The sequence below is a fragment of the Centropristis striata genome, chromosome 19, assembly GCF_030273125.1.
Source record: "Centropristis striata isolate RG_2023a ecotype Rhode Island chromosome 19, C.striata_1.0, whole genome shotgun sequence".
In the NCBI taxonomy this organism is placed as follows: Eukaryota; Metazoa; Chordata; class Actinopteri; order Perciformes; family Serranidae; genus Centropristis; species Centropristis striata.
The window spans coordinates 12,626,549-12,837,295 of NC_081535.1; the positions used below are offsets into that span (position 1 = coordinate 12,626,549).

The 210,747-nt window shown below is 38.9% G+C and overlaps 9 protein-coding genes and 1 long non-coding RNA gene across 14 annotated transcripts; 5 read left to right on the top strand and 5 right to left on the bottom strand.

Annotated features, from left to right (window-relative positions):
- Window positions 1-598: 598 nt before the first annotated feature.
- Window positions 599-40,612, bottom strand: rai14 (retinoic acid induced 14). 2 transcript variants are annotated; one of them, XM_059358167.1, is made up of 21 exons: window positions 40,340-40,612; window positions 38,855-38,936; window positions 18,941-19,071; window positions 17,211-17,299; window positions 16,978-17,042; window positions 14,979-15,036; window positions 14,158-14,228; window positions 10,661-10,767; window positions 10,376-10,560; window positions 9,839-9,864; window positions 9,336-9,422; window positions 8,833-8,922; window positions 7,911-8,048; window positions 7,285-7,386; window positions 5,873-6,547; window positions 4,561-5,033; window positions 4,080-4,248; window positions 3,597-3,764; window positions 3,294-3,452; window positions 3,142-3,207; window positions 599-2,392 (listed from the first exon to the last, which is right to left on the bottom strand). In XM_059358167.1, the coding sequence occupies exons 2-21, from the start codon at window positions 38,888-38,890 to the stop codon at window positions 2,306-2,308; spliced, it is 2,982 nt and encodes a 993-aa protein (XP_059214150.1). In that variant the 5' UTR covers window positions 38,891-38,936; window positions 40,340-40,612; the 3' UTR covers window positions 599-2,305. The 2 variants fall into 2 exon arrangements, with proteins under 2 accessions (XP_059214150.1, XP_059214151.1); XM_059358168.1 differs by lacking the exon at window positions 9,336-9,422.
- On the top strand, window positions 3,626-7,180 carry LOC131992556 (uncharacterized). The gene is made up of 3 exons (XR_009396224.1): window positions 3,626-3,779; window positions 3,936-3,972; window positions 6,421-7,180. It is a non-coding gene; the product is annotated as an uncharacterized LOC131992556 (long non-coding RNA).
- A 3,073-nt stretch (window positions 40,613-43,685) lies between the features above and the next one.
- On the top strand, window positions 43,686-57,708 carry scarb2c (scavenger receptor class B, member 2c). The gene is made up of 12 exons (XM_059357957.1): window positions 43,686-43,901; window positions 44,915-45,072; window positions 48,477-48,621; window positions 49,042-49,233; window positions 49,350-49,441; window positions 50,790-50,909; window positions 51,781-51,959; window positions 52,278-52,396; window positions 55,121-55,194; window positions 55,562-55,613; window positions 56,333-56,485; window positions 56,960-57,708. The coding sequence occupies exons 1-12, from the start codon at window positions 43,779-43,781 to the stop codon at window positions 56,999-57,001; spliced, it is 1,449 nt and encodes a 482-aa protein (XP_059213940.1). The 5' UTR covers window positions 43,686-43,778; the 3' UTR covers window positions 57,002-57,708.
- Window positions 57,709-58,941: 1,233 nt separating this feature from the next.
- LOC131992389 (liver-expressed antimicrobial peptide 2) lies at window positions 58,942-61,913 on the top strand. Its single transcript, XM_059357958.1, has 3 exons — window positions 58,942-60,743; window positions 60,854-60,996; window positions 61,307-61,913. The coding sequence occupies exons 1-3, from the start codon at window positions 60,678-60,680 to the stop codon at window positions 61,338-61,340; spliced, it is 243 nt and encodes an 80-aa protein (XP_059213941.1). The 5' UTR covers window positions 58,942-60,677; the 3' UTR covers window positions 61,341-61,913.
- A 1,548-nt stretch (window positions 61,914-63,461) lies between these two features.
- On the top strand, window positions 63,462-75,899 carry LOC131992791 (AP-4 complex accessory subunit RUSC2). Its single transcript, XM_059358481.1, has 10 exons — window positions 63,462-63,746; window positions 68,137-69,529; window positions 69,761-70,055; window positions 70,178-71,164; window positions 72,292-72,368; window positions 72,516-72,690; window positions 72,777-72,882; window positions 72,982-73,028; window positions 73,974-74,640; window positions 75,288-75,899. The coding sequence occupies exons 2-10, from the start codon at window positions 68,192-68,194 to the stop codon at window positions 75,397-75,399; spliced, it is 3,804 nt and encodes a 1,267-aa protein (XP_059214464.1). The 5' UTR covers window positions 63,462-63,746; window positions 68,137-68,191; the 3' UTR covers window positions 75,400-75,899.
- A 1,182-nt stretch (window positions 75,900-77,081) lies between these two features.
- On the bottom strand, window positions 77,082-83,205 carry cimip2b (ciliary microtubule inner protein 2B). 2 transcript variants are annotated; one of them, XM_059358483.1, is made up of 7 exons: window positions 83,177-83,205; window positions 82,676-82,796; window positions 80,689-80,897; window positions 79,838-79,992; window positions 79,153-79,279; window positions 77,526-77,738; window positions 77,082-77,402 (listed from the first exon to the last, which is right to left on the bottom strand). In XM_059358483.1, the coding sequence occupies exons 2-7, from the start codon at window positions 82,738-82,740 to the stop codon at window positions 77,308-77,310; spliced, it is 864 nt and encodes a 287-aa protein (XP_059214466.1). In that variant the 5' UTR covers window positions 82,741-82,796; window positions 83,177-83,205; the 3' UTR covers window positions 77,082-77,307. The 2 variants fall into 2 exon arrangements, with proteins under 2 accessions (XP_059214466.1, XP_059214465.1); XM_059358482.1 differs by lacking the exon at window positions 83,177-83,205 and adding an exon at window positions 83,050-83,147.
- Window positions 83,206-90,425: 7,220 nt separating this feature from the next.
- On the bottom strand, window positions 90,426-101,493 carry rnf208 (ring finger protein 208). Of its 2 annotated transcripts, none has more exons than XM_059357893.1 (2): window positions 101,250-101,493; window positions 90,426-92,611 (listed from the first exon to the last, which is right to left on the bottom strand). In XM_059357893.1, the coding sequence occupies exon 2, from the start codon at window positions 91,565-91,567 to the stop codon at window positions 90,791-90,793; it is 777 nt and encodes a 258-aa protein (XP_059213876.1). In that variant the 5' UTR covers window positions 91,568-92,611; window positions 101,250-101,493; the 3' UTR covers window positions 90,426-90,790. The 2 variants fall into 2 exon arrangements, with proteins under 2 accessions (XP_059213876.1, XP_059213875.1); XM_059357892.1 differs by lacking the exon at window positions 101,250-101,493 and adding an exon at window positions 98,355-99,044.
- Window positions 101,494-103,037: 1,544 nt separating this feature from the next.
- slc5a1 (solute carrier family 5 member 1) lies at window positions 103,038-113,922 on the bottom strand. The gene is made up of 15 exons (XM_059357891.1): window positions 113,767-113,922; window positions 112,696-112,767; window positions 112,260-112,364; window positions 111,161-111,220; window positions 110,914-111,018; window positions 110,705-110,810; window positions 109,608-109,688; window positions 109,269-109,477; window positions 108,045-108,180; window positions 107,806-107,913; window positions 107,556-107,706; window positions 107,292-107,460; window positions 106,006-106,221; window positions 105,789-105,894; window positions 103,038-105,696 (listed from the first exon to the last, which is right to left on the bottom strand). Exons 1-15 carry the CDS (start codon window positions 113,890-113,892, stop codon window positions 105,482-105,484), a joined length of 1,965 nt encoding a protein of 654 aa, XP_059213874.1. The 5' UTR covers window positions 113,893-113,922; the 3' UTR covers window positions 103,038-105,481.
- Window positions 113,923-131,366: 17,444 nt separating this feature from the next.
- gnaz (guanine nucleotide binding protein (G protein), alpha z polypeptide) lies at window positions 131,367-165,764 on the bottom strand. The gene is made up of 3 exons (XM_059357971.1): window positions 165,596-165,764; window positions 146,841-148,175; window positions 131,367-133,746 (listed from the first exon to the last, which is right to left on the bottom strand). The coding sequence occupies exons 2-3, from the start codon at window positions 147,561-147,563 to the stop codon at window positions 133,402-133,404; spliced, it is 1,068 nt and encodes a 355-aa protein (XP_059213954.1). The 5' UTR covers window positions 147,564-148,175; window positions 165,596-165,764; the 3' UTR covers window positions 131,367-133,401.
- An 11,051-nt stretch (window positions 165,765-176,815) lies between these two features.
- sppl3 (signal peptide peptidase 3) lies at window positions 176,816-210,373 on the top strand. 2 transcript variants are annotated; one of them, XM_059358017.1, is made up of 11 exons: window positions 176,816-177,299; window positions 193,493-193,570; window positions 199,201-199,292; window positions 199,409-199,528; window positions 199,750-199,828; window positions 201,295-201,407; window positions 202,480-202,586; window positions 204,120-204,283; window positions 204,449-204,627; window positions 205,925-206,034; window positions 207,386-210,373. In XM_059358017.1, the coding sequence occupies exons 1-11, from the start codon at window positions 177,274-177,276 to the stop codon at window positions 207,455-207,457; spliced, it is 1,140 nt and encodes a 379-aa protein (XP_059214000.1). In that variant the 5' UTR covers window positions 176,816-177,273; the 3' UTR covers window positions 207,458-210,373. The 2 variants fall into 2 exon arrangements, with proteins under 2 accessions (XP_059214000.1, XP_059213999.1); XM_059358016.1 differs by having other exon boundaries at window positions 176,817-177,299; window positions 199,201-199,298.
- Window positions 210,374-210,747: the final 374 nt, after the last annotated feature.

A 210,747-nucleotide genomic window follows, 5' to 3' on the forward strand; every position in this document is an offset into this window, starting at 1 on the left:
GACCTTTTTTGACAAAAAAACGACATGACTTTTTCACAAATTTTGGAGATCCTGTAATATGGTGTTTTTTTTTGTCATTTTTGGTCAAACTGTACTACTAAGCGTATCAACGGACTAATTGGACCATTTTGAGTATTTGACATACTGTAATATGGTGTGTTATTTGATATGTGATATTTTTGAACAAACTATACTCTTATGTTCAATCTGCTCTTCTAAAGCATATTAATGAATTTTTAGACATTTTGAGCATTTTACTTTTTCTACATAGTACACTTTGGTGTTTTCTTTATTTTAGGACCTACCAATATGGGGTACTTTTAAACATATTTCGATCATACTCTACCATTACCTTTATCGACATACTGTTCTAAAACATTTTTTTGCATATTTGGACAAACTATACTACAATATTTTTAATAATCGTTTGAAGACATACTAGTATGTTATGTTTTATGACTCTTATGGCATACTAAACTGTGATCATTTTCTTTTTTGCATACGTATTCTCACATAGACTCAAATCAAAATCCATACTGCGTAGAAATCCTGATCCCTATTAGAAGTGGAAGAGACAAGAAGCATCAAACACTAAATGGTACAGTATCTTGGAAATTTATTATTGTGGGCAACAAAGCGGTTGGCAAACAAGCATTTTTTTTCACTGTCACTAGAAAATGGTTTCCCTTTCTTGTTACAAAACAGTTCAGTCAAGGCCAGGAGAGAAAAAGAATTTATGAAATTCTACAATCTACGAATTAAAGCAAAAGCTCTTCTCAGGGTCTAACAAATCTCAGTTGGATTCAGTAAAAAAGTTCCTGAGTGAGAAGCAAGAGTGGGAGCTTCAGTCATATACAAATTACTTTAATCTGAGTTAAGTTTAACGGCGGGTGCGTTCTCAATGATATTAAACACTGTTCAGATGAAGGGTGATATCTTAGTGCGTATGGCTCTAAGTACAGTACTAAGGCAAAGGAGTGAGATGGGACAACAGTTCAGAAGCCTCTAGAAGACACATTCAAAGAAATGTTTTGTTTAACGTGTGTATCCGTACCTACAAACACTGAAAGAGATGAGAGTATCACAAATAAAAAAACATTCCTGGTGAATTTAAATAAATTAAGGAAGTACAAGGAAATCTGAAATTAGTGTCTATGGCAATTGAGAATTATGTGGACTGTCAGAAAAATATTACAGGCACATGACAACCAGACTCAGCAAACACATGTTGCATGCTTTTCAAGTAAGGGATTGCTGAAAAAGATTAAACTGTAAAATAAGACGAGGAGAGGAAATGTAACTCCTTACTTTCCTCAAAACTAATGGGTCAATTTATTCACAGCACATACTGTTGGGAAATTTTTTACAACAGTTTTTTGTGTGTTTTTATTACAGTAAACATAATCAACCCCTAATGTGTAAAATTTGAATAGTAACAGGAAAATAAACCAATTTGAGTGTCACTAGACCAAACAGTATGTTGTTATACGCGAGGAGAAGGAATTTCATTCACACAGACACAAAACAAGGCCATCAAAAATACAGCTATCAAACCTCTTCATTAAAGTACAGTATCTTATAAAACATCGCATGGTAATACAGTTCAGTAAAATACATTTTTATAAATTTTATCCTAATTGGAAAATTGCAATACAAACAGTATCATGCTTTTCTCTATAGAAGTGCGGCTGGCTTTGAGCAAAGTCACATGCATTGTTTAAGAGGGCACAAATAATTTAGATTGTATCAAGAAAATGTTGACAATCATGAAATCTTTAGACAACAAGTAAATAATACTAACAATGTTGTATCATAAAATAGATACTAGCAACAGCAGCGCTAACGGAGTCTTCTCTAAGCGCACATTGTAACAGAAACAAACCACATCAGAATCACTGTTTTCAGTGGACATACATGTATGTTTATGTCAGAGTACATATGTTTTATCGTGCTTGTCCGTCTGCATGTGGTTACTGCACATTGACAGTGTAGTGTTAGCGTGGTCGTACTGAGATTACACGTTTGGCAAGAACAACTTGGTTCACTCTTTCTTTTACATGGCTGATGTACAGGATCTGTATGCTGGGCTGAGGTTTCCCAAAAACAACTTCCAACGTAAGATCTTAGTCGGTCAAAATGCCATTAGCAAAGGCAATGAACATGAATGTAAACTATCCCTCATTAACAATACTCAAGGTTTATCCAGAGGCACCGTGTGTTGGCCTTGTAAATTCGGACTGGAGGAAGTGCTGACAGCAGCAGTTCTCTTCACAACATGCTTTTGGGAAACCAGGCCGGGCGTGTCTTAACAGGCCTCCTTGGCTTGACTTGGCATCTTGCACATCATCAGGATCTGCTTCAAGGCTTTCTGGACGTCCTCGTCCATCTGACCCTAAAAGCACACAGCGCCACTTTAGTTTACTAACCAAAATAAATACTAGAGCTGTAACGATACACAAGTTCGGTTCATGTCCCTGTTTGGTGTGAGTTTATTACAGCAGAAACAAATTCATAAAGAGCTGTTTCTTTTATTTTGAAAAGACAGTAGTGCAAGTGTCAAAGGCCAAAACCTCTAGCTCGAGACTGAGGGAACATTTTGCCCACTTGTAACTTGGTAAACTATTTTCATTTTATTTTTCACAAAAATCTCAATACAAACATTTTAAACACTGTATGAACAAATGTTTTACCAAAGGGCAATAGATCACAATAAGCTATTAAACTGAAAACCAGATTGTATGCTTTTATGTACAAAATACATAAAGGGCCATCTCACCTAAAAACAAAAAAAAAAAACACTGGTACTGGGATGTAATTGTTTGTAGTGATAATGACAGGTTTCAAACTACTTTCTACCAAAGAAATGATCCCATATGTTGTAGAATATTTTTAAAAAATATTTAAAATATATTTTCACTCCTGTGAGTGCATCAAATACAATTTTATTCACCTTCATCTTATTGGGAAGTAGCAGAAATTGTTTTTCAAAACATTGGCAAATAATAATAATAATAATAATAATAATAATAATAAAACCACAACTATCTGCATGGCTAAATTGCCAAACTAGTAACTAACTATTTTTTTATAATTTTAGGTGAAAACTTGCACACGTATGGCAACTATAATAGATGGATTTACCTGGACAGCATAGAGGAGGTGCATCCTGTAGACTGACACTATCTCATTGTGCTGCTTCTTTGACTCCTACAAAAGAAGAAGAGATAAATACACATATTTTCACCTGTACATTTAAGTAATCAAAGTACAGTGCAGCACTTGTGTGTTCTTACAGCTAGCTGGTACTGTAGTTGTTTGATTTGTTGCTGCAGTGTCTCCAGCTGCTGGGTTTGCTGCTGTCTCTTGGAAGGAGAGCCAGAGGTGTAGGAGAGCTGTGATAGGCTGTTTAAGGCCTCTCTCAGCTTGCCTACTTCCCGGGACAGGTCGTCTATCTGAGAGAGGAAAAGCGCAAAACATGCAGTTAATGAAACAATAACCTTTTTAAAGTTTTTTTCTGTCCTGGATAGACACTACTGAAATGTTGAGTACTACAGTAGTGATAGTACTTCTGCAGCGGCTGCCAGATAATTACTGACCCTCTTGTTCTTCTCTCTCTCTGAGGCGGTGTGGTTCTCCACCAGCTGTTTGAGCTGACAAACACCATCCTGGGACTCAGCAAGCCTGGAGGTCAGTGTCTGGTTCTCCTTCTCCCTGGACATCACCAGTTCCTGCAGGGCCTCACGCTCTGCACGATTCTCCCGTGCCTAATGGGTGGATGGGTAAGTTTTAAGAAATGCATGGTATGGAAGGATAATAAAACGGTCAATAGCTGTGTTTAAAAACACTTGTTTCTGTGGTGATGTCTGGCTAGTTCTATATCCTTTGCATTTGTAATTTGGAACAAGAAATTTTTTCCCCATTTTCCTCATCTCCAGACAGCATGAAACATGGCCGATACTAGCTGACATGAAGGTATGCAAATGTTCCCAATTTAACCGAATTCCTGAAAACCTTTCTCCATTTTTCTCTTGAGACATTTCAACTTTCTATCCTCCTCTGTGGCTCGTCTTTCTGATCACCTTCTGCCATGCATCAGCAGCCTCCAGAGCCATCTCGTCCTGCTTCCTGAGGGCCCCCTGGAGGAGCTGCGTCAGGTGGTTCACCTCGCCCTCCAGTTGCTCTTTTGCGGTCTCGTGCTCCATGCGGGAGACTGAATCTTCTGGGGTGACATCTTTCTCTGCAGTCAACCTTTTTGTGAAAAAGACAAGAATTCAACGGTGACAACTGATGGTTTGTCACTAAAGTCAGCTCATCACAACATTAGGAGGAATAATCACATTAATCACCTTTAAGCCCCCCACACAATAGGTACAAGGTAGAATAAAATAGAAATAATCAAATACTAGTACCTCAAAATTATACATAAACACACTTATTTACATTCCACCAATGCTTTTCTAATTGTTCATATACCATTTCATAAGCCCCACCCTTCAGCATCCAGCTATAGTCTCTTGTAAATCATACAAAGATGCACCTGTCAATGGTTTTCTTCCTCACCTTTTTTGAAGAGCCTCCACCTGTAGGATTTTCTGTTGTAGCTGCTCTTTCAGGGCCTCTGACTCGCTTTCCAACTCTTTGATAGCATTTCCCAGAGATGACATCACCTGTGTGTGGTCGGCGAGGGCCACAGAGCTCTGAGCCTGAGCTTCGGCCTCCTGCTTCAGCAGTGAAATCTGTTCTTGAGCAGCGGACAGCTTCTTCTCTGTCTCAGCGAGCAACGTTTGCAGCTCCTCCACCTTGCTGTTCAGCATCTGGACCTGCTGCTGTTGTTCTGAGGAGGGAGATGACGCTGCACTGGTCTCAGCCAGCTGTTTCTGTGCAGCACTTAGATGACTCTTGGTTTCGCTGTAGGAGTGTGAAAGTTCCAGCAAGCGGCGCTGCAGCCCTGCAATCACCTCATTTAGCTCAGCCTTCATTTCTTCAAAATCTTTGGCTGCAGCTTCAACTGGTACTGTGCCCCTCAGAGCCTCCTGGACAACGACAAGGGACACATTAAAGAGAAAAGGTCAGAAACATGTCATTGGATACAAGAAGTGATATAAGAAAGTAGAAAAGCCGTTTATAAGCCAATTTTTCCTTTTCCGGTTCAAAGGCAATTGTATTTGTTCTCCCGGTGTTCAAATTTAGAGCATTTAACCCTCTTATAGCAGTGAGAGTAACTACAAAGAACACTGCTAACCAGGTGGTCTTGCACAGTCAACATTGCTACAAATTTCCAAATAGCCGTTGTTTTGATAGACTGATCGCATATTGGGAATCTAAATGGTTACTTTCTTGCATGAAAAAAAAAAATTCAGACTCAATAACAGCTTTTTGTTAAGTAATGGATGATGAAGCTGGTGACCCGAAGCGAGATTTAAATATGACTCAGTTTGGAAGGGTTAGACTCGTTTGAACATATTTGAGTCGAAGAGTACTTTTTTGTACTCAGTTGATTTTTTTTTTTTAAAAAGTGATCAAAATCAATGGAACAAAACCAGAGATATAGTCTTGTCACTATATTATGGTCACAGTTTGGAGATTTAGGTGTGCTATGCGTATGTAACCTCAAGCCATTACATTCAAGCAGAGATGATGCCTGGTAAGCTCACTTTTTTCTAACTCAACACCCCCAGATTCATTTACAAAATTATAATCTTCAGCCCCAGCATATCATCTAAAAGTGACTCACTTGAGGCAACTTATCAGATTTGGTGCCACAAAAAACTTAGTTCTGCAAGAGATCTGTACAAGGACTATTATGTGTTAAATGTGTGAAGTTCCCCTTTTAGCCAAGGAAGTGTAGAGAGAAAAAGAGGGCCATAATCACCTGGAGCATCCTGATCTCCTCTTGCGCCTCCTTGTACAGCTCCTCAATCTGTGCAGTCCTATGTTCTTGCTCCTTTACACTCCTCCTTTCCTCCTCCACCCTCCTCAGTGCCTCCTCCAGCTGTCTGATTCGTTGAGCAGCTGTCTCCTGCTCGGATCCTGATTGGACGAGTAAAGCCCTCAGCTGTTTTACTTCATGTTCCAGTGTGGATGGCGTACGTCTCGGGACCTCCTGTTTCTCCATCATCTCACCTCCTCCCCTTACCCTCAGCTCCTCCACCTCCTCCACAGCTTGGTGGTATCTCTCCTGAGTGTCTGTCAGCTTCGCCTGAAGCTCTGCGAGACTCTCCATCAACTCTTCCTCTCTTCCTTTCTCTCTCACGCTTTCGTCCTCCTCTCTTTCTCGCTCAGGTTTCAGTTGGGCCTGAAGCGAGCGGTTCTCCTTCCTGGTTTCTAGCAGTTTCACTTGAACGCTCTCTAGTGCCTGTCTCAACAGTCTGATCTCCTCTTTGCTCCCTCCTTCACCCTCTTCTTCCTCCCGTCTGGCAGAAACACCCTCCACCTGTGGCAGCGACTCAAACTCATCCTGGGTGGAGTGGAAGGAGGAGTTGGAGGCCATGCTGTTTGGACGACTGCTGTCCTTCAGGTCCTCGCTGCCTTGGATGGACGGATGTTTCTGTAAGGGATTGAGAAATAAAAAAGTGTGGTTATTCATTACATTGGGACGACCAAAAAGCTGCAATTTCTCGTTTTTTTTATGTTTAAAAAATAATTATGAATTATTTTCTTTAGCCTATTAATTATCATGAAAATATGCATGAACACCATTTTATTTTGTTGTTATGGCAGAGTGGTTTGTTTCATAATTTTCATCACTGTATTCTATGCTTTTAATCGTTAATTAAAGCACTGAGGTCAACATTTATTGTTTTTAACTGTGCTTTATAAATAAATATGACCTATTCATTGCAGCACTAATAAGTAAATCACTGCATATAACAGAAATATATTTGTGAAAATATGGAATTGTGTGTTACATCATTACGTCCATCATATGTTAATGTGACTTTTTAGTAAATTGATATTCAAAACGCTACATTTGATTATATTTTATTTTTTCTTAGGTTAGATTTAGGTCATAGTTCAATTAGTCTGCAAGTGTCATTTTTCAAGCAAAAGTGAATTTTTCTGACACTGAAATGCTACTTTTACTGATTATTTCAGCAGCTATTATTATATAACTCCATTATTTGTACCTAGCCTTGTTTTATCTTAATAAAAACTACTTCAGAAAAGTCTTCTGGGACTTTTTGCTCTACTTTAGGTTTATATATATGTGTGCGTGTATTTGCTGCCTTTACACTGACTTTGTTCATTCATTGGTTTACTCATAAACATGAATGAATTACATACCTTGAGTTTGCCTGCAAGTTGTTGATTCTCCAAAGTAAGAGCATTAATCTTGGCTTGCAGAGCAGAAACCAGAGCTGCAGATGCTGTAAAACTGTGCTCGACCTGTCAACACATACAGAAAAGCAACTTTAAGGACCACTCACTACCTACTGAAAAACAAAACGAGTTGTGACATGTCTGAAGCTTAGTTAGACCTCCTTCAAGAATGCCCAAGGTGAAAAGGTTCTGCAGTACACAGCTGTCTGTTGTCGGAGTGTAGTATTACATTAACAAAAGCAGTGTTGATTTGAGTTTGAAACAACCAAAAGACTTTAGTTAACTTGTGATACATACAAAAAAAACTAAAAACTAGTTAAAATAGCCACCACCCATATGCATTTATATCTAGTCCAGATGCTTTTGAACTCTCTTCACCCCAAAAAGGAAGCAATTTCAGTTGGATTGGATAAAAGATTCATTTACAGTATGATTCACCAGTAATTATAGTCAATGCATGTGCTGTACAACATTCACTTTGAAAAGTGGAGCATTACACCACAAAGTCTGACGTCATTTACTTACTGTTCGAGTCACCAAACCTGTAAAGTAAAAAACAGTCACTATAGGGTTGCTGAGTCATTAATCACCTTTGTATCCAGTTCGTGACCAGTCACTGACTGCTCCACCGACTGCTTCAGGTCTTCGATTGTCTCCAGCAACATGTTTCTTTCCTCATGAAGCTTTTCAACCTCCTCTCTAAGTATCGTTCCTTTAACCTCATCCTCCTTTGAAAAGAGTAAAAGGAGGAGTGGCGGGAAAGAGGAGTGGGAGGGGAGAAGAGCAAATGATGGACAAGGAGAGGAAAAAATAAAAAGGTGAGACGAAAAGTGAAAAGTTATTAAGTAGAAAAATGTCCACTGGAGTTAAAATATTGTACATTTGATGTCATTCCTGAAACACCTGAGGACTAATTTGCACAAACTTTTATTGAAAAATACCTGTGTATCTTTTTCATCAATTATGTTTGCATTCTACCTACCTAAATAAATACAACAATATGAATATTTGTAAGGTAAGTAGCAACATCATTCTTAATAATAATACCCTTTTACATCTTTTTGGCAATTAATTTATATCATACTGTGACTTTTTGGCTTTTTATAGATTTCAGTTTGAACATAAAATATACTGTCCATACAGCTTTAAAATTTGAACATATGCCAAAAAGTATAATGAAATTATTTTATTCTGTTTTATTCACATTTTAGACAACTTGCTCTTGTGGACCTTTTCAATCCAATCCAGTCTTTTCATATATAAATTGAAGTTACAACATAATATCCTGTATTTATTCTATGGATTCTTATTGCTACTGTATTACACACAGTCAAAGTTTGGGGCTAATTAAGTAACGTATACTTGTAGCAATAAAACAATTGTTTTGAGGTGTGAAAGGCACATTACTGACAAATTCTAGCTTGTGGAATAAAGTCTATTCTGCAATCTATCATGCTTTATATTCAGGTTATTATGTTTGTTATGGTTATGGTTCCATCATCTTTATATTACCTTGTAGTTGAATCTTTTGGGTGTGTCACTCTTGTTGGATCCGGGTGTCCCAGTGGAGGTAAGGATGGAAGGAGAAGATGGTCCAGAACTCTGAAGAAGGGTGACGTTTATTAGTCTACGGATTGTTTTTCCTCATGACATTTGATTTGGTTTTTAAAAGTCAGGATATGTTTCAGAGCAGCTCGACTAAGTCCTAATATAATGACTAAGTGCTAAGGTTATTAGGTACATTTTTAAACTCTAATCTAAAAAAAATAAATAAAAAAAGGTAGATTAGTACATAAATTAAATTAACATACTACATGAGTGAATTACTTTGTTATACTTTGGCAAACCATAAACTTATGAGAGACTGACAGAATTTGAAATCTAATATAACATAAAATGTAAACAGACACATACACGTCTGACGACTCACTTTATGAATATACTGCAGACATGCATTAATACAAAGAGTGGCATAATGATACAAGCAGACAGATAACAGGGAGGCATGCATTTACCTGCAGTGGGCTAATAGGAGGTGGAGGTGCTTTTCGTTTTTTTGGAGTTGTGATCCGTTCATCACTTAGTTTAGCTACTTGATCATGCTGAGGAGCCAGCAAAGAGACAGAAGAGAAGAAAGGCAACGAAGAGAGAAAAAGAAAGGAGGGATTCAGTGCTGGTTAGTAAGAGGAGAGTCAATCAATGAGGGCTACAGCACAACTTAAGTTTTGGTTTTCAGAAATTAGCATTTTAAAGATTTTTTACAAGCTAAGAAATTTGATATTGGCAAATGGGAAAAGCTGATACTAAACTACATTCATTGAGTTGTAGCTACACAAAATAAATTAGACTGATTCTGGCCTCTTTCTCACAATAATTCACCTTGTGGTCAATTAAACTAATTAAGACTCTTCCACTATTAATAGTTGATAGCTTTCAAGATCAGGCATTTTAGTAACTTTGATTTACTGATTGTGAGGACCTCAAGAAAAAGTATTGGAAAATAATACTAGTGTGTTACCTGAGGACTTCTAGGGGACTTTGCATCTGTCGAAGGAGACGGGGAGAACATAAAAAATGGACACACATACACAAATCAATTAGATGTGATAATTATAGCTTGCTTTTTAAATATTTTACATTTTCCTACTACAGGTGATGGTGCATTCCCAGAGCAGAAAGAAAAAGACAGTAGTAACAGGAGAACTCCTCCAGATGGCAGTGTTGACTTTGTGTTGAAACCAGAGCACTGCAACCCTCTACCACACAGAGGTGATACATTGGTTAGAGAGTGTGTGTGTGTGTGTGTGTGTGTGTGTGTGTGTGTGTGTGTGTGTGTGTGTGTGTGTTCATATTGATCATGTTGTGGATCTAAAGACAGCTTATGTTGACTCAACTCCTTAACTCAATAACATTTGCCTTATACATGTACACACACTTGTTTGCACATGTATAAGGCAAATGTTATTAAGATAGTGTAACCACACGCCAACACTCGCCTTCGGTTAACTCAATACTCACACAGTGATGAGTGTGTGTGACTTTGCATATCTTTTACCTGAGGCTTGTTGTCTGTTCATGGCAGCAGTGAGGGCAGTTTTGACCTCAGAGTTGCCCGATAGCTTGGCGTAGTGTGCGACATCGTGGCCTTGTGCATCTACAGCTGACAGATCTGCTCCTCGTTCCACCAAGACTTCAACAACAGACGCAGCGTTGGACTCGCTGGCCAGCATCAAGGCCGTCCTGCATCACAGAAAAGAACAAATATTGATCACCAAATCTGCAATCAGTCATCGCTACTGTCACACATAATTTCCTGTGTGTGTTTTAACTGTGTTTGTACCTGCTGCTGTTGTCAGAAGTGTTGATTTCAGCACCGCAGTCCAGCAAAGTGCTGCAAACCTCAGCATGAGTGTGTTTGGCTGACAACAGCAAAGGGGTGAGCCCGTCCTTTGGGACAAACACATTATGAACATTAGATTTAACTGAAATCATCCTATGGAGGGACCACAAACTAACAAAACGCACCTACATAACTTATCCTGAGTGACATAAGGACGTGGGCCGGGACATGAAGTATGGTAAGTGTCTGTGTGGTGAGAGAAATCTCAAATCCATGTGAAAAAAGGAGTGGATGTCTTCTCAATGAATTTCCCAGCAGATAAATAGCAAAGCCAAAGATGTTCCAATTTCTGGAGTGCTGTAGATTTAAGGAAAATCCCCAATATGATATATTTACAGTTCAAAATAAATGGGCTGACTTTACAGCCCTGAACTTTTGACAATCGAGGCAGTATTTCATGCAACATAACCCCATGGTTGTCACCAGGATTGACAGATCCTAACCCAAAGCATGGCATTTAGCCTAACCTTAAGATCTATGACCTGGAAGGAGCTGCTGCCAGGACATCATCTTCACTAAGATGACAATACAACAGAGCAACCAGGGAATTAAATATTAAACTGTATGAACAGATATTTCCAGAGGTCATTTATATTGTCAAATGTGAAACAAGGGGGAAAATAAATCCAGCGTCATGTCCAACTGGAAAAAAAGAGAGGCAAAAGAATGTCAAGAAACGGTAAAGTGTGTCAGCATAGCTTTGTGTTTTATATTACAAGGCTGCTGCTTCCACACACCACAGAGAACAAAACTATGTTGTGGGTTCCTCTGAGTTCCGCTAAAGACTTTAACAGCCCTGTGTCTGCTCTGCTCAGTCTGTCTTTCTACTGAACTGTTTCTAATCTGGAATATAAATAACAAAAAACTTTTTTTTTCTTCTTTACTTCTTAGGATAATAGATTCAATGTCTTTGTGAAGGAATGTGAGAGCACAGGTGTATAAATGTTTGTCCACACTTGTTATTTGAGTGATGTTCACAACTTGCTGCCATCTTGTCAGTTTAAAGCCAGAATACCAAATTTGGGCAACGAGGTAAAGACTGGGCAGAGCTGACGCAGAGCAGCAACCATCACAGCTGAGTGTGATAATTTGAGAGGCCTGTCAATCAAAGCAAGCACACACAAACACCTCACTGTTTAAAACTTAATACACTCCTAATGGGACAATAATGATCAAAATTGCCCCCAAAACATACAGAGGCGTTGAAATTGGCTCTGGAGGAAAAAAAATGAATTTTAAGCGAGAAGAAGGAAAATCATAATATCTCTATGGTGGTTGCTACTTGATTTAGACTCAGATACATACATCCAGTACATGTCTGTGATTGTGTAACAGCCTTGCGAATGAATATTTAATAAGTACAACATGTGACAGACTATTTTAGAAAGAGCATCTTTTTCCTCCATCTCTGACTCACGAAAAATGACAAGAGTGGAAATGAAAGTGGTAGCTCTATCACTTCATATGCTGTTGAGTAGGCTGCGTTATAGGAAACCACTGGTTCCCAACCTTTTCAGCATGCAGCCCTGTTAAAAAGAAGCCATGTCTATCTGTGACCCCTCTACACATGATGCAAATGCCAGTGAGCTGTGAATCCTTGAAACAAAGAGTGATCAGATTGTTTCACTTTAATATTTTCAGAGGTCTGAAATGTTTGATATGTTTGATAAAATGTTTTTCTTCTTCTTTCATATCCTGTAATGCAACATCCGTACAAGGTACTCCCACGTTGGGAATTGTTGCTAAAAATACCATAGGAAAACCACTAAACTTGTATTTTAGTACTGGGGAAAGTACTGAAACACTCACCAAGCTACGTCCTGGTATGTGGACACCCACTGGACTGGCCTAGAACTGACTCATGCCGGTTTAACTTTTACCGTAAAGCCTAGAATACACACACATAATATCATTTTGTCACGTAGAACACTAGAAGGTGGGGTAGGTCGGTTTTTCCATTGAGCAACAGCCAAATGCATAGTTGCCAGAATTTACAGGCCACATCTGTGAATTGTCTCAAGATTCAAGTTCTATTAGGTAACTGAGAAATATCTTTATTTACGACTGAAAACATAAGGAAGCTTTTACACTATATAATGCCACTGTGTCCGAGCAAATTAAGTTTACATTTACTTCATTTTTCTACAGACATTCTTTTCCCTACAGATATAAGACCTGGCAGCTGTTCCTCTGCTACTTTCTATATATTGCTGTGTGTTTATTTAAGGCAAATATAGATCAGGTATAGGTGGTATTTGTTACAGCCATGATGTTTGCCTGAGGCCAACAAGCTGGCATGTTCTGCTCAGCACAGAAACAGCAATATGTTCCAGGCGACTTTGTGGTTCTCCGTCTATATGTCTGTTAACAGCAGAAAGAGCTGCTCACATCTCACACACATATTTGCATTATGGCTGGAAAAGTAAATGATCTCATTTTGTCATCCAGTCAACAAGATTTTAGCTCCAAAAGCATGCCTGGAAATATTTGGATTGATTCAGAAGAAATGTTTGAGGGAAAAAAGTCTCGTCTGGTCTGCTCCAATTGTAAAGAGGATTTTCAGAAACACTATACAGCTTTTTAAATCCTTACAGCCAGTGGTACAAAGTGGAGGCATGAACTAGTTTCACAAGCCACAACATACAACTTGTCAAAGGCTTTAACAAGCATGAGGCGGCAATAAATTCTAATTAGAAATAAACATTGCATCTTTGCATGTAGGCTATGAGACCACTGTGTGAGACAGAGAGAGAGCGTGTGCGAGTTTATCTCCAACAGGCCAGCTGTGGCGTGATAATAAAAAAGGAAATAAATTGGCAACACATTCTCGTCTCCATTTCTTTTCTCTCACTTGCCCTCTTTTCTATTACACACACACACGCAAAATATCATGCTCACACACCCCAGTTGGGTAAAAACCACAGGCATGGAGCTCCACTGCAATGGAGACCACATGTCTGCGGCTTGAGAGCAGAGTTCCCACAGTACACTGACCCCCTACCTTACAAACATTAATCAATCTTTAAATGGGGGAAGACAAACATGAGGGAATGTCAGTTAATGAGGATCCTTCATATTGTAGATTTACAGCTTTGGAAGACAACAGCATTTAATTAAAAAAAGTATTGTTTTACCGCTGACCCCTAAACAAATTTAAAAAGCAGGGAGGCAGACCAAACCATAACTTAGGTAAGATATTTGACAGCAGATAAACTCAAACAGAACCAAGAGGCAGGCAGATCAAGAGGGGACAAACCGTGATCAACCTTTCTGGAACTAACTCCTCTCTAGAAATAACACAGTAGACAGTAAAATGAATGGGACTGAGTGGAGCATTTCTGTGGTCTTCATCCTGTTTCAGAGCCCCCTGACTATCCTGCCAGGAAAACATCAGCCTGGGAAAGAAATAAAGTGGAAGTAATAATGAGAGTACATACTGCATCTTTTAGGTTGATCGGACTTTTGAGTTCACATAGCAGTTGGACGGTCTGGATGTTCCCACTGGCAGCTGAGGATAAAATAAGAAAGTCAGAAAAAAAGACAAGAAAGTCAGAAAGTCAATTATGTAAAGAAGGCCGCAGTTTGGTCTAGCTCAGTTAGGTTTTAGGATTTTATTTAATGCTGATGTGCTGCAAAATATAGATTTCCCTTGGTCCATGCCATATGCAATGAGATATCCAGAAAATTGGGTTGGTAGTTTCTCCGTCATCAGGTTGACAAATAAACAAACTGAACGGAAAGGATAACCTCCTTGGATTAGGTTAAAAAAAACATACACATATAGGCAGGCTTGTGGTAGCTGCACTACAGTAAAACATGATGCAAATAAGCCATTGCCTCACTTTAAAAGTGCAACATTGATAAACCCCCTACAATAATTTACAGCTGTCAACTAATATCAGCACTGGAACACAAAGTGAAAAGAGCTCCAACATACTCAGTGCAGGCAGACGATGTTGAAACATTATTTTTAGTAGCAGAAAGTGGCCGCTTCATGAAAAAATGATGAAGTCTGTGTCTCATCAGACATGATGGGTTTGAATTAAAACCTGCAAGAGTATCATGGGAACCTTGATTGAACACACTGGCCTGAAACACGTTTAATCACTTAATTCCAAATATGAGAGGATTTCATCCAAATAAAAGCAGAGCTTAAACTTAATCTCACAAGATATTTTCCCACGTCCTTGTCTAAGCAGGCTAATCTTCCATAAAAGCAGTTTTGTTTAATTAACTCTCGGGACACTGAGACACTTACCAGCATGATGCAGAGCAGCCTTTCCTGAGCCGTCTACAGCATCAACAGGACATTTACTCTGCAAACATTAACACATTAGACATGCAAATCAATGGTAAACATGAATTATGAATTTTTAAATACTTTTCAATGCACTTTTTTTGTTAAAGTAGTCATGCAAAACATTTTAGTGCTTGTTATCTGATGAACTACTATAATTAAACGTAGTTCTTTCCAAACTGCAGTGTCTTCTGATAACTTGGTGAATTCTTACACTTCCCTGAATTACTTTTAAAACTGCCATGTGGCTACATTTGTGCCAGAGTATAATGTCAGTGTTAGTTTACTATTGGTGCTTTATATAGATGAAATGTTCATCTAAAACACACTGAAAGTAAACAAAGTTTTTTTCTTTGGAATAAATCACATAATTGCTCACAGGCAACGGAGCGTCATGCTGTTTTTGAGAAAGCTGAATTAAAATATAGTCATTATTATGCAGCATGAACACAATTAGAATAAAGCTACTTTCTAGATTTGAAGAAAAATAGTTAAAAGATATGTTCACCAAAATTGCAAACATATATTCAAATCAAGCATGATAGTGGCACTAAACTTTATGTGAAATTCAAGGAGTCAAAGGCGTTTAGTTGCACTGTTGAGAACATGAATCATCTGGAAGAAAATAATCCTGTTGAACAACAGGACAGGACATTTTCTTCTGTATTGTCTTGATGTGTTAAGAACATCTATATTAAATGAAATATCTGATCAAATCCAGAAGATAATCATGAAATAAAATGGTTGTTTACTTTTCCTGCTTATAAGTCAGCTACCTTTGTTTCAATAGCTTGGAAATGTCTGAATGGTTCATTTGGTTAGTATTACGATGCTTCTCCGGTTTCTGTTCTCTTATTTTAAACAACGTCATTTTGTTAGCCGATTTGGGCTATTATTGGGATTATTGGCATATTATTTATGCATAACACAATAAAAAGCAATCAATCAAATTAACAGCAAACAATAAAATACGGCATTTATATGTTGTGTTCTTTTCTCCCCATAGCTAACCTGCTATAAATTGTTAGAATTCTGTGAATATTTGGCGCAACTTCATGTCAAGTGAAGACACATAGTTTTGTCAGAACTTTAAGGTCCAAGCAGTTTGGGGCACAAGGGCTAAAAGGTGTCTAGAGCTTTAAAATAATTGCTTTGTTTAACAGGCAGGTGTGTGTTGCTGAGATGCAGCAGACTGTCATGGGATAGTTAGGTCAGCAGATCAGAGCTAGAGAGTGTGTCAGAGTGTGAGTGTGTCTCCTGCTTGGATCTGCTGATCTGCGAACCCATACACACACAATCAGCAGACTGAAGAAATGAAGCGGTGAAACCGTCTGGTGGTTTCAGACATCTTGAACAGAATAGTGAGACTATTCAGAGTGTAGGTTTCGAACAGTTCATACTCCCACTTTCACACATTCCTTAGAAGAAGAAGAAGAAGAAGACGTCCTGCTGGGTGACCTGATGCTCTGCCATTAAAACAGTCTTAGCTCTATATTTCTTGCACTTTCTGTTGTATATCACATTTTGAAATAAAATTCACTGCAGCCATTATATTAAATAAAATGTCATGCAGTATCTCTCACTGTGGAACCACAGGTCAGAGTGGGGAGCTCAATGTTCTCTTAAAAACGTATTTTTATAAGTATGCTTTCACAGGGTTTGTGGCTTGAATAGACTTTTAACTGTTAAATCAATTCTTAAAAACCCCAAAATAAAAAAACACACTCCTAACTTATATTTTATTGATTTTCTTTCAATGATTTTCTTTAGTTTTTTCTTTAGTTTTCCTTTACTTATTTTAACTTGTCTCACATCATGCTCCTTTGTTCAACATTGTATGACTTTTACACTTTTTAAAAAAATCGTTTTTATCGTTACTATTTGTATATCAAAGTGATTTCAGAAACACAAATCCCAATTCGCTACTTATAAAAAGTCTCCTTCACTTTGTCCAACTCACCTGAATGAGCTTTTTGCAGCACTCGATGTGATTGTTTTTGGCAGCCAGGTGTAATGGATTAAGACCTGAACATAAATCAAGAGGTTAGTTAAAATCTTCATAAGGCCAAAGATTTTTGTGACAAACTTATAATAGCCAGCCCTACATTATACTTATTATATACTTATACTTCTATTTACAGGAGTTATGTATTTATTGTTTGATCACATTCTATATACAACTCCAGCACATACCTGCAGCATCAGTGACTGACAGGTCAGCTCCATGGGCCAGGATGACAGATAGGCAGTCTGTCTGTCCACGTGCAGCTGCCACATGGAGGCTGTAAACAAACACAAAGCAAAGAACAAATAAGAAATGCACCAATTGTCATTAGCTACAAAATCCCAACAGCAGAGTTGTTTTTATGACAGTAATTTGAACTGTGTAAAACATAAATAAAAACAGAATTTCCCAAATTAAAGTTTATCAGTTTGAACATTAAAATATATCGTCTTTGTGCATTTTTCAATTGAAAATATGTCACAAACAATTAACAAATTAGCACATTTTGCTTTATTTATGTTTCCAAAGAAGTCCCACTTCTTTGGAATCGGGGTTGTACATATTTTCTAGTTTTCAGAGAAACATTAAAGTTCTTGTGACGTGGGAACTTCCTTGAAAACTGCTACTTTGCAAAATACTGCATCTGCCACTTTTAATTCTTACACTTTGTCTGTTTGTGCGCATGTGTTCAGGAGGGAATCAATACAACCTTTTTCTAGCTCAGCAAGCAGAATGAAAAAAGCACTACACATGCCCAGCATTCCCTTGGTGTGTGTGTGTGTGTGTGTTTGTAGGATAACACTCACACAGCCTTACACACTCACACTCGCACAACTATGCCCACATGCCTTTCAATCAGGTTTTATCACCATAGAGATACTGTAGACTCCTCCTTTGTGCGTCCTGAAAAGATTGGAGCATTGAGATCCCAAACCACCACATTCATCATGATTTACAAAGGCTGTGAGTATGCATCTGTATGTGTCTTTCTGTGTTCTAGCCTCACACAGAGAAAAGGTCAAGGATGTGAACCGCTGACGGAACAAAAAGCCTGTGTGTTTGTTTCAGCTTGTGAGAATCTGTTCGTTCGTTTCTCCTTGCATTTGTTCCTGTGTTTTGATGTTCCTGGCTCTGCATGAGCTGCTCAACACATTCAGGTCAGCGGGTGTTGTGTTTCAGAAAAAGAAAGGAGGTCAAATATTAACACTGAGCCTCTGTGTTATCAACAATCTCAACTGGTGAGCCGACGGGCTTCACCGCCTCTGCAGAAATGAACTGACTCGCAAAACACTGAATGTCAGGGAGACCGAATGAATGGTTGATAATGTCAACCTTTTAGGAGCTAAGGAAAACAGCAGTATTTTTAGACAGGCCATTCATTTTTAACATGGTGCTGTGGAGCATGAAAGCAGTTTCATAAGCCCTAGACTGGGGAATTTGAGCAGATGCTGCAGTACAATATTTACATATATGTAATCCAAAAGCTGAAGGGAAAGCAGAAACATCACCAAAACTGGATAATGTTTCCCTGAAATTGAATACACCCATTTGTATCACACAATTTCTTATCACACCTTTGTTATTAAAGCTTGAGCTCAGTCCAAGATAGCACCTGCATAGCTGCATTTGTTTTTACTTTTTAGATATTTCTAAACCAGGCTGCAAACCAGAGATTTGCACATTTTATTCTACTCAGGTTTTTGATTTGCAGCCTTTTTAGTGTGTCAGATCTGTACCTAAGTGCCTTTCTTTTTTATTGTAGCTCCTTTATCCTGACTGTTAGTGGATTAAGAATTTTAAGTCAAGGACAGCCCTATTGTCAATGCACTACTCTGCAGATGTCAATACTTTGACAGCTAAAACTGTACCACAGCCATTTTTCCTTCATTCTTTTGTAAACAAGAGGAAGAATACTTACGCTGATTTGCCTTCGCCGTCGAGCTTTACAGGGCTGGCGCCTTTCTTGGCAAGAAGTGATGCCACCTTCTCCACCTCGCCATGCTCCACTGCAGCAAGCAGTCGCTCATCGTTTTTGTTCCACTCATTGACCTAAAGGAAATAGTTTGTAAAAAAAAAGAAAGAAAGACAAAACCATCATCATCACAACATTTAGAGACTTAAGGGAGATTTCACACCTATAGACTGTTTGCTCTGGATTCGGTTTCCAAGCAAAGCAAATTGCATCACCACGAACTACCTGAGAATATTCCCTCTGCTTATTGGTCAGATGTGTCTGGGCTGGGAGCAAGAAAGCCATTTATTTCAAACTTGGGTCAGATTGAGGTCAGACCATCTTCTTACCAGAAAAGATACATACCGGAGCATGCCAGAGTTTGTTTGTAAGAGGACCAAAACAACCTGAACCAAATACATTTTGCGGTGTTAAAACCTGTCCAAGCAGCAATGGGGTGAACACTAAAGGGTTTAATTCAACCAAATGCCTTAAGATATCAGTTGTTTTAATTGTGATGCATGTATCCATGGTTTTAATTCTAAAAAAAAGTGTGTTTTTTTATCAGAATGAATACCGCCCCAACAATGATGTACATTATTAGACATCAACAGACAGATTAGCAAACCATACTGTGTAGCCAAAATGCCCTCAATGTGAGTAATGTTTCTCAGAGGGAGATATGGTTTTCTTGGCTCTGCTATGGCCGACACAATTTGTCTCCATATGCGAGAACACGAACACACACACAACACACACACACCACATCCAGGACATGCACACTGACACACACATACACAAACAAAATGGCCCCACATTTGTATCTCTGACAGGCTGTTTCAGATAGAGGTGTCAGCTATTGGAAAGCTTCAAGCATGATCTCACACAGAGACAGTCTTGGTACACTGCAGTCTGATGGCACAAAATACAGCACACTGAGCTCTAGGAGCTGTCCACAACGGCATTTACCTCTACCAAGAAAAACACAACTTTGATTATTTAAACACATTTGAGCAAAAAAGGATGATGGACTCACAAAGTATATGCAATCAAAATCAGGAATATAAAACTAGGAAAGAAGTAGTTGCTCATTTGAAGGACAATTTATTACTACATTTGAAAACAGATGAGAAAATATGTTCACAGAAATAGCTGTTAAAGGAGCATGTTATAAATGCATATATTTCCTAAGCAAGATAACAGAGTGAGGGGGAGAACTAAATCAGAGCACCCCAAACATATTGGCAGCACAAGTTCATTACTCAGCTCTCCCTCCAACCATCTGTGCATATTAGGACGCAGCACAGTATTAGATTTGACCTGATAGCCTACTGACCTACACGTGATAAGGGGGTGAACTCTCTGACTCCAGAAATACTTGTGGTGGCAAACTGTACCCTATTTTGGGAGGAGAAATAAGCCAACATAGCAATACATGGTGTAAATAGCCTCTGTGGCAAATACCCAAATGCAATCGCAGCAATACATTTTGCACAGCTGGTGGAAAATTGCTGGGCTATAAAAATCTCCTCTGTCACTAACAGCAAGGATGGCCAGTGAGCTCTGCAGCCTTCGCCACACAGCAATTAATGTGGACAAGTGAGGAAATTAAAAATACTACATTATTGGAGTTTTGTAAAAGTCAAAATAAAGTTTACTGATGGAGAGCAGAGAAATATTTTCGCTTTTCTGGCAAGGAGTTCTGGAAAAAATTGTTGTAAACCCATACACTCTTTGTGATCTAGGCTTCAAAGCACTACGGCGAGAGGTGAGATACTATTTAGGAGGCGTTGTAAGATGAGAAAGTTCTCTGACAGACTGAAAATAACAGATTGGATATAAAAGCACTCCGCTGAGCACTGACAGACATGTGAAAAAGATATATGAATCCACCAGGTGTCTTTCCATGTCTGTGATGAGCAGTGATGGGCCTACTGCACCAAGTATTTCCAAAAATATCCAAGACCAGTTTAGAGTTACTACAAAATAAAAGCAGTATCAGGGAGAACCTTACCTAAAACACGTGTACAATAACACCAAAGTCATCATAGAGAACATCTGTGTTTGCTCATGATTTGTCTATTTAATCGTTTTCTTAAAAAGGTATTTAGGATTTTTTGACCACTTGTCGTGCAATGGGGCAACGTGTTCAGTGAGTCTCAGTTTTGTTTGTACTGTGCACAAGCAGGCAACATGATACAAATTTATGATGACACTATTCCACTGATTGACAGTTGGTGCTGGAAAGTCTAAGCATAGCAATGCACTAAAAGTGTACTATTTTAAGTCAGATTTTGCTTCTAACTTTCTGTATTTCCAAAATGTTTAATGAGCATTGTTAGAGGATGCCTTAGACCTAAAACGTCTGGCTCTCTGTAATTGTTGCAAAAAAGAGGAGATTAGCTATTTCACAAAGCAAATATCTATATTTTAGCAAATGTAGCAAATGGTTACACTGTCATCTGTTAATTAAATCGAACTAAAGATAAATAAGGACATGGGTGGCTTACTACCACGGCTAAACTGTTTCTTTGGGGAAACCCTGTGGTGCTGACCAAAGCATTTACAAAGGTACTTTGTGGGAAAGTGAACCGAAAAGTGGAACAGAGAAGTCAGAGAACGTACATCTGTCTGTCGCTATGATTGATATGCAGTGAAACACGACACAGCAGGAGATAACTAAAGCTATAAAAGACATACAATACCCCATATGGTTTATGGTTAGGATTCCTTGTTTTCACAGAGGTCAGCTGGATTTGCCTCACAGTATACTGGTCTGAAAAGTCTCATGATATTAATAGAGACAGTCATGTTTGTTCAAGCAGCATGCAGAGCACTGAAACAATAAAATACTAAAAAGAATAAGCACACTACAAGCCCCCAAAAGAAGCTGATTAAAATATATAACTGAGGCATAACTGAAGAAAATTGTAGAAGTATGTAACTGTACGCTGTGTATTCGTTTCCAGAGCTTTACCAAAATCTTCAAAGAGATTGCAAAACAAACTTGGGAAGTGGTTTGTTTATATTATTCAACACGGTACCCAGTACTCTTCTTATCATGTTTTGTGGACATCAGGAAGGGTGGACCTTGCTGCTGTAATTTAGTGCCTTTATGATCCGGAAACAGCAGAAAAACAAACCCACTCCTATATATAGTCTATATATACTCTATATATGACAGATTGAAGAAGTAGGAGCAGTCCCATCTTGCAGATGGTGAGGTTTGACATATTGGACTTCATTCAGGCTGCTACAGTTGAATTTAAGCCCAACTTGTACCTAGGTATAGTGTGCACATGGATTATACTGATATTTGCATGAAAAGTCATCTTACAGAACTTATTAGAATCTTCTTATTTCCTATAGGTTTCCCTGAAAGTAAACTCTACATTTCTTGTATAAATGAAGCTGTGAGACTGACTGGCCAAACCTCCCGTATTTTCCCCAGTGCATGCTTCCAACCCATCCAATCAAACCAGACTACTTTTCTAGAAAATGTAATCCTGCATCCTCGCCTATTGTAGGCTGTGTTCGAATAACTGTATATGCTATTCTCAGGGAAGTTTTCTACACACAGGAATTATATCTTCTTCCACAATATTGGACATCTTGGTTTCCACTCAAGCAGCAAATATTTTACTCTTGGTATGAAAAGATTTTCAGAGTTGCATAACCAAGGAGCATGGTAAAAATAACAGAATGATATCGAAAAGACAAGTTACTGGTACAATGTTGAGGTGGAAGAGTATAAGTACAAAAGTAGACGAGAAGAGAGAAGATATAGGCTTTTATATGCACCGTGAAATGAAACTTCTAACAAAGTTTATCCTTAAGATGTATCCACCCAAGATTAACAGAGAAGAGAATGGGAAGAGTTGCCATGAAAGATGGTAAACCACACAAACCTGTCCAACCCAAGAGGGCAGTAAGAGAAGTAACCTGGCAATTAGTAAGTTAAAGTGTGGTTTTACGGAGACAGAAAAATAAAAAGATGGTATGAGCCAGAGCAACATTTTAAAACAAAGGTCCAGGAATCTGGGTACTGTATACTTGGCGGGGCGTTCTGCCATCATTAAAAACATTGTCAGTAACACCAGACAGCCAGTTCTCTGTATACTCGCTTCAGCAAAGATTTTTTCATGCTGGGGTTGGCTGTCAGTTGCTTTGAATCAAGAAACTGCAGGACATTTAGGGCAGAGAAAATGGTAGAAAGGCCCACCCTCATAGGCAAAAGTTTCACTCTAAAAGTATGCAACTCTACAGAACCTTTTACCTCAGCTGAACCTCCACTACGTCAACACTCCCCCTCTCTATCACACAGAAATATGTACTGTAATTTATTATTACCATGCCATTTATTGTACCCAATGGGGTTTACAGAGAAACCAGTCCTACAATAACTTCAATAGAGTTGAATAACTTTATACTTTACATTTTTCTCAGAAGTGCACCTCTCCACTGTTCATGGTTATTTTAACTTGTTTCATAATGAGGAGGACTTGCTCTTTATACACTGAAGCATCACACTGGTCAGACCATCATTGACCATTAGTAGCAATATGGAGCAATGGCTTCACTTCAACAAAGAGGACTGCAAGCTAGTAAACATGGATGTTAACACTGCACAAACAAATCTTTAAGTTGCGGTGCATTGAGAACTCTCGGCCACTGTACTTTAATCATTTATTTCATCATTGTTTCATCTTCTAACGGGCTCGTTGCAGCTCTACAATCCATACTGTAATTAAAATTGGGGTGAAAGATTTTTTGGTCAAAGTACAGGGTTTGTCCCTCTCATTTTGATTCTTGAACACTTCATTACTGAAAAACATCTTAATCTAAAAACTGACACATATGCTGTTGATATTTGCAGTGAATGCGGCTATTGTGGTCTCATTAACAAGAACTGCATGTGGGAGAAAAACTGGAATGGACTTTGAACCCCTACCAACACAAATACCCCCAACCAAACACTAATAGAAAAAATTACAGGGGAGACACTGAGTATCACATGATCCTGCCTAATGGCTGCTGTGATTTTAATAGGCTGAACAAAAAAATGAAGGGCCGTCACGACAGAGCAGCATGACACCGATAGCATTAGACTACAGGACATTGTAATGGACAGGTTTAAGTGGAGCGGAATGCACTGCTCCAGTTTCGGCCGCATACACAAATAGTGTCATCGCAGGGAAGCTGATGAAATAATCATGTGCTGGCAGAGTTGGTGCAAAATCAACACAAGCCTCGGCTCCAACAAAAAGTGATTAAACAAAGTGTATTTAAAAGTTTTCTTAAATGAAAAAGGCCCATAATACAAGAACAATTGTCTGTTGTGAAAGAGCAAAGACAGTACCATACTCTTGTGGATAGAAATATGTCTTCATGTCCTGACAACTTTTGTGGTTTTCTTGAACGCATATGAGCACTTTACAACAAGAGATTTAAAGTAGGCTGATATAAGGGTGACTATATCAGAAAGCTGGTAGAAAACTAAATAGGTGGTTTCCATGGGAAAAGGGCTTTTTTGTTATGGGAAACAGGTGTGGGGGAAATGTACGATAGTGTAAGGCTTTGAGAACCAGGTCTGAACTCAAGACTTGAAAATATATACCGAAAAAGGTTATAATCAGGAGATACCTTTGATTGATTTTGAATATCCTACCATCATTGCCCAAAAACACTAACACCAGGCAAGCCATGGCAACAGTCATCAAAACTACCACTAAACTCATTAGAGCTGAAACATAACACAGAAAATGATTTAGCAGTTCCTTTGTTAGTATGATTTTCAAGGAAAAAAGCCAAACACCGCCTAGTTCTAGTTCCTCAGTTGAGAGGATATGCTGCCTTTCTTTTTTATATGACTGTAAATTGAATATCTGTGGATTGTTGGCTAGACAAACAATTTGTCATATAAAAGAGAAAATAATTGGCAGATAAATCACTAAATCAGCAACATTAGCAATCATTTGGAACCCCCCGACCAATCTAAGTCCAATATTCACTCTTTCAGCTCTGTTTTTGGCCTCCACCAACTCCTGAGGGAAATATCTGTCTCTTAAGCTGCTAAATGCTCCACTATGTTTAGCAGAAAACAGCTACCTGCTGTGGCTGAAAACAAAACTGGGAGAGTGAAATGAGACTGAACTAAAACAATACATTGGCAGGTAACGTTGAGGTTAAAGTCACTTTGAAGCTCTGTAACGACAAGAGGAGCTAAAGATGCAAGTGACTTTTTTGTGGGTTCATCTCACATTGTCATATGAAAGTGTTAGTACAAAACACTGATTATAGCGACTTCCATGAAAACAATTATTAGTTGGAGCTCTTTCCCCCATGATGTAAAATCTTGGCTCAACACTGCACAGAACGTGGTAAATTCTGTACAAACGCCACACATTCATGAACTCTAAATGACTTCTTGCATTCCGCTTATATTGAATAGTGTTGGCCTACATTGGCTTGCACTGAACAGCATGGGTTTAGCCCACATTAGTTGGCTCCAGCAATAAAGTCATGGGTCACTAATCTTGTGCTTATAAACTAGTAATACCACTGCTGCTCTGTGCATACCGCCAGGAAGTGAAAAGGATCTCACTTCCTCTCTCGCTTTCAGTTCGGTTTCCCCGACTGCCTCCGTCCTCTCGCTCTGTCTGTCCGCCTGCGTCTCAGTCAGGCCCTCCCTCTCTTTCTGTTTCTTGCGCTGCGATAAGTGTGTTTACAGTGGGATCAGGGTGTGGACGGTAGTGTGTGTTCTGTCTCTGTCTTTAGCCTGACACTCATTAAGACACACAAAGAGTCGGCTGATAACACTAAGTGTTTCCTGTTTGTCCAGGCCTGAGGTTGGCTGCAAGGACAAGGGTAAGAGAACAAGGAGCAAGAAAGCTTGCGGCGAGTGAAAAGAGAAAGCAATTAATGAATTGGTAGAGACATGCTGAGAGACAAAAAGAAACAGAGAGACATTGGACTGATATAAATCTGAATTTTTACCATGTGTTTATGTTCTGTGTGATGCTCTGAACTTATATTTTAATGAGTAATTGTCCCTGTGCCCCCTTTCTCTTCCCACAGGTCTTAATTTCTCTCTATTTGTGAAGTTAAATTATGGACTCATAACTTCAAACATCCAGTCATTACTACAGATTTAGAATAAATTGCAAAGAAAACGGATGCCCATGAAGTGTGTGTGACTGTTTGTTAGCCTAATGGTTTTTGTATAAACATTCTGCACAGTGTTTTTTCTGTTCCTCTGAACTTCCTCAGTTCTCTAAAGGAAAACAAACTGAGATTGGGAAACAGTAATTCCTACATCACATTCTGTATGTTTGTAGAGTTCAGCTGCTAAGAGCAAGTGGAGTTTAATTGCAAAACGTTTACTTTAGAGAACCTTTAGCATTTCCTTCCAAAACCGACAAAATAACATGTTTGTTGATCTACGGATAAAAAGGTGTTTGCTCTTCTTTGATTTTCCAAGTGGTCCTGTTTGCCTACACTACATGGAGAATACAGGTCTGTCAATGCAGCTACGTTACCTCGTGATATAAAGTGGTAAAAGATTATAAAACTAATTTACTAAGTTAAGCCTTATATGTTCAGCAAAGAGCCCAGGGGCCTGATTCATAAACAAAGCATATACCTTTTCCCACACATAAACTGGTATTTATAAAATAAAGATGTGCAGTGAGAATGTCCGCTCCTTACAGTTTTCACTCCATGGTTTGTTAATCAACTGCATTTGTTCACTATGTGAAAAAGAAAACCAGGCAAATCCTTTCCCAGGAAATCTAAAGATTAAAAGAATTTGAGAGAGGCAAAATAAGGGACTACACATATTCACAGCAAATGTCACAGAAATCCAGGAATTAGTTTCCAGATGCCCTGTAATGTTATTTAAGGGAAATTTGACCTGACTGTGGCACTAACATCACTCGTAAAATTCTGGGGATGAAAAAAAAAAAAACCCCAACAGATTTTATGGTGATCTGAGCAACTGTCTGGACATATTGCTCTAGACTAAAGTATTAGACAGACAGAACAACCGATTAGGGCCTTTGTTGAGTGGGGGAAAAAAGAACATAAAATAGATGGAAAAAAAACATCAAATGACATCAGTAGAATTTTCTAGATAGTGAAAATAGAGACTGGCTCAGTAAAAGGCTTACGTATGGAGAGGAAATGGGCAAAGGAAATGGAAAGTGGCAAAGGAAAAAACAACCAAAGCAGTAAAAAATATTAGAATAAATATACAGATAAGCAGTATTAGTGTTTTTTTCTCTAAGGTACTCAGAGAGGTGACTGAACATGAACACACAACACCATCCATTGTTCAAGTTCACACACTAAACCAGATTTGTCTCTTGTGTAAATGAGAATTATGTTGTCTGTGGGATTACATGAAGAGATGAAAGATAAAGCTAAATAAATGCAGAAAGAAAACTAGGTTAGCTGGAGGAAAGACACATAAGCAACGTAGAATTAACTCCAGAGGGGAATAACATGCAGGTAAACAAGAAAATGCTTTGTCTGAAAGACTGGTTAAGAGACACAGGAGGCCAGTAAAGGCAGGAAGGAGAGAGGAGAGGATGGAAGAGTGAACAATGTACTGAACATAAAGGAAAAGAAACAGTGAAGCAAAGACAGAGATTGACACATCGACAATATCTCTGCCCTTTGATCAGTAGTTGCTGTTAACTTCAAAACCCCTTATCTGCAACAAAGCAGATGCTCAAATGTCCTCAAACAATACATCCTTTCTCTTGGGCCACAGCTGAAACCGCTTACTGCCCTGTGTAGTACAAACACACAGCACACATACACACACCCCGCAATAGTTTACTAGACTCTGAAACTCAAACCCAGAATAAGAGAGTTAGTAGACAGAACTGTTAAACAAAGACCAGATGGTTGTTCTCATGATGAAACTTTCTGCCATGTTCTTTCACAATACTGCACAATCTGGACCCCATGTTAAGATAATGAAATACATTTTTACATCGTGAGAACACTTTTCGATGAACTCCATCCTCACTAAATGTTGTTTACCCTCAAAACTGGTGAGCATTGGTAGAGTCCATATATGAACGGACAATGGTGTAAGTCAAACAGTATCCATCAATTAAGCATTACGCTCCTACAACAGATCCGGTAGTTGCAAAAAGCATAGTTAACTTATAATAGATGAGAAATAAAGTATATTTCAATATCAATAAGCAAACAAAATAAGATCAATAAAGGCATGGCAAAGACATAATGGGTGGGTCATGGGTGTTTGTAATGCCATTATTAACACTTATATAAGCTTATAAATACACAAAAATGTTAATAAGCATCTTGTAAGGACTTACAAGGGCCTTATTACTTGTTAATTAATTACAAGGACCTTAATATAAAGCGTTACCAAAGAATTTAGGAAATAATACAAAGAGACAGTAAGAGGAGAGAAACAATTTGCTAGCAACAGTAACGTTGATTAAACCATGTTTTTCTTGGTCCCTTTCTTTTTTCTAAATGCTTGAAAAGTGGGTGTTTAAATGCTATAATAGAATATTTTTTAACTCACAAATCATAAATCATCATTGAAGGCCCAACCATAAAACCCACAGTCGGCCACTGCTAAAAATGCAACTCAACCACCAACAATTTGGTCAAAGATTAGGGTGTGTTATGACAGTAGCAGCCAATGTAGCCTATAGAGCTTTTTCACTTGTAAAGAAGTACTGACCAAGATCCATATCTGATCTTTAATGTGCAAAATCAGTGGAGTTTCCCTTTAAAGACCCTTAAAACAGCCAAGTTGAATGGCAATACTATTACCAATCTAGGTATGCCAAGAGTGCTTATTTGCACCAATTTTGCCAACATCCAAGAGTGCCAAAGAGAATATCTCTGCCCAAGATACACTGATGAGAAATAATTTCCAAGGAATCAAGTAGCAGTTACCATAATCTTAGATCATAGGTCTGCCATTATGTTACTGGTTATAATTTGTGAGATGTGAATGTTTGCAAATAGCATTCAAAAAAAGGAAATGTTATGATTATACCTTATTTTAGTCCTTATTTAATTTATTTTTAGCTTTCCTTCGTTTGTGTTCATTAATACTGAGCATAAATGCTAAATGCAGTGTAGTGGAAGGAAGTACTACGAATGCCAAATAAGCACTGTGTTCGTGCTTACAGCATTTCCCAGAATAAGACTGTTCGGTGGTAAAACTGCATTTAAAATACCATTGTATTTATTGTCTAAATGTCTCTCTCTTTCTCTCTAAGCCTTTCCACTGAAGACTGGGCATTAACACTAAGACTGAACAGAAAGGAAAACAAAATTGTCATCATGTCATCTATCAGCCCCCCTTCCCCACTCTTCACTTCACTTCAGTGTTGGAGCTTAAAAACTCCCACTAGTCAACATTTCTCTTTGCCCTCTCTTAGAACCTCTTATTTTACTGCTTTTCTTGTGCTCCTCTCATAAACAACTTGTGTAGTTACAGGAATACTATGAGACCACCATGGCTTTAGGAATTTACTTGTGACAATATTGAGTATGTTTTGCTTAGTGCATTATGGTCTGCCTACTACATGCTCATGATCTTACTGCTGGAACTTTTTTTTATACTTTATGTTAGACCGCTCTTTTCAACTCTTGTTCTTTTCCAAAGCTAAAGGATTTATGCAGAAGTCTAGCATAGAACATTTATGGGTCCAAAAAGACCTCCAGTAAAAAATAGCCCTCGTGCAACACTTCCTCCTGACACAAATAGCCTTTCCTGCCCTATAAATAAACACTGCTGGATTTGGAAAGCAACCAGCCTCATTACGCTCGAGGGCTGCTCATAAAGTCAGTGGCGTAGGGTAAAAATATACTGTATCGCTCACTTCACTCAGGAAAGGTTAGTTATTTCACACAGACGTCAGTGTATAAAGAGTCGAAGTAGAGTCAAATTAAAAAAAAAATGTCTCACTGATTATGCTGTTTAGATCCAAGGGCAACATTTTGGGCAACAAATCTCATACAGGATACACTTCACTCACCTAAATCATTAGACTGAACGAAAAACACATCTCACAAACTTTTGAGGGCATAAACGGCTCTCGGAAGTACACTTTAAAATCAAGCAATGCAATGCCAAACATCTCTCATGAAGTAAAGTTCTCATAGTTTTTTTCAGGTGAACTGAGTCTAACCCTCCCTCCATCCATCTCAGAGCATGAATATTGTTCCAGTTGTTCGGTGCAGGCCAAACTAAACAACCCGTCTGAACCTGACCAGGGCAGGGAGCCAGACTGGCCTTCTCGCTCATATAGGGTTTCTCTTTTGCTCATTTTCTTCCCCACGGTTCCCAATCTCTACTCCTTTATCTGGTTCCTAATTATTCCTTCATCTTTGCCTCTTCTTTTGTTATTTTTTCCAACTCTTCCCTCTTTTCCACAATCTTTCAACTGAGCCCCCCTCGTCCACCTTATCTTTTTTTATCTCTACAGTGCCGACATCATTATTGGTGATAAGTTATGTCTCACACCATTACTTCATCTACATGCAATTCTGAACCATGTCAACAGACAGTCTAGTGAGTCATGCTTCACAGGATGTACGTCCAGTTTTCTTTTGAATTTTAAACTCATACTAATAAATACACCTTCACCAAGAAATACAAAAAGCAGCAGACAAACACCTTGCATCATGTCCTCCCACACCCACACCAGACAACAAACACACACCTACACATAAATGAGCATGCGAACACATGCACAGACACAAAAATCACACCCACCAGCTTTTATCATGCTCAGTGCTTCACATATTTGCTGACGAGCAGGTTTCCTGGCTGTATGTCTGTAGTTCATGTACACAGGCGATAAGGAATAAAGAGATCCCATGGGTAGTTCCTGCTTTAATAGGATCCATGTTTAAACAGGCTCTAAGCCATTTTCTTCAGCTTTCCTTGGATTAATTCAAACTAGTTCAACCGTGTATATTTTAGCATGCATTTAGAAGCTCTTGGGGTCAAATCAAGGGTAAAACTTTAGATAACGACCACAGTGGCTCATGCTATCAACAACTTACTAAGTCTGGCGAGCAATGCCAGTAGATTTGTCTTCTGCATGCTACAGTAAGCTAGTACAATCATTGAGACAGACTCTTCATTACGTGGCTATCCAGTTCCACAAAAGGTGACAAGAATAACATTTGGCTAGATTAAATATAATTTCTGCTCACGCCTTATGTCAAGATTGACATATTGTGACTGCTGTATTACTTTGGAATATGCCTGAGACATCAGTTTTATTTTCCATTTAAAAGAAATCAATAATAAGTTAGAAAACACCCTTCAATATTTTCTCAGAACTGTTTAAAAGTAAAGTTTGCTACTTGTTTATGTCTATGTTTTTAATTGAAAATCGATATTTGAAAAGTCGGTAAAAGTAAGGCAGTTTTAGTTTCTGTTAAGTCAATCCACAAATTGATAAACTAACTAATTGTTTAAGCTGTATTTATGTTCCTGCCATGGGTCAGGGGAACCCTAAGTAGTTATGATTGCACTGCTGTTTTATCTGCTATGAGAGTGTGTGTGTTTTTGGTTCAGTTTATTTATTTGTTTGTTGGTTGATTGGTTGTTTGGTTGGTTTGTCAGCAGTATTATGGAAAAACTACTGGCTTGATTTTCATGAAACTTGCTGATAGGGTGTAGCATGGGTCAAGAAAGAGTCCATTACATTTCGGAGCAGATCCCAATCATGGAGCTGATTCACAAATTATTATTCATTTACATATATTATTTGTTTACATTGAAAAGGCATGTCATTGGCAGAGGTCTGTACTCCGCGAATGCCCTTCTTGATTCATCATTTGGTTGTCAGAAAAATGTTTAAAATGGCTATCCTAGTTTTCAAATCCCATCCTCAATGTTTATGGTTTTCTCCAGTCAGCAGTCCAAAACCAGAAAAATCCTCATACTGGAGAGAGTTTTGACCTGCCAAAAAACGATCAATACACAATGCAAAACAGTTGCCACCTAATTGATAAAATGACTAATTGTTTCAACTCTAAGCCTTAAGCTGCAACATAGCATGTGTGCGATTGGCTGGTGGGTTGCTCATCCTCCTGACAATCGTGATTAAATTCAACTGATAAGTCTTGTGAACCCATAGCAGCCTACATTTTCTTTCTGTACAATTGCAGCATATGTATTCTATTTCACATCAATGTTGACACTTTCTGTTGATAGAATCTTAATACACTGTGTATCTAGAGATAAAATACAACAGTAAGTGTGAACAGGGCCATAGTTATCCCCTGGACTGCTTCACTATCTCTACATACACAGTATGCACAGACACACACCCTTCCTCCACCTCCTCTCACAGATTAATGCTGGGCTGTCCCTGAGGTTTTACTGCCACTACCAGCACTAATACTCTTTCTCTACACCCAGCCATTCCATGCCAAACCACGTCAGACTGGGCCAAGTCAAACAGAGCCAAGTGGCTGTGCTTCAGTTAAAAAGAAACCTTCTATAAATGAGGGGCTTCTGCATTATTGTGTTACTTTATAATGATTCTTATTTTGTGACTGCAGTTGGTTTCATGGAAAAAGTAAGGAGTTTTTTTTTCTTGATTTACTAAGAAGAAGGGGAAATATTATGGTATAATGTTTACAACCACAGTGCACAAATTTTTTTAGAAATGGTTTCAGATGATCAGCATGTGATTTTCTTTGCAGTGCTGCTCCACTTAACACAGTAGGAACATTTCATAACTCCTGATACAAAGGACTCCATTCCTGCAGTATTTACATTGATAAATTCAGATACTGTGTGTTTAATACACGCCGAAAATGACAGCAAACAGTAAATGTAGAGTTTAGTCTCTGCTGTCGGGTTGCTCGGATGAATTGAAGCCACGAAACAGCTGTGTGGAGTAAGAGGAGACAACATAATCCACACATCAATTAGACAGAGAGACTGGATGATAAAGGAGGGTGTGTGTGTGTGTGTGTGTGTGTGTGTGTGTGTGTATGTGTGTGTGTGTGTGTGTGTGTGTATGTCTGCGCATACCGTATGCTGTGGATACCAGTCTATGCATGTGAATGTGAAAGTGTGTGTGTATGAAAGCCTTGAGTAATCCTGCTTAGTCTATCAGCTGGGGGAGCAGGTCTAAGTAGTGGGACAGTATGAAGGGCTGGGTGGGGGTTTCATTCTAGAACCACTGTCAACAATAGAATACACGCATAATAACTAACACAGAGCGTGTGTGTGTGTGTGTGTGTGTGTGTGTGTGTGTGTGTGTGTACAACAGCACAGCCAGTAAGCAATGTGCTTGGGGGATGGTAGTAAGGGTCTGTGAGTAAGATAATAGTGTAAGCAAATTAAGTAATTTAGAGCAGCTCTGCTCAAACAGCAGGGACGGAGTCGTTAATGTGGTCTCAAAGGGTCGACGCACACCACAAGATTTAATTAAGATTCCTCAGACTAATTACACATGACTGTTTTTTTCTACAATTAAAGTTGTTTCAAGGTAAACTATTAGGTATATTATTATGTACTGAATTTTTGTCACATGACTTTTGGTCTCAGTGGAGTCAATCGTGGCTTCCAAATTGCGCTGAGGAGTGTAGAATTTAATATTTTTTACAGGATGTGATTAGTGCAGCCTGTTTATTTTTGGCTAAAAAGAGATTTTTTTTAATAAAATTTCATGATTTTAAGCTTTGACCTGATTGCTTTTCCTGACAGAGGCATTCATCATCCATTCAATGACTGTTAGAAAGTTGACAATCGGACAATAATGTCTGTTTTTACAGTTTCTGGTATTTGATAAATATGCCTTCAAAACTGCCAGCAGGTTTTGGTGTTCAGAGGGTTAAAAATCAAACTGATAAAGCCTAGTTTAAACACAACAAAGAGAACTATTCTTATTGACATTATTGGTGCAGGTCACAGTAAAATCATCTGACAGCTGATTCTTCAAACTTGGCTGAAGCAAAATGCCTGTAAGTCTCTCTGTGGCGGATCGCCAGCCATATTCCCAGAAACCAGATTACAGCGTCTGCTCGTCTTAAACACTGCTCACCCACACATACAAACACGCAGAACCTCTTTCATTAAACCAACAGTATGGCTGAATAGCTTAGCCCAAATTATCCACAAACAAATTCCAAAATATCAATGATATACTCTAAAGACATTCAACCAGACAGAGACAAACAGAAACAACACTCAAAGACAGATGCAAAGTCTAGCAGACAGACAAGCAAACAATTCAGAACACATACATACATGGACACACACACTTAAAAGAATTCCTCTGGTTCACTTTGACCTTGCATAACTACACACCTGCTGATAGAGAAACACTGGTGTTACTCCCTTTTCAGTCGTGGCATGCACAGAATTTTGATGGACAAATTTAATGTGGAAAAACTCAGAACACAACACAGCCATGATGATCCCATTTTTTTTCAAATACTGTTATAACCACTGCTGCATAATCTGTCAAAAAATCAGATATTCAGTTCTCAGTTGTTGTTTTTTTATGTAGCAATAAAACTATTTAATATCAAGATTGGAAATGCATGAACACCTTAAGCGTAGGCTGCATTTTCACACAACTTAGCCTCACAGGGCACTCACAGGGAAGCATCTGAGAAAGCTGATCTACTTAACCCGGTGACACATTCTCCCGAGTCTGTCTGTCTGTCTGTCTGTCTGTCTGTCTGTCTGTCTGTCTGTCTGTCTGTCTGTCTGTCTGTCTGTCTGTCTGTCTGTCTGTCTGTCTGTCTGTCTGTCTGTCTGTCTGTCTGTCTGTCTGTCTGTCTGTCTGTCTGTCTGTCTGTGCTGTTTTAAGCTAGTTTGCATGGTATTTATGCAGCCAAACATGGTTTCTTAGAACAATCAAATATACTGGAAGGTCAAAAACAATCACATCCCAGGAACATCAGTATTTTAAGAAAAGTTGTTTTTTTGTCGTATTTAAAAGAGGAGATAGTAAAACATGGAGAATGTGCTAGAGAGTAATACATGTTAGGAAGTGGTAGATCATTCAAGCACTGGTGTAAGTGCCAGTTGATGGCATGTTCTGGCCAACAATGAAGACTTCCTTACAGCCCAGTGCTTCAATCAAGTAAAAGAAAAATGACTTAAATCTGCACAGTGCAATGGCAAATGGGTACATGTGTCGGGTGCAATTATTTTCTCTAATAGTCAAAGAGTACCAAACTGAGAATCTTCACACAACCCGACCTTCTTTTTGTTCCTATCAGTAATATTCAATTTTGGTTTTGAGTCTGACACAATCTGGTACAGCAGCCTAATCAATAATACAGCACCTAATCCATAGTCAGTGTATTACCTACATTAGACGGCTGTAGTTCAGATTCAATAAAGTCACAAACAACAACAAACTGATAGGAGGCAGTCATAGACCAGCAATACCTGCGTTCTGTGAGGTAAAATTCTGTTTTTATAAATGGAGTCTGCGACTTTGACATGAGCGAGTACAGAGACGAGAGAGAATAAATAAAGGCTCCAGTCCCCACTGCATGGTGAAAATATTATATATTGCTATATTTAGAAAATGTTCTTAATATAGCTAACACTAATAATAATAGTAATATTAATTATTTTTAGGTCTGCCTTTTTTTATTTGACCAAAATACATGTAGCTGCTGCTGCCCCAGTCCACAGTTGTACATGACTCTGCTTCTGTGCCGATACTTCTGGCAGCTTCTCCAAAGTGGGGACGCACCAACCACCATCTGACGTAGGTAATACACTGACTAAGGATAAGTACCCCATACAACCCAACTTCAATACATCCAAACTATTCCAGTAAGGCCCATACATGATGAAAAGTTTGAAGTGTGTTTATCAGACGTTGAGTCATTTATTAGGTCATCAGTCATGTATACATGTATTGTATACATATTCTTTACTGCATCTCTCTCTTGGTAACAATCATCCAACTGTATATACTGGTTTGAATATTCAAACCCCAAGATATAATTTATGGTTGTAAATCTGCATCAAATCAAATGTTCAGGATGCCTGCGGTTCAGCATTCAACTTCATGTGTACAATGTACACAATTGAGGTTTTATTATCAAGCCCCATCATCAACATTTAGTCTTTATACTGTCTGTATCATGTTGCACAGTGATGTCACATATTATTCTGTATTCCAGTCCAGTTTTTACCATTTCTACCTTATCTAGGCCTCATGGTGTGGGTGTCTGACTAAAGTTTTGGCTGCTTGATGCATTCAGTTCACCGGGCTGAAGGTAGATCCCCAAAGTGAAGCACTTAGAATATATTCGACACTAAAGCACAGATTCCATTACACATTTTCTGGAAAAGTTTTTACTTCATAGTAAAGCTATTTACGAACGCATTAAGTTTCTGTTATTTTGTCAAAAAGTGAAGGGCTGGTGTTGGGTTGGGGGGGGGGGGACATTCCTAAGAAATCTGTCACTGACACACACGGCCTAAAATAGAACTGGTGAGATATTTTCTTTCTATTACGGTTGTTCAGGGTTTCTATAAAAAGCAATGGAATGGCTATTGGCTCAGAGGATAAACATGCTGGGTTGCGAAACATTTTGTTCATATTTTAATCATGATCATTAATTTTAATCACCAAGTGTGCACTACAATACTGGGACTGTTTTACCCAGGGTCCCTCTGCATAAAAAATGTATGCGTTACTGAAATTTACTTGTTTTTAAGTATATTTATGGATCATTCTTTTCACTAAAGAAATTTATTTTTGTCCTTCAATTCACTAAATTATTTGAGAGCAAAGTCTAAACTTGGGATATAGTTGGTTAGATATGCTTTTCCAGAATGCAGCGGAACAGAAATAGGTAGAAAGGGGTATACACTGAGGGTGCAATATTGACTTGGATGATGATCAGGGACAGTGCTTCTGCATACAGATCATTATTAAAAATGAACAGAAAAACAACAATACCTCATACCATTATTATGTGTGTTGCTTGAGTACAAGAGAAATAGTGCATCAATCAAAACAGCCCACAGTTCTGGAAGTTTGGATATGAGTAATACAGCACTACTGGTTTACTTTGCCAAACTGAATCAGTTCATGCACAGATATGAAAACAGATATTTATTACCATTAAAAGACAAACTGAAGAATAATCAGATATCACAGCGATCAAATTGTGACAATGTGTGTGGGTGTGAGGTCTGCAAAGGCATGCATGACTGCAAATGGCTTCAGTCGTGTTTCTAAGCAACATTCACATCCACTGCTCTTCCCTTTCTTCTCTCATGCCGCCTACGACTGCCTATTTCAGTGAGGACTGGCAATCCGCTTCGAAAGCATCTATCTCAGACAGTTTACAACTCTTACTGTAACCATACAGATTGGACTGCAAAACACCCAATAAAGGTGAGACAGCTACCGTTCAGTTTACGCACTAAAGAGGAGCGACTGTGACCTTGCTGCCCAATGCAGGACTCAACATTTTCTAGAACAATGGACACTATTGTACTCCCCCACATAGCTGAATGAATTTGCAATAATTTACTAATATTAGGCTGTTAAAACCACAGGCTGGTAAAGACTAAATCAGACTAAATCATATGGCATATCTTTTGTGTCTGCGTTCCTTAATAGAGACTTTTAACTGTACATTTGAATGTTATTCCAGATGATCTACAGGTGGGTCTCTGGTTAGGTTGTCAAAAGTATCCATACTTCAATACTTTTGCAATACCATGCGTTTAAAATAACACAATTTTGGTTAATTGCAAGTATAATAGCATCAAAAGTACAGGTATTAAGTATTTTATACTATTGTATTGAAGTTTAAAACTCTGGTATCCTAACACCCCTAGTCTCTGATAACTTGCTCTCTTCACATCCATGCAACAGTTATTACTTGCAGTATGTAAGTCTGTGGCTATAATTGAGTAAAAGCAGGGATGTACTCCACCTAATTCTTCCTGTGGGACAGTCTCTCTCACAACAGAGCATGTCATTTACCCAGAGCTCACCATCCTGCCCTGCCACACACTCTTAATCTCATGGAAACTGTCTATATAAACCGAGTATCTCATTTAGTAGACATTCTTTTCTCCATTCGCCAACTTCTCTAGTTCTGACACTCCCTTCCATCCCCTAAAACTTATCCCATTCATTCAGCAACCCTCCAGCTTTTTCCTGTCTGGCGTTTGGCTCCATGTCATTATGGTCACCGTGACAACAGATGAGTCAGACGCTGTGGAGACGCCTCACTTCCTGTGAGTGTAGAGTATCTCAGTCTGTGACCGAATGAATGACTGAACCAACGCGGAGCAATTACTCCCTCAAGACTGATTCATAGTCAGCAGGATTCCTGGAGCGGTGCAGACTCACAGTGTCTCAGGATATTTGTGGAATTAATCAAAAAGTTTGCATCACATTTACAGTCACCAGCCAAAGTGGCTCAACATGTCTGTGTTATATCGCTAACGCCATAAATCATGGTTTCTCAAACTCATGAACCCATTTTTAGCTCCTAAAATTCTCATGACACCCACAATTACAGCTGACAAGTTGTCATGTGAAATAGAGCATGGCATACTTTTTCTGTTTACACGATCATGGAGGAAGTTCAAAATGGATTGCACATACAGTGTGATTAAAATCTATTTATTTTATTTTTCCAGACTATTTATTTTTTCCTAAATAGCAAAACATAAACAAACCATGGGGTGCTGCTGACCCAAAGGTTGAGAAAATCAGCCATAAATCATCTGCAACTGCTCAAGGCATGCATACACAGACACTGACTCAGCCAAGCAGACATACACATGTGCACACATGGTGGCATGTACACACTTTTTAAACGGCCATGAACACATGTTACAGTACTTACATCAGTTTTTCTGAACTTCGCTTTAAGGCTCTTCATGTTCAGTCCGGTCCATGCAGTCACTCACTCAATCACTCAGTCAAGGCTGGGGAGAAAAAAAGACACAGATGTTTAAACTCAACTTCATTGTCGTTTGCCTCCATTTCAAATGTGATTTAGTGTTGCTGAAATACCCGATTTATCAGGTAAAGTTACAGTCAGTATGAGGTCTAAATGCGCAGTGCAGCAGGAGGGATTTACAGTAGCAAAAAAAATTATAACCTTATAACAGCTAAAATATCCTGTTTATTAAGACTTTATCAACACATATGTCACAAGACTGACTGAAAACGTGTTTTAACCTGAAAAGTTTTCACAATGAGTTGGATCACAGCACTATATCCTGGTGTTGTAACAATTCTAAAGCACTTATAAACATTCCTCTCTCTTCCTCTCCAATCAATGGGTAGTTTTGGGAATGGACGTACCACATGCAATTCTAATTCAAACCTGTTGCTGGAAATGGTATCCGGCTTTGTATTGTTTCCTATAAGGATGTTTTAAATCACCACAGACTCCTTGGGGAGGTCTACTGACTAAATTTTTTGCACCTAAACTGCCTCGAACCATTTCCAATTTTTCATGCCTGAAATGACCTTGTGAGTCATTTTCTCACAAATATCATTGTGAGCATTCCAGTCAAAGAAAGTCTATTGAATTACTGTGCTCTGGGTCTGCTTGTATTTCAACCAGCACCATGGTAGGAGTTATAGCCTCTGTGCAATGAAAACTTACAGTTAAGTCCTGATGGAATACTATTTAAAATGTAAAAAGGTTTTGTTGACACACAGCACAAGTTAGAAAGAGTTAAATAAATAAATAAATAAAAAGAGTCTTTACGTGGGCAGATAGTGGTGTGTTAGATGGGTTTTACTGTAGGTGGGCGCATCAAGGACATCAATGTCTGGGCTCCTCTGACAGCATTAAAGCCCAGATTCACATACATTTGCCTACCACATTCAAATCTCAGATTTCTGTGAAATATCAGCAGCACGTCAATTGAAGATGGGATAAATAAAAACAACAATTTAGAAGTGGTCGTGGGTTGTGAACACCTCAAAAGCTATAGGTAACAAACAAATCTGTTGTCTCGTTGTTGGACAACAAACTTAACAACTGAATCCATTATCAAACTTTCTATTGGAGCACGAATTAAGTCAACTGCTACCAGCAAACATTTTAGACACAGAGTTTATAAAGATAGTACCTGCAGACATTAGCATACAACCCCTAACACAATACATGCACAAACAAGGATAAGGCTGCAACTCGTTAGCATAAAAAGTATCAAATGCGCGCGACGTGCATCATTGTACACAAACAATCAAATTGGGCGCTTCGAAACATGAGCTGTACGCGTTAACCTCAACACTTACACGTACTGTTTGTAAAACGACTAGCCATCATTTCGACCCACATACATGATATGAAATCAATGGACACGCTTACCCAGTTGTGTGCTGAAGTCACCGGAGGGCTGGACTCATAAAAGAAGCAGACACACAACCGCTTTTTGTGCCAAAAACAGATTAGCTACCGAGCCGGTGTGAGAACAGCGAGCCGTGGTTGAGCTAAACCGAGCAGGAGGATGCATAAAGGGGGAGAAAACAGTGCGTCCCGACACACTGGCCCGACTCGGCCCGCATACATTAAAAGTTGTTCACGGACTCCTGCTTGTCTCCCTCTCCTCGCTCGGGACTCAACTCAACCCGGTTTAGGAAAGTGACGTCACTCTGCCAGTGCTCTCGTGACCGCGGTGAGCGAGCCCTCTTCTGTTTCTCTATTGTGCCCCATTCATGTTCGGGATAAAGGAGTATTTCCCCCAAAACCACACTCACACAGCCAGGGCATGGAATTTATCCCTCTTGAGTCCATGAAACATGAAAGCACCGGCACGTTACTTCTTCATGACGTGAAGACATAAAAATGGAGCAACGTGGAGTCTTGCCATCAGCTGTCCTCTAAAGTTCTGGCTTGAAACTCCATGCCAGATTTATTGGGGGGGATTTTATTCGGGCAAAGTAAAACTGGAGATAATGTCAAATATATTTAGAATAAAAATATAGAACTAGAGATTATCCTTATTTTACCTGTTATATGTAATATTTGCAAACTGTATTAATGTTTGCAACATTTAAAATTCTGTGTAAGCCTATTGAAATATCATTTTCATGATCAGATTTTATGTTTTCCTTTGGGTTCAACATTTTTATCAAGTAAGTCAAAGTTAAAAATTAATTATCAGGACATATAGGTGAGGTGACGCTGAAAAAACTGATACCAACATGGCATGGTAAATATTTTTAACAGATTTTTTAAAGGACATTATAGCCCAAGATTTCCGAGGGTTAATGTAGGTCAGAATTAATGAATAAACATGCCCAAATAAGGCAAAAATATATATAAGCAAATGTATATTTTTCAAATGACTTTATTTTGGGGAATTTTGTTACAACATGCCATGAAATAAAAGTCTCCTGAGTAGTTATTTTTGAAAATGTTACATCTATTAATACAGTGTCCCTCGTTTATCAGGATGTATTTTTCAGGATGTATTTCACAGCCATATTTATTGATTTTATTGGAACATTTAGCCTATTTATGTATGTAGCCAACACTTTTATTTATTTAATAGCCTATAGACTTAAATTACATTCAATAATTGAATAGGATAAATTATAATATATAAAAAAAGTTACTGTTAGAATTTGACTGTAAATTTACAGCAAAGTCTTACAGTGCACCCACCCCCCAAAAATGGCAACAAACTTCTGTGAAGAGGGAGCTATCACATATTTCCTACTATGTATTTTAAGGTAAACTGATAAATCAGTCAGTATATGTGTTTACCTAATGGGTTATTCCAGTCGAATATTATTACCCTTCCACAAAGTTGGGGACTTACAAGAGGTAATATGAGATTGGACAAAATTAATGCCACAGGTATTCACACTTAAGAGCCTAGCTGGATCATACATTTGTCATAATACTTTTGACCAAGGCTCTCTTGGATCCACCTAGGACATGTAGTTCAGCAGTTTTTTCAGGCTGTGTAGAACTCAAAGTGAAACAGGTATTTATGGGTAAAATCAGTATCATCTCTAAGGTTGAGAAACTGTCAAACAAGTCATGTTGATGATATGGGCCTGTGTTGCAACAACACTGCAATAAAACTTATTACAGCAGGTAAGAACGTGTCTGAACTGTAAGCTTGTAATGCTGTTGCTATTTGGTAAGATGCCACTGGGGCTGCCTCACTGTGTGTGTGTGTGTGTGTGTGTGTGTGTCATATTACCCCAAAACCATTCATGTTCAAATGTTTTGATTTACAGACATTATCACTGAAATCAAGTAATATTATATTATTGCAATATCGGAATTTCTGAGACACAGACGCCTGCTGACAGGTTAGTTTGCTTAGTCAAGGTGTGGCCTCTTTTATATGAGATTTTGACTCATGAGGCACTTTGACTGCAGTTTATACACTAGGAATGCAGGCAGTGCCAGGCATTAGGTCTCAATAAATGGCAAGACAGTGGCATCTAGTGGACAAGCTATTTACTACAAAGTAGCTTAACAAAAGTGACAAAGAAACCATAAAAACACAGACTATTTCCATTAAGTAAGAACATGTTTGACTGGTGCTTAGTTTATGTGTGCACACACCTGGTTATGCAGAAATATAACACATACACACACACACACACACACACACAAACACACACAAACACACACACACACACAATTCATTTATGGTAATAAAGGCCAAGTGACAGAGCAGAATATCTTATTTTGGTAGTTTCTATGTTGTTAAAAACCCTTATCAAAGCTGATGTTTCTGCGTTTTCTTCTAGAATGACCTGGATGACAGGCAACAGGAAATTCCTTCTTTGATCAAGAAAATATTCAAGAAAATGAAGTCCCTTTCTTAAGGGTCAAAAGCAAAATTGCTGCTGTGTGAATAGGGTGAAGTGACCTCTATTTGTGGTCAACACATATGTAGGCCCTTATTTGAGAAATATAGACAAGACAGGCAATACTACAGGACCCTTTTTGTCAATAGCAATTGATCAATTACTAATTACCCATATGCCACAAATGATTATATAAAGCCTTAGGGGCCACTTTGCTGTGATCCAGCCTTGAACCGAAACCAAGCTCTTCTGTCATAGAAACTATGGGGCAATGAAATCTCCTGGTTTTGTTTACACTCAGATAACCTGAATTTAACCTGTGGTTTCACATAGCTAACATTCCACCTGTTGGATTTTATTATTTTGCCAGACAGAAAAACGTAGATTTGATGTAAGTTTATTGAAATGCATCTAGCCAAGTGCTTTCCCTAAATTAATGTAGACAAAAAAATCAGCACGTATTTATTTTGTAACATGTGTGCCATATTATGTTTTGCTTGTCTCTGGCCTTTGATTTCAAATGTATATAATTGTATTTCTTGATGCACAAAATTGTCCACACACGACTAAAGTTTAATGAATGACGTTATTGTCATGCGATTAAAAACAAAGAGTCTTTATTGGCAAGATAGATATTTTCCCTTCAACAACGAACTTAGGTGGAAAAACATTATTTCGTCCTCCATCAAAGAGTTGTTCGAACACTTCTTATTTAAGCATTATAAATTACAAATTCCCGTAAACTGAATTTATCAATTATACTTATGTGGTGTATTTTTAACGACTGCATGCTCGAGGGAGCCGTCGACTGTCGAAGAAAGCGGAAGTGGTAACAGGGAATGATTTCATTCCGGATGTGTGTCTTTGCTTCATCGAGCAAGTTCCTGGGCCAAAACAAAAACAGCTCCCACTCACAGGGAGCAGCTAATGTCAGCCACAGCTCCTGTCGTTAGAAATCACTCTGCTATTTCACCATGCTACTGAAATCATGCTGCATTTACAGCACCGGAGTTTTTTCTGTTCTATTTTTGATCTCGGGTATCGTTTTGGTCTTATCTAACGTGTTTCCACACTTCCTACACTCGCTGGTTGAAAAGGTAAACATCTTATTCAGGCTTTCGTTTTGTAACAGGCGTGAACGTCAGATGATCACCAAATAAGCTAACGTTAGCAAGACAGTCTGGGAGTTTTTCCCCCATGGGTGATCAATAAAAGAATATCTAATAGTTTTATAGAAAGCTTTAGATCTTTAGCCAGTGTTTGACGTTACATTTCGTCACACTGTTAAAATAATCAAAAAAATGACTTAGGCAATTATTTTAACAGGGTGACGATTTAGAAATGTAATCACAGATAAGTCTTAAGTTAATTAAATGAATTAACTCTTAACGTAACGTCTTTAGCTGCTTTGGATAATGCTGGGGCTACAGTATAATATATATATTTTTAATTCATTCATTTTAACGGATTTTTTTGTAAGTCACGAACATCTGTATGATTACTGTAAAACCTTTATTTTTTAGATTATATTTTATACTTTTTTATACTAAAAAATCATGCGAATACAATGGCTATCAAGATGAATATGCTAAATCCATCCAACTATCTCATGTATGTAAAACAACTTGTTGCATAAATAATGTCGCATTTACATCTTACTCAGCACTTTTGTTCTATTGTTTTAAGATATAATATTTTATATACATTTTTTAAATGTTAACCTTCATTTTTTTAGCTGTTATGGCTCTTTCTGGACACGTGCATTAAGAGTTACAAAAACTGAAGTCAAATTCTTTGTATGTATAAGTATACACTTACTTGGCCAATAAAGCTCATTCTAACTCTTTGACATTCTTGTATTCAGATCAGTGACACCTGTTTATCTGACATCATGTTCATAGTTATTCTTTTTTTTGGTGTATTCCTGCTTTAAGATATCCTCACTTTACTTGCATACTTTAATGTGATTTAAATGGCATATCATGACTTCTAATCCAGATTTCATCACTTGTCATATGATGTGAGGACAGCCTAGTCAGCAGTAAACGTGTCTGAAGTCACACATTTTACTGTGCAGCATGAGTAACGAACTACTCTTTGTTCCCTTTAGCAAATCGTTTTGAAGAATGACACAGATGCATTTGAGGCCTGGGAGAATCCACCAGCCCCTATTTACATGCAGTTTTACTTCTTTCATCTGGGCAACCCCCTAGAGGTGCTGGATGGGGAAAGGCCTGCAGTGTTGGAGATTGGACCATATACGTACAGGTAAGAGAGGAAAAGGAGAAATACTTTTGTCTCGCTTCCCAAGTCATGTGTTCAATAAAACAGAAGTGTAGATTTCATAGTAAAAACAAGCCTCACAGATTAAAAGGAAAACACAAAAGACATTGCAACCAAGGGGCCTCCATCTAAATTTTAAACATAATACATGAATAGAAATAACCCGCCAAACTGTAAAGTCAGTAAAACACTAAAATACTGACTTATAAACTGACTACAGTTCATACAATGGAAACAAATTGTGTCATCCTTCAAGGTGGAAAGGTGCCAAAGAGCTGATGATTAGTTTAACTGAAACAAAAGTAAGGACCAAATGAAGAAAAAAAGGCATTGATGCACATGAAAGCAGAACATGCACAAGCAGTGCGCCATACACCATAATACAAAATGTAAGTATATAAGTCTATGAAGATATCAATTATCCATCAAAAGTTTCAAAAATAGATTACAGCTTTGAATGGCCTTCTTAACTTGATAATAGTAAATTAATAATGATTCCCTGAAGGTGTCAAGTTAAAAGATGACAGGGTAACGCTTTATATTAAGGTCCTTAATAACCATTCATTAACAAGTAATAAGGCATTGTTCTCGCTTTAGATCCGGTAGTTGCAAAAAGCATAGTTCACTTATAGTTAACTTTTAATAGATGAGCAATAAAGTATATTTTAATATCAATAAGCAAACAAAATAAGATTAATAAAGGCATGGCAAAGACATAATGGGTGGGTCATGGGTGTTTGTAATGCCATTATTAACACTTATATAAGCTTAAAAACACACAATAATGTTAATAAGCATCTTGCAAGGACTAACAAGGGCCTTATTACTTGTTAATTATTGGTTATTACAAGGACCTTAATATAAAGCGTTACCGATGATAGTAGCAAGGTTAACAATTATTAATTTAGCTTTACATAAAAAGTGTATAGATCTTGTTGGGAATAATTTCCTTTGATTGAATTTTGTAATTTTTTTCAATAAGACAGAGTATTTACTGTAAATAGTGGACACAATATAGCATGTGATTTTTTGTTATTGCCTAATATTGTTGTTAAAAGGCTCAGACACTCGCTGCATGTTTTCCTTTCTTCCTGTCGATGTCCACGACTCGTGCATGCGTGGTGACGTGTGTGCTTTGATAAAGTTTCTGCTTGGACATGTTGCCGGTGTGTGTTAGTGTTTACGTGGGAGCAACTGCAGCGGTTGCCGTGAATCGCCGTTCGCCTGACGGTGTTCGCCGTTCCTAGAGGCATTAAGTCCGTGAAGGAATATTAGTGTTGTTAGGTGTTCATATATACAATCGCCGATGATGATGTTGCGCTATTCGCGCTGTATATACAGAGGAAATTAACTTATTATGTGTGTCTGGCGGCGGTGTGGACCTTGTTTGGCCTGTGGGTCGCGCCATTGTGTGGTGTCCTTAGATAATGATGGCTTGCATTTTACAGCTGTTTGGTTCCCTGAGCTATTGGTGTTACTGTTAGGACGCTGGTGACTGCCTGTTTATATTGCATATGTGATATAAATGTAGCTTGGACTGCTGTTACATCCCTATGTGTGCAGATTTTTCTTTGTTTGTATTTGAGGTGGTTATGGCCTGTAATTATTATTTTTTTATTGAGTAATAATGGGAAATATGTTTTGTTTGTCATTACAGAACTAACAATGCTAAAGACTGTAATGATTCTGATGACATTGAAGTGGAAATAAACTGCTGGAGCACACCAGGATTCACAATCATTACGCCTCCTCATCTTTTCACCGTGTCCTGACAGACACACCATTGTGGTCACTGCTAGATCCCTAAAAGAGCTAGCCCTACCCATTTACCTCCCAAACAATTGTTGTATCTAAAATGGCCGTGATGGCTTGCAGAGACAGAAGCAGTGAGATGTTGGTGCGGTCCTGTCTCTGGCTTGCTGGAGGCAGCCTGTTTGCCTCTCAGCACGGACAGACACAGTAGCTTTGTACAGCTGCCAATTTGTTTAGTAGGGAAATAAGAATTGCATCACCAGGATGTTCATTCCATCCTTCCTATCTGCCAAAAAATAATTTAACTCTGCCAAAACGCAGTTATTTAACGTTATTGTAGCACAACAGTTTAACTTGTCAGTCCATTTTCCTAAATAACCCTCTGAACCATTTGCATACAAGCCAGGGTGTGGCAAATATCATAAGACATACCAGAAATACTTTACTTATACAACCCAGATTTCAACTGTCATCAGTGGGACACTGTTTAAAATGGTAATGTATCAGACTATAGAATTGTTCAGAATGTATCCAAGTCGCTCCCTGACCTGCATGATCAAATTCATGTGCTTTAAGTTACAAGAAGATTATAATCAGTTGTGTAGAAGTTCTAGTTGCAGTTGCTCAAAAACTGCAAAGATGCCTTCTATGGAGGAAACATCATCTTCCTGCATTGTGCTACATTTAAAGCTATGCTAGGCAGTTTTTTTTGTTTTTTAGATTTCTGCACCTCCTCTTGGCTCTGTTTTCAGGCTTTAGAAAATCTAGCCAGTAATGGGAGATTTCGGCCGACACAGGTCATTTTAAACTGAGAGTGCTGTACATACCCAGCCCTTCAGATACTGAACGCCTGATTAAATTTACATTGAAATTTAAATTTAGTCATTTAGCAGACACTTTTATCCATAGCCACTTACAGGAAAAAGGGAAACAATCAAGGTATAGTGCAATAAGACCCGTTAGTGCAGCAATAAGTGCTAGTGACAATTCTTTAAGGAGTACCGTTGAATTGTCGTGTGGTGCTAGGAGAGAAGATGTTCTCTGAAGAGCTGGGTCTTCAGGAGTTTTTTTAAAGGTAGAGAGGGACGCCCCTGCTCTGGTAGGAACTGGTAGTGCGTTCCACCAACGGGGAACAACAAACACAAAGAGTTTGGATTGCCTTGAACTAGGGTTGTCAAAAGTATCGATAGTCAAAAAAGTATCGATACTAAAACGTTGTATCCGGATACAATACTCATTTTCAAAAGTATCAAGTATCTGAAGCTTGTTATCATAGTTGCAGTTCCTTTTTGAACAACTGTTTTTTATTATAAATATTAAACCTGTGGTTCTGGTCATTTTTACATGTTGCATTTTTCTTGTTAATAAAAATATTTCTGCTAAATTTTGGGGTCTTTGTTTTTATCCTTGTGGTATCGAAAATGGTATGTATGTATGTAAATGGAGTATCGATATCGAGTTAAAAATTTTAGTATCGTGACAACCCTACCTTGAACTAACGGGTGGCAGAGGCAGTTCATTGGAAGAGCATTGTGGAAAATCTACAGAAAAAGTTGTTTAGTTTAGGCCTCAGCACTGTGACAAGGGACTATCAACAATTCAATTATTTAACCAAGTTGTTATATTTTTCTACACAGAGAGTACCGGCCAATGGAGCAAGTGGACTTCCAGGAGAATGGCACTAAAGTCACAGCTGTCAACACCAAAACCTACATATTCCAGCGTAACATGTCCCGAGGTCCAGAGAGTGATCTCATCAGGACAGTCAACATCCCTGCGATGGTGAGCCGCAGAAATGCATCTATTAATGTTAGCGGGCAGCAAAATACTTTATCAGTTTTTGGTATTTGGTAAGATTTTTAACTTAACACTTAATATGTCTTTCATGTAACTTTAAGAAGTTACTTTTAAATTCAATAAGAAGAACTTTACTCTATGGAGTAACAACACACTCACAGGTTACAGTGAGGTACAAGTTATTTTTAATCCAATGATCTATTCTGTTGTGTAGTGTTTAGCGGTAACTGATGCATTATAACACTGATAATGGTATGGTCTGTTCTGCTACAGTAATGTGAACGTTAAACGATAACGAAAATGTTATTTAAGTAAATTATTCATCCCATTGGTTAGTATTCTTTATGGAACTTATGCAATTTAATGCTGTACACAACAGGTTGTGTTCCCTTTTTCTCCTGGTAGACGGTGATGGAGCAATTTAAGGACAACACAATTGCGGTCAAATTGATCAACGACTACATGAAGGGCGCTGATGTAGGCCTGTTCATCACCCGCACAGTGGCAGAGCTGCTGTGGGGATATGAAGATGAACTGCTCAAAACCCTCAAAAAGTTTAAACCTAGTCTGGATGATGTTTTCGGACTCTTCTATAAGGTCTCATTTAAGCATATAAACACATTATTGTACAGTTCACAGTCAGGAGTGTGAATGATAACAGACATTTTAATCAAGGTTTTCTTGTGTGAGAGCTTTTTGTTGTTTTCTTACAGAGCAATGCTACCAACGACGGTGAATATGTCTTCTTTACTGGCCAGCAGAACTATAAGGACTTTGCCAGAGTAGATACATGGAGGGGCACAAGGTAATTGTCTCTACTCACCAATGACAATTAATGAATAAGAATTGTCTCTTGATCTGTGTATCCAGTCAGTGAGAATCATTTATTACATCCAGTATAAAAGGATGACAGTTGGACTACATAAGCGATTTTATCAGGAGCAGACGGAATTGCAGACGCAATTGATCAAGGATTGATACGCCCTGTTTGATAACATTAACAGGTTTATCCTGCCACTATCTGATCACAGTTGATAGGCGTCTCTCATCTGAACTTTTCGTGTCAAAAACCCACACAAATCCTAAAGAGGAACCTCTTTTCAACCTGGACCTTTTTTTCCAGCTTTTTGTGTCTAGCTGACTAATTAGCAGGAAATTCTGACATTGCACCAGAATTGGATGAAAGCACTTTAACTGACAGACACAAACTGAGCTGTAAGGGTTATTGCGCCACATCAGTGTAATGTTACATTCACTAAAAGGGCTTGTTTTTTACAACTGAGAGACTGAGATTATTATCTAATGACAAAATGAAGGTTTTTCTTCATCTTTCACTTGATTCAGTCTGTGTGTTAATGTGTTTTAAAAGGTCTCGCTAAAAGAGATGTCTCGTTGTGAAATTTGAGTATCAGGCAGCAACAGGTCCCACAGGGACACCAGCACTCTCCGGAGCTACACTGTCTGTCAGCAACTGCTGCAGCCTCATCTGCCTGTTGCCCTCTCTTGGCTTCATGCATTTACTCTGGCTCAAATAAATGATTCAAAAACCTCATCCATGCTGTTGAAGTCATCCAAATTTCCTACACTGCTCTCACTCAATAGTCTTAAAAAGATACTGAAATTCCTGTTTAATCTTGTTGCACTTGGAGATTTTCTTTAATCCTTATCTCTCTTTTAAAGCCAAATAGTTTCACTCTCTTCTGTTGTTTCTGTCACTAAGGTGCAACAATGATTTTCCATACTGGAGTGCCAGTTATGTGTAGTTGTGTGCCAGCTAGCGCTGTAGCAGGAGTCTGACCATTTTGGAAGATAAGCTTATTTGCTTTGTGGCAGAGATATAAATGAAAAGATCGAACCCTCTCTCTTATCTGTCAGTTAAATATAAAACAGCTGCCAGGAGACAATGGGCTTAGCTTCGCACAGAGACTAAAATGTCAAACTACTGTAAGGTAGTAAGAAATGACTGTTGCCCCAAAAAAGTAGCTGCAGCTTTAGCAAAGCTTTTTCTGGCTTATAAACATTTTCGGTCTTGATCTACTGGAAGCCCACACTATTAAATATTACCAACAGATTGGTTAGAGGTCCTTCAATCAAGTTAACAAAGGAAAATGGTTCACAAACACTGATTAATATTCTTGTGTTTACGCTTGCAGCAATCTGAGTTGGTGGACAACTGATGAGTGTAATATGATCAATGGGACCAACGGAGCATCATTTCATCCTGTCATCACCAAGAATGAGTCACTCTACATGTTCTCCTCAGACCTCTGCAGGTGAGTGGACTGCTAAATGTTTTACAGACGGCTAAAGACTGATGTGCTGGAAGACTAAATATGTCTACAAATTCTACTGGGCATGCACCAAATCTTTATACACATTTATGTATGTATGTATGGCCTTATATACAGTAGTTTTCCTAAATATTTTGGGCTTTTAAAGGTATAAGACATTGAGTAAGAAGAGCATTCACATTTCTCTCCAGAACTAATTTGGGGTTTGATTCTTTATTTTTTTTTGTTTGAATGTTTTCTGCACTACAATGGATTATTATTTTTTACAGCTTTAGGTAATATGAAATTGATTTGCCTGGCTTGAGTGGGCTAGTGAAATGGCTCCCCTCTCAGTCATCCTAAGAATGTCTTCCTGAGCCTTTCTCTCACCATTATTCAGGTCTGGATATGGGATTATGAATACCAGTTTAGTATGGCTGGTTGCATGGCTGGTCAGGGTTGGCCTCATGAATGAGGTCACTGTTGGCTTACTTACCTACCTACTTAGTGCTGCTTAAAACAACTAGTATCAGCTCGCTGTGACTGTTCATGCAGCAGAAGTAAGAGTGCAGCATATGCAGGTCAGCTAACTTATGATCAAACCTGTTTGTATTAAGAAGAAGATTACTTTATTAATCCCACAATGGGGAAATTCAACCTCTACATTTAACCCATCCTTTTTTACACACAAGTGAACACACCATGCAAGGAGCAGTGGGCAGCACATTACTGCGCCCGTATTGTGCAGGTTGTCAGCAAATCAGCACACCACACTGCTCATATACAGCTCCCTCCACTCCTTTGTTGCACTTCCAGCTTTACAGAATGTATCTGTGCCTGCAGCCGTTAACCAGCATCTGACTCTGTTTCCAAGGTCTCTGTACGCTGAGTATGAGGGGGATGTGACGGTGAAGGGGATCCCTGGCTATCGCTTCAGTCCCCCGAGCAAGGTGTTTGCCAATATGACCCTGAACCCAGCCAACGCAGGCTTCTGTGTCCCTGCTGGAAAGTGCATGGGCTCTGGCGTGCTGAATGTCAGCACATGTAAACAAGGTACTGTAGGAAGTGCATTAAGCAGCTGTTTTGTGTGAAGAAAAAAAACAGAAAAAAATGTTTCATTGTGGTGAGAGAGGCGTTTTATCTCGATGGTAGTGCTGTGACTAAATTGCTTTGCTTCAAGGAAATATAGATTATTGTGTGTTCTGCACCTTTTGCGAGAAGAGTCCATCAATATATATTTTGTTTACTCATTTCTTATTGCACAGTAACAGTCACAAAGGGGAAAGTTGTTCCACTGTGAACTGTTGTTTGTCTGAATCTGTTCCGCTGAGTGTCTTTTAGTTGTTCTAACTGAATCTTCTGTGTGTTTAGGAGCTCCTATCATCATGTCTTCACCACATTTCTACCAGGCAGATGAGAAGTTTGTGAAGGATGTGTTTGGCATGAAGCCAAAGAAGGAGCAGCATGAGACTCTGATTGATATCAATCCGGTAGTTATTTAAATTTATTTATTTATTAATGTAATTTTACGTCAGACGTGACGCAATACCAAAATAAAAATAGCTAACAAAAAAGCACACAAAATGAAAAAAATACCCCAAAAATTTAAATGAAATGTCGAGTAGGCTAAACATATTTTTACATCGCATGTCTTATTGGTTCCTTTTTGTTTCAAATGTTATCCTTATATACAACTATCGACATAGATTGTCCTGTAATATTTATATTACTAATCAACCATATATAAATCTGTCAGTTCTACACTATTTACACATTTACTGTTCCATACTACTATATTTTCCAAGCATTTTTCTAATACAGTTTCTTTAATTGATTTCATAATTCATAAAGATCCCTCCAGACATGTTTTAAGACATATAAAAATATTGCGTTTGGAGTCTGATATTTTCTCCCTAATTATTATTATTATTTAATTAATTTAAAGCCTTATTATATACACCTGTGACTTCCTGGTCACTGCCTAAGTTACTTTCTTATTTCTTTCAACAAATAAATATATGCAAGATTTTTCATCAGCAATACATTAAACATATTTGGTTATGGGGAAAAGTATTTAAATGTGAAGACAGCAGAAGAGAAGGGTGAAATACAGAAAAAAACCCCAGGGAAAACAGGAGGGTTAACAGCAGTGGGTTTTTTTTAGAATTGCTTTACTTCATACCCTTCATTTTTCTTTTTCATTCATTATTTTATTTTTTATTTTTTTTGTTGTATTGTAGAAAGTTGATTTGAAAACTTACGGTATAAAACTTTGCACAAAGACACATTGATGTTTACCACTAGAGGGTGAACTAGATCAGTTCTGTGTCTGCAAGCCAACAGTTACCCAGAAGTGGTAAACAGTGGTTAAAGATTAAAGAAGAGGTACATGGAACGGAGCTGTCACCAAAGATAAGTTCTGACAGCTCTTATCATGTTTATACTGTATAACTCAGTTGACCGTGTTGTAAATCCATAATAAAAGGAAGCAGACTAACAAAAATAGTGCTTCCAGGAGGGCACATTTTGGACTTCTGGTCACCCTTAATGTAGAGTTAGTGCAACTTTAATCCTATGATGTGTGGAAGCGAGGTTATTGTTTGTAGAGCAACCGTACAGATAAGCTATCACCATAATATAGTACATTTTAGACAGAAATCTATAGCCATATTATTTGATGTATAGCAGATCATAGAGCAAATATCAAAATATGTTGTCTAATAATGATTAACCCTTGTTACAATTTATTTTTTTCTTGTACTAACTATGATACCAGCTGGACTCCTGCAAGAAAGCAAACAGATTACAAAGACATTAACAGTTAACACATAAGTCTAATAATAGAGTTCTGTTTGAGTCTTTGTTCAGATTGTTATCTCACTTTGGTAGCAGTGCAGTGCTTGCTTTGCTTGAAGCCCTTTTTTACTTGTTTTTCTCTCCTTGTAGTTAGTTATTAGAGTTCTGATTGATATAATTGAAATTTGAAATGTATTATCTAGTAAATTGAAGCTAAGTCTTAAGACAGAGAAATATATCAGGAAAAGATTACTTAAAAACGTATGTGGACGACAACATTCAATCGATTTGCTGAACCCAGCATGTAACTGTGACACAGACTTTAATTTCATACTAAATCCCACCAACATGTAAGGTGGTGGCATCATAGACACCATTAACATCATGAAATTAGTCTTTGAACCAATAAACAAGCTACTGTATTGTCTGTTTATCCTCCTTCCTATTTTATAATCTTCGCTGTGCCACTCTGTGACATGATTTATGTATTAGATTGGTCCAAAGTCCTGTGACTTTTGCCATAAACACTGGGTTGAGTTGAGTACAGCTTAATAAGTAGCAGCTAACCGCCTCCGCAGCCAGTGTCAGGGCTGTGATTGTCATTTGGGCCACCTACAATAAAATGTATGCGGATATATCTTTGTTTTATGGACAGTATGTGTAGGTTGGTGTGTTAGTTCACGGATATTTTTTTTCCAATCAGATTTATTTACTGACAAATGTTTGCAGCATAAAGATCTTGAACGTAACACACAGGGGGAATTCACAAAGAAGGCATTGTGGCTGGTGATTGCAGCAAAAATTACACATCACTTGCAACTGTCATAAGGTCTGATTCACTGAAGATATAGTCCTAATAATATTATGATGCAGACAGGCCCATAAAGTTCTAAGGCTGAGTGCAATTTACCTCCTTTTTAAATGATTGCAATTATTCAAGTATAAATGCTTTGGAGGTTGAAGTGTGGGTTGTGAGGGATGACGCACTGAATGACTCCTAATCTAATGTGTACTTGGGATGGGCTTGTATTAATAATTTAAATTATTGATCAGACTCAGCCTATTTAGCCGCAAAGATGCACTAAGTGTGTCTTCAGAGATAAGAGAGACACAACAGCAGGTCTTCATTGACTATGTAATTCTCCAGTACAGACCTAATATTAATTTATGTTCTGTGTTCCAAAAGATAAAACACACACACACACACACACACACACACACACACACACACACACACACACAGAAATCTATTCATTTATTAACCTTTTTAATTTCTCGTGTATTATCAAAAGTGAGTGAGTGAGTGAGTGAGTGAGTGAGTGAGTGAGTGAGTGAGTGAGTTTAAATGTGTGTATAAATCTGCACAAAGGTCAGTGCTGTTAAGTTTATTTTAATAAAAGTTTTAATTTGTTTTGCAGCTAACAGGATTCGTCCTGCAAGCAGCAAAGCGGCTCCAAGTCAACGTCTATCTCGAGAAAATTCCCACCTTCAGGTAATCACCTTATTGCACTCATCAGTCTCTTGTCACTGCACCTTCTGTCAGTCACCCACTGTCACCTTGTTGGCTTTGTTGAAGCTATTACAGATGTATGACTACCTCAGTCTAGGAAGGGCTGCCAGGAAGATAAGTGTAAAGCAATTATGCCACCATCATCATTATGAGTGGACTTTTGGACAGTCGTGGCTCACTTGTTGTTCATCTTCTTGGCATCTGAGGGAACAAACAATCTTCATGTAATCCTAAATTCAGGTTTAATAGATGTACATGTTGTCCAAATATATGTAGACAAACTAAATGTGCATTATGTATGAACTGCATGAAAGGCATTCACAGTTGTCCGAACATCTTTTTCTTTCAGTAAAACAGGAAATGTGAGGACGGTGGTCCTTCCTGTGGTATATCTCAATGAGGTACAAAACACACAAACACACAGATTAATGTAATTTAGTCATACAATACAGACCAGTGGTGGAATGTGACTAAGTACATTTACTCAAGTACTTTACTTGAGTACAATTTTGAGGTACCTTACTTGAGTATTTCCAATGTATGTAACCTTATACCTCTACTTTACTACATTTTGAGGCAAATATTGTACTTTTTACTCCACTACATTTAGTGGACAGCTTTAATTACCTCTCAGGTAAAGATTTAACGTAAATACCATGATAAATTGTAATTCATTTGACTCTTTTTCTAGTTATTAAACCTCATAGCAGTACATTAGCTAGTTAAAATGAGTCCTACCTTGAGAAAATGAAAATGCTGCTTACATAAATGCATCAATAATAATAAAACAATGATATATTTGGAATATATAAACAAACCTGAGTGGTACTATTCTGCATAATGAGCACTTTTACTTTTTATACTTTAAGTACATTTTGATGCTGGTACTTTTGTACTTTACTAAAGGAAGTTTTGAATACAGGACTTTTACTTGTAGTGGAGCAATTTAACAGTGTGGTATGACTACCGGTACTTTAAAATAAGCAACGGATCTGAATACTTTTCCCACCACTGATACAGACTAATCACTACATATGGTAACTTCAAAAGATAATTTGTTCATTGTTTTTATGTTGTGCTGAACTGAACCTCTAATCTCGTCCTCCTACCATCTTCACAGAGCGTCCTCATCGACGACGCGTCTGCCATGAAGCTGCAGAAGATCATCGTCGAGCAGACCGTGGTGGTGAATATTCCATTCATGTTTATTGGTCTGGGCATCCTTCTGGGAGGAATCTTCATGTTCCTGATGTGTCGACAGAAGATCCCCGAGGTGAGTGTCTCGGATGGACTGTGATGAGTTTATGCAATCACTTTTCATTACCGATCAGTCTCTATCTTTTACTATCTTTTTAGTAGTAGGTTCATGGAAGGTCGAAATAAAATGTTTGTCTGACTTACAGTCCAAAATGCAAATGTATTGAAGTTAACAAACTAAAAAACATGGGAAAACAGAAAATCAAAATCAATCAAAAAAAAATATTTTGAGCCTTATAATGAAGATAAAAATGTTTTTGTCAGAATGCAGTGAGGACTCAAGTGCAAATGAGACGCTTAAATTGACTAAAATGTTGTATAAAAGTTACATATTTCTATTGATACTATTCAGAGATAATGTTATTGTTGGAAATTTATAAGGCCATGTTAATTTAAATGTGTGTTAGTGAACATTCAATTTGTTGCTGTAGAGAAGACGTTTTTAACAGCAATAACAGGTAAAATTTTTGGTTCTGGTTTTGTTTTTCAGAGCCCCCAAGGTGAACAAGTTGAGCCCCTCTTGTCGTCATAGCACCAAGCAGTATGTAACAATCAGGAGCGTTGCCATATTTGCAGTAGATTTCTACAGTTCATGGGTTTAATGGATCTGCAGTTTTTACCATTGACTTCCAAGTAATCGTTGTCATTAATAACCAGTTCCCCCTTTTCATCTTTTTTTTCAAACCTAATGGTTTCAGGAATCAAAGTGAAGGTGTTTGTTACAGGGCTGGGGTTAATGTCTTCGTTATTAGTCAGTTGTAATGTTGCTAAAATCCCCTTTTTTATTGAATCTTAAATTTTGTTGATTTTTACCTCTATATATGGGATTCTAGATTGAAACAAAGTAATTTCAGTAAATTAAATCTCCTACCAATCTGATTTGAATAATCTGGAGAGTTGGCTCTGAACTAATCAAACCTCCAGATATTTAAATGAAAATATCTTGTATCATTATTCACCATATCCCATGTTTTGTGTGTGTGCGTATGTTTGTGCGTGTGTGCATGTGTGCGTGCGTGTGTGTATAAGTGTGTAAGTGTGTGTGTTTGTGCGTGTGTGCATGCGTGTGTGTGCACATGTCCATGAGATGAGTGGCTGCAGAACTAAATTAGTGATGAAGGAAAACTGTCAACTTGTGGTTTTAAAAATATTCTTCCTTTTTTCCACATCCACATTTCACAATTTTTATGCCGTTGCAGAGCATTAAGCCAAGTGAATAACAAATGACTGCTGGCATAATGTCATGAACCTATAGTGAACTCAACTTAAAAACCATGTACTCTTGTAACCTCCAGATGAAATCCAGTAATGGACATTACATCTAAACAGTATAATGTGGAATCACATCCAACAGTATTACTTCAACAATATTAGTATAAAGGGAAAGTTTTTGCCTGGTGCACAGTACTTTGTCCTATGATAGTGAGAAGCACGGTGCAATATTTTCTTTCCTCTGAGGAATACATTTTTTATTGATATTGTCTAAAATCATTGTACTACCTATCAGGGAGATCTTTTAGAGTATTTTGGAAGGGAGAAGTGTCCAAACTACAAAACCTTTCCACTGGCGTGCCCCAAGGATCAGTGCTTGTCCCCCTTCTCTTCTCAATGTACACCACCTCACTTGGCACAATCATCCGCAATCATGGCTTCTCATACCATTGTTATGCCGATGATACCCATCTGTTCTTTTCCTTCCCACCAAACGACCCCACAGTCTCGGCCCGCATCTCCGCTTGTCTTGTGGACATCTCCACATGGATGACCGAACACCACCTTCAGCTTAACCTTTCAAAGACGGAGCTCCTTGTCATCCCACCCCGTCCAACCTTATACCAGCCTATAAATCTTCAGCTTGGATCCATGCAACTTGTACCCACAAGCTCTGCACAAAACTTGGGTGTCATGCTTGATGACCAACTGACCTTCAAGGTTCATGTATCCTCAATTGCCAGATCTTGTCGATTCTCCCTGTACAACATCAGGAAAATCAGACCCTATCTGACCGAGCAATCAACACAATTCCTGGTTCAGGCCCTTGTGTTATTCCATTTAGACTACTGCAACTCGCTACTGGCGGGTCATCCTGCTGCACCACCAAGCCTCTGCAGATGATCCAGAGCGCGGCTGCACGTCTGGTCTTCAACCAGCCCAGGAGAGCACATGTCACTCCGCTCCTCATCTCTTTGCACAGGCTCCCAGTCACAGCCCGCATCAAATTCAAAGCCTTGTCTCTTGCCTACAAAATTGCAATGGGCACAGCCCCTTCTTATCTAAACTCCTTGGTTCAGATTCACAAACCCTCCCGTCCACTGCGCTCCTCGAGTCAAAGACGTCTGGCTCCTTCACCGCTGAAGGCCTCTGCGTCTCAAACCAGACTCTTCTCCTCTGTAGTGGTGTTGGAACCAACTTCCAAACTCCATCAGTTCCGCTGAGTCCTTCTCAATCTTTATGAAGAGACTGGAGACCAACTCTTTACTGATCACCTTCACTCTTGACCTACACTGACGACTACGACAAGTATCACACTGACCGATCTTGCGCCCTATAAGGCACTGGTGTCCTAATGGACTCGAACTTAACCCTCGGCACTTACTCTTGCTTTGTTTCTTGACTTCATCCTTGCTTGTGTTGTATTCTGTCATTTGTACGTCGCTTTGGATAAAAGCGTCTGCTAAATGACACTGAAGAATTGTATGAACAGCTGTATGCTAGTGACACAACTGATAAATATTTTTGCCAAATAGAAAATTATCTTTTTCCTTTCAACCACTAGGATTTGTCCATGAGGACGATTTTATGGTTAAATTCTGCACTATACAGTATTTTTATCAAATTATTGTAATGTTATTTAGAATTGTTGGGTTTTCTTTTCTTTTTCTTTTTTTCTTTTTTTTTTTGGCGGGCGGGGGGTATTAGGGTACAATTAATAAAATCAAAATGCCACTGAATTTCTGTCCAGAACAATATAATGTAATTTGCTGTTTCATATACTACTGTCTATTATCCATGTTGTGTTGGTCTTTGTTTCATATGTAACAGAGATTATTGTTTACACTACTACAACATAGTAAAATCAATATGTAATCACTGTTTACGTGCTCTCAATAGGTCACATATCTAACAATTTGCACATTGTCTTGCCATTTGCTTCAACTTCAATAAACCTGGTGTGCTTAACGATGTGCCTGAAGGCATCTTATTATTTCCTCTTTCACACATCACAAAATTATTTGATAAAAAGTTTGTATGGAGATCACCAGTAAAGCATGAGTCGCCTTATGACGAACTGCAGGGGTTGGTCTGACTAACTGATTATTTTGAGATGTTGAAACTTTATAATTCTAGTTGCACTTAGTACACACACACACACACACACACACACGTACACACTGAAGTATTTCAAAAGACATATCTCACCTACAAAGCTATTATTTGCGTTTATATTATTTTTTATTACATAATTATTGCATTTGAGACTCAATCACACTGAAATGTGAAGTGAAGTTAGTTTAATGAAAATCTGTCCTAAACTTGAAGCTTCAGCCATATAAAGACAGGAAGCAACTGGAAACAGCTAGTCTGGCTCTGTCCAAAGTTGGATTTAAAAAATTACCTTCCAGCCCCCAAAAGTTCACTAATTAATCATTAATATTCATATAAATGATTTAGGTGAATTGAATAGATATATCATGATAATGATAAAAAGTGAGTCTCAGTGTGAAGGTTCTGTGGTCTTAGACCATGTTCTTTCTATTTTAATTTTTCCCTGCATTCGCATGGATTTCCTTCAGTTTCCTCCCACAGTCTAAACCATGCAGCTCAGATAAACTGCAGACTCCAGTAATGAAGAAAATGGGTTGATGGATGGATGAATTTCTGCAGTCTGCGACACCTGTTAAGGTTTCAGTTTGCTACCTCCGACGTGGAATTGTCCTCAATTACAAAGTGTACTTTGGTACCCTGTAGATAAACTTTGACTTCTGCCGCCGATATAAAACCGGTATGTACCACTCAAGGAGGTTTGCATCGAGACCAGCTTCTCTGCCAAACCTCCGCCTCAGTCAATAATTCAGCAAATTACAGAATAAATCCTTCATACGTGTCGAAGGGTAACTCCTCCCCAACTCAATTAAAGTCTTTAATACAAGCAGCATGCGATAACACAGCAGCCTCTGCTTCTCTCTTCAACTTGATCTGCAAACAACATGAGGACTCTTCAGGAGAAAATCCTTGTTGTGTCAGTTTTTCTGTCTCTGATCTGTGCCCTTCAGGTAAGATAATAACCCTTCTGTTACTTCTTATTTTCTGAGAGTTTGCTTTATCTTTCTGTTGTTATATAAATCATAAGGGCTCATCACAGTTCTTATATTTGTCTTTACAGGTCGAGTCGCTGCCGGTACCTGACGACTGGAAGACTGGTCTGATCCAGCGGACCAAACGGTCCCTCCTGTGGCGTTGGAACAGCATGAAGCCTGTGGGTGCCAGCTGCAGGGAGCATCTAGAGTGTGGGACAAAATACTGCAGGTACAGCAGATATTCTTAAACATGTTAAAGTACTCAGACATTTAGTAGACAACATTTCCAGTGCTGCTTGAGGGGCTTTTACCAATAATATCTTTATTTGTGTCATTAATGTAAAACCAGATACCAGATATGTTCCTCCAAATGACATTTCATGATATTAAACAGACAAAATCTTCCTTTTTTGTAGTTTTGCTATGCAATAATACAAGTGTAATATATGTGTGGTGTGTCAGGTTTTGTCCACGTGCATTTTGCATGCTGTGGTCATAAAGTAATGACACTGCAATAAAATTCCTCCTTATCTTTACAGGAAAAATATCTGTTCCTTCTGGATTTCCACCTGAAGAGGGGATACACAAACAAATCTCCATCAGGGTGACGAAACAAACATCTGGACCAAAGCGACCTGTCTCTAAATGAACCCTGTATGAAATGATTGCTCTAATATTCTGAAGACCTGCTGGCACTTTATGGGACTTTATGCATTCAGTTAAAGTAATCTGATCTGGCACTGCGCTGCAGCAAAACAAAGCTATAAATGCTGAACACATGAACAGTCAAATGGCTCCATCTAGAGCCATTTTGATTTTTTATAATTTAATTAGTCTAAAACACTTGCAGGACATCAAACTGGACACGATGTGTAAAATGTTTTAAATAAGAATAAATGTTTTAAATAAGGAATTGTTTTAATAACAAAATATAAATATTCATACAAAGTTTGTGAGATGCTCTGAGTTTATTGGTTGATGTTAATATATTTATTTGTACATATTGTAAAAAGAAATGTAGATATTTAAATATACATACCATTTTTACGAGGTTGTACTGCCCACATTTTGTTTGTCTACGAGTTAAAAGCAAATTAAACTATTCCTCACAGTTCCTGCTACTTTTTTTTAATGCAATTGATCATTTATTTTTTAATAAAATAAAATGCTTTTATTCATCAAAGGCCATGTTCCACAAGGTGGCGATGCTGTGATTCCTAACTCTTCACTCACCAAGGGACAAGCTTTGTCCCACTGTTTTTATATGTTTTCACATATTTATTCTTTAATTCAGTTTTTTCCATCAAAAGCTGTTGTGATGTAGTACAAGTAACTTACATACATAGATGCATGCATTTTCCCATCTGTGTAAAACAAAAATGAGGAAAAAAATGATTCAAGTTACTGCATCAAAGGTCCTTAAATTGATCGTAGAGTTGGGAATTGTGAGGATGTTTTTGGTCTTATTAAGGGAAGATGTTTTTAGGAATATAATGTATATAATATAAATGAGACCATGAATGATATGTGAACCAATCCTTCTGTAATAACCTTTAAAATGAGATAGGAAAGTGGAAAATTTGGTGCATATAAGTGCTGCTGTGGTAGAGCTTTCTAGCTCAAAGAATGAGAAAAAAATTATAACTTTGAGGAAAAAATGGCCTGTACAGATATTATATGTAGAACTACAGCTGAATAAGGTGAAATATTGTAACTACTGGGGTTTAGCTACAGTAGGCAACATAATAGAGGCAGTCACATGACATATTGTACAACCGTCCTTGAAAATGGATGCTTTAGTGGCTGAACATTGACATTTCAGCCACTGGAGGGCGAGCTGAGCCAGGTTTAGTCAGATAAATAAACCACCATACACCAGCACATTTATGATTTAACAAATAAACTGTTGTATTTTATGAACTAACTCTCTAAAATTCTGCAGTTGTTTAGTTTATAGTTACACTGTACTCTCTATTGTTTATACATTTAAACAATTACACCGAACAGTTCTACAAAAGGTTCCTTTGCATATCTCATATCTCCATTTTTATTTATTTTCCTTAAATCACGCTTTTTCCTGCAAGCCAGGGAATATATTTACCAATCTTTACGTACTGGGACCTCTTTTTTAAATTTTGTCCTCAGATGAATATTAACCAAACTTGTGTTTGTTTATTCATTTTAAGAATGGCTCTTGTTTTATTATTCTTATTTGTTTGATGTTGATGATTAACCTAATCTAACCCATTATCTAAAATGATGCTCATTTTAGATAATGCACAGATACAACGGTATAGCTCCCTCATAAGTAGACTAATAATATGTCTATAATGTTAATTTGTTACATTTAATTGTTATTGTGTGTGTATGTTTTTTTTCTATAATATGTTATAAATCAAACATATCTAGTAGACGTATCCTATATAGTTTCTGATATTTTTTACTCTTTTTTTATACAATATAAAATCCTATTTTCATGCACTGTGCTATCAATAGTTATAAGCCTACTCATGGTATCTATTTTTGTTTTTCTTCAAAAAAAAAAAAAAAAAAAAAGCTTTAAAATGAACTCTGTGCTCTTTTCCCTCCCAAGTGTCTTTGATACTCTGAGTGGCAGCCACTTCTGCCTCGCCATTGGTTAAAACCTTCGTGACGTCACATCTCCGTGAGGCTGAGCGGTGCTGAAGCGGCGGCGTGGGGACCGCTGTGTCTGTCCGGACCTCAATGTCGGCCCGGTCTCATATTACGCTCACATATAGTTAAACAATCCCGGTGCGACGCTCTGATTTTAACCGCAAGACATCAGGAAACGGAGCTGACAACACCAGCTTCCTAATGCATCTTTTACGTCAGAGGTGCGTCGAGCATTTGCGTGATTTAGTGAAGAATTGTTTGTTTAAATTATTTAAGCTCTAACAGCGAATTTAAATCACCTGGAAGGAAAGGATGGACATCACCTTTGGCTGACGACTGTTACAAGTAAGTGATAATATATTAAAGGATGTGAGGTGATTGGCTGGTGATGGCGCAAATGCACGAGAGCTTGTCCTTTTATGTGCTTTATCTACTTTAAATCAATTATTCTGCTGCATTATAATCTTTTGTCTGACTTTATTTGGGATTCTAGCCTATTTACGTGTTTGTGTGTGTGTGTGTGTGTGTGTGTGTGTGTGTTTGTGTGGGTGCTGCTTCACTTATGGGTGGTACTTTTGGCATGTGTGCATCTCTTGTTCTCTAACATGTCCTACTTTAGCCACTTTGAATATTTCATTTTCATCATGAACATCACCACATACACACAGATATCTTTCCATGTAGTGCTGTCCCCATTTGTGACCTTCCTCCTCTCTCTGTCCATATACATATAGGAACTTTATGTTACGCTTGTTCTGCACACAATCATGCCACCACCTTTTGTGTTGCCCTCAATAGCACCAAACCACACTCTCTCCAGGTGTGCATATAATGGTTTTTATATAAGTAACTGCATATACAGTCATGGAAAATATTATTAGACCACCCTTGTTTTCTTCAATTTATTGTTCATTTTAATGCCTGGTACAACTAAAGGTACATTTGTTTGGACAAATAAAATGATAAGCTCATAAGAGTTTAATTTAAGAGCTGGTATCTAGCCATTTCCATGGTTTTCTTGATAATAACCAAAATCATTATCAAGAAAACCATGGAAAATGGCTAGATGAGCTATTTCTGTTGCTATCATTATATTTGTCTAAACAAATGTACCTTTAGTTGTACCAGGCATTAAAGTGAACAAGAAGTTGAAGAAAGCAATGGTGGTCTGATATTTTTTTCCCATGACTGTATGTTTAATTTCATTCTATTCTAAGTTAAATAACATGAAGGGACTCACGTTGTTATTGTGCAAGCAAGCGTGTAAAATGACAATTTTAATGAACCTTTTAACCATGAACAATCCAAATCCAGGATATAATCTAAAATATTAAGACTAATATCCCTGTAACTATCTGCATTTACACATGTGCCTAACATCACATCTGATTAGTTAGTGTTATTCTTACTGAAACTTTTCCTCACCAATATGAGCTGTAACGGCATCTCGTGATCAGACAGACATCACTGATAACAAGCAGCATCACGATCCGATTCTGTTTCCAACCACAACAAGACCTCGGCCTCTTTGCTTTCACAGAACCACACAGCCCCATCCCTCGTGTGAGATGGCTGACTCGACCTGACAGACATTTCCAGTGAAGGAGCTCAGTTAATCACAACCATCTCAGTGTGCTCCGGCGTTCAGTGGAGAGCTGCACGTTAGGGGCCCTCCAGCAGCGCTAACAAGCAAGAGTCGTATCCGCTTTGCTTTTAAATTGTTAGTCCTCTGCAGACAGCCAGTCAGTCACACTGGCCTACTTTTCCTGTGTGGTACTGAACTATTGAACTGCTGAAAATCAAAATCCAATGTCCCTCAGTTATTATATTGTCCCTCATATTACATCTGCAGAGACATTACTCTTCATAATCAAGACAGCATAGTGATTTCACATCATTCTGTCAAAGCAGCAGGACTCCCTCTGCAGAAATGTGAATAATGTCTTTTGGGACAAAAGCAGAAATCAGACAGTTACGTCAAAACACCTACAGACACTCTGGGAGCAGTCGGGGACTCTGTGTCTCGCTTAAAGACATGACACTCACCCTGTGATTAAGGACTGTTGGCAAACAATAGACTGTTGGGTTTTTCAATAGCTTAATATCTAGCCATATTTAAATATGAAATAATGCAATTATTGAGGAGGTGTCTCAATTACAATGGTGTCAAAAAGTAGAACAATTTTTACATAAACAATACAGCTTACAATAAAAACAACACTGTGTGATAGCTAAAAATTTAGATATAGGATAATCATGCAAAATAGTAGATAATAACAATAGTAAAAGTAAATACATTGGCATATAAAATATAATTAAATAAATGAATAAACCAGATAAAATCAAAGTATAGTTAAAAGCAATTACAATTAATTAAAATATGATCTGACATTTGGTCTTTGAACAGCAGAAGTGACAGCAGAGCAGAAAGTTTAAGGCTTGTTCCAGATTAATCCATGTATAAGGTGCATTGTAAGAGGATTTTACTAAATTCAATTCTGATTGATGGGTTATGGAGCAATCTATTCTGTGAACAAGTACCAGTATTCAGAGTGAAAAGATGATGAAAAATTGACTGACTGTATGAAATATATGCAATATATGGGTGTGCCGAAATAAAAAAGACCTGGCTCTGGAGTTTTAGGAAAGAATCATACGTCTTCTAAATTGCAGAGGTTTTTTTTTACCTTTCATGTTTAAATTATGGCTCTGAAAAAAAGTCACACAAGATCTTTCTATGGGCATATTTCATTGTGTTTAGTTTATGTTGCCATGGTAAGGATGTTGTTCACTGTTGGCATGTGATGCTAAAGAGGATTACCTCTTCATGGTCATCTGCAACAGATGTTGTTTGTTTACACACGTCCTCCTGCCCTGACAGCAGCACAACAATGTGACGTCTCTGACCTGACGGCTGCTTGATGTGTGACATAAAGCCACAAACAACATCCTAACACAGAGGACGCTGCATCCTAAATATTGCATGGTTCTAGTTTAAATTCACCACATACTGTAGCACCAAGACTGTCTGACGCTGCTGAAGGCAGATATCAGTAAATGGTGTGTAGTTGTATCAGCATTAATTATTACTAAAAACTTAAAAGGATAATTTCACTGAATGTGATCAGCAATTTCCAGTGTTCCAATATTTAATGTGCTTTGTAATTAGTTTTTACTTAATTAGTCCTTATAGTTGTGTTTCATGTTCATTATTATGTGTATTTTGTATCGATGTCTATAAAATCAGGAGGAATGTTGTGAGTGAATATGCTAGAGCACGTTGAATTAACTAAACTGATGTGAAATTGTATTTACTGTTAGCAGTGCCAGCGGAGCATCTCTGCAGTGCAGCTGCCCTAGTTACAGAGCAGCTGAGTAACTGTGAGAGGCTGTGGTTGGCCCAGGCAGCGAGAGGAGGAGTTTATTAATGGTTGACTGAATTATGGAGGGTAGGCTGTGCTGAGGGCCAGAAGCAGACAACACAGTAGGACTTTGACTGGAGGAGCAGTGAGGGAGCAGACTCTGACAGCATCAGCCTGAAGCCTGAAGTTGTGATTCATGTTTTTACCTTTTTCTATTCTGTTGGGATGCTGTTACTCCAGAATTGTTTTCTTTAAACTAACCACTGAAATCTGTAATGAGGTCCCCGATGCTTTAAGCCTGTCACAGCATTACAGCTTAAGAGGGTCATTGAGTTCAGATATCAAAAAGCAGCTCCAGAGGGAGATAAACATAAACGCTTCATATGCAGACAACAACAACAAACATAGACTTTATCCTGATTACATCTACTTTCAAAAATAAAAACAACTGTGCCAATCTGAAAGCATTTTCTCTCATTTTTCACATCGTACATAATGGAAAAATAGACCCTGCTAGTGATGCACAGGTTGGGGGTTTTTCCCACATTTATTTAATCATTTGACCCGCTCCATCCCGCCTGTACAAACGCATCTATTTTCACAACCTGCCCCACCCCGCCCCACCACTATTAAATACACGTCTTGTGGCTCTCATGCTTGTATAGCTTATCAGAGGAGATTTAGCAGCTTGGCCTTCTATTCTTTTAATTCTGTATTCTCCCGACTGTAATCTTTCCCTCACTTCTTCTTTCATCTTCCCTGCTTCTTTTCATTCTGGTTTGTTGTGGCCACTGCTTGGAATATTGGAAATGCCTGCAGAAAAAGTTGCAGTTCCAGCATTGGCAACGTAACATAAAGTCAACGTTTCTTGACCCGACCCAACCTGACCTGCGGGTAACCCACGAGACCTGCTGGTTACGGGTTGGCCAGCGCATCACTAGACTCTTGGCTCTATTTTTAGACTTTAGATAATCTAGCCCATGACGGGAGACTTTGGCCAATCACAGGTCATTTCAGAGGATGTTCCTATTGATTGTTTTTCAAATGCAGATGTGCGTGCACGTCCCTGATTCATACTGGAAAATCCTGCAGAAAAAGTTGCAGTTCCAGCATTGGCAACAACTTCTTGCGCTGCAAAGGAACCCAAAACAACCAAGAATTTTTCAATGCTCTTGTTGTCTTATATGCCTCAGGAAGTGTGTCTTGGAGCCATAATACTTACGACTTATATATAGCATATTGTCACACCCTGGACAACTAAACTGAATACATCATTGCAGTGGTATTAATTGATTGTTTCATGCACCTTTGCAAACACACTCAAAGCTGATTCATCGTACTTATCATGGTTTCTATTCTGTTTCATTTCTTAGGATTTCATTTTAGGAACATGGAGAGAGTTTCCATGGTCCAGGCTGATCCAGAAGTATGATAACAGCATCCAGTCTCTCAGGGGACACCCTGATAGCATGCCACTTCCCTGTGGTTCAGCTTCCTACTTGGCAGCTTCCTGTCCAGGCCCTGTGCAGCTCGGCTAAGAGGCCCGGTCGGCTGTGCCCAGTAGGCCTGACCCGAGCCGTGTCTCTGCCGGAGCAAGAGTCTCTGAACCGAGAGCATGCCTTCACTGGTGGTCGGAGACATTTCTCCAGCAGCTACGGTAGTCTCAACGAAGAACGGGCAGAGGAGGAGGGGGGCAGTGACAGCAGCGGGAGGTACGACTCCAACTCGTCACCAGAGGAGACGAGTACACATCTGAAGAAGGAAAGCTCTGGAGCTAAAGACAGTCTGCGGTCACACAACTCATTCCTTCCCAATACAGAGCTGGATGAGGACGAGGAAGATGAAGATAGTGATGGAGATAATCTACACAGATATCATGAGGACTCATCTTTTGTCTTGCATGGAAATTCCAACTGGCCTCTTCATAATGGTGCCAAAAATCATACAATGTGTCACGGGGACTTGGAACGCGAATGGGGTAACGAAGGCACCGTGTTGGGTACAGAGAGTGACCAAGAGTGGCTCTCTAACCAGCCTCACCAGCCGGACTCTCTGCAGACTGAATGCCAGTGCTTTCATGTGAGCAGATCTGGCATCAGCGTGACAGCGTATGGAGAGCAGGACTGTGACAGACTGAAGGATAAAATGTCCTGCTGCACCCAAAGCCAACATAAATGTTCCCCAGAGCTGTTCAACAACACTCACACAGAGTATGTGAGCGACTCTTCCTGCAACAGCTCTGATGGCGTCTTGGTTAACTTCTGCACCATCTATAACAGGAGCAACAACCCCGCCACGCCCCACGACCTCAGCAGTCCCGCACTCCATCCCTATCAGTCATCTGAGGGATCCGTGTTCCTCAACCTCCAACCGGTTCCTTACACTCCAGCCAAGGACCTCCAACATGATGACGTGACGGTTAACTCTCCCCTTAAAGAAGAGGCAGACATGACGCCCTCTTCCTCCTGCTGGTCTCCTCAGGGTCTTGACTCGAACTGCAATCTGTACTCCCTGGAGCCGCTACCCCCGGGTCTCTCCTCGTTGGAGGTATCCGACCTGGCTGCCTGTCTCCAAAGCCAGGCCACACTGGCCATGGGGACCAACCAGAAGTATTACAAGCTTGTGACCTGTGACCTTTCCTCCCAGTCACCCAGTCCAGCCTGGTCCAGTCTCACCAGCTGCCCTGGGGGGCAGAGCAGAGGCAGCCCCTCTGAACACCTCTTAATTGACTACAAGAAAGAAGGACAGCACAAAGAAGTCAAGAAGGTAATCGTGCAATAACAGTAAAAACAATAAGAAACTATTTATAGGTTTACAACACAGCTTCCAACTGATCCATAAAGCATTAGTTAGAGATTAAAGCCACCAGTTACTACTTACAGTATAAACCTCATTATAAAGAGTTTCTTGTTAGACATTCATGAGAACATCTTGTATAAATTACTAGAGTTGTGTAAGCCTCAGCAGTTCTGTTTTGTTTTACTTTATCTTCTTTAGGAAAAAGAGGATCAACAAAATGGAAAGAGGTTCTCCTCTGCACAACGCAGCGCCGGGTTTGACTGCGCTCAGTTTCAGACCTATGATTACCAAGTTGCCACCACCTCCACTGAACAAGACCTATGCAGGAAGAAACATACAGACAGCATCCAAAACCTCTCCCACACGTCCTGTTTGCTGTGCCCCAGCCAGTGTAGCCCACATAGCAGTACATGCCAAGGAACGAGAGCTGCGTCCACACAGCCATCTGTGATTCTGCACCAGGAGCACTGTGATGCTGATGCTGCTGAGAAGGGTAAAGCAATGGAAAAGATTGTTTCTTTGTCTTTTAAATGTACAATACCAGAATTTTTTGTATGAAGTAAATAATCTAACATGTCTTCCAACCATTTGTCTTATCCTCTACCTCCATCTCAGGAGCCTGCTCATATGAAAATGCGGTGGTGCGCTACAGTAAGGCCCAGAGACCAACCTCACTGCCCATCCAGCCCTTTGTTCTGGTCCCTGCAGAAAAGCCCCAGACCCAGCACTTGGGCTGTCTTCTGGAGCAGTACATCAATCAGAAGAGCAGCAAGACTGGGAGCTCCCAGCCAGGCCTCAAGTTCAAAGCAAAAAGCAGCCAATGCTTTTCTAATCTCCAGCCATCACCAATGGGCAACCACTGCCCTATCTTCCTGGAGGCTCCTTCGAGCTCTGACACCTGTTCCACCTGCACGCCGAGCCCAGAGTGCTTCAGCCGCAGACGTGCATGGAGCCAGTCCGGCAGAAACCAAGGACGCCCAACTCCATGCGCATCAAAAAACCCAACTCAAAGCAGCCCAAAGCCCAGATTGGTTCAAGAAAAAACAAGCCCATGCTCAGGCAAAACTCAAACTGACACTTTTTCTAATCTGTATTCAGCCCCAAATCAGTCAAACCTTGTTAAAGTTCCCACCTACCAAGATCTTATTAACCTCACCCCTGAGCAGAGCCATGCCAACACTGAGCCCAAAAACCCCAATCAGTCCCACACCTCCTACCGTCCAGTATTCTCTCATACACCACCCACTTTACTTTTAACCACTGACGCCCATCACCCAAACCTGCAGGCGTCCCTGTCTCCCCCCGTACAACCAGAGAAGAAGTCCCCTCAGTACCGGGCTGCACCTGCAGCTGACTCTGGCTTTTTTCATGGCAGTTTAACAGCTGCCCTCTCCTCTGTAGCTCCTCTCTCCTCTTTGAGTTCTCTGCTCTCCTTAGCTGCTTCTGGGCTGCAAATCCAGGACTCTGCTGGGCTTAGTGGGAAGCAGAGTCACAGTCAACACAGTGAATCTCTGATCCTGAGTGACAAGCCGCCTACAGAGTTCTGCCTCTCACCCGATACATCTTATGAATCCATGTCTATCAGCCATCTTCAGAGGAGAGGTGAGGCCATGACTGATATCAATTTGTGTAAATACAGTGTATGCCATATATACATTGAAATCGAGATGGAGTAAAAAAAAAAGTGACCCAGTAACAGCAATGACTGGATTCCTCCTTGATTGGATTGTCTATCCAGTGATGAGCTGTTGAGAGCAGCAATAAAAACTCACAGTGCTGCAGCAGTGCCTTCAATACCCTGAAGGGGCTTCCTCTCAAACATGACCTATTTTTAACTCTCCCTGCACGGGATTGGCTGAGCCTTCTGCTCTGTAGCCTATGTGTGTGCGTCTGCAAGCTCCAAGAGAAGACGTGAGGGAGAATGATGCAGTAGGAACAGTGATAATGATTTATAAACACACCTATCATTTTGTTATACCATATGGGCCACTTGCTGTGAATTTGATTGCATAAATGTTAACCTTTTGTAATGGATAGACAACGTCGGAGACGGTGTAGCGAGCAGTCAGTGTGGTGCAGCACTGCAGGCAGCATCAACATGCATAAAGAATTTACCATGACATTTGCAGAGGCTAGCCGGTGTGAGATGAAAAAAGAAAGGCAGGGGAAGGCAAGTCAATGAGGAACGCTGCTAAAATGGACTCTTTCATCTTCTGTTCACTTTCACACTTACATTCCTGCCGTATGATAATGAACCCTGAAAGTAATCTCTCATATTTCTTTGCACTGACCCAGTTAGTGAGGTGAAAATCGTACCAAGCAAGTTTTATTCATCACTAAGCCTTATTTTCTATAAGTAAAACATCTGACAGTGCAATAACATCATTTTAACATCTCCAATACAGATCACCATCTTTAAATAATTTTCTAGAAATAAGTGTCTTCAAATAAAACAGAAATGACATAAGGCAAATTAACATATTTACTAGAGATGTTTCAATACTTTTTTTCTTTCATGATACTGATTGTAATACCTGCATGCATATCTGCATGTATGCAGTACTGATCCGATACCAGTGCATTGAAATATATATTTTATATATAGGTATTTCTGATAACTAGAATCAGAACAACTCTTATATTTACTTTTAATATATCAGTGATATGTATATGCCAAAGCAGTATATGAAGCATTAATTACAACCTCTCTCCTTGTCTTATATCTCCAGGTTTGCTGAGATCTGTGAGCCGGGCGGTGGATTTGATCATGGCTCATTTTGGCAGCAGCAGAGACCCTGAAGTGAAGGTATGCATTTGGCAGAGCTAAGCAGCTTAAAAGATGTGTCACAATGGAAAAGTGCCAAACTGATATTACTGACACTGTAGGACTGGAGTCAAATAACTTGTGTCAGCAGGAAATATGCTGTATTATATTTCTTTCCTTCTGTCACAGATGTGTCTGGGTAACAGCTCTCGTAGTCCAACAATAGCTGGTCTGGTCCTGGAACATTTGTGTCCAGCCATCCAGAATATTTTAGAGGACGGTCTTAGGGATCACAAGCTGGATGTCATCATTGGGCAGCGCCGCAATCACTCCTGGAGCGTGGTGGAGGTCTCTACGAGGATTGGTAAATGAAACTGGAGTGGTCATGATTCAAAGGAAGTGTCATGAATGTGTTGGTTTGATTATCTTTTTTGTCTCTCTCTGCAACAGGTCCATCCACCAGGGTTCTTCACAGCCTGGTCTCCAAAATTAGACAGTGTCTCCAGCTCAGTAGCCACTGTATGAGACTGAGAGCCTTCATCATGGGCCTGCTAAAGTAAGTACTGAAAACTACCCTTGAACACACTAATGATGCTAAATGTTAATATAATGACTGCATATAAGCTTTAATCTTTTCTTGGTAATTCCCTTTCAGCTTGAGAGCTTTGGAATTCTGGCTCAGTCACCTTCAGAGTCAGAAAGGTGAGTGCACAGGCAATTTACTACACTAGCAGCAGGGTAAAATGTCAAACGGCAACGCTCAATTACAGCCTCACAGAGCGCTTGACGCCAAGGACTCCTTGGTACTTAATACCAATGCACAAGACACCCTTTAGCATCTGTAAGAGACCCATCAGTCTTAGACCTGGTAGTTCTGCCTCTAGCGGCCCTAGTAATTATGACAGGAGTAAAATTCCACATAGGGAGGAGGTTCAGAGTGGGTGGCTGGGTCAAACACCCAGGAGACTGCCGTTCATGAAACCAAAAATAATTTGAAGTTACGTTTGTAATAAGTTTACGTTTACATTATATAAAGTACTGAAGTTATGTCAGGTAGGCCTGTGTTAAGTAGATAACTTACATACTGTAGGTTACTTAATTTAAGTAACTAATGTAGTTATTATAACCCAAACCACACTACTCCTATACCTACCCAAGTAATGTTGTTGCCTAAACCGAAGTGTTAGAGCCAATTAGCACTCTTGGCATAAATAGGAATGAATCATTGGTGCCTCGGGTGCTACCCGGAAGCACAAGCAGTTTTTGAGCACACATTACCACACACACACACACACACACACACACACACACACACACACACACACAAATGAGGACTTTCATTGATCAAAAAAGGTAAAAAAGTGCGTCAGTTATTCTACCTGTGGTTCAGCACCTCAGAGGCTGAAAGCTTGGGCTTAGCCTCTACACTAAGTGTCAAATTTCAGACAGCAAAAAACTACAGCTACAGTCGTATGGCTTCTCATTTAGAGTTCTTTTGAAATCTATTGAACTAACCTGCATGCTGAAAAATAATGATAAAGGGGCCCTAACCAAGCGTCTGTATGTGATGAATTGGGAGTGATCATGTGTTGAACTGTTGCGTATGTTTACATCTTTATGCGTTCACACCTGTTACTGTCTCCACAGATGTGGTGACAACACACTACCATTCCTGGGGGTTCCTGTCCATGTCACTGGGTCAGTGCCAACCCTTGTTTCAGGAGCTGCTACTTCTGCTACAGCCGCTCTCTGTGTTGCCCTTTGACCTCAACTTGCTCCTGGAGCCCCGACTGTTATGTAACCAGCAGCTGTGTTCGGAGGGTGCTGCTCCACCTCCACCGTGCTCAGCCCTCCTAGTGACCAGCTGGCCACTGCTGCAGGCTGACAGAAAGGTAGACAGTAGCCAAAGTCCACGGACTAAGGTTTCTCATCAGACAGGCTCGCACCACCAAGAGTTTCTTGGTTCTCCAAGTTGCATTAGGCAGGATTGCGGAGGGATGCAGGCTAACAGGAGTCCAGTGTTAGCTCCTATTCCAGAGTGGTGGCCCAGTGAGCCTGACCGTATGGATGGTGTGGATGAAGGGGAGGACTGCAGCCAGAGAAATGCAGATAATTGGTCTCAAATAAGTATGGACAGCAGACAAGAGGACAGGAGGGGGGAGAAAGACAATGGGACCCCAACTGCGTCCACGTGTGTCCAGGCTGAGAGTCCATGTCAGAGTGGTCTGCGCTGGGCTAAACTATTTGGAGCGGCTGATACGTTCACCGGGACAGAGACAGTTTCTCAGAGTCACATTGGAGCACAAAACAGAAGGTAAGAACCAGCAGTGAGCAATGAAAACAAGTATAGAGACTGTATCCCAAATCAGACATGTCTGCAATGGCACCACCAGTGTAGTTATAATTGATTTATAAATATTTAACAAACTACGTGTGAAATGTCATTTATGTACATGGAGATTTACATGTCTAATTACAATACCAAAGCTAATCTGATGAGAGAAAGCAAGCAAGCGGAAACATCTAATTTCCCCCGAAAAACTCAGCAGCCCCCATTGTTTTACAGCGAGGAGATCCAAGTGTCCGATTTGGGATACAGTTAGCACACAGCTAATTCACCATCGTTAGCGTCCTTTTGCCAACTCTGGTAAACCTGAGCCTAACGTACACGGTAAAAACAATATACGGTGTGAAAGATAACAAGTTAGACTTTAGTTTCGCACCATTTAATTAATTGGAAGTATAACATGATCATTTATATTAGTAGTTAATGTAAAATTTCGATAGAATCTCAGCCGAACGGTGTCCAATTTGGGATAAAGTTACGCTTAAACATTTTGTGGCTGAATGTCATCTTAATTTAACGCATTATTTTGTTGATTTTTTCAATTTAGATTGATGGAAGACTGACTTTCTATAACTTTCTACTCCATAACGAATACCTCTATATTGCTTTCATAGGTACAGGCGACCATCACAGTGGCTGCTTTTTGACAGATCGCAGCTTGGACTGTTGGCTCAATCCATCAGGTCAATGAAGCTAGGAGGACTTCAGACTAACAAGGACTGCTGAAAACGAAACTCTCTGTGGGTGGAGGACAGAATTGAGTCTATTTACTGTAATAACAAAAAGTCTTAATTGCATGATAATACATACACAGTGCTAAACTGATAAGAAAGCACATAAAATACAGGATTAACAGCTTTGGCGATGGCCCGTATTCATCAAGCTTTGTGTTGCACCAGCTATTCGTAAATCAATTACTAAGTCTGTGTGTCCTTCCTTCAGCTTATTTCAAAGTAAACCAGATTGCACCATTAAATCTAAAGAAATGTACTGTACTTTGTAATACCTTAAACTATGTGCAAGGAGCCTTGTATAATGCTTTCCTAATCAACTATATGAAGAGGAAGTCACTGTAGCACCACAAACTGTAGCACAACTGCCAAAAATAACAATTTTAAGACTATATATATTAAGTCTGAGTGCTTTGTTACTTATAATGTATATGTGTTTAGAGTTAGTATTATTTACATAGTTTGGAATAAATGGAGACGACTCTGAGTAGTTTATGCAAAAGAAATGCAAACAAGCCGGAGCTTTTTTTCTCCTTATCCAGAATTATAAAATGTGCAGTCAGACCTTACTCCATCGCTGACACAGCACTGTGGCGATAGGTCTAGCTATGTGAGACAAAGTCACACCTGAAAGTTACTGGGTGTAAATACTGCAGTGATTTTGTATGCAAGAACTAGTTTGTATGGTGCATCATAACTAAAATCGAATTAATTAATCTCTACCTACTTTCTAAAATCAGCCTACATAAACTTAGCTTAAACTTTCGAACAGCTGGTGCAGCCGACTCCCAGTGTGACTGACTCATGATTTGAAAATGTCCCTCAGTTGATGATTTATCGGTGTACTTTTGTCATTTGTGCTGATACTGTGTTGGTTGTGTGAAAAAGTTTAATGAATGCTTTCAGAAGAGGCTGTATCATTTCCACAGGAAATCCTGAGCTCTTCTCTGGGAAACAGCTTGATGAATGAGGGCCAAATCTGCCAGTTTCAATTGCACTCTTAAATAACCATAGTAGGTGCTTCTGCTATCTACTACTCCACTTTGTATTTCCTTTAAGTGAATATCAATCACAAAATATGATTATTGACCTGCTGTAGACTGTTGGATATTCTTGTGGTGCAAAATAATCCAATTCTCATCTGTTATTCTCTTCATAACTGTATCTTTCATCTATAGGCAGAAAAAAAGCAAGCAATACGCTCTTACTAGTGCCAAATAAGCTACACACCAGCCTTGTGGATTGTCAGTGATGTTTTATTTCCAGTAACTTGCTTTCTTGAGCAAATTCCCAGCATGGATTTACTGTAGGTGCATGAATTAACAAACATACAGTAGGTTCTTCAGTACTTCTTAGATTTCTTAATTTCCCTGTTAATGTTTTTATTGCTGTAAAGTTGGACTTTGGACGTTTTCCGGCACTGAAATTTAAAATGTGTGGAATTGTATTGTGGTATATACAGTACAGTAGGCTACAGTAGTATGTCTTCCAGTAAAGTTTGTGGAGTTGCACAAATAAAAGCCATCTTGTGGCTGTTTCAGGTATTTAAATGTGTGTTAGGTATATTTTGATAGACTGGTGGTTAGATAAGAGGGAGGAAAGAACAGAAAATGTGTTGATACAGAATTTTTGATGTACTGCAATAATGTGAAGTCTGTGAAATTTATTTTGCCCAATGTCATTTTCTCAACCTCTGAATGCTTCCTCTAATGCCCAGTGACAATCAAAGTCTGTCAATAAAGACTTCTTCTTGTATGCTAACAGTGTTTATTCATGTGCCACACGTCTGCAATCCAGCACAAACTGCTTTTCATGGAAATGTGAGGACATCCTGAGAAGTTCTGACTCTCGTCACAACTTTACCCTGCCAGTAATGATCATTTTATTGGAGTGTAAGATGGTTTTATGACTTTGCCTGAAGTATCTTCTTGATGCCGCTCTTTTCTAGTGCATTCTTGGAAAGTTGGCCAAAAGTATGTCCATACATGAACTGGTATCCTGTGGAATGGTGTAGAGTTAGACATGCTTGAACATGATATTAAGTGATTTGTTTCACTCCAGTACCTTTTATAAAATAGCTGATGATCACAAAGTGAATGTGTTGCCAACACTGACACCAACCTGGGATATGTCCTGTGAACTTCGGCACCACACCCCTGTTTGATGGATAGATAGTGGGCATGGCAGTTACTGCACTTTCCTTCCTCCCTGGAATGCCTTGGGACGTGGGATCAGTCCGCTGCTGCTTCCCAAACTGAATCAGGGCCTGGTTGGTAGTGATTGGGAAACCTTTGCCAATCAGGAAGCGAGATTTTGGCACATGCCCTGTGAAACCTGTAAACACATCACTCAATGAGCTGCAGGAGTATTGTACAAATTCTTTCAAGTAAAAAAAAGAATAATACCCAGTATATACACTATATGGACAAAAGAATTCGGACGCCTGACCATTATACCAACAGGGACTGCAATGACATTGTATTCAAACACATAAACTTTAATATGGAGTTTGTCCCCTTTTTGCACCTTTAACAGCTTCCACTCTTCTTGGAAGGCTTTCCACAAGATTTCGAGTGTTTCTGTGGGAATTTGTGCCCATTCATTCTGTAGAGAATTTATGAGGTCAGGTACTGATGTTGGACAAGAAGGTCTGGCTCGAAATCTTCATTCCAGTTCATCTAAAGGTGCTGGATTAGGTTGAGGTCAGGGCTCTGTGCGGGCCAGTCAAGTTCTTCCACACCAAACTCAACAAACCACGTCTTTATGGAGCTTGATTTCAGTAATTACCAGGTGTGGCCAAATACTTTTGTCCATATAGTGTATATGCATTCTGCAAGGTTGCATTCCCAGCCAAAGCAAGCAGCAATTTTCAACAAAAATCCTCTAAAACATCCAAAAAGTTAAAAAAAATACTGGATGAGTAAATTCTTTCATTCTCACTCCCAACTTGTCACTTATGGATACTTGGCCAGGACACCTTGGTGTCACTTTTTTAACGCACTGGGTAGCCCTACTTGTCAAACTATGTTGCTCCACTATGGTCAAATTTTTAGCCATGTGGAACCCTTGGTTAACATGAATTCAAACAAAGCTACTTGGTTGAGGTAAGGAAAAAGATCATGGTTGGGGTTAAAATTTTAAAAAACTCCTTCTCCTGGTTGAGCAGACTTTCTCGCTTGTTATAATACATTGTCTGATTTCCTGAAGCACTTGCTATGAACATCACGTTACTAATGTACGTTACAGTTTCTTGAAAGCCTCATACAAACACTAAAGGGTGCCCTGAGCACTGGTAGGTGGAGAGGTCTGTGACAATTAGCATCAGTATTTAACAACCTGGGAATGAGAAAGGTCTGTGAATATCTATCAGTTAAAGCCCAGATATTTGTCTCATGAGGCAGGTGAAAATGACTTACTGTATTATATATATACTACTATACTATATACTATATATATATATATACAGAAACATGACTTATGCTTATACTATCTGTATGATCGGTATGTGATCTTTCAGTTCATTAAATTGGTTTTCTGGCCCACAACTTTTTTGGTTCAGTCCCACTGCACTCTCTAGTTTTGATTTGTTTGGGTTTTTTTTTTAAGCAACTTTGCGGTTTCAGCTCTTAAGTTGATATGTTTTGTTCACAGTTCATTAATGCTGTTTTTAAGTGGCCAAAATCTGTTATTGCAGCTTTAAGGTCTAATTAATTTGACTGTAAACAAGCGTTAATGTTCTCTGTTGCACCTGAGATAAAGTATTTATGGGGGTTATCATCATCCATGAAGTATGGGTTTCCAGGGGAGCTGAAGGACTTCAACGTCCTGTAGCTGATCGCTTTGTTGGAGATTGCTGTCAAGGGGGGTCTTGGTCTCTGGGACAAAAAACAACAGAGAACGTTTTAAAACATGCATTACTCAGAGGTCATACAATGATCATATGACAATGCTATTTATAAGCCTTAAAAGGAAGTTTTTTAAAGGTCACACAGATTACATAACAATGTGTAATTAATACCAACGAGCAGGTTTATTGTTAACTACTACAGTAAAAATGGGATCAGCAGCTTAGTACAAGTGAGTGGAAATGTGTGCCATGAAAAAAATAATTATACTGCTGATAATTAATTTAAATTATCTAAAAATGTTCATTTATGTGAATCTCAGAGACATAATTTATGAATCTGTGTTGGGTCCCTCTGACTAGTTCTGCCTCTCAGTCATTTTCAGGTTGGATTATATTACAGTGAACCGACACCTGAGTTCCACTATGGATAATTAAACAAGAGTGAACCTATTCAGAGGAGCCATGTCAACGTGTGTGTGTGTGTGTGTGTGTGTGTGTGTGTGTGTGTGTGTGTGTGTGTGTGTGTGTGGAGAGAGAGAGATAGAGAGGTAGAGTCAGGTCATAGTTGTGTAATAGAGAGAGTTACTTCAAACTGTTGGTTGTTGTAGTTTACAATAGCTGGCAGGTCGGCTGATTGTCTCCGCAGCTTTGCACGTCCATCCTGGTAAAACTCAGACAGCGCTTTACGACATGTTTCAGAGTAGCTGCAGGCAAAGTAGTTCTGACTTTTTGGAATAAAACCTAAAATGGCAACATGTGATGTTAAAAAGGATCAGTTCTGCCAAATTTGCCAAATTGTATTATTATTATATTTATTTAGTTAGTTTATTTAGTTTTTGAGATATCAGTCTTTTTCTGCCTTCACCACAGAACAAAAGAGATAACCTGTTTGATTTTTTTTAAACATTACCACCAACATCTCTTTCCAGAACAGCGTTCTTAATTCTGGATAATCCACCGATCATAGTGTGTCGACTTTTCTTCAGTATTTTCAATTAAACAGTGTCGGAATTTTTCGGATTGACCGGGACATTGTTTTAGAAGGATATGAAATATACATGATGCTGAGAGCAAATAAAACCAAAGCAAATTGAATGGCATTAGTTGTTTTTGTAACGTTGCTGAAAAAATTACTTTAATTTTGAAATCACAACTGCAAACACTGCTACAAATATGGCTGTTTGGTGTATGTTTCCTTGATTTTCAACACTGGACATTTATACTTAATAATGTAGAAGTCAGACAGATTATTTTCATGTTCTCATGATCTAGTTTGGTTGTGTGTGTTGTGAAAACTCACATATTTAAAGACGTATTGTCAGATTTTTCACATCCTGTCCATTTAAAAGTTACTGAATTTTGCCTCCAATATGACATAATATTCCATGAGGTGTTCAGTTACTTTGCTGACCCTGTGTGTAAGTGTGTGATACCTACCTGTGTATCCTGGTATCACCTTCTTCATGTTACTGTCAGAGAGGCTTCTCAGTGTCAGGCCAGCGTCAGACTCAGTGGCGGGGACGTGACCCGCATAGAGGACCAGATGATCGGAGTGTTTCACCTCAGGACTGGTCAGCAGCTCGGCTGTGAGCTGGCCATAAGACTTCCCCATATTGTACTTCAGCTGCGGACAATACCCTGCATACCTGGACACAATAGGGAATAAACACAAACTGCAGCATCTATTGTGTCTCAGTAGAAGCCTTTCAGATCGAAACAATGAGATAGAATTTAAGTCAATTTATAGTATAAATCTCTTTGAGATTTAACCCACAAATCCTGAGATAATCAGGAGGATGTGATGGGGAAATGCATTATGCAGTGGACGAAATGGGCTGCAATTTTACCATACAGCCTGGATTTAACATTACTCAGACAAAAATGTATTCCAACAAACAAAATAACAACTAGGACTGCAAGCAGTACTGAACGGGCCCTCGCAGTACACGGGTGTCGGGGCATGCTGCCGTCGGGGTGTGTGCGTTACAGGGGCCAGTCTATACCACCCCTATGAATTTCATTGCCTTAAGTGTTATAGTGTGGCCACGGTACCAAATATGAAATTAGACTGCCACCACAGTGCCATCTAGGGGCCCATCAATAAAACCTTAAAGGGTTATCCTCAGGAGGGCATTGACAATAATTGTACCAAGTTTTGTATAATAATGCACAAACTATCCCTTTAATCCTCACACAGTATCTGAAGGAGGACTTTTAACTGATATGTATAAGTTAGAAGAGGCAGGTAGCAATGGTGGAAAGTAACTATGTACATTTACACAAGTACTGGACTTAAAGTAAAATTTTGAGGTACTTTTATGTACATTTTATGTAACTTTATACTTCTACTCCACTACATTTTGAGACATATATTGTACTTTTTATTCCTCTACATTTAGCTGACAGCTTTAGTTACTTTTCAGGTCAAGATTTAAAATGAAAAACATGATACATTTAAAATGATTACCCATTTTTATAAATTGATATATAAACCCGCGCGTGAAAAAGCCACGCATGCGCAGAAGCGAAGAAAAAGGAAAGAAGTAAAAAAGACAGTGGTGGAAGAAGTGTTCAGATCCTTTACTTCAGTAAAAATACTAATACCTCACTGTGAAATGACTCCACTCCGCTCATTTTAACTACCTAATAAACTTTTAAGTTGTTTAATTTATAAAAATGGGTAATCATTTTAAATGTATCATGTTTTTCATTTTAAATCTTGACCTGAAAAGTAACTAAAGCTGTCAGCTAAATGTAGAGGAATAAAAAGTACAATATATGTCTCAAAATGTAGTGGAGTAGAAGTATAAAGTTACATAAATTGTACATAAAAGTACCTCAAAATTTTACTTTAAGTCCAGTACTTGAGTAAATGTACATAGTTACTTTCCACCATTGCTACCTGCCTCTTCTAACTTATACATATCAGTTAAGAGTCCTCCTTCAGACACTGTATGAGGATTAAATGTGCATTATTATACAAAACTTGGTACAACTATTGTCAATGCCCTCCTGAGGATAACCCTTTAAGTTTTTATTGATCGGCCCCTATGTGGGGGCGATACAATAGGGACCTCGCAGGTTGTTGCCTGCTCGGGCCCTAATTACATTAGTTTTAAATATGAATTGTCAAATGAAGGAAAAAAAGTCTAGATTAATTTAGTGAAATTAAAAGTACAATATATGGCTCTGATATGTCGTGGAGGTAAAGTACCTCAAAAATGTACAAAAGTATGAGAAAATGAAGGCTACTTATCTAGCTACTTTTATCACTGATTGCATTATATTTGACACGTTCTGTTCAAATTAATTTCAATAATTTGGCTCATAAGGACAATAAGACCCTGCTAACTCATGCAACATACATTACTTTTATAGCCTAATGAAAAGAATAAGGTAATTTCTTACCGGATCTCGTACTCACCCCGGTATGTAATGTGGATCAGGTGTCAGCAGAACTTTGCTGAATTTCGGAGCATATTTCTCCATGTCCGAGCTGTGAGGGAGCAGCAGGTCGCCCTGCTGAGCGCCGTGTTTGCCGGTTGCTACAGAGAATCACACACAAACACACTGATGGAGCTCAATGACATTAAACTGACGTGTGCACCGAAACTTTTCCTGCAACGACACACATACTATTAATTTATACCATTCTAGTAAAGCAGTTTGAAAACCTTTGAGTTTTTATTCATTTATCACAGCATGTTAAAACGGCTCTGCTGTCGCTATTTCGTCACGTTTGGCTTATGTGATGTCTTCTGTGTCAAATATTGCAGTAGTATTAATACTCGGACTTACAGTTGAGTTGATGTGTTGCCTGCAGCGTCCTGCATTTCCTTCTCTATAAGAAATATCAGAGGAGATGAAGCTCTCAACTTTTAGTGAGCCGATTATGTTACAGACAGACAACATCAGTATACTCAACTGTTTTTCTTTTCTGATATGAGTAAAGAGTTTAAAGGAATGTGGGTGTAATTAATATTCAGTAACTTTATAGCTACACAGATGTATATCCTTGAGAAATGGTCAACGACGCCCCCTAGCGACTGCCTGCGGGGGAGAAGCAACTTTTGCCGTAACCAATGCACATAAGAGGGTTAAATAAGGATTTTAGTAACACTGAGGTCACTGACAAAAAAAATAAAAATTACAATAATAATAAAAAAGGAACAAAAATAATTCGAGAAAACGTGAACGGACAAACAATATACACACAAATAAATAGCTGCTGTTAAATTAAATTTTCTTTGACTTGAATATCCTTTCATGAAGGGAAATTCTGAAAGGATATTTTTCCTAAGCTGTCAGGAATACAATTATTTCTGGAAATACCCACCACTTTATTTATTTATTTACTTTTAATTCTATTTATCTATTTATTTATTTGCTTAAAAGTAATAACCCTAAAAGGCCCTTAAAACCCAAACTATATGTTATTTATTTATTTTATCTAAATAATAAAATAAATGAAGCTACAGACAGTGACCTTAGTGTCCTCAACTGTAGCCTTGATATGAGCATGTGTGTAATGTACACGTTTCCCATAAAGTTGGAATAATTTTTTTTTTCAGACACAATCCTCTGTTCATTGTTGTTTCATTTTCACTGTGATATGTTTGGAAGAGATTGATTAATAAAGTTTTGATTCATTTCATGGAAAGAGGTAAAAAATATTTTATTCCAACTTTATGGGCGACCGTGTATTAAGACAGACTTCAAATAATCTGAACCTATCCTATTTATGTTTATCTACCAAAAAAGTAGGTATACACCACAGCAAACATGAGGGATAGTTATTTATTGTTATTTATGTTATTCATTGAGTGGGATATGTAGGGTTTTTTGTGTTTTTTGAAGTGATTTGACAGACAAACGGTAAGGCCAAATAAGTAAGACAAAGTTATGGTGAAATAAGAACAAGACAAAAGACACAAAAGCATGATATAAAAAAAGACAAATGAAAAGCACGTCAAAAAATGACAACTAAAACACAAATAAGAAGAATAAGAGCAGTAACAAGCTGTAATAAGACGTCACATTAAATTAAGTGATTGAAAAGAGGCCATTGTATCCACAATAATTCTACATTGTGTGCAACAGCACAGGAAAACAGGACAAATCTAGTTTGATCACAGGTAGAAAAAAAGTTTATGTATCAAACTGGCTGACATTAAAAACGTGTTTATGTGTGAGCATGGATCTTTAGGTTTGTTTCTGGGAAAACTGCAGGAAAATTAGTTGAAGCATAAAAAGGAGGGAATGGTTGAAAAACAGTTAACTTTAATCAGTAAAACAACAGATGTGACTGTAGGCGCTGACTCAAAATAACTCTTTTGTTTTGTGTTTCCAGGATTGTGACTGATCCTGTGTGTTTGATCAGATGCTGCCGCTGTTCAGCCGGGGAATGTAGATCATATCTGCAGACAGGAGTGTCCACTCTACACATTCCTGCGCTCTCAGATAAACCTGGGTTTTGTTGAAATGACGAAACAGCATTTACTGTTCCTGCATCACACACATACCATAATGCTGTATATCCACTGAGGAATTTGAACCTATCATGTTACCCTTCTCATTTACTCACACTCATGAATGAATGGGTTAGGTATGTCATTGCAGGTAGGTCAGAGAGGTGAGTTCTTTTCCATCTCAAGTTGTGGGAAACATTTAAATGGCAATTTATGACGTATTCAATTCAAGTATCAGGTTAAATGAATGCATCCATGTCAGGACTTGTTCTTGTTATGTCTTGGATTTCTTTACAGGTGTGGAAACAAATCCAACATTTCGAGTAACAGTACAGATGAGTCACTTTTTTCCCAAGATTGAGTGGCAGGAAGGAGCAGGTTTGAACATGCAGCACCACGCTGTGACAGGGCCGGTGATGTGGAGAGGCGTGGCAAAGGAACAGAGGCGGACCAGAGAGGATGTTTTGAATTCTACTTCACCTGAACTGGTGTCTGCTTCATTGTCCTGCTGCAGCTCAGAGGCAGAGGTGTGAGGAACATGAATCTGTACAAGAGCTTTGGGAATCTTATGGAAGCTTGGGTCAGTGAAGCAGATCCTTGTTTGGACCCAGCATGGCCCGAAAACGAAGATGAAGACCCTTCTACACCTTCCTCGGAAGTGGTGACAAACCTGCGCTCAGAATCAGTGGACTCTGGAGTTGAGACAGCCAGCTCTGTCATCTCCGACCCCGCTACACCGTCCTCTGTCTCAGGAGAAATGGACACATTTACAGAAAGAGAGAGACTCACTCCAGCCTCAACATCACAGTCGCCTGTCCTCTCCTCTCCGGTGTTTTCCTCTTCTTCTTCCTCTCCGTGTCCTCAGCTGCATCCCAGCAGATCTAAGGACGCCTCCGCAGCATTGCACCTAAAACTGGAGGAAGCACTACAGAAAACTGACTCCATAAGTCTAAAAAAGAAGCTAGAGCCAGTGACAGTGGATGAGGTGGTCAGGCGGCGACCTCGGATTTTTGTACCCAAAAGGCACACATCGGACTTAGTGAGAGGTCAAAGGTCAGAGAGTTTTGGCGTAGGGCGGATTGTCAACCCATCAGCTCCACTCATGAGGCAGAAGTCAGACATGTGCAGGCGGCCGAAGTCTATGAGTTTGGTTCAGACACGATTAAAGGTGAGATACTGTTTACTTCACAAATGTGTTCAGATTTCTAGGATTTTTTTCTCTCTGGGAAAGAGAAGAGATAAAAGCATTTCCTAAATGTCTGATGTCAGTGTTTGCTCTGTTTTGGTGGGACTAGTTTCAGGATGACATGAGTTTCACAGTAACATGTATGGTCTTGCACGGAGCAGGCTTGTAAATGTAAAAGAAAAAAGCCTGAAAGAAAGTCTCAGAAGTGTAACAAGGCGTCTGCTCTTCCCGTAGTTAAAGAGTTGCAACACTAATTACCAAGTTTCTTTCAAATGTAAAGTAGGACAGGCATGTCATTAGTCATAGAGGATCTCTTTCATGCTCACAACCTTTCACAAGTCTGTCTGTGGTGCGAGGGATTGTAAACCAGTTTGCCCAGGTAACTTTACGCCCACAGGCACGTGAGGAATGGATGGAGACGCTCCGGAGAGGCTGTGGGGTTTTTGTTATATGAGACAGACATGCGGTTAAGCAGATGATGCTAAAAATGTGTTTGATTTTGACAAACAATGTTAAAAAAAAAAAAATCTGCCATACCCAGTGTGAAAACCGCGTCATGTTGACAACACACAAAGGTGTTGAAACAACAGGATTAAATTGTCTCTTTTGCATCTAATTGGGTCCTCGGTGTTGTTTTAGGCGTTGGGTGTGTTGTGTTGCGTTTGTTTCCTTGTTGGACGGCAAGCGTTAAAAGGCTTTGAAAGCAAATCTGAGAGGCCATATAATGCCAAGCAGGCGTAATCATCTAATTACGTAATTTTTGTAATTATATATAATTATACTGTGTATTATACTATTGAAAAGTTAAATCCAATGCGCTTGAACATCCAATTATAGACAATATGAGCCATCAGTCAGATAAAGCTGAATGTTAAACTAGCCAAATATTTCATTATTCTTTTCAAAGGTCATCTCAAGGTTCATGGGAAAAAACAACTTAATTACAGTTCACGTCCTTGTATGATGTATATCAAACTGTCATATATCTATAATTATAGAATTATATTTAATTATATTAATTATATTATAAAATTATATTGATATATAACTTAATCTACTCTAGGTAGTGCTGAATGAAGATCAACATAAATCATATAAATTGATTATAATAATAAATAATGAAAGATATAATAATTTAAACTGCGATGGATTGTTTTGATTTTGTGGGCGATTGATTGAAAAAATGCCTTGACAATGAATATAATCTTTAGTTGCAGACCCAGTTCTATTCACCAGTAAGACTGGAATTTAAGTTTAGGTGCCAAAATGACTTGGTTACGTTAGGAAAAAATAAACTATGTGGTTGGATTTAGGAAAAAGAAAGATCCAAACCATTTACTTTTTAAAAAGTTAATGGTTTGGATCAAAAACCTTACTAAACATAACTAAACATATGCACGTCGGGGCACTTACATTATAATGTTGCTTTTTGTTTCACATGGGATATCAAACAGGTCTTTCTGGTAGAAATCCTTAGCTTCAGGAACCATCAACCACTCCAAACCTTTATCTTTTTAATTTAGCGCGGATGTTGTCACTCCTTATACTACAACCTTGATTGAAGCGTTGTCTCAAATGTAAATGAAACAGAACTTGATGTGTATGTTATGTTCAAGCTAATAAGTGTTTGTTCTTGTAAATATACACTCTTTGTTTTATTTATATTTTACACAGCCCAACTTTTTGGGGAATCTGGGTTGTACATCACTTCCTCCTTCACTAGAGGTTAGCCCCTCAAAATAAACGTTAATATAACAGCCAATTTAATGAGCTGACAAAAACCTTCTGAACCTATTACAAGACGGAGCAGGGCCCTTCTCATGCACACCTATGAGACTGATAGCACCCAATCAATCACATGATAACATTCAAATCAGGTGACATGAATGTTTGCATAAAATTTAAAGGCAATCCATCCAATAGTTGTTGGATATGTTCATACTGCAGGATTTCTCGAACACTTGCAGAGTGTCTGAAGAGCAAGAAAAACTTTCAGGCAAACTAAACTTGTTAACATTGTATCGCTATTGTTTCTTACAAGGTGAAGCTTGTCTGACTTCCTGATCTGTGCAGGACCTTAGCGAGGAGGAGGGGAAAGGCCTGAGTCCCGGGCTCTGCTACTTGGAGCAGGTGTGCCAAATGTTAGAGGAAGTAGCCAAACAACAGATGCACAGTCGAGCGTTACAGATCGAGACGAATGCCCTGAGGGAGGAACATCAAGACGTGGAGGTGAGCCAGGTGAAGACATTCATGTATCACATATTTGCAAGGCAATCAAGAAGTTTTCACAGTTTCCACACTACGCTGAGTCTATAAACATGACCTGTCAAGCTGGTGATGAATGCATGTAATCTAACAGCCTGAGGGCTCACATAAATTAAAACCGTGACATTGTTTTACCATCACCTGACTCTCGTTCAGGCTCTTAGCACCTGTCAGAGTGAGTCTTCAGCTGCGGAGGAGGACCTCTCTTCCCGTCTTGAAAACACAGAAAGGGCAGAGGACTGTTGCGAGAAACCCCAACAGCAGCAAGATAAACCCTCCAGACATTTTCGTCAGAGATCGGCTTCAGACACAAATCTTTCAACACTGCATTTAAGTGAGTCAAAGTCCAGCTGCTTCTTTTCATTTTCATTTTTCAATAGAATAATAGCATTCTTACATGAAAATGTTTTGTCTTAAGTAGAAAAGATCTACTGTAGTACTGCAGCTATATTAACGTGTGTGTCTGTGTGTGCAGGAAGTTTGAATACAGACTACAGAGGGCAGCATCTGAGCAGAGATGACCTGCTGGAGAAGGAAGAGGAAGACCACGAAAACCAGGTAGAATACACTCAAATACAGCACATTTGTACTTAAACACAGCTAAAGAATACATTCAATAATACATTCATCAATATTCACTGGGTTATAATGAGATATATAAGAAATGTGCCATTTTTTTATTCGAAAAATATTTTATTGTGTTTTTTCAGGAGACAAATAAAAGTAACAGGAACTGGATGATGAGATTTGGGTCTTTGACAAGAGATTCTCCACTGAGAGATTCAAAAGGGTGAGACATTGTATTTATAGCTATAACCTCTTAGGGGGCAGTGTTCTTAATCTCATATGATGCATGATGCTCTGAGGAAATGTGTGTTCTGCTCCAACATGGCAGCCGGCCACACTGATGCAGTGGTCCAGAGCTAATGCACAGTAGATGAAGAGGCTTTTGGAGGGAGTTGATTTTGTGCTTCTGTTCCTCCTGAACATTTTGTTCCTCTTTTTCACGAAACTTACCTTTTACATGCTGCTCCCTGCTTTCTACAGCGGCTTGCCGCAGCTCTGTTTTAATGAATTTTTTATCTGTACAGCCAAGAGATGCAGCCATCTGAGAGAACGTCAGCCCGACGACGGCTGACCAATCTGTTCAGGAGGAGGAGGAAAACTCAGCCTGTGTAAACGGACCACAGTGTGTCTGTCATGTTTGGACATTTTGGTTTCTGTTCAGAAGAGGAAGATTTCCTTTAAAGGTCTGAGAAGTGCCATTGCTTTCAAACTGACTTCCTATTCAGCCCAAGTGATGTAGCAATATGCTGTGTTTATTTATTGTCTGCTGTATACCTGCCTCTATTTTTTTATACTGATAAATATGATTTTCTATAAAACTGTGATGGAATATCTGTCATGTGATGTCATAGCACTACAAAGCTTCACAAACTTGTATCTGCAATAAGCTATAAATTGGTGAATAATACGGGTATGAACTGTGCAGTATATTACACTACTCATGTCATAATGTAAATATAAATCTCTGATATTCCTAATCATTTTGTTTTGGTGTATTTCTGCAAACAAAAGACAAACACGCATTAACAATGTGATGTTAATGCACAACATAGGTTTTTAAAAAACATCTTATCAATCATTTACTATACATAATGATTTGAAAACTACCTTAAAAATGCAGTTTAAAACCCAAATGTAAAGGTGAGAATTTTTGATAAATTACTTAAACATTTAATTACTTATCGAAATTTCTGGTGATACATTTTCAGTTGATTGTTTAATCAATTAATTAATCAACATTAATGCATTATCTTATGGGTTATTCTTTGGTTTTTATGCATGAATTAAGGTAGGGGGAACAAAGAAACATCCCTGACTTTATACCTGAAGATAACCTTATTTTTTGAAACCTACAAAGCCATTTTTGAATTTTCATAGTGATTTAAAAACGAAAAAACGAAAAAACGAAAAACAACAACCTTAAACCATATAGAAACCCCATTTCTCACTTGCCTCCATGATAAACTGAGAATCAGAAAATGGCTGAAAACAGTAAACCCCTCGGGAGCTTATCCAAGGTAACACTGGTGAGTAATTTGAATACAAATGGTCATTTTGAGGTGAATTATTCCTTCAAGGCTGAACATCAACGGGTTTAGCTTCATGTGCACTCGCCTAAATAGGACTATAAATAATGCAGCACAATGCTTTCTGTAGCTTGTCATATAACAAGTACAGGCCACACAGAGTTACTTTTATCATTTATTTAATCTTTATTCACCTAGGTTGGGGGGATAGACCTCCCCTGGCATTCCCATGTAAAGAGATGTCAATGACAAACACGTCCAACCAAACGAGAGAGGGTGAATAGGATTCCAGTCCATACATAAAATACATTTATTTACTATTTATTGAACCATCAGCATCCATTAGTCCCACATAGCATCCATCTGTGCTATTAAATATATAGAGATAACATCTGTGGAGGGATTTATTTACTGAATGTGTGTGTGAGAGAGGGGGGGTTGGCAGAAAGGGAATAGCTTATAGACGAAAAGAGTGGTAGTAGGGACGGGGGGCAGCGTCGAGTCATGCCTGCAGTGTCCCCCCTTGTCTACATGATGCCACAGGAGGACAAGGGGTTGGCGATCTGGCAGGTGCAGGCTGACTGGCAGTATTGGCGCACAGTCTGGTAGCAGCTGCGGTCTGCGTCCCCGCCCCACTGCACGGGCCCGTTGGGGTCAGAGGGCAAGCGGCTCAGGATGCTGGTGTTGATGGCCAGAGCAGCCAGGCCATAGTCAGTGAACAGCACTGTCTCACGCCTGCACGTGGGGCAGGAGATGAACTTGTACTTGGGACAGGACTCGTAGAGGATCTGCAGGCACTCCTCACACACCGAGTGCAGGCAGGAGAGGATCCGAGGACGCTTGCCAGCGAAGTTGTAGGTGTGACCGCAGGTGGGGCAGTCCAGGGGCTCGCAGGGCATCACGGGTCCCGACGAGGAGGAGGATGAAGTGGAGGAGGAGGTGGAGGAGGAGCGCAACACGTACTGGTTGACTATAACGTCTTCCATCTTGTAGTGGAACTGGTGGTAGCAGATTTCGTTGGCACTGGTTTTGCGCTGCGCCAGGAAGCTCTGCTCCCTGCGCGTCATGGGGGCCGAGGGGGACACCATTGGACGGGGAGACCCTGTGATCTCCAGGGTCAGGTCGCTGCAGGCCTGGTTGACGATGATCTCGCCTTCACCTCCGCCGTCCCACGCCACTCTGGGGGGCGGGGCATAGCGCGGCTGTGTGACGGGCACAGGGCACTCTCTGGGGAACTTCTCCGACTGGATGATCTTGACGGTGTCCATGGGGATGGTGACTGGCTGACGCCTTAGGCAGGACATTCGCACGTTTTTGGAGGTGGAAGAGAGAAGGGCTGTGGCTCTTATCAGCGCTGGAAACCCCTGCTTGGTTCTGGGCAAAGGGAAAAAGATTAGGCTCTGTCTCTGAAGTCAGCCATTCGAGGGGACATGGGGACGGATGGTTGCCTCCATGTTTCCCTCACAGATTTCCCCCTTGGTGGGCGCGACTGTCAGCCTGAGTCTTTATGAGGGGAAGACAGAAAGAAGAGCTCAGCCAGAGCACCGCAATCTGCAGCTCTTATTCTGTCACTGCTGATATGTACAGATGATTGATTTAACAGTCCAGCTTACAGTATGTGACCAGTGTTGACTACTTAAAGGTAGTTTTTTTGTTGTTATGCTGATGTTTCTGTGCTGTCTCTGATGGCTATTTGCAGAAACGTATATTCACACACAAGGACAGTTAGAACTTTAGCACAAAGATATGTTCTCACCCAGTGATGATACTAATAAATAATCTCATATGCACACAGACTCACATATATACATACAGTACAGGTTGGTGCATTCACAGCATGGGGAAGGATTGAGTTCAGGCAGTTCTGAAAGGGCCAAGAGGTATTGTCTTAAACTATATCCTGTGGCCTGCAAAGGAAACTCTTGCTATGTCAAACTAGCCTTCACATGTGGTTCTTGCTTAAACGCCCGCTTCACTTCCTGTTTTGGGCTGCAGGTGTGTTACACATCGACTTGAGAAAGAAAGAATAACCTCCAGTCTGTCTCTCTGCTGTTGGTCCAGTTTGCTCAGGTGACCCTGTTTGACCCTCTCAGTTGCTTGTTGATAAGAAAAAGGGAGGAGGTCTTTTTTTGGGAGGCGTCCTATAATGGTCCAGAAAGCTGTTGGAATGACTCCTTCAAGCTCCAAGGCTCCTGAATTCCTCAGAGGTGGGAGTTTTAACTTTCAGACAGTCCTCCCAACTGAGCAGAAGAAGTGATAACAGTCTGAAGGATGCCGCTGTGCTTGTCTCCACTTTTTCACTGGCTCAGAATCATAACATGTCCTCAGGATTCCTTCGGGCCATCTACCTGTGGAAACAGTAAAGGGATATATAAAATACGTGAATTTCTACTCTGAAAAAAATGGAAGTCCATTTCTGTCAGTAAAAGGAAAAATAAGATGAAAACCTAGCCATGTGACGAAAAAAGATAATTTAAGTCATTAAAATGAGAAACGTTCTCAAAAATGACTAATAATTAATAATCATTTAGTATTTTTTTTAAATTCCGTATCTTGAACTCATGACTCAGTATCTCTAATGAGAAACCGTTTCTAAAAATACTACAGAATATTTTGAAAAAGTTTCCCATTATTTTGAGATGTTAAGTCGTATTTTGATATAATAACATGTTTCTCATTATAATGACTGCCAGGATGTTTTTTGTTTTCGTCACACTGGCAGAAAATGAGTTTCCATACATAAAAAAACTCATTGTAAGATTTAAATAGAATACAAGTGGGAAAGACAGGGTCAGCTTCTCAAGAATATATAAAACAAGCTTCATCATTTTCATTGTATACTCCTCGACTTTTGTAAGACTGATAGGATTTTTTCATTTTGGAAAGAATGCACTGTAGCTGTATGACGATCAGTCTGTATATGATGACAGAGGCTGTCACCTTTGTGTCCTGGCCTCGGCCCAGGTGTGTTTATCAAAAGAGTGAGATAATTATCATGTTGCCACACGCTCTGGGGCGAGGCGCAGAGAGTACACCTTTCTTTTGACTAAACACAATCAGAGTGCTACAAATCGGAAAATATTGTTGATGTTGCGCTTGCACACACACACACACACACACACACATACACACACACACACTCACACACACAAACAATGTTTTTTAGAAATACTGAGGAACAGCACAGATAACATTATGTGCCAATCTATGCGTGGTCTGAAAAGTAAACACGTCAGTAACAGAAGATAAACAGCGATGGGAACGCACAAAAAACAGGAAATAGAAGTGGCAAGTAATTAAAAGCCAAACCCTGCGACACGGTGTGGTCGCAGCAGGTGGTTGTGACACATGTTGCGGTCCTGCTCTTGTCCTTCTTTCTGCTTCCTGTCATCGCTCTGTCACATCTTGTGAGTTGCGTCAGACTCAAACATGCGTAGGAACAGGCTACACTCTGCATGCAGGGCTTGTGTCATACTGTGTGTGGGTTTATGAAAAAGAACAAGTGTATGGATTGAGCGTTTTAGCTTGACAGAAACAATAGCTGCCAACCAGCAGAGGAGGGAGGATGACACATCTTTCATTCTTTTCACGGCTGTCAACAGTGATGATTCATTAGAGAGAAAAAAAAACAGTGCAGAGGAGGTGACCTACATGGTGAAGAAGAGAGAGAGAAGAGCACAGCGCTGGTTCTGGTTGCTATTTATGGTTTGTTTATCTATGCACTTCTCAGTGGTTTCCTGCCCCCAACCCCTGCTGAAGATTCACACCGAATGAGAGAGATGTACCTAACAGGCGGAAGTGCTTTAGCCTGTTACTTACATGTGATGCAGCAAGCCATATTGGGCAAGCAGGCAGACATTTGTTTTTCCCCTTTATTCTTTCTCAATGGGTCTGTTGATATATTTGCACACCCGACACTCAAAACACACAGAGCTGTTAGCCAGAATCACTCGCAATCTCACCAAATGTGTTCCTCCAACACTGCAGTGCTGCAACACTCAACACACCCAAAATAGCCTCCGTTTATTTCTCATCCTTTTTGCACACGTGGCATGCATTCATACACCTCTGACAAAGATAGTGATATATTAAGGCGGTGCTTTTATAAGATATTTACGTAAGACATTTCTGAGAAACAATCATCATGAATATGATGACTGTAGAGGTACAGGAATTAACAGCGAGAAGAAAAAACACTTTAAAATATTTAAAAATGGAACAGTTTATGGTAACTTAACCTATAAGACAAAAACATTTTTTTTTCCTATATCACAATATTATTATAATCGTTTGATATTTTTATTAGATCACTTGAAAAAAAGTGGTAGATTGTGTTCATCAAAATAATGTATCAAAAGTTTAAGATTTTGGTATTAGTATCTGAACGCAGAGATAATATCAGAATCAAACAATTTTAAATAAGGTGATGTGATACTATAGTATACTATATGATATGGATGTTTCCCAACTCTATACATGCTTCTATAAATGCAAGAGTGTGAATTTAGGTTGAAATTTAATTCAGATTATACTAAATGATGGTTTGAATTTAAGCTAGACCGATAAATCTACCAGAATGTTATATCTACTCATATTAGCTGACATATCTTTTGGCTCCTCCAAAGTGAACCCAAACACCTTGAACCCATTGTGAACCCTCTGTTGGCAGTCTGCAGCACAGGTCATAAACCCCGCCTCCTCCCGGTTAGTGGATAAAACAAGAGCCAAACAAAGAATCAAAGTACACTTCAAATTATTTTTTTCCAAAGACGCCTGTCATTTTGGGTGGTTCTTATCATGGTGATGCTATTTAAAGAGTTTATGTTTAAAGATTAGCTTTAAATTATCTATTTGATGCTATAAAATGGTGGTGTGACATCATGATTGACAGCTATGATTAACTTGATGATTACTCTGGCTTCAAATTATGTCACTAACACAAGATAGCAGCACCCTGGGATATTTTGGCTTCATTTTTGTGCAAAGTGGAGATGTATGGTCTATATTTGCAGTCTATGACATGGGCCAATTAATAATAACAAATCATATTGCAGAAATGCCACGTTTTCAGTAATTTAGAAACAGTGTCACCCTGACATCAACTGTAGACAGTACAAACTCATTTAGGAATCCAAAAATTCCTGTTTATCTTGTAAAAATAAAAAAATAAAAACTACAACATTGTTGATACAACATTATCGGGTTTTTCAAACTCTCACAATGATATTGTCTTGGCCTCAAAAGTCCATTTGGGGTATTGTTTGAAATCCAGATAATCAGCTCCAGTTCTGATGGATATTATATGTCTAGACCCACTTTGTGGATATAAACAGCTTCTGAGAGTATGTCTGCCTGGTACTGGGCAGTGGTCGAGTTGATAAAGCAATCAGGCTGCATGAGGAGCCTTTGAGCCTGGGGGAGATGAAGCAGCTAAAATTACCCTCTAATTTGGTGACAGTGCTATGAAAAGGGCTGATAAGTGATGCAGGCTGCCTGCTGATGGGCCGGCTTTGGCGCAGCCTCTTCCTAATCGACGGAGCCCTCTCCGATTATGTAAGGAGCTCATCTCCGGCCCAGCCACCATATTAACACAGTGCTGCTGCAGCTCTCTCACAGTCTTGACATTGAGTGTTTGCTCGTGTGTGTGTGTGTGTGTATACATAGCCCTGGATCCTCTCCCTGCAGAGGAATTATTACACTAATGAAATCATGGCAGGCATTTGACCTCGTCATCACAAGCAAGAGGAGGAAGAGGAGAGCTGACCACAGGGATGTCAGAGGAGTCAGTCTCAGCAGCAAATTCCTCAAGCATTAAACACACACAGCGCTGCATTCACAGTATAAAGTCTACCACACACACACAGACACACAGGCATATCCTAGAACATTCTCACCCTCGGACGACTCCCCATCACGTACACGGCACCACCCTTTGCATACCAGTTGACACAAACAAACAGATAACAAACAGATAGGAGGCTCTAAAAAGCACATTTTTAAATGTGTCGACTATCAAATGGCTGCAGATTAAACTGACACAAACACACACCTGAAGGAAGAGGGAAAAAAAAAACATACACAGACGCCACACGCCAAGAACATTCCTATCCTCTCACACTCCCCTGCGTTGCTTCGTCTCCTTCAAACACACCTCGGGTCCTCGTGATCACAGAGGATAGATTCCACCTGTGCAGATCGGAGAGCATGAGAAGGGCACCATGTTCTGAGTGAGTCATAGAGACCCTGCCCATCAGCCGCTCTGCCTGCCTGTCTCCCCCTCTATTCTCTCAATGAAATTCTGTCTCTATCTATCATCTATCCCCCATCCACCCGTCTATCTATCCATATGAGCGGACTCTTGGTGTGGACAGAACAGACGGTCAGGTCTTTGTGCCCCTGCACCACATACCAGCAGTATGTAAGGTATGCCAGCTATGTTGAGATGTGTATCCACATTCATGCCTCGGCTGGTAAAAAAACATCGCTACACATCTCTTCTCGGACCTGCGTGGGATATTATGTTTGTATTTTGATTACATAACGTGTTATGACCTTAGCGTGATCTGAGGACAAATCCCCAGATTTACTGTATGTTTGCTGGCAGCAGCTTCTCTCTGGGATTCAGTGAAATATTATGAATGATTCAAATGCAGGAGGATTTACTTCTGAGGCATGTTTTACTATTTGAAAAGTATATTGTGGTACTGTATAAAAGCAGATGACAGATGCAACCCAATGTCTCGCTTATTTTTATGTTCCTGTTGTTTTCTGTTTGTTTGTTGAAGCCAAATATATATAATTTTGTTAAATTACATACATTTTCTATATAGACTTTAGCTTGCAATCATTTTCTGAATAAACACATGCATTTTCTTCACATATAACATACAGTAAGTTGATATCAAATACATCTAGATATCTTGTTTCCAGGACTTAGAACAACACATGATGTTTGGCTCTACTTATTATATTTACAGTCCAACCATCAAGCTGTGATTATATGTAGTTATCCCATATGCTACTGTATGATGGCAGTGGGATGTTTTTGTGTTTCTGCACGGGCAGAAAGTGCTTACTGAGTATGTGGGGAGGTGTTGTTTTTAATAATTTAGCCCACTGTCATTCATGGCAGACATCGGCCATTTTGCCTCGCAATTCATTACAGCCAAGTGCTCTTTGTTCTCGTCGATGTTTCTCCCACAGCAACATGGCAGAGCTGCACACAGGCAGAAAACTAAAAAGCAATAACCATCATCGCTCCGCCTGACACAGACCTCATAGAAGATTTATGAGGAGAAAAGGTTCAGCAAATGTCCAGCTCTTCAGTAACAACAGTGGCTGATTGATTAAGGCGATTGATTTTTCCTTTAAGGAGGCTGTCTCAGCATGGGGTTAAGGTGGATGGCGTTGTTGATGTGGTGTGAGCTGAGAGTCAGGATGGGCTGTGAGATAGAGGCAAGGTGGCCAAAATATTTGGACCGTGGTGAGATGGAGCGGCTTTGGCATGTGGGAGGGGTGAGTTCGGGAGCAGCAGTTATGCAATCGCAGCATGGTGTACCCAGCATTCTCACTGCAGCGCCAATGTATAGTCAATATGGAGATGCCTTAGTGCTGCTGACAGCTACAGAACAGGCCGTTCCTGCCCTGTCCCTATCACCCCCCCCCCCCCCCCCCCCCCCCCCCCCCCCCTCCTGCCCCCTGTCTGTCTGTGCAGAGGTCTGTCAAATGTCATAACCGCTGGAGACATGACACCCTGATGATACCATCTACACCGAAAAACCCACACATCATCACGGTCTATTCTAACCACTAATACTGTGCTCAATGCAGATAAGCTGGTGTGCATGTGTGTCTGTGGGCATATCTGTGCATCTCCATTCATGTGTGTCTACAAAATGATGCAACAGCCATGTAAATCCCAGAAACAAAAGGCAAAGATAACCTCTGTCTCACACACAGAGAACTAGAAAGAGGTTTCAGTATGAAACCCAAAACAGAGGAGCCACACCTCACAGATCTGAAACATATCTGAAGATAAACACACAGACAAACATCAGTATCTTCTGTGTGAAACAGATTTCTCATCCTCACCTGTCTGCCTACGCACTTCTCTTGTTCCAGTCTTTTCTCCCGTCCTGTTTCCAGTTGTTGCCGTCGACGTTGCTGATGCTTTTCTGTGAAGATAAACCGCTCAGTCTCTTTGTTCAGGGGGATGTCTCACTAGAGGGAGGATGCTCTCTCCTTCTGTCCATTCAATTCTAGCAGGATGAGCATCGAGCAGCAGCGGAGGGAGGCGAACATGGAGGAGATGTAAGATGGAGGAAGCTGTTACAAGGTGGATGCGTCATGTCTCGGGCTGCTTTCGTCGAGCTCAGCATCCCTCGTTCCTCTCCTTTCTTGTACCTTTGTCCTTCACTCTCCCACCCCGGCTCCCTCTCCTCCGAGCTGTGGCTGAGCGTCTCCCTCCGGTCTCTCTTTCTCCATTCCTCTTCCTAAGCCTCCCAAATTATTCACCTTATTGTGTGCAGTGACCTGAGCTTCTGCGCTGTACGTCCCTCTTCTCTTCCTTCCTTCCTGTCTTTTGCACGTCTCTTCCGTCTGGTCTTCAGGTAAAACCTCTCGTCTCCTTCTTTCCTTCTCCTCTGCTGTTATCTCTCCTCTTCTCTCAGCTGCCGTTCATTTTCATTACTCCTCTTTCTCCTTCTCCATCTGCTCCAGTCAGTGCGCTTCACAGTCACACATGCGCAGTGTTTTCACACATACATGCACACTCACACACGCACACTGTGCCTCTGGCTCCCTCCTTATGCATGTGGCTTGTTTTGCCTGCCCACCCCCTCCTGTCTCTCTCTCTCTCTCTCTCTCTCTCTCTCTCGTTCTCTCTCTCTCTTACACACACTCCCTTTCTTTCTCTCTCGCTGCTCTCTCTCGCTGCAGCACACACTGCAGTGCCTCTGCAGGCAGGATCACGTTTTCTAGTTGCCAGAGAAAATATTTCAACCAATGAGGAACGTCAACAATGCTGCCCCCACCCCCCATGTCTAAACACACATATGCATACACGCACATAAACAGAAAATGCTCATTTATACACAAACATGCACACGGGCATCTGTGATATGAATCAAAATTAATATGAAATATTAATGCACGCAGACACACACTTATGGTTAAGCACACCAGCCAGGCACACAGGACGCTGGTACAAATAGATCTAATCTAAAGGAGTGCAGCACATCTGACACTGCAAAAAAAAGCATAAATTCAGTCATTAATTAAAATTCTATCAGGCTGCTGACTAGAAGGTTTTTAGAAAAACAGATGCATCATGTTCACCTCTAAACACATGCAGCTCACTCATGTTTGCAGAAATATATTCCCACAAACTGAAAAATGTTAACAGCATAGCAGAGAGTAGTCATTTGTACTCATTCCTGCATTCTCTGAAAGACCAAAGACCTGACTGCTAAATGTGACACGGCTGATTTTCTTTAAATGCACACAGAAACTTAAAAGCAGCATCCTGTAAGCTCCCACTGCAGATCTGCTCATTCAGTGATGTTGCATAATGAGGATTTTCTAAGTTTTGTATCTGTTCGAGCCTTCATGCAGACCAATAAATAATCCTCAGATCAAAGTGGGGGAGAAAAAAAAATATCATGGCATTTTTCAATCAATGTAAGAGGGTTAGGTTTATATAATATGGGTATGGTATCGAATGCATAATGTATTGAGAGATAATCTGAATGCCAAATAGCTCCTGTTTGAAGAGGTTTTAGTGAGAGGGCCTACTGTGTAAACTTGCTCTTCTGTCTCAAGTTTGAGGAAGACTCACAGTATGTGCTCAACATATTATTGGTGCAATACAAGTTCCTCAAACGCAAAGGTGTAAAGTTTTGTTATACTCTGGTACCATTTCTTGGAAATGGATGTGGATGTTCAAAATCCTGTTGTTGCAGAATTATTATGAAAATAAATATTAATTTATAACATTAAATATTCATAATAAGTGATGGGCAGTAATTAATGACAGTTATGTGTTATAGTCATGTTTTATGGAGTTAAGCACAGATCAAGACAGCAATTTACCCTAGTGTTTCTAATTTCTAAGTCTATAACATTTTAATAAATGGATTATTTAATACTACATTGTTTTTATAAGCAGATGTAAGTGTTGATCTAATGTATTAGTCAGAAACCAATGTTGCTCCAACTTCCACTGTGGGTAATATACAGCATGATAATAAATATTATAATAAAGGATACTGTAAAGAGCAGTTGTAGCAATATACAATTTTCATAGACATCATAAATGCTGACAAATAGGTCTATTGTGCACCAATAAACACCAAAATAAATTACCTTTTTCAGCATTTAGGCTATTGAATGTTTGTACTCTTAGTTGAAAGTTGAGTAACTATAGAATACTAATCCCTGCAAAGTAACGCTGCGTTACTCTGATATTTTGGGCTTTACTTAGCTCTGCTAGCTTTATTAGCTTTATTGTTGACACTAATATTGGTAACACTTTATTCTAAGGTGTCTACATAAGAGTGACATGAGCGTGTCATAAACATGACATGGGATGTGTCATGAACATTAATGACACTTTGAAGTAACATTAATGCTCATGATACTTGTCATGTCATGTTTCTGACAGGCTTGTGAGACTCTTATGTAGACACCTTCAAAATAAAGTGTTACCATATCTTGCTTAAGTCACAAAGGCATGTTCAAAATAATTGCCTTTAAGTCATTTATTTCTCTTAAGTTACATAATTTACACACAGTGTTATTACTATGCCAATAGCCATCCTTTGTTACATCCTTTTTGAGTGAAATGATCAATAAATGTCTTATGTTACACTTTCGGTGAAGTTTTTTGTGTTTCCTGCAAAACTTGAAAAAACGAGTTGGCGATTATTTTAACAGGGTGACTATATACAAGTTCACATTTGTCTTAAATACTTACGTGGCATGACTCACCTGTTTTTCCTCAGAGATGTTTGATATGGCTTCATGCTCAGGACACGAGTGCTGGAGAGCTGCTTGCAGCCGAGGCTAATGTAAACTAGCTGCTAATAATCGGTAAATACACTGAACAAAACTAAAAATGCAACACTTTGTTTTTGCCCTCGCTTTCAGGAGTTAAATCATAAGCTCTAAGACTTTTTTTATGCACACAAGTGGCTTATTTCTCTCAAACTTTGGTCACAAACGTGTTAAAATCCGTGCTAATAAGCATTTCTCCTTAGCTTATCTGTGTGGCCAATCAGGTGCTGATTAACAGCATGATTATTACAGGTGTGCTGGGCTGGTCACAATAAAGCGCAGTTTTATCATGAAAAAATAAATGTAATAGGCAATGAACTGACATGACTATGGCTGCAGATAGTCTATTTAAATCAATTGAGTAAATGTGACAAGCTCTTTTTTTCTAACCAAACTTTTAACCATGGCTGATGTGTTGGCTTGTGTGTTTGTTGTTGTTGTTGTTTTAACTTAAATTCTTAAATTAAATTCTTAAATTCTTCTTATGCACCCTACAAAATAGTTGTAGTCCATATTGCATTGCTTTACAATTTCAATACATCCGTGTAGCATAAAAGGAAGGCCTCAGGTTTTCTCTATGTGAATGTCATTATAATCCTAATGAATACAAGTAGGCTAAGTATTGAAAATACTGCTGTGCAACTATAGTAAAAGCCAGATTTTCACAGTGTAAGATATGTGAAAAGCACTCGCAGCAGGGTAAATTGTTTGTGTGTTTGTTTAAGAATAGACCAAGAAAGCTGTTATCATGCACTTTTAGCATATGTCAGTGAACCAAAACATGACAAAAATGTGAGTGTGTGGGAGGTTTATGGCCAAGTGAACTCAGCTTGGGTGTAGGGCAAAGTCAAGGCACACTTTGAAGTTGTTTCTCCACAAAGAGTTCATCCAATGCTGTGTTAAGAGTTGAAGTGCAGTTCCGAGGCAGCTAAAAGGAACTGAAGACCTTTATAATTGTAGTTGCCAGGACAACGAGACCTGTCACATGCACAGAGGGCCAAACATGCCCCGAGGTACTTCTTTCAACAAGGCCTTATTTCTACTTTACCTGTGAGCCAACTGTTAGTTTGTACTGCACACTATATAGTGTATCATTAATCACATGTATCAAAGTTACATACCTGCCTGTCATTCTCTATATTTGCATTTAGTTGCACTGGTATATACTGCAAGAAGTGACAATGATGTATAATATAATGTAATCTACATTTTTTGGAACATTGCATTACCATTTACATACAGCTTTAATATTTTTTATTGTATTATTTTATTATAGCTTCTACAGTAGAAGGGTTTTAAAACCAGTGACCTGCAGGGAGTATATTGTCCTATATAATGAGGCTCTTTGGCCACTAGGAGGCCCTTGTGTCTTAGCTACTGTCTTGCTCTCAAAAATATTAATGTGCTTTTCATGCAGCAAATGAGAAGGACTTTCTTCTGAACTGTATTTTACTCTTATTATAAAAATGCTTTGGATACCATGTTTTGAAAGATCGCCTGAAATGGCTACTTTGGCCCCTGTTGAGTGAGACATAAGAGAAAGACATCACAATCATTACTTCATTATTGAACAAAGTATAAATTACTTTATCATTACTAAACAAGTCTTTGTTCGCAGTTTTCAGTGAATTCAAACCATGTCATATCTCTTTGTTACTCATCAGTTATGGCTGACAGATGGGGTTTCAGTTCTAGCATTTAAACAAAAATGTCTCTCATGAGAGCCAGATGAGCCTCTATGTTGACCTTTTGACTGTGGTTTGTGGCACTTAGTCACGACACAGGCCAGCAGAATTAGCAACAGACGTGTGATTCTGCAGATATAAAGTCATATGCAGCCTCTGAACAATTACGCAGGGATACAAAAGATAAAACTACAGAGACGCATCATGCTCTTCCAAGGTAAAGATCATAAATCATTCAACAGCGGTGCACGTATTCAAGGCCTACATTAGTGCACATTAACCACAGAGGTGGTGATAAGAGCGAGATAATGGGCGTTACAATGGTAATGACTTACAGTTTATTGAAAAGTGATCATGTGTGGTTTCAGCATTTATTTACCAAGTACATAAAAGGCATTGTTTACCTCAGCAAGAGCAGATTTGACCAGAAATTGAATGTGCAGTTAAATAACAACAGTGAGCCAGCAGAGGGAAGCAAAGAGACAAACAGGGTTCTGTGCAATTCACAAACCTTCTTCCCTGAGATGCTTTTATCCATTAACACCTAAAACAACATACAGTGGGAAGCATAGCTTTCAGAAGTGAAAGCACTCATGGACTTTGAGCTAACACAAGAAAAAAAGGCTTATATCGAATGAGGTAGCAAATACAGTAATCATCTAGTAATCACCATGAATTTTAACATCTTCTATCTTGTCCTCAGAAACACATCTGTTATTAGGTATTACAAGTAAGTTGTAAAGCATTTTGTATATCACATGCTTTAAATAAATCTATCATCGCTTACTTGCAAACTATAAAGTCCATGAGACAATAAAGAAGCACTGATTTTTCCAGTAAATTGAATCGGAAAGGACAGTCATAATATAATAAAATATTATTTATACTTATTACTGCTGAAGATAAAAAACATTTCTGATTAGTTTATCATATTAACAAGGACCTGTGGTCATTAGCACAAATCTAATATTATATTTCTGCTATGAGCAGTGAGTCACCCTGCAGCTTAGTTTATGACCTGTTCTGATTTGCAAAGCCACCCTTGCCCTTTCTGATTATACAATCACTAAAAGCAACAGTTAAGACAAGAAGAAAACCTCATAGTTAACACTGGAAGACCTACAACTGTGTGGGGGGTCTGAACATGTGGAGAAAATTCTCAATATTATTATGATTTAAGTGTTTTATGTGTTATTATATTTCAGTATGGTTTACTTTAGCTGCAAAACTTTGAAATTAGTATTATGTACCTCAAAGGGACAGTTCACTGCAAACTCAAACCATTTGAGAAACTAAACAGCAATATCTCTTTCCAGAAATCATGACCAATTTATTCAAGATAATTTATAAATCTTGTTGTGAATAGTTTCATGAACAAACCCAATTACAAATGTAATAAAAGCTGAATGCAATGATTTAAGTCCGAAGACAAAATATATAATGCTCAAACTGGTAAACTTTGGTTTGTTGCAAATATATAAACTATTTCTGAATTATTGTTTTTATTTATGTTTTACACAGCATCCCAACTTGTAATAGGGGTTGTAGGAACCGTTTTCCTTTATCTGAACTACAAAGTATCACTCCGCAGAAGGAAATGTTTGACACTACTAGGTCACCTGGGCCATCTTATGTTAAAGCTTATCTTAGAACGACACCTTTAATGTTTACATCTCACATTGTCATGAGCAAGAGACTCTTGTCCATGAGTTCACTGCAAATGATTTGGTTCTTACCGAGATAAAAAAAAAAACTTAGATTTAGAAGTGTTAGATAATTTATCTTGTTGTAAGAGTTCATTTATTTATTTTTAAGTGTTCAACATGCTTATTTCTACATTTAACAATCTTAATTCAAGAAATCTTGTCAAGTGAAATTATCTGTCCATGCAGCAAGATAATTTCCCTCAGATTTTGTGTTTTTATCTTGTTTTTAGACACCTTTTTGCAGTGTAGATGAATGCTTCCTTCTGTGCAGTGATTCAATTGTAGGGTATAGTTTGATGGAAACAAAATATTTCCTACATGAAACTGCTCACAAGAAGGCCTGTCCATTATCTTTAGTATCTGAGTCATGAATGATTTGTAGAGTTTTTCAGTTTTGTTTTTTCTCTTGGCGCTTTAAGCACTACAATTGCTACATATAGTCCAATTATTTTCAAGATATATTCTTGGAAACTCTATCTTAATGATAAATTACACTAGAGGTAAAAGAAAGAACATGTATTTTTGATTTTGGGGTGGACTGTCACTCTAAAAATGTTTACACCAGTTTTAGGCAGACATTTAATTTTACAAAAATATATCTTATGTCCTGGAGGAGTCCCATGCAGGACATTCCTACAGTAATAATGATGATAGAGTAAGCAAAGGTCTCCTATTCTCATCTTGGAGGATTGTTGGAAACCATTCATATGGTCATAAATTACATTCGTATAAAATCCTAAATGATCTGAGAGCATTTGGGGTCAGTCGAGTTTCTTTAACCGTAAAATCCATGAAAGAAAACAGCCACACACAGGAGGATGAGGGCGTTGGCGTTGACAACGCGCCGCCATATAGGCTTCTCTGTGGTGTCTGTGAGCTTCTTCTGCAGCTCCGCCTGCTCCTCTGGAGTCAGCGGTGGGGCATTTTGCTTCTCCAGGCCGCAGAAGCACATCAACGCCTTCTTGCACATGCCTGGTTCTTCCTCCAACTCTGTGATGGAAGAGACAAAGTCGATGAAGAAAATCTCCTTGTGTGTGTTTTTCTGTACATACTGTTTTTTATACTGTATGTCTGCTGATTACCCTCTTTGTCTTGATTGTCGGTATCTTGGTTATCAATCCAATCGTCCTGTTCAAGGTCCACCCGCTCCTCTGTACGGTTCCTCAGGCTCCAGCACAGTCGATACAACTTGACAAGCAACACAACACATGAGTTAAAACAAAGCAGTCTTAAGTGACTTCCAGTGATGTTTGGGAGATAATAATTATCTATCAGTCTTATTTCACAGCGGTCACATACATGCTTGTCGTCAATGGGTTTGGTCACGAGAGAGATTCCCAGGATGATGATGCAGGAGATAACAAACAGAATGATGGAGAAGTAGAGGTAGTGGACTCCACATATGATGGTGGGGCAGTTACTGGGATTAACACAGCTGCCTGTCCCAAAAGCAAACTCTGCAATCATCCTTGACAAGCCGATCAGCAGGCCAATCATGAGGCCATAAAATGCACCCTGAGGAAAAAGAAAAATCAGAAAAACTGCCAGTATATGTATAAGCGAGACTAATAAACCCATTCACCTAATTAGCTTTGGTTGCTTAACTTCCTCCGTTCAGTTCTTGGAACCGTGCAAACCAGTTTTGACGAAATAACTGTAATCAAGGATGAGTCATCAACAGAGGGCGCAGCACAATGCACAACATAAGTAAACAGTAATGGCAAGATGGCAGTATGACACTCTAATATGGCTTGCACTTCAAGTCAAGAAAAAAAACCTGCCATGATTTGGTTCCAGCTTAAAAGCAACTATTTGGGTTCTGAACAATTATATTGGGGTCATAATGCTCCTTAAAGTTCAAAATTTGGTGTACCAAACAGGTACAGAAGCAGTTCCATGTGTGTGGAAAAGGGGTACAAGCGGTGGGGGCCACACTGGGTGGGAATCTGTAAGAGCAAATGAAACATATGCCCGGGACATTCGACTGCAAAAATAAAAATTCAGTGTGCCCTTAGTGCGACTTTTAGTACAAATGGTACAAATAACTTTCATGAACTGGAAACACATTGTGAAAGGGTCAAAGTTCAATTACACATAGTCACAAAGCCCTAAAGTATACACAGATTATTTTCTATTTTTTCTCTGAGCGTCTTTGTTTTTTTAATGTTTTTCATGCAAGCTTTAAGGGATTTTTATATTGGCTCCACTTTTCAGGCCTAGAGGTTGCAGCACAGTTGGGCCACAGAACCACCACAGGAGTACATAGAAAGGCATCCAGCAGACACATGCCCAGTGATAAACTTGCTTTATGGTCAGAAGAAACCACATTACCACATTTGAGGTTGCCAAAGACCTTTGACCAGTAATTACTTAAGATCTTTATTGACTGCAAACACAAAAGCCTTTTTATCTACGCAAGTGGCTCAAGGTGTTATTATTAATGGATTAATTTACGAGTCTGAATTAAATTACTTGATATGGCACAATGTCCATGGAACAGGCAGTGGATTGCACTTAATTAAAAATGTTGAAATAAAATGGCTTGAAATGTGTAAATAAAGAGATGATTGAAGTGGAAAACTCACAGCCTCATTGACACGTTTGCAGAAGATGGCAAGCATGAAGACAGCTGCAACAGGTGGTGTTAGGTAGCTTGTGATGGACTGGATGTAGTCAAAGAGCTGACCACTCTGGGCTGACTGCACCACAGGGATCCATGCTATGCTCACACCGATCAGGGCCAAGATAAACAGTCTTCACACAAAGTCAAAGACAGCAGTGGCAGTAAGGCAGGCAGGAATTCTCTCACCATTAGAAATCATGTCAAACTGAACCCCAATGTGTTTTACCTGCCAGCAATCATAAGTTCCCTTTCATTGGCTGTGCGTCGAATCTTAGTGTAGATGTCCATTGTGAAGAGAGTACTGGCACTGTTAAAGATGGAGGTAAGTGAGCTCATAAGGGAGGCCAGCATCACTGACAGCATAAGACCTCGCAGACCTGAAACAGATTAAGGATTAGAACGGGTAAGGTATACTTGGAGAAAAGGGCTGCTGTTTGCATACTCAGTTTACAATACAAAAGTCTTTAGCCACCCACCATTGGGCATGAGATCCACCACCAGTTTGGGATAAGCGATGTTGGTGCAGCCCACACTGGCACCACAGTATTTTTCACATTTAGCTGGGTCCACACATGCCACCTCATCTGGAACAAAATGAATGACATCAGCATGATGTTAGGAGATATTTATATTCCACCACTATATCTGTGGTAAGATGTGCATGAGCTGCAATTGTACTTTCAGCCAGCAAGTGAGCTTCATCAACTAAACTTACCAGCATAGAGGATCCTGCTGATCATCCCAGGGAAAACCATAAGGAACATGGGCAGCAGCTTCAAGTAACCACACAAGATACAGCCCGCCTTAACGTGAGATAAATTCTTGGCTGAGAGGCATCGCTGGACAATCACCTATAGGAAAAAAAAATGTGTCACAGATGGGAAAAGTAGTGCCAAGATACAATGAGTAAACTGGATGGGTAAATGGAGGAGTACTGGAAAAAAAGGTAAGCAATAAATGGGACAGCAGCTTAATGTATCTTGGCCACCTGAAAAAAGACCTGGTATCAGTTCACAATGCTTCACCGTGGCTTTTCGGCAGGGGACTAATGCTCTTATCCACCTATACTCTCTTCAAAGCCACAATTTTAACTTGCAGAACATGGGAGTTGTTAGTTTACCACTGCCTTGATCGGTTAGTTTGTTTGCATTACTGTGTGACCTTGGTGAATCCAAACTCAACTCACACCACAACAACACAGACAGAATACACGATCAAGACAGCACAAGACTAGATACTCCCATGTTCTGTAATGCAAAATTACTGGTGGCTAGAAAGTGATGAAGAGACCATAGAACAACTTCAGTTCACTTCCAATAAACTTAAACAGGGCTGTCTAAAAACAAGTTACAATAGACGGAATGCTGGATATTGACTATTTTAGGTGGCTAAAATAAGTTTTGCTGCTGCCCTCTTCCACAGCTGTGCTCCTGCTTGCTTTTCCAAACTGGGCATGTGCTGACCACCATCTACTGTAAGTAAAACAGTGATTATGAATGGAAGAATCTCATACAGCCTGGTTTAAAAAAAAAAAAAATCTGAACTATTTCTTTAAGCCAAAGAAGCCAACTGGATATGCTTGCTGATAAGTATTCTGCTCTGTTAAATGAGCAGAGAGAGAGGCTGACTATAATGTGTTTATCTGTGTGCTGGATGTCAACATTTCAATTAGCATCTTCGCTGAGATCCAGCAACAGTCTGCCTTAATCTTATCTCAGCCTCTGGGAGTGTATTAACGTCCAACTAAAAGCATGTCTCTCCTCTAACAGCCGGCCACCTCAGACCGCATGACTGAGTCGGGACAAAACAGTCAAGATAAAGGCGCATAAATGTGTGTGCAAATGTGTGGCAATCAATTGAATGAGTCTGTGTATGTGTTTATGAGCGTGGATTGTAGTCATGCAAATGCAGAGCAGTGTTGCCAATGTGCTTGACTGACCTGATCAGTGCACCAGTACCAGGTGGCCTGAATGGTGAGTCCAAACACAAGGCCAGGCCATGGCAGGTCTCCTGTAATCGCATTCCTAAAAATATGGAAGGAGTCTTCTCGCGGCTCGTAGCATTCGGCGCTGATGTTGGTCGTGTAAGAAGGGACGGCCTCCATGTAGCACTGCTGAAAACTTTCATAGCCTCCCACCTCATTGAAAGCTGAGGACATGTGCAAGACAATCCTTTTTAATGTTTAACAATGTAATGTCACAAACAGGATTTGTCTTGTCACAATAAATAACCAAAAATCAGTATAAGGATAAAAATTAAAATGAAAATACCATATTACCAAAGCCCATGAGGATGAACGATCCAACAACCATGATGATGGTCTGTAAGGTATCCGTGTAAATCACTGCAGCCAATCCACCTGAGGCACACAACAAGTGAAGTTCTAAGTATTTGCATTTTTCATTCAAAATCAACACATTTTATCACCAATAATGAAAATAACATATGTTCTAATTCATCATGACACTTTGAAGTGGGATTTTATAAAGTACTTATCCATAGTCAGTGTAATTCTGACGGTGGATGGCGGTCGGCATGCATGCTGTTTGGAGAAGCAGGCAAACACAAAAGCTAAGCACTGTACTGCTGGGGGAAGCAGCAAAACTTATTTAAGCCACCTGAAAAAGGCCCACCTAAAAAAAAAAAAAATTTAAACACCAAAGTCACGCAATTATGAAAAATAAACTAAACAATCAAGGCAGCAGTGGACCAGAATCTCATGAGTTCTGTGAGGTAAAATGACTCTTTTTGTCAATGGAGTCTGGTGGTGTTGATCGGAGCAAAGAATGGTTTCAGTTCTCCCATAGACACTTAAACTTAGACAGGGCGGTCTAACGGCAAGGTAGAGCAATGAAAGTATTCTAAATACAGCTAACTCTTAAATATATTTTTTAAGGTGGCTAAATTACATTTTGCTGGAAACCCTGCACAAGCAATACATTGCTGAGTTTCAAAGCTGTTATGCTAACCTGCTTCTCCAAACTGGGGGCGTGCCGACTGCTATCTGCTGTAGGTAACACACTCTTCATAAGTACCTTATTCAACCCCTCTTCAAATCCAAACTATCCCTTTAAGCGGTTGCTACGTACGTGATCTTTCAGAGTCTTTGTAAAGCTAAAGTTCAGGTGGGGATGTATTATTACAACAGCAACAGAAGGCCAGTTCCTGCTTATCTCAGTCCATGGGTAATTGACCACAATAACACACTGATAAACTAGACAGGAGAGAGCGTTACGTGTGTCCACATCTCTATATATGGACTTAAGAAGACTTTACCCCCACTCGCAGAGCCCTTCCTGTAAGCTAAATAAGATTTCTGACCATAGTTTATGAGTTTGGTGGAATAGGAAGCAGATGCATCCTAAGGGGACAGACCTGTGACAGTGTACAGCGCAGTAATCGCTAGCAGCATGATAACAGCAAGGTAGATGTTCAACCCAAGAGCCTGGTTGATAAAAATGGCTCCAGAGAACATGTCTGCCTGATTGGAGAGCAGAAAATACATAATTTCAATCGATAATGTTCAGTACTGGTACAATATTGAGACAGTGGGCATCCTTGAGAGTTAAGATGGGGGGACTTACTGAGATCTTGGTGAAAACATACAGGAAGAGGGACAGCACAGAGAGATAGATGCGAATGCGCTGTCCTCCAAACCTCTTCTTCAAGTACTCCGGCATGGTGACCACCTAAATGCATCCATAATAAACTAGATCTTTATTTGTGTACTTTTGTTCTCTAATGTTCCTCTTTTCTCATATTTTTGCTGCATTGTAACAAATACTATATGCTCATGTATAAAGAGTAAGGTGTTGTGTGTATGTTTTTTACCCCAGCTTTGATGTAGATGGGCACAAAGAGCCATCCCAGAATGACGACCACTATAAGAGCCTGAAACAAACATACCAAGACACAACCAATAATATATCAAAGCCCTAATTTACTTAAAATGTTTCTATGAAGATAAAGGTGACTCTGTCGTTGTTTGGTTTCCTTTGAAATATGATCAATAACAACAATTAACTTACTGACTTCTTATATCACTGAAATTGTTATGACTGTGGGGTCACATATGCAAAACACACACACACGCACTAATGTAAAGGTGATCAGGATCAACTACAGCCTGACTATCTAACAAAATTCCTCACCAACAACCACTGCCTCTATAACACTGGGGTTGGAAAGAAAATGTGATAGATGTATTAACTCATGTTTTAAAGCCCCGCAGTAATTTCCTCAGTCAATGTTTGATTTTAATTTTCTGTAATCATTCAGTGAAGGGCATTTTTTCTCTCCTTGTTTTGTTTTAAGGTTATTCCCTTTTTGATTCTAACTCTGTTTTTAAATTGAGTTTTTTAAAAAGTATTTTATTGTTGTTGGGTTTTTTTTTTAAATGTATTACTATATTTGTGTATGGTTTTATTGAATTTTAATAACTGTACAGCACTTTGGTCAACTGAGGTTGTTTTTAAATGTGCACTATAAATACATTTTGACATGACTCAACATGATATAACTGTCACAATTCTTGCTTTATAATCATATTGAGTAATGTATCTAAAACAGAGTATGGCCTGGATGGGTCTATGACACTGGATATGGAAATGGTTATTAAGAGACTCCATCTCTGTTACTACAAGATAAATGGCCAAGAACTAAGTTTTCCATGTTGGTATCAGAGCTATGGGTGGGTGTTTGGGCTGGTGAAGTGGGTTGGAATGAGGGGCCCAATTTGAAAATGTTTTGTTCCCACTGTCCATAACTACTAATGGCCTACTAATCCTGCAAGGTGAAACTCTCATGATAATCTACCCTTATCAGTTCAGCTGACAGAGATAACTGATAATATTGGTCACAGGTTACAATCACATTTGAAAGAAGTAGATAATAACATAATTGGTAGCCTATATCAGACGCGATAACTCACATTCCATTCAAATCCACCGATGGCGATCCCTGCAGCTGCAGCAGTCCCAGCAATTCCTACAAAGTGGCCACTGCCAATGTTGCTGGCAAACAGAGATGCTCCGATCTGTGGAGTGCAGAGTTATATTGAAAAAAAAAATGCATGAATAATTTCTAGAATTACCACATTATTTTCAATGCATTTGATAACAAGAAGGACATTGATGTTTCCGGCTTACTATGCTTTTATGGCATGTCACGCCACCAGTTTAATTGATGATTCACACATCTAATTACCCTGATGTTGCATAATGTGTGTTCATTGTGACACTGCACCACATAAAAAAATGTATTACTCAGCATCTGTCTCTTCAGACATTATGGCCCTCAAAACAGAGCTTAATTTCAATAAGCATGAGAGTGACTCTCTGTCTTGTCCTGAGTAATAAGATACCCACCGGCCACCACACCATACTCCTCCCCGCAAGGAAGAAGCCACCGACCGTGGATCTGTTGGTGCGGACCATAGCCTGCAACAGGAAATGGGCACATTTTTAGAAAATCTATAAATGCATTTGTGCAAAACAGCAACACATACTTTATTTCTACCATCATTGCATATTTGTTAATGGTAAGAGTTCATTAGAGTGACAAAAAGACTGATAGAACACAACAAAATCACTGCAAAAAACTCAACAATATTAATGGTAACATTACTCTTCATAAATCTAAATACACACATTTTGAAATTGTAAAAGCACTCTGATCTGCAATAAAACAATTCTGAGGCTGGTTGTTGAGTAAGCTGATGTGACAACATAAGTCCACTCCATGGCAAATAATCAGTAGTGGAAAGTAACATTTACTCAAGTACTGTACTTATTTTTCATGTACAGTTTTAATGTATGTACTGTATTTGAGGGTTTGAATATTCTGCTACTTGCTTCATCTACTCCACTTCATTTCAGATAATAATTGTACTTTTAACCTCACTACATTTATTTAATGAGGTAAGTTACTAGTTACTTTGCAGAAGAAGATTTTAAAAATCTATAATGAGTGTACGGAAAATACAATAAATCACCCAACATAAACAGCTCGATTGCAGCCAATGTTACTTAATATATATAATAATCTACAATACACACACACATTAACTATTATACTAAAGGTGCAATTTCTTGATTAAACTTTTACTGAAGTAACAAGTGGAATGCTGGTATTAGTACTTTTTACTTAAATATAAATATCTTAATACTGCTTTCACCGCTGCTCGGTTGTAAAGGTGCAAACAAACAAGGTCTTTGATGGAGATGCCTCTTATATCAGAACAAAAATAATTATCTTGAATTCTTCAACATATAAAAACATGTAAATCATTATATTGTCTCTCACAGCTCAATACAGAACGACTTCTTCCTCTTAGACTCAACTAAAACAAACTTCAACTCTCAGAACAGGTGAGGAGTTAACTATTCACAGAGAAGAAGGATTAAAACAATGGTCAACTGAAAGACAGAGCAACTCACCCATACTCCGACAGCCAGTACAACCAAAAAGTAAACCACAATAACGGAGATATCTGCTGCATTGTTAAGAGCAACGGTGCCCGTGGCGTTTTTACTACTACTCGGAAAGATGCAACTGTGAGACATTTTGCTGAGCTGGTGACCAGAGAGCAGAAGAGTTGCTGGATTCGCTCTCTGACTGAAGCACCTGCACAGACACTTATGTACCTTTGCCTGAGGTGTGTTTGTGTGAGGGAGAGTGTGGGAAAGATGGGGGGCTGGGAGGGAGGGAGGGAGGGAGGGAGGGAGGGAGGGAGGGAGGGAGTGCGTTTATCTTATAAATTAGCAGATATTGTGTTTGGTTTAAAGTGTATCTGGATGTGCAAATAAACCTTGCTGATACATGGCGGTGTTGGTGGAAATAAATGGGCTAAAATGTATAACCTTTCAGGAAATATAAAACATTGTTGTTAATGATCAACCTACAAGGAAATACCAAGAGTAAAGGAGCAGGTGGACCTACAAACTCAATCAGCACTGCAGTTAAATTCAACTCAATTCAAACACCCACACTGACAGATATAACACTTCCCAAAACAAAAGTGGTTTATTCCAATTTAGAAAAAGAAAATGATGTTGGTTTATAGATTAAGCCAGAGGTTCTCAGTTGTTTTTCAGCCAAGTAACCCTTAAAACATAGAGAATATACAGGGGACACTCCTCATGTGTGTTACTAATAATAATTCGACAGAGTCTATTTTTTACACTTCTAATTTTAAGTGCATTTCAGAACATACACACCCATTGTATTCAAGAGAAAGTGGTTTTCTCTTAACATGGGCGAAATAAACATGGATTCTGATTATTTTAAATACTATACAACAGAATTTGAAATATAAATGACGGTGAAATATGAATATTAATGATTGATTAAAATGCTGATAAATACATTCAGGCTAAAACAAACTTTACATTCATACCCGTATATATTATTATTCATACATTCCATCTAAAAACTTTTCAGCACCCCCCTGACAGAATGTCACAGAGCCCACTTTGAGAATAATTGGATTAAGCCTTTCAACAGTATATAAAGTAGCTAAAATGCACTCCACAACCACCAGCTGCAACATTAAAATGCTGCTTATGTATTCAAGCATCAATAATAATAGCCCAATAATATGATATAAAAACATAACTCCCTGAAAGCAGCCATTCAACCCAGCAAGTGCTTTTTCATGTTAATGCATTTGTGGTTTTACTGAAGTGAAATCTTGAATGTGGGACTTTTACTTGTCACATGAGTGTTTTCACACAGTAGTTTTGCACAGTATTATTTCTTCCACCACTGTGGCCTCCTGATAGAAATAAGGCTGTATGTTAACCCATAAGAACAACATGTTCCTCTGACTGCCCAGTCACACTGACTTGACACCTCTGTGAATAAGTAAAACAGGAATACCCAACAAGTACAGCTGTTGCTTACACATCACACTGATAATTTTAGCATTTTAGGGACATTTTTGGCCATTTATGTTCCCATAATAGCAGAGTAATCCAGGGAAGGACACAATTTAACCAAAGCGTGGCTTTCATTCTTGTTCTCTAAGTAGGTGTACCAACAAGGAAATATTTTCTCATTTACTGTAAGTGTAGTGCAAATAAAAGGCTCTTAACCCAATGCACCCCACCCACAGTGAACACTGGATGTTCTCCATTATCTTTTAAGAGATGAGTGTTTATTTGTGTGTTAATTATTAGTCTAAAGGCCAATGTTTGAAGGAGGGCACAGCAGAGAGTGAGAAATAGATGATCATCAGTTGCCACAGTTGTTGTAATGTTAATGACCCTCCAAAAAAGCAAGATTTAAAAAAAAACAACAACAACATAAAACTTCAATGTACAGGAGTATAAAAAAGTACTTGAATCAGCCACTAGGTGTCTCTACAGGACAGTGAAACTAATCTAGGGTGAGCTCATGCTGTTTAAGGCTATAGGTTTCAACTTTCTCAAAAAAATATGTCTTTTAACAATGATAGAACGTTTAGTTACAGTGCTTAAGTACAAATTGTAGATACTGGTACTATATTTATACTTAAATTCCACTATATTTCAGAGGGATATATTAAGAGTTGGGTAGTAATGGATTAGATGTAATTGTTGTGTTGTGAAGCAATAATGTAATGAAAACATTCATTAGGGTTTTAATTTATGGTGGTGTATACATAAGTCAAGCAACAATGATCTTAGGGTAAATGCATATTAACATACTATAACCTAATGTAATTAAAACAGTAATTAAATCCTGTAGTTAAAAGGCCTTAAGCAATCATCACCTAAAATACCCATCTCATTTGCACTCAGTAAGCAGTGATTGGTTTATTTAAGGCAGTTGTGTTGAATTGCATCAGGTGTACTTAATAGTCTTGCATCTCAGCGTACAGGATTACTTCAAACCTGATCAGGTAAACCCAGTGGTTCCAGGCACAAAAATCAAATTGGCACCACATTTTATACACCAACCTACCTTCAACATTTGCGTCATCTTTCACCTCCGATGTCCAGGTGTTTCCGGACTGCTTCGACCCAGTGAACTGCTGCTCACAGCCTTATCCATCATTATAATGCTGACATCCATGGCCAAGGTTTTAGTGCTCTGTCACAGCTGATGCTGTGGGGAAAGGGTGAGGAAAGGAGGAAGAAATATATGTATGATAGGTTATAGTAAAGAAATTAAAAAGTTTGACTACAATGAAAACTGTCTACCCACAATTGCAATGTGCAAACATTTTATTTTTCTTGAATGCTCATGCCCTACAAAATAAAATGATTGTATGTAAAATAGGAAAACTGTGTACTTTAACTGTACATCCAAACAGACTTGTAGAACTGCAATCATGATGTACTGCAGAAAAAGGCAAAGTGTGCATTATTACCGGATCAGAAGGGGAGAGTGCAGGACCATATCACTTTAGCTGTATTCAATAATCAGGGTGAACAGAGAGCTGAAGCATACACATGGTATTTGTGTTGTGTTAATGTTTCCATCTCAAAAAGGCTAAAAAAAAAAGATCAAATGCCTGCATGACAGAGACCACCACAGACTTCTACAGAAATATAATACCCTTGGTGATGAGGAGAGGAAGAGATGTAAGAGAGAGAGAGAGATGAGGGAGTTACCAGACTGGTACTGTTACAAATGGCTGCTTGAAATCCCTAAATGGGGACAATCAATATTCACTTGAATGAGAATCAATCACTGGAATGAGGCCAGTGCTCTGTGGGGATTAAGGCTCGGTCACACTCGCCGATTTCATTCCTGATTTTAAACCTGAGAGGTGCTTTCGGACTTCTAACGTCTCCAGGTTTTCTCAGAATTATTTGATTTTGTGTGGTCCAGTTTATTTCTATGTTCACGAAGATTGAAATCTGATCATAACCCTGGCAAGTTGGTGTTCAAAACACAAACACACCGCAGAGGCACTCACATCCCAGGGCAGTAAGATCACAAACAAACGCTGCTGATTAGTGCAAGAAATTGATCGCTTCGAGGGAATCCATTCCCTATACAAAATAGACTACATCATGTGGGAAAATACTGTAGTTGTCTTTGGCAAACAAAGCAGTGATTGAGTGTTCTGCAGGCAACACAGACACAATTGGCTCTTATAGACTTCTCCCTGTATATATAGATCTATGATTCAGGAAACTCTGGCTGAGAGACCCATGAAACAAAGAAACAAACCCACAGGCCTTGCCTCAAAAAAACTTAGTTAGGACAGTAATTATCTTGTGCTTTACATTGTGCTCCGTCCATGTTTCTGTCAATTAAACAGTTAAAATTCCCAGAACAAAGCATTCAAATGTACATGATCCTTTTCACAACACCACATCTTGTTTTTTCATTCAGCAAGACAAAAATAGTCATGGTTAGGGTAGTACTGTTCATTTGAATGTTTTGTCAGTGCATGAGAAGCAACCGCTCACAGTAAGTCAAACAATAACATAAATAACTATTAATAAAATATTTGATTTGTTAGTGCCCCCTGAAACTGCAGCTGCAGGTTTCTATTTACTTGCCACCCCTACAGGACCTGTAATTTTGCATTGTAATTAAATGTTTAACCACTGCAGTTTAGGTGATTTTTTAACCCAGGAGCATTGGGCAATTTGTATGCATGACACAAAATAAAGAAAAGAAATCCATCAAAATCTTCTAAACTACAAATATATCTTATCACTTCCAAAGTAGCAGATGTTTATCTGTATTATTGAACACATCATCTACTGTGCATTCAATGAATAAAGAAGGATCTGGCGGAGTTCACTTGCAGGCCAGCATAACTGAAAGCTCAAGAGTTGTAATCACAACAGCATCTCTGGGCATAGTTCCATATTCAGTAACAGAGAGGCATTGTGGCCACAAAGTCAGGATAAAGACTGTGGGGTTTTTAACCCAGCTGTTAATGTCACACAGGGTAGTAGACACAGTTAAAAAAGAGTGCTACAAGGTGATCAGCTGGAACACTGGCCTTGCGGAAGTCATTATAGGTGAGGCTACCCTGTCAATCAAAACCACAATGTCCTCTCCCTCTGATCACACTGGGGTTCATGTTAGCGGAACTGCTGGAGCTGGGACAAGATGTTTAATGCCCTTATTCGTCCCCCTGTGGCATGTCTGAGCCCCAGCTTCTTCATCTACTAACTGCCACTCACACTTAACAGTGAGGCTAAGAAGAAAAGGAAAAAACAACTAATTTTTGCTTGCCAAGCACAGGTGTAACTAGTAACATTGTTAATTGGTGCATTGAAAAAAGCTGGAACTCAGCCATTGTTAATATTAATGGCTCCACCTGCCTGTGCCTCTCCTAATACGAAAAATGAAATGCTCCAAGTGCTATACTTTTTCTTTTTACTTTTGTATGTTCTCCAGCATACTGTTGCATGCAGTATGCATACAATTGGGAAATATTACTCAGTAATAATATTGAGCCTTCAACTTTGGCCCTTGTGAGACGGAATAGCTGGAAAAGCATGCTGGCTTGCATACTGCATAATGTGAGTAGACGCTTTAAGACATACTGCATTTATTATACTACATATTGGGTCATATATATATTTGGTTTGTTGTAAAAAAAAAAGTCCTATGAATTTAACTAATTTGGGAACAGAAGTGCTCTGATATTAGCAAATATTTCAAGAATCAGGCAGCAAGATTTATTCATAGCAAATACCATTAAAGTACAGGATGCACAGTAAGTGTTTTTTAAAACTATATCAGTCAAATCCAAACTATGCGGGACTCGTGTTACTTAAGGTAACTGTCGATATAGCAGGAGACCCTTGTGCCTTAGAACGTGTAAAACCTCAAAGTTCAACTTGCAAATCCATTTGCACCACAAAAACTACAGTAAGAAACAAATGTTTAAGGATATGTCGGCCACAAGGTGGCACAGCAGTACAACGCTGCAGAAATGGTGCATCACTATGATGTGAGAGAGAAGAAACTGTAAAAGCTCTGGAAGCATAAAAATGACATTACATTACAGGAAATATGCTTAACTGGAGTCTATATTTCTAAATATTGCCTCATTCCCTGAATCCCTGAGCTATAAATTGCCTTATGTACATTTAAATAGTAGGTCAGAGGCTATCTTGCAGCAATTCAGCATCAGATTTAGTATGTCACTTACATTGCGCAAAGCCTATTGAATCTATTGAATTAGTGACTGTGTTGATGTGTGAATTATTGTACGTATTGAATGTAGGCAGTCAATTTCAAACACCTGTTAAAACTATACAGTCTATGGTTAAAACAAATAAACTGCTACATTTTCTGCTCTGGAACAGTTTTCATTCAGCCTGTTGTATGCATTTATAACAGCAGATGGAGTGAGTGAGCCAGTTATACTTTTTCTGGCGAGTGCGTAGTTTATAGCTTTAATGTTGCTAGGTTAACACGTTTCTACGGTTTCTACCTGTCCATCTATAGTTATTCTGCTAATTAGTCCCAAATGTGAAAATCCAGTTTAAGTACCGATATTCAATTATGCTCATTGGTGCTTAGGAAATAAATCGATTTATGGCGACAAACAAGTGGAAAACGCCACCCAACATCTTTTAGAAATATTAGTGAAGTTAGCCAACTGTGAAGCCAGTCAAGAAGAGGATGCTAATGCTAGCTAACCTGACAGGAGAGCCAAAGGATGAAATACAGAAGAGAGAAGCCGGACGCCTTCTAGCTGCCATGGCAACATAAAGGTAAGATTTAACAACTAAATTAGACTGTAGAAATAGCCAATTGTAACTTATCTCCGGTAAACTTGGTGAAACAGTGACATTAAATGGCAGGGGGTAAAATACGAACTTACTGAATTTTAGTGTCATAGTAGCATCCAAGCTTGGGCTAACAGAGCTGTCAATCAACTGTCCCACCAACTCCATGAATGCTGCATTCCAGTGGTGTCAGAATAATCGGAAAAATGTCAAGCCGGAATATCCGCGAACATTTTGGTGTACAAGTTGCCGAGTTGAGGTCACATTACAGAAACAAGACACATGATGGATGAAAGCAAATGTTGGGATAAAGGTAGCAAACTTTTTAATAATTCACATTTTGCATATCAGTTTTTGCTCACAAGTAATTTGTAGTAGTTTATAGGTGTAATTGGTAACGGTGTTATCGTCGTTAGTTGCTTTCCACAGAATGTTTTTTGTTACAAAAGTTATTTATTAGCATTAACCCTGATGACAAGTCAGGTAAAGCAACATTGTTATAGTTTTAGGGAATGGCCCATTGAACTTCTTTTTTTTTTTTTAAACACTCTTAAACAATAAAACACAACACAACTTTTTTTGTAGCGTCCATGAAGGATTTCTTAAATTGGGAAATAGGGCCATCATAGAAGCACATGAATGCATTATTATGAATACTCTATTCTGATTGGCTGCAGGGTGTCCATCGTTAGTTAGTTAAAGACACATGAATAGCCAGCTAGTGTTAGCTAACTCAGAAGATTAGTACAAGTTATTGCTGTCTAAGTTACATAACGTAACCTTTCAATTAACAGTTACACCGAATACAATCATTCATAATACAATTATGAAGGCTGTATTGTTTACCTTGGTGTTAATTCAAACAAATGATAATATGATAATCAAGTCATGTAAATAGGGACAGTCCGGCATAAGTAATGCAGGCTACCTTTTGAAAAGTATTTGAAATTTATTTTGAAGCCAAAATTAGAGAAGTAATCAACCACCCTGTGGACTATGTAAACACACATTTAACATCTTGGAGTGGTTTTCATCTGCAGGTTGCAATAGCACAATATCGGAAAGACAAAGTAGCTATTGCAAAAAAAGTGCATGACCACAGTAATAGGGCCCAGCTGCAAATCTGATCTCCCCCCCTCCTCCCACTCCCTGCTGTCAGTAGAAACAGCAGACTTTACATGGCAGCTTAATTAAAAATTTTCTAGAGCCCAAGAAACCAATCAGTTCCTCTAATCAACTGACCCCAAGATTGCCATGTATCAATTAGTGTGTGGCAATTTGATTAAACACATAATTATCTTCTAACATGCACCATTTGAGTACAAAAGTACACAAACTAAAATAATAAGATTAGGTAACGAGAAGGGCACTCTCAGATCGCAGCCCTCCGCCAAGGCCATGCCCCTGAGGTTTCCACAACAAAAACCCAAAAAAAGAAGTTCTGTCTGAAGTCAATGGAGGCAAGGCCGCTGAAAGCAGGGAGACACCACAGTAACTGTGGAAAGCGATTTGGCAGTGTCTGGTGAGAATACTGAGATCAAATTTTATCACTACATTTGATCAGTCTGTTGTTTTCATGGCAAGTAATTACATTAAGTGAGAGTGCACAGTACCTGGACCCACTTAAATGGAATGCAGCCATCATTAATTTTATTAGTAACACATGTGCTTTTCCTTCTGTGACATGTCAAAATGACTGCTGTGAAAAAGGCCTTGCTATTAGTTAAATTACAACACACCAATTGGCACACAGTGAATCTGGTGATTTTGTCATGCATGAATGCCAGAGACACAGGGGCAGAAATTGTTAATTTATCTGTTAATCTGTTTTCATTTTCCAATTCATCATGAGATTGTTGCCAGAAAAAAGAAAAAGTCCAAAATAACTTTTAGATACCTTGTTTTGTCAAATATCACAGTCAAATATAATTTGTTCATTATCACATGAGACAAAAAAAATGCAGCAAATCCTCACATTTAAGAAGCTGGCACCATTTTTAGAGTTTGACATTTTTGCTTGACAAGCGGTCAGTTCGATCTCCTCTTTACAAGTGATTTAATGACATTTAAAAGTAGTATTTTGATAATTAAAAAGTACTAAAAATTATTCTATAATATAAACCAAAAAATTGTTTTATTCTGTGTGTAAACTGATCTCTGATCTGAGTGGGCCCTGTCGGGAATGTTGGAAACTTTGTGGTTAATTGGACTGTGGCAGGGGGAGGACTCAGGTGAAAACTGCTGAATATGGAGGTAAATAAGGTTCCTAACAGTAGGGATCATAGCTCAGAGGAGGTTTCCAGAGTGGCCCAGAGAAAAGTGGTGACTAAGCCAAGGGTGTACGATGCCTTCTCCCTAAAGTGAGCTGAGAGAGACTCCAGCTTGGTAGTAAAATGCCATAAAAGGATATAACCATGAATGTTTGATTATTCCCTGATCTCCAGGTGATAACAATACATCTCTTCAGACTTACCTGGTTGTTATTTGTACCAAAGATACATTTCCAATAGACATTTAATTGTTTTCTTTTTTTTAAACTAGTGCAGTGCCCATAGGAAATTATGTATTTGCACATTACATCCCACACTACAAACGTCTGCAACTCCATAAAACACTTACTTTTCATAAGGTACGCACACCATCCAGCACATACACATTGAACATTGATATAATCGCTGGAAACTATTTAAATATTATTGGAAAATCAAACCTTGTAGCGCAATTTAAAACTCTGAAAGATAGGTAGGCTAAATAGACTTACAGATGAGATGAGTCAGGCGTGGAAATCCAGAGCGAATTGGGTTACTGACAAATCGAGGATGCACACCTTCGTGCCATGCACAAGCCACATACAAAATCTGAGATATGCCCTAGACACACATCCACACACACAGACGCTTCTTGCTTTATAGATGGAGTATTCCCAATTCATAATATGTATAACAACAAAAATATCAATAGCTGTTTACTGTAAGAATGAAATTAAAGGTTTTTGGGGCATATTTAAACCACATATCTTATTTTGAAATGGAAAATTATGTCTAAACAAAAAGGCATCAAAATAGCATTGGATTTATTTATTTTTAGCCTTACCACATACTTCTGTGAATATGTTGAAAGCAGAAAGAAATAGATGGGAACCAACAAGGAAAGAACGTTTTGCAATGTTTAAAGTGGGAATCTGTAATAAATGCCTTTCTGTTATTATTAGAAGAGGATAATTCAATGCTAAGAAGATCAAAAGGTTAGGTTAGATCATGTTAGTGATAAAGCATTAGAGGCATTTTTAGACTGTGTAATAAAGTATGGCAGGAGGGCAAACTGCCCAGAACTTGGAAGCCAGTAAGCCTATTAATTATAGGTGGATTGCTTCTCTGAAATCGTATCTTTTTGAAGTAATGGAACATATGACAACAAAAGGACTTACAGAGGCTGAAAATGAATCATTTCTTTAAGTGGGATCATGAAATAGAGGGTCACCATGGAAATAGAGATAAATAGAAGATACATTGGAAAATGGTTGTAGCTGTGCTCTTGATCTGCATTAGAATTAGGATTTACTTTATAAGGGTTTGTTATTTATCAGATAGAACTGATGCACAATATCAAATATTGTATTTACCAGGACAGGGGAACTTTATTCTGGCCTCTCTGTTCAGTAGAGGACATGAAGAATGTTCTCATCTTCTATTTCGAGTGGGAATATGAATTATTCATAATTTGACCAGAAAGGGCTCTAAAAACCTACAGTTCAAACTATATTGCTGGCAGTAGGATCAGGACTAGTATACCGTAGAGAAACATTAATACTTTCTTCCTTCTCTGACTGTGAGTGCAGAACCTTTACATATACATGAACGTCTGTTACTGTCAAGCACTTTTATACGAGTTCACACAATGCTGAAGGAGCCTAACACCGCTAGTGAATGTTCTCTGTATTTTGCAGATAGGTTTTACATCAGTCAGCCAATAGAGGAACCATCATTGTTGTGTTATACTAACAGTCTTCTCTCTGTGTCATCACACAAACCTAAACCACACCCATAGCTGCCAATAGCTACTCACAGGAAGCTGATTGGTCCAGACACAAAGCAATACTTGAAGCCTGACAAGATGGATTTTCATGTGATCTTGTGATTCTGGCATGATTTTCTGGATTTTTATATTTTTGTAAACAAATTCCATGAAAAGACCCCAAAACCAGTAGTAAAGCAATTAACTGATCTGATATTAACAACATTGATGCATTGATGTACAAAAAAAATATAAGCTGCTGGAATCAGTCGTTGAGAAAACGTTGCTGGTTTTGTTATAACAATGAGAAAATATGGAACAAAATCAGTCATATGCTTTAAAATAGCAATGAAGCTAAATTAACCAATCCAAAAGAGTTGGATCAAAAAGGGGAGAAGTCTTTGGGTAAATCAGAAGGCCCTCAACCACTCAGATCCTCATCTGGATGGCACAGTTACTTAAAAGGTAATGACTAAAGGAGAACCATAATTGTGACTATAACCTGAAAGTGATGCAGAGCAACTTTAGCTTCACAGTCTTAACCCCTCCCTGAGCTGTATCGGTATTACAAGGACAGTCCAGTGATTTGATTTTATGCATATGCACATCAATATGTCAGTCAGACATGAGAATGATTTACTGGAGGACCATAGCAAATCAGGGTCATGCTCATGGGAAAGTGACACACCAGTTTACTCACAGCGTATGCACAGAGCCCCAGAATCTGTCAGTGAGGGAAATGTTCCGTGTGTTTGTGCATAGCAGGCAGCGCAGGAAATGACTGGTGGAGTTATGAGAGTCGGTATATATTTTACTCACCCTTATAATGCCCATGGACCATTGAAGCACCTTAAAAGTGTTTTGCTTTACAGTAATTGCTACAGACAAGCCACAAATTATGGCAAAGTGAGCATGTTTTCCCTGCACTGCAAGAGTGGAATACGTATTGCAGTTAAATTCAGGGCAAGCTGTTCATAAAATCACTTTGCCAAAATGAAGCTTTTTACAGCCTTTATTTAACAAAAGAATAGACTGGACTAAAAGAGGCACAGTACACCCTGTGGAAAATGTGTTTTTTTAGCCACTACTACAAGTTATAAAACAGTAAAAACACTAAGGCTCAGATGCTGAACCACCACAAGGCGTGCTGTCCTGAACCCATGATTGGCAGGCATGACCAAAACTAACCACAGGAATAATCACGGTAACTCTGAACCCATTGTCTACACACAATAACGGCTGCATAACAGTGATACAGCATTATTTGTAGGAAGTTACTAGGATGCTGTTCAGTTTATTTTCTAAATTGATTTGATCTAGTTTCATTGGGATCCAGATCCCCTTTTCATGAGACCTGAGAACAAGAATCATTCATAGATGGACAATCAGCAAACAGTAAATCAGTGAATATGGAGTATTTGCAACAAGAGAAATTTCAATGCAGTTTTTGGTTCTCCAGTATTCTGCCCTACAAAGCCTAACTGCACAACTAACTAGCATAACTACACAAAGGGTAAAACTGAGGAAAACTGCTTTAAAGCTTTTTTAAAATGTTTTTAAACTGGCCAGCCAAATGGGTTATTGGTAGGTAAGCGATATGACACTTCTTTCTATATGTATTGATGATAAAATTTTTATGCTCAAAACTCATGACGATTTATTTGACCTTTGACCCCAAAAATGTAGTTACTGCACTCTGGTTTTGCATTGATGTAAAAGGTTCTAATAGTAATGCATGAACAAATTTGTACATTTTTAATTAAAATGCATCAATCTCGTCCACTTTAAGTGGTAAATGTGAGCAAACACCTCACGTAACATTTTTCACAGTCAACAGGGCTTTCCACTAGGACATGGAGCAGCCAGACAGTGTTGAAAAATAGCTGGTTAGAGGGAGAATTTTTTTTCATAAAAGCCTAAATTTGGTGCCTCTCACATATTTTAATGCCACTATTACTACTACCATCATATACACTGATCTTTTCATTGCATATTTTAATGAAATATTGTAAAGGAGAATAAGGGTTCTTGTATGTTTTATTTAAGGGCATCTTATTTTGACAGGCTTCTTGTAATTTCTGTGGTGGATTCTGTGCTCTTATTTTGAAAGCTGCATTGTTTAGCGACATGAAGTAATAGTTGCTTTTTGTGATTAAAACAACTTTAATTGTTAGCTAATATTAGCTCGCCGCTAACGAACGGCATAATGAAACAGTGGGAAACCCTTACGCCACTACGTCAAAAAGTAGGAATGTGGCCAATATCATGATATTCATTTTTCATACTCAAAAAAAAAACACACCGGTATAATCGTGGAGGATACGATATTGCACACCCCTAGTAGGACAGTATTCTTGTGATCAATTCTACTGGCCATACTGGGTGTGACTGTGTGACTGCTAGTACACTCTGAGTCTCTTTGTCTCCCTCTGTCCATCAGACTGATTCCAGTCTAGTCTCATCCCACACTGCAGATGGCACTTAGGTGGGACTTGTGTTGCAGGCTGGCAGGCCTGGGTGGCTACTGCATTTACTACTGTGTATTTTCAGTGCATTTCTTTGTGGCCACTGCATTGTCATATTATTGAATCAGTTTCACAGTTTGCTTTTGCCTTTATTCTCTGCAGTTTTATTGGTTTTGCTACCAAAATGGCGGGGCTCAAGCAGCAGTAAGTGTTGGTCTGGTGTGCTGTTGGAACATTAAGTGCATTGGCACAAGTACATTTTCAAAATTGAAGAAAGTTGAGCCCGATCATGTGGATACCACTGAAGTGAATTGATTTCTGTCTGAAATGTATTAGCTCTAACCCTCATGCCTTATTTTTATGATTCAGTCTACATTCGCCGACTATGTGCCATAACATTCAACCCCACCGTTAGATCAGTCGCATTTATACGCCTGCTTTAGTGCAGGAATGTTGGCCCATAAGCATGAGATGTGAGATGGACTTGATCAGGGCTTGAGGTGTCTCCAAAGGCCTCATGAGGTCGGGCCACGTTTTATTACATCCAGGTTATAGGAGGCAGTGCTGGTTTTACTCCTCATAGCAGTATAATAAATACCTTGCTAGGCCGGACATGTCTGCTGTTTATAGTATCAAAGGAGATGTTCAGTCTTGAGCTTACTCGACCATGAGGCCATGAGAGAACAAGTTTTAGGACTTGTTGTAATAAATGCTAAAGCACTATGTTCTCTATATATGCTCGTAGAGGATTCACTCCTCCTGCAGGGCCCGCAGTCTCCTGGCATATCCGGCTGGCACAAGAGGAGGGCGAACAAAATGACAACAGAGCCTGCAGAGAGGGCCTCAAGTTGGCTGTGGATGAGAAGAAATAATTTCAGCACAACACATTTTTCTGGGATTGTAACATTTATGTACATTTAAACTGGCAGGCAACAGTAACCTTTGATGTGAAGTTAATGTGGGTTGATGTTAGCTGTTCATCCTCAAAAAGTCACCTGCACAAGATGCTTTCCTGTGGATTGTAAGATTGTTATAGGGCTGTCAAAAATAATGTGTTATTTTGGATTAATTAAGTGCAGAAAAAAAGATGATTTTCACTCATTGTCTGAAAGCCTGAAATATCACATATTTAATATAAATGGGTTTTACCATTACATAAGTCCCATAAAAGGCCCAGTTTTATACCGTGGTCTTTCCTGGGACTACCAATGTATCAGAAGAACAGTCTATTGATTGATAAACCTCACCAGCAGCAGTGCCAAAGAAAGGCTTGACAGCACGATATAATGGATGTCAGATGGCTCAAGAGAAGGTTTTGAGTGGAGAACCGTGGCTCTGAAAGACAGATGGTTCTCCGCCAGATGTCAGGGAGGGGTTGATGATATCAGTCAAGAAATGGAGCAGATCAGCAACGACGGTCCGGGAGGGGGAGAAGGGAGTGGGATCAAAAGGGCAGAAGTTAAGTCTGCTCATGGGAATCTTTTTAAGACTTCATTTAGGATGGGTTGAGGGAGACATTAAGCCCATGTTAGAGGGGTCAGAGGGAGAGAGAGTGACCAGAGGGTGGCCCAGAGGATGAGCCTTGGCTGTCATCACTCTTTTTGTGCAGTGAACAGAGGAGGCAGGAGTAGTGTTGAGACGAGAGGAGAGAATATACTCGAGCTTCTGTAGGCCACAGGCTGGAAGTCGTTAATGGCAAGAGAGAGAAAGAGAGAGAGAGAGAGAGAGAGAGAGAGAGGAGATGAGAAACTAAAACTCTTCCAAGAAAACCTTGTGGAATTTTCCCTCAGCTGCCTGAAGGCTTGAGCATTTGCTTCGACCAGGTGGTTCATAGCCAAGAAGCAGCTGGGAGCAGATAGACAAGCTCTGGCAAACGGGGAAGAACCACAGGGGATAAGAGGGCAGGTATAAATGCTAAGGTCACTGAGGAGACACAGGAAGCAGTTGGCTGGAGGGAGTACAGAGAGGGAAGCTGAGGACAGCTAGAAGCAGAGAAATCACATGATGTACTTAGTGGTGGTGGTGTGAGGAAAACCAGTTTAGAGGAGATCTTATAGAGAAGAGTGGAGAGGGGTCAAGAGAGGCTTGTGGCAAGGGTCTCTTTCATTTTTATTCTTTTAGAAAAATGTCTGGGTGATTCAGGAGGCCTAGAAATAGATTGGGCCATGGAACATGCCAGGGATTATAGATATTTATTGTTTCAGAACTGTCATCATAAGGCCAAGAATTTCTATTTGTGCCCGTGGTTGTTTGTGAACTACTTACATTTTTAGATATGCCCTCAGTCCATTTTCTTTATTAGATATTGGATGTCTCAATACAGATGACAAATCTGGGTTTGGCATGGCCCCAGCTTAAATCTTACATCTACGGACAAAGCTCTTTTGACGTTTTACAAAATCAAAAGTATAAAGAAGAAGGTTCCTAAATGTTATAGCAATCCGTCAGAGAAATGGCTTCAAGTAATCTTGGATAAAGATCAGAAAAAGACTAATTCGCAAATCTGCTTGTGAATTTAAATGAACGTAGCACAATCCTGGCGCCAAACTTCATGTCAGGACACATTGCATCATGCAGTATGACAAAATACACATGCTGTCTTTAACTTTGTCTTATCCCCATTTCACCTGGTTCCTGTATAAACTGTAAAAAAAAAATTTTTTTTAAATCTGTTTAATTTATGGTAAAATACTGGCAGCTATGGTTGCCTCAAAAATACAGTGAGTGGGTTTTCTACTGTAAATTTAAATGTAAATATCAGCAAAAACTGTAATTTAGACTGAACAGTCCCTTTATGTTTAGGGTAATTGTGTCCTTGTGACATTATGATAATTCTCCATAAGTTTTACATGAAAATGTTTAATTTTTGCAGTAAAACTGTGTTTTCTACAGTTTTACTGTAAAAAAAAAAAGTCTTGTACTATTCCTTGATTTAGGGTAATTAAAAGTGTCTACTATGGTGATATACCATTTTTTATTTTACGTCATATTTCTGATGCAATTTGTGTTTTACTGTAATTCCTACAAACATTTTTTTACAGTGTACATATCTTATCACATTTCGTTTATCAGTCACTGTCTTATTTTTCAGGGCAAAATGGTAGAAATAAATGTCCTCATTTTCAGTCTTATTATTAATTACTTTGGTTAGGGTGTTTATTTGTATTTTGTTCCCCTTTTTAATATTTCTTATGTTAAATTTTGGCAAGCTTAATTAGAATGCTAGCCCTCCCTATGAAGATGTAGTATTGGTCAAATAATCTATCTAGTATTTTTACCTTTTTAAACTACTACTACTAAACAAACTACGTTTTTGTAGTGTAATTTCATTTCAAGCAACTAGACTGTCAATGAGTGACCCAAGTAGTATTTCCCAGGAAATGAATTTCCAGTCAGTTACTTCAACATCAGCTGCTTAGCACCACCTTGTGACAAGAGTCCTCAGAAAACCTCAGGTCCCACCAGTTTACCATTAAAGTTGTCATTTAAAGTCGCTTCCTGATTTATAAAATAAACAAATAGAAAACATTTCTATACCTCCTTTGATTGTTGTTTTTTAGCAGCCATTTCCTGTAGCTCGTTTTTTATTGTTGGCACTAACTCCTACCACATGACAGTCACAAGGCATGATTTCAGCTCCCTTCTCAATAGTGGATTTTATTTATGTTCATCTTTTAAACACATTCCCACTGTTGCTAAAATCAATCCCCCAACGAATACCCCACATGACCTGGAGATATTTTTCACAAAGTGATACACAGGAAGTTAAGCTAAAAGAATAAATAAAAATAGTTTTAAAAACCACCAGCCACACAGTACTGTAATGTTTAATGTATTGTCCCTGGGCTGACAGCATTATCAACACTAGAAGTGGGTTAAAAAATGACAAATATTCATACCACATACAGAAGTAACAGGATGGACTGATTGGTTGAAACCTAATCCTGTTACAGGTTTCTATCACTGAATCATTTATTGTCTGAACGACACTCATCAAGTGTTCTACATGAGAAAGCCTCAGTTTGCATGCAGTCATTGAAGTTTGCCAAAACTTCTCTGCATATAATTTTGCATTAAATAAAATCATAATTGTATGATAAGTAAAGTGCTGGAAAAGTATTCGGATCCTTTACTTAAGTAAAAGTACTAACACCAAACTGTGAAATTTCTCTACTAGAAGTAAAATTCCTGCATTCAAAACTTACGAAAAGTATCATCATTAACATGTACATAAAGTACTGGTTATGCAGAATTGTTATACATATATATTCCAAATGTATCATTGGATTATTATTGTTGATGCATTTATGTAAGCAACACTTTCCTGTCATCAAGATAGGGCTCATTTCAACTACTTAATATACTTTTATGTTGTTGAACTTATAAACATCATTTTTAAATTGATCTTTTTTTTTCACCCCAAATTAACTAAAGCTGGCAGCTAAATGTTGTTGAGTAAAATGTGTGAAGTTACATATGTGGAAATACTCAAGTAAAGTACAAACACCTCAAAATTGTACTTAAGTAAATGTACTTAGTTATGTTCCACCACTGCATTTAGCACCAAAAAGTGGCCCAATTTTTTATTTGCCAGATATATACATATATTTGAAGAATAAAAATTGTGTAACATTATACCATAGCGCGAAATTATGAGCATAAAAGTCACAACTGGGCCTATATTATCTGCAGTAATTAACAGAAAGTTTAATACAATGCCATAAGGTTTTAAAAAGTTTTAAATTGGGCGCTACAATCAAGTGGTTGCAGCCATTTCTGTTGAACTAGTCTGGAAGGTTGGGACTAAATGACACTTCCTTTTCCAACATGCGCACACATATTTTTTGATGATTAGGAGACATGTTGGGTCTTCTGAGGTCTATACACTAATTAGAGTGGAATCTATACACAGTCACACATAGGCCAAGTTCATTCAGGAGTAAATTAATTGCATACTTTATGTCCGCATTATTCTTGCCCCAGTGGCCTCATTGTATGGTGAGGACAAAAAGGACAGATTTCATACACTGAGGATGCAAGCAAGGACTTTGGACAGTTTGTCCTCTTCCAGGTTGCAAATGATTTGCAGCATTATTATATAACAATAAGAAAGATCAGCACTTTGGACACAACCACCACCACCCAAAAACACATTTACTACACCATGGAAATTTGCATAAGTTGTTTTATTCATAGTTATTGTCCTCTTTATACTTCTTTTTTAATTGTTTTGTCTTTTGTTGAAGTGGACATCCCGTAAAGTCAAGCCTGAAGCCCTTAGCTGAGTTGTTTGCACATCACCCTTTGAACTGAAAAGAAAGGGTAAGAGGAGGAGCAGAGTGGGGTTTTCCTCCTTCTCTTTCTCTCGCTCTCTCTTTATCTCGCTTACAGTATCCCAACTCAACCTTTATTTTCATTTGTTTGAACAAAGAGTGTACCTTACAGTATATTTACACATCATACTGACTGGCTGTTTAACAATTTCCACTTAGATAATGCAAGGAAGATTGAACTTTCAACATTTGCTTCTCGTTTTCACATTTTTCTACAGTCTTGTTCTCCTTTGATCCACTTTATCCTCTCATGCTAACTCTGCAGTGAGATTTTCTTTGACATTATTGTAATCATCATCACCACCACTGTTATCATCATAATCAGTCATCTTTTTCATCATTATAACATCATATTCACCATTATTATATTGATATAACTCTTTTCAATAGATTCCTCTCTGACAACTGTACAATCGTACACAGTGTTTGACTTTTATATATATTTTTGGGAATATATTATTTAAACCTAAGAAAAGAGGAACATAATCCCAAAGAAAATATATTAGTATCCCAAAGTAACAAAATCATGCATGTTTTTAATGTATTTGTCCATAAAAACAAAACAAAAATTAACGTAATGGATGGGATCTGGCTTTATTTACAAATTGATCTTGGCACTGTTTTTGTTGTCTCTTGCTGGAAACTGGAATGATCATAAAGAATACTTTTGACGAGCATAACACTCTCCTGGTATTATAAGTCAGTGACCTGCTATAAAAGGCAGGTTTGAGAGACATATTCTTTTTTTTTTAAAGCACAAAAAAAAAAACGCTAAAAGAAAGAGGGGAAAAGAACAACATTAGAGAGTCGACCAGGGGGCAGAACAGAAATAGTGTGTAGAAAACGTATTTCACTTCAGCTTTACACTGTGGCAGTTTCCTCTTTTAGGCAGAAACCCTGTGACATCATGTCTACTGACATTTTTTTTTTTCCTCAGAAATACAGGCTCTCCCCACGTCTCATCAGGTGCACTCACTGGTTACCATTGTTAGGGTGAAAATCCAAAAGAGAACATTGATTCTGTCAAAATTCTTCTTGTTAAGCAGCATTAATTGACTCTGGCAAATTAAATAAAAGAGACAAAAGTAACTGAAAAACCACCAACAGACCTACTACCTCAGGTTTGGCAGGCAGGTAGGGGTAGCTGTCTAAAATTTCCAGTGTTGCCTTGTCAAACAAGTGCTTGACTGTTGATCCAAAGATCTTGTGTGTGTGTGTGTGTGTGTGTGTGAGAGAGAGAGCAAACATAAGGATGTGTGTCGGTGTGTGTGTGTGTTGGGTGTCTCTGCATACTCATATTCAGTGCAAACACATTGGGTAAAACTCCCATCTTGACAATGGCCCACCAGCTCTTTTGTTTCAACTGAAACACATGAATCTACAGTATCGTCCATCCCTGACCATCTGACTAGCTCGTTTCCTTTGCAGGTCTCTGTTGCACCTCTTCAAAGAGATAAACTGTCAGGCAGACTGACATGCCTTTTGTTTATCCAGCCTGACGGCGGACCAACTGCTGCCAAGTGGCCCGCTTTACCCCCACCCCCCCACCCCCGAGCCAGCATCAGGTCCTAGCACAGCCCAATGTACTTGAGATTGTTCTGGATGATCACGTCCGTGACAGCGTCGAACACAAACTGGATGTTGCTGGTGTCAGTGGCACAGGTGAAGTGCGAATAGATCTCCTTGGTCTCCTTGTTGCGGTTGAGGTCCTCAAACTGCCGTTGCACATAGACGGCTGCCTCCTCATAGGTGTTCTGACCTTTGTAGTCAGGGAAGCACACTGTCAGAGGAATGCGTTTGATCTTCTCAGCCAACAGGTCCTTCTTGTTGAGGAAGAGGATGAGCGACGTGTTGGTGAACCAGTTGTTGTTGCAGATGGAGTCAAACAGGCGCAAGCTCTCGGCCATGCGGCTCTGTGTGGAAGAGATAGAGAAGAAGATCAGACCATGAGGAAATTATTTCACAGCTAAGAAACAGGATGGACTCTATAGGGAAAAGCTTTCTGGAGGCGAGCCATTAGCTGGGAACACCAATAGCCAAATAACGTTCACCCTAAATGTAGTCACAGATAACCACATCATTACTAAAACTAAAGAAATGGATTGTTGCTTTAGTAAAATGTAGCCTGATTCATAACGAAAACTCCCCTCCCACTGATACATGGAAGTCAAATTCTTTTGGCTTTATGTGCCACTGAGAAACTTTCATAGGAATGTACAGGGTCCTGCCTCCAACGTGGTATGAAATTGGCTATTAGTTAATGTTGCAGTGAATTTCCTCGCTCTGACAGGTGTTCAGTAGGAGAGATAAGAGCACATGCATGCATTGATATGAATTAAGCAAATTTTGGGAGGGCCTGTTCACTGGACCTTTCAAGGGGCCCAGCCATTTCTGTGGGCGTTGCCTGCTAAGAAAAATGTAGTATTTACTTTGAAGCAACACGCCAAATCAGCCCCAATCAGCCCACACAATCAGACCTTGTTCACACAAGCAAGATGGAGTAATTTGGTAAAACACAAGGGAGAAAATTAGACCATGTAAGGCAAAAGAATTAAGGATGAAACTGAAGACAAGATAAGTAACTGTCTAGCCAAAGGTATGGCTTCTCTGTTATGTCAACAGAGACTTGAGACTCAGACTGATGAAGACCTACGTTTGAACTCTCACATTGCTTCTTTTTACCGCCACTCGCTTTCTCCAAAACTGTAACACGAGTCAGTCCTGATTGTAATCATTTCGGAAAAACCTCACTTTTGTGAAGATTAGTTGTAAATATTGCAATAATATGAACATTTTAATGGATCAGGTGGCTGCAGAAACTAAGACTGTGTCGACAGGCTGCTTATAATGAGGACAGACTGTTCTAACCTTTTCTTCTAAGATTCTTTCAGTGCACTGTCACTGCTCTGGCTCTGTCATATTGTTTTCAGCCTTCAGCTTCATAAATAAATCTTAATTAATGTCCTCCAAATGTTGATGCATTATCATTTATAGTCAGAAGGACCACATTAGGCATCACATTTTTTTTTCTCCAATTAAATTTTTTGATTTGTTTCACAATTCTTTAATGGAAATCACTGATGCTTGCAATGTCCTGCAGATAAATGAATTAGTCATAAGATACAGTATGGATATGCATCATGTGACTGGTATCACCATTAAATCAGACACTTAATACTATACCATACTGCAAGGAGTTTTTAACTGATTATGAAAGTCTCAATTTAATACGGATGCCTCTGTATGACCTTACATTAGCAAATGAGATCATCAGCGAGAAGATTATTAGATTATTTCCAATTATTCTTAATGCCTGTCCCTGGTCCGATTTGCCAAGAAATATTTGAAATGACTCAAAACTGATCTTGAACCCTCTTTTCCGTAGAGAGACATGTAATATGTCAAAAAAGTGAAATACATTACAGTTTTATATTTCGCCATCGTCATTACTCAGTTATTAATAGCCAAAACTAGTCATCATATCATCGCTATGCATTGTGCAAAGATCCATGTTGAAAAAGAAAAAAACATTTTAGTATCTAAGACAAGCTGTGTCTTTATTTCACTCACTTCCAAAACAAATGCACTTGCTCTAAAAGATCAAGATCTTTTTGACAAAGGTGTGGTTGCACATGGAAACACTACTGCTTTTGTCCAGGGGGCGCCAAAATCAACACAAAATAAGTTGTAGTTGCATTAAAATGTAAAAAAAAAAATGTTATGAAACTTAATAAAAAATTCAATATTTTCCATTTTATTCCACTAAACATGACATTAATATATATATATATATATATATATATATATATATATATACATATATATATTATTATTATTATTATTTATTTATTTATTATTATTATTTATTTGCGGAATGTAAAAATCTGCTGGTTTTGGTACAGAAGGAAAAGTCTAAGTGCAAAGTCTGTGTGCGTACGTGGTTATGTGCATGTTTGCATCTATGTGCTATATTTACAGTTTGTGCTCATGTGACATTGAACATATACAAGAAAAGAGTGAAAAAGAAAGTTGATCTGTTCATGGCAGCTGCTGGCATGTGGCGACAGGCCAGTAGCTTGTGACTGGGAGGCTGTCGGATGGAAGACTACTGTTTAAAAGGTTACAGAAACAACATGGTGCTCTGAGCAAATCACAAGATCTGCACTCCATGGAAAAAAATACTGTGGGGAATAGTGAAGGATTAGACAATCCTTGTGTGCATTCACAGTAAACTCTGATTATTCAGTGTTGTATGTGCACTATTTTTGGATAATGATGAAAATGCTGCAGGTATAAGAAACCAAAGTTGCACGTTTTTTGTGTTTGTGTGTGTGTGTGTGTGTGTGTGTGTGTGTGTGTGTGTGTGTGTTTTCACAGTAGGTTAAAGTAGGTTTTTTCAAGGCAGTTTGTCAAATTTGACAAAGTAGCCCATAGTAAAAAATACATCCCTGAAGGAAATATGTGGAAGAGATAAGATTTCATAAAACTAGTTATTTTTAATACAAATTGCATAAGAATGTGTCTGAAACTGCTGTTTCTTCATCCATTCATCTTCCTTTCTGCGCCCCTTCTCTCACATGTTGTTATCTTCAGACTGAAATATAAGCTCTCCTTTCTGTATAAGTATGTTTCCCCGGGGACTAAGGCTGGCCCTTAAACACTGTACACCACACAAAGTCATGTCTGGTTGTTTGACCTCACTCCTCCTCTTTCCAGGCTGTGAAAACAAGAGCCCAGCTGCTAAGAGAGTATGGCAGGAGACAGCCAGCTGAGCCTGGGGAGTCTCTTCACCTGGCCACTACTGCGCTCAGAGCACACTACTGCTAAGAGTTTCTTAATGGGGAGCGGGAGAAAGAGGAGGGGGGCAACATCCAGGAGCAGTAAAGCATGCAGACCCCCTTCCTTTGCTTCAAACACCCACTGGTACACACACATATCTGCATACCCGCACACATCGCTTCCCCCCCTAACCTCCTCCTGTCAGAGTAGTCCAGAGGCCCTAATTAAGCTTAAGTATTAATGAGGAAGTTCAACCCCGTATCACTGCTTTGTTTCACTTAAGTGAATCCTTACGGATTTATTAAGGTTTATTTTAAATGTCACAGCTGTAGAAAAAGGCGAGTTTGCTCTTGCGTACTGAAAGGGTTTTCTCTGTTAACATGTTTTTTTTTGCTCTACCTGAAAACTACATTATTCAGGCTGCTCCCTTTCTGTTTCCCCTCTCTGTTTAATTACTGATGTCTCTGATACTGTGGGTGGGTCTCTGTTACACTGCTGGGTTTAGATTGCAAAACAAACAAACACATTACAATTTTATAATATTATCCTTGTGCTAGATTCTCATCAAAATCACATTTGGTTACCGCGACCAGCAGCTCTAAAGCTCGCTCTGTCACTCGGTTGGTCGCTCCAAAAAAACGTCCCCACCCTTTGGCAGCCACAGTTTTCGCTCTAGAAGGATGAAATTTGGCATCAAGGTCAAGAGTGTGGATGCACACGCCTGTAGTCACATTTAATTGATTATCAACCGAGCACATTTGAATGAAAATCTTGTTTTGTTTGTTAGCTAGTTTATTTTTTATTTCGGTGTCATGCCAAACATCTGAACCATCCTATATAGGATTACAAGGCAATGCATAGAGCAATAATAAATGAAATAAATCAACCCATTATCAAGAACTACTATATTATTTCAAATAACATATTTGACATAAATTAACTTTAAACTGAAAATGTATAATTGTCTGTTAATGTAGATAATGTACAGCCGAAAGTAAAATAAATAAATATATATATATAGGTAATTTATTATTATTTATTTATTCATTTATTTTATTTTTTATTTAATTTAGTTTAATTTCATATTTTAATTTAATTTAATTTGTTTATTTTTTCTCTTTGATTAGTGTCATTATTTAGTTACTATGTGACCCAGGACAAAAGGGATGGGGGAGGATGATTTGGAGTGATAATTTTATTGAAAAAAATAATAAAAAGAACCTTAAAAAGTGTCAGTTCACATTTGCTGTATCTGAATTATATTGTAATGGGTACGGGTATGATGTGGATGATCCAATATCAGGTTCTGTATTCACTGAACGCACACCTAAAATAATGTTGAATTGCTTTGCTTTATTATGAGACATAAGGAGAGAGCTACATAATACTACATATATCTTCAGACTAGATGTCACCATAGAGCATTTCAGTAACAATAAAGATAAATTGAATGTGAACATGCAATAAATCAGCTTTTGCTGTTACAGCTCAGTGATGCAATAACAATATAGTATAATAAAACCTATGTGAGAATGTACTGTATAGCCTGGTAATGAAAATATTGGCAAAAAGGCCTGACATGTATTTTTTCACTTGGTGTGTCCTTGAACAGTGTCATTCTGTTTCCTGGAAAACTCTTTTTTCACAACACCATTATGTCATATGAAGCAATTCAATTACTACACGATAGTAATGCCCCATTAGGCGGTTAAGATGCTCATAGCTGAGTGAGCGAGAATATTCCTGAATACATTTTAGACACCAGTCTGACACCTTCCTCTGTGTTTCTGAAGGGACGTGATGTGAAGTCACCGATCAGGGAAACTGTCATTTCACATTCAGATCAGTTCACACGACGTCTTTGCTGTGACTTGAAAGGAAAAGTGAACATGACAAACTTTGACATTTAAACACCAGTAATTAATTTCTATAGTCCTCTTTGATGTGACAGGCAATTAATCCCTATTTGAGAGATTAAACATACAATAATTGAAACAATAGAAATGGAGTTGACACTGCAGTCTGTGTCTGCCTTGATGTTTGGCTTAAACAGGCGCTAACCTCACACCTAGCGTTTCATTTTCACCTCACATATACACAGAATCCACTGCAGCTGCTCAGCCTCAGCTGTTGCATGTAAACCTGCACTGCAACACACATTCATAATAATACACCCACAAACACCCGTGCAGGCACACAATACATGCATGCACATATACATATTCTCTCCAGTGGTGCTGTTTGTTGTGCAACCCCTCCCCTCCTCTCTTCTTCCCTCCTCTCCCCTTCTCATCCTCCCTTCCCTAGTCACAGCTCACTGTCAACAGCGCAGGATTAGGAGCATTTGACTGGCCTGTTGCTAAGCAACAGTTACCACGGCAACCGATTCATTATGAAGACAGGGATGGGACAGGGAAAAATGCATCAGGGAATGGGTTGATGGGTAAATGTTGTACTGTAATTATTACGGTGTATTTTCTGTCTTGTGTGAGCTGGTGCATTGAGCCGCCGTCGTTCTGCCCCGACGAAGTTTGTTTTCTGCTCGTGTGACATTGCATGAAGCTTTGAAGGTTTAGGCGATCACTACACACACAACAAGCCGTCATTATAAAAGCAAAACCGTTCCCTCTAATGAGGAAGCTTCACAGCCAGTAATCAGTGATTGTCATACATATGAATGCACATAAAAACTAGAGCCCGACAGATATGGGATTTTTGAGACCAAAGCCGAAAATTAATCAATAACTGATATGGTGGCCGATATAATAATTTTTTTTAACTGGAATAAAAATAGACCTTTTTTATGTGGATTATGCACCGATTTTACACCACTCTGCCCAGAGAGCTACTTTCTTAAACATTGAACTTTATTAAATAATATTTAGCATTGTTATACATTATTATATATTATACAAACAATGAATTACATTGTCAGCTCATTCTATAAATTATAACTGAGAAAATAAATAAGAATAAGATAAATAGCTAAATACACATCATTACTGTTCACATTTTATTGTTCAATTGTCTATTAAAAAAATATTTAAAAAGTTAATAGCTAACACCACTTCTAAATCACACCTTGTAACATTTTATACATTATATATTGTATAAAAAACTTTTTTGTAGCTGCACATATCAGGCAGCATATACACTGATACTGATATGGCTTTTAGAGGCCGATATCAGCCGATGATATCTGTTAACCAATTTATCTGTCGGACTCTAATAAAAACTGATCGAACTGACAGTGAATCACTGGGCTTTGCTGCCTTTGGGTGTGCCATTCAACTCTTATAATCCCTCTTGTGCTGACTTCCCATAAAATAAGACATAATTCAGTTAAACATGCTTTACAGAAATGCATTGGTCAGCTGTGGTTATAGACCAAGAAGAAGAAGAGTCAGAGTTGCACTTGAACTAAAATTGATGAGTCATGTCTGGCCTAGAAAGTTGAGTCAGTGACTTTGTCTGACTGTTTCATCTCATAAAGGTTTATGTTTTACGTATATGTAAATAATAAAACGAATACAGTGTATTTTTTGGTATGTACTCTAAGATAAAGCAGGTTATAGATATGTTTGCTGGCAGTTTTCACATTGTGCTTACATGTCAGTGTTTTCATTCAAAGAGTAAATATCACTGATGCTGGAGGACAATAACCTCCACTGCTAAAGCTGTTAAGACTAATTAAAATTACAGCGTCCCCTTAATGCACATATTGGAATTGAAATTTTAACATGTTGATTGCTTTATTGTGAAAGAGCCGTTATTTAACAATCAATGCGTATTCTGTATTACAGCTTGGCTGCAAATGTATTCAGCATTTCTGAGATGATGCTTCCTGGGTGGTTTAAAGCCAAACATGTCACATCTCTACAGTGCCTTCTGAGCTGTATTGCACAACCTAATAAATATGAATTTCATGTTAGGTTATTTGTTAAAGGTTAAAGCCTAAATGATCTTGCAAAAGGTTAAGGCTCGGCTGTCTAGTTTTTGTTCTTCATCGAAAAATCAGTTGAGTCTATACAGTCGACTCTTTCATACAAGCCAATAAAACTTTTCATAAAAATATGCACACATTTCCTCTGAGATCAGTCTGCCTATTATTCTGCTATTTATTAACATTTGCGCTCTAGTTAGCTGTCAGTATCAGTTTTCTGGTAGACTGAAATATGTTGCTCTGTCTATGTTTAGAGCATGGTGGCTGGCATGTTGTTTTTTTTGCTGTTAAGAATGCTATTATGTTAAAGGAATATATTCTGCCCAAAAAAAACATAGGTTTCTGAATATATTTGAGGTATATTAATTGGATGTATTGTATATTTCTTTGGTTATTCTAAAGAGATAATATTCTGTATGTGTATTTGTTAATCTTTTTTTTGTGTTTCTATTCTACTGTAGGTTTTTAGTATAATTCTCTCTTTGCATCTGGATCAGGGGCAGCTTAATGTCCCAGTTCTTTACTAGAGGTGGTGGGAAAAATATAGTACAGCATAGTATCGCAATATTTTGCATGGCAATATTATATTGATTACTGGCCACCAAGTATCGATATTTAGCGTTTGACGTAGCTGTAGTGGGCTGGATATACTGGTATCATATGAAACTAGAAGATCTAAGGAATCTATAGGCATGTGTGTAAGGATATTATGTCAGAAAGTTGTCGAAACAATGCTGCAAATTTAGACAATTTTTTATGTTTCATTAAAAAAAAATCAGAGTAGTGAAGCTTAAAGTTGAGGGAAAGTTTGAGAAAATGCTGCAGTTGTTGTCAACCATACATGTTTGGTATCAGTTAAGTTCAGTTTGACTGAATACTTTGTTGGTCAGTCTGTGGGTTTGACTCATTGTGGAGAAATAAAAAAGACTGAAGTGGGATAAATAGAGTGAGAATTTTCACTTATTTGACAAAACAATTCTTGATTGAATTTCATTTTGTTGACACAAAATGCAGATTAACAGTTAAATCTCAATATATTTTGTATCGGGATAAAATCGTATCGTGGGGCCCCTGCTAATTCACATCTCTATTCTTTACCATCACATTGCACTGACCTACATTCCATGTACCTTACCTTTACCTTAAATGATGCTTACCCCAACTAAACAGAAACCAAATTGGGTTTAACTACTGTCATATTCCACATTAACTATCGTGTAACATCTGTAACCAGAAATTCCACGCATACATTGTGCAGAAACCAGAGCTCCAGAGTGCAGCACTTTACGGCTTTTGTAAAGAATGGCTTGTCAAATGTCTGTGGCTCGGATATGATAAAACTGCCAACATTTTGCATTGCATTTATTGCAAAGATGGCTGGGAACAGTGCTTTTGCTGTTGGAGCAACAACGTTCCAAATTGAAATGGTAAAAAAGCACAATGTCTCCAAAAAAACACGTCCTGTGCCAGGACAGGTGTGTGGCAGCATGGGAGCATTTTAGTGCCAGGTTGTGGCAAATCCAGGTAGTGAGGAGTCAGGAATGATATAAAGCGTAACACTGCTTATAATATAGTCAGAGAAGAGCTACCCTTTCCTACGGGTGCATCTCAATAAATTAGAATATCATGGAAAAGTCCATTTCCATTATTAGTAATATTACTAATAGACACTGAAGTTTAGGTTGATTAAATGTAAGCCATAATCATTATAATTAGAAAAAATTAAAAAAATAAAGACATGATATGTGTCATGCTGTGTCTAATGGATCGTAATGTGTTATTTCCACTTTCTGAATTGAATTACTGACATAAATACAATTTTCTATGAATTTATTGAGATGCACCTTTAAATCCCAGATCATCCTTGAGATTATTGCGGTTTGTAACTGTGAATTAAATTAGGAAGAGCATTTGTATATGCATCTTCATTCTTGTTTGCAATCATTTACATAATGTGTTAAAAAAAAAATTATCAAGGAGTATGGGAACTGACAGAAAAGGTAACTTTAAATATATTGGTGCAGTGCCGACAGCTGCAGTGAACCATTTTTGGTGCACCTAAATTGTGTGGTGATGCATCTAGATGAAAGCGTTAGGCAAACTGGTTAATCACATTTAAAAAGTGAGTCTGGAGCCGCGGATACAAACACTCTTCACATTCTCACATTGCAGATGTATTGAGCATGTAGAGGCTAGACTATGTTAGGTAACAGTTGCTCAGCAGTGTTGTGTCAGCTGACACTGGTTATGGAAGTGGGCAGCTCCAAGATGCAGGAATTCACTACAGTAGTCTTCTGTAGATGTCAAAGAAAGCACAGTGGCATGACTGAACTTAATCCAGTAACATTTAGATTAGGTGTACACTGAATGTGACATTTAGAAACTGCTGCTGTAATAAACCATCTGCCTGATGGTCCTGTAGATTTATGAGGGTGTGGCCTGATGTCCTGTATGGCCTCCATTATGCTGTTCGTATGCCAGTACAGCCTCTCTTTCACAAATGTGCACAGGGCTTTTGTAGAATGTTCAGCCTATACTGCAGTAACATCTCAGCCATGACATAGACGTGTTTCTGTGTTATTCAGCATCATTGTAGCACAATTGCATGAGACTAAATACAGGCACCATAGAATGTGATATTCAATTTAAAATATATTTAACTAGATCATCTCTTCAGGTCATACTTCCATAAGCTCTGCATCCTGATACACTCCTGCACATTTCTTCCATATGCATGTTCTAGCCATCCATTTATATATAAATATAATTATACTTTAGGGCATTAAGACACTGTCACATCTGTTATAAATCCACCTACTGAGTAATGTAATTGCACATTATATAAGGTATTGCATACTATTTATAATTCTGGCTTCAGATGAGCCCTACAAAACATTGTTTTTTCTACAATCTTGACTTAATTAATGAAATAATCGTTGTCTTTAATGTGGTTTTATACCAATTTCTCTAGACCTTCTTTCAAGATTGAGCTCAATGCTAATAATAGAGTTGCTAATATTAAGAAACAGAACAGCTAATAAAGCCCAACGGTGCATAATATATCATCTACTCTTTTTTATCTACGAATAAAAAACATTTTTTGATAAAGTTTTATTTTTTAAACTACATCTTTATTCATCAACAATATCGCATGCTGATAAAGTCACAGTTGGTGCTTAATGACGCTGGTGCCGTCCTGTCTTCTTGTCTTTGTCATGGAAAAAAACATATATAGTTGTTGTAATTAACACTGGTGAAGATCCTCCAAACATGGTTGCTTAGCAGTGTAATGCTACTTGCAGGCTAACCTACTGATGCAAGAAAGGCATTTGGAAATGGCTGATCATTACTAGATTATTTAATCAGCTATTTGTGGGAGAATTTCACTTGAATCAGATAAGGAAACACGTCAAAGTCTGACCACTGAAATTCAAAGCCAGCATTAATGTCAGAGCTTCTATGTCACAAGTTTACCAAGAAGAACCCGTGTTGGTGTGACCAAGGAAATCTTTAGCTGAGCTTCACTTGTTTAAACACATAAAACTATGAAGGAAGTCATTAATTCAACCATAATCCAACCATGAAAATTTCTGTATTTGCAGAACTCTCCTTTTAGGATGTCTTTCCTTCTGGTAGTTTTGATCTATAGCTATCTTCTGCATCTCCTATCTTAGAATAATAAAAGTTGTTTTTTTCTTGCACCTGTGAACTCCCAGTGCTACACCGTGCCTCCACAATCTGCTAATTCTCACAGGTACAGCCTCACACTTTATTCTGTGAACTCAATTAACACCATACTGCATTCTTCTCCTCAGACTTTATTTTTAACCTATAAAACTAATTGATTTCATGTTCCAACCCGGCACATTGTGCTCCCTGTTTTATCCGGGTAACCTATGAATTATCAGGCCAGTTCAGTTACAGGAATGACAAAGTTGCCTCTGTTCACAAGTTATTTCTTGTGTATAAAGAGGTTAACATGGATACAAGAACCTCTTTAGGAAAAAATGTAATCATTCCTGTGAAGAAATAGAAAATAGCTGACCCCTCATAGCTGCTCTCGACTAAAAAAGTAAAGTAGTATCTATTGTTGACCTTCCATTATCAAAAAGGCAGTTAAAGAAGCAATAACTGCCCAACTATTCCAAAACACTCGGATAACAGAACAGGCATGCTATGGATAGCAAATTGTTCAAATTCCACGACCATGAAGGGGAGATAACAAACACCAGCCACGGTCTTCATTCAGAAAGATTTAAAATAGTTCTGCTCTCACTTTAAGGGAATGTGTTTAACCCATTTCTACAAAATCAGTTAATGCCCACAGCCAAAGAACTCTGGATAAGGACCATAAAATTTGGATAAGTATTTCGAAATTGTTTATTGAATAAAACTGAATGAACTGTAAAGGAATTACAGTAGGTAATGTGATTTAGGATGGGTATAAAATATTTTTTTTTAAAAAGGGTGATCCTGGGAGCCCTGTGGGGGTGTTAGGAAAACTACCATCTTTTGCCTGTTACATAAGGCAGGAGTAGCTGTTTGTCACTTAAATCAGTTAACCCAATCAACAGCCTATGACACAATGAATATCTATCAAAAAAGGGTCGGATAGTTATTGTGGTTTCTGTGGAAACCTCTGATGCTTAAATTTGGGTTTTATTTTCTCACAGAATGAAAGTTATACATAGTTGCGTACTGTACCTTGAGACTGGAATTCAAGGCCCACTAAATATTCCACTGAAGCCTCTTTAACAATGGACAAAAACCAACACTAACACCCTCTAGCATTTGGCTTTTGTCTTTACTTGGAAATATCACAATCAGTCTTCATTTCCAGGACAAAGATCAGCAGTGATGGAAACAGGACACCCAGGTGGACGTGCAGATTTTGCTTTGTTTCTGGCAAAAGCTAATGTAGTCTCACGATCTTATGAGTCTTTGTCATCTAAGCCACAAATTCGTCCATCTCCGTCCAAGCAGCACATTGTTCCGAGTTAGTTGTCACCAAGTTTGAAAATGAAAATGAAAAAGCAACTGGTTTTAAAGAGGAATAACCACCCTTACATTTTCCTAACCCTGTTCCTAACCCTGTTTTTCTGGCGTGTTTGTGACTTCAAATGTAGTCTCACGTAGCTAGACCTGCACCAAAGTTTTGCTGCACCGATTATCTTTCTGCTATAGGAGAAAAAACATTCATGCTTGTTTGTATTTCTTTAAACCAATCACGATCATCTTGGATTGCGCTAAGCCCACAATGCAGCACAGCGCTCCTTTAGAACAGATAGTGGGAGGCCAGGCCGAATGTGTGTAAGACAATTCGCTTATACCAGTCTACATCCAGTGAGTCAAACTATGTGACACACCAGGAAAAGAAACAGAAAAGCATGCTCATCTATTGGCAATGGGAAAGGAGTATATTGCCTATTTTAGCGGGTTTCTGCATGTACATGCTTAATTTTGTTGGAAAAAGGGTGTTCAGCAGTTTGGATGTTTTGCATTTGTAAACACACGTAGGCAGATGTAATTAACTTCATCTACTGTAATCAAATGCTGGGGAAACAGTTTTACTTTTCCTAATTCTTACAGCTCTTTTCTTTAGTAACAATGCTATTGTGTTATTTAAAGTAATCACAAAACAACAGGGTGTTCAGAAATGATTTTGGAAATACCCCTAATTAATTTCAAATAACAACTATCTTAAAAGAAAAACATGCTGTAGCAAATAATATGTGTATGTTTTTATCAAAAGAAAATGTAATCCCTTTATCTTTGTAACCACAGCAAAGCTGACGTATTGACGACGGGGATGTACAGACGGGAAATGACACAGCACAACAGCCTTGTGTTCGCTTTGCTTCTCACAATTGTTAAACTGCTTTGTACAAATATTACTAGTTTGGTACAATTGACAGCATCTTGCCTTCATACACTGATAAATAACTGATTTGGTAAATAATAAAAATGAAATTAATATATCTTATTTTAGTTTGCATCTAACATAAATTATTTGAAGTAGCTGCATGTCAGATAAGAATCAGATATTATCTGTCTCATGTTTCCTCTACTTGAATTATCTCAACCCATTGTGAGAAACAAGGGTTGCACCTCTTCTCACAAATGGTGTAAAAAAAAAAAAAGAGAATATTTGTGTAATTTGTGCTAATTGGGTTGATATCAGTCTCATCCCTCTGCTGTGTGCAAGCATGTGTGAGTGCATACATTAGTGCATGTGCATACATTTACTGTGACAATGTAGGACACTTTAAAACAGATTTTTCTTACCGTCTGGTTGTCCTCGTAGAGTTTGAGGTCATAGCCACTTAGCTCGACACAGAAAATGATTGCAGTCACGCCCTCGAAGCAGTGGATCCATTTCTTTCTCTCAGAGCGCTGTCCACCCACATCTACCATCTTGAAGGTGAGCTCCTTGAAGGTGAACTTGTTCTCCACAATGCCGGTGGTCATATCACGAGACCGTAGGATGTCCTCTACAGTTGGGATGTACTCAAGTGCAGAGATGCGGTCCAGGTCGTTCAGGTAGTAGGCAGTGTTGTCCTCTAAGTGGTACTCATTGGATCGCTGAAAGCACTCCTGGACCCCTGAGTCAGCCCACAGACGTTTCATGACCCCCAGCAACTCTGGAGTGATCTCTCCTTTGCTCTCCGCCGGCCCTGTGAGGGCAAAGAGCTGCACAGCATCGTAGGCGCGGTCAGGGTTGTGAAAGTCGATCTTGAGGGTGGTGAGGGCGCGGATGATGCGGGTGAGAGAGTCGATGGCATTGTACAAGATGAGGGGCTTGTACTCCTTGCAGGCCTCCAGGTTGAAGCCGCCACTGTGGATGATCTTCATCTGCTTGACAATGGTGCTCTTGCCTGAGTTGCTGGTGCCCAGCAGCAGGAGCTTGATCTCACGCCGCTGCCGCTGGCTCTCAGAGCGCAAGTGGCGGTCGATTCGCCGAGAGCGCCGCGCCGCTTCCTTCTCCTCCGAGCTCTGACGGCATCCCATGGTCCTCCACCACGTGGTGAGCACAAAGGAACTCGTGCTGCTGCTTGATGGGAAAGCAAATTACAACGAAGTGGTGACCTAAAAGGATCTGGTGGAAGAGTTGGAGAGGGCTTTCACTGACGCTAGGAACTTGTCGGTGAAGAGGCAGACAAAACTTCACAACAGACCAATTTAACACTAGACAGAAGAGCCACCACACACAGGAGTGACTCAAGAGTTTTTCATTCTTTTTGTTCTGGGGCAGTCTGTGAGTCCTGTGTGGGCAGAACCCAGACTTGTGGGATGCCCACACAGCGCCTGGCACTGAGGTTGGACTGCCTGCTGAAGCCAACGGAGCTGGGGTTCATAGCAGGGGCTCCCCCTGAGGAAAAGCTCTGGAAGAGGGCTGGAGAACGAAGCATATATCAGTACACAAAGCGTTTGGGCTTGATGCTTGAGAATAGCAAAACTCCCTCACTCTCCTCCCACATGGCTCTTGTGGTAAATTGCCCTTGTTTGACGTCTGCAACAACCTCAGTTCGATATTTGCCTATTTTGCTTGATCTTCCTGATAAAATCTTTTCTGCTTCTTCTGTGGTGTGAAATCTCCCCAGCAACTGAAGGCCTCCGAGTCTGCCAAAACACAAGACAGAGAAGACCAATGAATAGACAAATAACAGCAGTTTCCATCACATCATGAACGTATTTGTTAAAAGAATAGCTCAGCATTTTAAAAAATATGCTTATTTGTTTTCGCTTGGAGATGAAAGCATTGATACCAGGTGGTAGTTGAGATAAGATATTCCTTTATTGATCCCCATGGGGGAGTTAGCCTAGCTTAGAGTTCAAATGTATTGCCATTGCACAGAGCACAGGTACAAAGATAACAAAATGCAGTGAAAAAATATATTGACCATCATGTCTGAAGCTCACTAGTGAACAAATCATGTTTGTTTAATCCCTACACAAACAGGTTGCTCGATTAGGCACCATTGTGCCTGCATAAAGAGACCTTTACCGAAACCTGTGCTAACTGAGCGAATGCAGGAACCCGCAGTATACCCACTCTGCACAGAACTGCTTGCTGGATGCATAAACCACAAATTAGGACTTTTGCACTTGTACAGATTAAACAAACAAGATACAGTGGTGCTGCAAAGTTGGCCACTGCTTTCAGTCTTTATGCTAATTGCCACCTAGTTCCACACTTCATGCACTACTTGCACATAAACATCCATCATATTATTACATTTTAAAGGGTATCTGTCAAGCTAATTTTCAGGTTTATGCTTATCTTTTTGGTTTCTACTAGAACATGTTTACATTATTTAATGTTCAGAAAACAAAAAATGTATATCTATCATACTGCCCGTGGCTGCTGCTCCTCTGTTCACCCTCTGAGATGGTCCGTTGTAGCGCCTTTCTCTTTAAGTCCCCCCTTTCACAAAAGTCTGCTCTGATTGGTCAGCATTTCTGGGTCTTCTGACTGTAACAGAGTATAGCAGCACTTTCTATCTTAAAATATCATCGCTAAAAACTACACAATGGAACATGTTCCAGCAAGAATGTGATCCGAAATTGGGGAACAATTCACAACATCAGCAGCCAAGATCATAGGGTTCCCTAACGTTAGCATGCTTCATATAGCAGTATATGTGATTTAAACACTGCAGTAACGTTCCTGCAATAGATGACCATATATGGAAATCTGTCACAAGGTGATGTCAATTTGAGCCAAGAGTAGAAAAAGCGTGTTCAGAACGGTCCAAAACCTGAGATTTTGCACACAGGGATTACTTTAACATATGTTTACCACATTATTTGTAATGTTGACCATGTTTAATATGAACATCTGACATTATAGCATTATATACATAACTGAAAATAAGGAAAAGCACAATAGGTCCTCTTTAACAAAAACTGAAAGATATCACATTGACTGATTAGCAAAGAAAGCATATAGTCACATGCATACTGACCTGTTCACTTCCCATTCAACCATTGCCATGCTACCTTTATTCTGTGTACACTGCCTTTTGAGATTTCTGCTCCTAACAGTCACACACCCCAACCCTGTCCCTGCAGTCCTGTGTTACCATAGACCCTGAACCAAAGTAGATCTCAGCCGACCACGCCTACCCATTTAACGCCACTGCACACACACACACAGACTCATTATATACACAATCAAGGTCAAACATAGGCATAGAAACAGGCCGATAAAAACAAACTCCACTATTTGAAAGGAAACGGATGCAGGATTAACATGATGAATGTGTTTCTTAATAGCATCTTCCGTTATTCACACTAATACGCAGCACTTCTGACTGTCCTCTTTTTGGTCTCTGAGCTGCTCAGCAAAACAACATCAGGTGAAATGCTTTTACTATCACAGTGGAAAATAACAGGCTAAAGCTTCTCATGCTTTCATACCACTGTAAAGCCCCTTCTGCTTGCCCAGACATCTGTGTCATTATCCTTAAGTTTCTGCAGTGATCAGAAAAAGAGGAATATCTGGTTTCACTCTGCTTCTGCTTTGATATATTAGCTGTTCAGGAGGCAGCACTTTTGCTTTAATGGAAAAAATGCTGAATTCTAATACGTTCGAAGACATGAATTCAAATAAAATAGTCTCATATAGTACGTGATAAATTTAAAGTTAAAACAAATTTGGAGCAGTGAACGCCTGTGGGATTCTATGATAAATAGATGCACATTGAAACAGGCAGAATGTTATTGGCTGAGTAACAAATGTGAAATCATACTGTGGCCTAGTTTTGTTGGCGAAACTATACTCTGCAGACCTGTCACACAGAGCGAGAGAGGGGAGAGAGAGAGAGCCTTTCTCAGAGCTGAGTGAGTGAGGTCCACTCTTCAAATGACTGAGAGGACAAACAGAGCAGAACAAAGCCATAACAAAGCATCATAACACAAACAGAGTGGAGAGCATTGTTTCCTGGCTCCAGGCACCTGACTACCCTCTCAAAATGGCATAGCCAGCCAAACCGGTTAATGCACATCACTGATTTTGAGAGCCTATGAAACACATTAAAGCTGTGTGTGAAGTCTTTTGAATTCGATGTTTCAGAAATATGCCGCACTTGCATTTCTGCACTTTTTGAAGTCATACCACTTTAGATAATTGCTAAGGAAGTAGTGTGCCGGCAGTGCAAAATCAGTGCATATTATTATCACATTAAATTTGTATTAATAATATTCCCCATGCCATTACACTGCAAAGAAGAAAGCATTGTCTGGTGCTGACCTACACCTTCAGAACTAGAGCATAACAGCGGGACACAATGCCTGGAACTTAAAAAATTTCAACAAAAAATAAACAAAAATTAATTAAGAAAGCGCCTACAGGATAAAAAACATGCTTACTTTGTATTAAAAAATGACATAGTCTAACTTAAAGTTTAAATAACTCTATTCCACACTATAGTGTCATTATCTTTACAAGATAAAAATACATTTCCGGGCTTACCTCCTCTGGTAACTCCTATTTATCCTTAACCCTCTTTCTAAAAATGGTGCTACGAGGACACCTTTGCTGTCACACAGTTGGCTCGGGTACGAAGAAGAGGAGTGTCACTTTAAGAGTAAGCGTGGAGGTAGAGGCCATGGGGGCTGCACAGTGAGAGGCCAGCATCTCGATGTATCATGAGGGCTGAGGTAATGTGATAGCCAAGATTAGACTGAGTTCGGTCACACTTTTCCTTCACAGCTCCGGCTGCACACGGCCCATCAGCTCTCCCTCCATCACTCTCCCAGGTGCCTGCCTCCTATTATTAATTCACCATGCTGCAAATAATTACAATCCCGCCCTTTATTAGAGGTGAGTACATGTAGTCACAGTGTGTTTCTGTTGTATAACGGCCTCTTCTCTCCCACTGCGGTTGTTGAGTCCACAAAAATGCAATTAAAATTGGGGTCAGTCACATTAGATTGAGTGGCGATTTTAATCCATCAGAGGCTCGATGTTATTGCTCACAAATGATAAGAAAAATGCATCATATGGTATCCACAGATAGAAATCTCACATTGATGAATTAATACACACAGGAGGATCCAGCATGTTTGAATTGTGTGGATATTTGTAACATCTGAGAAGATAACAACACCTTAACTTAAAGTGTTTAGGTATGACTAGATTTTTTTTAAATAAAAGGAAATGAAAGAAAGTTGCCTGGTATACCCTCATCTGTTTGCAGGCTCAGTGAGCATGTCACAAGGTAAAAGATGACAATGAACGTAGTGTTCCAGGTCAGTTCAGCCATTGTTCAGCATATATAGAACATTCAATTGTATCTCATAGCAGCTATTTTAAAGAGCTACACAAGCGTGTTAACTCCATTATGTGTTGCTGTGAAATGAATCTCACCGTGTGCCACTGAAGACACGTGATTTGAATTAAATTAAATTAAATGAAACAACATATGATTTCAGAAATATAATGGATAAAATGGTGGCATAATGTGTTACAAATGCAGCTTGTGCTCAGGTGTGTCCGAGATGAGGAAGAGCAAATGCAGAAAATGTCTTATTTTCATGACTGGAAAGCAAAAGTGTGCTATGTTAAAAGAAAAGGTGAAAGGCACAGGTGCACTTTTAGTCATCTTGTAATGCTTTATGAATGAGGCGTGCAGGTGTGTGTGTCAGAGCTGTGGTCAGCAGGCTTGCATTTCAAGAGGGATCGGATGAGATGTTCCAGTGAGAATAACCCTGGCGTGGACAGAGAGCAGGAAGAACACTGCACTTCACAACATTCAAACTGCCAGTCGTGAATAACTGTCTTTAACGGGGGACCAGCAAGCAATCATGTTCCCCATTTATAACTCTGAACACTTAAACTTACATCAAAACCAACTAAAGCAAGAAAATAGCCCATTCATCACAGCTAAGCAGGCCAAGGACTTTTCAACAGCTACCTGGGGACCGGCACCTGTGTTAGGAAAGTGATGAGCAACACTAGGTAGAAGCCTAGTTTATGTACTGTTACACAGTGGTGGTGTAATATGTGAATATGTAATGTGAATTCCTGGATATTAAATGTTCATCTGCAATCTTCTATAGCAGTTACAGTTATAGCATATTGAATGTGACACAAGTACACATTAGCACTGATCTCAGGCAAAGGACACTGTAAGGACTTATTGCAACCCATATACTGCCATGGCTGTAACATGTCAGGAAAAATTTTTTTCAATTTCAGGGTTCCCTTAATGTCATTTTATGGGGCTTCTGGCAGTTTGCTTACTTGTACTGCAAGCTCTGTTTTTTGACTACTACTGACTAGGGATGAGCGTTTGGAAGTAACCTGCCAACTCGATTATCTATAACGTTAATCATCAATTAATCGTTTAATCGATTAATATGTTTTTACACATACTCCAGTTTGTATAAAAACATGCATACATGGGCAAAATAAATAAATATATATACAGACCTATGCAAAAAGCCTGTTTTGATAACGGACGCTTTTATTTTGAAAGGACGAAAATAGACTTGATCCTGTCAAACAATAAAACTAACTCACGTGAGATTATACTGTAAAGATAACGTCAAGGAGTTCAATGTTTTATGTTTTAGCCCCCATAATGTTTTATGTTTTTAGTGATGGTTTTCACAGTAATCTTGCATATTTTAGTGTGTTTTGTGTTTAAATACGTTTTGGATTAAATTAAACTCTGTATTCATGCTAGCAAGGTTTGATACAGTCAGCTAGTTTTGCTCAAATCAAATCATTAATCGATCATTGATTAATTATCCCATCCCTACTACTGACAGCAAACTCCAAAACAAATAAGCAAAAATTGGGCATTGGTCACAAGTTAGACTGCAGTCAAATGTAAATTATGCAAAGATGCAAGTTTGTGTTTGTCTACATATATAGAATTTTTTCACTGATGACAAACTTATTGTTGTCAGCTGTGGGAGCTCTACTTTATTGCAAACAAAGTTAGCACTGATATTAGCATTACAAATACTTTGCTGCCATATTTATTGTATTTGAAACAATAGAGCAGCTACGTTTTTTCTCTGCCACGCAAGTTAACTCTACATCTGTTTTCACAAACACACGCCATATTGTTCCTACAGTTTGTTTTGCGCAAAATCATGGTTCAGTGTCGTATTTCCACTTTCTCCTCATATAATTGGTGTTGTCCGTCTATTTGAGGACTGTTCATGGCTATAATGCTTTGTTGTGGTCCAGCCAAAATATAATATTCGTTTTAGGATTATACAACAAGTCATGTAACCTTGACTATTCAGAACAGTATGGTGCTATGGAAATGTGACTCATTGATGACTTCACGGTAATTCATATCCATATGCCCCATGGGTTCGCAGACCTACTGACCTTTGTGTGTCGCCATCATTCATGCATTTTCACAACAGGCCCCTCATTGTGTCGTAAACATGTTATTGTATAGATACTAATAAAAAGCGCAATGTTATCTCTGTCTTACTTATGTATGTTGGCATTGAATAAAGAAGCATCCCGGCATTTAGACTCCCTCCAGCAAACTAACCTACAGTACATGCACACAGAAAACAAAATAGCTCACATGCTTTACGATCAGCTGCACAGGGCTCATGCTTTCTCATCCAGGCAGCTGTTTTAGTGGCTGGAAGGATGCTTCCTGTTTCTGACTAGCTTTCCCCTGGCTGCTTGACAAAAAGAGGTTACTGAAAGACTTAAGGCTGTTTGGTCACTGTCCATATACAGTGTCCAGAGTTTTACTGGAATCTAGCAGAGTGATTCCTACAATAATATCCAAAACCCCAGGAGTGAAACAGTAGCTAATCCCCAGATCTGTACTAAGTCCTGCTATTGTGTCAAGATTAAGCAGTTAGAGTGATCAAACCGTCAGGCCGTGTCAGATATTTATGAGCTCTGTGGCAACTGTCAAGACCAACTATAGGCAATTTTTCAGTTATGCATTCATTGTCTTCAAAATTGAATAAATAACTCTTAACTGTGATAAGAGGTGAATAGAAATCAGCAGATAAAAAAAACCTGTGTGAAATTTGTGGTGAAAAAAAGTTGCCCAGGCGAGCAGAGAAGGCGTCTACGCAGACAAGAGGCTCTGCCGGAAAGACATTATTTATTTAGGTGATGCCGCATGTGAGACGGTGAATAAGTTATGCATTAGTGAGAAAATCTGAGGCGATCGATAAGCATGTTTTACTCAATGACTGTTGTCCTTAACAGCTTATACAGACACCTACAAAAATGGAAAGACTAGTGTTTTAAACAGGAAATTTGACCACCAGTTAATGGTTGAGTTGAAAGGACGAAATTTAATACAGGGAAAGCTTTAATTCCCAAATGAAGGCATATATAACAGAAAATCTGGTAAACGGATGTCGGGGCAGACTAATCCTCTTTCAGATAGACATGATTGTTGGCATTTTTTCCACACAGGGAAGTGATTTGAAATGTACCAGGGAAGAACAGAGAAATGAAATACTAAAAAACTGAAGTGGATTTGCACACATGAATAAGGCTGCTGACCCCACAGGTGGAGGTCAGGGTGACATTCAAGGCTTTGTGTCGACCGTTTGGAGCCGTGTTGATGTTACTGAGCTACAGCCATGCATCAGCACTACACACCTGCTGAAGGTTTACCGGAGTTTCCATGTTCGTTAACATTTCTTTAAAAGGGATGAGAAATTGAAACTGTGGTATTGAGGCTGTTGACAGTTGAAACACACACACACTCATTATCAGAATATCATCTGCAACTGCAGAAACAGTAAACAAAAGAACAGCACTCCCGTTAAAAGAGCAGACTTACATTCCTTTTCAGTGTGACTCCAACAAAAAACAAAAAACAAAAAAATATGTGCAGGGCTAAAATATTGAATATGGATATAGCACTGCTTGGCTGGTCATTGACAAAGCCATCTTAGTCTTGAGGCTGTAATCACTGGAGGTTTTTAAATATTTAATCAGAAGCAGACGTGTTCTAGCAGCTCTTGCCTTTTCAATAAAGCGCTGTAGCTGTAAATATTCCCAGGACTTTCAATTTTCAATTTACATATTCTGAAAGCGATCAAACCCCAAAGCATTCTTTATTGCTTTGTGACTGATTAATGAATCAACAAACGCAACCAATATTAGATTCACCCACAAATAAACAATTTTACAGCTTGCCTGAACAGAATCAAATAAGCCAAATAAGTATAAAATTAGAATAATCTAAAATAACAATAAACTTATCATAAAAGAGACACAGATGGGTTCAGTAACACCAAGCAAAAGCAAGAGATTCCAATTTTATATGACATAATATAAAAGTACAAGCCATTCATTAGAAAGAAATATTGGATTTTACTTCATTCTAAACAAAGATTCAATTTTAGACTCAAGACATGAGGTTTCAATCTCTGCAGTGCTAAACTAATACTGTGGACCACAACATGTTTGTTGTAAATAAGGTGCACATGACTCAAATCAAGTCTTTAAGGCTCAAACTCCCTTTAAGCCTTACTCTGAGCAAGGTAGATAGCCATATGGGAGGAATCTGCTGGAACCATAGGGTGTGTTTATCCTATTTGAAAGTGTCTCTGATGTATATGTGTCCTGTATGTATATGAGGAGCACTTTATATTAGCAACACACCAAAAACAGCTGCAAAATTGACCATAGAGCTGAATCAAAACCAGTCCTGACACATTGTCAACCCAACTAAATGTGACAAATGAAAGGTTTATCACAGGGTTATTGTATTGGAGCTCATTAAACTACAAGTGTACCTTTTAACTGGTGACTCATTGTATTTAGATTGGTTGTCAGTGTCAATATTGACCAGCTTGATAGAGTGTAGACTACATTATGAAAAATGGAAATAGAAACTGTATCCATTCCATTTCTTCTATGTTAGTAGAGTGGAAATATGATATAAATATTACTTAACTATTAGATAGTCTAATTAATAATTATTAATAATACATATATATCTGCAAGTAACATGTAGCAACTTTTTCAGAGGCTGCAGCTCAATTCTGATTAACCAGGACATATAAAATTAAGGAAGACACCATAATAAGATTTTGTATATTTAAAGCTATACTATGCAGGATTATTTTAAAAAGACAACAAAATAAAAATATGGACAGATCTTTCTCAGTTCTCCATTATGACCCACTAGAAGTGTGTGATGGTGCTTTATCTGCAGAGACCCTGCCCCCTGACTGTAGTCTCTCTTTTCTTTTCATTTTGCCGTGTCCAGGGGTTTTCTGGCCATCACCCTATGGGCAATAGTGAACACACCACTGAAAAAATGCAAGTGACCATTTATGCCTATTGCCTCAGATTAGAGCTGAACGGAATCTTTAATCAGTCGTGCTGGATCTAGGATCTGGAGATGCTACCAGTCTGGCAAGGTTTTCAGAAATTCCTCCATCTAGCAGCTGATACCGTTCAGCATGGGAGCTTTAGATAAAATGGAGCGGGCTACTTTGGTGATTATAATCTTAATCTGTCAAAATCCTTTTGCCACCCTAAACGTGGGAACCATGAATAAATAAATAAAAAGAGCTGTTGTCCTTCAGCTCCTTCCAATACGCATTGATAATCTTGTAACCACACCATGTTAACTGTATGACTAGATGTTAACTCAGAAGAAATAGCACGCTGAACTGATTAGTAAAAGTAGCAAACAGGGTGGACGCGTTTTTAGTTCAAAAGGCCAAATGTAGAAAATAAGATTGAACGGAATTGACTGTTCACTATGGTCAGTATTCATATTATATATACAGCAGAAATCCAACTCCACAAAACACTCTTCAAAGGAACAGAAGGAAGCTATAAATCACTGGTTGATGATCTGCAGGGCTCTGAACTGGATGGTTTTGTGTAGACTTAATATACTGCAACTATAATGTTATGTAATCTAGGACAAAAAGCAGAGAGTCAATGTCATGCTTCCAGCAGCAGAATGGTAGATCAATGTCAACCTAATGCTTGCAGCTAACACAGATCCTGTAGATAACACTATATCATGTGAGGCTTCTGAAAAATGCACTGTGTGCCTTAATGCTGGTAAGAACTGAAATACATGCTTTTCTGTGCATCTCTCAGTCGACTGAAAAAAGTCTTCCAACCTGCATCTGTGTGATGAGTCAGAGCTATGTGGTCGCCACATCCTACGTCAGAATCATATGAGATATAGGTCGCAGGCAGAGTGATCTTCCGACCATTCAATGGTTTGCGTCAATTAATTCAAGATGTAGCATTTGATTTGATTCCTGCAATAATCTGGTCCATTTCCCAACACTATAGAGCGGAAATTGAACAAGCAGGGGACCTTGTCTCTCTCACTGAACAAGGATACCTAGTTAACCACATTTATGCAGCGAAGACACATTTAAATGGGCTGTCAACGAGTCTCAAGATGAGCCTGTCAGCAACCGTGTGTCTAGGATTTCTCTACAAGAAGACTCCTGGGGGAAGGTGTCTGAAAGCCTCTAATGTCATATAGCACTTTGCTTCAAAATCATATTTCAGGTGACACTGAATCTAATGGACTACCCAGGATTCTTGACACAATTTGAATTTAGTTTGTGATTATAGTTATGGACCTTCAGAAGGTTTTTTTATGCTTAGAGTAGAGCTGTTAGGTGAGCTCAAAATCGACTGAGATCAGCTCTGTGTACCTTAAAAAATACTTAAACTGGTAAAAAAAAAACCAATACTTCTTCTAAATCAAATTACTTCACAGAGAAATTCCTTTATCGACGGATCCAAAGCCTCGCGCCCCAGTTGCTTGATTGAACAAACTTGACAAAAATAATTATGACGATGTTGGTTCCATTTAGCCGGGTGTACAGTGTGTTAGATTGTGTCAGATATTTTTTAAAAGTAATATATTTAGGGTTTAGAATCTGACTCGGAGCCTTTTCATGCATGCATGTCTTCCCAGCTGTCTCCTTCTATCACTCATAGAATAAATAAAGCTGTAAAATGGCAAAAAAATATATCTTTAAAGAAATTGAATAATTATATATTTTGCAAAAAATATAGTTGGTAAAGACCAAAACGGAGCTAAAAATATTTTTTATCCACTAGGAGGCCAATAAACACGACTCCAAATGAATGTTAATGTTTCTCAGTGTCTGCTGGATGTGTAAACTGTACGCCAGTGATTTGGCAGTCGTTTTTCTGTGCTCCCTAGTGCTGCAAAATTGAATAATGCAGCTTTAAGAGAAACGCAGTCCATAGCTCAGTACATTTAACATGCATGATCGATCAAGCTTGTCATATTTGCTTTTTCCAGAATCTATTCATTATGAATGTATCAAATCATTTGGGAGTTGAAGCTAAATCCAATATAAGTGAATAAACCAAACTGTCTGTCAATGGCTTTATCTAAAATCACTAACAAAATATTCAAACCTTTTTTTTTGCAAACTCTTTCACAGTTGTTTGTTCAACATTACGTGCTTTCACTTCATGTTATCACTACTGACATGCTGTCCTGATTGTGGACTTCAGAGAAAGATGACTGTATACTGTACACATGTGAGGACACTACTCATTCATTATGGAAAACAATGGTGGGTAGTGTTCTCCTCTCTACTCCCCCAAAACAGTGGGCTGTTAAGAGGGTGGAGACGGGGTGGGGGTTAGGCCTCTGTATGCTAGATGCTTTTTCGTGATAATGCTCTGTTTAACGTTCCTGATCTCAATGGCTGTGTTCCCCTTTCTCCAATCCAGCGGGTCACACTGAGTCACAAGGCCAGCCAGTGATGACAATGGCATGTTTGTGCACAAGCTGAGCTATGGCTAGGCTGTCTGATGTGAAGGGATAAGATGGCACAAGGTGGACACTAGAGTCTTGTGTGCATGTGTGTGTGCACACTAATGTGAGTGCATGTGTGAATCGTTGGATATCTGTCTGTTCAGATCTTTTGCTGCTGGTGCATAGAGAAGTTTTTCTGCCTTCATAGAGAGAACGTCTCACTGTATCACGTAGATCAAATCAATTCAGGTTAGTACTATAAGCAGTCTAATCTTCATTCACACACTCCAATGTAATATTCATTTGGGTCATGACAGATAAGATAAACGCTTTCTGCAACAGAAGGAAATTGTGGGTAACGGACACTTTCAGGCTTCTACAACCCACAGACATTATCTGCAGTTGGTTATTTGATAACTGGAACAGGAAAAGGAGAAATAACTGCAGCATATGCAACAGCCATTAACCCATCTGATCAGCAGTATGAAATAAATGCTGTAAGGGACAAGGATAAAGTAGATCCTAAAAGGTGTAATAAAGACTGAAATATCTTGCATATTGCAGTGGGGCAATTGCTCCTGCAGAGATTCTGCAAGATTTACACCAAATGATGAAATCACCATTTTAAAAAGCCACACCTATATTTTAATTCAGTTATGCATAATCTTGCTATGCTGCCAAGCCTGCAACTAATGCCAACAATGACAGCACAGTTGAACACAGTTGTGTTTTGTGTTTACTAGGGTTGGGCCGGTGTATAAATCAGTTTCTACTAAACAAACAAGAGAAGACCGGTCCGAACCGGTTTGGTAAACTACCACTAGGTGTCGCACTTGACTCAGCTGCTGCTCCAAAGTGGAACATAATTAAACTGAGAACTCATGAACCAGACTGTAATGACTCCAGTACACTTGGTGGTGGTATTGCACCTCTCAGTTATGACTTTTGCATCACATTTTTACCTGCAATGTTTACATGAAGCTCATCTTATGTTTTTGGGCTCACCCTTGCCCTTGTGTGTTGTGTGTTGCCATATGGGCGGAGTTTTCGTTTTCCTTAGACTAAATTTAGTCTGACATGTTTCATGCATACATGAATTGTAGAACTGGATTTCCATAACAACGCTCAGCCTTGTGTTTTTTCTTGTCGCCAGTAGTGGTATTTCAACAAAAAAAAACCTTCAGCCCAAAACTCAATTCCCCCGTAGACCACCATTATGAAACAGAGGACTGTAAAACTGTTGACAAAACAGATGGTCAGCTTTTGATCCATGTAGGTTTTGCATGAGTTTGCATTTGAAAAATCCATCCAATACATCCATATTCTTGTCTCATCCCCCAAACTATATAAACTTTCTAGTAAACAAACACAACATCTGCTATGCGAATCTTCTCCTCTTCCATCTCAACCAATATTTGATCTCTTTCATGTTGCCGGCCTCGGCTTGGCAGTAAATTGCACACGGCCTCTCAGACACTAGTCCGTTTATAAACAAACATAATATTATGCTAATCACGTTGTCATATTGCTTATTACTAATGCAATAGAAGTTGGATTTAGCGCTGTGATTCTGTCAGCACACATGGCTGACAAATGCCGGTTCTGCTGGTTTGCATAAAATCAAACCAGTTTAGCTCGCACACCAGGCTGGACCGGCGAAACCAGGAATCGACCCAACTCTAGTGTTTACAGGGTGAATGTGTGGGGAGGGGAGGGATATGAGAAAATGTCACCTGTTCAAACAGGAAAAGGTAATTATACTGCATGTTAAACATTGGAAATCAGAATTGATTTCTCTACAGGAACACAGCAGTGGACTGTAGAGGTCACTCACATACACCACCAGGTTCACTCCAAAAGCAGACCTGCACATTCTCATCAACACAAGCTAATTGTTGTGCTATAAACTTTATTATTGGCTGAATTCCAGAAAGCCTATGCATGCATGTGAACACACTTGTTTAATTTCTTTCAGTATAGAGCAACATCCCCCAGCAGTGGGTAGTAAGCCATGCACTCCCACATCATCCCCCCTCCCAGTCTTCCACCTCCTTGTTGTCATATGACCGCTGTTATGTGTGTGCTATGGAACACAAAGTTGCTCTGTTAGTCCCCTCTGCTCTGCCCTCTCAGATTTGAGTGCTGGAAGTAAGGCCCTCTCACTCGCCGGCTTCGGGAAAACAGACAGGCCCCTGTATGTGACTACCAGCAAAGATTAGAAAGGAGGGCAAAGAGAAAGAGAGGGATGAATTGAGCTGATGTTATTTTATGTAACACCCAAAGATAACTTAATCCTTACTCATTCACAGAGCCCTGCCCTTAGATTTTGTTCGATTCAGCTGACAGCTTTCCTCACTGATGCTTTACCGTAAAGTCATTTATTAGTCCTCTCTACATCAGTGCCTGTCTAAAAGAAATGGCTGCCAAACAGTGTCTCACAGCCGTTTGTGTGGAGATGACACTTTGTCCCAGTACCTGGCAAGGATTAAAGACCCAAAACAAACACAAATGCTGAGCCAGCTGAATCAGAGCAGTGCCCTGTCTGAACATACACACTCACAAAGCAACTGAGAGACTTAAACTTTATAGACACATATTTCTTCTATGGTTTTATGAGATATCTCATTGCCTCAGCAAGATCAATTTTATTATTAATTCTTTAAACGACTAAAGCAAATGCATAAGACTCATGTGGTAATTCTGATACCTCCTCTCTGGGAAATAAGTGACATGTTAGATTAATCATTTTATTAAGTAGGCTGCCAAGGGAACTACTCTTGGCCCCCTTGGTACTTAACTGTAATAGAGCTGAGTTTAATTGTCCAAGTCGGCTGTGTGCTCACCTAAAGGGTGGCTAAAAGTGCACCGGACAGTGACATTGGCCTCCTCAGTGCAAGAGCTGCTACCTCAACAGCCACTGTCACTTTAAAACCAAGTCTGTCCCTCCTGTCCCCTGCCATTATGTCACCCAGTGGAGTGGATGTAGCAAGTAACAAAGGAGGTGGAAGGAGGTCAACTCGACATAGGTTTTGTCACACTATTGCTCTCGTTTTTACATGCATAGAGGCTGCTGGAGTGGCAGCATACTGCATATTACCACTGAAACAAAACAGAACAAAAACATTAGGTGTTGATGCTTATGGAAGAGGCTTTATGCTTAATTTATGTGATGTATATTACACTAGTTTAACCATTCATGTTGAGGTTTGTGTATTTGGCTTAAGAAAACCACTTAATCAAAATCAGAGCATTTTTTCCAATATTATGTTCAAACCATCTGAATAAGGGTATGATGACATTTTTCAGTGTGCGCGTGTGTGTTTGTGTGTGAAACCTGGTGGAGCCCATTATGTAAGCAGCATGTGATTAACCTTTATATTTCCAACTGGACCTAGTCATCCATCATTTTAAAGCCAAGGTCATCAGTCACCTCTGACATTTTTTGACAGGTTGCAGGGAAAAAAAGGAAAATTCTGATGAAATAATTATTGTTGATTAGAGCTTTTGTCACAGAGGATGTGACCTTGGTTTGTCTTCTAGTGGTAAACAAGTGACTGAGACTGTAGTAGTTGAAACTGAGAGGAAGCACAAGATCACAGCTGGACCAAATCAACAAAGACTATCTGAATTGCGGGTGCAAAAAACTTATGCCAAAACACTATCTTGTGTGCAAAACGTTGTCTGCAAGCAACATTTTTATTGCTGTACACCAAGTTCTGATTCTTGTTTGTGATATTATAAGCCACAGTTTTTTTCCTGCCAGTAACTGACATGAAAACAATACGCCATGCATCTTCTCTTGAGAGGGCATCATGAAGAATTAAGCATCTGCACATTTTGGTACCCACCCTAAATTACAACCCAGACCCCTCGAAGTTTTAATGAAACCAATGCTGCACTGATTGCACTAACAACAATGCATCAGTTTACTGTGCTTTCCGTCATCTGTGCTCGAAAAACACATGGATGTTAATTAATTACCAGCCGCAACAGCATGTGGCTGGTATTGTTTTAACCTTGTGAGTCTGTGTGTGTGTGTCATCATGTCACAGTGTGCTCCTGCAGACAAGGGAAGTAATGGGAACTGTAGCGGGAACTAATAGAGAAGTGGTTTTGAATACTTTGCCAGGTGTTTATATGTCTGCCTTTGGACGGATTTTGTCACCACAATAGTGCAACCGTGCAAAATTCGGTAGTGAAACTTTACAGGTGGGAAGTTGAGATCAAAATGAAGGCCGGATTTAAAGATGGGTGTGGTTCGATCTTATCCGAAGAAGGTCCCTAGCTTAATTAATCAACAATGGTTATTTGGGATCAGAAAGAAGGAAAGCGTGATTTTAGGGCATGATTTCATAAAAATGTCTATTGTTTATAAATATATATTGTGTATATATATATATATATATATATATATATATATATATATATATATATTGTATATATATATATATATATATACTATATTGTTTCAATCAAAGTGTTGAAAAACCAGTGGCTGAATTGCATTACGGCTATGTTAACGTCACGCTTTACGTTGTGATCCTTGCTTAGCGAACCATAGAAAAATACTAAGTATTTCATAAAAAATAGGCTTTTCCATGTCATTATCTCACATAGACTATTTATTGTGACATATGTTGTTAGATATGAAATTACTTGTATCAAGATCGAAGATTTCGCCACATTGCCCAGACCTGTATCTACTCTATAGATGCATCTTAGCTCGTGGTGAATTACACATCCTGTAAAAAATATGGTTTGCACGCTGCAAAAAACTGCTTAGCAGAATTCCAAAATGTAAAGCATTTTGTTGATGAAGAACAGTAAATTCAACTGGCAACGACTCAGAAAGGTTTATTCCAATCTGTCAGCATTACACTATGACAGCGATCAATATTCCTATCCAGTTTTTGCGGTTTCTCACAAACCCCCAATCAGGCGACATTACACAGGTTCAGCAAAAGTATTAATGTAATATTCCTGATCCATTTTGCTATCAGTAGTGCTCAAGAGATAAAGGCATGGTTGAATTTATCCTCCATCTTTGCCTTGATTCACAGATTCACAGATGTCTCGGGGCCTGTGAGCTGCTGCTGGTGGAAGTATCACAGACACATCCAGCATTCTTTCTGTGTCACATGCTCAGAAAAGCGCTGTCTTTCTACCACCGTGAAATTATCACGGTCTTTCCCCGCTCTCTTTCATCCAATCTGTTCTAAATCTTCTCTTTGCTTCTTTCTTCCTCTTGCTCTCTGCTGCACCAACCTCCGCCCCTCTGCCCCATCTGCCTCCCCACTGTTAAACCCCCCAGCCCCTCGACCCCTCCCTGCACTGGTTCTCTCTCTCTCTCTCTCTCTCTCTCTCTCTCTCTCTCTCAAGCATGTAACACAAACACACATACAGTACGCACAAATACACATGCTCTCCTGATGCTGCACAACCAATCCCAACCCCCATTGAAAAAAATACAATAACGCTTTTTTTAAAATAAAAAAAAACATGAAATATTGTTGAAACAGAATTTTTTTTTTAAAATCGTCCTGTTTTACTTGCTGAGTAATGAACACGTTCTGCTCTCTGCCTTTTTCTACCCCTCTCACCGTCAATTCATAAACAGAAACGAATTAACCAAATAAATCCCAGCTCGGGATTATTAATGAATGTGATTTTGCCCCGTAGATCAGCAGACCAAAAGCTCCACTGGCAAAATCAACAACGTTCATGTGCCGCTGTCAGGCCACAATTTGCCCGCTCATCCCAGTGCCCGCAAGCTCCGCCGGATTTGTACACCTCCCACTGCAAATTCACATTCAATGTCTCGTGAAGCCAGTTGTAAGTACTGAACACCTGATCATGTGCTTTTTCTCTCTCATTTCCCCTTTTTCCATTTCATAGGTTATGGCCTGGACAGGAGACATAGACATTCACGCAAACACACACATCATTGATGCATCCTTCACTTGTCCTACATACAGTAATTACATGAACTAAGCACTGCTTTCAGATAAAATCATTCTATAAGGATAGAGGATGCTCTGGGGAGATGATGAGTCAAATTGCAAGCATAAGATAGCAGCGTCCGTTGGCACAGAGCTAGCAGGGTGGAGGAGGGGACTGGACAGCCCGCCTGCCTTGGTGCCATCTCTGAACATCACCTTCCCCATTTTATCAGGAAAACACACTCGCCCTCCACAGAATGGCTAGAATGAAATAGCATCTTGCTCTCTTCCTCTTCTGTATCCAGACGAGCCTTGTGGTGATTACAAAAAAAATAGCTTTGTGTCTGTTAGTCAGGCTTACCGTGTTCACAAGCCAGCATCCATTTACAAAAGGATACTGCAGACAAGCCCTTGCAGGGAGAGAAAGGCTCTGTGCAATCCACCTTTAGTCCTGCTGCTTCATCTTCATATCTTCCTCATATTCACAGGGTCACACACACTCACGTACATCTCTCTCTCTCTCTCTTTCAGCGCCCCTCTTTCTCTGTCTTATTAACGTCTGCGTTCTATATCCTCTCTTGTTTGCTCCAAGGCAGTTGAGACACTGCAGCGATGGGGGTGGAGGGCGTGTATATATGTGTGCGTGTGTTTGAGTGTGTCAGAGACAGAGAGGCAGAGAGAGGGAGTGCAGGACAGAAATGGAGGGAGGAGTCAGCAGGGATAGAGAGAGAAGGGGGAAATGGTCAGGATTAAATCATGAGAGTAACAGAGAGAGAGTGAGGGAGAAAAAACAAGCTTTGATGGGGTAGCTACAGCATCCAGTGGATCTTTTTTTCATGCTAAAATAATAAAATATACATTGGCCATTAAAGAATCTGAGCCCTGCCGGCTAGAACGGAGGTGAGGCAGTGAGTATCTGTTTCTTGAGGTTTTATGTGCTTGCTGACAGGCCAGCAGCAGGATTGGTTGTGATTTCATTGATGACTGAAAAAACATACAAGATAGGGAGAGAGGGAGGAGGAGGAGGAGGGGACTGGAGAGGAGAGGAAGGGAGGGGAGGGGAGGGGAGAAATGACGACAAAGGAATGGGAGGGGGATTGGACGATGGTGTAATGTGCTGTTTCCGTGCCAACTGTTTCTGTGACAGTGGGACCACTTCCTTTATTGCTATTGGCTATAACCAAGAATTGATAGAGGCTTGGGCAAATGAGGCAGCATGCCATGGGGTGTGAATGGGTGTTTGTTTTTTTTCTCCCACTTCTTATTAATCTCTGGGAACAACCAAAAAATGAACATGTTTTGCTTGACTGCAGCCATGGAGAACACATGCATGCACATGGGAACATAATGATCGCATCGCTGGAGCACGATGTGAATTATCGCTTTGTCATTATGGATGCCACCAGTGTGTAAAAAAGACTCCTCCTTTCCTCCTGACACACATAAACACACTGTACAACAGGAAAAATCCCCATATCAGGTTGCTCAGGGTGTGTAGTGAAATGTAATTGCCTGGACACCATCCCTGGTGTCATGAACTGTGAGATAACTAATCGGCTATAGGCCAGAGCAAGCGCACATCTGGTGGGGGTGAACAACTTTGCCTCTCCCTGACCTTTCATCTGGCCCTTTTAATCTGTTCTGGCAGGCAGGTGGTGTATTGTCCCCATTCTTTCTCCCTGTCACTTTCTCCTTCACTGTGATCATTAATTACCTTAAACAGACGCCCAGTTACAACATACAGTACGGTTCCTTCCTCTTTAGCGGCCATTTAATACTGCAGAAATGGACTAGATCTCTGTTTCGATGTTCGCGCAGAGCCAACTGCTTGCACTTCTCCAAAATGATTAACAGAAACCAGCCTAATAGTTCAATAACATAGTGTAAGTCAGGTAAATGAAACTAACAAAACCACCAAAAACCACACCGGGATGTTCCTATCCATACATGTTGTATTGAAGCAGTAACAAGACAATAGTCTTGGCTCTGAACTGGGTTGTTTCCAGCTGTTGTTTCACCTTCAGATGTCAAACCTGTGATGATCGACCTGACCACATCACACAGAAGGTAAATCTCAAGGTGTGATAGAAACATTCCACCCGTTTTGATGTTCTTGAATTTAAGATGCTGAATGAGAAGGCCAAAGCAACAATCAGTCAAGTTGCTGATGGTCACTGGTAATGATAATATGCCATATTGCCATTTAAATAACCACTTTACTTCTTGAAAGGTTTTCAACACTACAGGCTTTTTGATAGCTTTTTCACTGACTATTATATTGGTCTCCTGTTAGGCTACTTTAAAGATTATATTAACCACAGAGGAAGACATTTGTAACGATCACGGACGTCCCTTTTCAATATTAAATGACTTAATCTTATCAAGTAACAACCTCTGTGTCTGGAAAGTGAAGCCTAAGCTGAATTGCCTTAAAGTTGCATTCTTTCTAATGTCCAGCAGGGGGCGACTCACTAGCTGCAAAATTATTATTTCTTTAAATGTATGGCGGGAAAGACATTGAGGAGAAAGTAGTACTTCCCATTCTGTTTATTAATTCAGTAAACACTTTTCTGAGGAGTTTATGCTCAATCCCTAGTTTTAAATCAAGTCTTCAATAAAGCATAAATGATGGTCACATTGGCTCTCATATATCAAACGAGTGTACGACAGAAAGTGAGCGTAAAGTGGGCGTAAGATGATTTCTACGCAAGGCTTGGCATTTATCAATCTGAACGTGAGTGGAGGGTACGATCAGATCTCACGTCTGCTCTCAGCAGAATTGATCTTAGACTATTGTATCGATGCCTGGAGCTGATCAAACTCTGCAGTGTTTTGTTTTTTAATAGTAACAAAGCAAAACATGTTTAGACTACATAATTTATCATTAAAACGTAATTATATAAAAATAAATACACCCTGCGATCATGAAATTCTTTAAACAGAACACCAGCTGAGGCTATTAAATGTTTTTGTCTTCTGCTATTTACCATTATCCGGCTTGGACACCGGAGAGTCAGCGTCTCCTTCCCCACCGGTGGTGCCCGAATAGAAACATTTCCAATCAGCACTGTCACATGCTCCTCTAACTAGGACATCATTCTTAGTAAATGCAAAGAGGTGAATAATATATCTCCATCATAATAATAACAATATTTGGATATTTTATAGATTATTAGGCTTTATATATCACAATGTATAAATGAATTACTCAAACCTCGCCGGGAGTTTAATGGTCCGCTACTCTGCTGACAGCACCACTGATTTCCTTAGTTTTCACTTTTTATGCTGCCAAACAAAACCAGTTTGTTGTGTTGGAACTTTTGGACGTCAGCGTTTCACTTTCAGCCTCTGAGAAATTCCTCTTCTTTTTGGGACTTTAAAACATATACCTCCTTCAACCAAAAAGCTGTGATAACGTATAAGTCCATCCTCCATATGTAAAATATTCACAGAACTTGTTTGAGTTTATGACTATAAGTACTTTTATTTCATAAACCTCCATCGCTGCGTATTTCTGTAATATGTCTATTTCGCTCCTGTTGTTATTTGTAACGGTGCACTTTGCTAATAAAGCTGAGTTTAGGGGGGGGGTCCTCTTTTTGGCTGCATTGCGCCCTTCGGTGTCGTAAACTCTCGAGGCGAGCCTTCTGTATCAGGTATATATTAGGGCGTGGTATTTAAATTACGATTGTTTGGAGCCGCCACATTTATCAACAGCCGAACATTCATACGTTGTGATTGGCGTTTGGTAAAGCACACGTGAACCCTGACGTAAGACGAAATAAATGCTCAAATCTTTGCTGGTTTCTACGCTCGTTTGATGAATGAGGGCCAGTAAGAGTATAATAAATAAATAAATGATAAAGCAGGTTATGATTTAAAGCGTTTCTGATTGACAGGTCACTACTGTGTGTTTTCATCTTAAATCTTTGACCCTTTCACTGTGTTTTCAGTTCATTAAAGCTAATTGGAACATTTTAGCCACTTAAAAATGTGTTGTGCTGACAAACACTCTCAAGAGTTGGCTATTCATTTTGAATTACAAATGCACCTTGCTAGCTAAGCTAGCATTAGCTGATATTAAGCGTCCTCCTCCCCAACGTGAGAGTCTTGTCCAAAAATGTTCACTTCTGGTTCTAAAAAACTAAGATGGCAACAGCCAAATTTCAAAACTCCAGGCTTCAAATTTGTAGTTCACAAATCAGTGGGTGTACATCCACTTCCTTTCTGGCCATGACTATTTTTTGACAACAACCTTTACAATTTAAACTCTATTTAGAGTCAATGGTAACATATCCAGCAAAATATTAACGCTGTAAATAATAATTTGGATCTTTGCTTCCTTCAGTTAAAATCTATTCCAAAAATAACACATCTTTCATCATTTAATAACCTTCAAAACATCAACTTTTATATTTTTACATGCAGACTGCTATCATATTCCTTTCCCTGTTTGAAATACTGCAGCAGGCTGTTCGCCAAATGAAGAACAAAAGATCACACCACCCCCCGTTAAGCAGCTCTACACTGGTTGCCTGTTAGTTTTAGAATTGATTTCGAGATTTCACTATTAGAGCACAGCAGGGTTTGTCTCCCAGCTACATTTCAGACTTAACACTTCATGAGCTGCAGCACAGACTGGTCCTCTGGGGGACTTGGTTGGTAACAGAAGGTGACCAAGCTCCCACAGCCAGAAAAACTAAAGCTGCATTGTCTTTTATTTCACTGCAAAAGTGACGCTCTGCAGAAAAGCCTTTTTATAATGCTCTCTTGAATGTACTTTTCATCCTCCTGATTTATTTGTTTTGTAAATCCCTTCACTGACGTTATTCTCCGTCTTTAGTTTCTCAAGATGTTCTCTGCCAGTGCCTTATGACCCCTCTGTCTCCTTCAACATTTTTCCATCCCTTTCACTCTCCATAACCCTCACTATCCCTTTTTGTCTCTCCCAGATTGTCTCTGTGCCTCTCCCAGCTTCCTGTCTCCCTAATCCTTAATCCTGTGGAAATCGGTCAGGCAGAATGAGCCAGCTTTGATCAGGCTCTCATATCAGGCGTGCTAACAGTGTCAGCACACCCGGATCCCACAGAACCCTGGAGCCCAGGGGGAGAGCTTCAAACAGGCGTTCACCCCCTGACTCTGCTTGAGAGGAAGGGGAAAGAGAGGCTGCAGAGTTCCTGTCTCAACTGCCAGCTACACACTCTGTCATCAGCCTTTCTTTCATAATTTTGCAAACATCATTATTTAACACCATTTATCTGTGGTGGCACCTTTGCTTTGGGATTTGGCTTTTTCCGCATGAGCTAAACTTGCTGTGGGAAAAAGAGATCAGCAGCCAGTGTAACGCCATTTGAGGCTAAGAACAGTGTACAGCACAGAGATGTGAAAGTCACTTCTGCTTTTGTCAGCGGTGTCCTTGACAGCCAGCATGGAATCTGTGTCACTGGTGTTTTGGTATTGTGGTCCACGGCCAGCGATAATACCTGCCTGAGTGGGAGGCACATCACAAAACACCTGGTGATCTTGTGGCACAAATGCATCATGCAAGAAAATTAGCTTTCCTTAAAAGGTCAGCTTTGCACAGAGCATCTAACACAGTCCAAAAGAAAAAAGAAAAGAAAAATACACACACTGAATTGTGCCAAAGCGATTTGTGCCAGTGCCCACATTTTAATCCAAACATCCTACCCTGAAGATATGTTTAGAAATGGTCACTACAATAAAATAACTCAAACAAACCTGCTGCTTTCACTTCAGGTAAGTGCATGCATTTACTGACTTGAATGGCTGCCATAAGGTATATGAGTCAGTAACACTGCAAATATCAGTGACCAACCAATTCATTTATCAGTGCATTCTTTTAGTAAATAATTTGTTGCACACAGCCTGTACATAAATAGTGGAAAGGCTATCTTACATTGTTGATCAGGATCATGTTACAGGGATAGTTCTGACCTATTGAAGTGGGGTTGTACGTATCCATAATCAGTTTATCAACTACAGTAGATGAAGGTTGGCACACCCTCAGTTTGGAGAAGCAGGCAGGAGTACTGGCACGGAAGCTATGCAATACTGCTGTGAACAGGGGCAGCAGCAAAACATATTTAAGCCACATGAAACAAGAAAACTAAAGAAAATTGTGTGATAATGATTGTACGATGGGTCACTGGGTTGAATCCGTCTTGCAGTCCACATAATCCACAATCCAACAACATGCAGCTTAGGTTTAATTGGTGACTCTAAAATGCCTGTAGGAGTGAATGAGAGTGTGATTGTCTGTCTCTGTGTCTGCCCTGTGATATTCTGGCGACCTGTCCAGGGTGTACTCCGCCTCTCACCCAATGTCAGCTTGATTGGCTCCAGCCCACTGTTACCCGAGTTCAGATAAGCAGTTAAGAATAATAAATGACTGAATGTTTGATATATTCTGAATATTTTCACTTTACCTTGTAATCAGACGGCCCTGGTTAAGTTTACGTGGACCGAATTGAAGCTGCTATTTGTGCTCTGTTCAAAGCAGCCAGAACTGACAAACAATTTTGTCAAACAAGCAAATAAACAGCAAATAAACAGCAACTCCCATGCAAAACATGGGAGTTGCTGGTCTATTGCTGCCTCAATTGGTTAATTTGTTTGTGTAACTGTGACTTCACTGTGTGACTTTAAACACAGTTTATTCTGATTCCACAATGCCACACAATGACACAAACAAACAAAATGATAAAGGCAGTGGTAGAGCAGCAACTCCCCTTTTCTGCAAGCTAAATTTACTGTTTTTGTCAATAGAGTCTGGTGGCTTTGAAGAGAGAACATCAATATATTGCTAAGTGTCTGTGCTGGTACTATAGCCTGCTTTTCCAAATGGGCTGTGTGCCAGACTGCTGAAGGTAAGTGTCTCATACAACCCCACTTTAATGCAGACGATCCCTTTAAAGAGTATTTCACAGAGCCTACAACCTCACAGAACCAACAAAAACGGTTTATTTTTGCTTCTCACAATCACATGACCTGGAAGTTTGAACTCTTTCCAGAGCTACAACAATACTGACAGTGCACTCAGTTTCCCCATTAAATCAGTTCAGATGTGTAATCAACTACTTTAAATCAACCAGAGAAATAACGCATTTATCAGAGCCAGGCTGTGTACAAAATGTGTGACATCTGATATGTGTAATGAGTTCCATTCCACAAGTGAACACAGTAGAGGGCAAATAGGATCTTTGTTTTAACTCGTCTCTAAAATGATTTTTTTTTGCAAACAAGCCTACGTCAAAGTAACTGATGTGATACCTGCACCAATTACAGCACCAAACAATGGTTCATATAAAGTTTTGAATGAAAGTGGAAATATGGAAAGAGGATTACATTTCTCTTCATGAAAATACCCGCATAACAGTCTTTTTGTACAACTTTGCATGACTAACTCTGGTCTGTCCCTCTGTCTACCTCGTCCACCTTTCTCTAGGTAAACGGTGACATCTAGTGGCTGAACTGATTAACTACACTACTAAAAGGGACCATTTTGCATTTGGTTGCATTATTTGTTTGTTTTAAGCAAGAAAATGCTGAAATAAGATAAACACGATTCAAATGAATTATAAATGTTCATAATTTGAAATTTCCAACACAAATTCCCATCAAATCAAATTCAAATTAAAGAATGTGCAACGCCAACCAAATAGATTTTTAAGTTGAAAGACCAAGTAATTCTTGCCAAATGTATTATCTGCATTAAGTTGCTCTTATATTTATTTATGGCTAAACCTCTTATCTTAGCTATCTGTTCTGTGCTAACCTTAGCACAGAACAGATAGCCAGCTAATGTTTTCTTACCTGCATTTTTACATTTTTTTTTAATTTACACTAAAATCACCTTTCTGCAGCCATTTGTAGCCGACATCAATATGAGATTACGTTTTTTTTAATTAAATGTTGTCCACTTTAAGCCTATAATCTAAAAATCCTGTCAGCAATCTATACTTAATTAACAACCTTTGAAGTAGGCCATATTTTTCTTTGTACAAGTAGCATTTTTTTTTAATTTGAAAACATACAGACTTCCAGAGAATTCAAATGTGTGGCTGCCTGTTCTGTGTATGTTGTTTTAATGAACAGCTTTTGGATCCAGATAAGTTTTGTGGTTAAAGTCATTATGAAAACTATCTCCTTGCATATTAAATACCTCTTTTTGTAATGTTTTGTAAATTGTGTGACTTTTTTATCAGATATAATCCCAACAGAGACCAATGTTCCTCTAGGATGAGCTACGTAACCAACAGCATGGTCATCATGTGCACTAAATTACGTAATTTAGGGGTCGTGTGATATCTTAAGTAAGTATTAACTTACCTACATAAATTATCACTAAACATCTGTTTTGCTTTAGGCTCAGAGTGATAAACACTTATTATCATCGCCTTGATGAATGCTGCAGAAAAGCCTTATTTGCCCTTGCATATATAAGCCTTTTTGTTCATGCTGCTCCTATATCTTGTGTATATGTGGTTCTGTTGCTGAGAACAGATTGTACATAATCTGTAAGAAAATCAGCTCTTTGCAGACTTTGGTAATCCCCACACTCTTTGGCTAGAGGGAATCCCGCTGACCCCTTTCTAAACCCCTAATGCCATCTTTATCTACAGGAAAGACACCGTCTCGTCTGGCATCAGCTAAGCCCTTGTAGGAAAGTTCTCTATTGTGAAGCATGATGATTCATTCCACTGGGCTTGAGTTAGTGTGTAAAACTTACCTCAGATCAATATACATATTTAACAGTGGAGATGGTGGAAAGGAAAAAACAAGGCTTTTCCTGCACTTTAGCCTGTCTGTAGCTTTAGACGTAATCAGGACGGGAAATTAAAAGCTTTGCAATCTTATGCCTGCAGCCGCGTAATGGTCGACTTTCAATTAGAGGAAAATTAGCGTATGTGATTTATAGCATGCTTGTGGGTTCACATGGATGGTTTCACAGCCAAACCAAGAGTTTGGATTGTTTTACTAATGTCACTGAACAACAGGGATCAGAATACAGTGAACTGTGTCTCCACCACATATGGTTATAGAAATCAGGCTTTTTACTTGACTATAGCTATTGTAATATAAACTATGTCATTTTGACCAACACCCTTCTTAACACTACAGGCCTGTGCTCCAGTACTACCAAGCACACATTACTGTGACCTTAGGCTTCTTCTTCACATTACTTCATTGTGTTTGTATAACACACCAAAGTAAGTTTCTTTTAAACCTTTTGAACAGAAGGCCCGCATGTTGCTGATGTGCTCTTTACACACCATACACAATAGTCTTTCAGTTGTACTGCAAATTCTGACCTGGTGGCACTAGATGAAAAAATCAGGGTATCTCCATGCTCAGAAAGACCACAACTGTCTCACCAAATGAATGCCTTTCCAGCCATCATGGTTGCTGCGGGCATTTCACTATAAACCCACAAAGTTAACCTCATGGTGGCATGAGAAAAAAACATCAGGGGATCACCAAAGTCAGGAGTATTGACAGTTTAAAAATAGTGGATGTAGTCACCATGATGTCACCTATTGGTTTGTGGACTGTGGCCTTGAAGCCTCAAATTTTGTATTTTGGCCACTGCCGTTTTGTTTTTTTGCAACTGCTACATGTGCAGAACAGATCAGGAGCCAGAATGATGCTACGCCATCAGCTACCTTCTTCTAAACGAACAGCCAATGTCATGGTGTCTTTAAGTCCAACAAAACAATGAACAATACTTTTTAAGGGACCATTATGTAACCGCTAACTTGGATGAAGATGACATTGTAAAAGTTTTAAAATTAAAACAGTGTGCACTGTGGTAACAATATGTCAATCATAATGTAGCCCCACACTAAAGCATACCCTGCTTTATTGTCTGTTTCACTCTGGGACCATAATTTACAAAATGAACATCATGTTGTATTGAACAAGGCTTGCAACTAATGAAACTCATTATGAGAGGTGATAAATCAAGTGAGAAGTAGGGTTATTTTGCTATGCACTTACATGCAAACAAAGCTTTTAGCACCCAGAGGAGTCACCCCCTGCTGGCCGTTTGGATAGAATGCAGGTTAAAGGCTCTTCTGTATTGGTTTCAATCATCTGCCCCTTGCTGCTTGGTCTGGGACTTCATCCCCTGAAGACCAGAAAGAAAGAAAGAAAAATAATAGCATCCCATGCAGTGGTTGTTGAGATACATCAATTTGGACTAAAGACATGCCCTTTCACTGAGGCTTTTCCATTACATATAGATGCAATAATTTTTAAGCCAGCACAGCTTGAGTGCAGTGATTGGCGACAAGAGTTTTATATGTACAAGGGGAAACTGGGATATATGGTGAGCATAAACACTGCAGGGACAAAGGTCCCTTTAACAGGTTTGCAAATATTTATTAGAGGACCCTCTCAGGATCTATGTCCAATAGAAAATGTGTATTATTGCTCATTCTAGCTATTTCTTTGATTATGGCAAATCACCAAATTGGCAACTACTGGACTATCTTCTTTGACAATTGGTGGCACCACAATGCTAGTAAATTTAATTCCTGAATGATACAGAATTGATGTTCACCAAACGGGAATGATAGCCGCCATTGAATCCAGCATTTCTGTAATTGCATTAATCGGCCTAAGGGGGCGCCATAACCTGTATGTATCAAACCCAAAGACTGTATGATCAAAACTTTAAAAAAGAAAAAATACATGAGTAAGGACTAACAAACAATAAGTATATTTTATTTTTTAATTGCAACACGCTAAAAATGTTTACCTTTAGTTGTTGGGTTGGTCTTAATGTGTTTTATCGTATATCACAGCCTAACTTATCTGTCTTTTGATAAGGACCTTCAGCCACAGGAGCATGAACTGATTTAAAATTAGCTATTAAAGATAGTTATGAAAAACATTTATAAGACAGGGGCCCCTCGGCGAGTCTTTCTTCGCAAAATTATACAGGCTATGTATACAAAAAAGACATGCAATTTATAGTCTACCAGCTCTCATAGACATACATATATACATGTATATATCATAGACATATACATATATACACACACACATATATATATATATATATATATATATATATATATATATATATATATACATACATACATACATACATATATATATGTCTATGATATATACATGTATTTATGTATGTAGCTATATTTCATAGACATATATACATATAGATGTATATATCATAAACATATATGTATATATTATAGACATAATGTTCACTTATAAATTGTTCACAAAATGTTAATTTTGTAACCCGTTTCTTATCAGTTATTTAAATGTGTCTCATACCAAGGGTTTTTCCGTTTTTCAGTATTGCCAGTTATTTAAAATCATGTTCCACGATTGGCGTTATCAAATTATTCCACAATGAGTGATGTATTTATAACCCTAAATAACATTTTATAATCGACGTAGTGCTTCAGTTGTAGGTGTATATGATAGGCTGCAATGCTGCCAGCTGAAGGGAAACCATTGCAAGCATTTTCAGTGCACAAAAGCGTTTCAGTGCACGTCCTACTTGTAAAGCTCTACAGCAGGGCGATTTTGCGCGTTCCCGTGACTCTCGCCATAGAAAACAAAGCTGAGCGTCTTCCATAACAGCTAGGGGTGCAGACTGGAGGAATATCCGAATTTATTCTGGACACATCGCGCTGAATATGGATTTACAGTGGGTGTAGCATCGTTGGAGACCGAGCCTTCTTGGCTGGGGTGACGGCAGGACATTAGCGAAACTGACGAAAATAACATCAGTGTGTTTTTTTTCTCGGGGTGCTTTGTCTTGTCCACCTATAACGATAGCAAACCATCATTCCCGTTTCAATTGCAAGATATTCAGCTGGTGACTACTAGCTGCCGCCGGGATGTATCATCATGTTGTCACCTAAAAGTAACTGGTAGGACGTTGGATTGTGAAGGATAAGCAGAAAACCTCACCGAGGTCCCATCGGGTTGTCACCGGGACCTGAATCTGTGTTAGCCACAGTTACCCACTGTGTTCTCGGCGATATGGCGGAGCAGGGCTACTCATCTTGGTGAGTGCGCACAGGCGTCGCGCTACCGATTAGCAGTAGCTACCGTCCGTTAGCTGCTGCTATGCTAAGCCTCATTGATATAGGTCACTAAACCAATGAATTACACCTCTGACAATTCGCAGAAATACTTGGCACATTCAGATACATTTATCACCGTGTAGACAACAAAATGTCACTCATCATTTTTTTTCTCCTGCAGCTCAAATATTGCTAACAGCTAACTTGAACGGGCTGGTTAGCTAGCAGCGGCTAATCAGCTCCACCAGCTGACGCTATGCTAACTCTATCCTATCTATCTATACTGTGAGCAAATGCTAGGGAGTTAGCAGCGGCTAATCAGCTCCACCAGCTGACGCTATGCTAACTCTATCCAGGGTTGCTGGAAATCCTTGAAAATGCTTGAATTTTAACGTTGAATTTCAAGGTTTGAAAAGTGCTTGGATTTGGGATTAAGTGCTTGTAAATACTTGAAATTCTCACTGTATTTCGCTTGCAATTTGACTATAGATAACCGCATTTTAATGGAAAAAATATATAAACTGCATAGCCTATAGCCTATCTGGAATGAAGACCGCTCCGCCTGGGTCTCGCCTGTGTCTTGTTTCTGAGATGTTTCTTGTTGCTCTACCCTGTATCTTCTTACTGAAGGGAGTTTTTCTAATTCCTAGTGGATGTGAGGGGTCCTGAAGTAGGCCTATTTGTGGGGCTTTCCTCCTAGTTTGGGTAGTGTTTAGTTCCACCAGCTGCCGGTTGATGATTTTTGTGAGCTTACTTTTGCTTCTAGCTCCTAGAGTCCCATACCAGTGTGTTTTATGAGATTAGCAAATTACTTTTAGTTGTTAAAAGTGTAATACCATTGCTGGTGCTGGTTGAGTGAAATTACCCCTTTTAGTATCGAAGTACTCATCTAAAACATGACATTTACAACCGTTGAAATGTACTAGAAAAGCTTGAAAATGGACCTTGAAAAGTGCTTGAATTTGACCACTGAAAAAGAGTACGAACCCTGTCTATCCTATCAATCTATTTTGTGAGCAAATGCTAAAGAGCTAGCAGCCCTAGCTAACGGCTTGATAAGCTCGTTGTGGGTTAGCCAGTTGCTGAATGAATCGTTCGCTCACATTATTAGCGCTTGCTTTCTAGAAAAATTGTAATTTTGCACAACGAACACAACGTTGCACGGCACTGTCAATGAGATTATTGAATGTTAGCTGTGACAAAACATTTGTGTTAGCTGATTAGATTCGTCGTCGACCCGCTGCACACAATAACAAAGGCTCTGTCGTAGAGCTAAGCTAGCTCACTGGCATCGCAGTCATGTCCCAAAATGCCAGTTTCAGGGTGAGCTTGGCATTGTGACACACGACAGGTTGTCACATATTTGATCTGCAGAATAATAAGGTATAACCACACACTGCAAGCTAGGTTAGCGTTATTGTTGAACATTAGTGGTTGGGGAGGAACGGATTAAACGAAGCCATACAGAGATGATGTGATCACTGAAATGCGTTCTCCATGAATGAATATGACCTGACTTTGTTGAGGCCTAGCTAATTGATGGAGTCAAAATAGTGCTTGTGCGATTCCAGCAACACGAGTTGAATGTTTTTATAATCATTTTAGAGCAGCAGCATCTTCCTATGTATGAGTAGTCCAAGCCAGTAACTCTCAAACGGCAGAATAGGCTCATTGAATGTTAGAGAAACGCTGTGTTTTGATCTTATGGGTCTTTCTAACACTTAATTATTCTCAGTCTTTTGTGATTATTCTCTGGAAATGCCTGTCAAAAGTGTCTTTTCAAATCAATTATATGCCTTTTATCAGTTTGAGATCAATCAAACAAAGCGTTTTCTGCCATTAGGATATGTGTGAGCACCATGACTTTTTATTTTGAGAATATACTGGCTTTGTGCCATTGTAGTTTTCAAGCATCCGGTCATAAAGCTGCACAGTTGGGGAAATCGCTTGCATAAGGAAAAGACCAACTACTACATCATTTCCACTTTGATGTAATATTAGGAAAGAGGTTTATTTTATTAACACAGACAATTCACATTCATGAACTGGTTATTTCTAATCATACCTAAAAAAATGTTTACATTATATTTGACCTGAATTCTGTAAGGTTAGGAAGGGGAGCGGTTTTGACCTCCATTAATACTATCAATATTCAGAATGTTGAAAGCCACAGTAGTTTCTCAGATAATGCAAAGTGACAGGCACTGTTTTGGAATATCCTATCTAATGGGGTTTTCCATCAGCGTTCATTTGGTAATGTAAAATTAATGTAAATGGGGGGGTGGGGGTGGAAAACAGTTACTTAGTCACTGAGAAAATATCATGTTTTAAGTCTAATGTAAAGACTTGTGGATTAGTTAAGTGCAAACAGCAGGGTTGAAAATCATATTTGACATTTGTTGTTTTTTTTTCAGATTTTCGTTTCAAAAGTTTGCACAGAGTACTTCGTTACAATGATGGATCGTGACATATTCTAATGATCAGAAGACAAAGACACAAATGCTAAGAGATGTAGTCTTAAGGCTTCATTTACAGCCATATTAACCAATCAGTAAACTCCAAGACTGAAAATTGAAGCTAAGTGCCAAAAACTGCAATTCCAGTTTTTTGTATTTCTCACCCATTTAATGTATATTAGACTTAAAGTTCTGCATATTTAAGGGCCTGGCCGCTTTAAGTGACAGGTGGGTGCCCTCACAGGGTGCTGCATTGAGTCAACTCAACTCACCCCCACTTCACCTCTTTGCCTGTATTTTGGATTAGTCGGGATTTAGGTGGAGTCAGGCAATGCCAAGATGGCAACGGCTGGATTCACAGGAGCCACCCACTTGGAGCTGTGTTTCAGCTCTTCAAAAGCCTATGGGCGACATTACGGATGTTTATATTTTATACAGTCTACGGTATTAACTTGTGACCTGTATCTGGATACATTATCTGGTTAATTATAATTAATCCATTGGCCTTCGCATTTACACATGATACGTGTTATCTGCATCCTGCCTATATTGGACTGGAGCAAAGGAAAGCAAAGCTATAGATGTTGAGACGAGTACACCAGACATTTTACAGCAAAATTCAATTTGAAAAATCAATTATGCAAAATATTGCTAAATAGGTGCTTTTGCTGTTCGCGTTGGCACTAAATCCTCCACCATCGTATTGTCGATAAACTCTGTCTAAGCCAGGCATGTGATAAGTAAAACCTGAGGTAGACAACTAATGTATCGGTGTATGCCTAAACACTCGAACACCATAGCTTTTGCTGGGCTTGCTTACTAAAGCAAAATGAGGCAGAGTTAAATAATCCTTTAATTTGCTAAGTGGATTTTTCCTTAAGATGTGGTCACACTATGTGGATAGCATTCACACCTGAGGGGTGTACCACAGAGCGAGCGAGAGAGCCGGAGCTTTCTTTGGCATATCTGGCTCTACAAAGCCTGAAGCCTCAATCAGAGATTACTAGTAGCCCGAATGTGGCTATTAACTTGTTTAACAGGCTCTGTGTGCGGTCCCATAAAAAGAAGCAGTTCTGCAAAGTTTGACTCTAATGCACGATATGGGCCGATCGAATGATGACAGAAAATTACTTTGTTAATAAGTTATTTTACCATACCAACATGACAACTGCACATTCTAGCGTTCTTAAACTATAAATGGTTTGCAGCATACGTTATACACAAGAACTGTCAGATATGTTTAAGTCACTTTTTTGCCAAATCAAAGTGAATTTAATTTTATGGATTGAATATAATCAGTGACAAATATCTATAGACTAATCCATTTTATAATCTGTGTCCTATTTGTTGTAACATAGCAGCAGTGTAAATCGACTTAAGCAAATCAGGACAAATCATAATAGCATAATCCAAGTGGAAATGTTACCCTATGGTTGAAAAGGAATTAAAATGCACCTGGTCACTAAGCAGCGTTTTTATTTCATCCCAACATCAGTGATGTACATTAACTTGATGTTACACAAAATGCTCTGCTCTGTATGCTTGAATTAGTGGTATGTGACTAAAGCAGATGTTAAAAAAAGCACAGACCTCTGATGACATTGTGTGTACAGACATTTGGTTTGGATGCCGTGCTTGGCAGTATTTGCACGTTCTGTTTGCACGATTAGTTTTATAGCTACAAATTACTGCCTGGATAAACTGCTAATAAGTAAACCACATCAAGCCCTGTTTGGCCTTGTGGAGGCGACCTCGCTAATGTACAGTTTTGATGGTGTCTTGTTTGAAAGCTTACATGTCATAGTGTGATGCCACTTCCAACAGCCTTCACAGCAGCAGGTAACTTTGCAGCTTTCTTTAGTCTTAAACGTTTGTAGGTGGCTTTATGTTACCATCCCACTAGCACATCTATTTCTTAATTGAGTTGTTTACTCCTAGTTTCGCTTCCTCATGTTCCTCAGTTTGCAGCTTGTCGAATGTACGCTGTGTAAGTCAGAGCTTTTCAACCATCACATCTTAGGTGAACTTGTGAAAGTAGTGCTTCCTGCAGTGATATACAGTCACAGACGCATATTATGTAAGAGCAGACCTTCATGGTTCTCCTATAGTGTTTCATTTTACTTGTCCATCAAGGCAAATGTCAAATGCTGTGTGCCTGTCTTCTTTGTATTTGTATCTTGGAAACATCTTTCAGTCAGTGCACTTGTTGGTACCAGCATGTAGAAGCTATTAATCTACTAACTAACAGTGAAAAAATAAATTATCTTTAATCATAAACAGTTATGATTTGCTGTTATTTGGAATCACAGGGAGACTCAGCATAGGCGCTTGAAAATATTGCTGTTCATTTTGTGTAAATTTAATTCATAATTTTTACTGTAGCCATTGTTGCTGCCCAATTGTTATGTGCCTTTGCTTGGTTTACCATCCAAGTCGAGCGCTTTGTTGAGCAGCCAAAGGGTCCAGTCTGTATTATCTTCATGGCTGGTTATAAGAGGGATTTATGCGGCAAGTGCATGTAACAAATGTCCCAATAAGCTTTAGAATAGCACTGAGAAAAATGTGGAGAGGAAGGGAGATGCTAAGCACCACAACCAAGTCAGTAATGGAAGGTAAATCTGAGAGTGATTGTGGTTCTGTTCAACCACATTAGATGTATGAAAACATGGATGTCTTTACACATTTGTTGTAGAGTAGAAGAAAACACTTTTTTGCAACACATGGGTAAACAAAGGCATCACCTTGCTTCAAGCTCTCACTGTTGTTCAATAAGATAGAAATGAGACCAAAGTGGAAAAAACATCATATAGTTCAACCACTCTGCCCACACTGCTAGTTGTAATCTCCAGTGTGAATACAGCAGCACAGCAACCACAACAATCGAACTGAAAGTCTGAAAATTCTGCTTGGCAATATGTGCAACTTTCCCACACATAACGTTGGTTATTCTTAGCTGACTATGGTTGCAAAGATTAAGTAAGTCTATTACATGTTGACCATAATGACGAGTACCAACAGGAAGCTGTTACCAGCAATGTTGCTCATACTTGATAAATGACAGCTAAGTGATACGTTGACGGTTTTAACAGTTATGTTTCACAGTTTAATGATTTGTGAGCTTGCTGTCCATGTGTGGAGAAAATCTTTTGATGTTTAGTAACACACAATGATCCCTATTTTTCAGTATCACAAGCAAAAACTGAGCATGTTGCCATATTTGTGCAGCTACCTGCTAAACTCACCACTGCAGCTGGTTTTTACTGCCTTTCATAAAAATGTTTTTGAAGCTTAACATGGTTCGTACAAGTAGTGGCTGAGGCTGTTGTTTCACATCAACAGTTAAAGGTAAAGTTACCTTAGCTTATGGATATACGCAGAGGATAGTAGATAATGTGACAAAATATTTGTCATCAATGACCATAGATTTTGTGTTTTGGGAATCTCACAACAAATCATCCCTGTAGTAGAGATGGGAAGGTTTTGTATTTTAAGTGTTTTTTGACCTGGCAATAAGTCGATTGTTAGTGCTACCTGCCATTGTCTGACCTGTCATCGTCACTGTCTGTTATTACCTCAGACTATATAATGATAACATGGTTTTGTCCCCATCTGTGTAGCCACCTGCTGAAGTGTATAACCAACAATTTCTGAGATTAGTGTAGGAAATTGTTCAGGAAGTGTTATCACGCTGATTTTTTTAAAGGTCTGTCAAACATTTAATCTTAAGTAATCCTTTTTAATATAACTTTCAAAATAATAAAAACGTTAAATCATGCAAACTTTAAACGAGACGATAGCTGCGGGACCATTTTGGCAACTTCCGCTAAATGGTAGTCCAAATGTATCTTTTCCTTTGCCCTTTGGCCTTTTTTAAAATTAATTTTTTAAAAATCCCTTCCTGGAAACATGGTTATTAAGATCTAATCCCCAACTCCTATTATTAAGACTATCCACAGTGCAATATAATTTAAGCTTGGTCTTTCTAAAGACTGACTATTCAAGTAATCACTCACAACTCAGAGAAATGTTGACTTCTGCACATTAAAAACAATCTAGTTTCCCTTAATAACATCTAATGTAATACAGCATTTAAAGTGAATGAGGATCTGTAGTACACCAAAGAAGAAAAACGACAGCAAGCGTGCTCACATGCTCACTTTTTGATCTTCTGTTACAGTCTGTACTATGTAGACACAACCAATGCTGCTGTGTTCTCAGCTCAGAGAACACATTGATCTGTTTGAATGAGACAGATTACTGTAGCACCTGTTGCTTGTTTCTGGAACAGAAGCGCCACTTAAGAGTAGCCTTCAGAATTTCAAAGCCTAAGTTTTAAATTGAAGATACAAGGGTATAATGCCTCATGTAATCTGAGGCTGAGGCTTTCACTCATTGTTTACCTGCTCTAAGAAAATTAAAAAATGATTAAATCTCAACCTCAGTCTTTTCTAGCAGCTAAATTCCCTAAAATTTTCTAAGACGAACCGATCGAACGCAGGAGCCCAACAAACATGAGATTTTTGAGACCTATAATGATTTTAAAGTTGATATAAAGCAAATTTTGAAAATAGACCTTGTCTATGTGGATTTTGCACCAATATGACTCTGCAAAGCTACTCAGAAGGCAGCCTTCTTAAACAACTTTATAAAATAATATTTAACACGATTACTGTAATATGGCAGTTACATCACATTTTATACCATGTGTTTACAGATTTATTTGAAAATATCAACAAGCCTCACAAATCAAGATCCAGAAGTCTAACAATGGCATAACATTCAGTGCTGGGAAAAAAACAGAACTTGTATAGTGAAATTCAAAGTCTAATTGAATCTTGGATTTGAAAAGTCATTAAACTATTGGCTCATATCGGACAACATATACGCCAAAACCAACAGAAACTACTATAACTGTGATATGAGCCGACTGATAAATCGGTCCGGCTCCACTCTTCTGTCTATTTCCACATGGAGACCTTATCAACACTCAATCAAACAAAGAGAAAATGCCACAGAAGGGTGTAAACACACACTAGAGCAGCAATGTAGGGGAGGTGTACTTATTTTCATGGAGGCAAAAAGGTCACTGTTGATCACAAAGTACATTCTTGCTCCTGAAGGATGTAACCCATTACATTCATAATTAGATGAGAAAGTGGAGGCAGATAAATGTTAATTCCCAATCAGAGCTCGGGTGTAACATCCACACAGTAGCTGTTGTAGGTTGGAGTGAATTTTAGAGTGTGTAAAGTTTAATATATATGCATTTGTTCAGTTTGTGTAATCTATTGCCTATCTATCTATTATATATATATTATATTATATATCTATCTATCTATTAGTGTGTACAATCTGGTGAGAAGTGAGTAACATATTATTTTAAATATCAACTCCTCACAGGGGCAGCATTTGCAAAAGTCTTCATTTTGGCCTGGTGACCTGGCCTTTAGTGGTCAAGTCATGCATGCAACTGGCTTGATGGAGGACGGTATTGGAATTGTGTTATTGAAAACCTAGTCTGTCAGTGAACAAGGACGTCTTATGGCACTTTGGGCTGCCATCCAGCCCTCAACAGTCCGGGATTGTATTTTGTTTTTAAATGTTCCATTCATCTATCTCACCCATGTTCTACAGGCTTCTGTGCGCAGAATTCAGACGAACCAGTTCGATACTAGAATATGAATTAGGTCTGTGGCAGATTAAACTAGCTGTCTATCTGCTCGCTGTGTTGACAGTGAGGCAGTGACATCATTAGTATCTGTGTGTAGAAGAACAAGGTCAGTTTCTTAATCACTTTCTTAATGCTTGAGGCCAAACTGCTGGCAAGAGTTTAGACTTACAAAAAAGAAACCTGTCTGAATAGAGTCTCATATTTGAATGGTCTTTATTGTTAGATGTTTATTATGACCTCCGTGGTGGGTCAAGTATACCGGTTCCCTTTTGTAATTTGACAAATCTGTAAGGCTGATGCCTGCTGAGTGGGTTTTTCGGTCATTAGCAGAGGCTTGTATTGGACAAACAAGACCGGGGCAAAGCTACATGATGCAGTATTGTCCTGGTGTCCTGTTTCCACAGTGAACTACATGTTACCCCTCCCCTCCTAGACACCCCGTAGTCATTCCTGTACTACTGAATGAATGAAAGAGACAGGAGATTCTGCCTTTTTTTCCCTCCGCTTCACAATGAAACCTGTGAATTCCTGCGTCACTTGCACACCAGAATGAAAAATGATTTGGAGCACAGAGTCTTTTTATGCAAGGGCTGTTGTCTCTGTCAGTACTTGGAAGAATACTAGTTATGCAGCTCAGTGATACTCAGAACTGAAATAGTATTCACTGCATGCAGGCAGAAAAGGGTTGGTTGCAGACTCTGATATTTCTACACATAAGATATAGTGCTTTTGTCAGTGCTTTGGCAGCAGATATCATCCAAATGAATAAACCTTTTCTGACCAAACCAGAATGCAGTAATTCATTAGCCCTGGTCAGTGTTTATCCACCATGTTCATGCTCCATAGCCAGGCTTTTCTCTGTGGTTTTTCTTGTGGATTTCTGTCGTACCTGCACCAGTGATGAGGTAGACATTCAGATCTGTTATCAGTGTCATTTAAACAAAGATTTCTGTGATTTTTTTATTTCAACATATTGCATTTCTTCAGGTTTTGCTGACGTTTCCCACAAAAACTGAAATGCAGCCTGCATGATACAGTATGTTGCAGAGGAAAACCATTTATATTCACCGTGTGTTGCTCCACTATAACCAAGTAAGGATTGAGTCGCTGGCTACAGTTGTAGTAGAGTGGGAGACATTTTGCCTTCAAAAAGATGACCCAGAGCTCACTAAATCAAAATCTAATTTAAAAAAGGAAATGCTAGAGTGCAAAAAATAACAGAAACTCTTACAGATGCTGATTTAACCTGATGATTATTTCTGGTAGAACCGCGTCTTGTTACAAATATCCTGTTAGGTGTCACTCTGTCAATGATAGCAGTGGGGCTTTCCTGTGTGACAAATCTGTTATCAGGACTGGTAAGTTTAAACCTTTGCCACCATTTCGCTCTCCTTTTGTAATTTATAATTATCAATAATAGGGCTGTGCCATATGACCAAAATCTCATATCTCAATATAAGTCATTTCATATCCGGATAGAATAGAATATCTTGATTTGTCATTATGCAATGCATAATGAAATTAAGTGCAAGACTCAGTGCAGGAGTATGCAAATAGGTACTATGTAAAAACGCATAGTATAAAACATAAATAAAACGGATAAAAGGGATTAAAAAAAAACATGGATGAACAAACAATAAATAGCGCATACATCTACGTCCACATACATACACCATTTCAATTACTTCATGTGATCATTTAATGCTGTAATAGCCTTTGCATAAAAGCTGATTTTTAGTCTGTTTGTACGTGATGTCATTGTCCTGTACAGCCTGCCTGAGGGTAACAGTTCGAAAAAGGTGGGATGAGTCGTTGATGATAATAAGGATACAATATATAGCATATTTTCTGTAAAATCAATAAATAAGTAGTGTTTTATTTAAAATTATCACTTGGAAAGTCCTATTTGCTATTACAATTTTAATTATATACTCAGCAAATAAAAGGTACTAATAAGATTTCCATAGCCAAGCCACATTCATGCGACTGAAGTTTTCCTTTTGGCTTGTATTGTCTTGGGAGTCCTTCTCCTGTTCGGAATAACTGAGTTCTGTGTCCATTTGGCTCCTCTCCGTGTTTATTTGTCTTGCCTTCATGCATGTGTACCATTGCTAAAATTACGAAAAATATTGCTGTGAGGATTGTGATTGGCAAATAAATGATAGAGCATATGAAACATATCGTCATATCGCACAACCCTAATTAAAGAAATTAAACATTTACAGATATCTATAGATATCGATATAGATATATATAGAAATATCTAATGCGGATCTCTTAAATTTGTGGGGAGGTTTTTGTGCAGAGCTCGACACTTTGCAGTCGGAAAATAAATGTGCTGTGTGCCGGACAAACTGTAATTGTGACAGTATTTTGTAGCTACATCAAAAATACCTTTGACATTTGTATACCGCAGTTTTTTATTTAGTTATTGGCTGACATTCATTAATAGAATAAATCTGCAAGCTATTGTGGGCCAATATAGTGGTCTGAATCAGGTGTAGTGTCACACAAGCGCAACATGTGTCACTATAATGTGATGCATTGCTTTGTGGGATTGTTATCAAATGCATGCCTTGGAAACAATTGTTTTATCACTTTGTGGGAACTTTTTAGGCATAATAGTGAATTTAAAAAAAGGACAATTTCAGACACAGCCCATTAGTGACGGGTGTTTGGAAGAAACCTGCCAACTCGATTATCTATAACGTTAATGATCAATTAATCAATTCATCGCTGCATGCTTGCATGGGCAGAACAAAAGATATATATACAGTACTATGCAAAAGCCAGTTTTGATATCGGACGCTTTTATTTTGAAAGGACGAAAAGAGACTTGATCCTGTCAATCGTAAAACTAACTCAAGTGATATTATACTCTAAAGAGAACGTCAACGAGATTAATGTTTTATGTTTTAGCCTCCGAAGAGGCATGAGGTTAGTTTTAACAGTAATCTTGCGTATTTAAATGTGTTTTGTGTTTAAATAAGTTTTGGATAAAATTAAACCCAGTTATTCATGCTAGCAAGGTTTGATACAGTAAGCTAGTTTTGCTCAAATTAATATTCTTGTATTTCTATGTGTTAATTTCTATGTATAATCGTTATTGCAACTTTCAGTTTGCAGACTGTAGCTTTATCCAATTTAATTCTCAGCTCACTGGTTTATTCACGTACGGCTGCAGAACTGAATGCTTGGCCGTGTTTCAGTTCAGTTAGAACTGATACACAGTCATAGATAAAATAAAAATAAAAAATACACACATCGATTCAAAATTCTGTGTGATCGACCAAAATCTTAATGACCATTAATCCATCATCGATTAATTATTCCCATCCCTACGGCCTATGATTGTGTTTATACTACTGTTAATATCAGAATTATCACTTGGTTGAATAGAGCTGATAAGTAACACAGATGCTAATAGATTTCAGTGTTGGATGCACTAAGACACTGTAGATGCATTCATCACGCGAGAGTTTGACAGGAGACGGATGGGTCAGGTTTGGGGTCAAATCTGCACCTCTCCTCTGAAGGCAGCCACTTCACAGTGCTTCCTTGTCTTTGCCCCAGAAAAAGGCCCGCATTATAAGGTTGCATGTCAAGTCTACGCTACATCCAGGCCCCGGATCAAAGATATGGGAACAATTTGGAGACACAGCATCAGTGTGCAAACTAGAAGCCTGGTTACACATTTGTCTGAGAGAAAAACTGAAATTTTAGGAGTGTAATCTTGCATCTTGTCTCTGAGAGTGCAGGAAATCTGTTCGACTGATTAACAGACTTAAAAATGAGCTGGATAAGTTAAGTTTTTAAGACCTATTCATGGAGAAAGTACATTTTGTCTCTCCTGGACCAGAACTAAGATGCTACCATCTTCAATCTGAAGTGTGTGGCTGCTCTTTCTAAACAGCAGCCCTCAGCCGAGGACTTGCACCATGATGTCCTTCATCAGCTCCTCTTTATTTTGTCTGTCTGTCTCCTCAGAAGACAATAACACAGAGTGCAGATGGGAGGAAGTAGGTCAAGAGGTATTTAGATTCCCTTTTCTCTGTGTTACTCAAAGAATTTCAGTAAGGTCTACAGATTTCTTGCAATAATCCCAGGCTGGTTTGCTGTATTTTGTAAAGCTGTGTTTGTTTGCTACATAGTATAGCGAAGACGGATCTTTTTGCAGTAAAGTCTTGCATAAACAGTATGGTTTGTACTTTGCTAAAACAGCATGGTTCATGCATTTTTAGCCTGCGCAGACATTTTATATCATTCTGTTGCATCTGTGTGATGTTTTAGGACAGTATCTTGACGGTCACTCAGAAATATAAATTTTATTAAATATGGTGCCTTCAACATGATACCATAACTAGGGCTGGGCGATATGGACCAAAAGTCATATCCGGATATATTTAGGCTGATTATCCATATACGATATATATCCCGATATTGTTTTTGCAAAGTGAGAGCAAGAGTGAGAGTTCAGTCAAAATCAAAGCCAAATATGACATGTCACAAGTAGTTTTATTGAAACCGTTTATTTAACTGAACAGAAATACTGTTCATTTTTTTCTAATCAAAGCTCCATAAAGTGCACATTTAAATAAATAAAAATATCTTAAATAAAAATAGCCTATGAAATAAAATAGGCCAATCTTTTTCCGAAATAAAGATATTTATATGAGAAAAGAATAACGCACATTCAAAAGAACTAACTATGACGAACCCTAGTAAGGGCAGCATTTATATATAAAGAAAGAAAAAATTTAACTATATCGATATATGCCATATGGCCTAATTCCATATCACATTTAAAAATACATCGATATATCTTTTATATCGATGTATCTCCCAGCCCTATATACAACTACTACATACCACTTTATGTCATTACTGATTATAATTAATAAGAACTGTTTTAACCAAGTATATAGCTAAACTTAAAACAAAAAAAAAGGCATTGCATTAAAGACGGATGTAGAACATGACAAAATATAATATAAGATACAATAGAACAGTAAAAATGATAGTTGTTTTTTCAACCAAAGCTATTTAATGCTTGTTTTCTGTACGGGTGAGTTACATGCTCCCGATTTACATCAATAGGCCTAATTATAATTTACAAGACCGTACTGTTGATGTGAGCAGAGACCCACCTCCTTTGTAGACAGTTTCAAATGTGCCTTGAACCGTATGGATCACATTTGCCTTATTGATTTCTATAATCGATCGCTTGTTTTTCCCCCAGTTCTTTTTTCCTTTTCTTTTAAAAATGCAACAAAATTTGCAATTCTTATTTCACCATCGAGTTGTTTGACTTTCCTTTCTTTGTTGCTTTCTTGTGTGTAATTATGAAGCCCACTGATCTCGGGGGAACAGAATATGTTTGGCTCTGTGCAACACAGCAGCATCTTCTCCAGTGTGCAGTATTAATGTGTTGTGTGGTGATTTTAAATGTTTTCACATTGTATTCGATGTTCTCGTAGATGATCAGTAAAAAAATAATTTAAAATTCTCATAAATTCATAGTTTAGACGCAAATTATAATAGTCTAACGCTTAAATTGCACTATGCTGCTAACTCAGTTCCCCTTCTACACAATTCCTTTTGTTTAACGCTTAAAATGTAAATAAAAACAGAATGCACAATCAGTGTATATAACTACAAATAGTTTCCCAGATTGAGCATGAGATATCGTGTCTTTGCACTATTTTTAATTGAATGGAAGAATTTGTAAATAATTGCATTCTGTTATTACATTTTTCACAGCATCCCAAATTTTTGGAGCCAAGGTTGTACTTACTGTTCTTCTTAATCTTAGTTGCTGATGTTACATTTTTTCCACATACATTCATTTTGGTTGTCAAAGTATTTTTGGCTGCGTGCTTCGGAGGAGGAAATGTGACTTGTGTGCCTGCAGAGATTCAAAGTGGTGGTGATACCAATACACTTCAGTATTGCAATGTCATGTTTTGTGATGCTGTATAGCTTCTCAAAACACTATTGATTGTGAATTGATAGTTTACGTGCAAAGATTACTAGCAGACGGTTTGCACAAAAGGTAGTGCTGTGCTATTGGATGTTACTGTGATAAAAGCAAATCCCACTTTTCTGATTGCATTAAGTTTTTTTTAAAATCAGACTGTATGTATATATGGTGGTGTGCAGAGCCCGACAGATATATCAGAGGTCTATCAGTATCAGTGTATATGCTGTCCAATATGTGCCGTTATGAAAACTTTTTTACACAATATATAATGCATAAAACATTGCTTGGTGTAATTTAGAACTGGTATTAGCTAATCTTTAAAAAAAAAAAAAATATATATATATATATATATATATAAAAAATCATCAATTGACTGAAACTGAACAGTAATTATGTTTATTTAGACATTTATTTTATTCCTATTTGTTCTTTATTTTCTCAGTTATCATTTATAAGTAATGTAAAGCATTGGCTGACAGTGAAATACATGGTTTGTGTAATGTATAATGTATATCAATGTTAAATGAATAAGTTTTATGTTTGAGAAAGTAGCTCTCTGGTTACGTTTTTATAGAGTGGTGAAGAATTGGCATATCTACATAAAAAGGTCTATTTTCATTTCAGCTCGAAAAACTACCATATCGGCCATCATATCCATTCTAAATTTAGGTTCACATCGGTCTCAAAAATCTGGTATTGGTCGGGCTCAAGTATGTTTGTTATATGACGACAGTTTTCCTAAAATTAGATTTAAAAATAGCAAAATATCTTCTCACCTACAGTATCGCAATATACTGCAATTTATTAAATTGTTACCTGTATATAATGACATACATCATATCTCCAGATGCCTGCCAATACAACATAAGTGCAGCAACTGAAATGATTGAAATTACAGTTGTCAGACTTGGCTCCATTTCATGTAATATCCACAGCATGGTGGAATTAAAGAAAATGTGGAGAGAACTGTGCAGCCGCGATTTTGTACTGAGGGTTTGTACGTCCAGTTGATGAAGTAGGTGGGAAACCACCCTTATTCAAAAAGGAACGGATATCTGCACAATTTAACACAGATAAACAACTCCAAGTTACTGCCAAGCTTTTGAAGCTCAGATTTCTTTCTCTGATTATCCATGTTAAAGTGAATAGAGCTAGAATCAGGCCCATTCTGACTCACCGTCTCCTTTCTGTAGGTAGCCCCAGGTAACAATTTGACTTTTGTTAAGGGCTCCGCTTTGATAAGTCCTTTTGCTGGTGTACTATTGTGGACATTTAGGTGCAATTTTTTAAAGTAATACTTGTATTTCCAGGTTCACAATAATCTGTAATATTCAACTAAAATAGTGTATCCTTTGGCTAACACCTCCACTTTCATGCTTGGAAAAGCATCATGCAGAGTAAAATGGCAGAGGGACAGATTTTTCTCTTTCAAAAATGATCAGAAAGGCTTATCAAATAAATTACATAGTCGAGAACAAAAAAAAGTAATTGATGTGAAGGATAACAGGACGCCTGAGTGCCTCAGATGGGGATTGAACTCGAACAACAAATGTGTTTTCAGTAACCTCAGCTTGTAATGAATCAGCGATATGGTCAAAAATAAAACGGTTATATTTCAGGGAAAAATGCCAAAGCTGACATAATGATAATCATCAACATCAAGTCGCAGTCAGCTAACTGGATAGAGTGCAACTCGCAGTGTGTAAAATATTCCAGTTAGACCAACAAAAGAAGGAAGCAGCAGATCAAGAAGGGTTTGAAGTCTTTTCACAATACCATTTGTGTATTTTAAGGCTGATTTATTTTCCTTCTTTTCATGTGATGTTTCCGGATGTGACAACTTGTGTTTAGAAGAAGAGTAAACAATACATGGTATTACAGTTAATCAATGTTATGTCAGGATGACTACAGTTGTTATGGAAAGTGTTTTTTAGTTTCACAGCAAAATCTGTGTACTTTCATTTCCCATATTACACCAAAGGTGATGTGTAAAAGCTTTTTTTTTCTTCACTAGTTTCATTACAGAGAAGTTTGTGTTCATATTTGTTTTCCGCTCTCTCCTCTTTAGGGCGTACTCCCTAGTTGACTCCAGCCAGGTGTCCACCTTCCTCATCTCCATCCTTCTCATCGTCTATGGCAGCTTCAGGTGAGTATCTTTAAACATTCACATCAAGAGGACAGCAGACAGCAAAACGTTAAATCAATACAAACAAAATGTGACCTGTTGTCATCTTATTCACATATCAGTGGATGGCAACCTGCATACATCTGGATTTTTTAAGCCAATTTTCTGGAAATTATGCTAAAATGTTCACTACATTTGGATAGAAACGTGGCCGCAATAATGTTGAATTCTCTTTTGCCCTGTTTCCAGTAGGAGGGTTTTTTTCTGAGAAATCACAGGTGTTAATAATAACACTGATGCTCTTTTCTATTCAAGTGTCTCTGTAAACCATGACAGTGTGGCAGTGCGCATGCAAGGACTTTGCCCAGGCCAAACTTTACCTTTACCTGGGCGTGATGGCTACCTCGCTGCGACATGCATGGTTCACACAAACATTGCTGCGTTGCTGCTACTGGCAGCCTTATCTTTGTACATTGAGTTTGCCTTCAATAATGGCCATCAAAAATAGAATGAATAAAAGCCTTGTGTTAATAAACGAAAGGGTTACTGTCCACAGAAATGCTAGCGGGCTTTTAAATTGAAATGGAAAACTGAAGTAGTTGATCTTTTCATAACTGTGACATAAAGTTAGACACATTAAAATTGAGTGAAAATGCACTGTTGCTGCTGTGATGTCAGTATGATTAGTGTCAAGGGGATAATTTGATGGTCTGTTATTGCTTCGAACGACAAGTGTCACATGAATAACCTAAAGAACATATGTTTAGTTTGTTTTTGTAAATGTGTTTCTTTACCATGTAGTTAATGTATGACCTGCTCCTCGGGGTTCAATTTAGTATCCAGAAGAATGTATCTTCTGGTTAATAGTAGAACTTGACAGATATCTGCTGATATTGGCCTATAGGTCTGTTGGTATCGGTTAAAAAGCTGTCCGATATGTGCCATTATGAAAAGGTTTTTTTTTACGCAATTTAGAAATCTTGTTAGCTATTAATTTTTTTTTCAATCAACTAAAACTGAGCAGCAATGATGTTTATTTAGGTGTTTATTTTATTCCTATTTATTCTTTATATACTCAGTTATCATTTAGAAAACTGGCTGACAATGAAATACATTGTTTGTATAATGTATAATAACGTTAAATATTATTTATAAAGTGTTATGTTTGAGAAGGTATCTATCTGTGTACCTTTGCACATTGGTGAAAAATCAGTGCACAATCCACATAAAAAATGTCCATTTTCATTCCAGCTCAAAAAATGACTATATTGGCTGCCACATCAGTTATCGATACATATCCTCCCTCTAATATCAGTATCAGCATTTGTCTGAAAAATCCCATATCGATCGGGCTCTAGCTAATATGAGTGAAAAACACTTGTTGCCGCACTGTTGGGCTCTTTCACAGTTCAAGTGTACCCGGTGAACACCAGGTTGATGTGATTTCGGTGCATTTAGTGCTTAAAAAGAAGCTACAGTCCTGCTGCACCTAATGGTGTTTTGATTGCTTTAGTTGCATCTGGATATTGACCCAAATGCATTTGTTTTCGAGGAGTCTTGTGATCGAGTTAATGGCTTGACAGGGTTTGATTATCAGGCTGAACTGAGAGGTACAGTAGTGTTCAAAATAATAGCAGTCCAATGTGACTGACTAACCAGATTAATCCAGGTTTTTAGTCTATTTTTTATTGATACATGGCAAACAAGGTACCAGTAGGTGCAGTAGATTCTCAGAAAACCAACAAAACCCAGCATTCGTGATATGCATGCTCTTAAGGCTGTGCAATTGGGCAATTAGTTGAAAGGGGTGTGTTCAAAAAAATAGCAGTGGGGCATTCAATAAGTGAGGTCATCAATTTAGTGAAAAAACAGGTGTGAATCAGGTGGCCCCTATTTAAAGATGAAGCCAGCACTTGCCAAAACATGCATTTCTCTTTGAAAGCCTGAGGAAAATGGGTCGTTCAAGACATTGTTCAGAAGAACAGCGTACTTTGATTAAAAAGTTGATTGGAGAGGGGAAACTTATAAAGAGGTGCAAACAATTATAGGCTGATCAGCTTAAATGATCTCCAATGCTTTAAAATGAAGAGCAAAACCAGAGACACGTGGCAGAAAACAGAGGAAAACCATCAAAATGGATGGAAGAATAAGCAGAATGGCAAAGGCTCAGCCAATGATCAGCTTCAATGATCAAAGACAGTCTGGAGTTACCTGTAAGTGCTGTGACAGTTAGAAGACGTCTGTGTGAAGCTAATCTATTTACAAGAATCCCCTGCAAAGTCCCTCTGTTAAAAAAAAAAAGAGAGGCATGTGCAGATTATAATTTGCCAAAGAACACATCAACTGGCCTAAAGAGAAATGGAGGAACATTTTGTGGACTGATGAGAGTAAAATTGTTCTTTTTGGGTCCAAGGGCTGCAGAAAGTTTGTGAGACGAGCCCCAAACTCTGAATTCAAGCCACAGTACACAGTGAAGACAGTGAAGCATGGTGGTGCAAGCATCATGATATGGGCATGTTTCTCCTACTATGGTGTTGGGCCTATTTATCACATACCAGGGATCATGGATCAATTTGCATATGTCAAAATACTTGAAGAGGTCATGTTGCCTTATGCTGAAGAAGACATGCCCTTGAAATGGGTGTTTCAACAAGACAATGACCCCAAACACACTAGTAAACCAGCAAAATCTTGGTTCCAAACCAACAACATTGATGTTATGGAGTGGCCAGCCCAATCCCCGGACCTTAATCCAGTTGAGAACTTGTGGGGTGACATCAAAAATGCTGTTTCTGAAGCATGACTCCATGCCACACAGATGTGAAGCAGTTATAAAAAACTGGTCATACAACTAAATATTAGTTTAGTGATTCACAGGATTGCTAAATCCTAGAAGCAAAAAAGTTTGTACAAAATAGTTTTGAGTTTGTAAAGTCAACGGCAGACACTGCTATTTTTTTGAACAAACCCCTTTCAACTAATTGCCCAATTGCACAGCCTTAAGAGCGTGCATCACAAATGCTGGGTCTTGTTTTCTGAGAATCTACTGCACCTACTGGTACCTTGTTTGCCATGTCGCAATAAAAAATATACTAAAAACCTGGATTCATCTGGTTAGTCACATTGGACTGCTATTATTTTGAACACTACTGTAGATATGTTTTTCTCATCCATCTGTTATTTATATGATTAAGACGAAGAATCAACCAGGTGTCCGCTCTCTGATAAACTGTGTCTGCAAATATGTACGGGCTATTATAGCAAACTGTCTTATCTGCCGTCCAAATAGAAAAAGGTAGTGAGGACAGTGAAAATATGATGGCTCCATCTCCACTCCATGATGCAGGGCAGTTAGTGTGGCAGCAGAAAAACAGGCAATCAGGCAAAAAATGGTTGGTGCACATTATGGTTGCTGGGTGGATTGTAGTTCACGACAAATCAGATCAAGCTGCGCTGAGCTCATTTTAGTCGGGCTGTTGTTGTCAGCAGATGAAATCATTTACAGTCACTGCGTTTTCATCCCTTTTTTAAGTGCTTTTCAGTTTTGTCCACAAAAGCTGTAAATTCTGAAAAAATATCTTGACACAAAACAAAAAAAACGTTTAATCAATACAAACAAAATGTGACCTCCGGTTGTCATTTTATTCACATATCAGTGGATGGTAACCTGCATACATCTGTATTTTTTTGACAATTTTCTGGAAATTGTGTTAAAATTCTGACTACATTTGGATTGAAACATGGCCGTAGTAATGTTGAAATCTGTCTTGCCCTGTTTCCAGTAAGAGGGTTTTTTTTTTGCAGAAAGCACTGGTGTTAATAATAACACTAATGCTCTTTTCTATTCAAGTGTCTCTGTAAGCCATGACAGTGGGGCAATGAGCAAGCATGCACAATACCAGGACCCTGAAACTGCAGCAGCTAAATACAATCCAGTCATCATTTTGTGATTTACACTTGTGTTTTTCCTTCTGTGACCTGTCAGAAACACTCTGGCTTGACCCTGTAAGATGGGAAGTGAAGCAGGGAAATTAATTTTTCATGAGCATGATTTTAAAAACGAGATAAATGGCAATGAAGTGAAAATATCTTCCATTCTCTCCAAAATTTAGCCATCCATTCAACATTTCACACAAATTTCCTTCCTTTTTCTCAAACCAATTAAATTAAACTCTACACTGACATAAAGGGACATTTTTTTCCCAGCCTTTACAAAAGAAAGATTAAGTCATCCTTCATAGACGGGGATATTTTTATGCATAAGAGCTATCATTTTTCAGGAGTCACAGTCATCACTGATTCATTCACTGAGAAACAAGGCTGTACATAAATGTATTTTTTTTTCATTCAAAGCTTCTATTGACACTTTAGAATAAAGCTTTGAGTGTCTTGTCAACAGTATGATGTCTTCACCCTTAAAAAATATTTTAAAAATCCTCAGTTTGAATTAATGTGATTCATCAGCTTCAATGAGTGAATCTTTAACTATAGGTTACTGTTAGATTGCTGCTCGACCGCTCCATTATACATATATGCTTTCCGCAATGTACCGCAAGCAGGAGCGCAAAACAGTCTTTTCCCTATATTCATTCAGTAGCGGTGCACTGAAGCTACAGAACGAACAAGCACCACTGCTAAATGAAATATTAAAGTTATTAGTGATTGTGTAATTCTAAGATTGCTGGGCTTATGGTCGAAATAAACGGGGCATAGGTAGGAAAAAGGCATGGGAATAATTGATCAATGATCAATTAATGGTCTTTAAGAATTTGGTCGATCACATGGAATTTTTAATTGATCTGTATTTTTTTATTTTATCTCTGACTGCGTATCAGTACTCACTAAACTGAATCAGGGTTGATCGTTCAGTTTTGCGGCTGTACGTCAATAAGCCAGTGAGCTGAGAATTAAGTTGGATAAAGCTACAGTTTGCAAACAGAAAGTTGCAATTACAATTATAAAACACACAGAAATACAAGAGTATTAATTTAAGCAAAACTAACTCACTGTATCAAACCTTGCTAGCATGGTTTGATACAGGGTTTAATTTTATCCAAAACTTATTTTCAACACAAAACACACTTAAATATGCAAGATTACTGTGAAAACTAACCTCATGCCTCTTCAGGGGCTAAAACATAAAACATTGAACTCATTGACGTTATCTTTACAGTTTCACCTCACTTGAGTTAGTTTTACGATCAACAGGAAGTCTCTTTTCGTCCTTTCAAAATAAAAGTGTCTCATCGAAACAGGCTTTTGTATAGTACTGAATATATATCTTTTATTTTGCCCATGCGTGCATGCAGCGATTAATCGCCCATCCCTAGTTAGAAACTATCTTAAGCAGCCACTATAATAATGATAATAATAGTAATAACAAATAGTGTATTCTAATCTTTATCAGCGTCTGTGCAGAAATATAAGGTATAACAATGAATAGACATGCAACAAAAAAAGCTGCACATTATTTAAGTATTGATTTTAGAATTTCAATTTCAACATTGTGAGTGAAGCTTTAAACTGCGGAACATTCCTACCATAGAATAAGTCTCCAGTACATATCAATCATTTACATGCTTTAAGATTGTAATTACTGATGCCAGTGTCCCTCACACTCTCCTTCTCTCTTTGTTTCCTCCCTTCCTCAGGTCATTAAACATGGATTGTGAGAACCAGGAGAAGGATAAGGACGGTAATCCTACAACAACGGGGGCTTTCAATAACAGCAACACAAACAACAGTGAGTGTGAGGAAGTATAAAGACAAGACTTTTTTATTGGGTTATCCAGTAATCATATCTGCCAATTCTTTTAAAAAAAACCTCTTTCTCACTATGATGCGTGTCTTGTTTTGCAGGTATTCAGACTATAGACTCCACACAGGCTCTCTTCCTGCCCATAGGAGCCTCAGTGTCTCTGCTAGTCATGTTCTTCTTCTTTGACTCAGTACAAGTGGTCTTTACCATCTGCACTGCAGGTGAGTGCTGCTTAATATCACAAAAAAAACTCGGATTATTGTAATAAGCTTTCAGTTTTCTGTCCACTAGTTACACACTGGGGAAGGCCTGTTATCTACGTTGATTATTGAAACTGTAAAGGCCATTAGCTGCCCCATTAAGCTGACAGAAAACGACTGGAACCAACACTTTAGGTGTGTTGAGCCTCTGGATTCACTGCTGTGTTTGTTCTTCTCCTCAGTTCTTGCAACAATTGCATTTGCATTCCTCTTGTTGCCAATGTGCCAGTATCTGACCAGACCCTGCTCCCCACAGAACAAGTAAGGAAATCATGTGGATTCTTTGTGTCTGTAAATCACATCTGTTGTTGCTCAGACGGCTCCGTGCCGTTTTGTATGTCTTTTACGAATATTTAGAAATCCTCTATGCTTGAGCAAATTTGTCACTCAGCCACTTCTCAATTTAAATTGAAACTTTTTGCAAGACCACCCAAAATGCGAAAAATATATTAACATTTATATTTTTACTTACTGCATGCAAATAATGTTTAATGGCCTCTGGGCTCAGGTGTCTGGACATCTAGAGTATAAGGAATTACCAACAACACAACCCACCTACTTAATAACCAATGTGAATGCCTCCTCTCTAGTTACAGATTCAGAAGCCTCCTATCTGGTTTCACTAAACCTTTGTCTGCTTTACACAGACAGTAAGAAGCCAGCCACTGACCCCAAACCCTCTCACAGTGGTCCTGTGCATTCAACCAAATTTACAAAAAAAAAGCTGCTCTGACTGTATTTTGTATATATTTATCATTCATGTACCCAGGGCTGCTTCTCATTTCACATATGTCTTATTACGGCTCCTTATCATTCCCAGCTTGTCACATATAGACGCTTGGTCAGGACCCCTTGGCATCACTTTAACGCACTAGAGAGCCCTACACATCAAACTATGATGCTTTACTACGGATAAATGCATCAAATCCAGACTCGTAATACGCCATCCCCACTGACTCCATTTTCCGTCGCATTTAGTGAAGCGTTTTCTGCACAGACGGCTGTTTGAATCACACACATATTTTGCTGTATGTGTGTTTTGAACTTGTTTATGTCGTGTTATTTGATCAATCGAGGATCCTGGTGTGTCTGTGAGCTTCACTGTGCTGCTGGACAGCAGCTGGCTAAACTGCCTTAAATGGGTTGACTAACAGCAGAAATGTAGTGAAATTATTAATTTACTTAATAGTTTTCATGTCAGCTTCGTGGAAAGAAATTAACAATGTTTGTATGTATATATTGACTGATTTTAGGGGGGTCTCCGGTGGAGTAGGGATTGCAATTTAGAGTGCCTTGTGTGTCTTTAATCAGACGCTGACGGGTTTTGTCGAAGAAACTCTATTTGACAGGAAAGACAAAGCTGCTTATTGAGATAAAATCCACAAATGACTGTTTTCTCTACATGCAAATCAGGGCCAGCACCACTCCAGTCTGGAAAGAGGTGGTGATGCACCTGAAACTGTTTGATAACCAAAAAAAAACTCCAAAAGAGGAACAACTATAAATAAATTACAAGCTTGTTTGCTCCAGATCATTGCTCTCTCCCGCTAGTTGTTCGTTAAGTATGCAAATGCTATTCTGATAAAATATATCAGCCCATTATTGTTTACATGCATGTTTCACATTTTCCCATGCTAAAAAAATGCCATGAATGTTCTATCCAGGAAGCTCCACTTGGGGCCATTTCTATGTTATTTAGACAGAGTCTCTTAATTTTCTTATTGCAGGATTTCCTTTGGCTGCTGTGGGCGTTTCACTCTGGCTGAGCTCCTGTCCTTCTCCCTCTCGGTTATGTTGGTGCTCATCTGGGTGCTGACTGGACACTGGCTTCTCATGGACGGTGCGTCTCTCTCTGTCATGACTCTTGTGTCAGTTTTTTCCATTCACCAGAATTCAGTGCACATCAGAAAGTCAGCTGTCAGATCCCAGTCCTGCAGCATGTTGTGTACTCTGAGGATTAGTTGCATCGTTCTGAACTGCACGGCCATTTTTCGTGCACGATAATTACATTAAAGGTTGAATTGAAGTGTGTAAGGAGAAGTTCGGTTAACATAGCTGCAAACTTTGATGCGGTGAAGTAGTAACAGAAAATTCAGCCATCAATAAAAGTAAGCATCTTAAAAAATCAAAAAATAAAAGTTTTCATCTCCTGAAGAAGGAACTTGACATCATGACTCATACAACCTGAAGTTTTTAGCCTCACTATTTTCAGGCTCTTGCTGCAGTGATGCATGCTAATGCAAGAAGAATACACTGATGTTAGTCAGCTGCTATATTAAACCCAGTTGGCATGTACGCTAACTGGTCTTGATCAAAGCACTGCAAAGTGTGTGGGTGTGTGCACTTCTTTTATTTGACCCAGTTGACTTCAGTAATATGAAGCATATAACAGGCTGTCTTCTTCAGTATGTGAACAATGCAGCCCTGACACAAATGGTAACACTTAAAATAATAAATAAAAACACTTGAACAGATCAAACTGTTTGAATTGGAAATATGAACCAAAGAATCCAAATCTGATTATAAAACAGCACAAGCATTACATATTGTGTGTCACTATTAAACCTGGTTAGAATATATACAACAATATAGATATTACTTGTTATCATGCAGCCATTGTAATAAAAATATACTTTAACAGATTTTTCTATGCATGAAAACACTGACATGCTCCAATCTTTAATCTCAACGCCATCTTGTGTCTCATCAGGTCATACCTCGTGCACCCAAAAGTAAATTGGGACAGAAATTTCATCAGAATAGTCTGACTAATTAATTAGGCCTGTGTGCACAGTAATTAATGTTTCTTAAATAAACTTTCTAAATCTGTTCCCATGTTGCAATATCGGCTTGTTTCCGCCAAAACGTGGTACTGTGTTTTGAATATCTTGTGTTTTTTTTCCTCCCCGCAGCTTTGGCCATGGGCTTGTGTGTCGCCATGATAGCCTTCGTGCGGCTTCCCAGTCTGAAGGTGTCTTGCCTGCTGCTGTCAGGACTGCTCATTTATGATGTGTTCTGGGTAAGTCATGCTCCCGTCCAAAGCTTCAGCCCGATCACAGCTGACATACAAGCCACAGCCATGAGATACAGCAGACACACTGCATTTATAAGGGTGCACTCATTAAAAAAGTCAGATATTATCCCTCTATCCTTCTGACTCAGTACTTGCATGTATTTTATACGCATACACAAGAAAGTACCTCCATGCCGGGTGGATTATTGAATGCTGAGAAGGAGATGCATTTTACTTTTTCTGAACTGGCTGAAGCCATACAACAGAACTACCCACCAAATTCTACTTTCATAATCCAAATTGATAAAAATAAGCAGTGAAGAGGAAGCGAGCATGCTCCAAAGCCAAAATTAGGATGAACATCACGATTTCCTGTGAGAAATTAAAAAGACATTTATGTCGAGCTGTCTTTTTCTGGCACTGGCAGATTTCGCTGTGATTTATTAGCCGTATCTGGCATCATCCCTACTTTGGATCAGCGCCTGCACAGAACACAAAAGCACTGGCCAATTAACAGCCAAAATGTCACTAAAGTCAAGGGGAACTAGTATCATGATCATTCTAACGCAACTACAAGAAACTTTTTGGTGCTGATTTTGGTGGCCCCCATGGACAAAATTGGACAAAATCCTGCCTCAGTCTCAGCCGCAAAGTAGCTCTCATAACAGGTCGGTGTATTAGAAATTCCTGACCTGTACAATATTTGCCCCTAAAATGTAGTGGAGTAGAAGTATAAAGTAAATTTTATACATAAAATCGAAATGCCTCAAAATTGTACTTGAGTATGTGTACTTAGTTACATTCCACCAGTGCTAATATGGAGGGAGGATAAGCAGCCTAAGGAAAGACTCAAATTTGCAAAAAATTAAAACCGGAATTATTATCCAACCAAAAATAAAGTGTTTAAACAGCAACATCTTCGGCCACTGTAATGCTCCATCATTGTATGCCAGTTTGCTCGGTATCGCCCATCCCTGCGGCGCACAAATACAAACTAAAATCAGACAATCAACAAATCATAACTGACACTGCACAACAAAATGTTCTGTTGATGTTCTACCACTGAGTACATTTACTGCAATTGCTCTCATCTTTACCATGCTGGGAGCCTAGCAACCTGCCAGCACACAACTGTCTTATTTCCCCACTGACCATTTATGTTCACAATAATGTTATAAGAGACAAACATTAGATGAGTCAGATCAATTATTCTCACATGCTATAAGAAGTTGCTCGATGCAGTGTGGAGGGTATAAATCAGGCGTGCAGGCGATGAAACGGAACATTTGAAGCGTTATAATATAGAGATGAGACGATCAACAGGAAATTAATTGATGACTAGTAATTCAAATACAGAACTGGCTACAGCTCTGGGTTATCTTGGGGGGTTTCTTACCTGTCTTCATAAGTTAAATTGAATACTTTAAAGCTTTATGACAGTAATAAGTAATAATGCATAATTGGGACCCATGGGGACCCTATAAATTAAAATGGTAATTTGTTACGATGACCGGCTTAATTCCTCCTTTTCCCCTCCAGGTGTTCTTCTCAGCCTACATCTTCAATAGTAATGTGATGGTCAAAGTTGCCACCCAACCTGCTGAAAACCCCATAGATGTTCTGTCCAGGAAGCTCCACTTGGGGCCAGGGATGGGCCGTGATGTTCCCCGTCTCTCCTTACCCGGCAAACTGGTGTTTCCCAGGTAAGACTGATGGAACCACAGATAAAGGAACAATCAGTCAATTTTACTTCCTGCTGCATTAAACATCACAGCCTCTCAGGGCCGCAAACATAACTGTCTGTGCTTCTAGCTGGCCTTTTATTTTGACATCCCAACTTTACTTCTACTTCCTTCTCTTCCGTTCAGCTCCACAGGAAGTCACTTCTCAATGCTGGGAATAGGAGACATTGTGATGCCGGGGCTGCTGTTGTGCTTCGTCCTGCGCTACGACAACTACAAGAAGCAAGCAAATGGGGAAGTCCCGTTGTCCGGACGCATGCAGCGCGTCTCCTATTTCCACTGCACTCTCATCGGATACTTTGTGGGTAAGTAAGCAATCACATTGACTGGTGGATGTGAAGGGTTGTATTGTTCAGTGTTAGGTGTATTTGGAAGTGACAGTTGTAGTTGTGTGGGAGCTTTTATTGTGTACAACCCAGATTCCCAAAAAATTGGGACATTGTTAACATGGGATCAAATGGAAAAATTTGATGATCCCTCGTACAGTTTTCGTTTAAAATATGTCACAAAGATATTATATAACCTATTTTTATATAGACATGGAAAAAAATATTAGACCATCCTTTTTCTTCAATTTCTTGTTCAGTTTAATGTCTGGTACAAAAATGGCTAGATATCAGCTCATAAATTAAACTCTTATGAGCTATTTTTGCTATTATCATTATATTTGTCCCAAAAAATGTACCTTTAGTTGCACCAGGCATTAAAATGAGCAATAAACTGAAGAAAACAAGGGTGGTCTGATAATTCTTTCCATGACTGTATATATACACTTAACGGCCATTTTATTTGGTGACGTGTGTACCTAATAAGGTGGCTGGTGTGGTCTGGCGACATGTTGTGTGTTCAGAGATGCTCTTCTGCATACCTTGGTTGTAACAAGTGGTTCTTTGAGTTACTGTTGCCTTTCCATCATCTCTAATCAGTCTGACTATTCTCCTCTGACCTCTGCCATCAACAAGACATTTTTTGGCCTAGAGGTTTTCTTTACTTGGGACCGCTCTCTGTAAACCCTACAGATGGTTCTGTGTGAGAATCCCCGTAGATCAGCAGGTTGTGAAACACTCAGACAAGCCCCACTGGCACCAACAACCATGCCACGTTCAGAGTCATTTAAATCACCTTTCATCCCTATTCTGATGCTCACTTTGAACGTCAGCAGCTCGTCTTCACCATGTCTACATGACTGAATGCATTGAGTTGCTGCCATGTGTTTGGCTGATTAGATGCAGTTGAACATGTTTACCTAATAAAGTGGCCGCTGAGTGTATTTACCCTCCCTGCCAGCAGGTAGGATCAGGGGCACGGTGTTTTTTTTTTTAACAGATGTAGTTTTGGTTGTGTTTTAGCCACATGCTAAATGAGCACAGTTGCGGAAATGAAGAAGAAGATATTACCTTAAAAATTAAGTCTCATACATGCATTTTGGCCTTACACTTTAATGTTATAAGCTTTGGCTCTAATGTAACCTTTCCCCTACCCCTAAACCTAACTGGACAGGTGGGTTTTAAGTTGTTTAGTAAACATAGAACTTCTTTGGAAACATGGTTGTATAATCTTTCAGTATTAGTAGTATTGATGATGATGTGACTCTGTCTTCAGGTCTGCTGACTGCCACTGTGGCCTCCAGGATCCATCGTGCTGCTCAGCCCGCTCTGCTCTACCTGGTGCCCTTCACCCTGCTGCCTCTGCTCACTATGGCCTACCTGAAGGTACGAGAAGGGACATAAAAGTTCACATGTGGAAGTTTTGCCTCAATTTAACAATCGGTAGTGATTGTGTACTTCACTACCACTCACTAGTTGCTGGTCAGTTAGTGTAATCTGTGGAATATCAGTAAAAATGCTCTTGAGTTGCATTTGTCTCCAGTGAACTTCACACGCTGAGCACCACTTTTCAGAGAGGAACCACATAGAAAACTGCAGCTTTACTCCAAAGAATAATAGCGTTATGGTTATGATTTCCACATATAACTCACATTACTAATGAATATGAGATATGCTGTATTCATTAAAACTCTTACACAGTGCTGGCACGTAACATGGTAAACAACATTATAAATAATAACATTCAATAGCTGCTTTGCATATGACATCATGCTTCAAAACGCTTTCCAGATGGAGGGCAGGAAACTGGAGGCCGTTTCTGAGGGAACGACCACCAACACGGCACAAATGCCTGTGACTTGTGCTGCTGACGGCTGTTCATTCAATCAAATTGGGGATAAAACTGGCTACTTTTGAGTCCTGATAATAGTAGCACATAAAGGGGAGAATAAAAACAAAAATTACAGCAAAACAACAGATGTGGATCAAAAACCTTTCTTAAGTTTAAATGAGTGGAGTCAACTCGTGTTTAGTTAAAGTGTTGCATTCTACAGTTGGTTTTGCCAAAGAGTTACTATTTGCTGTGAAATACACAGTAGGTGGGAGTTTATGTCCTTATCGATTATTTCACTAAGGCATGGATATTCAAGCAATTTATAACTGAAATACAAACACTTAAAAGGATATAAAGACCTTTTTTACAATAATTGTGAAGGAAAATTAAAAATTTTCAAGAAGGAAATGCAAAGGATATGTTTACTAGAGAGAGTGATGACACAGTTTTCAACAGTGCAGCTTATTTGATTATGTCATTCACACATGCTCAATTAATGGTAAAGCCTCCCGTTTAAGTGCATAAGATTTTGTTCTAAACTTGTGTTTCATGTCGTAAAGTGCTTGTAATTATGACTGTGAAATTTAAAACGCCACAGATGATTGATCAGACAGGTTACCAGCACGGCTCTGCTTCAAATATTCTTCTAACTGCAGCAAAAAAAGTAGCTTGTATGTTTGTATTTCATCAGTGTCCTGATCTTACAACATTTTTTTATGTTTATTTTTAGATCAGGTAGTAGGTCCCGTGATCAATGACTTGAATTAATTGTTGTTGTTTTTTAGGAGTATGTTATTTATGCTTAACTAAAAAGTGGAACAAAAGTTTTCTTTGACCCGGTCGGTGAAGATGTATCAGGAAACATTTGATTCATGACTCAAAACGAGTGTCTGTGGTCCACAGGGGGATTTGCGGCGCATGTGGTCCGAGCCCTTCCACACCAAGACCAGCAGCTCCCGCTTCCTGGAGGTATGATGCACCCTGGGATAACCGACCAGCGTGGGGAGGACTGCGGATCCTTTACCTTAATTAGAGGGAAGGAGAGAGGGCGCACTCACAGTGAGGCCATGTTGTCATCACTTGTTCATGCTTTCCGCCAATCTTCAGTGAAAACCCTCAGAAGGACACCAGTGTGTGGATCACAACGCCCCAACACGACTCATCTCTGGTCCCTACATCCTCCCTGTTTCATCTCTGCTTCCTCTTTTCTGTTTATTTCCTCTTCATTTTAGCACATCCTGCCTTTGCTGTTTTTGTTCCGCCTCCCCCCCCCCCCCCCTTTTTTTCCTTTTTCTCTCGTCTATAGTTAGCTCATCTGCTACTTCCCCCCCACCCACCCACCCACCCCCTGCCATGGCTCGTCCCACTCGTCAGGCCTCTTCTCTCTCTGCGTTTTTCCTTCTTTCCCTGCGTCTATAATTTTCTCTGCATCTCTGTTTTGTTTCCGACTCAGATGAACTCAAGGGCCAGGCCTCCCCCCTTTTTGTGGACTTAGGGTTGTGAGACATGGCTGGGGTTTATATATATTTTTTTAGCATTGTCGTGGTCATTATTATTATTATTAATATTATTATTATTATGGAACGATTTAAACAAACGGAGAAGAGGCGGAGTGTTGCGGTGGCACAGGACAGTGCTCGGGAGCAGCGACACAGTAAAGGAGAAGAGTCTTCCCCCTCCATCGGTCTCCCCCCCCCCCCCCGCTTTCATCGTCTGTCCCATCATCTCACCACAGCGCTCCCGCCCTCCTCCAACACTCCCTGCGAGCCTCACCCTCCTCCTCTCTGTTCATCTGCTGTCCCCGCCCTCACAGATAACTATGTATTTTATTTAGAAAAGTTTTATTCTTGGCATATACAGAAATGATGCATTATAAATTGTTAAGCTGCCCCCAGCGTTTGAGGGGCTGCTTCTATTTGTATATATGTGTATTTGCGGTATCTTGAGTTTGTATTTGTGTTCGGGAGCATGTTGAACAGGGTGGGAAACTGACGCCAGCCAACAGCCAAATTTTGGTGAGTTCTGGCTGCCAGTTGTGTCGAGTCGACTGGCGAGCATCCATCATTTAGAGGTTGTTTTCTAAAGTTTGTTGGCTTGTGTGATAGAAACGTAGCTGATGGATCTTTGGGAAGAAAAAAAAACACAAAAAAACCATCTGCATCAGTGGCTGGTTAGTTTCCTGCTCTAGTGTTAAAGTGTGTGTGTGTGTGCGTGCGTGTGTGTGTGTGGGAGAGCGAAACAGATGAATGAACGGTTGTTTTACTTGGTTTTAATTTGAAATCATGAAAATGCTTAAAAAAAACTAAAGTGACAATAGTCAGGTTTTTCATTGAGCTGGGCGTGTTGGGTCATAACCACATGACACGTCTGATGGAAACAATTTGTGTCTAAAATTTTCAGAAAACTCAACAGGGGTCAAGTTTTTTATCAGTCTGTCTGCGGACAGATGGAAATGTAAACAGTGTTTTTTATTTCAAATAAATGAATGTTGAATTAATTTTAAGGTATGTTACTTTTCATCACCTCGTGCATCATGCTGGGTTTTTTACTGAATTTCTCTTGCGCACATTCTAAATTTACACACCTAGAAACACTAAAAGCATCTTATTTCAGCTTTCACGAGTCTATAAATGTCTGAGCGTGATGACATCACATCAGTTTTGACACAAGACAGAACAGCACAACAGCACATCTCATCTGAACTTCACCTCAGTCGAGGAAGACCTGACTATTGTGAAAGTTTGGACTCAAAGCCTGGGGATGAGGGAAGACGTACTGTGGTTAGTTTCATATGTAGTTACAGATGAAGGCTTCTCTGGGTGGACGGTAAAGTGTGTGTGTATGTGTGCGTGTGTGTCATCATCACATAATAAAGTCTGTTTGGACCTAGGGAGGGGAGAAAATCAGTTATGCCCTTCAGAAATCAAAAAACGGAATTAGAAATTAAAGCTAACCCATAGGATGTTTTTACTGTCACCATTTGGTCCCAGACAGTCTTACAGTCTTTTTTTTATTATTGTCCTTCCACTTTTTGTGGTGCTTGTCAGTTAATATCTAATGTATACTGGAAAAAAAGTGTGAGTGATCGCACGGCAGGAAGTCGGACGGACGACGCAGTTTGCTGGCTTTTTGTTTTGTTTTTTTACTTTTTTATGCTATCTGGCCGTGCATGTTAAGTGTACAGTGTATCATTTCTCAGACTGCATTGACAGGGCTACTGCAGTTTTGAGTCTCTGCTGGCCGACAGACACCGAGGCACTGGACCTATGAGCTCGCCTACAAAGAGCAGCGTGAGTGGGCGGGACAAAGGCTGCAGGTCAGAAAGACTGCGATTGGTCAGCTGTGACTGACTCACAAAAGGCTGATTATTTTGACCTGATTGCTGTCAGGTTGGGACGTCTAGGACATCTTGGAACCACAGCCCCCTTTCACCTCTTCATGGACATGACAAGAAAATATATAGATTTATATACATATATATACATATATATGTGTGTATATGTACATACATAAATAACTGATGACGATCATGGTGATAACAAAAATGTTTGTTTTGTTTTGTTTTTTATAGAAAATGGATTTCTTTTTACCCCCTTGTTTGTATTTTTTTCTTTAGTGCTTTAGTTTTTTTTAATTTTATTTTTTTCTTTCCACCTCTTCTCCCCTCCAGCAGAGGACTCCAGCTCTGTTGGTGCATTGATATTACGGCTGAATGGATTCTGTATAGAAAAATGGTGAATAAATAAATTAAGAACTGTGTAGTGAAACATGAATCCTGAAGCGCTTGATCTAAAACACTTTGTCTCCTTTTAACCCCCTTCCTCTGCCCTCTCCCCTTCTTTCCCTCCTCGTTCAGGATTCTGCTGTAAATAAACATGACTCTAACTGTAACACTGGTGTGTCTTTTTCTTTGAATCGCCTGTTTATTATAAACCTATTTGCACTGACTGTAGCTATGATTATTGGTAATACTTTGCATTAAAATTGTGCATAAAAATAACAATTTATCAAATGCAGTTTATAGTAAAAGATAAATCCAACCACTAATGAAAATATCACATTCCAGATGTTTATGAGTTGTTAGCAAAAAGAGTTGCAACATTTAAACAGAGTTGAATGCCAGAAAATTAGGTGGGCACTACTGAAATAATTGAACAATGGTTTCAGTCATTTTTGGAGCAAGAAAAGTCAAACTTGCTTCTTTCATGCTTATTAAATGTGAGAATTTGACGATTTTCTCTGTCGTACATGATAATAAACCGAAG

Coding starts and splice junctions, on each gene's coding strand:
- rai14 (XM_059358167.1), bottom strand. CDS start 38,890: ATGAAGAGCCTTAAAGCGAAGTTCAGAAAAACTGAT. Junction 8,049..8,832: donor CCAAAAGATTCAACTACAAG/GTAATATAAAGA, acceptor CTCTTTTCAAAG/GAGGATGAGGTTAAAGGAAC. Junction 3,208..3,293: donor AACTACAGTACCAGCTAGCT/GTAAGAACACAC, acceptor CTTCTTTTGTAG/GAGTCAAAGAAGCAGCACAA.
- scarb2c (XM_059357957.1), top strand. CDS start 43,779: ATGCTACTGAAATCATGCTGCATTTACAGCACCGGAGTTTTTTCTGTT. Junction 52,397..55,120: donor CTCTGATTGATATCAATCCG/GTAGTTATTTAA, acceptor TTTGTTTTGCAG/CTAACAGGATTCGTCCTGCA. Junction 55,195..55,561: donor GAGAAAATTCCCACCTTCAG/GTAATCACCTTA, acceptor TTTTTCTTTCAG/TAAAACAGGAAATGTGAGGA.
- LOC131992389 (XM_059357958.1), top strand. CDS start 60,678: ATGAGGACTCTTCAGGAGAAAATCCTTGTTGTGTCAGTTTTTCTGTCT. Junction 60,744..60,853: donor CTCTGATCTGTGCCCTTCAG/GTAAGATAATAA, acceptor TTGTCTTTACAG/GTCGAGTCGCTGCCGGTACC. Junction 60,997..61,306: donor TGTGGGACAAAATACTGCAG/GTACAGCAGATA, acceptor TTATCTTTACAG/GAAAAATATCTGTTCCTTCT.
- LOC131992791 (XM_059358481.1), top strand. CDS start 68,192: ATGATAACAGCATCCAGTCTCTCAGGGGACACCCTGATAGCATGCCAC. Junction 71,165..72,291: donor CAGCCATCTTCAGAGGAGAG/GTGAGGCCATGA, acceptor TTATATCTCCAG/GTTTGCTGAGATCTGTGAGC. Junction 72,883..72,981: donor TTCATCATGGGCCTGCTAAA/GTAAGTACTGAA, acceptor ATTCCCTTTCAG/CTTGAGAGCTTTGGAATTCT.
- cimip2b (XM_059358483.1), bottom strand. CDS start 82,740: ATGGAGAAATATGCTCCGAAATTCAGCAAAGTTCTGCTGACACCTGAT. Junction 80,898..82,675: donor GATCCACATTACATACCGGG/GTGAGTACGAGA, acceptor TATTGTGTCCAG/GTATGCAGGGTATTGTCCGC. Junction 77,403..77,525: donor GTTCACAGGACATATCCCAG/GTTGGTGTCAGT, acceptor ACCATTCCACAG/GATACCAGTTCATGTATGGA.
- rnf208 (XM_059357893.1), bottom strand. CDS start 91,567: ATGTCCTGCCTAAGGCGTCAGCCAGTCACCATCCCCATGGACACCGTC.
- slc5a1 (XM_059357891.1), bottom strand. CDS start 113,892: ATGTCTCACAGTTGCATCTTTCCGAGTAGTAGTAAAAACGCCACGGGC. Junction 110,811..110,913: donor ATGTTTTCACCAAGATCTCA/GTAAGTCCCCCC, acceptor CTCTCCAATCAG/GCAGACATGTTCTCTGGAGC. Junction 108,181..109,268: donor GGTACTGGTGCACTGATCAG/GTCAGTCAAGCA, acceptor TTTTTCCTATAG/GTGATTGTCCAGCGATGCCT.
- gnaz (XM_059357971.1), bottom strand. CDS start 147,563: ATGGGATGCCGTCAGAGCTCGGAGGAGAAGGAAGCGGCGCGGCGCTCT. Junction 133,747..146,840: donor TCTACGAGGACAACCAGACG/GTAAGAAAAATC, acceptor TCTTCCACACAG/AGCCGCATGGCCGAGAGCTT.
- sppl3 (XM_059358016.1), top strand. CDS start 177,274: ATGGCGGAGCAGGGCTACTCATCTTG. Junction 193,571..199,200: donor ATCGTCTATGGCAGCTTCAG/GTGAGTATCTTT, acceptor TCCCTTCCTCAG/GTCATTAAACATGGATTGTG. Junction 204,628..205,924: donor TCTCATCGGATACTTTGTGG/GTAAGTAAGCAA, acceptor CTCTGTCTTCAG/GTCTGCTGACTGCCACTGTG.